This window comes from Cygnus olor, chromosome 2, assembly GCF_009769625.2.
Source record: "Cygnus olor isolate bCygOlo1 chromosome 2, bCygOlo1.pri.v2, whole genome shotgun sequence".
NCBI classification, from domain to species: Eukaryota; Metazoa; Chordata; class Aves; order Anseriformes; family Anatidae; genus Cygnus; species Cygnus olor.
This window is the reverse complement of record NC_049170.1, coordinates 119,574,094-119,817,886: the sequence shown is the minus strand read 5'-3', so window position 1 is coordinate 119,817,886 and position 243,793 is coordinate 119,574,094. Positions and strand designations below refer to the sequence as shown.

Here is a 243,793-nt window from a genome sequence, read left to right as displayed (position 1 = left end):
TTTGTGCAAGCTGGAAAAGGGACATGTACTTATAGTTTCCTGTATCTCAGGAGTGCCCCATAGCTTCTGTGTCAGTCAATACTCTGGGGTGCCATGATGACAGAAAGCAGCTTGGCAGAAAAAAAACTTGGGGGTCCTGGTGGACACCAAGCTGAATGTGAGCCAGTGATGTGTCCTTGCAGCAAAGGTCACTAATGGTATCCTGGGCTGCATTAGGCTAAGTGTTGCTAGCAGGTCAAGGGAGGTGATCCTTCACCTCCACTCAGCACTGGTTGACCGAGATGACCTCCAGAGGTCCCTTCCAACCACTCAGTGATTCTATGACATCAGCTGAAAATCCTCTCATGGATTGTGTTGCACAACTAAGTGATATTGTGATCTAAGAAATTTCACTCATGCCCATTAACTTAAATTTAGGTATCTAGAAGATTAGAGCATGTGTTTGGAGGAAGTTTTATGGAACCTACAAGAAGACTTTAGTGCAGTGCTGTGTAGAGATATATTCTGAGATATTGCATGACATTAATCATGTTTTGTAGAGCTGGCCACTGCAAGCTGCAGACCAGGCACTGTCAGGTACTGAGGGCTTGAAGCTTCTGTTGAGGCTGCTAACAGTTCTGCACTCTCATGACTTAGATTGTAGAGTCTAACTGATTATCCAGGAATAAAAAATAAAATTAAAAAAATATATATGCTTTTTTTTTGGTTTCAGGTTTGAGATTTGGCTTTGATGAATTGTCAAGTTTACAGAAACGTTCTGAAGAATTAAATTAAATATTCTTGGCTACCATTTATGTTTTCAGATCACCAGGCAACATCCCTCTTCCTAGATATTGAAAACTTGTAATATTTCATACTTCTCTGCTCTCCAGATGCATTAAAATTTTATTTTACACTTAGAAAGACAAGGATGTGTTTGCTTCTGTTGTTTACTCTGAAATGTATTAAGCTGCAAACTGTATGCTGTAATGGATGGTCACCCCAAATATACCTTTCAGTTTAATCTGCAACTTCTGAAAGTGTATTGTTTCAGTTTGACACAGACTGAAGTGGATCTTCCCTTTGTACATTAGAACCTGTTTACCCTAAAACCCCTTTGTCTGAATAAATTTCTAAATTTACCTCTTACATGTCATTGTAAAAAAATTTCTGTTAACTTTATTACATTCAGCTGAACATATCTTAGACTGATACTAGGTAGACGTTGAAACAGAAGGATTTTAATGTTTCTATTATAAAAACAAAAACAAAAAGACTTTTTTTCTCCAGAATTGTATCTATACTGCCATATCCTACTATCTGCCCACCATCCCTTATTTCTAATTCTCTCTCATGTCTGTGTACATATGATATGCTAGTCAGAGCTACATACGTGCTAATACTTGTGCAATGGTTCACCAGACAGCTTCTACTTCATGAAAATGGCATACTACTATCTTCTCTCAGCAAAGGCACTCAAATACATCTGTCTCTTCTACAACCATCCAGTTTTAATAACATGGAAAAATACAATGTCTTCCTCTAAATATTCTTCTGGCAAATTAGATGGAAAATGGTCAAAAGGTTCAAAAGTTACCGGGGATGGACTGATAGAAAAACAGCATGGTTTCAAAATTCGTACTGTTTTAGGAAACCAGAAGAGAAACAACTGAGAGACTAAAAAGACCACTAGTAGTTGTTGTTATGAAGAAAACAGCACCTACAGAGTAATAATGAATTGATCTACTGACCTGTTACAGTTGAAGCAATACACTGAATTCCTAGATGCATCTGTGATTTCTACTTTTTCCAGAAACCAGCCACTTCCTGTAGAACGAAGAAGAAAAGACAAATTTGATATAACCAAAACACATATAAAGCATAAGGAATGTTTCTGATTCCATTTCCAAACCCTGTGTGGTTCAGCACTTTCAAATGGACTCAATATCACTAATAAAACTGAAAAGTCGATAATTCAAATTATTACCAACTTCTTTCAGTTTTATGGAGGAGGTCTTTGATGTTTTTGACAGGAAATATAAAGGAAAAAAAATATTACAGCTTAACTTATATTTCCACATTGAATGGAACAGGTATAAGGCAAATGAAACAGAGTGCATTGTAATTTCAAATATATTCTTGAAATCCCATTTTGCCCTTTTCTGTAGTCTGAAATGCACTCATAGTACACCCCAATATGCTTTGATCTTCAGTGTCTACCAAACTAAAAAAAAACAAGATGGACTTTATTAGTAGATGTACTATTTTAATGATCATCTAAGAATAGGAAAATTCTATTACTCCTTTCTAATTAATGTATTTATACTTATATAAACCTTATATATACTTATATATGCTTATATAAACCAATTGATGAACCCGAATGATGTTCATATCCACATTTCTCTGTCAGTAATGATTCAGAATAACATCTCAATTTTGGGCCAACATTAATATCTGTTTTAGCTTTAAGAATATATTCAATACTCTACTATATTCAACAAGTTTGATGTGTGAAAAATACTGTCATTCTTATTCTATAGTATTTTATTTTATACAATATTAAAATATGAAGGTTTTTAAAATATAACTTTATTATATACAAATGCAATGTTTGTGATGATGTCTTTAGTTGTGTTTGCCAATGCAAACACTTAATGACAACATTTAAAAACCAATTAGGATCATATTGCTAGCGGCTGAAAACCTTTTGGTATTCTTTGCATGTCTTAGAGATAAAATACTATATTCTAACAAATGATTTTGGTTTTCAAATATTTGGAGAAACTATCAGGTAGGCTAAATATATATATATACATATAATTTGTAAGTAGGCTAAAAACACAACATAAAATATTTTGCAAACTGTACCAATGTAGATAAAACATAAAGGCATAGCAACATTTTTCCCTTTCCATGGATGTTTTCAAACAATTATCTAGTATAACTAGGCCATAAAGGTGTCTACATTTTTCATCTTCAATCCTCAGGAGTCGTTTATTGAAATTGTGAAGTAATTTTGGAACTCCTTTAATGAAATTTTCTGAACGCTTTAATATATCGTAGATTCTACTTGGAATATATGACCTTTCCTGAAATCTCTGTAATTCAGAGTCATGATTATTAGCAATAAGAATTTACAGTCCTTCAAATTTACACAGCACTGTATAAACAAATATTAAGCTATGTTTGCTCTCCTGAAAAGTTTATAATCTAATGCTTTATCCTTTATTGACATAACTCCAGCAGACCTCACTGAATGCTCTAGGTATGGAGAAATCTAGAGGCAGCTAGGAAAGATTAGCAAACAGATGAAACTTTTCAAAGAGGTGTTACCTTTGAGGAGACTTGTGCAGATTACAACTGACATGACAAAAGACATTTGGAGATAATTTCAGAGAACAAAATAGAGGAAGAAAGTAATGGATTTAACATGGATCTACACACACCAGCTGTGCTAGGAAGGCACTATGCAACGTTGATCAGGACATGGAGAGTAAAGATAATCATGTTGCTGATGGTTTGGGACCCAGAAGTTACAAGTTTAACGTGTATTTCCCCTGCAGGCTTCTGTGCAATTCTCAGACCACCAAAAGTCTGCTGGTGTAGAATTCCCCAGTGTTAAGCTGAACTGTGCGCATGTACACTAGCTAACGCTAATAAAATGAAATTCAGCAGGAGGATTTATATATGTGTATATATATGTAGTTTTCAGTACCATCACATGTATGATATGACTAGGTAGTCAGAAAACCCTTGTTCAACTTTTGCCTAAAAAAGATTTGCCATTGCAGTATTTTGTTTGGTTCATCCTAGGCATGCTACACTCTTGATGCCTTATTAATAAATAAGGTTTTACTAAACCTAAGTGCATTTCTTACTTACCAGAGTGGTTTAGTAAAACTCACCTGATTAGATTATCTCAGAATCACAGAATCACAGAATCATCTAGGTTGGAAGAAACCTCCAAGATCACTGAGTCCAACCTCTGACCTAGCACTAACAAGTCCTCCACTAAACCATATCACTAAGCTCTACATCTAAACGTCTCTTAAAGACCTCCAGGGATGGTGACTCAACCACTTCCCTGGGCAGCCTATTCCAATGCCTAACAACCCTTTCCGTAAAGAAGTTCTTCCTAATATCCAACCTAAACCTCCCCTGGCACAACTTTAGCCCATTCCCCCTTGTCCTGTCACCAGACACGTGGGAGAATAGACCAACCCCCACCTCGCTACAGCTTCCTTTAAGGTACCTGTAGAGTACGATAAGGTCGCCCCTGAGCCTCCTCTTCTCCAGGCTGAACAATCCCAGCTCCCTCAGCCGCTCCTCATAAGACTTGTTCTCCAGACCCCTCACCAGCTTCTTTGCCCTCCTCTGGACTCGCTCGAGCACCTCCATGTCCTTCTTGTAGCGAGGGGCCCAAAACTGAACACAGTACTCGAGGTGCAGCCTCACCAGAGCCGAGTACAGGGGGACAATCACTTCCCTAGACTTGCTGGCCACACTGTTTCTTATGCAAGGCAGGATGCTGTTGGCCTTCTTGGCCACCTGAGCACACTGCTGGCTCATATTCAGCTGACTATCAACCAGTACTCCCAGGTCCTTCTCTGCCAGGCAGCTTTCTAACCACTCATCTCCCAGCCTGTAGCGCTGCTTGGGGTTGTTACGCCCCAGGTGCAGGACCCGGCACTTGGCCTTGTTGAACTTCATACAGTTGACCTCAGCCCATCGGTCCAGCCTATCCAGATCCTCCTGCAGAGCCTTTCTACCTTCGAGCAGATCGACACACGCACCTAACTTGGTGTTGTCTGCAAACTTACTGAGGGTGCACTTGATCCCCTCATCCAGATCATTGATAAAGATATTAAAGAGAACTGTCCCCAGTACTGAGCCCTGGGGGTCTCCACTAGTAACCGGCCTCCAACTGGATTTAACTCTATTAAACAATGAGACCTTTGTGATTCAAGCTGTACATTGCCTGCAAATTCTATTTATATATTTCTATCTTCTATCTTTCTATCTTTCTAGGTTTTAATTACATAGCATCACTAAATGTAAGTTCCAAATGCTGTATGCCCTAATCTCTTATCTTATACTTTGGTAAATTCAGGTATTAGAGATTATGTGTAATACACTGTACCTAGAAACAGTTTCTATCATCATGTCTGGGTTCATACTGTAGCTGCATCCTAACTTAAAATCAGGTCAAGATCTGGTGCAGTCCAGTGCTCTCCTTATAGTTTAGCTTTCACACGAAGAAAAGCCACGTGTGTCATGGTAATCCTATGTTGTTCAACACATCTAATAAAAGTTTTGTCTGAACAATGACTGAAGAATAAAGCCTTCAGAGATGCATACTAACTATATTTCCTCTCTGCTAGCAAAAAAAAAAAAAAAAAAAAAGTCAAGGTAAAGTCAAGGAAAATGTGATAAAGACAGGGGTAGTATAAGCAAGAGCAGTCAAACTGACCTCATTTGTATACAGATTCATATTAGCTAGCTGTAGCAATAGCATGACTTCAAAGACCTCCCAAATGTCAGGCAGATATTCAAGCAGAAGATTTTTACAAGCCTGTTGAATACATGCAGTATACTTACCAAGTCCTTTTCCATCATGACCAACTTCAATGGAATGTAGGCTTCCTAATTTTTTTGTCTTAATCTTGAATGTATCAACCTTTAATATTAAAATACAGCCAGTTATAAAAAGTTACATATATACATTTGGAAATTTATACCTTTGTTAAAGCCAGTTTCAGGACTAATTCAAATGTAATAATATCAGTTTGAAATAGATGGGTGACACCTGGTATGGTTTATTTTCCTTAGCAAAGGTCTTTGGTAGATCCTCTTTATATTCTACAGTAGGACAATCTTATAGTGGGACAATTTATACAGTAGAGTAGACAAATCTTAGGGAAGGAAAATCCATATCTCTTTCCTGACTTTCATATATCAAAGAAGTATTTTTACTAAATGTCATGAATTCTCAGTTGATATAGCCTTCTAAAATGTTTTCAGTTTATTATACATAAATATATGTTCAAGAATGCAGAAGAGAAAGGCTTGTACAGCATTTACTATTATATCTCCCACATATATATTTTCATCAAATCCTTTTTTTTTTTTCATTAGACATTTCTTAAAGATCTCACTGGCTTACATAGATTTAGCTAGATTGTTAATTAGCTAATAATATAATTTCTATGTATTTACTCTTCTTTTTCAAAGAGCAATGATACCTCCTGTGTAGTACTAAGCAGAAGGAAGTATTACTCAAGACATTCTTATCTGCTCCTTGTGCCTGTAGGTAACTAGCTTTATTAAACTTCTCAGTATAGAAGTCAATACATGGTGAAGATCTTTTAGAGGATATCCACAGACACTCTGGCTGAAAAAACTTGAGCCAAACTATACGTAAAAAGACGTTTACTATTGCTGGAAATAATGAAGTAGATCTCATAAGGAAGATATCTTAACTGGAGTTTTAATTATTCAGTCATTACCTTTCAAGAAATCCATAGGAGAAAAAATATGGGAAATATATTTATTTCTTGTTATATAAGGGTCACCATTAGAGGTGGTAAGTAAATGGAGCAATTCCTCTGCCAAAGTAATATATTTATTAAAAACAGAACGTTCTGTTAAGGTACTATGATACCTTACAGAGAATAAGCATTCCTATGAAAATATTTATATCAGAACTACAAATCTCTGAATAAAATCATAGAATCATATTATCATAGAATCATATTATCATGGAATCATAGAATGGCTCACATTGGAAGGGACCTTAAAGATATCTAACTCCAACCCCTCTGTCATAGGCAGGGATGCCACCCACTAGATCAGGTTGGCCAAGGCCCCACCCAGCCCGGCCTTGAACACATCCAAGGATGGGGCACCTACACCTTCTTTTGGCAACCTGTTCCAGTGCCTCACCACCCTCTGAGTGAAGAATTTCCTCCTAATGTCTACTCTTTTTTATAAGACCCCTTTAGGTATTGAAAGGCTGCAATGAGGTCTCTCTGGAGCCTTCTCTTCTCCAGGCTGAACATTCCCAACTCTCTCAGCCTTTCTTCATAGGAAAGGTGCTCCAGCCCTCTGATCATCTTTGTGGCCTTCCTCTGGACTCATTCTAAAAGCCCCATGTCTTTCTTGTGACGGGGGCCCCAGACCTGGATGCAGCACTCCAGGTGGGGCCTGACGAGGGCAGAGTAGAGAGGCACAATCACCTCCCTTGACCTGCTGGTCACTCCTCTGGTGATGCAGCCCAGGATGCAGTTGGACTTCTCCATTTTGTCTGGTTATAGGCTTACACATTCAGTGATGTTTAAAGCATCACTTTCCATTGCCAAGTAAACCAATGGGATGTCAGAGACTGATGTATTCTCAAACATAATATTCAAAGTTTGTGTAACATCAAGGAATATTGCACATATATGCACATGCACAGACAATGGATGCTGTGCATCGCAGATCAATGAAACATGTAACTGAGCAGATGAGTGGATGCAATATGAGGATGTGTTTGGGACTAACAGCAATAGTTACTCATGGTCAGTTACATGTACCAGAGGTAAAATGTCCCTTGGTTACTCTGGTGAAAACGCTAACCACAGAGAAAGGTGTCTATATCTCATCTAATTGCATGGAAAAGAGGACAAATGCCTGAGGTTTCATAAAAGTCTTGCATAGATTTAATATTTACTTTCCCAATCCTGAAACAGGCAGAAATTTGTATCCTCACCTTTCCTCTTTCAAAGGGATCTTGATGCTCCAGTGACTGAGAGAGGTGAAATACCTCAGATTTGTCCTCATCCCCAAATAAAATAATATGCACATTGGCATCAGTTCCTGTTCCCCTTTTGTCACCTGTGTATACTTTAATAGTATACTCTGTCTGATTTTCTGCTTGACTTCCTTCTTTATTTAAGTTGTTATCTGTGCCATTCTTTTGTTTGTCTCCTGTAATAATAAAAGATACTGGGATCTCTCTCTGTATTTCTGGCTTATTTGGATCCACAGAAAATGTCCTGCAAAACAAAAAATATACATTTTTGTGGTAAGTAATCTATACGTTAAATCAAAAAATCCTATGAGTTTATATGGGACAGTGGAAGATGGACTTTTCAAAAAAAAAAAAATCTGTTGACTGACCCATTCTATGACAATCCTTTTAATCCAGTGCCTGCTCAGTGTTCTCTAATATTATACTACAAAATGACTAGCTTCTCGTATGGTACTTACTCATTCACTTCAAACACATAGATAGGATGATTCTTTAAAGCTTCTTTCAAATGCAATTTTTTAATGTCCAGTTTGCAGTCTAAAAACAAGAAAATAAAATATAGTGAAAATGTACTGTGCATCCAAGAATTATGTAAAATATTAAAACATCATTTATTGATTCATTTAGATATAACAACAATTGACTATAAAATCCTGCAATTATTGAAACATTCCTTACTTTGTTTCTATTTAAAACCTTTACTTAGAAGTTTAGAAGTATTTCCCTTGTCTTAGTGAAGCAGAGGAGTACAGGAGAGCAGCAGACATGCAGAACACGTTCAGCACGACCAGGCAGGCTCATTTGGGAAGGAAGAGAAGGAATATGTATCTGGTGCTTCCTCCACAGTGACTGGTTGACAAAAGGGTTGGAACTCCATTACATGTGCACTACAAAGATTTATTGAATGACAGGTATGAAGGAAGTTCAACAACTCAGTGTTATCCTCTTCTGTATAAGAAAGATTGCTCTTTGAATTGCACTTTTGAATTTTCTGCTGGGGGCTTCAGGTACATGCTGTCTATGACACTGGCCCGAATCTCTTGCCACTAGCCAGTCATGAAGACTACTCACTTTCTCTTTTCTTCTATCACTTCTCCCTGCAGCTCTCTTCAACAAAGTGTGTCCCAACATCTTCTCCTATTGTCTAAGTCCCTTTTATTATATATCAGTAGGAGTCTAATAGGATCAGGCTCCTGTGGAGGAATTCAGGACATGGTGTTGCACTCGTGATCTGCCCAGACAGTGCATGGAGACACTCAGAAGCTTGGGGATCTCAAAATCTCAAACCATACATGCAGTGAGGGAAGAGCCACCTGATCCTAAAAACCAGCTCTGATTGTAGAAGCAGCATAAATATAGAAAATCAATACATTGCCTGGGCTGACCAGTCCTGCAGGGTACATTTGATTTCAGACACTAAAGAGCTTTTGTGCTTGGGGATTTTTGGTTCAAAGTCTACATCCAAACAATTCAATAAACCTCTAGACACAATGTGGACACTCTTACTCATCCAAAGTGCTTTATCATCTAAGTAATTCTGTTGGAAGAAATGTATTATACACCTGTCCAATCCTTTCTTCATAACATACACAGCCAATGAGCACCATAGTCCCTCATTTGTGAATCATGTCTTCAAACCTGACTGGAAAAATCTTGCCTGTCATGTTCTCTGTGGTGCCCTTTGGCAATGTGTAATTGCCATATTCAATGACTGTCAGTGAGACAGATGACTGTAGTTAACTTTCATGGCTGAAACTGCAGAAAACAAACGTAGTGAGCCCCCAACAGCAGTACAATGGGGCTGCCCCTCCCCTTCCCTATCCCACTGTAATATCTGCAGCTCCATGTTCTGCCCCCTCTGAAGACCCTAGCATTTGAGCAGATCGTGCTCTGGTGCAGAATGTGTTGACCACCCAACCAGTAGGTACATGTTGACCACCCAAATGTCTTCGATATTTATATGCATTTTTCAAATTTGGTTGAAGCTCAGTGGTGAGTTTAGAAGGTTATTATGAGAAGCCAGCAGACAGACGAACAAGACAGACAGAGTAGAAATGTATATCCCTTGCTTTCCTAGAAACCTGTCTACAAATGGTCAACTGCAATACATAGTAAGTAACAATACACAACTATATAAGAAATTTCATTAAAGGACTTGAAAACATTTACAAACATTCTTAGAATATTCCTTAGTAGCATGATAACCATCCTACAGATGAGACAATGGAATTTGTTGGCAAAGCTACAGTTCATCACATTTAAAAGAGGTACACTCTCACCCCACCCCACCCCACCCCCCCCCACCCCCCAAAAAAAAAAAAAAAAAAAGTTACAGTAAGAAAACAGAACAGCTGGAGAAAACAATAAAAATAACTGAATCACAGAAAAAAATTAAACAATGCCAGTTTCTTAATTCAGTTATAATTATTCTCCTATATTGTATATTAATAGGAGAACAAAATTATTTATCCTAATCTTCTGGTTTTCTTTCTTGTTTGTAATGGAATAGTTTATTTTCTTGATGCAATAATGATACAGCTTTCAGCTCCAAGGATTTAAATGTGACAAAATGTAGGATTTTGCTTTATAAAATTTTATCTTTTTAAAAAAATAACCAAAGGAAATTAATCTGAATTTATCTCTGGTGGTGATTGTATTGCTCTTAACAGATTATCTGTGTGATTCACATCACTGACTTTAGAGAGCAGCAAAAGTACTTTACCTGTTTTACTGCTGATTAAAAGAACAACTTTGTCCAGTTCTCCCAGTTCAACAGCATCCACAATAACTAGAAATGACTAAAATAAAATTGTTCAATATTACAATCTTAAACAATATTATTTCAAGTATAGAGGAAAAAGAATGTATAGGAAGTACAAGAATGTATTAAAGGATAAATTTTAAGTAACTTTAATTTTAAATACAGAGTACCTCATTGCTCTCTTCCTGCTTCTCCAATGACCAGAGAAGGGATCTGTCCCCTGTGTCACCGTAAGTACCATATATACACGCAGTCATATGCATGACATTTCTCACAGCCAAAATATTTCTAGAAAATACTGTTAGATGATATTTAACCTCTGCAAAATCAAGCAGAAAGAGATCACTTTAATACCATGTCTCAGCCTTGCACAGCTATTTGACAACATAGCAATGCACAATCAGATGGAATTAAAAATGACACTTTATACTTGACAATGATAGTAATCATTGTCTTATTACACACTTGACGTGATAATTAAATTCACTTTTTAAAATATTTTTCCTTAATTTTGTCCTGTAACTATAAACATTGGTGGTGTTGACAACCTTCAGTGAGAGAAAAACATGTCAATACTTTATGCTGTTTTTCACAGTTTCAGATTATGGAGAAATTACTGCAGCCAGTTAGTTACCTTTTTCTTTTTATTGCCAAATCACTAATAGATTAAATCCTAATAAGTTTCAGATTCATCAAACGCCTTTGGGGTCTTTACAAAGACAGAATTTAGCTAGGGAGACAAGTCCTTCAGAGCACCTAAATTCCTGCTCTGAACTTTATTATAATGGAGCACATCCTCTGACTATGGGGTCAGCCCAGGAAGACAAGTCTATCTTGACTGAAGTTGTCACCCATGAGTTTGTGCAGTTTGTGATTTATGCAATAGTTATAGTTATTTAATTGAAGACAAGATGACAGCATCTGAACACCTTTAAAAGTGAATGCATTCACAAAGCATCTGTTTATATTCTACCCTGGTAGAAGGGGATGAATCCTGACCTTGCAGAATGCTTCTGCAGAAAATGGCTCAAAGCTTAGATCAGGACAGCATATATTAGCAGATTACCTGCATCCTTTCAAAGTCAAGAAAAGTACAGTTAAGTGGATCACAAGCTGTTATTATCAGCTTTCAGATCTAATGATCATCTAAAATATTGCATTCAATACAAGAACTAGCTCTCTTCCATGAGCCTTGCCTTGTTTCCCCAGCATCAGCAACAAGAGAGAGAGAACAGACTCTTGTTGCATGCATATTGTAGTTGAGCAGGTGCATAGTAAGAAATTCAGTGACAAAGAGGCATATAGCTTTATCTGTAAAGGTAAAAGTTAGGAAAAGCCCAGGAAACAGCTAAGCTTAAATAAAAATATATATATTTGGAAAAATATTAAAAATAAAAAATCAATGCTGCCTAAGAAGAACAAATCATGGCGTGGTAAGATATAGAATAAAAGATGAAATACAAGGACTGTATGGGATATGGTCAATGGTGTTGCAAACAAGATGAAGAGTCAGGAGAAGAAACAATATATTTGGTCAGAGTAGGTTGCAGCGAGTAGGTTGCAACACAGAAGAAAGAATCTGGGTAGTGTTATTTTTGACTATACCTCAGATTTTCTAAGTGACCTGTTTTTATTTTCCATGACTTCTATTTTGATACAGTCTCCCAGTTCTCAAAGTTGAGATGTGAAGCTAGACCAGCTCAAGAGAAGAACAAAAGGATTGCATTCAGAAGGCTTGTTTCAAAGATCACTGTGCTTGAGAGCAGCAAGAATGGGACTGCTCCATGAGGAAGAATAAGACAGGATCTGGGAGTGACCCCAGTGCAAGCAGTGACCAGGGAACTGTCCTGCAGCATCTGCACGTAGTAGGCAGAGCCATCAGCAGTCCCAAACTTGGCAAATTCTGAATTAGATCCGGGATCCATCCTGGTGGTCCAGCTGGGAACAGCTGGGCAAAGGGCCAAAGACAGAACTGAACACAAGGCTACAGCATTTGTCCAAAGTCTATTCAGGAGATGGGGCCAGAGACAGGTCTAAAGACTGGTGCACATCTAATGCAGCTCAGGCATGATCTTAAATGGATGTCCTGTGTTCACGTGCAGAAGGGGCTTGACTAGAGGTCCCAGGTGAGACTTTCCAGGGCAAATAAGATCTGTTGTCTTATCATGGCCCTGACACACTATAGTCAACTAAAGTTAGAGTTAAATGAACTTTGGATCAGATTATACAGGGGTTAGAACTGGTGGAGTACTTTGTAAAAAGAGAAGCAACTGAAGAAAACTGAAGTAGGCCAGGGAAGAGGGCTAAAATCCTCAAACTGTGGTCTTTGTTCGGGTAGTGGGATCAAACCATCATAGGTGTGGGCAAATAAGCTTTTATCTCTGTAGTGAATTGAATAGATTGGAGGGAGGAAAGATGAAGGGAAATCTCTGAAAAGAAGTTACATTCAATAAGGACAATACATATATGAATGTTACAACTCCATTAATTTTATAAAATTCCAATGATTTCATAATCTCTGTGTGAATTATGACTATTTTTACTTTGTGAAAATAATCAGTTATTTGAAAGTAATATAATACATTTTTATTTAACCTTTTCACTAGTTCATTGTTTTGCATTAAATGCTACAGTAGTGCAAAATTCATCCACTTTCTGTACAACCCTGTGAGTGAGAGAGAGAGCACTGTTTTATCCCTGGGGATTCTTGAGGTGCAAGCATCTCAAAGGAAGGTACACTACAGAGAATCTATGCATATACTCAGTTGGAGGCCTCTCCCCATTAATACACCCAAACGCACATATGGACTGGTACACAGCCAGATCTCCAGGGCTTGCACTGTATTTTGATGGCTTCAGTTAGCCGTGCTTCATCACAGTCCCAAGTACAAAATGAAAAAATGGAAAAGACAACTGAGAGATGAAATTCTAAGGCACTCTATGAATGACAGGATACTGAGCTGTATCTGAAATTCAACAGCACACAGCTTCTCACTTAAGGTGATTACGATCAGCTGCTTTCCATTTCAATTAGCACAATACTGGTTTTGCTTTTAGCTGAGAAAAAGAAAAACGAGGAGAAAATAAATTAGATTTAGAAATCTGGCAGAGAAGCAGATCTGTTTTGCACAATAAATTTCAAGTAGGTTTGTGTGTAAAGGATCACTGAACTCCATGTGTGCCACCTGCTGTGGAGCTGCTTAAAGCTCTCTTGGACATAAAATGGCAAAGATTTGGGGAATGTTTCGCACTGTCCTAGTTTTTTTCTTCCTTGTGGTTACAAATCCCTCACTGAACACTTCTAAACCCTATGTGGAAAGAAATAAATGTGACAGAGACGAGCTTTTTTTTTTTTTTTTTTTTTTTTTTTTTTTTACCTGAACATATAGATAATATGTTACTTATTTCTTATTTGTGATTTTTTCCTCTTGATCTCAAAGTGCATTACAAAGAAGGAAAATATTACAAACTCCCCCCTGCCACTAGCCCATCCTCAACCCTCCAAAGAAAAAAAGAAAAAAAGAAGAAAACACAAAGAATCGGTAATTGATGTTTTCAACCAAGAAGTCAGTGATGAAGTCAGAGTAAGAATCACGGTCATTAGGGCTCCAGTCTCACTGCCTATTTATCATCTATGCTGCATCTTTCTCTCACTGTTTCTGTGTGCATGTACATGTACCCTCAATATATCTGCATGTGACAGTGATCTGTCCTTTGCAAGGGGTACAGTCATGTTTTTATATTAATCTGGAGGTCCTTCTTGTTTCAATCTTGTGTATAGGAGACTAAAGCCATTAAGCCCTACTCTGTATCCATTACTGTGCAAGTCTTTGTTTCAAGTGAAAACAACAGCTCTAAGCAATACAAGATCTAAAGCTTAAATATGAAATTTAAATTTTCAGTTACAGTCGAAATATGAAAAGAAAAATACAAAAAACAAAACAAAACAAAACACCACCAAACCTGTTAATTCTACTCAGATTTTTTGCATGCTTACATTTAGAAATTTATAAACACCTCACTGAAACTGGGCCATAAATTCCAGTTCAAAGAGTATCAGAATAGTTCATTTAACTCTGACTTATTCTGAATAACTGACTTATTCGTTACTCATTTGTCTTCTGCACAAAACTCAGGCAGAAATGATTTCAATATTAAGTATCATTACTTTATCTGTTTATTAAACTGAGAATTGTTTGGTAAATGTTGGCATTTAGTGAGTATCACATTATAAAAGCATGGAAGATATAGTAGACTTCAGGTGAAAGGATATCTTTTATGTTGCTTAACAAAGATTATACGTAAGACAATTGTTGAGCTAGTTGTACCAGACATAAATATTTGGAGTATATAAAGGCAATAATGATGTTTATATGTATTTTAGAGGGTGGGCTTGGTGGTGGTTGTTTTTTTCTTGTTTGGTTGGGTTTTGTTTTGTATAGTTTTTATTTATTTATTTATTTTTTCTCCCAAGAATCTTTGTTTGCAACATACAAAAAAAAAAAAAAAAGGAAGGAAAGGAAAGGAAAGGAAAGGAAAGGAAAGGAAAGGAAAGGAAAGGAAAGGAAAGGAAAGGAAAGGAAAGGAAAGGAAAGGAAAGGAAAGGAAAGGAAAGGAAAGGAAAGGAAAGGAAAGGAAAATCAGTTAATAGAAAATGAGCTAAAAAAGTTGTGTTTTTAATGTCAGTAATATGAGCAGCTGAGGACTAAATACAGGAGAACAGAAATATTATGATATTGCAAGAAAGCAATATTTCTTACCACTATTCTATGTAGCTTATAATAAAGTTTCTGTGCAATTAAGTGAGCATTGCATTTCACACTTTATGGTACACAGGCATTAAGCTGAGTGGATAACATTTTCCTTCACACATTTAAAATTCTTATCCAGGCTTTATTTATCATTAAATAAATACAACAAAATTTTCTGGTTTTATAAAGATTGCAATTGTAATATTAGGATGTGTTAACTTCCTGCACCGCTCTACTACCTTTATGTACATTTATACCTACCAGAAAGTGTTTCTTTTAATGGCCACTCTACAGGGAATTCAATCCATCTGTCTCCATTAAGAGAAAGAGGAAGTGTTTTATTTATAGTCAGGCTAAAGGTATCCAGGGTGGATGTGTTCTGCATTTTAAAGTGATGAAGAGACAACTGTGATATGCTGTTTTCCAAACTCTGGAGTCCAAGTCTCACTTTATAAACCATTCCCAAATCAGATGGTAAATGTATCTAGGAAGCAACAAAACTATGAGTTAGCATCCAAAAATAAACATAGATACATGTGTAGCTAATGTAAAGGAAGATAGGAAGTTTTCTTCTCGGGGATCAGCACTGACCTAGCCCCATTTGCATCAGTACTGGTTCTGCAAGTCCCACTGACTTCCTAGGCAGCAGAACCAGGTTGACTTCAGGCACTTATGGAAAGAAATTAGCTTTATACTCCAGGGGCATTCATTATAATTATTCTACCAAATTCAAATTGCAGACTACACTGATATCTAAATGTAAATACTTGATGTCATTTAAATTGATAGGCATTATTAACTATGACAATTTGTTGACATATAAATTTAAAAAAAAAAAAAAGGATATACTTGATCATCATGAACTTGAGAAATCCAAAACTTAAAAATGAAGTATGCAACTAAAAATTTCAATTCTGCTTTTCTTGAATATTTAAAGAATAACATCTACAATATTTTCACCATGTATATGATTATCTCTCTTTAAAAGGAAAATCAAAGAAAATGCAAATATAGACAAATCTGTATATTATTTTACATCATATGTTATTTGGTTCTTAGCCTGATGTTCCACTTTGTTTTCCATGGAAACCGGATTTGACTTGCCGTTGCTTCCATAAAAAACCATAACCAACTTGGATATATTTTCTGACAACTTTTCAAAGTCTTTTTTTGTTTCTTCTTGATGTTTTGTGAAATAAATCCTCCATCTGCCTTCTGAATAAATAAAATAAGGAAAACAAAATGGAAAAAAAAAATAAGATTAGAAGGTGTTCCTGATTTCACACGTTAACCAAGGCACCTGAGGTAATATTCCTAAGATGTGTCTTAGTCTACATGGGGAGCATTTAGGTGCAGATCAGCTCAGTAAATATATTGACATTTCTTACTATTACAAAAGTGAAACTAATGTCAGCACCAGTAAATGTAATGCTATATTGTGATGAAAATATTTTCACATTATTATTTCAAAACCGATGAATAAGTCAGTAGATGCAATTGTGAGAGCTATACCTGAATTCATTTGCTCTTTTCCTAAAGGCCAGGCAGAAGTGCTCTTCCTCTCCTGAATTTCTAATTAAAGAAGATTGAAGACCAAATTAATATTTTTGTAAAACCATGTCTAAATGATAATAAATGTCTGCATTCATGACTAGTCAGGCAAATGACTAAGTATTGTATCATTTAGATTAAGACTTAACTAGGAAGCATACAATGTGATTTTCTACTTAAACACCATCTCCTACATATCAGTATATTTAAAGAACTGACTCTACAGCTAGCACTTTACTATGGAATGGTTGTAACCTGAAGATTCAAGTATTTTTCATTTTAAAATGTTTCTGTTTCATTTATACAATTTATGCTCAGAACTAATGGGATGCTTTTAATGCCCATTTTAGGAGTTGATGTTCCTCCCACTGACAGCAGCTCCCATTGGTTTCAGTGGGACTTGTTAAAGACCAAAACTACTATTGGTATAGATGAATTGGTATATCTATTGGTACAGACAGTATAGACCAAAGTCTTCTTTCAACCGCTTTCAACCAAGCTTAGATGTTCCATTTATTGTATATATATATATATAAAAAAAAATCACAGAAAAAAAATAAAAAATTCTTCTACCAAATCAATGCATTCTTGGAGAAATAATCAAAAGCTTTTTTTTTTTTCTTTTTCCCTTCTATTTTCTTTGTGTGTGTGTGTGTAAAAGCATATTGTATAACCTTATATACAGTAAATATACATTACATATACACAGTGGTGCCCAGTGCCAGGACAAGAGGCAATGGGCATAAACAGATACTCAGGAGGCTCCCTCTGAACGTCGGCAATCATTTCTATGCTATGCAGGTGACGGAGCACTGACACGGGCTGTCCAGAGAGGCTGTGGAGTCTCCTCCTTGGAGATCTTCAACAGCCATCTGAACAGCCTGCTCTAGGTGTCCCCACTTGGCATCAGCCAAACGTATGCCCAGTTTCTGGGAAAAACTACCCTAACATTGTGGCATAAATCATGTTAAACAGTCTTCTTGAATACAATGGTGACATATTCTCCACTGCTTAAACACAGTTTGCCCTACTGTCTACCCCACTTTTCCTATGCCTATCAAATGGCAAGCAGAAGCATTTGAAGCTTTAAAAAGTGTTTGTAAATTTCAAAGTAGAAGTAAAACTTGCCAATGCAGCCATTGCCACCACTGTAAATCTAGATTAACAAAACACAAAGTATTCTCTTGCAAATAGTGGTTATTAAATAGTACTAAAAAACAACAGTGTTCAGACACATTCATTCCCTATATAATGACATGCTCTATTGAAATGTTTTATACCATAACTTGTTTATAGAAGCAAATCACATTCTTCAGTTTGGAATGAATTTCTTAACAAATGATAGTTTCAAGACAATACTGACCTGTGACATTCAGAGTTACTGAGTTACATTTTCCATCACGTCTGTCTTTAAGCCATGTTTGAGCCATAAACAATGTTTCTTTCCCAGCAGCTGCTGACTCTTTCACAGTAATCTTCTCTAGAAGCCAGTCAGAGCCTTTGCCTTTCTCGACCACTATCCTTTGCAGAGTCCCGATATCTACTGCTTCCACTCGAAAAATATCTACCTGGAAAATTCAGAATCAAAAAGACATGAATAGAGAAACAGAATGATCAAACTAAGTTAACACTGTACTTTGAAATATGAAAGTGAGAGGAAAATTAGGATTTTTTTATTTTTCAGTAATTCAAAAAATACCAACAGAACCAGAGATGACAAGTTTAAAGATGCAAAGCTCCTGCATTAAGCAGGACTCCCTCAGCGATTCTGTAATCTACTGCTAAAACACTTCCACCTTCCTACACAGACCAATCCACTGCTCATGCTCACTTCCTGAGAGATTTTCCTTACCAAATTTCACATTTAAAGATGTGGAACACCATTTTAAACATTTCTTACTTTCAATAAGATAGACTAGCCATGTCTCCCTTTTGAGGGATGAAATGCACGGAATAAGAATGGCAGAAATAACATTTTATTCTCTTAGGAAAGAATGACAAACTTGGTCCCAGATTTGAATTAATATAGGATTAGTTATAATAATAATTGAATTTAATGAGAATATTAGAAAAAGGTTATAAGCTTGTGGTGGTTTTACTCAGGTGGGCGGCTGAGCTCCACCACAACCACTCTCTCACTCCCCCTCCTCAAAGAGGAATGGGGAGAAAATACGATGAAAAGGGCTAAAGGGTTGAGATAAGGACGAGGAGATCGCACAGTAATTATTGTGACGGGCAAAACAGACTCAGCATAGGGAGATAGTAAGAGTTATTGCTTATTACTAACAAGCTAGAGAAGCGAGAAACAAAGGAAAGAAACCAAAAGCACCTTCCCCCCCAAACACCCTCTTCCATCTCCTCCCCCCGAGCGGCGCAGGGGAACAGGGGGAATGGGGGTTATGGTCAGTCTATAGCGCTTCTTGGCCGCCACTCCTTCTCGGTCACTCTTGTCTCCTGTGCTGTGGGGTCCTTCCCACGGGATGTAGTCCTTGCTGAACTGATCCGACGTGGGCTTCCCACAGGCAGCAGCTCTTCAAGAACTGCTCCAGATATGGGTCCGTACCATGGGGTCGATCCGTCAGGAGCAAACTTCTCCAACCTGGATCCCCCACGGGCAGCAGCTCCTGCCAGGTCACCTGCTCCTGCCAGGTCTCCTCTCCACGGGCTACAGGTCCGGCCTGGAATCTGCTCTGGCAGGGGTCTCCCACAGGCCACAGTCTCCATCGGTGCAGGTCCACCTGCTCCACCGTGGTGTCCTCCATGGGCTGCAGCGTGGAACCCTGCTCCACCGTGGTACTCCATGGGCTGCAGGGGGACAGCCTGCTTCACCATGGTCCTCACCACAGGCCACAGGGGACTTCTGCTCTGATGCCTGGAGCACCTCTCCCCCTCCTTCTTCACTGACCTTGGCACCTGCAAGGCTGTTCCTCATTCCTCTCACTCTCCCAGCTGCTGTGTGGTGCAGTGTTTTTTTTCCTTAAATATGCTCTCACAGAGGCGCAAAACAACATCACTTATTGGCTCAGCTCTGGTCAGCAGTGGGGCCCTTACCAAACATGGGGCAGCTTCTAGATCCTTCTCACTGAAGCCACCCCTATGGCCCCCTGCTACCAAAACCTTGCCACGTAAACCCACTACAAAGCTTAAATTAGTTCTAATATTCGTTATATGTCAGAAAGTCCACAAATTTTTATTTTTTTTAATGTTGATAGCCCTCATGAAGGATCCCTAAAGAAAATGTTGAGATGTCAGATATTAAATATTGCCACAAATGTGATTTTGGCTGATTGTGTCTCACACCTACTTTCTCAGCTGGAAAGAAGAGATTAATTTCTTGGCATAGAGATCTTCCAAATGCTTTGCTTTACAGAGTTATGAATTATCATCTCATTTCTATTAAGGTTCATAACTGGTAAAAACTAGTGTTATTTGTGATGGAATATGCTACATGATTTAGTTATAAATACATTTTTGAGGAGATTGGATCACAATAATGATAACTGAATCCTATTAAGTCTTTGTCTAATTCACCCTGAAATGCTTGTCCAGACCAACACGGTAACAATCTTTATTCAAAGGATTATACAGAGACTAAACAGAGAAAAACTGACCTCTTGCACCATCAGCAAGAAGTTCCAGGTGAAAAACTGATGAAAGATTTGTATCACCAAGGGCAGCCTGACCAGCTTGCAACATAATCACAGCATCACAGAATGGTTGAGGTTGGAAGTGACCTCTGGAGATCATATGGTCCAACCCCCTGCTCAAGCAAGGACACATAAAGCAGGTTGCACAAGGACCATGTCCAGACAGCTTTTGAAAACCTCCATGAGGGAGATTTCACGTCTCTGAGCAACCTGCGCCAGTATTCAGTCACCCTCACAATAAATGTTTCCTGATGTTTAAATGGAACATCTTGTGTCCCAGTTTGTGCCCATCACTTCTTGTTCTGGCACTGAGCACCACCGAGAAGAACCTGCCTCCATCTTCTTTGCACTCTCCCTCCAGGTATCTATAGACACTAACAAGGTTCCCCTGAGACTCCTCTTATCCAAGCTGAACAGTCACAGCTCTCTCAGCCTCTCCAAACAGGAGAGTCTCTTCATCATCATGGTGGCCCTACATTGTACTCTTTCCAGTATGTCCATGTCTCTCTTGTACTGAGAGGCTCAGAACTGTACCCAGTACTCCAGGTGCAGCCTCACCAACCCTGAGTAGACAGTAAGGATCATCACTCTTGACCTGCTGGTGATGCTTTGCCTAATACTGCCAAGAATGAGACCCTTAGTGAGTTAAAATATTGAGTTTGAAATTGCAGATAATATATAAAGGCACCCATAAAAATATATACATATATATATATGCATATATATATATATATAAACCACAGAAAAATTGCAAACTTTTTTTCTTCAGATACAGTCTTGTTGGGAAATCTTTAACTTTTTTCCTCATTTTTCATTAATATATACATGTAAACACGTATGTTTGGGAACAATGTCTTTAATAGCTTCCTAAAATTAATTGCTAACCTGATGTTGAATTACTCAGTGGCTTCTTCTAGACTGAAAAACAGTGTTATTCAAAAGCTGCTATGGTGCATCATCTAACCATCAGTTTTTACTAAGTCACCTTTGTGTTATCGTGTGAAAGAGGAAAATGAGAACAGCAAGCTGACAATGATTTTAAGGGAAAAGTGTTAAACAGGCACTTGAATTGCTGTACTTCCTTATGATGACTCAAGGTTATCAGCTGCTCAGTGAATTTAGACTGGCAAAAGTGTAAGATGGAAATGAAGGTTTTCAGGCTAATGATGCACTTCAGCAGCAGAGCAAATACATTGGAAGGGATGAAATTTTAGATAGAATGTGAGAATAAGGAAAGAGGCTACTCTACATTTTCCATAGTTAAGTCAAAAAAAAAAAAAAAAAAGCATTTAGTGTCAACACCACAATTACATATTATTACCTACTGAATTTATTTGATGACTGAATACCACTAATCTGAATTCTTAATTTACCTTAATCATGATATGAGTTTGAGTTTTATTCTGTCTTTAACTGTATTGGTAAAGATACAGTGTTATGCTTGAACAAGCATATTCAATAAGTGCAGGCTTGCTACGTTTACAAAATAAACTGTATTAAAAATACACGGAGATGGAACATCACAGAATCACAGGATCACAGAAGGATTGAGGTTGGAAGGGACCTCTGGAGGTCATGAAGTCCAAGCCCCCTACCAAGCAGGGTTACCTAAAGCATGTTGCACAGGATTACATCCAGACAGGTTTTGGTTATCTCCAGAGAAGACTCCATAGCCTCTCTGGGCAACCTGCTCCAGTGCTCTGTCACCCTCACAGTAAAGTGTTTTCTCATACTCTGCTGGAACTTCTTGTGTTTCAGTTTGCGCCCAACATGGGTGAAAAACATGGGTGAAAACCACAGATAAACTCAAGAAAGAAGAATACAGACCTGTCTCTGTTAGTAAAGAAACATTTTAAGTCTCCAAAATGTGAAAATTTATCTTAAAAATACTTCTCTCTTCTTGCAAATGGTGATCTTATATTAATACAAAGTACAAGAATTATTTTATTGGAAACATGAAGAAGTTTCTGTCAGATTAGAATACTTGTTAAAATAGAATTCTTTTTAAGAGAAAAGAGTTCTCTACAAGATGACTAATTTAGTGACACTACCATCACCATCTCCAAAAAATCTGTTGTCAGTGATCCACTTTTGGAAAGGAGAGAGACTTAGGAATAAAGAAACATACAGAGAATATTCTGCAAACTACTAGACTTGTGCTATCTCCAGCAGTAGGGTAGTTGAGTTTGACTTGCACTATGCTTGACTGTTAGTAAACTTCATTACACTAGAAATTTCTTCACACAGTAATGGCTAAAGTATTTGTACAGTGATACCTCTAGTGTGCATCTGAAAGCATTTAATAACTCAGGTGCAGCACATACTTTGGGCTATTCATAACCTAATCCAGCCACAGGTAACACAAATTTTATATTGGCAATGTATGAAAGGTATATTTTGGCTGAATAACCATCTGTGAAAACTCAATGTTCAGTTTGCAATAGACATACTACCTCAGCATTTGCCAATGTTTAATCTAAAAGTGCCTATTTTGAAGCATGTAAAATCTCAGAAATCCATGGTAAAATCTGCAGGAAATTCACCCCTATAATGAATTATAAGATGAAAAACTATTAACTAGATTGGGAATTGTGACAATTGGGGTAAACGCACCTCACAGACAAGATTACTTTTTCTCTTGATGTGTTGTCAAGAGTCAAAAAAAAAAAAAAAAAAAAAGTGAATTGAAAAAAGCAGCAACTATAATTGTTAGTTAGATGAACAATTTGCTAGAGATGATTTATTTGCCAAACTTAATGCACTTTTTGTAAGCTGTCTGCAAAATGACAGGTTATGACATAAATACACCTATTTCATTACAATTTTAACAAATTCAATCATTATTAATAATTTAGCTAATATTTTTGTGGCTTCATTTCAGACCATGGAATACTCATAAATAATAAGAGATATATGAGTTGTTGACAGGTCTTGTATGTCACACAATACTTTTTCTCTTATCTGATTTACAGATGGGGGCCTTTTAAATCACTGAAAGGTTAATTCTTTTGCAAAAAGGGAAAGAAAAGAAAGAACATGGAAGACAGGGAAACCTACAGAATATTAAAAAAATTTAATTTTACCCTTGAGAAAAATGTTAATTTTTTTATAGTTACTCCTAGCAAATTGCATTTGAATGGGAAAAAAATTAAAAAAAATAAAAAAACATGTTAAATGTTGATAATAATATTTTCTTATTCATAAGAGCTTATATGTAATTTTCTCAGAATAGTCTTGAAACTATTTGTGTGTACGTACAGTCCACTAAATTTTCTTAATACGCACTGCCTGGAAAAAGAAAGATATTCTCCAAGAAAAAGCAGCTGAGACTGGCAATGTAAGAGCCTGCATCATATATCTTTGTGGCCCAGAAAAACTCCTCTCACAAAACCAGAATTGACACATTTTGTATTTTTTAGATAAGACAAAAAAAACTTTGATAAAATCCTTAAAGCAATCTTGCGAGCAAGCTTTTCGAACTAATTGGAATTTATTTTCATTAACTCATATTCAGATTTTCTTTAAATGTTTCTTTTTATCCCTGGACCCATGTTCTGAGCATTTAATTTCAATCTGTGACCCAGTTTGGCTTTACTCAGTGACCTTCAATGTCAATGCTGGCAACATATCAGTAGCAGTTGCAATTGCTCTTGTAACAGAAGAAGCAATTGAACAGTCACTATGCAATATTTACCTTTAAAAATGCCAATCATTTTATAGGCTCAGTATTGAGAGCTGATGGTTGGTTAATGACGATATTCCCTGCAGAACTGAAAATGGCAAGTCAAGACACACCATATGCTTAATTTCATCAACCTGTATGCACAAGTGATTTCCCATACTGCTAATGTTACTATCATTTTAATAGGCTTTTATTGGAAAAGGAGATAGTGTCTAGATAAAGGACCTTTTCTATTAAGCTTAGCAAACCTATTGATTTGCTGCCTGATTATTTTGGTCTCACTTGTTAATCTGGAGAAACTCTACAGAAGTCAAACGAGTTTTAGCACTGGGAGGCAAGATAAAAGCCCTTGTAACACTGAGCCAGAATCAGGAAGTGTCTGAACATTCCTGTAGAGGAGACAAATGAGAAAAATAACTTGTGCTGATACATCACTTTTCAGATTCTGGTCACATCTTATCTTCCAGTTGTGCTGAACCGTCCTGTCCCATTGCTTGTACATCATTGCTTTCTCTTAAACAGAGATTATCACCTTTTTAGCTGTGCAACTACAACCACAAAACCAGCTTGTGTTGAGCCAAATTTCATCCAGATAGACCGAGTGGAAAAGCCCAAACTATTAGTAAAATTAATTGCTTAAACTAAAAAATGTTTGAATGTATGTCACTTTGCCAGCAGACTCAAGGGGTGGAAACACTGGGTGGTAAGCAGTAGCAATGGCAAGCACTAGTAGCAGTAATATCTTCACCCAGCTCAGTGGAAGGATGAACAATAACTCTGATTGTGCCCTTAGCATCTTGAAATCTGTGCTCTGTACAAAAGTTTCTTTAAAGTTTCTTTAAAAATAGGGGATTCCACATATCTGAAAAATCCAAACCTGTGACATTTTTGCAAGCATGTTTTTTTCCTTTATGTTAGATTCTCATCCAGAAATTCATTAAAAACTTTATGTTTATATGAAAAAAAATGCCCAAATTACAATGAATGCATAATTTGAGTTTTCTGATACTTTACAATTATCATAGTTCATCCATTTTCAACAGGATTAGCTGACAGTAAATGAAAGAATAGGGGCAATAAATATAAATAATTAAATAAAATTAATACCTGCCCTAGAACTGACCTTATGTTAATTTGCTTAGCATAACTGGAGTAGAATCTTTTTGACACAGATTTTTTATGCATAGAACAGCAATAGGAATAAGAAAGAATAGTGGTACATTATAATAATCAGCAGCTATAACAATTCAACTAGGTTGTAAAAGGCATTGCAATCAGACTTCAAGTATAGTACACTTAATAAAATGCAGAATGACTGCTACAGAAAACGGTATCATCAGCCACATCCAAATCTGTAAACACACATTATATTACGCCAAAGAAATTAAAATAAAATAGAAATACACACAGACATGGAAAAGATCACTTTGAACAAAGTCAAACTCATATGGATCTGATGCAGCCTGATTGTTAGACTGATTTAATAACAGTCCAGGTTTGAGATACGGTTTGACAGGTAAAGAGAACAGAAATAATATAATTTTCCTCAATTTTAAAAAACCATTTGATTGTATAATGTTTTGGTTAAGACACCACAATCCAACATTCTATTGACTCTCATGTGGGCTAAAGCTGGCTGATAATAGGACTATAAAGCGTCTAACTGGTACATCTCCAAGTGTGGCTGTAAATGGGGAATATTTTCAAGCAGATGTATAGTAGTGAGGCAAGTTCATAACCTGTGCTCTTTAATGTTTTCATGAGCTAGTTGGAGGTAAAGAAGATTTTAGAGATGATGTAAAAACAATTGCTAGTTATGACACTTGAAGAAGTAGGGTGTTAAACTGAAGAGTCCTCTGAAAAGATTTGTGGGAGTTAATAAATCACTGGAAAGCCTGCTTTCCAGTGAATCAAATGTTCTAATCTATTTAAGTTGTCAAAGACAAGCATAGGGATTTGCTTATTGTCATAAAAACTGTCAAAGTCAGCAGAAATTTGGTGCACGAGAGTTATCCAGGCTGAGTCAAAACTGTGACAAAATCCAGTGCCTAAGAAGTTAAAGCTTGACAAATTTAGACACAAAATAGTGTGAATCTTTAAAAAAGGATATCTAAGCTTTGAAACAAAAAAAAAAAAAGAAAAAAAAAAAAAGAAAAAAAAAGAAAGAAGGTGACCACCTCCTGGAAGCTCCTACTTCACTTCATTTCTGCAGAATAAACTCAAACCATCATGTTAGAATGATTGTGTACATTATAGGCAATTAAAGTTCTGAGATGTATTTCATCTTTAAAACTGTAATATTTATTTTGCAGCTCTATATAGACAGAGAGCAGCCCCCCAAGTAATTAATTTTAGAGCAAATTAATTTTTTCTACTTTCTAATTTTTGGCAGCAGATCTTTATATTCTTTCTTGTCTTGCAATAATTCATCAAAAAAGCAAAATTGTTATTCACACAGTTTTAATCTAATGCTCTGTTTTACCATATAATATCCTGAGTTGAACAGGACCCATAAGGATCATCGAGTCCAGCTCCTGGCTCCACTCAGGACCAATCAAAACTCAGACCATATGTCTGAGAGCATTGTCTGAACACTTTTTGAACTCCGGCAGCCTTGGTGCCATGACCACTTATCTGGGGAGCCTGTTCCAGTACCCGACCACCCTCCTGGTGAAGAACCTTTTCCTAACACCCTGCCCACCCCTCCGCTCCCCTCATGAGGAACCTGTAGACCATGATGAGGTCTCTCCTCAGTCTCCTCTTCTCTAGGCTGAACAAACCAAGTTACTTCACCCACTCCTCATACGTCTTGCCCTCTAGACCCTTCACCATCTTCATAATCCTCCTTTGGACACTCTCTAAATAGTTTTGTCCTTCTTATCTGGTGGTGCCCAAAACTGCACACACTATTTGAGGTGAGGCCACACCAGTGCAGAGCAGAGTGGGACAATCACTCACTCCCCTTGACCAGCTAGCAATGCCATGCTTGATGCACCCCAGGGTATAGTTGGCCCTTTGGGCTGCCAGAGCACACTATTGACTCATGTTCAACTTGCCATTGATCAAAACCATCAGATCTGTTTCCACAGGGCTGCTTTCCAGCATCTCTTCACACAGTCTGTCTATATATAGTCTATATATGCATAGAATTGTCCTATCCCAGGTGCAGAATCTGTGGACAAACTGTGTGATTGCAATGGTATGTTCTACGTGAACCTCCTACAAGTTTATTACTAACTGACTGTAATTACTGACTGTGAAATACCATCCTGGAGGTACTGCTAAGAACCACACATGGCTCAGATATTTACCACTGTCTCCTAGGCTTATATAATGCTTTAGTTACGCTCTTTCCTTCTGCTTTTCGCCTCACTGTTTCTGACAACCTCCACCAGTCTCTCCTTCAGTATGATGGTATTTCGTATTTTCTTAGTTTCCATCTGTATAATCCTTCTGCTCAATGACCAGACCATTTTACTGTTTGTTTCTGTACTACAGTATCTTGGCCAGCAGCCTGTCACTATGATTAATACATTTGGATCAATGGCATTTTGCAATTGTTTAATCGTTATGTCAGGTACACTTTCCATAAGAGAATGGTTTATCTCCATTTATACAATAATAGTATTCATGATGTGATGTGTACACTGCAGACAAATATTGACTTCTTTATAGTGGCCACAGTACACTGTCCCCCGTTCATGCCCTTTTTAGTGTATTCTGTCACTCAGGGATTTTTTTACAGAAGTAATTTTTAAAATTGCCAATGCTTAATCTGTGAGTACGGAAACTGAACACCAACAGTCACCTCTCACTGACAATTTTTGTATGTGCTGCAGTTACCATGGTACCAACCTGAGCAGTTGATGTCTAAATATAGGGCAGGATAAGGATATATCTTTTCAACAACTAATAGAATGAAGTAAAAATTCACAAAGATTTTACTGTTTCACTAACATAGCGTACTTAATACTGGCCACTTTCATCAAACAGAGATTAAAACACTTAAATATCAGTCATAACATATTCAGTGTAGTTTACGGACTTTGATTGAATTGATATGAAAAAAGCCACATTCTCAAAGAGAATGTAACTCACAGCCATACGACAGAACATACAGCAAGTCTATCAAAGACCACATAAAAGAAGCAGAAAGAATTTCATTAGCTGCAAAATGTTGGGTGCCAGAAGCAATGTGGAGATACGGTAAGGCTGAGATGATTTCACACAGCTGGGTCTAGATTTTTACAAAATGTCTGCACTGAGCATACTTGGTTCAAGAAAGTGTTTGTAGCAGGTAACATTTATCAGAACTGAACTGACTCATGAAGTATGAATAAATAGTATTAGGAATTCATGAAACCTGAACTGCATGAAGAAGTGCAATAAGATTGCTTTGTCTAAATTTGTAGTTTTTAGGAGAACATCAGACAAGGCATCAATGTCATAGCAATTCGAAAGAATACAGCTCTTGCAGCACTTGGCCTCATACTTATTTTTCTAAATGGATCACCAGAAGCTCAGCTGTCTTGGTGACAGTGTTACTCTCTCTGACATGGGGTGAGCGACAGGATGTTTACTGGTGAATGAATAATTTCATGCACAGTACTTTATCTAACAGTTCTCCAATGATTTTGCAGATGTAAAGACTTTAGAAAGACACAAAGAAACTTTTCAGATGTAAGAAGATAATTCAGTCTTTTACTGTCATGTAATTGAGCTCATGTAAATAAAAGACTTGCTAAATGAGAAAAGTATACCTCCAACCCTCTGCAAGGTCCTCTGAATATTTAAACATTTCTTGCATTTCTGCATTGCTAAGCTGTTGTTTGTAGCAGCCCTGACATTCTGTGGGACTAACACCATATTTCGATGTGATTTCTAACAGAAACACTGTTCCAGTTCACTAGCTGTTACTGTGTAGTCAGGGGAAAAATTATTGCAAGGAAAAGCACATTTTAAAATGTCAGAACAACTGTTAAGATTCAGAATGCAAATTCCATGTCTGTTATATGCCAAAATCCCCTAAACCACCAAGTCCAGATTCTCTGACTGCAGGGGTGCTCAGCACAATATGTGATTGGGCTGGTACAGAAAGAGACATTTTACACTTGAGAGTCTTTTTGGAGATTACTTATAATAGGAAGAAAACATTGGGAAATTTCCAAAACCCGCCATGAAGAAAATGCTGCAAAGGCAGGAGTCTTGCTTGCAGAAACAATTTAGTCTTTGTCAATTAACCAAATACGTTCATTTTCATTGAACAAGGAGTAAATTGAGACTTAGAATTCTAAGTTTTCTCTGTTAATTATCTACAAGTAATTTCTTTTTCGGCCCTAAAATATTCCTATGCTAATATCTACTTATAAGCATAATACTATGTTGCATTCACATACTGCTCCTATGAAATGCCAAATATGGAAACAAGAGATGGGTACATGCCAGCTCTGCCTCTTACTCTGTAAAAAAATGAAAATTCTGTGCCATACAGGAGTATAAGCAGACACCATAAAAACATCCTTCAGATTATTTTCGTAGTTAATCTCTTTTTTTACTAGGTAACATTTCTGCATGTGCATCCCTGGTCCCTCTTGATTAAAAACTTCAGTGCACACTCATAGAATTAAGACTTAAGGAGAAATCCAATAAAACTTACATTAAACTCACTACTCCATGATAGCAATAGCAAAAGGACTGTAGCTCTAACATACAATGACTCAAACATAGTTTACCAATAACCCGTAATATGAATTTCAAAATTAGGAAAGACAAACATGTCTTTTTCAAATTAAGAACCCTCATCCACAAGCGTTTAGTCCCTTAAAAATAAAGATTTAAACTCTGTCACTTCTCTTATGAATCATTTCAAATGTGTCTAACCCAGCAAGGTAATGACCCCTTTCAACTCTCATTGAATTCACGAAACTGGGCATAGTTAGGAACTGAGCTACTCGTAACCTTACATATCATGCCTCTGCTTTGGTTATCAATCAAAGCTGATTTGCAAACTTGCTTCCTTAGAGAAACTGTCATTCATTTGGCAGCTGGCACCTGCAGAAGGAAATAGTTTACTGTGTGATACTTCTAATTCAAAAGACTACCACAATCACAGTATTCACTGAGAGCTCAAAAAGGTAGAATGGTGCACAATCTATAAGGAAAATAGACAGCACTCTTTATTGTAAAATATGTTCTGCATTTCTGGTTATGAGACATTAGTGTTTCCTTTCTAAATTTTAGCTATTCCAGTTGAAATTTTCTGTAACTAATGTTTGTTTCAGGATCTTTTTTTTTTTTTTTAGTTGCTTTAACCTTCAAATTTGTTTTAAAATAAAGGTCTGCAGAAGATACAAACATTTAGTTAACCCCACATTTAAAAACTGTAGTGAACTTTTTAGCTGAAAATTTCACTCCCTTTATCCAAAAGGGGCTAGGTTTTGCATCAAAGACATGCTTTCTGCCATAAATCTGCCCACATTTCTACAGAACATTTGCTAGCTAAATTCTCTCTAATTTATGCTTATACTGACAATGCTACAGGCAAATGCATCTCTCTCAGCTATGCTGGTCTTTGGTCTACATCCGTAAGCTGAGAGACTCTCTCCTGCACTGTGAGGAAATGACTTTCTTAGGGGACTTACGAAATCTATGGAGGGCAGTGGCTGCCTGTCTGTAGAGGGAGCAAGAGCCAGAATAAGGAGCAGAGTGGCAGTGAGCAGGCAGAAGCCGTGGAAAGAAGCCTCAGCCTGGAGACTAGCAAGGGAAGAAAACAGGTATTAAAGGAAGTGAAGTCTCTATCACTTTATTGTCAAGCAAATAGGCGGGAAAGCCACTGGCCTGTAACTGAAGACCTTCGATATTTGCAACATTGAACCTAAAAGTACTTGATATAGTCACTTTATTACTTTTCAGTATTGTTAGCGTCAGTTGCATAAACATCAGTATTTTCCTCTTAAAATACATATAGGTATTCACACACAGATACACTTACAATCTCAAAGCATTACAAACTGGACTTTGTAGACTCTGTCGCACATGGACTCCCATTCAGTCCATGTGAATTGGACTGGGCTATAAAAGTGCAAAATATCACACATAAATGATAAGTATACCTTTCCTTTAGTGAAATTATCATCTCCTTTTCTGACTAATTTTCGTCTGCCAGTATCTCCCAAAATGCCTTGCAGCGTGACATACACATCTGCGTCTGTTCCTGAGCCAGGAGATGCTCCCGTGGTGATGTAGAGAACATAGCTTTTCACTATTGAGAAAAAGATGAAAAGTTTAACAAAGCTTAATCAGATTTTTAAAATATGTTATTTAATAAATTACTATCATGTTCTTAGTTTTTGTTCCTGCCCAAAGAGATCAACTGGTCAAATAATATTACAATGCCTAGAAAAACACAGAAGTGTTGTAATAAAAAATTATGAGCCACTATAATAACAAATAATGAGCCAAATAGTTTGTGAGTGGGCCTTGAATAAGGGAAGAAGAGAAAAAGAAAAATAAAACAGAGATCACAAATTATCATAAAAAATGTAAATAATACTCTACTGCATACTTGCATACACTGAAATAAATAACACTCATGAATGTAACAGTACCTAGGCTAAGGACAACATTAAATTACTCAAAAAACACCAGTTCTCCAAGCCTCACTGAGTTCAAATGAAGCTGAACTCCATCAGATGGATGACAGTTTTTGCATTTGCTCTGGATAATGGTCCAGCCCATGGCTGACTGCTCTATACTGTACCAGTTGAGGCCAGTTATTGGCCTCAGCAGACAATTTCAAGAAATATATATTCTCTGATGTATCTCACAGATGTTCAGCTGTGCATTTCTTGGCTGACCATGTTAACTTCCTGGTTGTAGTCCCAGAGAAATGCATAGCACACTGGTGATCTGGCCCCCAAAATAAGAAAGAACATCACCAAAACATTTGATTGAAAAAGATAACAAATATGTAGATGAAGTAAGAAAACACTATGTGTCCTCATGTTTGAAGCTTGTTAGAAAGAGGAGCAGCATTTGTGAAGGTTTAAACATTTGTGCTCTTTCAGAAAAAAAAAAAAAAAAAAAAAGTGAAAGGATTTAAAAGGCAAAGTGCCTTTCCAGGGAATACCCTAGCAGTACCCTTTTCAAATTTATATTCAAGCTGCTTCTGCCCAAGTGTTTTTCTTGGGATTAGCTTTGAAAACACATCAGATTAAAGTGAGGAATACACAGATTACTTGTTCTAATGATCTATTCCCTTATCTTTTGGGAAAACCTTAGTTTTAACTGTGATATTCTCATGGTAGAATATCCTTTTAGGAAAAGAGCTTATGCATTCTTCACTAACTGTGGTTATCAAATCCGTGAACAAACACAGAACAAATGAAAACTATCTGGTCTCGAGGTGATCACGGAACAACTCACAAGAAGGAGTTTCATGATATATAACTACTAGAAGAATGCCTGAAAGTCTAGCAATACAAACAGATGTTTGTGGGGTGATGGACCTCCTTCTTATCTGACATTACGAGAGTTATTTCTTCTGGACCTCCTATACTTCTTTTGAGAGAGAACCAAATAATATTAACAAGAAAAAGCAGAACTCTGAATACCGGTCAAAATATTTTTAGTGCTGCATGCTTGCTCTTTTATGTGTCCCAGACTGATCTCAATCAGGCTTGGAATGCAAAATGCACAACTAACTACAGGAACTGAGATACTTTTTAAAAAATGAATACAAATTTTCTGATAAATCTTCTGGAATGCTCTGAAAATCTGAGCCATCATAACTGTCCAGTGTTTCTGATTTGTGACAAACCTGCTGGAAAAGGAGAACAGTCTGTGAGAACTGGACGCTCAGCCACTCTTACTCCATCATCTGCAAAGTTGCAACGAAATGGAAATTCCAGAACATTTTTACTTTCTCTGTGTTGAAGCTTTACCTTACCAAAGAACAAAAAGAAATACTTTTAGCATGTGTCACTTGCTCTAGACCAAACTATAGCAAGACATACTGCTGAAAAACACTGACACATAGTGCAATACCAAAAGAGAAGATGAAATAAATTTGTCTAAAATGTTGGGGTTTTTTAACAGATTTTTAAAAGACAAGAAATAGAAATTTTCCCAATTAAAAATAATTAAAGTGTTGTCAGCAGTATTGCTGTAGAGACTGTTGCACTACAGGGAAAAAAATGATTTGGAATGGTTCAAAAAGGTTCCTTTATGTAATCTATTCATTCAGCATATGGAAGAAAAAGAAGTGTTGATATGCCTATTTCAACTTGTGAGAAATGTCAATAAACCATAACATTTTTTAGGGCAGAATGTCTTCTCATTCTGAGTAATTGGAGGAAGAAAAATTAGCATTTCTGGGGAAAAAAAAAATGAAAAATTGAAATTGAGCATGTTTATGACATGTATATATCTGCACATATGTATCATATGAATATACAGATTATATTACTGAATATTTTGAATTTCTATTAAACGTATATAAAGTAGTCAGAGGGTGATACTGAGCTATGTAGCTTAGTCTTATTCTAAGGAAAGAGATTTTGATAATGACTCTTCTCGTACTATGACACTACCAACTACAATAGGAGATAAAAGTCCCATTTTCTAAACTGTTTTAAGATAGACCAGAGAAAACAGTTGAAAATAGGTTTCAGGAAGTAACCCCACTTTTAACAGAGCACAGAAAATTTACTCATTCATTTCTTCATGACTTAACTCACTATCACTTAAAAATGACCAAACCTTTAACTCAGAAAGTTCTATGATCTTTGTTTAGCAATTGTTGGTGGGAGATTGTAGCTGTTTTTTTTTTTTTTTGGTCTTCCAAAGACTCCTATTATTTTTCATGATGGCAGACATATTGAATATATATTTTTTTAAAGAAGGACAAAATGTAGAGTTAATACTATTTCCCTTTCATACTAACATCTACATTCCTGAACATTTTCTTGACAATCACGTTCTGTTGACTGTGCTTTATTTCTTCAAGAACTGAATATCAAGAATAAAGATGTTAGCTTCTGCATTCTTCAGAAATAAAGTTCTTTTTTTTTTTTTTTTTGTCCCAGATATTACTTTATAATGATTCCATTTTCCTCAAAAACTTCAAGGGAATTATTTTGCAGTTACAGTTCTAATTTGAATTCTGAAACTATATATGGGATTCATTCATCTGAAGCACCTGCTTGTGATAGAAGGTGGAAATCTCAGCCTCTGTGAAGAAAGTCTTGTAAAATCAAAATAAAATGGCATAGAACTGACCATCCTGCAGTGTAAATTTAATAAGCAGTGTAAACAGACTGATAACCTGGCTTTGATAATACTACCCACAACCCTTATATCAAGCTAGTTATTTCATATAAGAATTCAACCAGTCCTGCTATAGAATCCATGGAATAACAGAGCAAACATCTTCCTAAAACCCTGGTAGTTTATATTTTCTTTCTAGTTCTACCTGATATAAATGTGTACCTTTTCTTTTTCTATATAAATTATGCTAATTATTTTCTAACTCAGCTTTGAGTTGTTGTTATGAGCTAATGAAGTAAAGCAGATTAATAGATACCACTGCAACAGCCAAGTTTCTGTTCTCATTTTTTTCTGTGATACACTGTCTCCAAGAAGCAGTCTTAATTTTATCAATAGATTTGTTAGGTGATGAAGATGAAATTAGCAACCTGCCTACCAGTTAAATGTCAACGGGTTCAGTTGTCTATTTAATATCATGTAACAGAGATTAAAATTATTTTTTTCTCCAATTTTTAATGAGTACAGAGTAAAAGTATTTATGGGCAAAAGTGTGGCTGCAGTTTGAAAGAAGATTATTCTTTCCCTTAACCCCCTTTTTATTTTCCCAGCATAAGAGGATAAAGATATATTTTGTAAAGTGCCACAGCAATTTCATTGTGATGTCAGATTTTAACTTCAGCATCTTGGACATCAGAAGAAAGATTGTCATTTTTGCTATTCACTTCTTTTTTTCACATGCCAACTTAAATGGCAGATATTTTCATCAAAAGGCATTTCTGGTGTCTTGCTTAATTGTTTGCCTCAGATCACTGGGTCCACAACATGTAACAGTCAGCTTGGGGTTATGTAAATTCTGCACTGCATGTCAGTGGCTCCAGCTCCAAAAAGAGACAATGGGGTGTGCTATAGGTAATGGCACATCTGTGCATACACCCTCCAGAAATCCAATTAAATTTACAAGATTTTTGCTATCCAAAGCTATTTTAACAAATGCTTTGAGCATTCTCTGAATTTATCACTCTATCAGTGTTGAATTAGCAGACGCATTTATTTTTGTAAACCAAAAATCATGTAATTTCAAAAGGAACTGGAAACCAGAAGTACTGACCATGGAATGCAGAAATAAGAAAATCTTACAATAAATATATGAACTATTATGCTTTAGTTTTATTTTTTACCTCACGGCAATGCCAAGTCTCTCCTTCTCCAGCTTCTTCAATTTCTAGGCGAACTTTGAATATAGTACTGAATTTCTTATTTAGTTCAATTGAAGTCTCATAGACCTGTTTTTTTTTAAGTGATCCTTTTGCGAATATGACTGAAGTACAGGCACCTTTTCCACCACACACAGTTAGAGACATTTTAGGATTCAAGGAACTAGAAGAAATATCACTAGTTGTGACAAAGACATCCCACGTCCCTGTTGAAGCAAAATAGTAGCAAATAATTAATTAATTTGCTGAATATCCAAAATAATAATGCAATTTGTAATGGGCTGCGTTAGTGAGTGATTAGCAAACCATTCCCACCTTTGCACTGAACTAAAACCTTGGAACATAATAGATTCACTTGTTATTGATTTAGTACACACAGAGAAACAGACTTAGACACCAGCATTTCTGTAATGACAGCTGACCCTTTAAAGAGGGACCAGGCTAGTAGGACTGTGCAGGTAAGACTGCCAGTTCCATACCAGAGATTTATGAAGAGCCTTGACAACTTATTGACCTTTTTCCCCTCTTAATTGTTTTCTCTGATTATTTTAATCTCTTTCTCACCAATTACCGCCTAAAACCAGCATAATTTCCTCTAGATAGTACTGGTCATCAGGTTTGCCTTTGATCCTGGAGGTTATTGTTTGCATTTCAACTTTTTGAGGAGCTACTTAAATTAGGTTGTTAAAATTTGCTACATATATTCTGTAACAAGAAGAGATAAACTGGTTCAGAACTTGAAATATAAAAATCATGTTTTCATATATAAATATAAATATATAAAATAATATAAATAAAATATAAATAAATATAAGTATAAAATTAAATATAAAAATCATGTTTTTCATTAAAAATAATCACGACTTCTACAGAAAGGCTTTGGTCCCCTGGACTTGTGTAGAATGGACCACAACAAACTGAGCTTTGTTTATGCAAAGTGAGCCAAAGTATGAATTTAATAATTTCTAATAGTTATTTTGCAATCTGGAAGTATTTTACTTTGAGTAATGGAAATAGTAATTTTCATTGTCCTGTAAAGTCCTGTTTTCTAACCACAATAGGCAAATCTTTATCTCCTGGTATAAATTAATTTAAATAAAGCTTTGTTAATTTACAGGAGGTAAGGATCTATGCCATGAATTCAGAATGCTGTGAAAGTAAAAAAAAAAAAAAAAAAAAAAAAAAAACCTCTCATAATCCTTGAAATCATCTAAAATAACTTCAAAAATTACTACTTTACAGCTAATCATAAATAGCTCCCACATTCAGGTCTGTGAACATTAAATACAAATAAAATCAATGATATCCATGAAAAAAAAAATGAACTAAAATGAAAATTCACAATATCAACTCTGACATAATCCAGATTTTTTTAGCCTTGGAATACTGAAATATTAAGCCTATTAAACTATTATTATATAGCTGCCTAGGAACAATGAATGGAAGGACTATCTCTATTGGATCCTACAGCACCTTAATCTGCTGTTACATATTAACTATATTGTATAATCTCTTTCATTTTCTTTAGTTTAGTCTACAAGAGAACTATGCTAAAAACCATTCTATTTTTCTCAGAAATCTTTTAATTTTGACAGAATGGCAGTAGGTGTCTGATGAAACCCATTTATTTTTATGACATCTTTGTTCATTAGCTTAAATAACTTTTTTCCTTCTTGATACGTAAGCACCAATTACTTTGACAGATCTCAACTGTGTCCATTTTCAACCTTTAACTTGCTAGTCTGTATAGATCAAGTTTTTTGGTTTTGTTTTATATCCTTTCACAACAAAGTCTTGCCATATCCCCAGTCATCGCACCTTCTTTACATCCATTTAAGTTTGAACAAGTTTCTCTGGACACAGATGTCAGAACCGTACACAGCATTCCAGGTGAAATATCATTGTTTCTTTGCACAGTGTCATTACTTCTCTATTTTTACTGATAATGCCTCCATACAGTGTAGGGTTACAATTACTTCATTCACAACCAAATCACATTGCTTTCTCAAAATTATTCTGTGATCATATAAGAAATCCAGGTGTTTCTCCTACTCATATACTGCTGAAGAACTCTTGTAGTAGAAATCATTAAAAGACATACAGATCCAATACAGTATTTTAGACTCTTATCTACTACCTAGTTCCTAATTTCCCAATAAATTCTATGCAAATTAGGAACCTGTACCAGAATTAAGAGCTTAAACGTATAGTTGGATTCGGGTTTAATTGTGTTTTAGCTTTGCTGTATTCAGCTCTATTGCTTTCCTCCAATTCTCGGGGTTTATCTTCCAGCCTTTTCATCCTCTTGTCAATAACCCTGGCTTTGTAGCTCCAACAGATTTCATTAACACATTCACTCTCCCTTCTATAGCTCTTTAAATTTTTTCTTTTACTACTACTCTCCACTTTCTAATTTCCAATTACCTAATAATTTCCCATAAAGAAAATAAAATTCAGTACTGAAATTTAGAAAGAGTAAATGCCATTACATTTCTCTTTCTGGAAAATATTTCTAAAAAGTATCAACTTTGTTTCACAATTTATCATTTGTGAACTCATTTCTTTCATTTCTTATTTACCTCTGGTATCTTAACTACATTTTCTATATTTTAGATGGAAGTATTACTTTTGCTATTTAAAAGTTGTACTTCTCATCTTCATTAAATTTTTTACAACCTTGCTACTGGATCTGCCACATCACTTCTCTGTTTCTTCAATATTCTGGGCTAAAGACTGCTTTGGTTGCCACTGACTACACGAAACTTGAACTATATTTGCATTTCAGATTTGGTGATTTCCAATAACTTCATTCCCACTAGTAACTTTGATTTTGCTTTCCTTGCCCGCATTGTGGGTCCTTAATGAAAACAGGGAGAAGTATTCAATTTGTTAAGAGACTTTACCTACGTCACCTTTAGTCTCCACCTTACTGCTCCTGCATAGTCACTTATCTTTCCATTTTCTTTTTGTAAGTAAATGGTTGAAGAACCTTTACTATTTGTTTTAATTCCTTTATAAAATCTGACTCAGTCTGACATTTAGTAAGTCCTGTTGTATCCATATACTTTCTGACCTCTGAGGTATAGTGATCTTTGCTGATCAGTCTTATTTCTAAATTCCTTATAGGCTTTCTGCTTACCTGTAATATTCTTCTGAAAGGTATTATATACACAGATGAGAACTGATGTTGAATAGTTTCACAACTGAGTTTTAACAACCATAGACTAGAAAATATTAGTGAGTCTACACAAATTTTTGATGACTATATGTATGTGATGGTGGATTTTTTTACAAAGCTACATTCCAACACTAGATAAGGATGCAAGATTTTTCACACCTTTTATATAGTCAGTGAAGAGAGACACAATAGACCCTGACCAGCCTTAGGCTTCTGCTCCAAATAACCCTCAGGAGAAGCGTGCTGTGCTCTGTAATAGGGTACCTAAGGAATCTACCTTTTTAGAGACCTGGAATACTTGCAGTGTTGCAGTACAGCTATTTCTTATTTTGAAATTATCACTACTCAAGCTGTTCATCTTATGTTTGTATTCCCATGCTACTCTGTCCTTCTGTTGTCTCAGTAACATTATTTTTGTATTTCCAGAGGTGATATAAAATACCTGATACTGGACAAAGTACAGGTAGCAAAATATATGGGTACTTACTACTGTTGTGTCTGCAACTATGCATAATATAAAACTTTAAGCATAAAATGGAATATCCATGAATACAGAATTTAATAAAGATCAATGTACAAAACTGTTGATTCAGAATGCAAATTAACATCTTCAGATTAGTTAAGCTTTACTAGTTTGGTCTACCAGTTCTGAGACAAATTTCATAAATGGACCCAAAGCAACATTTTACACCTCTTTAAAAAAGACGTGAAACAGCTAAGAAATCCAGTCCTATGACAAAGTAAAAAAGACTTATGTTTTCAATGTCTAAGTTGTTTCTGAATTTTGGTCCTTTGACCAAACAGTTTGAATGGGACATTGGGTTCAGATCAACTAACTGTTTGCAGGAACTCATGCCACTGATGTAAGTAAAAAAGAAAACTGCAAATAAAAGCAAATGCTTTTTGCAAATATATGAACATACGGCAAAGTCTCATTTGCTAAAAGAGTTTTTGTATCTCTTCTTGTAATTTCATCACTGTTGCAGGAGCCTTCTGCTCTGCATTGACTGCCATATGGAACAACCTACCTCTTTCTGCTTCAGCTTTTTACAAGCCTCAACTAAAAACATACTTTCTCCATTGCCTCCATCACTTAATCTCTTCTTTTGCTCCAGTCTTTCTTCCCTCAACATTATAATTCTATATGCCATGTCTGGAAATTGTTTGGAGAGACATTTTGAGAGGTACAACTAAAATTTAAGCTATATTGTTTCTGTATTTTGGTTTTAGTCTTAAAAATAACCTGAAAAATAATATGAATTACAATTAAAACAAAAACCAGAAGGAATTTTGATGATTTAGGGCCTTACCATGAATCTTTCCTGTCAGCATTCCATTCCTGACTTTTCCAAGAAGTCTCAACATTCTTTCCATCTGTGCATCGCCAACTCCACTGTCTAACCATTGCTGGCAAAGAAATGCATATTGGCCATCAGTCTTGCCTGATTCACGGATGACAATCCGATCCAGGTACCATCCAGCTCCATAACCCACATTATTGTGCTCAACAAGCACTTGGCTTAACTGCCCAAGGTCTACTGCTCTCATCTCAGAAATACTGACCTGAGAAGGTAAAGGCAAAATAAATACCATGAAACTGAAAAAATATGTTTGGAAAGACGGACTCCTTTTAATACTGAAGTATCTTTTCCTTTCCAACAGAAAAGAAAGATATTCTGCTATTTTGACATTTGTATTTAGAGACCTTATTCAGAAAATATGTGGACCCTTGAATGTATGCATTTTTCCTTGTTCATGATCACTGTATTTCAGTCTCTGTTATGAAAAATATCCCACCAGTTTCACTGGAAAGAAACCTCAGATCATTAATTTACTTGCAGAAGTCTCATGAAAATTCAGCCGCTCCCTCATAACTGAATCAAAGGGAGTGTTTGAAATATCAGGATAGGCCTTGTAAATTGAACTTGGTTTTAAAAAGGCATTTGATTTTTAAACATGTCAAAGTATTTTATATTCTAAGTTATCCCATTTTTCAAATGGGAAATGCAGCATTATTCAACTCTAAACAGAAATACTGACACTGTTGATGACTATGCAAACAAAGGATGATACTGACATTAGAAACTATAAGTAAGGCTGTGCACGCATACAGGCAAGAATTGATGTGTTCTTCGGATGTAAATAGACATCTGTTTAAATATTGCTACAGCTACCAGCAAACAAAAGCTAAATGGCAACTGCACTAGTGCATGTTGGGATGAATAAATTATATGAGTGAGAGAATGAATGTGTTCTGTGCAAGAGAGAATGTGAGTGAGTGGGTAGATACATGGGCATGTGTGTGGGTGACATTAAAAAAACGCAGATGGATACTAGAAACAGACGTTGTAATTTTTATTTGTTGCCAACCAATTTGCCACCAGACAGGAAAAAGCGTGATGACCAGAAAGCAACAAAAGAGATGATTTTTAAAAATTATTATATCATCTGGCCCATTCTCCTAGCAGTGTGGGAATATTCTCTATAACGTGCTCAGAGAAAGAAAACATCAAAGTTATTATTCCTATTACAGCCTTAGGACTTCCAGAATTCTTACCTTGTTATATCCATGACCTCCCCAACAGTTACCATGGGAAGTTACAGACCTTCATGTAATGCATATGCAGCCCAAACTAAGACATAGCAGTGAGGAACATCTTGTAAATAACTTTTTGGGAGCACTCATTGCTTTTTAATTTTATTCTTTGTAATTCCAAGCTAAATATAATTTTCTTGTCAGTCTACATGACCCTTGACTTAGAGGAAATGGACTGTATCGCTAATATTCATGTTTCTTCACAGCTAACTCTCTCTAAAAAAGGGCCCTATCATTAGTCTCATTATTTGTGATAATAATTAACAGTCATTAGACAACAGTGGTCATAATCACCCATTGTTATCAATGAATTCTCATAATAATACATTAAATTGCCTACTCCTTCAGCCTTAGCAAGAATGTACTTTTGGTTGATGCCACTATATTTTTTTTCCCTGCTCAGTATAAAGGCATTAGGAACTGTATTAAATGCACTACTGGAAGTGTAATTAATAAAAGCCAAAAGGATTTTATTTAAATTGGCTTGCTTTAGATAAAGTGTTAGCTAGGCAAAATTACAATCCACATTTATTTAACCCACTAAATTGGTAAAAAAGTGAATACTTGAATGAATAGAAACAAGCTGTCCTTTCTGCCCTAATGTATTTTCTTATATTTTGCTATATTTTTTTGTCTTCCTAGCTTTTCCTTATATTATAGTCCTTTATCAATCAAGAGAAACCAGGCGAGTTCTTCTTTTTTCATATCTCAGGTTTCCTTAACTGTCTTCTTTTCCTGTCCACTTCATATTTTCCAGTGATACTGTCCCTCAAGACAGCTTGCCCTTTACATCTCTTTCTTTCACCTTCTATTCGTGATACTGTCACTAAAACCTTGTTCCAACTTTTTCATTAATGTAATTCTTATAAAAAGAATATAAGACTGGTAATAGTATATCAGACCACAGATCCATCTAGTCCTGTCACCAACAGCTGCCAATAATAGATTCCTGGGGAAGAGTTTAGAAAGAGGGCAAATTTATAGAGATAATTCTTTAATATCAGCATTCTCAAGCGTTAGCAATTTGTGGTTCAGGGATTTCCCAAGACAGAGTGTCTTTTCACTTACCGGTTGTCTTCCATGACAATGTGCAATTGCTCTTTGCACCAACAGGCATTTTACCATCTGCATCATCTTGTGGCAGAAAGTAAAATAGATTAATTATGCACTGTGTAAAAAGCCACCTCCTTTTGCTTTGAATCTGCCACCTGCAGGTTTCATTTAATGCTATTGAGTTCTCGTATTTCATGAGAAAGTTGAATTACTCATTTTATATATGCCATTTTATTTTTCTTATCTCCTTATCCTTTCCTCATAACATCCCTTTTCTAGGCCAAACAGTACTTGTTTGTTTAGTCATTCCTTGTATGAAAGATACTTCATATCACTTGACTTTCTTTTTTATACATCTTAAGCAAGTGAATCAGTAAAAGGCACGGCATTTATTATGCATCCTCACAAGAGAACTTACCTGGAGGCATGACAATATATTCTACATTGGAGGGGGTGGGCACATCATTTTTTCTGGTAATTCCTGAACAAATGGAATCTGTGGGTCAGGCTCAAAGGGTTACATCAGACCGGCAGCCAGTCACTAGTGGGGTTCCCCACAGCTCCATTTTGGGGCTAGTTCTCTTCAACATTTTTATAAATGAGCTGGATACAGGACTAGAATGCATATTAAGTAAGTTCACAGAAGATACTAAATTAAGAGGAACAGTTGATTCCCTTAAGGTGGAGAGGCCTTGCAGAGAGATCTTGGCAAATTAGAGGGCTGGACACTTACCAACTGCATCAAATATAACAAGAGCAAGTGCTGGATTTCTGCACCTGGGATAGGGCAATCCTGGATATATGTAAGGACTAGGAGATGGAGTGGCTGATACCCCAGAGGGCTGTGCCGCCATTCAGAGGGACCTCAACAGGCTGGAGGGTTGGGCTGAGAGGAACCTCATGAAGTTCAACAAGAGCAAGTTCAGGGTCTTGCACCTAGGGACAAATAACCCCAAGCACCAGTACAGGCTGGGGGTTGACCTGCTGGAGAGCAGCTCTGCAGAGAGGGACTTGGGAGCCCTGGTGGACAGCAGGCTGACCATGAGTCAGCAATATGCCCTTGTGGCCAAGAAGGCCAACAGTATCCTGGGATGCATTCAGGAGAGTGTTGCCACCAGGTCGAGGGAGGTGATCCTCCCCCTCTGCTCAGCCCTGGTGAGGCCACACCTGGAGTATTGTGTCCAGTTCTGGGCTCCCCAGTACAAGAGGGACATGGAACTATTGGAGCAAGTTCAGAGGAGGGCTACAAAGATGATCAGAGGACTGGAGCACCCGTCATATGAGGACAGGCTGAGAGAACTGGGCCTGTTTAGCCTGGAAAAGAGAAGGCTGAGGGGAGACCTCATCAATGTGTATAAATATCTGTGGGGAGCCTGTCAAGAGGATGGAGACAGTCTCTTTTCAGTTCTGTCCAGCAAGAGGACAAGAGGCAATGGGCACAAACTGAAGCACAGGAGGTTCCGGCTGAATATGAGAGGGCACTTCTTTACTGTGAGGGTGACAGAGCACTGGAATGGGTTGCCCAGAGAGGTCATGGAGTCTCCTTCTCCGGAGATATTCAAAACTCATGTGGATACCATCCTGCTCAGCAGAGGAGTTGTACTAAATGATCTTCAGAGGTTCCTTCCAGCCTTGGCCATTCTGTGATTCTGTGATTCTGAGATGAGAGGCTGGAGAACAGCCCTGTGAAAAGGGATCTGATGGTTTTGATCAATGGCAAGTTGAACATGAGTCAACAGTGTGCTCTGGCAGCCCAAAGGGCCAACTATACCCTGGGGTGCATCAAGCATGGCATTGCTAGCTGGTCAAGGGGAGTGAGTGATTGTCCCACTCTGCTCTGCACTGGTGTGGCCTCACCTCAAATAGTGTGTGCAGTTTTGGGCACCACCAGATAAGAAGGACAAAACCATTTAGAGAGTGTCCAAAGGAGGATTATGAAGATGGTGAAGGGTCTAGAGGGCAAGACGTATGAGGAGTGGGTGAAGTAACTTGGTTTGTTCAGCCTAGAGAAGAGGAGACTGAGAGGACATCTCATCTCACAAGGGGAGAGGAGGGACAGGTGCTGATCTCTGCTCTCTGGTGACAGTGACAGGACCTGAGGGAACAGCATGGAGCTGCAATAGGGGAGGATCGGGTTGGATGTTAGGAAAAGGTTCTTCACTGAGAGGGTAGTCGAGCACTGAAACAGGTTCTCCAGGGAAGTGGTCACAGCACCGAGCCTGATGGAGATCAAACAGTGTTTGTACAATATTCTCAGACATGGTTTGATTTTTTTTGTGGTCTGGTGTGGAGACAGGAGCTGGACTAAATGATCCTCATGGATCCCTTCCAACTGGGGATATTTCTATGATTCTATGATTCTATGATTTGTTTTGTTCTGTTTTAGTTTGGTTTCACCTCAACTGAACACGAAGCATTACAGAGTTATCACAATATCATGATCACTTTTCCTATACCTTAATAACATGGTTTGGACTAAAGCAGCAGGATTCTGCAAACAATGAAATTTAGAGAAAAAAAAAAAAAAAAAGATTGCGAGAGATTGCAAGAAACTATAAGAAAAAGCAGAAGAGGAAAGGCAAATATAGCGTAATACTTTTGATAGAAAAACTATGGACAAATCACTAAATATCCCCCCTTTCATAATAAAATGTCCAGCATACAGCTAAACAAAAACATCACAAGGGGTGGACAATTGGCTGACAGGTAGGGCTCAAACAGTTGTGGTAAATGGGTTCACATCAGGCTGGCAGCTGGTCATCAAGGCTCCATTTTAGGACCAGTTCTTTTCAATGTTTTTATAAATGATTTGGATGTAGGACTAGAAGGTGTTTTGAGCAAATTTGCTGATGATACTTAACTGGGAGAAGTTGTTGTCTCTGTTGAGGGTGGAAAGGCCTTGCAGAGAGATCTGGACAGATTGGAGAGCTGGGCAATCACCAACCGCATGAAGTTTAACAAGAGCAAGTGCTGGGAGGGGGCAACCTTGGCTGTACGTACAGACTGGGCGATGAGACACTGGACAGCAGCCCCGCAGAGAGGGATCTGGGGTTTGTGGTTGATAGGAAGTTGAATATGAGCCAGCAGTGTGCCCTGGTAGCCAGGAGGGCCAACCATATCCTGGGGTGCATCAAGCACGTCATTTCTAGTCAGTCGAGGGAAGTGATTGTCCCACTCTATTCTGCGCTGGTGCAGCCTCACCTTGAGTACTGTGTGCTGTTCTGGGCACCACAGTACAAAAAGGGCGTTAAACTACTGGAAAGTGTCCAGAGAAGGCTACATGGTGAAGGGCCTAGAGGGGAAGACGTAAGAGGAGTGGCTGAAGTCGCTTGGCCTGTTCAGCCTGGAAAAGAGGAGGCTGAGGGGAGACCTCATCACGGTCTACAGCTTCCTCGCAAGGGGGAGTGGAGGGCCGAGCGCCAATCTATTCTCCTAAGTGAACAGTGATAGGACCTGTGGGAATGGTGTCAAGCTGCAACAGGGGAGGTTTAGGCTAGACGTCAGGAAGAGGTTCTTCACTGAGAGGGCTGTCACACACTGGAACAGGCTCTCCAGGGACGTAGTCACGCCACCAAGCCTGTTGGAGTCTAAGAAGCATTTGGACTATGCTCTTAGTCACATGGCCTGAATTTTTGGGTAGACTGTGTGGAGCCAGGAGTTGGACTTGATCATCTTTGTGGGTCCCTTCCAACTTGGGATATTCTATGATTCTACGAATTTCAGTAGGTAATAGGACACTAATTTTTTTTAGGAATCTAGCAGTATATTATTTCTAAGAAAAGGGTAAATTAAGCGTATTTGCTTAATGACATGACATATGTCATTTTCCTCAGTAGTAAATTAAAGGAGGGGTAAGTTTCATTGAAATATATACCTTTACCTCTTTTCATTCTTCTCTAAATTATTGGTTATCTTCATATTACAATCGGCAATGAGGGTCATTAGGAATGTGAAATGACACATTCAAAAAGTCAGGTAAACTAGTATGTAAGTGTCCTGCATCAAAATGCACAGTCCTCTATATCACACAGTCCATTCACAGCAACAGTTTTCTGAATATAATACCTAGAGCTGAGCTAAGAGATCTATTACAAAGAAGAAAAAATGGAAGCAGAGGAGGTGTCAACAAAATTTTAAAGAGGTTGTAAATATATTACTTAAGTCAAAAAAAAAAAAAAGATATTAAAAAAGCACCTCTGAGGAGGAGGACTTGAGGGTGTTGGTTGATGAGAATCATAGAATCATAGAAGCTCAGCATGAGTCGTCAGTGTGTGCTTGCATCCCAGAAAGCCAATCATTTCCTGGGCTGCATCAAAAGAAGCATGGCCAGCAGGGCAAGAGAGGTGATTGTGCCCCTCTACTCTGCTCTTGTGAGACCCCACCTGTAGTGCTGTGTTCAGCTCTGGGACCCCCAGCACAAGAAGGACGTGGGGCTGTTGGAGCAGGTCCAGAGGGCAGCAAGGATAATCTGCGGGCTGGAGCACCTCTCCTATGAAGACAGGCTGCGAGAGCTGGGGATGTTCAGCCTGGAGAAGAGAAGGCTCTGGGGAGACCTTGTAGCGGCCTTCCAGTACCTAAAGGAGGCCTACAAGAAAGCAGAAGAGGGACTCTTTGTCACGGAGCGTAGTGATAGGAGAAAGAGAATGATTTTAAACTAAAAAACGTTTAGATTAGATATTTAGGAAGAAATATTTTACTCAGAGGGTAGTGAGGCACTGACACAGGTTGCCGAGAGAAGCTGTGGATGCCCCATCCCTGGAGGTGTTCAAGGCCAGGCTGGATGAGCGTTTGAGCAACCTGGCCTTGTTACAGATGTCCCTGCCCATGGCAGGGAGGTTGGAACTAGAAGGAAGGGATTTTAAGGTCCCTTCCAAACCAAACCATTTTATGATTCTATGACATACAGTGTTAACTAGGATGATAAAGATGTGTTCTTCTACTCAAGAAACAATGAACAACCCAGAGACATAACAAATGAGCATAGAACAGAGTTCTATAAAACCAAGAATGGCAAAGATGGGGTGACAGGGAAAAAATCATTCACACTGTCTTCCAGCAAAAGAATGGAAATCAGATGGAACTGGTATATGGAAGGTTTATGCGGGCTATAGTTAAAGTGTGGTCCATGCTACCACAGGACATTGTGGATGCTCATCACATGTTTAAAAGGAAATTATGTGAATTTATGAAACAAATTATCAATGGCTATAAAACAAAAGGATGTTGTGGCTGGTTCAAGACGATATTTAACTGACAATAATTACAGGCTGGGAGAACAGCCTGGTGAGTATATACTATGTTTCTCTTGTTTGTATAGGTCTTAGGTGGAAGCCAGCAACTGGCTGCCAGCAGAAACATGAGCCTGGACTGGAGATTTGTGCTGAATCAATATGGCAAACCTACCATGGTTTTATTCTTGAGAAAATATTTTGACATTGTAATGCAAATAAAGAAAAAAAGTGTCTAAGGGCAAAGCTAGCGAAGCAGTGGAACAGACTGCCTAGGAAAGCTATGGTATCTCAATCACAAGAAATCTTAAGAAAAGGTATGAAACAAGTATAGGGGATCCTGTTTCATTGCACAGAGATCAGTTGAAAGGTCTTTTTAAAATCCTATCTAGGGATATCCAGACTGATTCCAGGGCATGTGTGAACATGTTGTGTAGATATAGTCATTAATATTGTAACTGGCAAAGGTTGACCAGAAATTCTCTCCTAGTATTTATCTTGAGCAGTTACAGTATGTTTACAAGCAGTTTTACCTGTTTATGATTCTACTTATAAATAGGTTAATTAGCATATAATAGTTAACACATTTGAAAACGCTTTTTAACCTGTATCAGAACATATTTTTATGAAGCAGATTTTAAAGAAGCAGTCACAGGAAGAAGTCACATCATATCACTCTGATATTCGTATGTAAGTAAACTTCACAGACAACTGAAAATTAAGCCACATAATTTTATATATCATTGGGTTTAATTTCAGTTTCTAAGAACAGTTACTAATGGTTTGTGGCTTTTCAATTTATTGCAACTTGAACTTTTCTTGAACTACAATTCAACTTCAAGTAAAATGTCCATTCTTAGTAAGCAACACATCTTTTCCACAGGTTACTACAGTGTAAAATCAGTGCTTGTATCTTATAATTGAAAAGAAATATGTTTTTGGAAGAAGGCAATAAATGAAACACATTAAACAGGTAAGGAACGTAACTCAGTACTAACCTGTCCTCTTTCAAAATGTGAGTGGTTTAGCCTTCTTTTGCAGGAATCTCCCTGCTCTCCAAATATTGTGATAAATATGTCTGCATCAGTCCCTGATGCAGGCAATGTTCCCGTATGAACACTGACTGAGTAAAGAACTTCTGTCACGAGAAATCAGTGACACATTACCAAATCAATGACACAAGATGTTACCAAATCAGCAAACTTAGCAGTGCAATTACCAATCATTATAAATCAATATATTCTAGGTGAAAGATTGATTTCAAGACCAAGGAAAGAAGTTTTCATAATTGACATTAATGTTTTGTCTGAGTTTCATATAGCTTGCTAATTACCTCACAACAACACAGTACAGCATTAAAGATGAAATGTCCTTTATGAATCAATGCAACAATCCATGTTTACTGTTACAAATGCGGAAAACACTGCCTTAGTTGTGGAGTCTTACCCAGTGGTCACTGAAATCAGCTAAAAGGATCTCACTGATTATGTCAGGCTTTTTAATGAGCTTTAAATTCTTGTAGGAATTAAAAATTGAGTTAGGATATACCAATGTAATAATGTTGTACCAAAGGATAAACACAGATACAACACAGATGAAATCCACTCTTTTTTTCTTGATCAGCTGCATTCTGTTTTTGCCTGGCAATTTGATAATTATGGCCAGCATCAATTAATTTGTTCAGGAAAAATGGCTCAGCTATTTATTAGGTTATGTATTATTATTATTATTACTATTATTATTGTTATTATTCACCACAAAGAACAGCTTGCCATGACTTTTTGCTGATGAGTTATGTAGTAAATATTGCTTGAGACAGCAGGACACATGATTTTTTCTATATGGGTTTGGTGAACTATGTGAAGAATTAAATATTATAACAGACTACTAAGATCTAGTTAGGTAGCAAATGTAAAAAGTTTTAAATATTTTAACTGAGAGGACTTCTATTCATTGAGTATAGTGAATGATCTTTCTTTGCTAAATATTTTCTATAACGTAGTCAGAACAAAGGAAGATGTTATATTTTAAATACAGTGATTAAATGAAACAGTGACTTATTGCAGCAGAAATGGGGTTTGAATAAAACCTCAGAAATAATGTTTCTTTTTTCCTTCTGTGAATCATGACATTATGAATTTGCATATGCCTTTTTTAAATCTGTGATTTCCTCCCTCACCTAGTATAAGTGTCTTTTTCTGAAGATTCAACAAAAATATCCTAACTGGGCTTTATGTATTTTTCAGACTTTCAAACTGGTACTTAGCCTAGCGAACACAATATATCAGCTGGTTTAAACCAGAAAAAATATGTGAACCATACATGTTATTAAAGACCCAAGTATTTTGACTGAATGTTTAAAAATAATTTTGAGTGAGTTTTTTATTCTAAAATGCTTCATAGTCTTGCTCATTGTGCTCATTCCATTAGGTAGTTCACAACTTTGTGGGAGTTTGTTTGTGTACTCGCTTACGTATTTATTTCTTGTTCAGCAACATACCCCTGAGTGGTGCTTTTTCTGGTCTGACTGCTGCTAGCTCTGTCACAGTCTCAGATCCATCTTCTCCAAACAGACACTGGGCTTCAGTGAAAAAGCCCAAGTCTTGTTTAGTGTCCAGATCTTTTAGCCGAAGCTGCAGGCAGAAGCAGAAACAAATGTCCTTCTCTGAAATATTTTGTTTCTTGTTTCCATCCCTGTAGAAACTGACATTTCTTCCCATTTTTGCACAGACAATTTATAAAAGCTATCACATTCTGCCTAAGGAGAAGTACAGTGGGTGCTGCAAACTCCTGATTCTGCAGCCTGTTGTTAATGGCTGTATTCCTCAGGGAGTATTGACACTGGCATAGGGCCTGTTTGTAAGGAACCAAGTGAATGATACGGATTAAATTGACCCATACGTACTTAAAATTCCAGAATTTCAAATTTTTTTCCCATTTTTTCAAAAAAAAATTGTTTTGCTGTTTTTTATTTGTTTCGATGTGACTTGCTGTGTCACAGCTAGGATTTTCAAAGTTGGCAGAAATTAGGTGTCATTTGAAGAATGAATTCCAATAGGAAGTGTGAGCCCATGTCCAAATTAATTCCTCCTACCTTTAAGTACTCCAATGGAGACTGGTAAATTAGGTTCCAAATCTGTGAACTTAGAACCTCCAAACTAACTGAAGAAGCATGGCTTTGGGATCCTGCTTTCCTAGCTCCTGATGCAGTTAATGCAGAGATCAGGCTCACAAGAGGGCAACCTAGGTCGTGAGTTTTATTCTAGGGCCATTCATAAAATACAGAATAATAAAGTATCAAGCATATGCAGGAATATTTCTGGCTACAATATTCAGGACTGAACGTGATACATAGTTAATAACTGCAAGTCTGCAGACATGACTTCTTAAGACTTTAGAATCTCTTTGTATAGAATTATTATATACAGGACAAGAGGAAAAGTAAAAGGAAAGAGAGGAAAATGTAAGGGGAAAGGGAAAGGGAAAGGGAAAGGGAAAGGGAAAGGGAAAGGGAAAGGGAAAGGGAAAGGGAAAGGGAAAGGGAAAGGGAAAGGGAAAGGGAAAGGGAAAGGGAAAGGGAAAGGGAAAGGGAAAGGGAAAGGGAAAGGGAAAGGGAAAGGGAAAGGAAAAGGGAAAGGGAAAGGGAAAGGAAGAGGAAAAAACTTAATGTCACTTGTAATTGAAACCTTTAGGCAGGGATTCCCAAAATTACTATGGTGACTTACTACCTCTGCTGGCACCTGCAGCAGCGACAGAAGCTTGTGCCTCATCATACAGGATACACAATACCACTGTTTGGAAACCCTGACTTTTGAGTACGCATTTCCTTACATAGACTTCAAGTGTAGGCTGTGAAATGCATACATTATTATATCATTGAATTATATAATTTATTAGGAATTTGAGAGTTTAATTTTTAAAAAAATTGGCAGACTTGTTCCTAAAAATATAATTACTGAACATTTTCCATTTCTGCTTATGCCATGTGCTCAGTGCTTCATAAGATCAAGCAAAAAGCTTCCAGATGAATGTAAACAATTTTCCATGATGATTTCCAGAACCAAACTGTTAGTAGTTTGAATAAACAGTGGGATTTTTTAGACAGCATTAAATTCCACTGAAATTGCAGTGTGTTGTGTATCCATTTTTGCACCTGCAATAACTGAATATCCTTGCTAAATGTCTATCTTCTTTTCACACACAGATATCCTCCCTAACTTCTATCAGTATAAATATCCCTAATTAAATATCAATGAGCATCACGAACTCCTTCAGTAGTAAAATTAGACAAAGGGTTAACTATATAATATAATTATAACTACATAAACATAACAGAAACTGCCCCCAGTTTTTTTTTTTGTTTTTTTGTTTTTTTTTTTTAAAGTGTAAATTTATGCAGTAAAATGTACCTGACAATTTCTTGTTAGTCATAAGATTGCATCTAAGGGTGAATTTCATCTCAAATCATATATTATTTACATTTTACTTTATGAAAGTAAAAGTAATTTTTGTTTCATTTTGGAAAGGTAGAGAGACTGCTTTTAAGCAAGAAATTTTTTTCTCTAGTATATAAGTCTTCAAAAGTTACAGAAAATATATAAATTCTAGCTAAGCTTGGATCATTTTCTAAAAAGTATACAGTAAAACATAGATCAGCAGGAAAATTTCTGGTAGCCCGATGCTACTGTAAAAATCAGAATAGACAAGAGAGTAGCAAAAGGAATGTAGAGATTTTATCTCTATTTTATCTTTTGCAGTGGCATCTGTAGTCTGTGGTTTTGTGAGATTTCTGAAATTTTGTCTATTACTTCTTTCATTTAATGAGAAAATAAGGAAGACAATTCTTCGCTCTTTTCAACTGGGACTTGGCTTGACCACTGATTCATAGTGAACTTACACATACTGACTGACTCCAATAGACTTTCGATTTCTATAAAGCATATCTATTTTTTTTACTGCACTGTAAGTTCTATTAAAACCAAACCAACACTCTATATTTTAGATTAAGATTCCATATATAAATAATTTATAAACAGACTGATAAATGAGTAATAGATGTTAAAAGCATATTACTGGCACAAGCAGTATATCTTACTGTGGCTACTGTTGTGAGTTGTAAGTGCACCAGTAGAAGAGACTACACAGGTCTATAGCAAGCCATTGACTTGCAGATAGTAAAAATGTATAGCTACTAATAAACCATTTATTAAATAACTATTGAAGTATTTAAAAGTATGAACAAAAATCACTTAGCCATTTGCAGAGGGTTGTCTTTGAAAAGAAAGCAGACAGCAAACTATGACTTTTATGAATTTTCTGCCATTTTTTGAGCCACCTGTTCTGGGGAATGAAATCTTACGTTACTTAATTATGTGACGGATGTTGTGAGGGTAGTGTCAGTCTTTAGAATGTTTTATCAAATGGCCTGGAAAGGCATTTCTAAAATGAGAAATTAGTTTTGCTTACCTATTCCTTCCATTCTTATAGCCTGATCTGAGACTACAAAATTAGCTGACAAACACATGTTGGGAGAGAATACGAAAAAGATAAACTCCTCCTCTACCGTCAGTGGAGCTCATAAACTTAGACTTAATGACCCCTTGAATATCACAAGCCCATTCAGCTTCTACCCTGGAATGCAGCTGTCTCTAGCGTTTCCCATCAGAACAGTTTCTAGACTGTTTATTGATCTAGGGAATCACCCCTTGTCTGTTTAAATCTACAGTTGGGTAAAGGAACTGTGTGGCCCAGTTCAGAAAACCATTATTCTACTATCTTGAGAATTATTCAGTGCTATGTACACAATACTTTTTGGACACTTGCCTCCGGGAATAGTTCATTAACGCAACTTCTCTTTGCATTAACCTCCAAGCTTAATCTTTTTTTCCCCAAAGCCCAGGTGTTATCAGGACCAACACCCTTCTATTCAATCTTCCTACACACCTGGGGAAAGGTATACATTTAAAATCTGCTTGAATCATAATATTGACAACATTAAATCATTTCACTATCCGTTTTCTTGAGAGAACTTAAGTACATATTAAATCTCAGTCAGATGTTCAAGGTCCACTGACGAATGTGTTGTACTGAATAAATAAAAAAAGCACCAGTTTAATTGTTTTCCACAATTAGGCTGCTCTGTGTCAGGAGGTTGTCAGTATTTCCATGCAGGGATTAGCATCTTCTAACATCAGCAGAAAATGCTGCCCTCCACGTCATGGTGAACTGTGCAGTATGGATCTCCACATCAGTGAATCGGTATAGCTATCTTTGTGTCAGTAGGCAGAAGTAAGGTAGGTCTACCCTCAGAGAGATGTGGAAGCTGCAGACAATCATCTGTAGACATAAGGTAACTGAGCCACAAGGTGTGTGGCCCTGCTGATGTGGTGCAAAGCTGAAGCTACCAATCTGTCTTCAACAACAGCTATTTATACTAGTAGTAAGCAGAGTATTTTATGTTTATGTGTAGTGCATTTGGAATACCTTGTGAAGTTTAATTCCTCTTCCCAAACATGGACTGGATAACACAAAGGAAACTTTTGTTATATCTCCAATATCTCCAACAGTCAACTGTTAGAAAAATAAAGAGGGAAAATTGAAGTGATGTTTATCGCCTATTTGCAGAAGATGACTAATGACTGAATTTTCATGTTTAAGAAGAAAAATGTTTATGAGAAGGGGTGGCCCAGTTTCAAACACCTGTCCAGAAGCTGCCATTAATTTAATGCATAAATCATAGAATTGGTATTTGACCAGGCCCAAGCTCATGGTAAAGATACATAGCTTCTGAGTAGTGAAAACAGATTAGATAAAGTTTGAGAAATAAAAAGTAAAGGATGTACTAAATAAGTTCTTTAGTTATTGACTTACTGTTAAAGACTACTAGCCTTAATTCAAAGTTAGTAAGGTTTTTCATGCCAATGTTGCAATTGACTCAAGAAGAAAGCTTTGGTAAGTCTTATGTATCAGCCCCCATGTAAGAACTTCTTCAAGTGCTGTTTATTTAAGATACGGGAGTGTAAACATTAACTCCGTCAAACAAAAATTCATTCCACACAACTTCACATATAGAGCTTACAAGTGTTACTTTATTGACAAACTTTGGTAAGATTTGTGTAAAATAAAAAAGAAACTAACCAAAAATGGATTATCATTCAGATTCTGAACTTTCTGTGCAGGAGATTTCCCTCTTCTTCCAAATACAACAACCTGAATATCAGGCACGTCTTCTGGTACCTGTGTACAGTGTACCCACATTTGCCATCGTCCTCTACTTTTAGTATCAATTTGTTTTGTAAGAAGAGATGTCACAGACATTTCTGCATTGAGAACAAACATATATTCAGAGTCCATGTCTAGGTTATAAGATAGCATGAGCCATAACATAAAATTGTTTTGCCTCGTAGGGCTGGATCCAGCACAAGCAAGTCAGGCGGCAAAGTCACAAAAGCCCTATTACTTATTGTAGCCCTGTGAAGGTGTGGAAAACCAGGCTAGCAGCCTCACAAATCCACACGTGACATTTGTGCAGGTGCCAGGCCTATCTTCTTTGCTTTATTCCAAGGACAGGATACGTGCTGCCAGCACTTGCGGCTACTCACCAAGGGTGATGCCAGCCATTGAAAGGGTAAACTACTCATTACCACCTCCTCTGGCAGCAGCAAGATCAAGCTGTGAAGCATTGCCATTCCCATCTTTTCCATCCCAGGCATGATTTCTTCCTCCTCCTTTTTTTTCAGAAGACATGATTTGCCTTGGGCCTGGCCCCAGCCACTCACACATTGGTATACCATTGTTCAGTTTGGCTACACTGTGAGGTAGCATTGTGCTGACTTTATTCTGCTTTACCATGCAATAGTGATTCACACAAATTGAGGACATTTCTGCTGGCATTACCTTTGAGTGGAATTACCACTTCTACAAAATCTTTCTTAGAGCATTTATTGATCCAGTCATTGTGAGCAAAGACGTGAGAAGAAAAAGGGTAGCTGACTTCTTTTATAACAATTTTTTCCAAGAACCACTCATCTGATTGAAAATAAACAGAACATTATTAATTTATACCTTTTAAGCAACAAAATGTTCTGCGTATGCAGTCATAATTTTCTATCTTTAGAAAATCAATAAAATGTTTTCTTTTGTCTGACTTCTTAAGGAAACAAGACTTCTGAAAATATATTGACTGTGTGTGTATGTGTCTGTCTGTTCTCCTACTCTCTGGTATATTTGATATAGCGAAGAATTCTTAAAGTTTTTTTCAGACCTTGTGAAAATAAACAACTGGACAGATTAGATCTATTAGTGCCCCAAAGGATGGGAAGGCACAGAGGTCCCACATATGAAATGATGTTATAAATGTCCTAAAGGAAAACAGTATATCAGGATTTCTACCATACAAATCCATAGAATGGATTGGGTTGGAAGGGACCTTAATTATCACCTGGTTCCAACCTCCCTGCCATGGCACTATATCAGGTTGCCCAGGGCCTCATCCAACCTGGCCTTGAACACTTCCAGGGATGGGGCATCCACAACTTCTCTGGGCAACCTGTTCCAGTCCTCACCACCCTCTGAGTGAAGAATTTCCTCCTAATCTCTAATCTAAATCTCTCCTCTTTTAGTTTAAAACCATTTCCCCTTGTCCTGTCATTGTCTGACTGAGCAAAAAGTTGCTCTCCATCTTTTTTATAAGCCCTCTTTAAGTATTGAAAAGCTGCAATGAGGTCACCCTGGAGCCTTTTCTTCTTCAGGCTGAACTTTTAAAATTTAAAACCATTCACTTTCTCCTATCACTACGCTCCGTGAACAGAGTCCCTCTTCTGCTTTCTTGTAGGCCCCCTTTAGGTACTGGAAGGCTACTGCAAGGTCTCCCCAGGGCATTCTCTTCTCCAGGCTGAACATCCCCAGCTCTCAGGTTTTCTCTCATAGGAGAGGTGTTCCAGCACTTTGTAGCCCTCCTCTGGACCTGCTCTAACAGGTCCACATCTTTCTTGTGCTGCAGGCCCCAGACCTGGACGCAGCACTCCAGATGGGGCCTCACAAGGGCAGAGCAGAGAGGGACAATCACCTCCCTTGCCCTGCTGGTCACTCCTCTGGTGATGCAGCCCAGGATGCAGTTGGCCTTCTGGTCTGTAAATTTTCCACTAAACACAACTTCCTTTCTGGCAAGGATCTATGCTACCTAATAAGCTTCAAACTTAGCTGAAGGATTTCTCTTGATGGAGGCCATTTTGTTGACTCTGGAAACAATGTGTTTGAAGGCTCAGACCTCTGAGTCTTGGTAAAATTGGTTATACTCCAAGTCTTGAAGTCAATGAAAGTTTAATCATTCATTTCAATGTTACCATGTAGGAAATAAATGGGAAATAGTCCCCAGATCAGTTTGTGTATGTGTGTCTTTGAGTTTAACTTACAGAGTTATCTTATATTTTGTTTTGTTTTGTTTTGTTTTGTTTGTTTTTGTTTTGATAAAGATAAAAATAAAAGACTCAGTTTATCATGCACTGGAAAAGATTTATCTGCATTATCGACATTAACCGCATGAGTGGTATATCTGCAGAGCCTCTGTTCTTTTGCTTCTAAAGACTGTTGTGCCAAAACTGTAGCCAAAGTATTGAAGAAAATATCAATTCATGATGCTCCTTGCTGTTGCTATTTAAGAGGTAAGCAATTTCCTTTAACAACAAGAGTTGCTGTTGAGCTGGAAGGAGGACAAGAAAAAAATGCTGCAGGAAATGCAGCCTTTTTATCTGCCACTCAACCTCACTTATTCAAAATCCCATAAGAAAGACTATATTTCTAATGGGATTAGAAGAAAAAACTATGAGGCCAGAACAGCCTTCCTTCCATGTTCCACTTTCTAATCTGATGGACTGATTTTCTTTTCTTTTCTTTACTTAGAAGAAGTAGCGAAGTACTGGGGGGAAAAAAAAAAAAAAAACTCTCAAAAATGAAAATGTCCATCACCCAAAAATGTAAAGGAAGAAAAAATGTCAAAATTGCAAAAGCATGAAGTCATATTGCTTTGTGAAATATAAAGGCTTAGTTGACTAATCAAAAATACATAGTAACTTCTATGGAGAAAAGTTTCACATATAATGTTACCATTTTACAGTGTCACTGTATTTGCTAGGAATGCTTTGCCTATTTTAGTGAAACCAAGTTAGATACTTGACATGTATAGTCCAACAGAAATAATGAACAACAAGAAATTGAGAGTAATTTCATTTTTTCTAGAATTAAAAAAAAAAAAACACTTGTGATTTTTAATCTTAAATTTAAGATATTTCTGAAGTTCCAGGATTCCCTAAATTTGATCATCTACATTAATTTTACTATAAGTTAACTGAAAAAAAAAATTGCTGACCTTTTTTTGGACTCTTAAATCCAACAAGAACTTTGTTCAACTTGCCAAGGTGTACTGCTTTGATTTTGAAAACATCCACCTGCAATGTGAAAATAATTTAAAAATAATTTAGTTAAACTTAATATGTATCTGCTTTTGAATATTTATCATTTCAGCCTTGTGCATTGCTCTGTGTTTTAATGGAAGTAAATTTATCTCATTCATGCTATTCCACCATCTTTGAGTTCATAATTAAACAGTACATGTGATAACTGATATTTTCTGTACCAGTGAATATTGTGAATTATCAATTTCAAAATGTTGCTGTACTTACCAAGAAGTAATTTTTAAGACATTAAATACACATTCCAGCAGTAAAGTGCTCGTGTCTAGTACTTTCATAGACTAAAACAACCATATCAGCTCAATTTCTACTTGTGTTGAAAGTTACTTTGATCCAGAAGCTAACTCAATGAAAGTTACAGGTGTTCAATAATTCTGAAAATGTGAAGCAATTGCACTTTCACTAAAAATAACAGATAATTTAGCAGGAATTAGGTAAATGGGAAACGAATAGTATTTCGGTAAGATTTCAACCACTGTGCTATTGGAATAAAGATTTTTCATTGAAGCCATTTCTATGATAGATTTTTATCATACACTAGAACTGCATGATGAACATACTTCATGGTATCTTCCCTTCTTTCCTACTGCAAATCTTAGTATAATCACCTTCTTGACCTTACATGTTTGTTTTCTTCTTTGCTCAGTCATCTTTCTTGACTATTAATGGGAAAGCTAACATAAGTCAGCTCACACTGGCACCAGGGACACAGCTTAAAGCGTGCATTTCTTGGCTTTTTTGAACTGGGCCTTAGAAACAAGGTTTGTAAACATGATATTCATGAATAGATTTGTCTAATCTCTTGGGAAAACAAGTGCAAAATCTCCACAAGTAAGCCTCTTTTATCTCTTATGACTTCATGAGCTATCCTGGTGTAGACAGAGAAAAAGTCTTTATTGGGTTGAAAATGCAATTTCAAGACAAAAAAATGGGGATCTGCTTTGGGTTGAGAAGGCAAAAAATAAAAACCTTTTGTTGATTCCAGAGTTGCTGCCAAGTACAATGACTTACAAAAATTCATGTTATTGTGAGGACCATGTTGATCACAAGAGTCAAGTAGGGAAAAAAAAAAAAAAAGCAAATGCTAAGAACAGAGAATTAGCCATCTGGGAACAAGTTGGAATAAAGAAAGCTGTTAAAAGATGAATTTCCAAATAGCTGTTAATGAGATCTTTTCTATAGAAGAAGGTGACTAAGGTCACCCAGGATATAGAAAAGCCCTTTAAAGTTCCAAATTCTTCCAAACTTGAACACAGACCAAACAGTAGGGTCTAATAAAGTGTCAGCTAGATATTTGCTTTTGATCTGAAATAGATATTTCTGTTTGACCTGAAATTTGTTTTAGTTACTTTATTCTTAAGTCAGTAACTACTCTAGGAATTGCTCTTCTAGGAAAAGCCCTTTAAGACTCAAAAATGCAAGAATATGTTTACAATGTTTAAAAGCAAGAAGTGTGTGGAAAAGTTGGAAACATGAAAAAATAAAATGCTGCTTGGAACAAGGGCATTACTTTCAGGAAAGTTAATAAGAGAAGGTCATGGTCTAATGTAAGTAGAAATGCAATACTATCAGCTCTGTCAGCCATATTAAAACAAAATACAGATACCTCTCTGGCCTTAAAAGTCTGGAATATTAAACTAGAACTTTTAGAGTATATTTAAAATATATTAAAGTATATTTAGAGTATATTTAATTTATTTAAAAATTACTTTATCAATTTAATTGCTTTACCATTCTGTAATGCTTAAAATGTTACCTATGAAGACAATCACCTCTTAGTTACAAGAGAAAATCATGTATAAATGGAATGCAAAAGTTAGTAAAGTATTTTTGATACTCTGTACATGAAAACTTGTATGTAAACATAAGTTTTAACAAAAAGACACTCACAGATTCAGTTACATTTTTGCTCATTGTTTTACCTGCCCTCTAGCAAAAGTGATCAGGCTGTTTCTTGAGTTAAGCCATCGTTTCCCTGAGTCACTCCTCTCTCCTTGAATACAAAGATAAGCCTCACCAGTGGCATCTGCTTTCTTCAAGTCTCCCGTGTGCAAATGGATTGAATATTCCACAACTTCAGAAAAAAAAATATATATATATATATGTACAAAAACAAAAAGTCAGCATGAGAAAATCCTGCTTGTCTTCCTGCCCAACACCTGTGTTATCTACCAATCCCTGGTAGAAATCATTGCAAATGTATCAGAATCTCATACCATATTTTCTTCTTGAAAACAGAGCTTAGCACTTATAAAGTGATTTAGAAGAAAGCCGGGATCTGATTGTCTTAAGCGTTAAACTCATGTAATTGTCTTCACTGAATTAATGCATCAGGACTATCAAGCTTTCTCACTAGTCAGACCATAACACTATTAGAAACAACCTGAAGTTAAAACAAGTTAATGTGAAATAGAAATAATGAATTAAAAATAACTTCAACATCTGCTTTAACACATAAATAGAAAATCCTCTTCACATTTTATATCAGTCTCTAACGAACCTCCCATGTACATATAATAATGCTCATATACAAATCAGCTGTAAAATTTGAATGTGAAATGTGAAATTTGAGTTTAAGGGAAAGCATTCCTGGTTTTCTCAGCTGTGGTGATAGTAACAATTAGAACAGACATGTATGGCCATGCTGTGGAGCTGCTTCTTCCTTGCCTCTTTCTGACACAATACACAGGGAGGTGATTCAGAAGAGATCAGATAACATCATTTCCAAAGAAACTTCATAGAAAATTCTTATATTCATTTTTTAAATGACTTTAGCCACCAAATTTATAATGGAGTCAAGGAATAAGGAAACACTTAAACAGAAGCAGGTCACAATCTCAGTATTCATGGTTATTTGCATCATCTTAACAAGAAGGAGCTCAGGGAAAAAAATGAGAAGTTTTATATTTGTTTCTTTGTATTTTTAATGTTGAAAGCCTGCTCTTATTCAGACTACAATAATAAATCCGTGCTAATTTGTATACTGCCAGTGCTGTGACTTTAGGTATCTAACTTTGGTGGTTATGTTAGGAATATGAGCTCCTTATGTAGTCAGCAGAGAAAGGCAAGTGCTGTAGAAAACTCCTAAGATGGGTTCCCCTATATTCTAGAGATGGACATTAAAAGTTAGGAGTCTAAACTTAGACAGTCTGGATGTTCTGCTTCCAACTTCAAGCATTGTTACTCTGACCTAAGGAAAAAAGCTGTCACTTTGCAGCCACGCTGGCTTGTAAAACACATTTTTCCAATGCACTTCAGAAGGAGGAGAACATTTTTATCCACTGTGAAAGTCACATTTGGGATGTGGGTAATAAGCAATACACACATACCATGAACGTATTCAAGAATGCATTTATTATCTCATGAACGGTTTTTGTCATAAGGTCTAGGATTGATATGTTGAAGGACTGAGCACCCTTAAAATCCAACATTTTATGTGTACTGAACTATTTTTGACCATTCCAAACTATTCAGCCACAACTCCCACAGTCTTCATCACTGGCACAGTAAAGCAAATCTCAGCAATGTCTAGACTGTGTGACAGTTGCATTCTGCAGAAACTCTTCCAGCCTCACTCTGCTGCTTGCCCGTACCTTGGTCCTGGTTTGCTTTTCCAGGAAATGTGTGTGTACGAAGAGAAATAGTGCTTTACACAGACACAGAACCAAGGAGCAACTGAGAAGCACTTTCAGTCGCACAATTGACAATACAAGCCAGAAAGCATTGAAACACACATTATTCAAAACTGAAATATATATTTCAGTCTAAAATACATCACAAGATACACAAATAACTCAGTACAGATCCTGGAAACTTCTGATATTTTCAGTATAGTTTATCTCTTGAATCAAATTTATTCCAAGACAGAAATGGCTCCATTTAGCCAAACTACATCCTCTAAAAAGATATAATTATGAGAAATTTCTGGTAGGTTTGAGAATGATTGTTAAGAACCCAGAGCTAAGGCTGTCATTTATTTTCATGCGTAGGTGATAGGAAAACAGGGAGGAAAAAAAAGTGTTCTGAGGATATTTATTTTTAAGCTTTTCTTACAGCTCTTTTCACAAGTTGGTGCTATTCATATTGAGTGTTATAATCAAAAGGCCTGAATTCAAATATTGTGACATCTTATATAGCTATTTCTTTATGTGTCTAAAATAAAAAGGTCACATCACTGGAATGAGAGTGGTTTTGCATACTGGGTGGTTTTGCATACTGATTGAAAAATGAATATCTAAAAGGATTCATTAAATAATAGGGGCCATATGAGTCTGCTAATGAAGGTGCGCTCATTGTGATATACTGAAATGTCTTTGTTTCTCTTCATGTTTTGCTATGTGGGGATGGTAACTGAAAAAATCTGTTTTCTGAAAAGTAACTTTATTTCATTGTGTCATTATTAACTTAAGGGATTTTATCCTGGATTTTTTTTTTTTCCACATTTAAACCATGACCTGGGAGAGTGCTTGCAATTGATGACATTGCTTATGTTTGATGATAAGAAATAGAAAAAAAGTTTTCCCAGGCTGGAACTAATATATCTCATCCCTTTCTTCAAGGCAGGTAAATATGCACTGTCAGATGAAAGACAATATAGTTGCAATAAAGTGAACTTAGCTACGCAGACTTGCCCTTGCTGGAGATCTAGATATTTGAAAGCATATGAGCTGTCCAAGAGACTCTTTGGAATTTAGCCAATGGCATTTTTGCTTTTAGAGGAGCTAGGATACAAAGGTAAGCCTCTATATTATTCATCTAGACTGTTGTAGGTATACTATACGTATAACTTGCTCATGTGAGCAGATCCATTGAAGTCAAAAGGCTGCTTGTGTGAATTAGATTAGAAAGAGTTTGGACCACAGATCTGACCACTCATGTAGCGTGGATTAGAAATCACAATGTCTACAAACACTTTTACTGCTTTGGTCCATGATCTTTAATATACTTAATCATGGTCTCAACTTTAATCACACAACTAATTACTTCATAATATCTGTATTCAAGGGAGATACGTACCAAAAATTAGAAACATACCTAATATTTTTGCTGAGTCAGAAGTTCCATATGGAACTGTTAATGCCTAATTCAAAGCTCACTGTAGTCACAGCAAATATTTCGCCTTTAATTTTCAAAGATTTTGGATAAGAGAAAGGACTGTTGCTATATCAGCAAAACAAAACAAAACAGAACAAAATATACAAAGGAACTCCTATGAAGGAAGGCATAATATAAATGAGACTCTAGGGAAAAGGGTAAAAGTTTTCAGGGTGATTTGGGACTATTCTCACTATCAAATAGACAACATCCCTCTACCGACAAAAATCTACTAAAATAAGATGTTCTGTTCAACCTTGCCATTCTTTGTCTCTGCCCAATTCTCTTTATAAAAGAGGACTGTTTGAGATGTAAGTCAATATCATTGAAAATTGGAAATGATCACCTAGTGCTCATTAAAAAGAGAAAAAGAAAATATGAATTAGACAGGATCATCGATCTATGATTGATGATCTATGATAAGGTGTTACCTTGAATTTGCCATTTTTTTGTTTAACTTACTATGAATCAAAACTTATTCAAATACCATTTAGAGCAAAATTCAGTAACATTTGCCTATATAAATCTCAATACCTTTTCAGGGTAAACAGTTTAAATGGCACAACCATATCCTGTCTGAATGTCAGAGGTACAGTTAAACTTTTTACACTATTATGATTTTAGATTTGCATTGAAATCAAGTGGTAGAGGTATTTTTTACAATGGGGGAAAAATACGAAGAAAGGCTCAAGACTGTGGAGCAAATCATCTTGTACCCATTCAATATTTGATATTATGAATCTAATCAAAATACAGGGTTCATCTCTACTTAAGTGTGTGGTAAGAGAGGCCTGAGTTAGCAGGAATCCGAATTAGTCAAATTAAGCAGAATACTATGACTCACTTCACCACCTCAACACCCAAGCCAGACTCATTCTTGCTAGGTTGGTGCTATGTTTGAGCTAACAAACCATGGCTAATAAGTCTAATAAGTCAAAAGAATACATTAGCTGAAGTATCTCTGAACTACTTTCATTTTGGAAGGTAACATGGAATTTATCATTGCCTCTAATGAAAAGGGAATTACTTGATAAACGTGAGCTGCTGGACTGAATGGTATCTAGTACAGTGAAGTATCAATAAGCAAGCTAATACTTCTCCGTGCCTCAATACATCATGGTACACTACTACATAACAATGACCTATTATGATTAACAAAGCAGTGAAAAAGTTATATTTTATCTATATACTGTAAAAATGTAAAGCTGGGTGATTTTTTTATTGAAGATGAATATGTTTGTTAATACAGATGTTTATTGCTACAGATGTTAAGCACTTTAACTCATGATCTTATGTTAACAGACTTGGTGGATGGAGGGGGGATGTTGGAATTTGTATTCTTGTTGTGGAAAAAATACTTAATTTGCATCACAGAACCCTAATATGAGCCAGAAGAGTCCAATTCATAACTGGTGTTAAAAATACATTAGTAAATATAAGGTAACACTCATCTTCAATGGTTACTTTGACAACTACATATTGCAAGTTTTTCTAACTTCAGATAACTTCTATGTTGGGATATATATTGCTATATAACTTCTGATACATGATTTCAACTGCATTTAACAAAAATGGCATTCTAAAAATCATCAAGAAATCATCTAGAAAGCATCAAGAAATACAGAAGCTAAGAGCTAGAAGTTCTAAAATTTTAATCGTAACTGAAAATATCATTTTCAAAAGCACCTCACAATTTAAGTGTGCAATGACTTTGTGTCAGTATGAGTGTTAATATGCACATTAATGTCCTTTGCAGAATTATCACAGATTTTATAAGGAAATAATAATAATAATAATAATAATAATAATCAGTGTATTTTATTTTGAAGTCCACCAAGATGCATGATAAATAATTTAGACCATGATACAGATAGACTAAAAAATATGTTTATAAAATATTAGGATGGATAGGTGAAAGAAAAGAAAATGGAAAATGTATTTGCTTCTGTGATACTAGCTAATATCCAGAAGGCAAATACATCCCTGAGATAATGCCACAGAATCTAATGCAAGCATGCAAGACAATTGTTTGACCTTGGATATTTAATATAATTGTACCTAGGAAGTTACCTATAGGCTGAGCTCGGGCACTCATTTTTAAGAAATAAATATTACAGATGACAGAAAAAGCAATTTCAGAGAATCAGTTTTAAATATTTGTGCATATGTGTTTTTTTTTGTTTTGTTTTGTTTTGTTTGTTTTTAATTATTAAAAATATATTCTATGACAATTGATAACTGTAATTTGCTGGGAATTAAATCATCCTCATGTCTCACCAGATGAGATGATGTGGTGGCTTTACCTTGCTGGGCAGCTGAACCCCAAAACCACTCTCTCACTGCCCCTCCTCAAAGAAAAAAGGAGGAGAAAATACAATGGAAAAGGCTCAAGGGTTGAGATAAGGACAGGGAGATCACTCACCAATTATCATCGCTGGCAAAACAGACTCAGCATAGCGGGATTAATATAATTTATTGCCTATCACTAGCAGACTGGAACTGTGAGAAACTAAAAGCAAACTAAAAACACCTTAAAGAAGTAGCTGTGATTTTCCTGAAGATCACAAATGAACACAGATACCTATTTTTGCCTTGCTAAATTTCATGGAATCACTTAGTTTAGAAGAGAAGTACTTATAATAACATGGCCTTATGAACACAGATATCTATTTTTGCCTTGCTAAATTTCATGGAATCACTTAGTTTAGAAGAGAAGTACTTATAATAACATGGCCTTCATTACAACCAGGCAGCTGACATAACTGATAAAGGATATTCTTTACTTGGATGTTTTTTTGCATTTACGTTGCTCCCTAAAGAGTTCTCTACTTGTTGTTTGATTTGTCTGGGAATAGCAACGATCTTTATCATTCAGAATTGTTCTTTTGTCTTTATTTGAATTTATATTACCAAGACGTTTATTGAAGACATCTCCATAAATGTGTCTCTTTAGAAGAAATAATGAGTGCAAACATATACAACTGATTTGTCTCCAGTAGATAAGCTAGAATACAAGGAAGAAGCTGACATTTAGAAATTTTAGACTGAATAAGTGTTGGGGCCACAGAGAAAAAAAAACAAAACTGATTGGTATTAATAGTTTCAGTTGTGGATCATTCATAAGGTGTATCTTTAAATATCTCATGTCATTACTTCAACTGTGGACATACGTGTGAGTTCAAAAGGACTGCTCACATACTCAAAGTCAGTTAAATCTAGAAGAGAATTCCTCCTAAGGCATTTCCCTTATTCTGGACTCCACTAAATGGTCTGTGTGAAACTTCCTAGTTAGTAAATACTACCCAACTATGTGACAATTTGTGTCAGAAACTATGTATACATCTTTTTCTTAGAAGTTTTCCAAGGAAAATATTTCAGCCTTTCAGTTCACCTCAACTGAGTTGCTCTGCTAATAACATTACTGCTCTCTGACATTATCTCCATTTGGTTCTTAGCATAACGAAGACTTTGAGAGATGAATTCTAGAATTTTTATTTTGGCTTGAACTTTTTGGAGTTAGTAATATCTAGTTATACATTTAGCAATTCCAAATTCTGAAAATAATTACCAATACTTATAATTTTCCCCTTTTTTTTAATAAATAAATTGGGGTAATAGAGATTTTAACAAGCACCAGAGTTATTGTATTTAGCATTTTACATCCTGAATATATTACATGCAACATCCAATGCTATTTTCAACCTGATGGACCAAAAACATAAGATTTTTTTTTTTTTCAGTAAATGAGTACAAGGCTACTAATTGTTTAAAGTTATGCAAACCACATAAAATGAGAGATTTATAAGGTCTTCATTATTTTATTTGTTCAAGTTTCAACTTTAAATGGGATAAAATATTTAGGAAAATCTTCCTAGAGAACAGTGTGCCAAAGTTCATACGGAATATTTTGTTCCTTTTTCTGGGCAGCTTCCATCTTTTCCTATTTTCTATTCTGTTTCAGCAGAACAGTCTTTGTACTATAGCCTCTGGCAATAAACCTCTTAACTGTCGCTAAAAGCTTCAATACATGATCTTTACTATCCGCATCAATCCTCTTTATTCTAATGAGCTGCATAAATGGGAATCCTGTTCTTAAATAGCGAGTGATCAAGCCATCAGTATGCAATTGGCTGTTCTCCATATTCCTGGGGGACTGGGGGAAATCACTTTATCATATCTCTGTCATCATCATATACACAATTCACATGTATTAATAACATCAGAGGAAACTGCAACTCAATATATTTCCACTGGAATAATACTAGCTGTACTATAAATTTCTCATCAACATCAATAATGTGCTAGTGCAATTGAAATTCTTGGCTACCCTTTTGCTGGCTGATTGTAACAAGTTGTTGTTTTTCTTTAATTCTATCTGTTTTGTATGGGGTCTGAAATTCTTTCATTCTTAAAACACTGACTACATTTCTAGGTCACACATTTCTTTTTGGATAGGAAGATTCAGGTAATATCATGCACAAGTTAATATTTTGTACACATCTTCAGCTGACACTGCGTTAATTTGAAGAGATAATAAATAATCAAGAGCTAAAACTGGAACTGTCTCACATGAAAGAAACCATATTCTATGTCTGGTGTCAGCAGTTATAACATCTGTCATAATCCTGATACAAGTGATTCCTCTTTGCTCAGCTTTCTTTTGTGATAAATGCAAGTGCAAAGCATCATATTCCTTAATCAAATTCTTGTGGAAAGCCTCATACAGTATTTCAGGCCCAGGAGATATACTGGTATTCCAGTGACACAGATCCTGACCCCAGTAACAAAAACAGACTTAGCTTACCAGGCAAAGGCTCCTGATCTGCATAGAGAGCTGGCAGTTCCACACATTTGTCTTCATTAGGGTTGAACAAGCAGTCAAAAGCTAAATACATCTCTTCCTTTGTGCCTGTGTGCTTCATATGCAGTAAATCTAAGTTCCATGGCTGTTTTAGCTCACTATGTGGTCCAGTTACCTGAACTTTGTAGAGTGAGCCAATATCTGCCAGTTCATCCTAAGTGAGAAAAAGAGATGAATGGATATCATTCTAATTGTGCCAGATCAAATGTAGTTGACAGCTGTATGCAACAGCTGAGCAAACTTCAATAGGTGAAGAATTGGAGCAGATTTATAACTGTTACCATTTTTCCCCTTTCTAACTATCTGCTTTCTCTTGCTCTTTCATTGCAAATATTGCCCAGACAGTAGCACTGAAATACTGCCCAGCTAGCAGCACTGCATGGGACCTGACCTTTCCTCTGACAGGGTACTTCCAGTTTCATACCATTTCTTTATATTTAGAAGAGGTTCTTTAGCAGAACTAGGTACTCCTCATTTTGGAACATGTTTATAGCCTAATCTAGTGTGCTTACTTCCTCTTTCACTAAAGAAAGGAAGAACATGAAAAAACAGCCAATTATTTCCTTGGTGTAATCATTAAGTCCTATTTACCAGACTAGTAGGAAGAACCAGGAACAGATTCTTTATTCATGACTCCAAGGCTGCTTTCTGATGAACCCCCATGATCAAAAGTAACATATTCTCACTCACTCTTTGGGACAGGGATCTCTTCACCCTTATTTTCCTGCTTTTCCCTTGCTACCTGCTTCTGCTGTTTCAGCAGCCAATCATGAAGAAACATCTTTCAGGATGTGGCTTCATGAACATGTTTCTGTGATACAAAGCTGGCTTGAGAAGCTCCCACTGCCTTGTCTGTCCACTTACTCCCATTCCATCAGTCTGGCCATATAGTTGTTTCTGCAGATGCAGGATCAAGGTTAAAACAAGGCTAACAAACCAACTGAAAACTTCCAGTTTTCTCACAGGGGTCAACCATTTCCTCAGAACCCACAAAGGCCAATGGAAAGATGGAACAAGCAATACAAGAACGGGACAGGTAATAGTCACACTTCCCTTGAATATTTTCCTAGTTTTCAGCACTTTGCGGTTCAGGGATTTCCTAAAGTAGAGTTCTCTGTAGTGTTTACCTTCAGGTCAGTTCCAAATTCTACTGTATTGGAGAGATGTACTCTACATTCATGGAGAGTAAAATCAGAATAGCATAACAGTAACACAGCTTTGGCACTGAGGAAGGAATTATAGTTACAAGAGGGAAGTAAAAGAATTGGGAAAGAAGCAGGCCATATTTCAATGTAAGTCAAATTCATTCATTCAATCAAAAGGTTGTTAATATTTAAGTTGAAGAGTAATAGGAGGAAGTGAAGACAAATGATGGAAGATGAGAAGAACTAAATAAAGGGGAAAACTTGTGGGTGAAAAGGAGCTGATAAAGAGGAAAAATAAAGTGATAAAGACAGGCAAAAATAAAAGAGGCAAACGATGCAAGAAAAAGAAGTTAGACTGCAAAAACATGGTGACAAGGATGAATAAATTGCATGAAAGACAAAAATGAACTTTCTGTTAAGTTTCATCTCATACATGATTCTTCCTTCTCCATCTTCTGCCCTAAAATCTCTATAGTATCCCATGGCACATTGTATGTTTACAAATTGCTTTTGTGAGATCAACAAGAACTGTAAATCAGCACCTGCAGGCTGGTATGTACTGTGATATGCACATAGGAACCACTTTGCTGAATTAAACATTCTCAGTATGAAACCTTGGGAAAAGGTTCATTTCTACTCATTCAAAAAACATTGCCCCAGTGACAGCCTTACTGCCTACAAACAAAAATGATGACCTGCGTCAAAATACATAGAGGACTTAAAAATCAATTTGGTAGTTTAGTTTAAAGAAACAGTTTATCTCAGAATTAAGAGGGTCATCAGGTACATGATCCTTAGGCTTTTCTTTCAATAGATAAAGGTTGAAGTACTTTGATTTGAATTGCTTTTCCTGTAACTTGAAGTGGCAACTTTTTGTGATTCAGGTTGCCATAGAAGATGAAAGAAAGGTGTAATGGATCCACTTCATTGCTCAAGTCAGATCCAGTGATGTCCATTATCCAGAGACCTGATGACTGCATGTTGATTTCAGGCAGCTTAGGACAAGAAATCAATCTTCTACCTTTAAAAATGATCAAAGAGAAAGAGGAAAGACAACAGTATGACAGAATGGCATAAAATAACAGGCCCATAGCCTTTACAGTACACAAAGCAAGCTCTATTTGCAGGTTATGTTGTATCTATGGCAACAGTTCACTAAGAATAACACATCAATACCTTTATTATATAGTGTTTTTTTGTTTGTTTTTGTTTTTGTTTTTGCCAAGAATTTAACAGCTTAATGTTCTTGCTGTGTTTAAACTTTAGTTTCACAGGTATTTTCTCGATGCCATGTTATTCTCCTTGTCATGTTTGGAAGTAATTACTAAGAGAACAGTCAGTCACCTTTTAGAGGTCTAATTAATTGTTCTTAAAAAAAGCAATCAATGTTACTGAAACCAATTTATCATTTAGAAGAACCAGCCATCTGTAGCCTGTAGACACCTACTGCAAAATGAATAATAACAATGAACTTCACTTGCAACTATATAATACTTAGCAATATAATGTGTTATAATAGTGTGAGACTGACAGGTAAACCTATTGTAAGCACATAAAAATATTTGCAGATCCTTAAGAGTTCAATATTACATTCTTCCTCTCTTTTTCTCTATTAATTGCTGCTATCCTTCATTTTCATTCCATTTTAACCATTCTATGGGAAAATAAAATGATTTAATGGAAGGAAACAGCTTAGAAAAATCTTTCTACAATTCAGAAAAAATTATACAACTGAATGCCTACGTATCTATCAAGGGCACCTTATCATTTGAAGCCATATTCTTTGTTCTGGATGAACTTTAACAGTTCATTTACATGAAATTGTTTTCACAGGATTGAAGGAAGGAATCTTTGCCACAGGTCCTGCTGTAGTTGTTCTGTTCCCAGATACATCCAGATTTGGATTTGCACAACTTTTGGTGTAGTAAACTTGAAATGAGTATAAACTGAGCATAGAAAAATGGCACTGTTTCTTTGCACAGTGGAATAATACCATGGGTACTAAGCTCATTTAACTAAAGTAATTTTTCTCTGGATTTCAAATTAGATCCTAAGTGACCTGAAAATTAATGCGTAAAACTTAAGCTATTTATCCCCACAAGGCATTCATCTAAAACTCTTACCTGCTTTAAATCTTTCATTGCAATGTGCTAAATCTAATTCAGAAGGTGAGAGTTTCATACACAACATACTTACAGAACAGAATTTTATTCAGTTTGACATTACTAGATGCAGTCTTTCTATAATAAAAAAATCAAACTGAAAAATCACATTTGCAATAAAAGAAAGACAATATAGAGATCTGAAAGGTCTATAGCCAAATTCAAAAATATGTAGAGAGGCAGACCAGTTTTGCAGAAGAGCTTACCAACTGTAACTATCTCACAAACAGTCTCACATGATCCCAGATGAGTATCAAGCCAGTTCCACCATGGGAAGACCCATTCTTTGTCTGAGTCTTGTGATTCTCTGACTGTTATCATCTTGAGGTACATGCCAGCCCCATATCCTTCTCCATCATGCCCTATAACCACTTTTTGCAAATGACTGAGAGAAACAGCTTCCACCAAAAATGAATCCACCTGCAAAAAAAAGGGAAATAATAAAAAAAGAGTTTGGACCCAAATATGCTTGAGGTAAAGGGAAAGCTTAGCCTGGATTTTGCTGAGGATATATATATATACATATTTTTAGTAACATTTAACATAACATCTCCCCTCTGAATCTAAGAAAGCACACACTGATTACATCTAACATTGAATCCTGTTTATCTTTAATGACATAACTTCTTCTGATCTTTGGACAATTTGTATTTCTTCAATCACTGCATAACACATTAAAATGTATATACCTTCTGACATAATGCCTTCTGACAGGCAAACAGTTATGACAAGATTTTGGTTTTAATCAAATTTCTTTCAGGGCACTTCAAGTTTCTAAAATGTATCAGGCAAATTTATATTTTATAGATCATTCAGATTTTACTTATATTAATAGTCCTAAAGAAAAGTTAGAAATCTAGAAAGAGTGTTCACTACCAGATGGCTTTCTAAATTCCTCTCCAACAGTTATAAAAGCCTATAATTTTTTTCTTGCAAAATAGAAATTAGTGCAGAAACAGAAAATTGGACAAGTAAGCAAAAGAAAGGAGATTAAGATGAATGGGGAAAATGTGAAGAAATTTGAGCAAAATACCAGGGATAGGAGCAGAATGGAAAAGATACAGTAAGGAAAAAGAGAAAAAAAAAAAAAAAAAAAAAAAAGGAAATTACATGCCCCACTAAATTCTTTCTTGTTTTATAAGAAAGCCAGGTCCAGCCTAGGGCCAGATGGTCTTGATGGTAGCTTATAAAGGTCAACAAGGTTAGGTTATGAACAACTGAAGATTAAACAACAATATCTATGATTTCAAGGATGTGAAACTATTGGAGAGTGTCCAGAGAAGGGCTACAAAGATGGTGAAGGTCCTAGAGGGGAAGACATATGAGGAGCAGCTGAGGTCGCTTCGTCTGTTCAGCCTGGAAAAGAGGAGGCTGAGGGGAGACCTCATCACAGTCTATAGCTTCCTCACGACGGGGAGTGGAGGGGTAGGCACCAATCTATTCTCTTTAGTGACCAGTGATAGAACCCGAGGGAATGGAGTCCAGCTGTGACAAGAGAGGTTCAGGCTGGATATCAGGAAGAGGTTCTTCGCTGAGAGGGTGGTCGCTCACTGGAGCAGGCTCCCCAGGGACATAGTCATGTCATGCCACCAAGCCTGTTGGAGTTTAAGAAGCATTTGGACTATGCTCTTAGTCATATGGTCTGAATTTTTGGGTAGACCTGTGTGGAGCCAGGAGTTGGACACGATGATCCTTATGGGTCCCTTCCAACTTGGGATATTCTATGATTCTATGATTCTTTGATTATAATTAACACCATCATCCCAATAAAACATTAACTCAGTAGTAGGAACTTACTAAACCTGCTGAACGGGCAATCAAAAGAAGTTATTGGCAAACTGATCTCTAAAAAATGCAGGTCTCACCAAAGTCCTATGTCTTATCTGTGCTACTTTTAAAATAAAAATACTGGAGAAGTAGCTTTTCGGTTGCTAACGTTAAAAGTACTTCTATATGACAAAAATACTCATTTTCTTTTTAACAATAGTCAGGACTTGACAGCCAGATTGTAAGCCAAAATCCTGAACTTTTTTAATTAGGACATTTTAGGAAATAAATCTGTTCATGGAGGTAAAATAATTATTGAAAAGTGCTATCTTCTGTAAATATATATAGTCCTGAGATGTATGGAAAATCAATTTTAGAAATTCCCCCAGTATGTACCAAATCCAGTGCTGTGGTAATTATTCAATGAAATTATTTCACAGAAATGTAGTACTCTCCTTGATAATGTGTATCTTGATAGTGAGCAAAAAATAAGATTATATGCTTTTTCAAACTTAAATGCTCAGTGAGCTTATGAAAGCTGACTACACATTAGAAGAATTGTATTGTTATTGGTCATCTAGAAGCAACATTTTTATGTGCATTCTCTTCTGTATGTGGAATTCTTGTCTCCCATCTAAAGTTATTGAGTAGACATTAAGTTAGTGCTTATACTAGGTTACAGAAACAGCACTGAATACAAAAGTCTCACAGCAATTTCTGTAACTAATTTTGTATCTAAAATTTTTAATTCTTTGATGACCTAAATTCAGAATAGAAGAAAGAAGAGGTGTGATCACAGAGGTTCTCCCAGCAATCTGTTCTCTATGTGCTCATACAGAGCCCTGATTATTGTGTGGGGATGTACTGGTACAGGAAGGAAACAACAGTGGTATTGGTCTGCTCTGAATATCTGGAAGACAAATACTGTTTCCATATTCTCGCTCTTCTGTAACAAGATGTAGTCTGATCAGGCATTTAGGGATGCAGTAGAGTAACACGTAAGATGGCATTTTTGTGCCATTACCTTGCTCCTTTGAAATTTTCTTCCTGGTGTTAACGATGTATGGAGTTTCCTTACACCGGTGTCGCCTCTTGTCCCATAAAGAGTGATATAAACATTTGCAAAGGTTTCTGCTCCCCAGCAGTCACCAGTATGTACAGAGACAACATATTTATGGACTGCATAAAAATGAAATAAAATAAAATAAAATAAAATAAAATAAAATAAAATAAAATAAAATAAAATAAAATAAAATAAAAGTGATATAAAAGATGTACTTAAAGGAAAACAACAATGTAGGTTATTTAGTAATATTACTGTTTTTTTTTATTTCTGCAACTACCAAAAAATCTGAAATAGTCAGTTTAGTCTTTGTGAATGTGATGTCTTGAAGCTAGGCTCAATACATTCTTTCCATTAGCTTCCTTAGAAATTGAAGTGAAATTGTACTCAGACAACTTAGACTTCTGCAGCTTAGAATTACCAGTATCCAGACAAATTCTGTCCAATTGTATTTTACTGTACAAGATCCTGAAAATAAGAACTCATCTGAATTTGCTCAGGGACTGTTAGAAACTGAATGATCTTTGCAATAGTTAATAACCATCACAGGTCAACAAATAAACTACTATGTAAAGTTTATGTAAAATAGACTAGCAGAGGCTGGATGCATGACATATAAGTATAAAAATTTACCAAATGCAGTTATTAATTTAAGGCACAAAACAGCAACTGTAAAACTTCTTTGCCTCTGTGTTGCTCCTGTACAAACACACTTTCTTCCCTCAACCTACACAGTCAGATTTGGATTTTCTGTTGAGAAGGATCATTAAATTGCAGATGTATTGCTACTTCGACAAAATGAATGGCCAAAATTTTTCAAATGTCATTTTTAACATACTGTCCTGCTGAGTTAACATTTAATTAACTTAATGCTATAATTTCTTTTAAAGTTGTGAACAGGTTTGAGATGGTCAGGGACTAGAACTACTGGAACTTTAGTTTAGAAAAGCAGTCATATCTCCAATTACTTTTATCTCATGTGTAACTACCCAATTTTCTGAACAAATGCAGTGTTTCCACAGGCCTTCACATTCCAAGAGCATTTCTGAATATATAACTCTCAGCATGTCAAAAAAAAAAAAAAAGGCCTTAGGGAAAAACAAATACAAAACGTTTTCTTTTTTCTTTACAATGAGAATTCCTCCTGTTAGTAACTAAAGCTATTATAAGCTGAGTAATTCAACAGTAAATCTACCACAAATCATTTCCATAGCTTTGAACATGTGCTATATCTTTAAAAAACATAATTATATTCTTCATTTTTGCACACAGAATCATGCAGAAGATTTAGCAACTGTGAAACCCAATTTGTCACTTAACTGGAAAATTAAAGTTTCTTAAATGGTCAGCATTTTTGCAGTGCTTGTATGAAAACAGTTACCACGGAGCCACTGAAGATATCAAATGCAGACCAAGTGCTCTATTCTATATGTACTGTTGATTTCTTTTTGAGAGGTTAGTTTGCACAGTTCTTCACTCAGAGAGTGGTGAGGCACTGGCACAGGTTGCCCAGAGAAGCTGGGGATGTCCCATCCCTGGAGGTATTCAAGGCCAGGTTAGATGAGGCCTGTAGCAACCTTGATCTAGTGGGTGGCATCCCTGCCTGTGGCAGGGGGGTTGGAACTAGATGATCTTTGAGGTCCCTTCCAACCCAAGCCATTCTATGATTCTGTGATTCTATGACTGTTCGTATCTCTTCACTGTTCTCACCTGGTAAAGTTTTCTGGTCCTCATTGACTGCAGGGAATTCTTTCACAAGCTCCTTGTCTTCTTTGCTAATAGAGAGCCAGCAGTTACAGTCAAAGTTTAGTTTTTGTTTTGCATGTAGCTCTTCTAAGTGGAAAGACTTCAAATGCCAGCCCTCAAAGCCTGGCACATCATCACAGCTGACCCGAATCTTGTATACATCTCCCACATCTCCAGTCTCAACCTGCAACAAATATCATAAGGAAAAGTGTACTGTCAGGAGCACTTTACTCACAGAGATTTCCCCAGCTGTGTAGAATCCCTTAACTTAACATCAACCAATGGAGATGCTCTATGGCTAGGATGAGTATGATAGGGCAATCCATCCTTCTCTTCACCATGGGTGAGGTTGCCTTCTTTATTTCCTTCTGTTCTCTTACTAGCAATGTGAGCAGGACCCTTTAATATCAGGGTGAGCCAAGATTAAAATTAGTAATATCTACACATAAGACAAAAGGTAATATGTAAAGCTATGACCTTACCGGAATACGTTAACTTACAATTAAAATATCAGCAGTCACGTTATGTATTAAAATTAATGATAATTACTACGAGCAGAAAAAATTTTAACTAAATTCTCATTTGCAAAATGATTAGAATTAGAACATGAAATTACTTTACAACCACTTCTGAGGAAAAGAGGAGGGATATTTCTGCAGAAATGTGAATCATGAATGTTACAGAAATAACTCTGTAGAACAGCATAGCCCTGTTCCCATACTACACATGAGAAATTCAGTATCTCGTTGCTGGCTGTGGGCTTCTGTGAGATGTGGTTAAACCATCCAACCTAGGGCTGTGGGAATTGGGATGATCAAACTGCATCAAGCTGTAATGATCTGCATGGCATTAGCATCTGCACAATAAGTCTTCTGAGCCCCAGGAAGTAGAGTGCTGCAGCCTTTCACTGGTCAACAAGAAGAAAGATCTGGTGGGAAGGGAATTTCAAGTGAAACAGAAAACATAACTATTCTAAAAAATGTAACAATTATTTTTGAGGATCAAAACAGAAAACTTTGCCAGCAGCCTTGTTCTTCCCACCTATTGCATTTTATTTTCCCAGACCAGCTACAACAAAATCTTTGGTGACTGTTGCCAGGAAATAAATCCTTTATGCACCCAGTAGCATCATAGTAAGATTCTGAAGTTAGTCATACAGAACCATGCTCTAGAACAACCAGCAGACTGGCTCTTAAGACACAGCACAGAGCTCCTAACAACTTAATTTATTCTGCTATTAGCTCTGCTCTTGACAGCCGTTCAGTGCTGACCTACCTTGCTTAAAGATAGTTCTTGTGCCTTTGCTTAATGGAGACATACATGCAGGGAAATATTAGTAAACTTATTCTTATTAGGGAAAAACAGTATAGAAAGCATGTCTTTGTCATTTGGGGAGAGAGTTGGGTACCCTGATTAATAAACGTTATGCAGATAAAAAATGGTAAAACCGCAGTGTATGAAAAGGAACTGTTAATTTAAAAAAATAGCAACCTGCCAAAATCATTTTACAGAAGCTTGAACTGTTTATGAAGTAGAACTTATGAAATGTGGCAAGAAATTGCACCTGATGACTTAAAAGATGCCTTCCAGTCTAACTTTCTTGAATAAGTGTCAAAAGAGGTTGCCATGTCATTCCAAAAAAAAAAAAAAAAAAAAAATCAGGATTCAAGGCATTGTTCTGTAAGGACCAGAGAAGAGTTCCCACCCACCATCTATGTAAAACCAGAAGCATGGACCTGTTTCTATGGTAGTTCTGCAGCCCCAAGGCTACAGGGAATCTCTCAGTTCCTGAACTGTAACTTCACAGCATGTAAAATAGACACACAATTGTATCTTGACATCATCGAGGACACCAGATTTGTCCTCTGAGCCTAGCCTGCCCTGCTTGCCTGTATGCTGTCAAGTATATAGAATTAAGGCCATCCCAGACTGTGACGCACATGTGAGGAGGGTTATGCCTCTTGGATTTACCATTTCCTCACATCCTGACTTGGTCTCCACCATTGCTCCATAAAAATGGAAATACATGGGCAGAATTTGTTGTCAAGAGTTTTTCATTCATGCTGTGTATGCTGCAAATGATATCATTAGCTATGGCACAGTAAGTGGTCTAATTCCTCTTAAAAAATGTGCATTAATCTCCTATTAAACTTAAAGGGAACTATCCAGGTTCATCAAGAGAAGAGTGCACAGCTTCTTCACCCATCTGAACTATGGTCCCCTCACACACAATAAAATCATTGTTCCTGCTCTTTCAGAACCAGACTACTGATTTTTAAAATGATTACCTGCAGATTTTCTTTCTTGCAGATAGATCTCACGACTGTATCACACAGCTACTCTAAATGCCATGTACCACTCATTCCATAAAGCTCTGTGGTTTGAACTGCAACATTACAGAATTTGGTTATTTTTATTTAACAGGGCAAGCTGTACCTCACATTTTACTTTGTCTTCTGCTACCCAAATTTGCAATTCTCTGGACTTCTAAATTCTCATAAAGACATGTTCAATAGTCATTGTAGAAAATGGACAGATCAGATATAGAAAAATAATTTAAGAATACAGGACTGACTATGTAAGAGTCACTGTTTTCCCTTCTTTTTCTAGAACCACAATTTCAATGAATTTCATGCCTTTGAGCCATGAAGAACTAGGAATCATACTGTCCATAATCTGTTGAATTAAACACCAAATATTTCCAAGTGAATGTAATAGATATTACATTCTCCCCTTTTTATGTTTGTTTGTTTGGGATTTTTTCCACAGTTATTATTATACTTTCTCTTTAGTTCCATCAGTGTAACAGAACATTGTCATTACATCATGCTCATAATCATTTTCTGAGCAATTTAATATGGTCAGTTTCCCTTTGGAATATGATATCCTATCTTTGATCCCATAATTGGCTTTGCCTTCCATCAATGCCTATTAATTGATGCAAAATGACCTTCAGTGCAGAGACAGACAAATAATCCATCACAAAGTACATATTCAACGAACATCCTCTTTTTAAATTTACAGAATGTTTGCAAGAGGAAACTATTTACCTCATTTTTATTTATGATTAAAATTTCCTGATTAATTTATCCACATTTATTTCTTCTGAATGGTTTTATGTAATATCCAGTACTTGAAATCTGAGCTGAATTGGACGTGATTTGTCACATACTAAATAACACAGTGTTTTTCCATTACATGACTGAAGGAGCATAGTTCTTATAATTAAGAGGATGCCTTGGCAAAGCCACTGGGGTTTTGAAGCTCTCAGAGAAAGTAACTGATGAAAATGATTAGAGAATTTCATAATATTTTAAACCTTTTCCTTTTTGAATCACACAGGACTTGTCCAAAGGCATCAAGCCTAATGTAATTAAAGCTTTGTAAAATTCACTGTTTAGGTGCACGCTTAAATTAAATTCTTCATTACGTCTCTATAATATATATATATCTGTGCATAAATGATTCTAATTGTAAAGGGTGTGGTAAAGCATCCTAAAATTCACCTGAACTGCTGTCAGAAACTCCAGAAATCCTACTACTTGTTGTCTGGAGCATCATCCCACACTTTGGAAAATACCTAGCATATTAGCATTACATAATCTAAAATTTTCTGTCATCCTTATAGTCTTTAACTGAAAATACATTCCATATTTGTTGTGTATGTATGAACAGTTGTACCTGCCAGAGCTTTGTGGTTACAATACTGTCACTCATTTCATACTACCTCTGCTAGTGCTTTGGAGAATAGTTTTAAAGATCCTTATCCCAAGACCAGTCAGTCAATGTAACTTTGCATTTTATAATTATCTGTATAACAGAAAGTGTGCAGTACAGTAGGACTCTCCAAAAGCATGCTCTGACAAGCCTACTCTGTAAGCAACCAAGAAACCTGCTGAGAACTAGGAGAAAGTTATATATATACTTTACAAATTTGCTCATTCCATTAGAGATCAACAATTGATTTTTATCATCACTGAAATATAAAAAAAAAAAAAATCTACTATTGTACTGTCAGTTTACTTACATTTTCCCAGTTATTTTCCAATGTGTTTGCTCATTGGAGCTGGCATGGTTTCTTGCCTTGCTATCTTCAGTGCTAAAACTCCCAGATGGTTCAATAACATAGACAAACTTACTTATTTCTCATTTTATTTATTATAAATGACATATTCTAATTAAATTTATTCTTATTTAAGCAGATCACCCACTCTACTACAGCTATGTGAGACCATTGAAACCCAACAACGTGCTAGCATGCTGCTATTTTTTCTAACAAACTATTTTTTGCTCTTGCTACATGCAATTAAACTACACCTGTTCTTCCACAGGAGTTGGTTTGAAATATTTTGGATCAAATAATCATTCTGAATACGATGTACATCTGTGCATACATTTCTGTGAGAACACCTGGAAAATCAGGAATTTACATGCCTTCCTGTCCTCAGTGTGCAATAAATGTATCTCTGAGATCAAAAATAAGCCTACTGCTTCAAAATAAGCATGAGCTGCTTATAGCACATCACCTGTTGTACTTTTTACTGCACTAAGGACATTTGTCTAAGACCAGGATCTTGGGGAGGTTTAAAAGTTAATTTACTGCTGCTTGATGGGAAGTTGAATTCACAGCTTGTCCTCCTGGTGACATCATGCTCATGCCTCCAGCCTGCTGCTACAGTGGGAGAACACGAGCAAAGCTTCTGAAAGTCTTAGTAAGAACAAAGAAAGAGAGAGTAAAAAGAAACTGGATTTATTAGCTGAACCACCTAGAGAAGATAAGAGGAAATTTATGATGATATCTGAATCTGAGGATCCTCAGGGCCTACTAGTTTGACTTCCTTAGAGTGCTACAAAAACTGGAAAACACTGTAAGAAATGAAGCAAAGAGACAAAATTTCATGCCCAGTAAACAACACTCAAATAGTATTAACATTTTCAAAGAAAGCAACAAAACCAGGGGCACAGATAGCTGTCAGAAAGATACAGACATGAACCCAAAGCCAAACCAAAGTATGAAGAAGCATTTAGAAAACTGTTAGGGTGGAACCTCGGTATGATGCATATGGTATTATGGTACATAGGATAGTAGAGAACCTAGGATAGTAGAGTAGTGGGGACAACCAGGACAGACACGTGACAATACTAGCTTCTCCTAGCATGGTACTCAGTCAGTGAAATCAGGCAATCAACAAAGAGTACATGTCATTTGGGAAATTACCAACACGTTGCATGTAGCTGAGGTCTGCTTTATGCAGTGATAGACTCTGCCTCTATTGACCTCTTCAGTCTATGTTAGTGGATTAGGAAGTGCCTTTTGTTGTTCAGAGTTTCCTCTCTGTTTTCTAATAAGCAGCAGCTTTCTTTTCTTTAACAAGTGTCATTTATGTTTTCATTTACTCCCTGCAAAATTCCTAAATTGCTTTAGCTTGTTATTTAAACTTTAAAAAATCAGCCTGGATCAGGTCATTATGATTAATATTTGACAACATTTTCTAAATGTAGTTTTGTCATTGTTTTCAGAATGTTTATTGCAGCCATTGAAAAGCATTTCTGAGGTTTAAAAAACTGCCTTGAATTGCAAGCTATTTCTCTCTTCTGTCTATCTAGAAGCTGCACTTCAGGCCAATGAACATAGTTTGCAATGTTGTAACCTAGCAAGCCAGGACAGAATTTGACCATTAAAAAGACACCTCAGATGAATACTCTTAAAGCAGCAGGATGTGTATGAGGTGTATAGGTAGTCAGGTCTGTATTAGGGTTGATTTTAATACTGGTCGTGTATATGCTGTTGCCTCAGTGCAAGTGCCTCCATGGAACTTTGATATGCATTCTCCTGTGATTTATGATTATCCAGAAAAATCTGCTGCCTGCTGGCCTCAGGGACAGAACCATTTTTGGGGAGAGTGGAGAATGCTTTAGAAAGACTGAAACGAAGGAATGAAAAAGCCACTCATGTCCCAGAGGAATACTGTCCAATCCTTCATTTTCTGCATTCTCAAATAGTTTTATATTGCTTTTGTAAAAACTGCAGTGCAGGAAAAAAAAATAAAATAAAAAAGACAAGCTGATGAATGCAATAAATTACATGAAACGCACTGTTTGTTTCCCTGATACATACTGAAAATTCAAAGAGAACACGGCAGTTGGCTGTAGTAGAACAGAACCACAAGCAGAAGACGACCCAAGATCTAGTTACATCATTCTGTCATTGGCAATAAATATGTCATTTTAACAACAAAACTAGAATTCCACATATATTTTGGCTGTAGAGTAATGACATGAGAAGCTCTGTGTAGTACTGTATATTTATGACTTACAATGAATTCATCCGTTGCTCTGGGTAGAAAACACACATGTCCTGGTCTTTGTGGAGAAAGCAGGATCTTATCACTTTTGCCCTTTGAGCCATAAATCACAAGGGTCCTTTTACAATCCTGTGGTTCTGGGGAATCTCCATCTGTTTTAACTTGCACTCTCCACTGTTGAGCTAAACAAAATAAAAACAACACATTTTCAGCATCAATGGAAGAGACTAATGAATGCCTTTGTTATTATTACAACAAAGAATTTAAAGATAACTAGGAGCTTACATCCTGTTTTACAAAAATAGACAGATAGACACTCATTCTCTTGAAGATAATTATAATGTAAATAAGATTTTACAAACAAAACACAATAATCCAAATATGTGTGCAAGCAGAAATTAATACAAAGGAAGAAAGAAAGTAAATATTTGGCTATGCTTTTGCATTCCTTATAACAAATTACTTGTTTTAATTGCAGTAATTCATTTATTAAATTTTGGTACTTAAAGTGTTCCTACGTTACATGAAAAAGAAAACATTTTGGAAAACTTGTATATGATCCATTTGCAAAAACTGCTGGCTAATACACAGATAGTTAAGTAATGAAAACTAAACCTCGTTTCTCAGTTAAATAATGAAAACTAAACCTCGTTTCTCAGATTTTTCTAACCTAATTTGTCATGTTCAGTCTGCTCATGTGTCAGATCATTCATTAGGACTGAATCCAAAATCTAGGGAACTGCAAAGTTCACTGAACTCAGCTCATGGATTTCAGACATTCTTTTTGGTAGATGACATGCATTCATAGCAATATTTGAAAGTCCAGAATGCAACTCAGAAACTGCAGAAAACCATTCCAGGTGTGTGAAAATACACTGTGTCTTAGATGGATAATATAGATTAGAAAGTTGTTTAAGTGGTTGATTGTAAATCTTGCCCTGAATTCAAAAGAATTATTTGCGGATACAACACTTGATCCTGCATGGCAAAGGGAACTTAACAGTGGAAGGAAATCAAAAACCTATGTTTAGACCGTGACCTATACTGTGATAATAGGATAATTTGCTAATGAGATTAACATAAAAGAGAACTATTTCATGATTTTGTGTCAGCCCACAATGCAATGTGCTGACAAAATAACCTGTAGAATAGTTTAGTTCTGAAATAAATTAGATGTGATTCTTTTTCTTACAGTACTGTTTTTTTCACACCTTTTGTTTTCCTCCACCTGTTTGGAGGTGGAGATTGAATGAAAACCTTTTCTGGTTTTCCTGACTTATGGTTTTTCCCCTGATTTTTTGCTTCGTCTTCTTTAGCTAAATCTGTTTTCCCTCTTGTTATAGAAGCTTTTTCTCATCACATCTGACTGTTCCCTGACTCTTCTGGGCTCAGCTACAAAACAGCAGGTGAATACACATCTCACAGTCAGTCTGCTGAGTAACACAGGAGCTGAAAGGATCCTTCCATCTGAACTCTTTTTTTCAGGTCATTTCATGAGTCAGATGTAGTATTATGGAAGATGCAGACTTTGCCTAATGAGGAATGTTTGTTGTTTGATATTTGTGCCAGCTTTGAATTTTATTTCCTTGTGCCAGGTTGGCATGTGGTACCCTTCAGGGTGTCACACTTGGTGAAGTCAAGCATCATTTGAGCTTCTGCTGTTCCTGAGCACTCTGAGGGTTTATGAGCAGATTCAAATTTTTACAAAGACTCCTGACATAGCCCTGAACCTCATATCCACTCCAACCATGTCCCATTTTGAAGACTGACCCTGGCAAGAGCAGAAAGGAAATTAAGATAATTTTGCACTACTGTGTTTCCCAGGTGAGCTTTCTTTTTTCTGCTTTCTTTCCTGCTTCAGGAGAGAAAGCAAAGACACATATCTGCCTATCTTCTGCTCCAAGAGGCAGCATGTTTAAAGAAGGTATTTTGGGCAAGGTGATTTATTTTAATTAATGTGCAGGATTGTGTTTTTAATTATCATTTCAGAAGAAAGACTAAGACACCAGCTGGGAGTTTTCCAGGAAATAAATCAGTGGTTAACAGATTTAAAGCCTCTTAGCATCTGTGACTGCTTGTTCTCCTACATTTGCTTTGAATGCTTCTACTGCTTGGTAACAGAGCTAACCCAGACTCACAGTATTTTCTTTCTGTTCAGCAAATTCATTTAATCTGCTCATGCCAGAATAAGAAAAAAATGTTTTGTTTAATATTATATTATCTTAGACAGCTACTTCATAAGGATGGCAGTCACCAGACAGGACACTGATTACTAATACATAGTGGGTTCAGTGACTTCTATATTGTTTTTCTATATTTGGAATTTCAGAAAATTCCAAACTCTTCAGTAACTTCTGAAAATCAGATAGCTCATCTTGAGTAGGTAGGTCACCTTCTGTACTTCATATGTATGGCCACATAAAAAAAATCCTTTTTCCCTGATACTACTGAACTACATTAGCTTCCATTTGGAGTGACTAGTGCTTTAGTGTTATTTTACTTTTAGCTAATGTGCAATGGTATAGCCATTTTCTTTGAGATATCAGTATAATACTGCTAAAATGAATGGTGGAGAAGAAACAGACTTCAGAAACAGAAAGAAATCTCCATATTTTCTCTTTGCTTAAGCAATATAACCAAAGATCTTATTTCACATTACAGAGACATATCCAGAGACATATTAAAAGCATTTGTCGACTTTAAGGAATGAAATGAGATCAATCATAACAATATCTTTCCAGAAATTCTTTTAACCACTAGTTTGGAGCCTGAAAAATGCTTGCAGCAAAATTGTGAAAATCAAACCTTCAGTGACTTCTGTGCATAGCAAATTGGGCAAGGTAAAACATAAAGTCAACATTTTGTTATATAATTCAGAAAACTGAAAAAGAAAGGTGTTTTTTTTTCTTCTTTCAAAATACTAACAACTTATGTGTTGTTAGAGGATTGCCATCACTGTTTTTAGGACATATTATTCCAGTTTTCTTATTCTGGTGAAGCAGGACCATGGTATTTGAAATTTAGTTATCTGTGATTATTCTTACTCCATTAGCAAAAGCTTGCCAGATAGTGAATGATTTGAAAACAAAGGAAGTCAAAGGAGAATTTACTGCATATTTTCTCTTTTCTTATGAATTTTCTAAATGTCTTAATACCAAAAACCTTTCCCAACACAAGATCCAACCTAGAAATATCTATTAACTGAACAGCGTTCATTGAAGTTGAACTGTATTTTATGTGCTACCCACAAAAGCCCATAATGCCACAGAGCACCCTACAAACCACACTACAGGAACCCAGCTCATTTTAACTGACTGCAGAATGGACAACTTTGGAACATGTTTGTGGTTTTGCTTCGAGAGAAAATCTTTTACTAGGTACTCCAATTATATTCAACTTATTTTAAAGCAGAGAAGGAAAGGAAAAACAAAAAAAACAGAATGAGGAAGTAGCAATATAGGAGACTTTTAGAGAGTGATGTAAAGTCCCATTCTCCCTCAGAATGACTTCATCATTTGTGACTTGAGAACTGTTAGCCATATTCTCTACCAATACGATCTCCTTTGTCTTTTTTTCTCTTGCATCAAACATACATGGAGGAATCAACAGAAGATGAAGAAATCTGTTCCTATGCTTGATTTGCCAAAGCTTCTCCATAATCTACAGATGTACACAAGCTGCTGAAAAAAATTGACATGGGCCTTCTGCATCTAGGCAGAATCCATAGCCACCAGCAGCGTTCACAGGGATCTGGAATTTATGTTTCATTAAAGCTGGCATAAGAGGGGCCTGTCTGAAAAAAGAACTGGGAGTACTCAAGTAACTCGCTTAGCGATGACAATTTTCAAACTCTCTGATTTCGCTTGGTGGTTAGTAGCTTGTTAGCCTTCTCCAAAGAGAATGAGATTTCTGACCTTCAGAGTGACTTACTACATGTTTTGTTTTGAAACCTTTGCTTTAGACCTGACCTGAGCACACTTATCTTTATTCTGGAAATCACCAAATGCCAAATTTTACCAATCAACTTTCTATGACTTTTCCTGAAGCCCACTTGCAGAGTGTAGCTCACATAGTATATGACCACATGAATGCATAAAATATTGTCTCCTTAACATCAAAACTGCTGCATTCAGGAAATGTACGTTATATGGAAAGTCTGCACATCCACTGTGAGTGGAACTGCTTATCAATGCTATCTTCTCTAACATGTAAAGTTTTCAGTGCTGCAGATGCTCGGAGAATTTAAAGCAATTACTTTCTATTCCAAGACTCTTCACCTCTGAAATTTTATCAGCACTAGTGGTACTAATACTAGTACTACATCACAATGGATTGACACAGAACTGAATATAAGACAACTTTTTCACTTGCAATACCTCTAATATTACCATTAAGACAACACAATTTAAAAATGAACAACCCTGAGATCAGCCCTGCTCATCATCTCTTTTAAAAAAGGTATAAAAAGCAGTCTCTCATCTATATCATTTCCTCACTGGAATGAACTCTTGGGTAAAGAAAAAGATGACTAAAGAGAAGTTCAAGCAAAGGTGTTGCATAGATAATTGGCAGAGGACTTCCTAAAAAACATTCTTCTTTATATCTTCATAATTCAGAACCTCTCATCTCATCCTAATGATGACACATCCCCTGGGTCCTCCTGAACATCTTGACAGCGTGATGTTTTACAAACTGATAAAGCATAAGATACTCCTTTCACCTCATAATCAATGTATTGTGCCTTAATGTTCTTGACATGCACAAGCTCTCAGCAGCCTTTGCATCTCTGCCTGCTTATAGTAACATAATAAAAAATGAAGCTGTACTGAAAAAACAAACAAATAAACCAAAAAAAAACTTAGATTAGTACTAAAATACAGTCTATTTTCTGAACATAAGGTGAAACAGATATTATGGCTGCATTTCAGAAATGTGTGCTGAGCAGAATGTAGAGTACAATTCCAAGTCACTCATGAAAATCAAATCTCTCTGTGGGAAAGTATTTACCTGAGTTAATCAGTCTCCTCTTGTAAAAGTTATCTTGCCATGGAACAATAAAACTGTTGGCTAAACTGTTTGATTGAATGCAAATGATAATATTTTCACTGAAACTGCAATTATATCGAGAGATCAGCACTCATGCTACAGAAGGCAAGTCACTGTTTTCAGAGCTATATGTAAACATTACTTTATTTACTCTAGTTTCTCCCATACTGTTCTCAGACACAGTTACACAGAATATGCATTTACAGTAAAATATTCGTAAAGAAATTTGTATCAGTCTGTTTCTCTTTTCTGGTTAGGGAGAAACACAGAGATGGTATCTCACATTCTGAACACTTGGGAAGCCCTAGCATATTATGGTGCTAGTCTATGGTGATAGACTGTCTTTGTAGGCATATAAATAGACAACTGGGTGGGTAGTTTTTTATTAAAATCTTTTAACTCCAAAAATCCAAGCAGATTTAGTCAACAAAATGAGTATACTACTTCCAGTTTCACTAACACATTTGGAGCTCAATCTTGCAGTATTCCTGGTTACTTTTGGAATGCCCTGGTGGATTTTGAACTCAAAATGCTTTCACTGCCACTTCACAACACATCTTTCAATATGCTAATGTTTGCCAGGGTATCTGTCCCCATGTATTAAATGACAGTGACATTGAGATAAACAAAGCAACACTTGAATTTTTCTCAGAGGAATTCCTGACTGATTTCAGGACAGAATAGTAGAAATATGAAGAAAACCAGAAATGGTTTATGAACAGAAGGTTTTTCTCAATTACTTGTAAAGAGTTTATCACTTCTGTAGATCATCGTTAGCCAATCTGTATTCATTTTCTCTCACAGTTGATAGCTTACTTATATGATGAGGTCACTTGCTCACATAGCCACTTACTACTGATTTGGAGGTTAAATTCAAACAGCAAAGACAATTGTGTAGAAAACAATTCTTACCTTTAAGGAATGACTTCTTTGAATTGCCATCTTCTAAAATATTAGCAGAAAAAAAAATGATGTGAGCAAGCTTCTTTATCACTTTTTTTTTCTTAAGTTATGGTCATATTCAGAAAGGATCTTCAGTAATAATTAGGCAGTAAATAACACTGTATTGTTATCACAAAAAAAGAAATCTGTAACAAAATACTTACTTTTGGCAGTTAGCTCTCTCTGAGTTTTCCCATCATCTTGATATTCATCTAACCATCTTTCATTGCATAAATAAAATAATAAGATTAATAACAATTATCAGTATTGATAATAATCAACAAGTAATCTGACAATTGCTTTCTTTTTTTTTTTTTTTTTTTTTTTTTAAATCAAATTAGGTCTTTAAAATACCTTCTAGACCCAATTTTCTTGTATGCCTTCATCAGAGTTAGCATTATTCATATTGGGAGTATTTGGCTCACTCTCCCTCCATCAAACAATGGGAATTTTCATGACAGTTTTATGAAGTGCTATAGTACTTCAAATTAAATATACAATATGATGTACTAAGCATTTACAGGATCAGATCAACAACGCCAAGTGCCGGGTCCTGCACCTGGGGCACAACAACCCCAAGCAGCGCTACAGGCTGGGAGATGAGTGGTTAGAAAGCTGCCTGGCCGAGAAGGACCTGGGAGTATTGGTTGATAGTTGGCTGAATATGAGCCAGCAGTGTGCTCAGGTGGCCAAGAAGGCCAACAGCATTCTGGCTTGTATAAGAAGCAGCGTGGCCAGCAGGTCTAGGGAAGTGATTGTCCCCCCGTACTCGGCTCTGGTGAGGCCGCACCTCAAGTACTGTGTTCAGTTTTGGGCCCCTTGCTACAAGAAGGACACCGAGGTGCTCGAGAGAGTCCAGAGAAGGGCGACGAGGCTGGTGAGGGGTCTGGAGAACAAGTCTTATGAGGAGCGGCTGAGGGAGCTGGGATTGTTCAGCCTGGAGAAGAGGAGGCTCAGAGGTGACCTTATCGCTCTCTACAGGTACCTTAAAGGAAGCTGTAGAGAGGTGGGGGTTGGTCTATTCTCCCACGTGCCTGGTGACAGGACGAGGGGGAATGAGCTAAAGTTGTGCCAGGGGAGGTTTAGGTTGGATATTAGGAAGAACTTCTTTACGGAAAGGGTTGTTAGGCATTGGAATAGGCTGCCCAGGGAAGTGGTTGAGTCACCATCCCTGGAGGTCTTTAAGAGACATTTAGATGTAGAGCTTAGTGATATGGTTTAGTGGAGGACTTGTTAGTGTTAGGTCAGAGGTTGGACTCGGTGATCTTGGAGATCTTTTCCAACCTAGACGATTCTGTGTGATTCTGTGAGATACTGTATATTTTGAGGGGTTTATATAATCTGCAGTGGTCAGTTAGATTCATCATACTTAACAGGATAGATAAAACCTACAGATCTGGAAGTTTATAGAAATTCTACAAATATGCAACAATTAACTGATTTTTTTTTTCTTTTACTTTCCTTTTCTGTTATGCAGATGAATTTAAGGACCTTTCCTGTAGATTTCCTTTATTTCTCTACAAACACACATGTACTCCTGCAGTTAATCCCCCTTACTTAAATACACAGAGGTAACACACACAAATCCCTGCTTTTGCCTATTGGTATATTTAACTTTTTGTTGTTGTTATTTTTATGTTGTAGTCATGTGATTCAACCTACTGACAGCTAAAATTTCAGGTTGCAGTTGCCTCCAGTAATAAAATATTTGGAAGAACATGCTGTTTAGTAATTGTTAGAACTGAGAGAGTCAGGCATTTTCCAATTTTGTCCATAGCAGCAACATTCTAGACCTACTAAGACAGAGAAATAGAGATTTACTAAATGAAAGGAAATATATTAGCCCTTCTCTAGGAGGAAAGTTAAGGGCTTTCCAAAGATTTCTGGTATGTATATAATGTTATCAGTGACTGAGAAAGAGGTATTGACCAAAATCAGTATGTCTAGATCCTTACACATAATACTGTTTAGAAGACAAAGAACTGAAAGCTTATTTGTTTTCATGTGGTCTCTGTATAATCAAGATAAAGGAAATATCAACGGACCCTTTCTCCAGTTTTGGGCTTCTTCACATTAGGCTATGACTCCTTTTGCTACTGTTCCAGCAAACTTTGGCTTCAGAAGCAAAATTCTGCAACCCTTGTCCTTTGAGAAACTCTTGGGCATTGCTCACATATCTAGGCCGTGTGCACATACCTTTTCTGCAAAATTTTCCCCAGGTTGCCGAGAGTGTAACAAACTAATTCTGCTTCTCCATGAATGACATACCTGTTGCAAGGAAATACAACCTCCTGAGCTTCCTTTCCTTCTTTATATTTGATCACAATCTTATCCAGGAACCATCCATTGCCTGTGTTGAAATGAAAAAGTTTATAATCTAAAATAATACTTCTGTCAAAATAAAAAATATATATAAAAGCCCAGATGATATTTTTTCATCACAGAAATAGGTCCCATTAGCACAGAGCTCAACTAAATAGATGAGATAAAATAATACAATGAAAGCTTATCATTCTGTGTCTCTTGGAAGAGGTACAATGTTAATTCTTTTCTGCCTTCCTATTTTAATCTTAAGAAGGGGGATTTTTTTTCTTGGAGACAAGTATATGCATATATCTGTGAACTGCCAACACCATCACCATCCCAGCCTACATCTTTTGATTCCTTGTGATCAGGCACAAGGATGTTAGGACAAATCTGCTTATGCAGTTAAATAAGATCTGTGTGAAAGATGGAATTTTTGGTCTTCTGTGAGTGAAGTTGTTATTGCATATAACAGTATTAACAGACCATTAATATCTACTGTTTCCATTTGCATATGTTCTTACTTAGCTTCTGAAAAATATATGCTTTAGCTTTTACAGTATAGGCAAATTTGCATAAACTGCAAAGTCAAAATACTACATCAGTCTACATGAACATTATATTAACAATTCTGACAGAAACAAATTTGTTGAAAACAAACAACAGGTGTTCTTCCGGGCATGTGATGAGCCTCCTCAAAAGTTTTTCAAATTTCCACTTTTAAAGTCTATGTTTCAAGGGCATGCTTTTGTTTATCTGTCCTCTATAAAGAGAGGAAAGAACCTTCTTTATAGAGATTTATTATTTATTTGTTTTTTAATATGAAATATCATAGTCTTTATTGAAGTTTCTTTTTGCTTTCTTGCCCAAGGAAATAGCATGAAGAATTTTCTTTTGGTCTTGCAACAGCAGCAATTTAAATTTATATAGTATTTAAATCACAAAGCACCTAAGCACTTTATAGTTTTACCACTGAGTTTAATCACCTTCTACCTGAAACTTTGTGATAGGTCAGAGAACCCACTTTAAAGTAAAGCTACATAAGTTTTAACATACTTTTGGATTCTATAAAAAATATAGACATTAGTGATATGAATAGGGAAAAAAAATATTCAAGTAATATTCAAGTAATAAATTCATTCATCAGCTTGAGATTAACTGAGGTATGACTGCTACTGGTTTACTGCATTGCTAGGAAGAAATGTTTAAGAACTTGATCTCACCAAAAAAATAGAAATTCTTATAAATTAAAAGACAGGGCATTGTTCCAGTCTTGTTTTTGCTGGCTTGCTTGTTTGTTTTTTAACAGAGCTTTATCTTTGCCACACGCAGGGAGAAAAAAGTAGGACTGGCAAGCAAAGTGTTTATAATTTTCATTGATACAAAGCACACATTAGTGAACATTGAAAAACTGCACAAGAAAATTATTAATCTAGTTATTCTCTCAGTCTTCCCTTTCCTTTCCATGTTTTGTTTCATTGACTTTTGAATCCACAGTGTGTGTGCAGAATCCTCTAGTGTTGACTTGGTTTCTCTTAGCTGACTTGGTCAATCTCCTTGATACGACAGTGGCCATCAGGTTATAGCTGGGGATCTGTATCTGAAGCTGGAGTGGAGCTGTGGGCCTTGGGGTCTGGCACACCCAGATGCCGGCAGCTGAGGAGAATGAGGATCCAGAGCTATTACTGGGCAGACTGAGTGTCTAAGGCCAGCTACTGGAGGCCTGATAGAACCATACCATACATTATATGTATATATTACATTATACTTTATACATATATACATTATGTATATATTTCCCATTGACAGACTGCCATTCTGTTCAGCTGGACAGGGCAAAAGTATGAAGCAGTTGGTCCTGTTTATGTTTGTATGAGTGCTGAGTTTCTGTCTGTTGACCTGTGTGGCCAGTGATGTGCATACATATATACGTTGTATAAATGTATTTCTGGTGTGCCTATTGGGAACATGTACTCAGTCTTGCTACTAGTGGGACCTGAGAGCATGGACCTGTGTCAGCCTCACCTCTGGCAGGCTACCAAATTCGTACTTTCCCTAACAGTGGCAACCACTGTCATAGGGTGCTTTTCTCCCAGGCACCAAATGATAAGACAAAGGGAAATGGCCTCAAGTTGCACCAGGGAAGGTTTAGGTTGGGTATTGGGGGAAATTTCTTTACTGAAAGGGTATTGCAGCATTGGAATAGGCTGCCCACAGAAGTGATTGAGTTACCATCCCTGAACGTCTTCAAGAAACATGCAGATTTAGGAATTAGTAGCATGGTTTAGTGGTGGAGTTTATGTCAAAGGCTGGCCTAGATGATCTTAGAGGTCTTTTCCAACCTCAGTGATTCTATGATGCTATGATATTTATACTGATCACTTAGATCACTCCCAGTGTCCATCCTAGTGACTGGTATGCAAAGCCCTTTTCAAATACCCTGTTTTCACTGTGTCTGCACCACCCACAATTTGCCATGTCTCACAAGGTATTGCCTGAGTAATACTGTTACTTGTCAGCACATTGTAGCAAAACAGCATGAGAGAGGTTTTGGTCAGAAGCAGACAACTGTCCTATTTTCCTCATGCTCTGCCTTCCTAGCTGCATCAGAGTATGGAAGCCCCTAGAAGGCAGCAATATCTGTCCTAACAGGAGGGCTTGCCCAAGCAATGCATGGATCAGAATGCCAATTCCCCTTCAAGACTCAGGTCCATGGCACATTAGGACACTTTGCAAGCTTCCTTCCATCCCCCTATACTTCATACAGAGCTCAGATGCTACCTCCTTGGAGGTAGTCTACTGGCCTGGCCAAGACTCACTAGCAAACAGGCAGAACACTTTGAAACTGATCAAAAAGAAGAAAGGGTACAGCAACGTCTTGAAGGTTTGTATAGAGGAGAAGGATCTTTCAGCAGATAAGACATCATCTTGTGACATATGCCTGGCCAACAGCAAAAACCTGCTGTCTAAGACAAAATTTCCTTTCTTTGCTGTCATGATGGCTGTGGGAGAAGATCTATGCCCTGCAGTCTGTGACCTTTTCGACAGAGTTTACAAAAAGGACAGTGCATTGTGGTATACCCCAAATACTCTGACACTGCGCAAGCCTAAACTAGGCTCCAAAGGCAAATAAACCAGGTAATTATAAGAGCATTTTCCATCCATGCACCTACAAAGAAATCTGCAAAAGATGACTATGACCTTGATCCTAAGCCTTACAAAGGTGTCTCTCTCTCCTACCCCAAAGAAAGTATCTATTCCATGCTCCATCCAGGGTACTTCTCAAATCGAGACTGAAGATCTCCTGCCCTATGGGCAAGTGATTCAACTAAAGGACAGCACCATCTCTAAAGGAACCCTTATTCTCCCTTCTTAGCATGAAAAAAATGGGTCTCTAGATGGCCTCTCTCCTGAATTACCATCTTTTTCTAGCTCTCAGCCCTTCCTTTATCCACCTCTCAGTCACCTCAGGCCAGGCTTATCTCAGGTTAGTTTGGGAAGGAGTTCAAAAGAGACCTGTGAGATCTGTCTGTGGTGTATACAATGAATGATTATTTCAATTACCTAGGCATAAATATTATTACACATAGAATTCAATCCATTCTTCTGTTTAGACAAATAGGACAGATTTTGAAATCCATTAAGATCGTTGAGTCTGGCTGCAGATTTGTAATGCTGATTCTGTGATATGGCTATGCTGTCTATTATGGGAGAGGTGAAGGAAGAGGAGAGTATGGTATGGATGTATGGGGGGACAGAGTGAAAGTGGGCACCACTACACTGCCTTCACAGTTATGTCTTGGCATGTCAGTATATGAAACTCAAGTATGATCATCCATCCGTATTGCTGAAGGCAGCAAACTCTAGAGAACTACAAAGATATGAGAATCAGATTTACACCCCATACCAAGACCAAACAAATAAGGCTACTTCTACATAGTCACAAGTCTGCTCAGAGCCTTAGACAGTACAGTCAGTAAATTGGGCATTGCCTGAGGCCATTTCATAAGAGAGCAGAGTAAAGGTGCTTTTCTAATCTAGCATCAGTGTGGTCTTGAACTGCTTTATAAACCCTTCTCTTCACTTAGACTCTTCATAGCCGCTAACCTGCAAACATATTTGCAGTATTTACATCTTCAATGCTTTTAAACGCCATCTTTCTCTTCAGTTACTTTGTTCCAGAGATACACAACTCAAGGGCCTCAATCAAAAATCCATCTCATTGCAAAATTCTTTTTTTTTTCTGAAAACTCTACAAACTAAATGCAATGCCATGTACTGGATTAGGTCCATATTGACTTGCACAGATTAAATTAACAACCACATCTTCTCCCGTTGCCCAAAGGAGCAAGGACATAATGCTATAGCTATTCAATATTTCCTTGGTAGTAAAGCAGCTGTTGAATATCTTTTATTTCCGTTCCATTTGATCTTCACTCTTTGTTTAATGAAAGTCTATTTTACCTGTGTGAGCAACATTCTCACAAATTTTCTATATGTAAATAAATAGTGCTCTGTTACAAATAAACTTGAAACAGAGTGGATTATCTGGAATTAAAATTGTGTCCTCTTTGCTGACCATTACCACTGTTTTTCACCATCCCATCACAGTGACTACTCTGCAGGAAGACTTTTTATCACTGTAAGACCTTCTGTCCCATTTTGAATGAAGGATCCAATATAAATAGTGTTCATGATGTTTAAAAGGACTTGAAAACAGATTGGTCTCTAGGAAGTTAAATCCTACCTGGAGCAGCTCCATCATGGCTAATCAGAACTTTCTCCAAGTCTCCCAGTGAGACAGCCTTTATGAAAAAAATGTCCATCTGTGGAAACATACAAGGAAAATAATTAAGGTCTTAACTTTAGCTATCATTTTAACTGTAACAGGATAGAATAGTTACTTCTTTTTTTCCTTTTGCAAAATGAACATGGGTGTCTTATATTGGTCCTGGCCAGACAGTGAGGATCTTTTAAAGCTTTCTGAGGTGAATAACACCTTTGAATTACTTCACAGAGATAGCACTTGATTCTTTTGGCATGACACAATGATTAGTTGCAAAGAATTTTTTGGTCATTTCTACATTTCTACAATACATTTTCTAGTGCCAAGACTAGAAAACTCGGGAATAAGGATTTAGAACTTGATTCTAAAATTCACGGTGGTCTGTTCAGGAGAACACAAATGCTATTGATACTATTTTATCTATATGTCTCATATAAATAATCAACACTATGCAAATTCTGCTATCTAGTGCTGTCAGTAAATGACTGATGCAAAATCAGCATGTAAAAATTGTTCATCTGATATAATTATGTATGTAATTTTGCATAAAGAAAATATGTGAGAAAGCAGTGAACTGTTTGAATAAAAATTGTAAATAAGAAGATATTTACATTTTTTGAAGAAATATTTTGCAAGTCATGATTTACTCATATTGATCAGAAGCAGCATTGCTTTTACTTCACCTGTCCGTGTTGAAACTTTACATTATTGTTCTTAGATCTGTGAAGCTTCCTTTTGCCAGCATCTCCTCTTGTCCCAATAAGATTGATATAGACATTAAAATCTGCTTCAGCACCAAGTTTAGCCCCTGTGTATACATGGATCTCATACACCAGCACTAGAAGAAGAAAAAGCTTGAAATTAACCTTATAGTTTGTACATTATTCAAAAGCTTTCCCAACAAAATTTGGCCAGAAAAGTACCTTGACTTTCAAATTTGGAAGTAGCAACAGCTATCAATACATTTGTCAAATCTAGGTTCAAACCTTGCAATTATCTGCACAAAAAATATGAAAATACAAAACTCAAAAAAAAAAAAGTATTTATGCTGAGTATAGCAGTCCATCTGCTCAGCAAAGCAGCCCATCCAGTAAATGTTCCCTAGTGCTCCATTTTCTTCTCTCACTCTGTGTTGAGTATTCATGATTTCACAATGTAATTTACAAAATCATTGTAAGTTATCTGGAGACTATCTAACTGTGCCTAGTCATTGTTTCAAACAATAGTTATATTTCACTGGTCCCAAGGCATTGTCTACCTCCAGATTTGTGCAAAACAGAAATTTCTGGCAGCTAACCTTCATGTGACCTTAAAATGAGAATAGTAATCATGAATCCTCAGATTTTTAGATTTTCACCTCACGTAGAATGTTGGGCAAGAAGACAAATGGGCTCCCTCATCTGTTAAAGGTGGATACCCAACTACTTTTGAAGGTTTCAACATTTATCACTAGAGTATGTTAACACTTTTAAAAGTAGCTCTCAATTGAAATATATTTACAACTTTATAATGTCTTTCCTTCTAGTCTAGACAAAATTGTGCACCTTCAAAGAATTCTGGAATATAATTCAGAGTTACTGTATTAATATATTTCATACCACAGTAATACCATTATAATTATCCAGATATGCAAACTTGTTTTAAAATAAATATTTGTAGTAATTACATACTATTATATTTCATTGCAGGTTTTCTCATTATAACTTTCAAAAAAAAAAAAATTCCTGTTTACATCTTAATGGCAATTTTTCCATACATTCTTTCTGTTCTAACCACGGCTGGCCATTTCTGCTGCAATCTAGTAGATCACAGAGAAGATTATTGTTTCAGTAATCAATAATTTTAATAGCTCTTTGGAATAACACTACTTATAGCATTGAACTAAGATGAAAACAGAAAATGATCACAAAAGGCTTTATACTGGACAGTATCCTACTAATACTTATTAAAACCTTATTAATTTTAAGCTACCAAATAATTAGTAGAATCTGACATTTCTATAAATTTTCGTTCATTCCTTCCTTTTCCCAAGGCAGCTTATAAAACTCAAACATCACATCATCTACAATCATTGAAGAATACTTATTTCTGATTCCCAGCAGAGATGTTAAAAAGGTAGTAAAATAATACTGCAGATAATTAAGGGCAGAAAATACCCACATACGTACTCAAAAGTAGGAAGGGAGAGTTGATGAATAGACTGTATGCTCAACCAAATTAGAATACTTTTAATTCATATAAAATTACCCTGAACTGTCAAGGGCACTGTCTCCAACTCTATACCACTATTACAACTATGACTCAAAATAGAAGTGGCATGTCCTGATCATTTTTATTATTTTCTCTACTGCCAAGCATTCATTGCAGCTCTCACATCCATGCATTAGAATATCACCATTTAGCCTGTGACATGACTGATCTCAGTAATACACACACATCAAAAATTTGGCAGAGCCTTATAAAAACTACTTGCAAGGTTTCTAACAGAATGAATCATGTTCAAAAAATGGCTGGCATGTAACAAAGAGAAATAGATCTGTTAATTAACATAATTAAGCTATATGTCATTTATTATCAGAGAATCATAGAATACCCGGAGTTGGAATGGACGTACAAGAATCACTGAGTCCTATCTCCACACAGGACCACCTCAAAATCAGACCATGTGTCTGAGAGCATTGTCCAAACGCTTCTTGAACTCTGGCAGGCTCATTTCCTTGACCACTGCCCTGGGGAGCCTGTCCCAGTGCCTGACCACCCTCTGGGTGCAGAACCTTTCCCTAACGCCCAGCCTGACCCTCCCCTGTCCCAGCTCCATGCTGTTCCCTCGGGTCCTGTCGCTGCCCCCAGAGAGCAGAGCTCAGCGCCTGCCCCTCTGCTCTCCTCGTGAGGGAGCTGCAGGCCGCCATGAGGCCTCCCCTCAGCCTGCTCTGCTCTGGGCTGAACAAACCAACTGCTTCTCATATGTCTTGCCCTCTAAACCCTACACCATCTTTGTTGTCTTCCTTTGGACACTCTCTAATAGTTTTACGTGTATATGGTGGTGCCAAAACTTCACATAATGCTTGAGGTGAGGCCAAGTACTCATAACTCTTCCTATATCACAACTCTTACTGTGCTCATACTGTGTGTAGATTAGCAGCAGAAGAATAAATGCACTGTTTAAAGGACAGAGGATAATGAGTCAAAACATGCTATGAAAGGAAACATTTAGGAAAGCAAAGACCCATATTGATCATGAAGGGCAAAAATCTTTCAGGGAGAAGGGGAAAGTCGCATTTCCAAAACAAAACATAAAAATTATATTAATCTATTACAATCCATTTGAATAACAGGGCTGGACTACATGTGGAAGGCACTACAAATTAGTAAAAGCTGGGACAGATCAACATGAAGTCTCCTCCATGCTTTTACATTCTTGCTTACATTCTCAGTTTTGAAAAAGCAGAATAGCTGTGGGAGGCAAGGAAAGGGCATAGACTGATTATACTATGACTGTTTATATACAAAGATTGGTATCTGTATTACTTACACCTACAAGTAATTTCTGTGATCAAAACTGCAAAACTTCCGTAACTATAAGCACTACTTTAAAGCTTTTTTTTTTTTTTTTTAAGAAAACCTTTAACAGTAAATGATTAGAAAAAAAGAATACAAATAAGTTCTTTAATTTCTGGAGGGCAACCAAACTAAATAGTTTAAGTACAGGACATATCAGAACAGAGTAAGAGAGAATTATATCACAAAACAAAGATATTAACAGATAAATAAATGACAGTTGCTTTTGTAGCACTGTGATTCTCTCTGGTAACCAGAGAGATGATAATGATCTAATCAAGTACAGCTTTCTATTGCCACATGCCTAAATAATTCAGTCTGAAGTAGAAAACATGTACATGTTGAAATGTAAAGAACTGGAAAATATTTTCCATAGCTCCTTGTGTCTATACATCTCTCACCATCTGGAGAATGTTAGGTCTGGCATTTATTTAGGCTACACAATCTGTATTATTTAGAAAAGAACCTCCTTAAAAGAAGGACCGGTTTATGCTTCAAATGTTCATATAAATTAACAATACTCTGTGAATTAGGCTGCTATATTAGGACAGTAAATGGAATGTTAATTTACCTTATCTTGCCTGTATGTTACAATGCATTTTATAAGAAACATAAGAAATAAATAAAATAAAATAAAATAAAATAAAATAAAATAATAATATTTTTTTAAAAAAAAAGCAAGGAAAATATTCTAATATTCTCCCAAATGTCCTGTATGTGCCACATGCCACTATGGAAAAATGCCTGGACAGTATATAAACATTCACTAAACAGGTTGTGTAGGTTAAACATTTTCTGTAGAAATAGAAACCTAGGTACAGAGTAGCTTGACTTGATGCAGTTTTTTTAAACTGTCAAGTAGTTCCTCTAGATTGCAGAACAGCTACAAAAGATGCTAGTGTTAATGGCTGTTGAGCTAGAAATTGCTTAAATATAAGAACAAGGAAAAGCATGCCACTCTGTAACAGATAAGGCAAAGTACACTAGTAGTTCGATGAGCACAGGAGACAGGTACAACCAAGTCTGGAGAAAACCTACCAGCTGAAAATACTGTTGAGATAGCAAAACTCAGCATATGTGAAATTTGTCTGTTTGTGGATTTCTGTTCATTGTTTGTTGTGTGCGTTGAACAAAATTAAAAGACCCTAAAAGATATATTCAGCCTCTGTATCTCTGGTTTAATTTCCTTTGAAAAACTGATCTATTCCAAGGCCCCCACTGCTGCCCATCTGAAAAGTAGATGCTGCAGTAAGAAAAAGCAATCACAAAACTTTGATAATTAGAACTCTATAGCCTGATCTTCTGCACTGTAGTAGAAATTTCATTTTACTATACACTATTGATTTAGTGAAACTACATCAACTGAAAACTGGCGTGACAAAGCTGAGAAGTAGGCAAAATAATTAGGGATAGAAAAAATGATAGAAAAAAATTGGCAAAAAATGGGATAGAAAAAGTTGAAAAATAAAGTCAACTACTGAACAGAAGATAGGGAATACTATTTCAGTGGTCTAAGGGAACTGTCAGACTCACATCTAGGCAGTTCTGTCTAATGTGGGACACATTGAAGTAATAGAACCAATGTCTTGAAAAATTCAATAACTCCGATAAAAGATATAAGAGGATTAATTAACACAGAGTAGTTGGAAAAAAAATCTTGGATAGCACTCACTAGAAAAGAAAATGACCTTTTAGAAAGAAAGTGATCAAGATCTACAAATTCCTAAAAGAGTAACTTAAGATAAGTTCTATAATCAAGCAGAAAACTCTTGGACGTGGGTGCATGGATGAAGAAGTTGAAACAAGGGAAGTGAAATGTTTTCAGGCAGATGTGATGAGCTTCTAAAAGGCTCCATGAAAGACAGACACTAAAGCAGTATAATTACTATGCTTAAAAATGGCACAGGTACCTAATGCCAAAAAGAATATAGAAGTCACTGACCAGTCAGATGTACAAGGATCAAATCTCATTCACTCAGTAAAACTGCCCTAATACTACCTCTTGAAATGTTACCATAAGAATTCTGGTGTTTTGTCAAGTCTTAAATCCAGCTTCTGGCTTCTACTGATAACATGAGAACATGAACTACCTGGATAAAGGGGAGAAAGAAAGGAAGTTTTGTTTCTCTGTTTATTAAGAAAATGTAACCTAAAGGCATATAAGGGCAAAAGAATGCAAGTTAAAGGACCCCTTTTTCACACTCCTTATTCTGAGAACCTGAATCAGGGTCTACAGTGTAGAAGGTTAGGTATATTCCTGATCACTTGCCAATAGCAAGAGTTAGTTTAGCCCCAATTTGCAAGCAAAGCATATGACTCTCATTTCCTTCTGAGGGAGTAATGTACAGAATTCAGTCACCTATGATATTTTCCTTTGAAAATATAATCAGTGAGGAAGCAGTACAGGCTGCATTGCATTAAACACTAAGTTAATATTTTGTTATGTTTTGAGAGGAGAAGATAATAACTTTAAAAGATTAAAAAATTTATCAGTGAGAATAACAAAAAAAGAAAGTTTTTACTGCAGAAATATTTGTCTTTTTCTGCTGACTTCATAAACATTACACTCTCATTGTTAGCTCCTTCCAAACTAATTCTACTACAAGAAAAGCACAGTCATTATTTTAGAATTCTAGTGAAGAACAGATGAATTACAGATAAATAAAAGTATCACATTACTCATAGTACAATAGATAAGCTTCCTCTGCATTACAGCTGAGCCTAATGACACTGGTGTGCCTACAAGAACACACTAGTTTGAATCAAGAAACTGAATTCCCTGATTGGACCTCCTTATTTCTTTCTTGTTTGTTGCATAGAGTGGTTTTAGAGGAAAAAAAAAAAAAAAAGGGATACATTCCAGGAAAACGATTAGGATGATCTTGACAGAAATTGGCCATCAGACTACAGGAACAGTCTAGAACAAGCCCAGAGTAACTTCTCCTTAAATATGCATGACAGAAATGTTGGATTCTTAGTTCATTGGGTTTTTTAGCACCTATAGGTTCACTGTACCAATCCACTCCCATCAGTCTGACAGTGTAAACAGACAAATGGGCCAAGGAATACAAAATCTAGAGAGATGATAAATGATGTACAATGTTAAAATTATCACACCTTTTCTATTCAGCCCTCACTTAAGAATGGTGATACAAAATATTAGTACTGTGTAACATGGTACTGCTCCAGGTTCTTATTTCGATATGATGTCTGCTTTAATGAAATAGTCATTTTGGCTTGATTCATTACACAGAAAGATGGAATCTCTGTCGTGGGATTTTATCATTGACTACTCACCACCTGATTTGCAGAACCAGTGTTTGGTACTGCTGTGACAGAAGGGTAAAATACAGATTGGGGCAGCATTAAGGCTAAAAGAGAACAAATTCTTAATGGCTGATAGTGGTTGAGATATACTATCTTCCCCAGAACTGAAACATATATTATGTGAGGAGTCATAAATACAAAAACACTATCAGGTGAAGACATTTCAGTTAGAATTACAGTTCGCAGGCTTTACTCCTGATATTTAGAGAAATATTCTAAAAAACATATGGGAAAATTTTGAATGATTTAATATCTGTAATGATTATCCTAGGAGTCTAGCACCAGAAATTCAAGCTAAAACCTTGCATGTGAACACGTTCTTTCCCTGTTCAGCCTCAGTACTTAGGTATATAAGCATAATATTTATGTAGGGAAAGGGCCTGGCATGAAGGTTATCTGCTCATTGTAGCTGTAAGTACCAGGAGATGGCCTTTCAGAAGCTGCTCAGGGCAGTTGAGAAGAAAAATATGGTTTGCTAATAAGCTGTTCTCAAGTTTTGGGGTTGATAAAAGTTTCCAGTGATGTTTTCCTACTGCTGTTTATTTGTGGAGGAGGGAGGATGAGGGGAAAAGATGTTTAGTCTTTGGAGTCTGAGTCTCTGGACTCCCTTCATTTACTCTCCTGGTCACAGCCCTGGCTTGTAGCAAAACAGTTACAGCACATCTCTACAGTGCACTGACACAGTTGGGGAAATGTCTCCAGTCAACTGTCAGCTGTAACGCTGCACTGCCAAAGTCTCAAACAACAGCCCCCAAAACATAGCAGCATTACAGACTTAAATTCTCAAAACACCCAAGTAGAGCAATGAACAAATCTTCCTAGTCAGTCATTTTGCCTTCACTACTGTACAAGATCAGCTACTTCAAAGAGAAACAAAACAAACAAACAAACAAACAAACAAACAAAAAGCAAACCCTGTGATGCATGTAATGTAACATAACAGAATAAAATTTCTGAACTATTGTTCAGATTTCATAGCCCCAGCAATTTCATCCTGAGTAACACAGAGAAGGTAATAATCTCTAGAACATTTCAACTTTGGGAAAAACAAAAAACAAAAACAAAAACAAACAAACAAACAAAAACACTTACTAAACAGTTTTACAATAGGAAAATGAATCCGGACTGTTTACATAAGTAGTCGGTGCCTCTTGAGTGATTAAACAAGGATACAAATTTTGTAGAGATAATGCTTGAGTCATTACTATTTGCTTCAGTCATTTTTTGCATTTTTTCAGTCAGTCAGCACATTCTAACCTCTTTCTGTATTTGTGTACACATTTTCCCCAGTGGAAAAGTCTAAATATTTTGAGCTGGATTTTTTCTGGCCACAGCCTCAAGATTTGTCTTCTGTCTCAAATCAGTACAGGTATTCCTTCAGTTATGTGAACATTCTTATTTGAAGTTTATAGTCAAATAAACAAAAGAGTAAGAAATTTTGAAGCTTCTCATATCTTGCATCAACTTAGATCAGAATTTTCATTTCATTTGGTAAACTAAAAATAATGTCTGGAACTGCTAGAAAAAGTGACATGGACAGTCAGAAAAACTAAAGAAGGTTACCAATATGAGAAATTTGGATGGAAAAGAAAGGATTTCAGAGAGGAAGTTAAAGAAAAGCTGTCAGAATCTGTAAATAGCTTAGGAAATGAAGAAAATAAATTATAAAGAAAAAAAAAAATAAAGACAAGGAATCAAAAATCAACTCCACAGTTTTGAGTCCTCGTTGGGTATATAGTAGAGTTTGGTTGGAGAAAGCCAAAAAAGGGATAAGAGAAAAACTACCCTTTCTTCCACAGAAGAAGCTGGGTAATAAGGTATTAAAGAACAGCAAATTAAAAAGTGTGCCTTCTGAGCCTAATTTGTATTTGTTCATTTTGATTAAAGTTTTCATCACATCATTTTCATAGTTAAGTAAGTGTATTACCACTAGTAGATACTAGATTGAACTGAAAGTACAGGAGACAAATTACTAAATCATATCAGATTATCATTAAGTAATAAGTAGTACATCATTTATTCTGCTGGAGAAAATGACTTGATGTGGTTTGTCCAGTACTTGTAAGCAATTAGCTTTTAAATGGGAAATGCAGATGGATAGTGTTTCATTTGCTTGTTCTTGAGAAGCTAAATAGGAAATCCTTGGGAGGCCTTGCTGAGTTTATATTGATATTCAATTTAAATGTGCCTAAAATCAATAAGTAATTTGTAAAACTTACAATTTCCTGAAATTTCCAAATCCTTTCTAATGCATCTTTACTTAAAATCTTGAGACATATATTTTGATAAAGATAATGCTCCTGCAAAAGCAATGAAAGATTCAGTAATAGTATGATTTAAAAGTCTGAATAAACATGCTTTTTTAAAAATATTCCTAGCCTTTGACAGCACTGACCTGATTTTTCAGTGCATTTCACCTTGCTCCATCACCTACAACCACCTGAATAAAGTGCACCTACCAGAATATTAGTACTTTTCAATCAATGGGTATTTCAGGACACATAATACAGATTTAAGTTCTTCATGTTGAACTAATTGTTTATATAACTTAACTGTCTTCTCCACTATTTTTCTACTGTACCAGAATATGACTTTTATTTAACTGTAAGAAGCAGCTGTGCTTCTTACACTGTGGTATATGCACCATGGGGTCTGGTTCATCCTGATCAGTCCCAGTTTTTGAAATCTTGTATTCAATTCACTAAATACTCTGTAGAATAATTAAAAAAAAAAAAAAAAAAAAAAAAAAGAGCAGAGGTGAGCTGATGTGTTTCTCAGTATCTTCTGGCTTCTTCAACAGAGGAGATCAGTAGTCCTCTTTGGCCTTGAAACCCATAGAAAACATTCACATATCACCAGTCTTTATAGCTTTTCCAGAGAATTACGTTCTCTTAATATTTTTCCCATTTGATATTTTCTTCTGAAATGATTTGATCTCACTAAGTGCATGATGACCCATTTTTATCTTGAACCATTGATTCTGTGCGATAGTCACTACTTTATTTTGAATACAGTTTGCCTGAATGATAGCAGCTATGTCTACAAGACCTATCAATGTTGGACAGTATTGTCTAACAGCTGTATCATTGTCATTCTGTTAATGGCAAGAGAATTCTATTAAAAAAACATTGCGCTAAACGATTATACTGGCTCTCTATTCCTGTATAGAAGCTCAGGACTGTTTAAATAATAACGTGATATGATGGGCTATTTTCTGCTTCACTTGAAGAGAACAGAGTGCATCAAAGCTGCGGATAAACTTTGAGGCCGCAAAAGTGCCACCCTGTAGCTAACAATTTCTATGTTAATGGCTGTGACTTGAGTCTGATTTGGAAAACATGAATGTGATGATTCAGATCACAGATTTCTGGTAAAGAATATCTTATGCAGCAAAAGAAAGTATGACATCAAACTTACTCTAAGGAACTTGATGTCAGATGACATTACATACCTTGATATGCCTTGATTTCATGCCTTACATGTATAGGCTAGTTGTTCTAAAGAGAAGTATTTGCCAGTGATTTAGGGGTAATCTGGGATTCCATGAATTTTACAGGGGTAAGATACCCTGGCCATAGCTATTATTCTGATTGTACGGAGGAAGGGAATGGGATAAAATGATCACTTCCCACTTGTTTGGAATTAGAAAGTGTCTTGTAATGGAAGGGATTGTTTCATGGTTACACTGACTTTGGGGCAGTCTGCCCTGGAAAAAAAAAAAAAATGAAAAGCTGTCATATACTCAAAGGATAAGGCTAGTGAACACATGATCTAAAATACTGAGCACATACATGGCAAAAGTTCCTTTGTGGGGTTTCTTATTGCCAATTCTCTCCATGTATCACCTTCACCCTTGTCTTCTGCAAGCCAGCACTCTATGGGTAGACAAATCTCTTCTTGAGAAAGAGGGACTAGTCTTTCAAGTCTGACTTCCTCCAGGTACCAACTGGGATCATTTCCAGTGTTATCATGGCCAATGCGGATTTTATATAGCTGCCCAAGATCCCTGAGATTAATCTGGAATGACAACAAAAAAATAAAAAAAATAATATAAAATGTTATCTTTTAACAATCGTTCTTACACTGGGCATGCAAGCTAAGCGTGCAGCTAACATGTAACCCAGAGTTCTGTTCTTCAGAAAATGAAGCCTTAATATGAGTCCCAGAGCAATCAAATAAAAGCATATGAAGTAGTTTGCAAGAGTAATTTAATTGACTCAAGTACTGTATTATTTAAAGTGACTAAAGGGCTCAAACAATTCAGTTGCTTTTTAGATCTCTTGACAGCATCCAGTTTGTAGTGTGTTAATGTAAACCTCTATTTCTAGACAAATACTTTAATGAACAGAAGTACCTTCAGTCATTGCTGCACGCAGTAATATATTTTGCAGTCCATAGAGTTACCATCAGCAGAGCTCCATTAACTATTCCTACCACTTATCAGTCTGCTGTGGCCCACTTTTCTCTTTGTCTTCTATTTTTATGTGTACTGGTGTCAGGGTTAACCCTTTATGTAAGTGCTGATGCCACACTGCAGCAAATTTAAACAATAAAACATGACTATGTCACATTGAATACTGCAGCCCTGAAATAAGAGTCACTTTGTTTTGGACTGCAGAACTTTTTTGAGCAATGCTGATGGCAGGAACCTAAGCACAAAAGCAGGGTTAACCACTTTCATTTTCAGTGATGTGTTTAAAAGCTGATGGTACAGGGAAAGTAATCACAGAGAGGGGAAAAAAATAGTTGTTTCTTTTACCATCATACCAATTTGCTACTGTTTAGCAATAAAATAAATAGATAGATGATAGATAGATAGATAGACAGACAGACAGACAGATAAAAATAGACAAGCAGATAACAAACAGGAACGTTGCCCCAGCTGTCAGAATGACTAAAAATGATGAACTAGGATTTGGGTCTCCATTGGGACTGTTATGGAAGGTAATATTCATGTCTGACCCAGAACAAGAGTTTTCCCTTCAATGTTTTTTGCAAAGAAACACTGCACACTAATGTTCTTAATGGGACAGCTCTGTGGAGCTGGGGAACACAGGCAAAATAGACACATACCTCTTTCACTCTTTTGTTGAAATATTTTCCTAGGCAATTACACAGGCTAGTCTAACTCTGACATTTCTTGGTCATGAGGACCATCACTAAATGGTGATGGTCCTCATGACCATCGTGATGGTCCTCATGACCACCATGAAGAGAATCTTGCAGCCTTAGTTGATCACCATTTCCTTGCTTCCCTGAGATAAGCCTGGTGCAATGTGGGCTCAGAAGATGATATCATGACACATGGTAATGGTATAAAGTCTGAATAGAGTCACACTTACGGCCAAGTAGCAGGTTTTCCTATATTAAAACAGTATGTTGAAGTAAGAGGTGCTAACTGAACGTACAACTATTGTAATAAAATCATGCCCATTAAAAATATGCTGCTAATACTCACAGCAAAATTACAACAGCAGATAAAAACTCTCTGGAACTAATCACAACTGTAGCCAAGATGTAGGCTAAGTTACCATAATAACCCTCTCACACAGCCACAAAGCAGAGACCTTTGCAGTGGGCAAGTGACTGCTAAGGTTGCCTTGCAAACAAATATAACAGTATATTAGAACCCTCCCCCTTAACTGCCAACTGAATGGAGTATAACATTGACCAAAAACAAAGGTGGTATTCCCTTGAGATTGAGGCACTGGCTTCTATTTGTGGTGCAGAAGTTTTAAAAGGCAATTTGGTAAAAAACAAACAAACAAACAAACATTGAAATCTTGCAACCTCATGCCCATGATTAAATTAGCCCTTGTTGAAGGAAGAGTGTCAGAAGCATCTTTGCATGCAGTTTTCATTACCAGGTCACTGAGTCAGGATCAGGAAACTTTGTTGAAAAGCCTCTTTTGTCTTCTGATGTATCAAATCAGTCATTTGAATAACTGAGAGTTTATTAATAAAAAAATCCCACACATATATAGTGGATATCACCACACAAGCGGGCTGAAAAGTGGGCTCCTTGATTTATTTAGCATATCATGTTAATATGTGTTTTTTTTTTTGTTTTTTTTTTTTTCCCCAGAAGGAAATCTAAGATGGGTAAGATGGGAGATAAATTTCCAGGTGAATTTGCAGAGTTTCAACATTGTTGGTGATATTTAGCAGACCACTGGTACAACCAGAAAGAAAAGCTCACAAAAAAAATAAGCAGAGATACGTTAACTGAACAAGGAAAAAAAAAAGAAAAAAAAAATGAAATAGAAGGACTTCCTGTTACTGGATAAGGAACCCACCAAAATTGATCAAATGGAGTTTCCAGAAAAATCCATACAGAACAAAAAGCACTGTCCAGATGGTTATGTTTCTCCAGGAGACAGTCCTATTTGCAAACAGTTTGATTAGATTCACTAACATCCTGTTTAGCATCTCTAAATTTCTGTATTTGTGTCTTTTCTATGCTTCCTATCCCTCCTTAACATTCAGCCTCTAAAAGAGGACACAATATAGCAACATTAAAGAAGTTATGACCATGTGCTGATTGTGAATTTGTCCAAAGTGTCAAGCCAAATGTATGTGTGCTTTTGACTACTACTAAATTCTCAAATTATGAGATTTTTAGAATGGTAAATTGTGCAGGAACATAGAGCCATTATAGATAATGGCATACTTCTGGGACTGAAAGGTCTCTTAAATATAATTAAAAATACAGAACACTGACAATCTAAAAACATGTTTAATAATATTTATGTTTCTGACTAATTGTTTAAGGGCATTCTTGGGCCAAAAAATATCATGTTTATTCTTGTGTGGAAATTAAGGCAAGGATGTCAACAGCAGAGATCAAATCAGTTGCATATGATGTTCTGGAAAACATAACACAATTACAAACATAGGTGCAGCTTCTGTTGTAGTTTTGGGGTAGGAACAATTTATCTTTCTGTCAGAACAGATATCACATTGGTCTCTCAGTGGTATTGACTTACTTAACACATTACATTTTGCCAACTGGAATTCTGTCAAATATATGTCAAATTTTGCTCTTGCAGAGAAATGCAGAGGAAAATACTCATATAACATGGTTGAGCTAATGATATTATTATGCCAGCTGTAAGCAATGTATCTTGAGGTTGTTCCTTCATTTCCATTATTGACTAAATCATAGAATCATAGAATGGTTTGGGTTGGAAGGGACCTTAAAGATCATCTAGTTCCAACTCCCTGCCATGGGCGGGGACACCTCCCACCAGAAAGCCCCATCCAACATGGCCTTGAACACTTCCAGGGATGGGGCATCCACAGCTTCTCTGGGCAACCTGTGCCAGTGCCTCACCACCCACATAGTGAAGACTTTTTTCCTAATATCTAATCTAAAACTCCCCTCTTTTAGTTTAAAACCATTCCCTCATGTCCTATCACTGCAATTCCTGACAAAAGTCCCTCTCCTGCTTTCCTGTAGGCCCCCTTTAGGTACTGAAAGGCTGCTATAAGGTTTCCCAGGAACCTTCTCTTCTCCAGGCTAAACAAACCCAACTCTCCCAGCCAGTCTTCATCTTGAACACAAGATGACATTTATAAATTTACTTTCACACCCAGAATATTCTGCAAAAAGTTGTACAGCAACTTTGACTCTGTTGCCCTAGTAAACAACATGCTTACAAAAAAACTTATTCTAGCTGTTCTCTACTATAGTTTCATGGCTGCAAAAGTAACTGAATTTTATATGGAAATAGCCTTTCTAACAGAAATGCAATAAATGTCCATGTAGAGACCCATGCAGAAGGGTCCCAGAACTAAAGCACCAGTTTAGAATTCAGACAACTATATTTTATTCCTGGATCTGCTTTAGGCTTCCTGAGAAACATTAGATTATTCACTAGCCCTCTTTGCTTCCCTTTCTTAAATTTACAACAAGGGCAACACTTAACCTCTCTCACAGGGACACTGCAAAGCGCTATTCACAAATGTTGAGATTCTCAGAAGACACAAGTCCAAAATTCTGTATTTTTTCTAAAATTTTCTGCTCATTTTGGGTTGGTTGCTATTTTCCCATAACTCAGTCAAAAATCACCAGATGTAAATCTCCCAGCTAACTATATAAAGCTAGTATTTTCTCTCATGGATAATGTGATGTCATTTACAGTTACCTAGTCTCTCTTTTATATGGGAATGCAATTTCTGCTGATGCTAGCAGAAGTTGTGCACAGAATAAGGGAAGAATAAGAACAAGTTGCTCAAGTGAATATGTTGTATATCTGCTGAAAAACACAGTCAACATAATAAATGTATTCCACCAATGTAAACAGATGCTGTAGGCACTCAAAACTTCATAAATGACAAGGAAACAGCTACATGATGTATTTTAGGATAAGTCTACAATGGCTTGAGCAAACTTGCTAGAGTCCTTGGAACTATATCTGAGTTAGCACAATAGTCCCTCAGACCGATAATACTGCTTCTCCAGGCACACTAATGCTGGTGGCCACTGAACAAAAGTGTGGCAGCAAAAGTGGCAGCTTGAGTTTAATCTTTTCTGGTTTATATAAAAGAAATAGAATTGACAAAATCATAAGATATTCAATCCTCAAACAAAGAACATGGTCAAAGCATTGTGACAGTTCAAAGGTTAGTTTATTTAATATATTAAAAATTAATTTGCAAACTTTCTTCCTGTAAAATCTTCAACTTGATACAGTAAAGTTTGGGTGTGGATGGAAATTTAAACTTGTAAAGTTTAAAAAGTAACAGTTTGGGACCTTTCTGATTTGGCTTAGGTCAGCCATGCATAGATCATTAAAAGACCCAAAGTCCCGCAGAGCTAACAGCCTGTAAACACAGGTATCTCCTTTAGGCAAAAGAACCCAGATATCACAAACATCAGATATGCTGACCTTCCTAGGGATTGCCTATTAGAAGGTCTTCTCACAAATGCTAACCTGACAACCTTCCCAGGATAGTTTTACGTACTATCAGAGTCACCACTTGTTGACTGACTGCGAAACCCCTTCTGATGTGTCAGCTGAGTTGTGCCAATTTCCATGATGAGCTCTGAAGAGAATGGACATTTTGGCTTCATACAGACCCTTATGCTTATGTGAGAGAGATCGCCAGCACTTAATAACCATAATATCTTTGTGAGTACAATAATCCCAGTAATTCTATTCTCATTGTAGTATTTTTCTTTTTGTAATAGTATTTTTTTGACTGCTAATTGATACAACTGTATTCTTTGCTCATTACTGCTACTTTTTTTTTTTTTTTTGTAAAAACATAGGACTAAACTCTCTTCTCCACAAAGGCAATGAGAACATTTTCTTTAAACTTTGCCGTAGAAAACTTGTCCTTACTTTTTGAAATTGAAGCCTAACAAAGCTCATATTTTACAATTTTCCTTAAGATAAAATCTAGATTTATTAGGAAGAAGTTAATCCTAAAGAGAATTCAAGGACTACATTTTAATTCTGTTTCTAAATGAGCTATGCAAATACTCTTTTCAGTCCCTAGCATACAGATACTTTGAGTGAAGTCAGTATGACCTATTTTCATGTACTTGAGATGTTTAACTAAGTGAAAAGTAAAGCGAGACCTTAACAAGAGACTGTTCAGTGGAAAGATACTTCAGTAAATGGATGGAAAGAATATATGTAATGACTTTATTTCTCTTTATATAGTGGAAGGAGCAAAATAATGTCACTATATTCGTGTTGTACAGACACCATTCTGCAATCTCTTTGAAATAAGCTCAGGCTAGCATGAAAATCATTTGTATAAGTCAACACTTCAAGAGTGGCTCCACCAAAATCTCAATGTCTAACACAACTGCTAGAGGCTATATTTGACAGACAGTTATTAATTTCATGTAAAGCAATCTCATTAACAGAATTTCAGAGACGTCATGTGCAGCAGATTCCCAGAAGGATGAGAAATCATTGACTTCATTAGTTTAATTTTTTCAGCATCTGTATGTAATGGAGAAATCTTTGGATGTAAAAGACATTTTTACTTTGTGAACATGCAGCTGGCACATGTTGCCAAAAATATCATAACGGATGTACCAGCAAAGCACCCGTGGTCCACCCACAGAGCTTGCATTTTCCAGAAGTCTGAACTCAGCCTGTTCATGAATTGTAGTCAATGAACTTGGTACAATTATGCATTACCTCAAGAATCAGAATACGCCACAGATGTTCACATCTTAACAGTCTAATGAAAAAGGTGGATATAGACATGTAAGAAGTAGGTTTACAGGCCACACAAAAATCAGCATTATTTTTTCTCACTTCATACTTGCTTTGGTCACACAAATAAACTGGGTAAATAAGCACTGCTCATTGCACAGTGAGTTACACACTTTTTTTTTTTTTTACAGTCCACTCAACCTCTTTTCATCCTGTAGCTAGTTCCATATCATATTAATTCCCTTGACCTTCCAATAAAGGCTAACAATGTGCTAGTATTCACTAAAATGTATGCCAATTATCCATTTCCAGGTTAATTAGAGAAAGAAAATGTCACATTACCATTACTTGCTCAACTAGCAGTACCAACAGCTTGTTTTTTCCACCCTGAAGTACAACACAGGAAAATGTTTTAAGAATAACATTAAAGATGTGGAAAAACTCTTTTCATTCTCATTGTGGATAGTTATGCCAGCTCCATGTATTTACAGTATCAGGGTGTCAGGCCTTAAAAATAAGCATGAAACTTCTGTATTAGGAGAATGTAGCTACTTCCATAACTGAGATTTTTTTGAGTGGTTGGCAGTTTTCCAAGCTAGACCAGAAGTATTTTACTGGATGTGAAACTTTTGACAATAGATGGGGAATTAAAACACTGCCTACCAGAGGATGCGAACTGAAATACAGCCTAGCATTGGCTATAATAAAGCTCAACAAAGGTCTGGCCATGTAGGAGAACTTACGCTCTACTTAACCTTCTCCACATGCACACACATCATGCTAACAGGATGATGCTGTGATTGGATGAGAGCACCTTATGAATGAAGAATTGATGGATCATAAGAAAGATTATGCTGGTGAGCACATAACAATGCTTTGAACAGTCTGAAGATTCATGGAGACTCATTTAAGAGAAGGTACATACAGAACAGTCACCTCTATCCAAAACCTTGGAGTAAGACGGGATCTCTGATTTACTTTCCTTTTGACCATTGATTCTGTAATAACCTGGCAGACTATGAACTGACCTCTGCAAAATATGTCTGTCATCTCCTGGTGGATTTATAGCAATATTTATCACTCAGGCATGAAGTCATCAGCCCTGAAAAAAATATGACATCCAACAGTTGAATACAGTGCCTTCTCTCAATCATGTAGGCTATTGGGAGCACATCAGGCTTTCTGTGTTGCCTTCCTAGGGAGTAAAGGATATTTTTTTATCCTGATGTAAGGAAGGCCAATAACCTTAGGTGCTGAAGAAGGAAGAGCACAGCTAGCAGGTCAAGGGAAGAGATCCTTTTCCTCCACTCAGCCTTGATGAGACAAATCTGGAGTGCTGCATCCAGTTCTGGGCCCCCCAGTACAAGAGGCATGGACATACTGAAAGAGTCCAGTGAAAGACCATGAAGATGACAAAGGGACTGAAGCACCTCTGCTATAAGAAAAGGCTGAGAGAGCTGTGACTCGTCAGCCTGGAGAAGAGAAGAACTCAGGGGGTATGTTATCAATGTGCATAAATACCTGAAGGGAGGAAGTAAAGAGGCCAGAGTCAAGCTCTTTTCTGTGGTACCCCATGACAAGACAAGAGGCAATTGGCACTAGTAGAAATATTTATATTGAAATATAAATCCACTTAAACATATGGAAAAAAAATAAAAAGGATGAGAGTGGTCAAATATTGGAACAGATTGTCCAGAGAGGTTCAGAGAGGTTGTAGAGATATCTCCGGCTTGGGAGATATTAAAAATCTGAGCAGGCAATGTCCTGAGCAACTTGGTCTAGCTAACCCTGCTTTGAGCAGGGAGGTAGGACTTTCTAACCTCAACTATTCTGCAGTTCTGCAGACCTCAGTGCAATGGAGTCACCTTATTGACATCATTATATCTGAGGTGAGAACCGGATTCAACATCTCTGGTACTAAGAAATCCCTACAGTGCACAGTGTAAATCATTTTCACAGAAGACAGACTGTCAAAGAGCTGGCCATGTTAAGTAGAAACCACCACAAACATTATCATGTTTCAGTGCAAGGTGCATTGATCTCACTATATTTAGCATAAGCCCTGTACTTTTAAAAGTGTATATTATCTTTATAAAGTCATGCCAAGCCCATAAAAAAAACTGATTTTTAAGAGTTAAGAATGAGAGAATAAGCCATAATCATTAGTCATATTTCTCACTTCTGAAAAGTGCTCAGATACTGAGATGATGGGAGGCATATGGATACAAATAAACTAGAAAATGGCTGAGGGGAAGGCAAGACAGTAGTATGGATGTTTGAATTTGAGCCCTTGGCACAGGAAAATAAGGGAGATCTTAACAGGGAGACCCTTAGCAAAGGACACCAAAGTTACAAAATCTCAGATACAACTGCCTGAAGCTGACCAGGGAGACTAAACTGACAGTATAAACTGAGAGAGAGGACTCACATGGGACACCAACAGGATTTTTTCAATATGTTTTCACCTTGGAGTTGCAATGTTATAGGGTGGGGGGGGGGGGGGGGGGAATTATAGATAGATGGCTGAAAGACTGAACCTGAAATTGAGTAACAGGACATAAAATTCTCTCAAGAAACTACCTAAAATGGAATATATATGCTCATACTATAGAACCCATACTGCAAAATTACTGAAGAAGCAATACCATGTTCGCTCCCCCTCATTTCTTGAAGATGACTTGAATTGTGTTTTTCTCCAAGGTTGTCTGTGAGCTCCTTACAATCCTTCTATGTTGCTTTCTTGAAACCAGATAAATTTTGCTTTGTGCACAGTCTGTAGCTGCTGGAGATAGTTTTACATACTTCTCCCTTTTATCTCAGCAAGGAATGAGGTTCATGTTGTTATCATACAGATTTAGTAGAGAGATGGACAGTTTCAAGTGGAGTTAAAGCTAGCAATATGTCTGTTTTATGCTGCCTTAAGCATATCTGACTAAAGCCTGGGTTGCTCTAAGTTTTATTCAATAGTCTCTGGACCTAAGTGGCCATTATGGCAAACAGGGACAGCTGGAAAATAGCAGGACACAAGCTATGCCTAGCTTTTAGGCATCGGCAGTCCCATGGTTAAGAGAGTGGATAGCTACATTAGTGCTCACAGTCACTTTTACAATCTTCCCACTCAGGAAGAATTCTCACTGAGCTCATTACAAGCTCTTTTATTTTAACAATGGGAGGAAAAGCATGAAAATGGATTTGTTACAACCTATTTTATAACATTTGGTTTTCCCTGCACTGCTTCTCATTTTACTTTAGACATCTCAGTTTTGACTGATGAAACAATGAATATGAATCCAAGGTACAGGAATGAAAGACATGCACTGAAACATGACAGATTCTTATAGTCTGTAAGGCTGATTCTAAAGGAAGTAATGTTAATTATTAATTCACAGATTACTTAAAACAACTGATACTTTTATGCAAAGTGAAGGAAACCAAAATGAAAAACAACAAATAATCTTTTAAGTATAAAGCCATCATGCGATGCAATGCAGCATAAGGTGCACTGGATGAACACAATTCTTCACAAACAACGTACATATAACTAGAAGGAAAAAAGCTGGTTTTAACACCTCTAGCAACATCATCACAGGAATACTGTATTTGTTAAACTTAATGGTCAAGTGTCTCTCCAAATATTAGTAGGAGCCTTGCTTTTCATCTACCTAATTATTCTCCGACATTTTGCCGTAATAGACTATATAAATTATGTCTGCGTTTAAAGGGTGCTTCATACAAATGAAGAAACCTTAAATAGTGTAACTGGTTATGAGGCCAGCTTCACGAGCTATAGAAACAAACTCATGGAGCACAATTCACACCTGTGATGGATTCCAATGTCCAATTCTCCTGAAATATCATGCATGTTCCACACTCGCAAACATGGAACAACCATCCTCCTTACAAAGACAGTCACTGACTGTAAAATATCTTCACTATAGTGAAAATTTTTAATATTTCTTAGAAAAAAAAAATCCAATACTCTTAATAACTTAATATGTTGTCAGTGAAGATAAATTTGACAATGTGTTGAGGACAGTAGGACCAACATTGCCCTAAAGAGACTCCAAAACTGACAATGAAGCAAATGTCACAAGGCAAGGCATGGGAGAATCCTTGCTAAGGAGGAGCTAAGTCCTGCCACTCTCAGTAAGGCTAGGATACAGTATTTTGAAAGCAGAAATACTGAACCAGCCAGTGCTTTTACTGACTTCATTATTACTAGACAAGCGGAACTTGTAGGGAATTATTCTGTATAGAAATAATAAAAATTGAGACATTGTAGCTGACTTTTAGGGAAGATAATAGGCTTACAGGCTTCTGCTCACTTCTCTTTGGGATACAGAAAGGAATATTTGGCATAACCAAACATTAAAATAAAACGTGAAAAGCATTTCTTTATCAAACAATGTGTACACTCATAAAAGATAATTCACCACGCTTCAAAGAATGACGATGCAGAATACACAGCTCTGGAGAATGTAATTTACAATATAATTAAAGTTTCAGTGTCTTGAGCAACTCAACATACTGCCAAAATCAGTATTTTCAAAACACTGAGACATACTCAGAGACTGTTATGACACCAGAGGAAAATGCTGGAAACATATCAGAGTTCTGATAGGAGCTGTAACTTACAGTAGATTGATGTCCCTCTGTTGGAGGGGGAATGACTCTCAAAAGAAAAATTATTCCCTAAAAATTATGCCTGAATAGTAACAGAATCAGAAAGCCATAGCCTAGAAGTAGATCCTTTGAACACACTGGAACAATTATAGAGCAGAAGGGAAATCCATCAAATTTAAATTCCTTTTCTTTCCCCTTCCCATATTGTTCTTCCCTGACTTTCCCATCTGATAGGAAAATATCAAAGCCACAAGAGCGAATACAGGACAGTTTGCACACAACTATCTTGTGAGAACCTAGAACCAAAGACTCCAGTTGGAAATAATAACTCTTCCTGTTACACAACTCTAAATTATCTTCAGTGAATTTCATATGCTGCAGTCAGATCGAAGTCTCTAAGGGCACTGTTACATTCTACATCCATTATACTGGAGGTGAAACAGTTTTTAAGCTAATTTAGAAAAACGGTAATCAGAGGTAACCAAATTTAATGATGTTATACTGCCTTCATACTGTAATGCAAGCAACATCAAAATCAAGTTGTAGATGAGCAACAAAATCTCACGAGTATACAGAAGAGTACACTTTGATTTACTCAAGTTTTAATAACTTTACTTTTTCATGACTTTTTACATTACTGAATATTTATGATTTACTTTTAGGAAACCCAGTTACTATGCAGTTAACTGTACTTTCTATGCAACTACTAATATTGTTTTTAATTAAGATTATTCCAGTACAGTTTTGTCTCTTTTTTTTTTTTTTTTTTTTTTTTTTTTGTTGTGGGACATTTGTCTGTCATTTCTTTGCAATTACACCTGTGACCAAAGAAATTTTGAAATGACACAGTATACTGACTGTTTTTGTGGATAACGATTGTCTTTTTTTTTCTATTACATTACACTGAATTATTGCAGTTCCCACTGCTGCAGGTAGAGAGCCCGTAAGCGTGTTTCTCTGGGGAGCAGGAACAGAAAGCCTCTTTTTCCCCTCTTCCCATCAGGGAGAGGTGCAGGGAAGCAGCCTGAGCACACTGCAGGCAGGAGCTCTCCAGGGAGAGCTGCTCTCTGCTTGGCTGCTGGGCTGTAGCTGGGGGTTTGGGGACCACTTTTAAGAGTCCCCTGGCCATCAGGAGAGAGAAAAAGCAGCCTGGGTCTTACAGAGCTCTTTCTCTGGGCCTTCCCAGGCCAGCAGGAGGAGTGAAGTGGGGCCAGGGTGACCTGCCTTCTCTCCATTAAACTGCTGGTGAGGGAGTCAGCTGCCGCCATTTTGTGGGTGTCTTTCCTGTTTCAGCTCTGTCAGCTGAGTGCCTGAAGAAAGGCAGGAATGGCTTTCTTTCCTCCTCTTGCAAGCAGGCACTTCTGCTGAACTGGAGCTGCTGCTGCGCTTCCTACAGAGCAGGTCAGTCCTCATCACTGTGCAGGAGACACCTGAGCCCTCAGGCTCCCTCATTCCCAAATAGTGCCTCTCCCTTGCACTCAGTGGCAATGGGACAGTGCCTATGTGGGGAGTGGCTGTGCTCACTTGTCCTGTGAGTGTCTCCATGCAGGTTTGGCGCTGCAAGTAAAGATGTTCCCTGCAAGAGAAAGCAAAGCCTATGGGCTGTGGCAGCTGAATGCTTCTCCGAGGACACACAGCCTCTGCTGCTGCCAGCCCTTGGAGCAGAGCATCAGCAGGGCAATGGGTGAGGACGGGCTGTCCTTACATGCTTGCTCTCAGGAGCCTCAGAAACCACTGAGTCTGAGCTGTGGCTCTAAATGCTGTCTCCCTGCATGTCCTGCCTCACCATTCAGCGCTGCACTGCGCACCAGGAAAGGTCCAAGAGCACTTGCCAGATGACTTTCACTTGGGGATTTTTATTTTGTTCCCATTTGCAAGCAGGAGAAAGCCCCAGGAGGAGGCAGGGGCTTCCCTGGCCCTTTGCTCAGCAATGCATTTTGACTGCTGCAGAGGCACCAGGGACATCAGGCTCTGGATGCAGAAGGGCACACTTGGGCCAGCCCTGGCAGCTCTCTGTGGCATGCTGCCCCAGCCCATCCAGGTAAGCAAGCCCAGCAAGGGGCCACCATCGCTCTGGCTTCTCCTGAGAGGCAGTGTCCCCGGAAGAGGTACCAAGGAGCACAGGGGACGGGTGATTGGGCTGTCTGCCCCTAGCACACACTTGTACCTGTGAGGCCTGCAGGCCAGGTCCTTGGCCTGCCACCTCTGGCTCCTTCCCAGACCTCAGGTCTGGGGCAGTGGCCTGGCCCTGGTTGCCTCTGTTTGCGAGGCAGCTCCACAGGAGGCAACCCAGAGCCTGGAAGAACAGGAGACATGCTCCTCAGCATGGCTCTTTGTGGTCAAGTTCTCCTGCACGTGGCCCTCCAGTGGAGGAGATGTGGGCCTGCAAAGCCAGCCCGTGCATCTTCTAGCACTCATTGTGAAGGTGGTGACCTGGAGCTGTAAGAGGTCCTTGCTGCCCCTTAGGGGCCCACTTCAGGGGCTGCATTAGGCTTATCTGGGACCCCAAGCTAAAGCCACAGTGTAGGCAAACGCTGCTTACAGTCAGGCTGAGTTCTGCACCTGGTGTCTTTCTGTCCTGTCTGCTTTTCTGTTCCTCTTGCTCTGCCTCTGATTTTTGGCATGCCCATGGAAAACTAGTTTCAGTTTCTTTCACTGTAGCCTCCTCAGGGAGACACACAGAGGTTTTGGGGTGACCAGAAAGCACAGAAGAGCTAGGACCAGTTATTAGAGGAATGGGAGTTTGCTTGGCATGGAGCCCAGCAGCTTCCTGCTCTCTCAGTGCTGATGGGTGGGTACCCACAGGAGCAGGTAGCTGCCTCCCACCCACCTCCTCATGAGCCAGAGTCTCAGGGGTGCTCCTGGTGGTCCTAACGGGAGTGTTCAAAGCTTCAGTTGGAGCTTTGGACACTGCAGGATTTCCTCCAAAACCGGACATGGCCTCTGGAGAAGACAAGCAAGGAAGAGCAGTTGGAATGAAAGAGTACGTTTAGCCAGCAGCTTGCCTACTACAGAGGGGCTGGTAGAGGCCAGGGGCTTGCCTGAAGATCAATGGTCTCCTTTTAAAAGAAGTTGTGTTTTCTGCTCTAGACCAGGCATGGACAAGTAGGCTTCCCTTGAGTAGGCTTGTGTGAAATCAGGAGCTGGGAAACAATTATGTGCCTCCTACCTGAGGTACAGGAGCATGGAAGCCAGTAGCTTGCTTAGAGCACCTTGAGCTATGCAATATAGCTACTGGCTTCCATGTGCCTTAGAAAAGCCTGGGTGACATATGATGGTAACATCTAATTTATTAATGCTATGTTTGTGTTACCTCACAGTGGCTGACAAATTGCCGAGAGCCACTCCTGTCCTCCTCAAGCAGTTGCTCTCCTTGTTCCACCACACCAGCCAACTTGCTCCAACTTCTCAACCAGCAGGATGAGCTACAGTAGCATTGCCATCTACATTGAGACAAATCTGCTGAGCCCATCTGAGGACAACCTACTCCATCTGGAAGCAGTGAAGGAGGCAACTGACAAGATAAGCTGAATTTACCAAGCAGCTGCAGCCTTCAGGGCCCATCAGAGCTTTGCTGTTCATAGGTACCTCACTGCCTCATCTCTTGAGCAAATGCTTGTGGAAGAGATTCCTAGAAGCTACAACTTTCTGTGCAAAAGCAAGGCTCAGGATGGGAAAGGCTGTTGGATAAATTTTCAGCCACGTGTTGAAACCAATGGTTTTATGTGTGCAGGCGAAGTTCCTGATAGAGTTTCTCATTGACAACTGCAGAGAAATATCTGGGGAAGAGATCACTTCATTTTTCATTCCCTTAGCTGAGGATTAGCCAGTACCCATCAACAACCCCACAGGTATGAGGATAGACCAAGGATCTGGGAGACTTGTTTTGACTCTGTCTTTTTTTCTGATGTAAAGCTGAGGCTGAAATGTATAGGGTCTTCTCCTCACCAGGACTGAAAAAAGATATCTGCTTCAGTTTGTACTGTGAGGGTAACGGCAAAAAGAAGGCAGACACTTGCTTCTCCATAAGCAGTGTTTTTTGCTTTTTTTTTTTCTTCTCTCAGCCAGAAATTCCTATGCTGAGAAATAACTCCCTGCACTGTAGACACAGGATCCAGCAGAAGCAAAGTTAAAGTAGCTGTGTGCCTCTCCCTGGCATTAGATATCTTGTGTGTTTGGTTGCCCCACTCCGCCTCCCCCCCATATCACATTATATAATATGTAAAAAAAATGGAAAGATAGTTTCTCAAGTGCATTAGGCATGTGCTTCATCAAACTAAATGCTTACAAGAAGTCATATCTGGAAAGACAGATTTCAAAAGAAAAGCCTCCCACCTCAGAAAGTGGAGTTGCTGCCAAAAGGATATTGACAGAAATATCTCTCAGAAGGGCAGATGAACACTGATTACACTTTCCTGTTTTGATACGAGATAATTTTAACCCAGCATTATTTGGAAATTTTAGCCAAGTCATTAGCAACTTAAATAAAAATAAGAGGAAGGCCACCATTGACTTGCATCTGCAAGAACTTACATATTTATACTTCAAACTGAAAAAGAAAAAAAAAAAAAGGTCAGAGAAACTTTCTGTCACATCTGTTGCTGATTCTCCATCTGTTTATTATGCATAAATTATTTCAACCTAAATTATATATTACAGTGTTAACAATTGCAACAGGTAGAGTCCTAAGGAACTAGAGGAACTTGTAAGAAGTTGGAAACTCCCTGGGAAATGTCAGGCTTCTGAAGCATCTTTCAGGGTTACAATCCCTTCCCTTTTCCTTGGAGAAGTAGGACATTGCTAGTCTAAATGACCTGAGTTAACCAACCAGGTACAACTTGACTCTAGTCTCTATCCTTCCTCCCTTTCCTTATCTGATCCAAGAAAAGGCTTGCATGAGTGTGTCTGCCAGTGAAACCTTGAAGAAGCCCATGGAAGAATTTACAGTGGATGCTTCGAAAAATGGCTATGTAATACTAGCCATAGCTTATTATTTCAACACAACGAACAAGCAAAGAAATTTCTTTCAGTCTGCAAACGAACAATGTCTAGTTAAAACTAGCACATCAAGCAAATGCAAGTATGAAGCAGATTCTGAGAGAGGCACGTCTGCTTGATGCAGTTCTGAATACATTTGCTGATTCAAATCTTACTATCATAAAAGTCCACCACTCCCTCAGAAATGTTAAATGATTCTTTTATACACATATTGCTTTGAATCCTTTTTGTTATCATTATTATCCAGTTTTAAGAAAAGCTATTTTGCATATGTTTTGAATTCTCTGGTGTTTATGTAAAAACCATACTGTACCTTAAATGTATCTTCACTGTTGGGATTAAACAGCTGGTGTTTCCCAGATCCCAAAATAATAGGGCCAGAAGCTTTCTTTTCTCCATAAGCATAAAGGGATACTGTTGCTGTTGTGCCAGCTGTTTCAAAATCCCCAGTGACTACAGTAATCTTCCAGTCTCCTTCTGCAAAGTAAAAATAAAATAAAAATGCTTTTATAACCATTACTGATATGTAGCAAGTTACTTAGATGATATAAATAAGAGCATATTTTAACCCAGGAACTGTAACCAATGTGCACTTAAAAAGTAACGATGCTAGGAGCAGCAATAGAAGGCTGGCTAAATACTACATCATTCAAACTCAGATAAGGTGTGTAACTTTAGTACATTGCAATCCTCATCAATCTTTAATGCTGGAAATATGAACACTGTGCCTGGCAAGATTTCTAGCAATACCCCTGTCACAGAGAAAGCTCATCCTCCAGAATTTGGTTTATGACAAAAAGTATAAACAAGAAATGAAACAAGAAAAAGTATCAAAGCATCCCAACTGCATACAATTTTTCATTTTATATACATCAGCAAGAGCTCTGTTTGTTTGGATGGAGGCATGACATTGAAATTGGTATGAAAGAAATGATTTTGGAGAAAAATCTAAAAATAAAAGAGGACTTTTTAGAAAATCATTTTATATAAAGCTTCCCTGATACTAAAATGTCTTCTGTCTCCAGAAAATGCACACAAGTTATGTAAGTATCTGAAAGTAGCTTAATATAAATCTAATTGAGGAAAAACAACTATACATAATTGGAAAATGCGTTTCTACATCTGAAAAGCTGGGATTGGATGCTCTCCACCTCTCTTTTGATTTCAGCTTTTGCTTGTGTGAAACAACTTCCACTTAGTGACTTTAATTCATTCTGTGCAAGGCAAACAACAAATGAAATACCAGCCCACAGTCATCTTATAAATAAATGCCACAGTGTACACTGCAGTTTTATTAATAGAAGGATGTCTGGTAGTGCCTGAATGAATTAACTCTGTTGTCTGACAGAAGTATACATCTTGGGCCAGCCCCGTTATACATTAGTAATTTGTCCCATGAAGACTGAACTGGAGCAAGGAAGTTTCATGTCCTGTTTTCCAAATTCTTGAGGTCTGGCTGAACCCTCGTTCTGAAAAGTGACAGAAGATTTTTGGATACACATAAGGAAGTGAATCACCCTATTTTCCATTGAAACTTGTCAGTCTCCAGCTTGTAACAACCTCTTCCCTTCTGTGCCTTAGACAATTTAAAACCCTACAGCTTTCTCTATATACCCACTTTCTTGACAAAAGAACTATAGCACCAGACTACAAAAGGTTTAACATCAATTAGAAAGGTGAACAGCTTCTATACACTGAGGGCAGAAGCAAAGATCATAAGGCATGAGGCTCCTTGCCCCTTCAAAGAGCTCATTTACCAAAAAAGTCAGCCTCTACTGTTTTCCAGCAGTATAATATTAATTTCTTTAAAATATGTCACTTCAGACTATGTAGCTGGAAAATAAGGACAACTGCATGCTTATGAAGAATGGTATAGACAAAGGATAAAATATGACCACTACTCCTCCAATACAGTGAAAAATTCAAAATTCATTCAGAAATAATCATTAATTTTAAAAGAGGCAAAATGAATTTATTTTATTTTGGACTTGTTCACTGTCTGATTTATCGTACCTCAAGTGTTTTTGATGGCCTTTTCTGTTCTATTATGCTCTCTCCAAGTCTCTCTTTTATTAAGCAAAACAGTGTCAAAACAACAGTTAGTACTCTTGAGACCATATATTTTAGCTAGCTACAGTGCTGCCTCCAAAGGGTAAGTGTAGTATCAGTAAAACAGTCTGAATGCAATGCAACTCTCAAGGTAAAAAAGGAACCAAACATCCCCCCAAAAATATGATGATAAAAAAATTTAGCTTGCACTCCTCTATATTGACTTTGAGGCTTTTAATTTTTCTGGAAACAGGGCTTTGTGTTTGAAGGAAAATATAAGTATAGGAGAAGGATCCTAAATTTTCTTATCTCCTTGATGCCAGAAATTCTCATGGCATTCCTTCATGGTTCCAAATAAAAACTGGAAATGGTAAATATTGCAAACACGTAATTCTCATTCTCTTTGGCATAAAAAGCTAGGTTTTGTTCTGATGAGGTAGAAGACCAATTGCTTCTTAATTACTGATGAGGATTACCCACTGAGGAGAAAATAATATAAAAAAATGTTTACTGAGATGACTTTCGTTTAGGATACATGGAGGAAACGTTCAACCTGACACCAAGTGTATGCCCAGGGATATCAGAAAATGGTACCTTACCACAGGGGATTTTCTAGATTTTTTTTCTTTCCTTTTTTTTTTTCTTTACAGATTAGAAACAGTACAATACACTAGAAAGTTCTACTGCTCAGAAAATAATTCTGTTTGAGGAAAAAAATAAAAAATAAAGACAGAATGAAATTTTGATATTTATGATTTTATGATTTTGATATTTATTATTATTACTCATGGGAAAAAATGTGAACAAAATCTCAGGTCAGCCACTCATTCAGTAATCACAGCATTCCCGTTAGGAATGGGATACCCAGCTTCAGGTCTCTTTCTCGCTGTTTCTTATTTCAGGAAGTGTCCCAGACATTAAGCTATTTGGTGCATATGCTTTTGGCTACCCAACCCTGACTGAGGACATTTGCAACAAATCCATTTTATGTTTGAATAAAACAGACCTGTTTTGACAGTGGATAAGTTTTGACAATAACAAAGCTGACCAGGTCTTCTGGACAGCACAAAGATATTTCTCTCACCAACTCAGAGTGCTGTGATCAAAATTGCAAGTCCCAGCCCACCTCCATTGAAGATAAGCCAATTAAATATACTCTTAGTCTACTCCCTCTTGTTGTCATTTTTTTGTTAGGTTGATAAAGCAATTTGTGTCTGTTGCAGGTTTTAATATACATCCAGACAAGCGTAGCTTAAATGACACAAAGTAGAGATCTGTAAATTCAAGAAGGACTCTGCAGACTGATTTGAATTATGTACAGAAGGATCTATAGGTGCAGGCCTCATGGAATCAGGGCAAGCAGAACAGGTAAGACACAAAGACTGATGAACAGATTGAAAATACAAACCTTCTGAAAAAGACATAGAAAGGAGCAAGGACAAATATAGTTTTCATTCAAAATAAGGATTTTAAGAAGAGAATGGGATTCTAATATAATTTGTAAAAATAACTACATACAAAATTTATAATTAATGACTTTCCATTGAGATGCCATTTAAAACAAATTATTTGTGTCTCCATGGATATAATAATGTATGAATAAACATTTTCAAACTTTCTCCTGACATCTTATAAATTGTTGTTCAACCTACAGCACTTCTCACAGCTGAGAAAAGGTTATGTGTTATTAAGATACATAATTTAATCTGCACTGGTTGTAAGGATGGAAAAGTCAACATGAACAAATATGAAATCACAGGTGAAATAGAAAATGTAAAGCTAATGTTGAGTACAAACCTATATGTAATCTGGGAGAAAGAATCATGGTGTAAAATGTTAACTAAAAAAGCAGAAATTAAGATAGATAACAAGAAAATAATAGAAAAAAATGTGAATTTTCAAGTAAACAGAGAAAAACTTAACATTATTGGAAAGAAAAAATACGGAATAAGAAAAAGCATAAATAATTTATTATTTAAATTAGAATGTGAAGTTCAGAGTTTAGTAAAACATTAAAATAGTGTGCTGTAATTCATGTTTTAAAATAAATATAAATGGCAATGACTGTGTAAAGCAATTAGTTCTGAAATAGAAATAGTCTTCATTAAAGACAGAAGATGAGTATTTACCATTTGTTTCTTGTTGCATTTTCAGCTGCTGATTTACCTGAATTTCTGCCAAAATATAACAAAAATGCAGTTAATAAAGGATCTATCCTTCAATGTTAAAGAAAAGATTTGAAAGAAGAGATGAAAGACATTTTGGATTCAAGCCTTCAGGCCAATACAAGAAAACTTTCCATCCCATACTTCCTCACTAACACCTATATCCATCATGCAATATAAATACAAACTGTACTCTCTTAAAAATATAACAAAGGAAGCCACAAAATGGTTAACCCTGATATTCGACGTCTAAGTTCAGCCTAAATTTCTTCAGAGGAAGAAATTATAACTTATTGATAACACTTCCACAGAGTTACACTAAAACTTACCTTGAGGATACAGATCAATTTCTGAATGAATTACACCTTGGGACATAAATGGAAGCCACCTAAAAACAAGAGAAAAAAATAAGAAAGCCAGTAGGAATCAGTTTTTTCTCCACCATATGGCAATATAAGTGAATTACACACATTTTATTTTCATACCAAATACAAGGGGACAGCAAAGGTATACAACCTCTAAAAACTTTAGTAGTTGATTTGATAGATGTTAAAGTAGAAATTTAGGATTTGACACAACAAAGAAATTATAGTTGTGCAAATGTAAGAGCTGTGAAAACATAAAAATATACCTCTGTCCCTACGGGACTCATGTGGCACAAACATATTTATTTGTACAGCTAAAAAGAACATGGGGGGGGAGGGAGGGGGGGAGGAACAGTACTATGGTCTGAATGCTAATTACAAGTTTTGTGTATCTATCGTGCTATATTGCACATTCAAAGATTCAAAGTTCAGTGATAAAAACAAAGACGGAAACAAATTCCGCACTTCCTTTTTCTCCCTACCAGTTGAGGACAAATAGATGAGTCTGAAGAAATATAAATGAAGGCATATGTTGGCTAGGTTTCTAGTCTTGATACACTAGGCTAATGACTATTTTGAATCCTTTTATTTAGAACATATATTACCAACTTTTTTAGTTTCCTCCTGCTTGGTAAAAGCAACGAAACACACCCACACACACATCCACACCCACACCCACACCCCCCCCCCCCACACACACACCCCACACCCCACCCCCCGCTCTTCTACAGAATAAAAATGCATTCATTAAGCTTCTGGGCTGCTGGTTTTTCTTTGTTAGGTCCACTCCCATGGACTCTCCAGGAATGATCTAATTCCTTCAGTCTCCTATGAAGCCTGTCTGCAATCCATCATAAACTACACAGGATATATGGAAAAGCCCAGAGGAAAAGGAGCTGTCCCTGGCTTGCGTAAGGGCAGCAGCACCATTCTCTCCACAGTCATAGTTTCAGGCCCAGGAGAGCCTGAGCAGGCTAACAAGAAGATACAAAGCCGCAAGTGTATTGTTCTCCATGTCCTTAACAATGACACAACACCATTCAGCAGTGGCACACATGCTTGCCCATCCCACCTGCAGAGGCCTGCCTTCCTTTCCCCTCCATATCCAGTCATCAGGTTCTGTGCAGTTCTGTTGCTTATCAGGTGGTGTACATGCATTAAAGGTGCAAAAGTCTTTGCAAGTCTCAAGTGTGCAGTCTCTGAAGCCTCATCCCCAGACAGTGCCAGAGTTCTGTTCCTGGGTGCCCCCCCCGCCCCTTCCCACCAACCCTACCTGACAAGTTCACACCAAGGAGTAGCATGAACCTGGCAAAGGACTGAAGAGACATCTGCCACAGCAGGTACAGGTTCAGCAAATAAACAAAAAATGGTTGTGACACCCTCAGGAAAAAGGTCAATGCAATCCCTGGCAAATATTCCAGCAATTTTATTTCCAGGAAAAAATAAATAGAGTCTTTGGAACAAAGACAAGTAGAATTATAACCATTTTCTAAACACTTTCCTGACAAATAAAATCCAAAAGAAATTCAAAGAGAATACCATTGTTTACTGTTTTTCAGTTGCTTTTTTGTTACATTCTTATTAATTCTCTCCTTTCTAAATTTCTGTAAAGAAAACTTCTCTGATTAAGATTACCATACAAGCCACAAACTTATTTCACTGCATTACTGTATCACAACTAAGTCTTTAGGTGCCAAGAAATGCTAGATCAAGGACAATATATAGGAACATGTAACTAAAAACAAATATTAAAAAAAAAATAAAAAAAATAAAAGTAAAAAGACAAATATTTGACAGAATTCTGCAAGTCTTTTAGGTTTCTTATTTTTGCTTGAAAACATTAACAGACCAATTTATGTTAGAACTAGTCCCTAAGAAGTAAATTTGGTCTTAGTAGACAACAACAACTTACCTGTATCATATCTGATAAAACCTGATCACAGGTATAAACTGCAATCTCAAATGTTAAAAAGTAACTAAGGTAACTAAGAAATAGTGTATAACTAAAATCCAGTGAGGGCTGTTGGATGTTCAGAAACTAGTTATCAGATATTTTGGTTTTTTTTAAGTCAGATAAGATGGTGATATTTCTTTGGCTAAGTGAGCAAAAATACAGCATTTTGTTAATACTGTGCATCATAAAATACCAGTGTAAAATAAAACTGTGAGGCTGAAGATTATTATATTAGATTTCTGAAGAACAAAAATGCTTTCCTCCTAGAACAGTGCAGATTGTTTCAGCTTTACATTTGGGCCCGGATGGAGGCTAGCCCTGAGCCACAACACTGACCTACTTTAACCCTTTTTCAGTGGCAGTGTTTCCTTTTAGAAAAGCCATGAATGAAAAAGCTTCTCTCTCTCCTGACTGAAGTATATGTTTTAGAGAGTTTTAAAAAAGTAAGAGGGTATCTTTATTCCTTTTTTGAGGATATGACACCTAGAGTTGCAAGAAGCTGTTCAAGTTACATAACAAATTCATAAAAATCCAGACAAGATAACTAGGCATCCTGCATTTATTAAATAACATTTATTAAATCCTATTTAAATATTATTTGTTCTAGTGCCTTCTCACATGTCACATTGTTTCTCTATGCTCCCTCCATTTCCCTCAAATGATGCACATACCCATGAGATAGACTACAAAACTGAAAACTTAGACCCTTTTTGTGTGCTTTATCTTTTCTTCCTGAATAGGTAAGGCATGCTTATAGCACTGATCCTTGTATAATAAGGCTACACTGTATAATCTAGTCACCATGACACATGAACATATAACCATGACATCTAAGAATTTAATCTTTGATATCAACCATAGCCTATGAACTCAAGCAACTTATTCTGGAGGAACACATTTTGTGGTTTTTATACAACTGCACAATAATCCAAATCTGTTTTTTCTGGAAAATACTCATTTAGTACATTTGTTGGTATCATACTGTTATTGAAACCATAGATATCCTCAGAAATCTAACTTATATTTAAGATAATTCTTGTAAAAGCTACCTTTCGCAATTGAAAACATATTCCAAGTTGTTCTCAGCTTCTCTGACAATGACTTTATCACAGTACCAATACTGGGACTTAGAATTAGCCTCACAGCGCAACAGCACCTTCTGCAGTTTTCCAAGAGATACAGCTTCCACTTCAAAAGCATTGACCTAGGACACAGAGGAGATGGCATAACTTGCAAAACATTAATAAAGTCTGGAAGCAACAGTATTTTAAAAGCCTGATGTAACCCTTAACAGTGGCTCAAGATTCCTATTGATTTTACTGGTAGCTGGACTGTATCAAAGGGGTTGTATCCAAAAAGTTAAATGTCTTTTGATTATGCATCAGACTAAGAGAGAAAACACAACTAAAATCAGAATGCAATAATAATCCCAAATACTTTTTTTTCACCCATCATACAAAATGCTGCCTACTGCCCTTCGCTATTATTCCAGTACCTCACTGTTTACCATAATTCTTCTCTAGGTAAGAACCAGTTCAGGCAATTATTTCCTTTGTTAATGTTTATCTAAAATACAGACGTTCTCATCCTTTGCTCTTTGTGGTCTCACCTCCTCTATTTACATTCTATTTTGCCTGAAGAAACTGAAGTTTTACATGTCACTTTGTCATTGTTAATCGTTTAGACATGTGCTTACTGTTGGCAAAGACTGTTTTAATAGGAGCATGAAGTTGATCAGGTGAAAGGTTCAGGTTGGTAACTTTTTGTCATGGTAAAAAGCACATAGCTTTTTCTCCCTCCTTGTAACTGTCCAGATCACACTCTTCAGTAAAAGGAAAATGAAGGAAAGAACTACATTGGAAAATTCATGTCTGTAAAATTCTCAGTCCTTAGCAAATGGCAGAATTAAGATTGCCTGTGCAACTTTTCTTCTTCCTTGTGTATACATGATATATGATCGCAAACTATCCTTTCTGAAGGATGCCATGCAACAATCCAACAGCACACACCATCTCTTCTGGCCTGAAAGACTGTTATGACAGATGGGGCCCAAAGTCATGGATTAAATAAATTCAGACATGTTAGAGGGATTGCCTGTAGACTAAGGGAATTATATGTGTATATACATCAAAAGTCAAGAAAGGTGGTGATTAATTGGGATGTACTGGAAAGTGTGGGACCTGAGCATGGTGTAGGTGGTATGGAATAAAGGGTAGATATTGTCCTGATTTCAACTGAGATAGAGTTAGCTTTCTTCCTAGTAGCTGATATGATGCTGTGTTTTGTATTTTTGATGAAAACTGTTGATAACAGACCGATGTTTTAGTTGTTGCAGAGCAGTGCCTACACAGAGCCAAGGGCTTTTCAGCTTCCCGTGCTGCCCTGCCAGTGAGGAGGCTTGGGGTGCACCAGAAGCGGACAATAGCCAGGACAGCTGGCCCAGGCTGGCCAGAGGGATGTCCCATAATGAATGTCCCAGCAATGAAAACTGGGGGAGTTGGCCAGCAGGGTGGCAGCTGCTTGGGGTCTGTCTGGGCATCAATCAGAAGGTAGTGAGCAACTGCACTGCACATCACTTGTATTGTATATTCTTTTGTCATAATAATTATTTTCCCTTCCTTTTCTGCTGTGTTAAAATGTCTTTATCTCAACCCATGAGGTTTTTTGGGTTTTGTGCCCTGATTCTCTCCCACTTTGTTGTGGGGAGTAAATAAATGGCTGTGTGGTGCTGAGCTCCTTGACAGTTTAAACCACAACAATCATGTTGTTCAAGTCAGCATTCAACCACATTTGTCACAAAATGATATATCCCAGGCCCTGCTCTACCTCCTCCTACAATCCACTGTCTTGTTCACCCATTTCTATAACAAACTGTACTTTGAACCAGCCCCTTATTCCACTGATAAAAAATATGTTGAATTTTCCATCAGATCAGCTAGAATAATCCCCTAGACAACTCCTTTTAAATTCTGAATTTCAGTTTGAATAAAACTTCATACCTAATGCACTAGTAATGATGTAAAATACATATTCTAAAACAGTACATATACCTCTGGAGTTTTCCAATGGGTTATTACTAGTATTTTATATACTGCCTTTTGTTTTGTTTTTGTTCATCTAAGAGCCTCGTGCCATTTGTTAGATATGCAAGTGTTAATCCTCAATAGCTCACAAATGCAGTAACAGGCTTGTTTCTTAGAAGGTCATAAGAAGGCCACTGGCAGAGCTAAGATTAAGCCCAGTAGTTCCTGACATTCAACCATACGCTACTGCAGAAAATCAGGATGATATATATATTTTACTTATGGAGGAGATCAGATGTAATTGAATGATGAAATAACTTCAAAACTGCCTTGCATTAATCTCAATACTATACTAATATGTGTTAAAAGAAGTACATAGCCAGCAGTTTGCTAAGATCCGAAATCATGGAATGATTTCTGTGCACTCATTTGTAGCCAGCCATAACTCATTATACCTTGACAGAAAATATTTTATATTCACAGAAAGCTCTTCTCATTAGCTTCCAGGGAGTTCTTAATATAATTTTTCTTCCCCTTTACCTGCCTGTGGTTTTACTCATTCATTTATTCCTGGGTTCATAACATCTGATTTTCCTTAGTTGCTAAACCTCTGTTGAACATGTGAGGTGCTAAGTCCCTGATCTTTTTTATTAGGAACTTTTTAAGATCAATTAAAATTACTTAATTATATTTACACAGCTAAGCAAATTCTTCTTCAGACTTACCTTTCCTCTCCGAAATTTCACTGGTATACCAGATTTATGCAGAAGTCTTAGACCAGAATCTCCTCTTTTTCCATAGATACACAGATAAACAGCAGAATCTGTATCAGCTTGCTCCAAGTCACCAGTGTAGACATAAACATGGTATAAAACAACTTCCGAACATAACCAAAAGAAAAATATGTTAAGTATGATTGCAAAATATGATTTGCAATTAATTTGCTGGAGTATATTCTCCCAAACTCAGTCTAACTATCTGTTTTTAAGATTGCTAAGACCACATTTATGGATATACAGCAGATGGAATATAATTCAGATGACATTAATACTGAAAACCAAGTAACCAATATATATATAACTGTGCAATACATACTTGGATAGATAGGTTTTCCAGCTTCCAGTACTGGAAGTTCAAAGACAAAATCTCTGTCAACACTATTCTTTGAAAACCATGTGTTTGCTGGAAAATTCAGAGTTTTCTTACTCATCAGATGTTGCAGTGTCACCTAAGGAAGAAGCAGTTTAACTATGACTCAGTTCACTCTCTTCAGTGTTTTGCTTCTCAACAACAAAACAGTTTCTTTAACTCTTCTATCTCAGACAAAAATAACGTGATCAGTAAATATGACACACAAAATTGCAGTATGAAAACATTTTCATTTTAACTGCTACTTTACTTATAACTAGAGAGGATCTTTATTCACATCTTTGTTATCTCGGCTGAAATTGCCAGCCTCTATTCTTTAAAAATGCCCTAAACTTTAAAATTATCTTATTCTTGGAACAAACAAATCTATAATTGAAATATTGAAATTCTTTTTTTTTTTTCCTTTACAAATGTCATCAGTTCTGATTTCTGTCAATGGACCACCTCTATGTAACACTGTTTGGAGTAGTGAAGCCTGAAAACATTCCAGTAAGTGAGGATAGGTGAGATTGAGCTTTTGGAAGTTGTGGAAAGATTGATACATTTTTAAATTAAAATGGAAACAGGATGAAACTCATCATCTATATCTTCCTGAATTTTGCCAAGGAGAGGATACTTTGGCAAGGAGAGGATATGTTGAAATATTAAATCAATTCATGTTGTATTTGGCTCTTTTTATAGCAGAACAAAAGAAAGTCTGAGTACCAGCATCCTCTATCTATTCTTCTGAAGAATTTAAATTCTCAAGTTATTAGCCATGGTACATCATGACAGCTGTCCTACTTGTTTCCTATAACTGAAGCAATCTTTCTTTTTCTTTTATGGCAGCAGTTTTTGTTGGTCTTGAATTATAATAGTGCGTACTGCAGTTTTTCCACAGGCCCTCACAAGCAAAAGAAAATAAGTAGCAGAAAATTGTCACTCTGCAGTTCTGTTCTGAATGTGGATATAGCATGCATAACATTTGTGAACAAAATTATGAAAATATGTATTTACATTCAGATTCTAATACTTCGGAAATTGGGACAATATATGCCTTTATCTCACTTTTCCAATAAAATATTATTTTAACTAAAATGAACACTTCTTTTAGCACCAAAACATGTATTTATTCTAACATGAAATACTTTTGCAGCAGTGATCCTTAATCTGTAATGTTTATTGGCAGAGCTCCCCCTGCTGATTCATAACAATAGCAAATATTAACTGCTTTGTCAGAAAACACAGCTTTCAACATAATTTGTTTCTTCCTGTGAAAAAAAATACTTGAAATCACAGGGTTACCCTTTGAAATTTGGACCAAGATGTTAAAGAAATATTCTGTAACCACCAGAATGGAAAGCAGGATTCCTGCAGCCATTTGAGCAACAGAAATATTTATATTTGCATTCAGTTTTGGTGCAGTTAGAGTTAAGGGTTTTCAGTAAATGTCAAAATCTGTTATTACTCTGTAATTTTGGTTGTCTAAATTGGACTGAGATTATGTCTTACGGATTCAAAATAAGAAATGGGGGACAAATACTTATCTGTAATCATGAAAGAAATCATGCATGGATGTCAGTGTTAGGAAGAATTTAGAATGAGTTTAATCTGGCAAATATGCCTGAATATCATGAGAAAAATAGAGTTAAAACAGAAGCAGAAAAGAAGAAATAATTCTAAATTAAAAATATTTTTTTCCCTGAAAATTGTTATAATTATGAGCTATCTTTGGGCCAGTTAGAACCAGCCAACTCTTCAGCAAGCTTTCTTCACTCTTTGCATGCAGTTGTCATGGAATAATTGCTTCTCCATCATTTTCAATTTTTCATAGCTTGAATTTATAGTTAGAATCTCCCTAGCAAACACTGAGGAATACAGGCGAGCTTTTACAAAGCAAAACTTCATAGAAGCCATCAATACACTAAAATTTACATCTACAAGCTCCATAACTTAAGAATCATTTCAAAAAAAGTCCAGAAATTCAGTTCAGGCGACTTACTGCATCAATAGTTTTGTCATCCTAGCAGCCAATGACAAAGCAATAAGCATGTATCACAACCATCATTTTTTGATTCATGAAGCTAAAGCTTCATGAAAAGATAGGGTTTTAGTTCATATAAAAAATAATAAAGCAAAAAAGAATTTATCATAAAAATCTTACACTCTGTAAGTTCCACTCTGACTGCTCATTTGGTAATTCATCGAGTTCAATTCTTATCTTGTAGATATTCCCAACACTTTTTATTTTAACCTGAAATAAAACCAGAACAATATAACATATGACTACACAAAAATTGTATATAACATAATTTAAGTTTGTGCAGTAGAGGCTGCATGCTGATTAAGGAAGGCCATACCTTGCACAATAGCACTGTATCTAATTAATGATTAAGAGATATTTCAGTCTCCTACAGACATGGAAAAAGAGGCATCCCAATGGCAAGCATATGCCTAGGTATTCTATGCTTAGAACTGTTACAGCTGTGAATCTTGGGGAAAAAAAATAAAAAATGTATTTTCTATCATCACATGTGAAATGACTCAAAAATTCAGTTCTCATTATGCACAAAAAACATTTGCCCTGTATTTCCACATTTTTCCATGCCTTCAATTTGGCCCATATTTCCAGAAGAAAAAGAAAAAAAAAATAGTTACCTCACATGTGAAAAAGGATACATAAAAATGCATGGTTTATCTTTGCATGGTTCCAGATTTCTCTGAACCACTGTAGTATCTAAGTGTATAAAAACAGCACACATTTGACCATCAGATTTCAGATTATATAGTCCAGAAAAGAGACAGCTTGCAATTTGTCTAAGCAGATTTCTGTCTGAGCTCTAGTTTGACCAGATTTTAGCCTAATGAAATCAAGATATTTGCAGGGAAAATGATTTGGCAGATAATTAAACTCATCAAAGTTTGAAGATTTAAAAAAAGTTGGTAAGAGCCATTCATGAGAGAATAAATGTGAAAGTAAATCCATTAAATTACAGGCCACAAATTTTTCATAATGCAGCACAGCAAAATGATCATAAACCCTGGTATGTGAAAGTAAGGGATAAAAAGCTTTTGGAGCCCTTGAAGAATAAGTTCTCAAAAGCTAGCAGAACATCTGCAAAACTTGGAAAGTCACTAATACTATTTTTGCTTTCTGACTCTCTGTGATTTGCACATATGCAATTTCTTTGCACTTTCAAAGTGCATTCTAGTGCTCTTACTTATGAGAGCTACTCCATGAAGTCTTGTTCTACCGCACTTTTCTGGGGTTTATTTGAAATCTAACCATTACTTAAATTGAACACAAGTTTTTAGATCATTTGTAATGAACTTCTAGGAAAGAAAAAGTAAAAGCATTATCATATTATCTTCAAATAATAAATCTATTAATAAAAGCTTGGCAACAGCCTATTCCATTCCATTGTTTATATGCAAAGAAGCTATTTACATTGTTCCAATGGTTTAGGAAATTTGCTTTGTTCTGTGGAGTCAGATTCTCATATCCTTGCTCATGTTCCTTAATATTTCTCAATATGTGTAGACTTATTAACTGGGTAACTGGGAGACTTTTGCATTAGAGAAGTAATCAAGTGAGGGCATTTGTACAGCTTGACTGAAAAACCCTACTATTGTTGTAATTTCCCACATTTTACAAAACAAACTAGCCCCCTTCTCAAGTAATGGGAGATACCGTCTCCTTCACAGAGCTGTTGTTCACTGAATATACATTACTGTCATGTTTTCTGCTTATTCTAATGAATCCTTCTTTAGACTATGTGGTTAACAGTTATATATTCGTTTCAAATATCAATACAAAACATAAATGCATTGGGCTTTGTCCAATTGCAAAGAGTGACTTCTGCCTAAAACAAGCAGAGATTTCCCAGGAAAAAAACTTATATCCTTCTTGACTTTTTGCACATGCACAGTCTTAAAAAGAATCAAACAGACAGTGACTACTCATATGGGTAAGGTGAGAGAGGGAAGGCCACATACGAAGGGTTTTCACTTATTAAAATAGTTCTACTTGAATTTTTCATAGTTGTGCATACTGCTGATAAAGTAAAAGGTTAAAGAAAACTGACTCCAAATTGCCCAACTACCACAGGCTCCTGGTAGCTGTTTCATTCCAAGAACTGCTGGCCAGAGCTATGATTGAGCTGATTACTTAAATAATAAAATTTAGTATCTTTTGTTCTAGAAAATATCAGTAAAAATATATCCAGCTCAAGGATGCAAACAGTAAAAATATAATCCTCTAAAAGTATTGCATTCCTATCTGCATTTCAAGACTTATCATGCTAAACAAGTACAGGATAAAGTTTAAAGGAAAAATAAGGGGGGGGGGGGGGGGGGGGGGGAAGAAGGAACATTTACTCTTTTTTTTAATGATTTTTTTTACCTTTTTTTCTTCTTTTTTTTTTTTTTTCTGCAGACTAAAGATTGAAAAGCACTTTGGTGCCATTTGCTGTTTAATGCCTGAACACAATAGTGTCAGTGTGATGCAAAAAATTACAGTAGGAGCCCCAGGTACTGTTAAAAAGATGCTGTCTCACAAGATCATTATCCGGAGCACACAGCTATAATGTGCAATGTCTATTTCAGAGAAGAGAAAGTGGTCCATCTCTTAAAAATGTATAGATTAACATTGTAAACATGCTATTACCCAATGCTTCTCATGAATTATTCACTAATTAAGAGAACAGGAATCCCCATGGATCATAACATATAGCTCGAATGCTTAAAAAATGAACATTACAGTCAGTTAGCTTCCTGTCTATGCCCTATTCATAGAGATTATTATTGACAGTAAAATTTTTGATTTGCGCCAAGATTGCATTAGAAGAGTGCAGAAAAAAAATTACACAAAATATGAAAAGTATAATGTCTGCATCAGTTATCTGAAGACAGTGATGTGTCACATGCTTCTCAGACAGAAAGATTTACACAAAACAGAAATTTTAGCCCCTTTGTTAATTTCTTCTTAGCATATCTAGAAGTAATCTTCCTATTAAAATAGAGGTGGGATTATTCCTAAATAATAGCAAAAGTTTTTTTTTTAATGACATGATAACAGGTAGTTTATTGGTCTCAGTAATTTCATTGGTAAATCTTCCAGCTATTTATAATACGGTGGCTGAAAAATGGCTCAGTTATCTTCCTTAATTGAACTAACTCCACGATATCCATTTTATAGTATGCTTTGAAAACTGTACACAAGAACATTTTATTACTAAAGGTAACTAAATGATACATAAGCCTTACATCACATGTGATTTGTTTATGTGTGGATAGTTTCTGAAGCTAGTTTCAAATCAATGGCCTTAGAGAAATCAATTTACTCCTGCCATTGTCCTATTCTGACTACTGTATCTGGTAGAGGGAGTTAAAAGAAATAATATTTCTTTCAGTGCTAACTATGTGCACCAAGCTGATTCAATGCAGAATTCACAGAGATTAGATAGAGATTTATTTTATGCAGTAAACATAACAGAAAAACACTTCTTTTCACATGACAGAATAGTCTTTGGAAAGGTACACAGTAAAATAATGTTCTTAGCCTTCATTAGCTACCTGAAATTCATCCTCCTGCCTGGGAAGAAACAGCTGCTTTCTGTTGTCCTTGCCAAGAGTTATTGGTCCAAATGCTCCTCTGTCTCCATATATCCAGAGAGTGACATTTACTTGAGTTCCTGTATTTCCTGTCATCATTGACACTTTCCATTCATCAGCTGAAGGAGGGGGACACTCACCACCTTGGGGATTTCTCATTTCCTCTGTGAAATACAGAACATTAGTGGGAGATGAAAATCGACATGAAACTGCCAGTCACTGTTGTAACTTCAGCACATAAGGAGACCATAACAGAGAGGGGATTGTATTTTTTCATTGCAAGTGAGATAGTCTGAAAAGGTTGATTTATGTTTCTTGTCTACACCAAAATGTACTGATTGGGTAAGGTACAACATTCAACTGGAAAAGAACAAGTCTCCCTCATCCTATTCTTTATATGTATTCTGGTTTAAAGTAAAGATGTTGTGATGTAGAATTATGGCCATTAGATTGACATTTCTGTTTCCTTACATTTAGAAATGAGTAGAATTACGTGCAAATGTTCTTCCAATGTCTTGTGTTGGGAGATTATAAACAGAAACATGTCCAAAAGTAGAGACAATTTTAATTTCAAATGAAAAAAAAATGGTTTAGGAAATTAACTTTCTTCAAGTTAAGTATTAAATACTGTAAAGTACTCAAAAAAAAAAGCACAGTGTATCCTTGCCAACCATACTTAAGTATACAATGCCGGTGTTTGGGCTGAGGGAGGTTCTGCATAAATGAGACAATAGCAGTGCAGTACCACTTTATGAGCACAATTCACAGCTTTAGTGACTGAACAAATATAATTTCAGGAAACATATATTTAACTTGAGAATAGCACCTAGTGATCTTTTGCATACCCTTGAGATTAAAAAAAGAGTATATGTGCAGAAATGTCAAATGACACCACTGAAGTATGAAAAAGTAGACTCTCATTGGGGTGAAGGAAATTAATTTTGAGTATTTTAGTCAAAGTGGAGTTTGCAAACATCAGATATCTGGAACAGTAATTTTCAATAATGGCACCACTATAAAGTCACCTCTACACACTCCTCTCCAGGAAGTCTTCTCCAAAACAGGGAGCTCTTGCCCTCCAATACTTATAATCTGTTCTGACACAAGAGGTAGATTTAAGCCCTGAGTTTGAAAAGATGAACCAACATTCGCATATATACTGTGTCCTGCAAGGATTCCTAAACAGTTCTTCATTTGGCCTTTTCATATGGCTGCAAAGAGAATATGCTAACTATAATGGATGATAGTAATATACAGTAATACATACAGTTAATATGTTAACTATAATCTGCACTGCAGATTAATTTTCTTTTGTATCCCACAACTCATTCCTCATCTGTTAAGTGGCTTTCTATGAACCAAGCTTTTTGAGGCCAGAGGCTCTAAATGTATAAATTCACTTAGGATATTGTGGAATTCATAAAAGCCACTGATACTGATTTGTTGAAGAATTCCCAGTGCATCACTATGCATGTCCCTGCTTCACTACATATTTTGCTACCAGAGCCCTTTGGTTTTTTTATTTGCTTGATTAAAATGCTGTACTGGCTCTGGCTGGGATTTTCTTTTTTTTTTTTCTTTTTTTTTTTTTTTTCTTTTTTTTTTCCTGAGATAAACACAGTTTAATAAGTGAAGGAAAAAAAATCTAACACAAAAAACAAGTGACGCAAAAGCAATCACTCACCACCAGTGCACCTATACTCAGTCAGTCCCCAAGGAACAGCTATTTTGGAAAAAAATCCTCCCCAGTTTTTATAGCTGAGCATGACATTGTTTGTTATGAACTACCCCTTTGGTCTGTTCAGGTCAGCTGTCCTGGATGTGTCCTCTCCCAAACTCTTAGCCGCTCCTAGACTGCTCATTGGTGGGGCAGAGTAAGAAACAGTGGAGGCTTCAGTGCTGTGCAAGCATTGCTAGGAAATATATAAAGCATTGGTGTGTTACCAACACTGACAACATCAGTCTGAAATACAGAAAATAGAGCCCATCCCAGCCAAACTCACTACAAATACAAAACAAAAAAAAAAAAGCTATGCCTATGGCAAAGACTTGTAAAATTCACTGGACTATACTTTGTTGTTAGCAATAAAACAAAAGTTTGAAGACAAAATGAAAAGCCAATTTGAATCCTTGGGACTTGCTTCTTACAAAACATGTATGAGCAACAGATTCTTCATGGCGTATGGCTTTCAGTAACTGAAGTAGAAACTAAAACAAACTAGTTGCTTTGGTACAATAAATTTTTTTGAGAATTTGACTGTTTAACACTCTTCAAGTAACACTACTTTCTGTAACTTGAGTTTTCTAGTTCCTACACTGTAACTCTGAAAACATCACATCCTACTCTTCAGGTGTAAGTTGTGACCCACAGGTATTCCCCAGCAAACAGATGAAAAGTCTCACGAAATGCACAGGCAGTCAAGAAGCATAAGGAGTCCCAGGCTGCTCTGTATACTAAGTACGTATATATATATATAATAGCCCAAGTACGTATATATATATAATAGCCCAAGTTCCATACTTGGGTTATTGTTACACAAAGCACCTACTGCAAGCACAAACTACTACTTCCTGAAAACAATTATAATACACGAACAATTCACAAACTTGGAATGTTTTTTGCCTTGTAATTTACTGGCACTCTTACAAATGGAAATCAGTCACATTGATTTGCTACAGGCTAAAAATATTCCAATCTGAAAAGAGGATTTGATGATTACTCTGGATTAGTTATGGGATTTTATACACTTCATGGCACTGTGATATAATTCCATTGCGACAAAAATTCATTCTGACAGCCCTTCATGAGAATGCTGGAGAAGTCACAATCCTTCCCACAGTTTCATAAAAATTACTTTGCTGTTTTATTTACTTATCCCAAATCTCGAACAAAATGAGAGTGATTTGGTCCCAAAATACCATATGATTGAGAGATGCTTTTGAAATAAAGCATCAGAAAAATGAGTTTATAGAACAGAGGCTTATGTATTGATGTATTTTATTGCACTCTTGTGTATCATCATTTCCAATGTAAAACTAATGGAAACGATGATCAGACTTTATTTGTGTCTTATTTAGCTTTGTAAATAAAATGTGTTAAAATTATTAGTAACTAACAGTATTCCAGACTTATGGGAAAGGAGCATGCAGGGTATAGAAATCATTCCTCAGAGACACAATTTGTTAGTGCTGAACCACAAAGTTGTTCTCAGTGTCACAGACTGTGTTTACCTTGTAGAAGCTAATGGCATCTCCCTCCTTACTTTGACCAGCATATGCACTCTCATGTTTCACTATTGAAATTTAAGCATGACTTCAGAAACAAAAGGAACAAGCAAAGGGGAAATCCCCAATACCCAGTCATTTGGGAAATCCTGTAAGGTCCTTGCTTGCTCACTGGTTGATACAGAACATGACACAAGCCTATATTGTCAGTAGGGCTCTTGATTTTGGCTTGATTTTGTGTATGATAGCAGATTTAAAAATCTTTGAGTTCAGTTTTTCATGTCTTCTACTTCATCTCCTCCATTCCTAGCCTTTCTGTGACCTTCTAATCATGTGTATATATATATATATATACACTTTCCGTTCTCACTTGGGCAGTACATTAGATCAGTCTGCAGTCTATAATGTGGTCCCACTTCATTTTAGCTGACATGTTTCTGACTGTCACTCTAATCCTCTGTTCTATGATCTATTAAGTGAATGATGGTATGTCCCAGCATCTCTGTAGGGTAGAAGTGTCTTGAAGAACAGAGAACTGACATTGCAACAATAGAAGTCCATACTGCTGTAGTACAGTTTTCTGTTTAATTAATCCTAAACCAATTATTATTTGTGAAAACAACAACCAAGAAATAGCTATTAGCTAGCAAATGCTGTCATAAAGAAGGTGGCCTGGTCAGCCTAACAGCTAATCTGTCCTGAGCTTGAATAGTATGTCTACTGCTGGATTGCATACTAACTACAAACATCACCGTTTTCTGAATGTCAATTCTATAAAAAAGCAAATGAGTATTTAATGAATATCAATTAAAAATTTGAAGGCGCACCCCAAACATCGAAGTCAGTTAACCTTTAAAGTACTCTAAGTGAAAATATCTTACAAAATATGAGCGTTTTCTTTGAAAGGCAGAGTGACTGATATTTCTACTAATTTTGAATAAGCAGAGTCCACATGTATGAGTGTCAGAAATACTTCTAAAAAAGTGCTATAGACTTTACCTAACCAATTTTACAGTAGATATTGCTTCTTTGTACCTGACCCTAAAAACATCCTACTTCTTTGATAACAGGTTTGATGGTTTGTGAATTTGTTGCCATGAGTTTTAAATTCAGCATATCACTCTACGTGATGACAACCCACAACACTTTGGGAACGCTTTGTGACACAATAATACAGCATGAGGTCTGGTAGACTGGAAGCTGAAGATAGTTGTTTTGAGCTAAAAATAGAAACAACATTGTCAGAAATAATCCATACTTGTGTTTGAATTTGAGCAGAATGTTTTGTTTCAACTGAATTTATTTAAAATACTTCCCAGTATTATACCCTATGAACAATTATTCCATACTTGGTGTCTGATTCACATTGACAAACTCATCAGATACAGTTTGAAATAGCAGTCTGAACATTATTTAAGTATTCTTAACTTCCTCAGCATAGATATAAAGTTAGCATGAAGCACACCAAAACCTTACTCTTTCCCCCAGTGAATTATAAAGCAGAAAACGTAAGTGAGAGAAATATTCTATTGCTTTCAGTGAGATTTGGATTGTGCTCTTTACGATATCAGCCTCTTAATTTCCACAGAAATAGTCCTTATGATAGATGATCATGAATTTGAAAAACAGCAATGTGGAAATCCTCAACAATTACATGCTGATTGTTACCTAATCAATGAACCACATTCCAATGCCCTTTTGAAAAACAGTAACTGGTAATGTGTTCGTGTTGCATGTATGCATAAGTCAACAGTCTAGAAAAGCTGAGATAAGTAACTGAAAACATACACGGAAGGACAACATACTAAAATGTTGTATCAAAACTAGTTTGTTAACTATTACTTACTTGAGTGTGGAAAAGTTGAGGGGGTTTGACATACTTGCTTCTGGGCTTTTGCTGGTTGGCGTTCAGATTCTCTGAAGCCTTTCTTTTCCTGATTGGGTGCTGCAGATGTTCCCATAGGCTTTTCCCGGCCAACTGAAACAATCAAATGTAAATTCTGTCACTAGCTACAAATCGTTTGCTTTTTCTGCTCAGATACTTCCCACATTTTCAGTGACAAACAGTAATAATAGATCTCTCAATTGTTCAACACAATAGACACCAAAGTCTTTTCTCTGTGTAGCGCAGAGCCACTAGTAATAGGCTTTTGTTGTTAGCAGCATGCTGCAAAAAGTAGAAAAATTATGATGTAGCAATCCATTTACTGCTTTGAAAATCTAAGTAGCAATTTAACATAGATACACGAATGAAATGACCTACTCAAATGTAGTTTTCCACAAGATCAGCTTCTCCATTCCCCCAATATTTCCTTTCTTAAGAGTAGGAATGCTGAAAGAAAAACTGCTAGAGGCCATTTCTGATAATATGAAATAGCAAACAGACAAATCTTGGTTGCTCTAATAGGAAATATTAGCTCCTGCTTCCTTCCTTTTACTGAGTAACAAGGATTTGGAAGAACTCATGCCTGTAACAAAGTAACAGTTAGCTTTATTTTAATAGCATCAGTAAGCCCGGCTTTGTTGAGAATTTCCATTGAAAACCTGCGCTTCCAAAAAAGGTAACAAAGAAAACCCCTTTCCTTTTGTCTACAAATATTCTGACTGAATATATAATAAATATATTGACTGAAATATTCTTGTCACCTTGCAGCAAGTAGGGACTGAATGGTAAGGATGCCATTACAGTGACTTTGATAATGCTTCTTTATATCTTAGTGACAATATACATAAAACAGAATTAGTAATAAGACAGGTTGTATGTTACTTTCTCTTTGCTGATCAAAGCATTCAAGATGAACCTGTTCTGCTTGTGTCTGGCAAAAATCTGAAAGAATTCTGAATTTTGAACTGATGGCCAGTTTAACAGTTTCATTAGATGTTTAATTTCTTGATCTCTGTGGCTTTGCCCACCAGATAAATATATAAAATGAATAAAAAAAATAAAGATAGTATTTCCACCGTTTTCTACAGTTATAATCCCAGCCTGCTGGCTATGAATTGTTCACCAAATTAAACACATTTTTCTCCTGAAGGAGATGGGACAGAAAGTGATCCAGAGTGTGACAGGGCTCTTTTCTGAGCCCTAGCTAGTCAAGTAGAAGAGGTCAGTCTAGTAAACAAGCCTTTTGCCTGCAAATAGCTCTCAAATCTGACTATGGGATAAAAGAATCACATAATCAATATTCTAGTCAGGGACAGTACATGTATTAGCACCATTAAAGAAGAAACGATACTGAATACTGCCAAGTGTACCCTACTTGTTTAGGGCATAAGGGCATTTTGTAAGTCTACATAATGCATTTTGTAAGTCTTCTGTTTTCCCTATAAAAACAGGAAAGAGTGATATAACTGACAGCAAGATAGTATCTCCCAGGCTTCCATAAACTTTGGCCAGAATGGGGAATAGACCCAGGAAGTCAACTGCATTTCTATCTTGTCACCTGTTTTGATTCTCATGCTCAAAAGATTATTTGTTCAGTAAAAAAAAAAAAAAAAAAAAAAAAAAAAAAAAAAAAAAAAAAAAAAAGATTTCTTCTCCATCACTTACTGCTATAAAAGGAAAGAAATGAAGCAAAATTAACTAGCTACATGGGAGACAATGTGTAATACAATAGACTTTTCATCTTTAAAATTACTAAAACACAACAAGGAAAATAGTCTAAATAAGCTTTTATGCTTTTGTTTTGAATTTTGTCAGTCAGAAACAGTAACCACTAAGGAAAAACAGAATATCAAGAAACCACATACATTTGATGACCTGTGGGTAGAAAAAAATGTTGTTCTCTCCAATGTTAATGACTGGCTTAGTCTGACCATCTGGCAGGAGACCAACATACATCCCTTTATTTCGCACTGATTCTAGACTTACAGATCCAGCTTCCAAATTCTTCTCAATTTTAAAATGACAGTATTCATCACCCGTGCCCTAAGAAATTGAAAAAAAGAAACATAAATTCAATAATTACATTGATATATATAGGCAAACTGGATGTTTCTTAAGACTTAAATATTACTATCTTCTAATGACAATTCAGATTAAGTTTAGGTACTTCACAATGTGCTGCACTATTACACACACACACATATCCTGTATCTTGGCTCTGTTTAGTCCTTTGTGACCAAAAAGACCAAGCACATAATTCAAGTAAGTGAAAGATCACATATGAAAGTACTCTGAATCATGTTAGGATTTAGGCAAAGTCTAGGATATATTCAAAGGAATTTCCCACTTAATCAGCTTTTAGAGGGTTAGAGAATGTGAAAATATCCATTTCAGACAAAAGAGGATATGTGTATGAATTTATACATAGTGCAGATTTGCTAACCCTACATGATAAAACAACATTTATCAAATATATTTTTCTTTTCACAAACTACTACTACCACTCACTCTTAACATCTTTTCTGCATTTTATAGCATTTACATTAATTTTAAAGCCTTAATCAATCAAAACCTCAGATTTCTCCAAGGATCAGGCTCTTAACAATGATAAGTGGGTATGTTTGTGGATTTAAAAGTACCGTGCACACAAACACAGCTATCACTGTAACAGGGGCTAAGGCACTATGATTCAACTAATTTTCAGAATATGAAAACCTTACTGGACAATAAACAGGAACCGACTATAAAAATTCCAGTTTAATGTGTCTCAGAGAGAACATTCTCTCTCATATATTACAATTTGAACTTAAAAATAAAACTTCAAACTGCTAGAGAGAAACCTGTAGGCTGTACATGAAAAACTCCTCTTCATCCATTGGTGAGAACACTGCTAAAAATGTACAATATTCAGAAAGCCTATATCCAAAATGTGGATCAAATATTCTGATCTCTAATTGGAATATATTTGATTCAATGGCAAAACTCTCATGGATCTCAGACCTGAGTAAGTACACAGCTCTATTTCACACTCACTTGGGTTAAACATCCAAATAAAAATTATGAGTAATTTTAAGAATTTTCACTCATTTTAACACATTGCAAAAAGTTAGCTCTGCATGAAGTTGTTTAAATCTTACTCATTAGTAGTTGTTTTTTTAAATCATCAATTTATTTAGATTAAATAAAACCCCTCAACATGTTTGTATTCTGTCACATTCAAAACAGTTATATCAGTTCTTATTAGCAAACTGACACAGAATTAATAAACACCAAGTCTAATGAGCAAATAATAATGTTCCTCTCTCTGTTTTTGTTTTCTCCTCTCTCAAGTCTAAATATGCATTAGTTAAAGTCCAATTAGGTGGACAATATTATTGGTCCAAGAATTAGAATATTTTAGCCATCCTCCCAACCTAGTTCTATTCCTCCATATACAGGCTACTTATAAGTGGTGAGGTATTTCAAGAAAAATCTGGATGGCTGGTTGACAAAATAATAATAATAAAAAAAAAAATCAGGTTCTTAATTTCAGTCAAAATAGAATCGTTCAGTTAAAGTTAGGATGCCAATATCACTCCAACATCTTCTAAAACAAACTCCCACCAGTATAACTAGTTTAAAATAATGAAATTAATACAACAGAATCTTGACAGAATCATCAGCTATCAAGCAACAAATAACTACATACACATTCTCAATATTTTAAAATATAATCATATTTTCACAATTAAGTGCAAAAGGGACCTGATAGCTTTTATTGCTATATTTTTTTGTCTTTCCTTGGAAAATGAAGGAAAAGATCTGAAAAATCTTAAATCCAAACAATGCTTCCACCACATTTTTATCCAAGCAATTAAAAAATATTTTCTCTTTTCATTAACAATCTAATCATATTATCTGCAGAGGGAAATGCAAAGAACTGCTTACTGTTCCATTACACTGGCCATCTTTGATCTTCAGGTACATTTTTGGGTTTCTCACACTCTCAAACATGCAGACTCCAGAGCCGATTTTATGTACTTTCCAGTAGGATTCCTGCTGCTGCTGACCTGTTCCACTGCAGCTCCCGTCAGGTCTGAGGGACAGAGCCTGGCAGAGACTTGTGTTGAGCAGAATGATGGCACCATGATGAAACACACCCTTCAGATGAGAGACAAGAAGCCCTTTGTCAATAGCACAGCTTTTCTCCACGTTTATCTTTGATATTGATAGAGGTTATTTTAAGCACTTTTTCATGTATTCCCACGTATAAAACATAAGAGAATGTCCAAAGTAATTCAAGCATACATCCAGCCTTTGTATACTTGCTGCATTCTGTGCAGACACCAACCTGAACAGTAGAAACCTTTCCCTGCTCTGCAGGTTCCCTGCTTTTTGTCTTTCAGAAGCACAGCATAATGTTCAGAGCACAAGTAGTGTGGCAAGCTAAGGAACTGTTCTCTTTTCGATTTGAGTAATTTCCCATGCAAGCCCTCCTGTATGTACCTACCTTTCTACTTTTAGAAGGTTTTCTAAAGATTTTGGAGTGACATCTTTTCTTTCTCTGTTGCAGCCCACCCTGTTTGCATATACCAGCTACAGTATCGTCAGCGCTTGCCCCAGGAGAGCAGTAAAGGAAAACTTCAAGTGACGCCTAGTAAACTGTAGTTTAGCTCCACCTGGTGGGCGAGGATCACTCTTTCAGCCTGCAATCCTCAAATCTGATTAGACGTGATCTACTTTTGTAACAGTAAATTTTAGAGAAGTCTTCTTAATTTCTCTCCCCCATCTTACCTTGACATGCAAAACAAATTCTCTGGACAGTCCAGCATATCCTGTTGTGTCATCAGCTACTTTGCCTTGAAGATTGAACGTAACTGTGTGACCTGGGTTCCTGGCTGACTCAAGAATGGCAGAACCATTTGGTTGAAGGTGAACACGGAGCTCACAGCAAGTCTTGTCTTTGCTCTAACATAAACAAAGTAGTAATAATAAGTTATATGAACTATTAAACATGGTAAAATCCAAAACAGAGGGGATCATGATATAGTTTCTGCTTATTTCAAGTTTCTACAATACTATTAGTCTAGTCTTAAAATGTCTTCCTGTTTTCCAGATTCACAGTCCTAATACCGAAGTGCTAAAATTGTGGACTCTGTTGCATTTCAAATCACGGAAATAGTTCACCTTAAAATGACACAAATCTGAAACTAACATGAAAGATACCTGGATATCTCAACTGGGGACAGAGTTAGAATAACAGCCAACAGACTTGGCAAAGATGGATGGAATATAACACTGACAGGAAATTAACTAGTTTAACTATCTGCTACCCTCATTTGCAGGATGGTTCCAAATAATGTTTGTCCTCATCAGTCTATATTGATCTCACAGAAAACAGTTCAAGAAATAAGATTTATATGAAAGAGCAAAGCAACAAAAATATCCATGCTTATCTTCTGAGACTTGCAGACTGTGATCCCACTGGATGAAAGATAAAATATACAGAATATGTATTTAAATATTTTATTAACTCCATCATCATTCTTATTTTTAAATAAAACTAGGATTTTAATAAATGTAAAAATTCTAATAATCTGCCCAATAATTTCAAAGACTTCTGGCTTAGAATCATAGAATCATTCAGGTTGGAAAAGACCTCTAAGATCATCTTGTCCAACCTTTAACCTAGTACTGAAAAGTCCACCACTAAACCGTGCTACTAAGTCCTACATCTACACATTTCTTGAAGACCTTCAGGGATGGTGACTCAACCACTTCCCTGGGCAGCCTATTCCAATGCTGCACTACTCTTTCAGTAAAGAAATTTCTTCTAATATTCAACCTACCCCTCTTTGCCCCTGGTGCAACGTGGTGAGGACATTTCCCCTCATCTTATCACTTGGTCCCCTTACCATATCACTTGCTTACATAATCCCTCAAATTTTCAAAATCAGAACAAATGAATTGAAAGTAGCCCTGCTGATAAGGACTTTAGGATACTGGTGGATGAAAAACTTGGCATGAGTCAGCAACATGCACGTGCAGCCCAGAAAGCCAACCATTTCCTGGGGTGAATCAAAAAAAGTGTGGCCATCAGGGCGGGGGACATGATTGTCCCCCTCTGCTCTGCCCTTGTGAGACCCTACCTGCACTACTGCATTCAGCTCTGGGGCCCCCAGCACAAGGACATGGACCTGTTGGAGAGAGTCCAGAGGAGGGCAAAAGGGATGATCAGAAGGCTGGAGCAACTCTCCTATGATGACAGGTTGAGAGAACTGGGGCTGTTCAGCCTAGAGAAGAGAAGGCTCCAGGGAGACCTTGTTGTGGCCTTCCAATTTTTAAAGGAGTCCTGCAAAAAAGATGGGAAGACACTCTTCCCATCAGGGAGTGTAGTGATAGGACAAGTGGTAACAGCTTTAAAACAAACAAACAAACAAAAACAAACAAAAAAAAAGGTTAGATTTAGACCAAACTTTAGGAAGAAATTCTTCACTATGAGGGTGGTGAAGCACTGGCACAGGTGGCCCAGAGAAGCTGTGGATGCCCCATCCCTGGAACTGTTCAAGGTCAGGCTGGATGGGGCTTTGGGCAACCTGATCTAGTGGGAGGTGTCCCTGCCCATGGCAGGGGGAGCATGGAACTAGGTGATCTTTAAAGATTCTTTCCAACTCAAATCATTCTATGAACTGGTATTTTTAAGACTTCAAATAATCAAACTTTCTAGAGAAAATTTTCACTATCTTCTGAAGCTTCATACTCAGAAAAACTTGTCTATCAGACTCAATCTACTTTCAAATGTAAAGGAAAAAAAAATGATGGATTTCAAAAGTGGTCATGAGCCAGCATACCATCAAAGTGTAATTAAAAGCATATTGTAAGGTCAACTGTAAATTTTATATTGACATTTTGCTTTACATTTACCTATCATTATTCGAAGGACATCAAAAGAGGCTTAAAATAACATTTCTCCCATTCTTTGAGAAGAGGAACGTCTTGCACAACTAAAAACAAGAAAATGGAAATCTAGATTTTCAGTAGGCTGCTCAAACTCATAAAACATGTCAGTATCAAAGCAGAAAAGAGAAAGCTTGAATTTGTGTCTAATTAATGCTCTCTTTGTAGTAAGACACACTGCAAATGTGACAGACTGCAAGGGTCCCCCTGTATCAGAATTACAGTAATGAATAGGAACACTAAAAAGTCCTGCAAGGAGGTCTGGCAGTTTGTCTAGCAGCTTGTCTGGCAGCCTGATGCCATTCCCACTGAGAAATCTAACTCTACTGAGAGTTAGTTCTCTATTCCCTCTAATCCTAATGCAAATCATGTAAGAAAGGAATGGGACCAACTTTGACTATGCGATTATTCCCTAAATAAATAAAGGGAAGAACTAGAAAAAGAGAAACAGTTTCTTCCCTCATCATTAGAAGAGTTTAATCAGAAAGAACGAAATTCTACAGCTCAGTGTGCCTGCTTGCATACTGCAAGTGCTGAGAAAGAAAGGCAATAGTAAGAATATGAAGACGGAACAAACAAACCTGGAATATCTCAATTTGCTTATGACATACAGGTTATTTAGAAAAAGACAAAAAAGGAAAAATGTACATTTAAAATCAGCATTAGAACTGATACTTACACAAAAAGAGGAGATACTAGGGTATTCTACATACTTTGGCAGCATGGGACAAGCAGATATCAATTGGACCTTGGAATGGTCAGATATTCCTGTACCAAGTCATTTATGCTATGAAAAAAATCCATCCAAGAATAAAAAGAAAACTGAGAAAACAAAGCCCTACATCTAAATTTGCCTATCCATTTGTAATTTCCTGGGTTCAGTTCTGCACTTCTTAGCTCCTTATCTGGCTGGAAGCATGATTATGTGTTAGATTAAAAACAACATTATTTTTAATCAATGAAATATTATTACAAAGCAGAAGTCAGTAACAGCATTTCCTACCTTTCCAGTTGCATAGCCATTAACAAGAGCAAGAGCAAGATGTGGTATCTGATGACTGCTGAATATGCATATATTTCCCCTTTTGACAATTACATCAAAAAGACCTAAGAGTTAAATGAAAAAAAATGATAGGAGTATGAAAGTATATTAATTCATACTTCTATTTAATTACAATCAGTGCTTTATCATTTTAAATTATATTATCTCAACAGTTTGACCTCTCCAATCTGTGAATTCCCCTCCTCATTCCTTTTGGAGAGGCTATCTCGAGACAATTATCTAATTCTCTGCCTTGAGGAAAAATCGCTAAGAGCTAATGATAGGGAACAAATTTCTCTTGATCAGCATATATGTTTACAAAAAAAAAATCTGTAAAAAAGAATTGAAGACTACAGTATAATGAACTGGACTATAGCAGCAAATTACATGGTAAATAGCAGATCATGCAAGAAACATAAAGCTCTCATATAGGAAAGCAGAATTCATTTTCTATATATTCATACTAGAATTTTTAATGCAAATCTTGCAGCACAGTTCATGGCTTCTAAAATTTTAAATCTGGCCAATATTCTAAGCAATTGCCTCTTATAGCTACAAAATACTGATGAAAGTTAAAGTAGTGCCATTTTTACTGTTCCCAGCAGCAACAGACTATTGTTTTAAACCGATCTACCAGTACATTGTGTTGCCCTGTTTGCAAGCTGCATCTGTCTCTGGTGGACTCCTGGAGTGTCCACAACATCATATTTTCAGGGTGTCTTCAGGATTATGAGAACTATATAGCCAGAGATCATTGTGCCCATTGGGAAGATGTCAGAAGTTATAAAACACAAATGTATATTCCATCCCTCGGAGCAAGACAGGGATGACACGTAGCTAACACAATGGGTCTCTCTGCTTTCAGATAGAGATAAAGCTTCTTGAGAAATTAAAAAACCTTGAATTAAATCATCACCTAATACAATTTGCCATCAGCATAGTGAAGGGCTTTAAATTATATTGCTTTAGATCTGCTGAAAACAAATAAACAGTTCTACCAGTAACTGAAACATGAAGTTTTCTATTAGGAAAGATAAGTACATAGCTTATGCTGGAGGACTCCAAAGCATGCACAAAGAAGCAGTTGAAAATTTAATGAAAATTTAGACAACAGCTCCCAAGACAGCACTTATGGACTTCTGTTGTACATGACTATCCTAGCCACTCTGTAGATTACTGTTCATTTAAGTAACATATAAATCTGAAAGAAATTGTGAGAGAAAAGTGTTGTTCTAGTGGCAGAAGACTTGCATGGTAGGTGCTTTCATTCATTTTGTACTAGTGTTCTTTTTGTACTCTGAACTATAAAAATAGGAATAGTTATTCCCAGGTGACTACGTCTGTTCCTCTTATATTATGGCAACTTTATAATATTGTTCAGAAAAATCAAGCTCTTTTTATTACTAGTTTAATTTCTAAGTATTACTAAGTCCTTTGGGAGGCTGCAGATCATACCATTATTTTTTCTGACTTCCAGTAGTCATTGCAGATAGGAGATTTGAGTTATTCAGTGTCTGAATCACCAAATACGTTGAACTAAAGGATCCAAAATGGTAACTAATAAAAATAGCTTTACTAAAACAGAGTAACTAACACCCACTTGCAATGTTTATAATATTACTGATCTCCTATGTTATACATCTGAGTTTTCTGGTGCAGCTTTTCCGAGGTGCATTTATAGGCTATGCTAAGGAGTATTTCCCTACTGTCCATGTAGCCTTTGGTGTGTCCTGCAAAATTCTGTTCTACCACTTCCAAAAGCATGCATGTAAGGTCACTAGGAATATGTGAGAAAGGCTGAGCAACTCCACTTTCATGAAAATTTAAAAAATAAATAAATAAAAGTGTGCCTAATATGATACTAGCTATAATAAGTGTTAGTAACATGGTAAGATCGAAGCTGATAAAGAAGAGGAATGCCATTAAAATCAATGACAAGGATGAAACAAAACGATACACATATACATACACTCCCTATGAATAAAATATACCTAGAAAGTTGAACTTATTAGCTTGGATGGATCTAAGATTATGGCTTATGTCTGTGTTTGCCATGGAATTTTCATGGGATCACTCAAGCTACAGATGACAAGAAGTTTCTATTTTGTAAGGGACAATGACAAGATACCATATGAGATTTTTTCATGCTTTATATGTAAACCAAACATATAATTCATGAGTTTTATAGTCGTTAACACAAGTAAAAACTCTAAGGAAAAACATTTTTTATTATAATTATTTATTCCTATTCATTACAGGAATCACTGCATGACATCACAGTGAACTATGAAGTTCTTCTTTCTTGCATCATTTATGCATACATGAAATATACTTTACCATATTTGTTCTTCTTGTCACCAAGAGCATCTACTTTGCTATCTGGACTGAGGCATATGAAACCACCGGTGAGCCTATTGTAAAACTGAAGTGTATTGCCTTTCTGGAATTTCCACTTTTCGGCAGTCCACTGGTTTTGTAAACAAGTAGAAAAGAGTTATGAGAAGATGATAAACAGGAATTTGACATGCTTGAGAATAACTGACATGATATAATTCAAAGCATAATTTGAATTGTTTAAATAAAACTAAGTAAGTTTTAAGGTAAGTCCTTACAGTTTCTTCTCTCTTGAGTTCCAGCTCTTGTCCTGTATAGATAAAAAGCATGTGATTAATTTATAAAGCACCCTTATTCCATTCAGCACAGTCGTGGTGAATCTGAGTTCTCTTCCCTACCAATTTTCACCTACTTCCTGGAAACGTGCTGGCATCTGTCACGGTCAGTTCTCTAGCAATGTTGCCATCATCCTGCCCACTGTCCAGCCATCTGAAAACCAGACACCATTTCAGTAATATAACCACGACTGGCAATTCCCACAGTACTGTATACATGGCATCTGCATACTGACACTTCCTCTTGTTTTTATTAAAGTCTCAAGGTTAACATACTGCAATATAAAAATCCAGCTTTAGTGAAAAGACCTTGACTTTGGCAGAAGTAGGTTTTTTTGTTTGTTTGGCTGGTTTGGGAGTTGTTCACGGGGGGGTTCTTTCTTTCTTTCTTTATGAAACATATAAGTAAACACTTTCCTCAACTGAGATAAAAGAACCTAAGCGAATTATTACAAATAATAGAAGTTGTATTGATCCCAGATCAATAATGAAAGGTGCAGTGGCATAATGTTTGCTCTTCCAGTCTGCAAGAAGGTTACAACAGGATGCAAATTGTGGCATGTCCCACAGATCCCTTTATAAGGATGCAAATCCAACAGAAGCACGGCTTTCACCACATCTAAACTATGCTTTTATAATGCTATTGTACTTGCTTCACATCTTCTTATATAAGTCAAGTCTAACTTCATTTGAGTCTGAAAGATTCACACATAGCAGGAGCAAGATCAAGAATGGCATCAGGCTTTAAGATTAACTAGCACATACCCCATATTTTTCTGCCTGAAATGGATTTGAACTCTCCCTAAATTATGTATGAAACTAGCATTATAGATCTCTTCATAGCAGTTCATCTCATCTAGAATACAGAATCAAAATTAGGTCAGGCAAAGATGAGGTGCTGTATCTGATAGGCAGAAAGCCCCTACTCAAACATAAATCAGCTTCAGTGTGCACATCGCTCACTCTGACCTGTCTCAGACAATTATTTATTCACTCAGAGAATTGAGAGGAGGAAATAGAATTGAGGTGCCACTGGCAAACTGCAGCTAGATTCATACGTGACTGGACTTTTTCATTCCTAGTCTTTGCACTGATCCTTATCAGTTATAATTTTTCCATAAGGTGTTGAGAATTAATCAGGAGTAGATAAAATTGGAAATGAGCTATAGAACAGAAGACTCAGAGCAGTAGCATCTGCAGGGGAAAAATCAGGGAAGGTAGGATTGCTTCAAGGTATGATGCAACCCTGTGACAGTCTGTAAAGCAAATAAAAAGAGATGCGGGCAGATAGCTGTACCTATGATAGCCATTTCACACGATCTTCAAGTCTGATCCTGAACCTTAAGTTAGTCTCCATGCTGGTTTCAGTAAAGTAGGATCAGTCTGCCAGAGAGACAGCAACCTACTCTTCTGAAAAGCCTTTTATCTCAAGACATGGAAGAATGAGTCTGTTGACATCAGGTCCAAAGTGTTGGATATGGAGGAATGTGCCAAAAAAGTACCTTTTATATCATTCACTAGGTGCCAAAATGGAAAGTTGCATGGCAGAAATTTTTATTGTTTTTTCTCTACCTCAAACACACCAGAGGTTTGGGGCAGATGCAACTTAGAGAGCTGTAAAAAGAATTAGATCACTTCAGCTCACTTTTGGATAAATATGTTTGCTTTGACAGGAAGAAACTTTGACAGTTTTCAGAAGAAAGACTATGGGTAATCAGAAATTTATTAAAAACCAAACACCACTGACCTGTGACAAAGAAAAGTATAATCCAGATCTGTTATAGGGTCCTTGATTACAACTTTGTCCAGATACCATCCATTTCCTTTGATTAAAAAAAAAAAAAAAAAAAGTTAATGAGAGATAAATGTAATGAGGTCTTATTTCCTGTGGCTTTCTCTCTTCTACTGGAACTGCAAAGTCTGCAGCTTCACTGGCAGGTTGCTAGAGTCATGGCTGCCCTGCTGGAGAGGAAACTATATGCTCTAGGTACTGTAGAGCTTGCCGATAGGATGGCAAGACGCTAGCTCCCTACTTGACTGTTGTGGCTCTGACTGCGCAATTCTTCTCATTTAGTCATAGTATAAAACTTTTTGGTTTTGCCAATCAAAATATCAACAAGATCAGATTAGATGGCATCTTATCATGATAATACCACTTTATCTGCTTTTTAAATTTTTAATTCTAGAGTTAGTATTAAAATATGTAAGAATATTCATGGTAGGATACATACAACATTATTAATATTACTAGCAAAAAACAAACATTCCTTGAGAGTTCAAGGGTCAAATGGTGTAGTATTTTCCTAGTGGTGAAACACTGCAAGAGATAGTGTTAATACTTTGGGATATTTCAAACATCCAGGAAATTGATAGTTTCACCATTTGACAGTTTAAAGATGTCACTTCCCATTCTATGGGGCCATATTGGCTAATGCAAAGACAAGAGAAAAAAAATGATGTTATTGATCTCTGTTTATTGCTGTGAATCAAGCATAGCACTGCAGGTGTTCACTACAGACAACTGCTTTATCGCATACTAAAACATCAGATTGCATTGGATTCTCTCTTGAAAACATCTAGGAGTGGAAAGGTTTAAGAATGGCATCTATGTTAACATTATGATTTTAATGTGTAGTGAAATCTGGGTGACCAGGAAAAATAAAACCAACTAGCTAAATAAACAAACAAAAACACACCCTATCTCACCCACCCCAAAAAAAGCTTCTCAATAACATCTCTGGTCTACACACTATAGGAAGCTATACACTGAGATAAGAGGGTCCACTGAAGGTAAAAGGCAAATGTAAGCTTGTTGTATGTAACCTTACGTTTTCTACAGTCTGTAGAAAAAAACTGCAGGTTTTTAGACAGGTTCGCAAACATAAGTGATGGTCAAGGCAACTGGACTAGAAAACTTTTCTCCCACTTCTTCAGTGCAGGTACAGAAAAAGAAACTGTCTCACCACATTTGTTCTGAGTTTGGCACAGTGCAGCCTCAGTCTACTTGACTTGCTAAGAGCACAGTTCAAGCGAGCCCATAACGAAAACAGTGGTGGAGTAGATCTTCAAAGTAAGGAGCTAAGAATTAAGGGCAGACTTTCACTAAAAAATTCACAGGAGGTAGCACTGGGGATACAGGAGAAAAGCAAGATCTTCACACAATGTTTTTTCTCAAAGCTGTTTTCCTTTCCAGTCCTATGTAATCTCATGAAAAAGAGCTTCTGAGAACTTCTAGGGATGACTATTCTCTTCCAGTCTCCTTATTCAAAGGGAAACCTTTATTCATTTATTGCACTCTTCATCCATTGACAGCCACGAAAAGAGACAAAGCAAGTAAACAAAACCTCCAGCAACTCCCCATCTAGAAGTAGGGCAGGAAAGAGTACTGGAGAGAGAAATATCTTTATTGCTTTATCCTCAAAGCTATCTGAGCACTGCCTCTGATTAAAGGCATCCAGCTATGGCCACTTACAGAGGAAGACTACAGAATATAAGTGATATTCTTTCCCTTACCAATAGAGAAAAAGTTGAGATGTTCTAGCTATGTAGGTAAATAGAAGAGTGGAGCACAATTGAGCATAGAAGAGAAAACTGGGCAGAGAACTATTCTACAACTTATTTTACACTGCCTAAACAGCTCTGCTATTTGGCTCAAAATACGTTATTATGTTTTACAATATTTAGGCTCAAGACTTTACAAGATAAATCTTTTGATTGCAAGTAGATTGATTTATTATCAGTAAGTCTAATGACAAGATACTGTAACCAAAATCTCCAACTGCATCTTCAGAGTGTAACTAATAACGCCCTTCTTCATTTTTTAAGTAAGTATTTGTTAAAAATGACAGGGGAGTTACAGATGGGATTCTTAACATAATGCCTGAAAGCATACTGAAAGTGAAAACAACATATTTTAAATAAGGTAACTGTGTCATTTAAACAGTTTCATTAGAAATATTTGTCTCACTTCTGAAAATTTTTCATACATTTAATTTTAAAAATACATATTGTATTTCAGGGAAAACATGAATAACTTCACAAGTAGTATTCAGTATCTACATAAAGAGATTTCTGACCTGATCCAAGACCATTGTGTCCTATAACAATCTTGTACAAATGTCCAAGGTGAACAGCTTCCACAGAAAAGATATCAGTCTGTAATCAAGCAACAAAACTTCAGTAAAATCTGAAATTCAAAACATTTTTCAGCCATCGACTCCCAAAGACCTACTTAAAACTATAAAACTCTTCTGTCAAAGACACCCTTTGAAATATCAGCTAATGATAATGTCAGAACAAATCAAAGACAGGTGTCCTGAATCAAAAGAAATAAGCCTGATCACTTTGCTAATGGGAATAGTTCCATCAAAATGCATGGGATCAGAAAACAAAAAGCTGCTCAAAGCTCAATTGGCTAAACAAATACAAGTTGCAGAGGATTTCAACTTCAGATATGCAGATATAAAATGTAAATTTTCATTTTCTCTCCACTTATTAAATCAAATTAAAGGAATTAAAAATGAAGTATTAAAGCACACAGTTTACCTATTTTATAAATGAAAATTCTATAATCATCTTCCATAAGCACTGATATACCTTTAGAGAGTAATTTGGCTTAATTGTGGAATTTTGAAGAGATGTTGGAATGTGGTAGCCACCTCTCATAACTGGATTTGCATAACCACCCACCTGAGAGAGAAAAGCCAGACAAACTTAACAGAAAATGCTCTTTCACTCACTTGTCCTTTCAAAAATTTCTTGGGTTTCTGTGATCTGAGCAACTGTCTTGATCCTGTGTCACCTTTTTCTCCATAGATAGAAATATAGACATCAGCTTCTGTTCCAGCATTCCACAGTTCTCCTGTTGTCACATGTACTTCATAGACAGTCACTGACAATAAAAGATGACAATCCTTCATATGATAAACACTATTATAGTTAGAATAACATTTAGCTGCAAATGTGCCTGTAGAGTCCAAATACATTCATGTCAAGAGCAGTTGACATATGTATAAATATATAATATATATAATATATATTTTAAGTATAAAATCTTAAAACTCCTATTCAATATTAAGTAAGATAATGTGGAATGGGAATGCAAAGAGAATTGAACTTTAAATGCACAGCAGTATGCCTTTGTCCTGCAGCAGCATCTGAAAACATCATTAAGCTGAAAAGTAAATAACAGAAGTCCAAGATTAGGCTCAATGTAGGTAGCGAGACCAAAACTATAGCAAGCAATGGAGTCCATCAACATTTTGAATGCACTAGTTAACCAAACAAGCAAAAATCCATCACAGTAATTTTATTTTTCTAGGACCTCAGAATTCAGAAATCTGCATTGTTTTAATATTCTACCGCTTCATGAAATACATTAGTATCAACTTCCTCTGTCACATACAAAAATACAAAATAACACTTGAGTCAAAATCCCATGAAACTGAAGTAAAGACTATGGTATATTAAACATATGTATCAATAGAAAAATGTGGTTTCTAGAATGCAGATGCTAGAACCCTAGAAAAATCAGAATTAAGATAAAAGTATACAATTATAATCCTCAGCAGAAACTTGGCAAAGGTACGGATTGTTTTAATGTGCACACACATAGCTCTATGATATAGTGTTAGCTTGCTTCTATCATCAGGACTAGCTCATTCAGAAATGCTCACTGGCTGCCTCTGCACTCCACTGGAGTATTGTACTACAGATAAGCCTAGACTAGAGACTCAGAAAAACTAAATAAATAAACAAATAAATAAATAAATAAAGCAATTTTCACAATTTTTGACACCTCTAAATTTTCACAATTTGTTGACACCTTTACCTCTCATAAGACTAGGGGTCATCACACGATTTATAACTCTTATAGTTTTTATCCTAAAACATAGTGACTCATCTTTCCTTCAGATATTCCACAGAATACTGTGCAGAAAAAAATTAAGAGAATGAATTGTATTCTTTACACCTATTTTTCTCTATAAGTGTAAAACATTACATTTGTAAACACAGCATTCTGAAATTAGAAAATATCAGGATTATTTGCAAAATTTAGTTCTTTCCCCTATGCCTGTGAATTAGCAGAGCCAGAAAAAGGGGAGAGAACACACAACTTTTTACAGATCACCTATCAGCATTTGGACAAAAAACAGCCACATTTAAGTCACAGGGACTTTAGATGGTCTTTAACAGCAGTCATGTACTGTTATATTTTGTTTTGTTTTCCAAAGTAAACCTGCCTTAATACTCAAAATAGTTTTCATTTAACAACTGTCTGTTAATACTGTCTTTTATCCACATCATTCACCACATCACCACCTGATCTATTTCCTTCCCCACTTCTTTCTTCTTTACAGCACCCACATGAACAGGTTCCCCATTTTATGTAGAGGCAGGCAAGAGAATTCAATTCTCCAGACCAACAGTCCTCTTTAGTGCTACAACTCCCTCCTTCACTGACTGTCCACTTTCCAGTTTCTGTAACAAGAAAAGCAGAGGTCCCCAGTAACCAAACACTGTGTAACTGTAACTCTGATTTATCCCCAGCAAATAGTTCATTATCATATCATCCAAAATTGTGTCACAAGACATGAGAAGAACGGAACAAGAGTAAAATGGCTGAGGATAAAAAGTCAAACAAATGGTGCTCAGTCCCTCAGAATTAGAGCCATGGAGTCACTATGTTATAGTTCTGAACAGCTTAATTCAGACATATTTTTTTTCTTTGAATGCAAAAGTCTGTTAAATCAGAAAGTGTTTCAGCCTCTTTTTATTCAGAAATTGGTTTTAAAGTGCCTCTCATCATCCCTCTTTCAGACTGAATCCAGACCTCTCCACTTGTTCTGTTATCAAACTATCTTCTCTGAAGTTAAAAGCTATGTTCTCTTTCTCTGTCTCATGCAGAAATATAATAATGGCAAAAAGACACAGAGTCTTTCAATTACTAACTTAGAGATGAAACTCCCTTCTCCAAAGCCTTCAGCATGACCCCTCTTATACTGAGGTTAGCAGAAATACACAGTTCTTTTCTTCTTTTCCTATGTGAGAGAAATTGTTAACTACAAAATGCAGATTGAGAGGATGTTTTAAGTGTGCTGTTGTGCTTTATAAAGCATCAAGATTACTTGATAATAAAAGTCTTTCATTATATCTTTATTTCAGAAACAAAAGAACAGCCTTCTCGGAAAGAAAAGCCTGAAAGTTGGAAGGTGGGAAAGGTCAAGGTCCCAGAATATTATGTGAGCGAACACTGGGAAAGAACAGATACTTCATGTAGGGGAGCTGAGTATATTCAATTTAACAACCTGTTAATGCTTATTAATTAACATTTATTTTAAAGTGTGTGTTGTTTTTTTTAATTTTATTTTGTTTTTACTGAAGTGCTTGTATGTCCCCCTACACTAATAATACCAAAGTCTCCCAAAGAGATCTAACCTATGAGGATGCAGGCTGAATGCATATGAGGCTTTTCGTGCCCTCAAGGGTATGAAGATAAAAATCACTCAGGATCACAAATCATTGTGGTTAGGGCTGGCCAAGCCCTCTTTACAGTATTTAATGAGCCATTTACAGCTGCTAACTAGATCATTGGAGGAAATATTTCCTGCTATTCTTTTTCTCTTAAAGACATATTAATGAGGCACAAGACTTTTTTATGCTTTTCTTTCCAGGTTCTTAACCTCAGTGCTAAACCATCATAGGCGTAAATACAGCTCCAAGCCACCAAGCTCTTTCCTACTAGACTTACTGTCCTATGGTAAGTTTTCCCACATTCATGTGCCATTTTCTCAACTTCCAACCCTCAATTTCATTTATATCCTCTTCCTGTACCCTGAAGCCCAACAGTGATGGCTGTTACCGTTTCAATTTTTGATGGTCAACCAAAGGTGCCATAATAACCACTAAGCACTGATATAGTATTAAACATCCTGAAAAGAGGTGTTTATAGTTTTTTGAGAACTCTGAAGGGACGTTTCGCTCATGAATTAGTCTTGTTCTCTACAGTTGATCTGTTCTTTTGGTAAGAGAGGAGAGGAGGGCCTGGAACATGTCCCAGGAGGATCTTTCTCAAACGAAAGCTTCAGCACAAGTAATACTGATGGTGTTATGATTTTTCCCCCTCTACCTTCACACCCTGAAGGATGGGAATCTTCCCCAGCACTCCTGTTCCATCACCCACATCTCTCATAGGGTACACTGACCTTGCTCTGCCTTTGTACTTTTTCTTAGGCTAGGAAAGAGCAAGGACAAATGGAAGAAAAGAAAGAGCAAGTGCAGACTTCTTTTACTTCCTTCCCATCACTGAAGGAGAGAGACCATGTAGAAACAACAACCAAAATGGATTAGTGTGGTAGAGCAGAGACTTAAAGCAGTGAAACGGCAGCAACATCTAATAATTTTGGTATTGTTTGTCATCAATGACCTTTAGAATCACAATATAATTATAGTAGTATTGGTATTATATCAGTGATAGAGCTTTTAACACTTAGAACCTTTTGAAATATTGTGAGGTTTTGTTCCAAACCCAGAAATTAGAAGTATTCTGCAAACCTGTCTCAGCCACCTACAAGAAACTAAAGTAGCAGCAATAGACATAGCAGAGCTATGTAGAGTACTTCAGTAATTGAAAGTAGTTTTTGATTTGACTCATGTGATGTCTTCACGGTAGTTGTGTGTTGCTTTTGTTTTCTGGCTCTTTTATAAATAAAAATATAAGCCAATATCTGTGAGGTGTCTTTAATATTGTCTCTATTTTAAAGCAAACACAGATGCTGAAAATCTTATAAAATCAGGAGAATATCATTGAAGGACCTGTGAAACTCAAAGCACGAAAAACCCTGCCGTCTCCTCACCAGTGATTCTTAACCTTTTACCTGACTGTGTCCAATAACCACAGGAAAACAGCACAGAAAGTGTGTTGTGGCTGCCAAAAAGTGATAGAGAGCCTGATGAAAAACAATGAACTCTATCAACATCTGGTTGTGACTTGACTTAGCCAATGTGACATTATGCTTACCTGGAAGAACAGGCTGACCCTGACAGAAAACAGGAAGCTCCATGGATGTTTCCCCATTAGCTTGGTCCCAGGCCAGCCATCGATGTGCAGGGAAAGAAAACTGCTCCCCCGAGAAAAGGTTCAGCAACTGCACCTAATGCAGCACCAAGAATTGCAATTTAAGTTACTAATCTGTGTCTGAACAGAACAGAACTTGACATCTGTAGGATGCTGTTGAAACTTGTGCAGGTAGAGCTCCATGGCATGATCACAAAACCATGGGCTTGAGCCACATCTGCTCCCTGGATACAACTGTCCCCAACCTGACTTTTCAGTCTATCAGATTCAGGAGCTCAGGGCAGAGTAACTAAAGCATAGACGAGAAACACGGTTTATCAGCTCAGGTACAGTTCTGCAAAATACAGCCATGCAGCTGGTATATCCACATAGGCTGTCACCAGGTACCCTGGCTTACCAAATAGGTAACTTCTCACTGGGAAGCTCGGTAATGCTGGCAAATCTATTCCTTAATTAGGAGATTTATCCTTTAATCTTAATTGAATAAATTCAGAATTATTGGAAACATTTTCATCACTTTTACTGCTTTAATACTGAACTTTAAAGAATGAAATTCATCTTGTCTGAAAAACCTGGCACACCTCAACCTGCCAACATCTGCTGAGAGATCTTGTACGGGAACTGGGAGTTAGAGAAGCAGTACCTTTGTGGACATTTGCAGTCCTGAAACCATCTCAGTACAGAGACAGTCACAAAAAACATGGAATATTGAGGGAGGAGTAGCACGCCTAACTGTTATAAAAGCTTTGCAGTTATAGAGCATTGTCTCTTAAATCAGTCATTTTAAATGGGTGTGTCATACAATTATATATATATCTCTATATAATACCCAGACCATCCTCTGTCTTCTTATTGAGTCTCAGCCCCAAATGAAAACAACTAGTTAAAGCATCAAACAACCAAAGAGTTCAAACATTCATCAGCAAATATTTAACATGAGTGGGCACTTTTCAATAGATAGATCAAAATTTACCCTAAAGCATGCTTATAATGGTGAGTTCAGCAAAAGCTTCTAAAGCCCTTTATAAACTGCTTTTTGCTAACTAAAGGACAAGAAACTCTGGCACAAAGAGGGAAGTATTTCAGGCATGCATAGTCTATCATTGGCACACATAGTACCTCACTAGCACTAAGGATAAAAGCCAGATATTTTCGTTCCCAGTCCAAAAACCTATCCACTAGGTGTTACAACCAAAGCTAGAAACAGAACTAGCTGATTTGCTTCACTTTATATTTGCTTTACCTCCATTGAGATTTTTTATTAAGTGAGGAGAGAAGAGAATCTGTTATTGTCTTTTTTTTTTTTTCCTCAAAGACACAGAATTAGAAACATTTGCAATCTAGCTCTGATGCTGTGCATAAGATCACAGTCAGTCACAGATTTGAGGACAATTTGGCTAGACCGAGTTTAATGACTTGGGTTTCAACAAACTCTAGACACCCTTTGTAGCATACAAAGGCTGCAGAAGACTCAGACTACAGCAGCCCACTTAAGCAGCTTTCCTAACTGCCTAGCAATGAATTTTTAAAGAAATGTACAGTTCTCACTTCACTGTAAACAAGCAGTGAAGATAGATGTCATCCTAAGTCTCCTCTCATTCTTCACAAAAAAGACTCCATCATGAATAATCTCATAAACAAAGCTACAAGTATTTGATGAGGCGAACATACATATCCTGAGGATTTTTTCTGACTCATATTGTCATAGTGACTACTTTTGGAAAGACAAAATTCCTTCTCATTGCTTTTACCTCTTCACAGTGCCAGGCAGGGGAATTTCCTGAATTTGTATGTCCTATGCGTATTTTGTAAAGATTTCCTATGTTTCCAGTATGAACCTGTAGAAGGAACACAACCGATGAGGCACAGAACATTTCTTACAAGAAAGACATGTAACAGAAGTTCATTTAGTTTAAATGAATAAAATATTCTGATATTTAAACAGGTGATTCCAAAATATTTTGCTCCGGACTATCATTAGAAGCTTGGCTCTTTCTTTTAAAGACAACCCCTATGGCAAACCATGTGGCCTGCCAACCCTATCTAAATGACTCAAGATTCCCTTGTAGCTATTTTTTTCCTCACTCAATATTGGCCTCAGTGAGAGATGAATACAGACTGTAGGTATCACTAAAAAAAAAAAAAAAAAAAGCCTCTTGACCTGTCTCATGTCTCAGTTTAGTATCTATGCTACTTACCTGCTATAAAATGACTTCTGTCTCTCAAGCACCTCCCACATACCTCTGAGTTTCTCCCTGCACCTCCAGGAGGGTATGCCTTATGATTTTGGAAGCAACTGTGGTCAGCTTTGATGTTTATTTTTACAAATCATTTCAATTAAATCAACTTAAAAATCTGTATTTGAAAGATCAGCTTTTGTGCAGGCTGGATGAGCATGTACAGTACAGATAACAGGGTGCTGAGGGAATCACTTTGTGTGAAGGTTATTTAAACAAGTAGTTATGAACTTAAGTATAGAAATAGAAAGCTTATCTTCAAGGCACTGGAAACATATGGTGAGCATTACACCTCCTTGCAGTATCATTATTTTCTTATGATGTAGCCTGGAATCACTGTCCTTCTGTCACTTTCTACAGAATTCATTTTCATGTTTTCATTTACAGAGTAGAGATGGGTGTGAACTGAATTCCCTATATTGTGAACTTTCCTGAATGCAGTGTTATAAACAATAAAGAGGCAGAGCAGAGAAGACAGACCTGAATTAACTTAGATCTAGCACAAAATGCAAGCAGAGAGGCTTGACTGTTTCTATAAATTTTAGAAAGACCTGGGAGTATTGGTTGATAGTCAGCTGAATATGAGCCAGCAGTGTGCTCAGGTGGCCAAGAAGGCCAACAATATCCTGCCTTGCATAAGAAGCAGCGTGGCCAGCAGGTCTAGGGAAGTGATTGTCTCCCCGTACTTGGCTCTGGTGAGGCCGCACCTCGAGTACTGTGTTCAGTTTTGGGCCCCTCGCTACAAGAAGCACACCGAGGTGCTCGAGCGAGTCCAGAGGAGGACAACGAAGCTGGTGAGGGGTCTGGAGAACAAGTTTTACGAGGAGCAGCTGAGGGAGCTGGGATTGTTCAGCCTGGAGAAGAGGAGGCTCGGGGGCGACCTTATCGCTCTCTACAGGTACCTTAAAGGAAGCTGTAGCGAGGTGGGGGTTGGTCTATTCTCCCACGTGCCTGGTGACAGGACGAGGGGAAATGGGGTAAAGTTATGCCAGGGGAGGTTTAGGTTGGATATTAGGAAGAACTTCTTTACGGAAAGGGTTGTTAGGCATTAGAATAGGCTGCCCAGGGAAGTGGTTGAGTCACCATCCCTGGAGGTCTTTAAAAGACGTTTAGATGTAGAGCTTAGTGATATGGTTTAGTGGAGGACTTGTTAGCGTTAGGTCAGAGGTTGGACTAGGTGATCTTGGAGGTCTCTTCCAACCTAGACGATTCTGTGATTCTGTGATTCTGTGAGTATGCACTCCTTAATTGCATTTGGTGCTATGGATTCTCACCTTCAAGGGGAATCCTGGTTTCCAAACCAGAGACTGTCTTCATATTCTGCAGTTAAGAGTCATTGGAGGTAAAATTAATGATGATAAAGCGAGCATGAAAAACAGCTAAAAATCTCTCTCATAAAAAGATTATTTTTACCCTGGTTACCTATTTTATCTACTTATTTCAATCTTATATCTGTTCTTTGATATCACAGATAGAGAACGGCATACTAGCAGAGGTGCTGGATTCTCCTGAGAAACTCCCATGAGGCTGATGAGACCTAAGTACAGTATTTCCTACGTCCCAGATAGCTGTGAGACTATTGTTGAAAAGGTGAGCTCCTCATCAATGCTGCCATACTTCTTCTCAGACGGGTACTTGCTACTGTGGTTGTTAATAATGGAAACACCTATTTGCTATATGGCCCTACAGCAGACACCTGCTAGAGAGATCCACTGACTATCCCACCTATACACTCAAGCTATGCAGTTCTTGATAAGTTCAGGCTTACTGAAATCATCACAGAACAGGACCAATAGAGGATAAACTTATTTGTGCAACTGCAAGGAGAAGCAGCTTCAGACAGATTCTATTAGAGGTGTCAAAAACTGCTATTAATTGAAATAAGGCAGCAGGGATTTAACAAAGTTAAAAATTTATTCCATCCCCTAATTCTCCACTTGTTGCTTCATTTTTAATATTGTTGCTCCATTTCAAATTTAAAAACTATACAAGTACCTGTTGTCCTCTTCCTGGTATTTTCTTGGGCACTGTATAAAGTTCTCCTTAAACAGATAAGAAATACATTGCAGCAAACTGGCTTTTGGATGGCTGAGGGGGAAAAGATACTATATTTATTTGTCCATTTATGTCCTGCTTCTTGTTTTAAGATATGTGTGCTATGCAAAAACTGCCTGTCTTTCCATCATATAGATTTTGAAATTTCATGTAATCTGGCGGGACACAAGAAGGCAACACAATGAATATATATTACTTACTGTGAAGATGTCTTCATTGCCTCTCTGAAATAATTTTCCCTCCTCTCCATCAAGAAAAATAGGCCCTGAACTGCTGTGATCCCCATACAATGTAATATAAACCTTTGAACTTGTTTCTGCAGATGGCATATCACTGGTGAGGACTGACACCTTCCATTTCCTAGCTATCAAAAGATAAAAAGACTTTCTGAATTACTTAAATTCAAGATTCCTAAGCAAAATATATTTCAGCAATCAGAATTCTAAATAATATCATGTCAACGAATACAAAAATACATATTTCACAAAAATACAGCAAATATCGACTTTGGTAAGTTACACATGTGAAAACCAAGAAACGTCAGGTTACATTCACATCCTTTAGAGTATGCATATGCCATATGACAAACTTAAATTGCATGACTGCAAATCAATTTTCAAACACAGTATTTGAAATATTGTACTAAAATATATGAAATGGGGCTTTCTGTTTTTTTAGGGTGTGTCTGCCTGTGTAATGACATCTCTGCAGGCTCTCAACAAGCTACCTCTGGAATCACAAACTCATCACTCTGAATGTTAGGGTCTCTTAAAGCTAATTAGCTTTGCTGAAAGGTACAGTACCGAATGTACCTTTAAGAATGGATCTGTATGTCTGCAAAGCTATGCTGGGCTTCACAGATGTAACAGCTCAGTCAAAATCCACGAAGGGATTGCCATGTACATGCATTGCATTGTTGTCATTATACCCTAAGTTATTAATAGTCTTTTTACGGTTAAAATTCATTTTTATCAAGACCAAGTATATGTATTTAGGCTTTGGCTCAGTGGAGGCTGAATATCAATGGCAGGGAATTAAGGGAAATGGTATCATTGAGGGATGGCTGATAACTATGGCCTGTTTCATTGTAACAGGGATATTACAAAGGAATGCTAAGAAAACACCTTCACACCCTATATAGCTGGTGCCCATCTCAAATGATAAACATTTAAGCACCTCCCAAGCTTGCTAAAACTGTTTTGCACCACTGATTAATGTAGCAGTTTCTCAGAAGAGAATTTCTTTTAAAATACAGCAGCAGTATTTAAGGGCTTTACTGACTACAGAAGCCCCCTAACGTCTAATGTCTCTACACATTTTACTGATGTTTCTGACTTTTACTTCCATAACAGAATCCTTGATCCTGTCTGTTCTGGCTAAAACATTGGAAAATAAGATAGTAAGGGCATGATATGATTAATTTTGTTTTTCTAAACTGCGATGCCTAAAATAGATCTGTGTGTCTTAAACTCCAGGCAATACAAAATCCTACAGTTCTGTTGAAAGATTCAGTGAAACCACTTTTGTTTTGAGTATCACCCAGTATTTTCAGTGCTAGCAATGCACATTTTCTTAAAGGATTTAAAGGTCATTGATCATGATACATGAATAGAATCAAGGTGCAGCAGAATATCATTTGACGACCAATGAAACCACTAATTTGAGGAATTTGCATTTAGTTTTCTGTGGCATTCTGGAAAAAATAAGGATTAGTATTTTTAGAAGTACAGGATTAGTATTTTTACTTGCTCATGTTTAGCCATGTCTAAAAGAAAAGGTGGTTAAGAAATAGATAGATCAGACTAACCTAGGCTTGGTGCATGTCAATATATTTCTCTCTGGGAAGTAAATGAGTTGAGAATCTATGTCCTCCATACCACTTAGCAGATATATTTGAATTATTAATACTGTTTTTGATAAAAGGCAGAAAACAAGGCCCAGTAATGGTACATTATCAAATCCTAACGTATTACTGAGGCCTGGTGGTAGAATCTACAAGTCCTGCTTCTAGTTAAGCTCTTGCTATAAACATTTTGCTTCTGTGTGGCCATTGTGCTCTGTGCATAAAGCACACATTTCTTGGGAATTGCAGTGGTGTAGAATTAGTAACCATTAAAACTGATATTGTCCTCCAGATTTTGAATGGAGAGCCAGGGAGCCTTAACATGGTGCTTGGTTCATCTCTGAGGACAAAACTCAAGCCCTCGAAATGTAACTGGGTGAATCTCTTCTAACATAGTATCAGAGTTAGTTTTCTTACTCCAGAAGTTTACAACTGCTACAAATCTTTTCACATACCTGAGCTGTTGCTGACATAGATACATGCACTATTATCAGTTGCACAAACTGAGAGCACTTTTCTGAAAAATACTGTGAATATGCAGCTATTATCCTTACACTTCCTAAATAATTATATTGTCATTATTAAATAATAAACTGCCAAACAGCTATTCCTATCATTAGCTTTAACACATTAAATTGAAAAAATAGGAAGTACTAACTGCTAGACCTGAGGAAAAGAAGCAATTGACAGTATCACACTTTCCAGCAACAGAGCTGTGTGACGCTTCTTAAAAGTTGCTGCAATCTGCTTTGTTCACAGCTGAATTTAGCTCACTGTTTCTATTACAAAGGCAGTTCTTCACCCAACTTTCTGTGAAACATGGCTGATGATGGGTGACCATAAAACCCTCCATGTTAATCTAAGCTATAAATGACAAACTTGGATAAGTGTACGACATCTAAGTCATTCTATGCAGGTGTACCTAATGTAAGAAGAATTGCATAGGTTTGCATAAACCTGCTGAAGATACAGCCTGAACAATGGATAAGGAAAATGACCTGTGAAATCCCATATCAGTAAACAAGATAATGGAGAAAAACAAGTATCCACTGGTCCACTACATAATGTCTGGAAGAAAAAGTTGGCAAGTCAGTCTTACTAAACATGAAGAAAAGATGGTTCATGGATTGGAGTCCAAACAGAAACAAAGATGACATAGAAAAAAAAATATTACCATGTCCAAAACAAAAGAAACAACAACAACAAAAACAGCAAACAAGCGAACAAACAGAAGAATACATTGATTGCTAAAGCAAATTTACATTTTTTTTGAATATCTTTATGAAAAAGGTACATTCATCAGCTGTTATTAATATTAAAACAAACACTACTGCTAAAATTGCTGCCTGAATGAATAAATACCTCTAAAATGCTGAAGAAGATGGTCAACTAAAGGGAAATGGAGTTCTCTGAAATTCTAAAATAGAAGTCACAGAATCACAGAATCACAGAATCATCTAGGTTGGAAGAGGCCTCCAAGATCACCTAGTCCAACCTCTGACCTAACGCTAACAAGTCCTCCACTAAACCATATCACTAAGCTCTACATCTAAACGTCTTTTAAAGACCTCCAGGGATGGTGACTCAACCACTTCCCTGGGCAGCCTATTCTAATGCCTAACAACCCTTTCCGTAAAGAAGTTCTTCCTAATATCCAACCTAAACCTCCCCCGGCATAACTTTACCCCATTTCCCCTCGTCCTGTCACCAGGCACGTGGGAGAATAGACCAACCCCCACCTCGCTACAGCTTCCTTTAAGGTACCTGTAGAGAGCGATAAGGTCGCCCCCGAGCCTCCTCTTCTCCAGGCTGAACAATCCCAGCTCCCTCAGCCGCTCCTCATAAGACTTGTTCTCCAGACCCCTCACCAGCTTCGTTGTCCTCCTCTGGACTCGCTTGAGCACCTCGGTGTACTTCTTGTAGCGAGGGGCCCAAAACTGAACACAGTACTCGAGGTGCGGCCTCACCAGAGCCAAGTACGGGGGGACAATCACTTCCCTAGACCTGCTGGCCACGCTGCTTCTTATGCAAGGCAGGATGCTGTTGGCCTTCTTGGCCACCTGAGCACACTGCTGGCTCATATTCAGCCGACTATCAACCAATACTTCCAGGTCCTTCTCTGCCAGGCAGCTTTCCAACCACTCATCTCCCAGCCTGTAGTGCTGCTTGGGGTTGTTGTGCCCCAGGTGCAGGACCCAGCACTTGGCCTTGTTGAACTTCCTACAGTTGGCCTCAGCTCATCTGTTCAGCCTATCCAGATCCTCCTGCAGAGCCTTCCTACCCTCAAGCAGGTCGACACACGCACCTAACTTGGCGTCGTCTGCAAACTTACTGAGGTGCACTCGATCGCCTCATCCAGATCATCGATAAAGATATTAAAGAGAACTGTCCCCAGTACTGAGCCCTGGGGGACTCCACTAGTAACCGGCCTCCAACTGGATTTAACTCCATTCACCACGACTCCTTGGACCCGGCTACCCAGCCAGTTTCTAACCCAACGAAGCGTACGCCAGTCCAAGCCAAGAGCAGCCAGTTTCAAAGGTAAACAAGGTAATAAAATCAACTGGTTACTCATGAGGAAGGGTATGATATCGTGGAATGTACTCATGCTCCTGTTGACAGAGAGACTATGGATGTGCCATAATGGCTGACATAGGTGGTAAAAAGCATTCAGACCAAGAAATAAGGAGTAAATATATTGCAACTTGTACATTCTCCACAGGCAGTTTCAATGCACATAAAGTAGAATATCTATCTGATAAATGTAGAAAAAACAATGAATAGAGGATGTTGAACAGTAAAATGAACAAAAGCTGTAATAATGATGAGGTCAGTAATCTAGATATGCAGTTATTGCTAGCATAAAACAGAGATCTGCATATTCAGAGGTAACTGTAAAATTATGAAAAAGCAATCACACTTGGAGCATGGATCCCAAAAGATAAGTTAGGCATGCAGCCTTCAGGAAAGCTACAAGTGTACACATGGATAATGCAAAATGAAACAGAATCTGTTTGGATTACATTTACTTTGGAACAGGATAGTTGAAAGATAGACAATGTAAGTCAGAACCAAGAAGTGTACCATAATGAGACCATCTAACTTGTGAAGGAAGGAGAATAAATCCTACTAGACTGTAGAAAGAAGTTATTTCTAAATGTCAGAATCTGTACATTTCTTCCTGAAGTGATTGCTAGAGGAAAATACAATTTTTAATTAGATTTGATGAGCAGTGAATACCCTTTAGAAAGAGATTTACAAAATACCCCTGAATAAGCAATCATAAACTGATTCATTTTAAATTAAGGTAGGACAAAAAAAATATTTTAAATGAAGCCTTTGATCTAAAACCAGCAAATTTCCAAAAGTAAAGGAACAGGTTAATGAAGTCAAAAAGTGAGAGGTAAAAAAGGAAAATAAAACAAAATTGTAAAAATATTGTTTGACTGTATACATTGAAAGAGAATAAGTAAAGAAAAGGCTATGTGCACGATGTGTTGAATTTGAAAACCCAAAACGCTTTGAGTGCCACCATCCAGCCAGCTCCTTATCCTCCGAGGGATACATCCATCAAATCCATCTCTCTCCAATTTAGAGATGATGATGTTGTGTGGGACATAATAATTCATCTTTTTAGACAAGGAAATTACAATAGATGTACACTACCTCAGCATTTTATGAGAAATTAGTAGTTTAAATGGAGAATTAGATTAGTGCTAGACTGCAAAGAAACAAAATAACTACCTAAATGGGAAATTATAAGTTTGTGTTGACATAAGAGCTATTAATTTATAGGAATAGTAGTAAATTGTTCGTGAATTTGTGTTGGGATTGATCTGAATTTCCTAATTTTGTCAATATACTCTGTAACATAGGTTCTGTAACATAGTTAATAAGAGTTATCAAAGCATAAAAGGATCAGAAAATCCAGAGTACTGTAAAAAGAGCAATTCAAAACAGCATAAAATGCAAGGAAATGTATTTTTAAAATACTACCAAAACATAATGCTACAAACAGTGAATTTATCATTTAAAAGAGAGAGAGAGAGAGAGCAATTCACTAATATGATGCAACAATGTGACTGTAAGATGCACCAAGAGAAAGATTTCTAATTAGAGAAATTTTACTCTCAGTGTCCAAGAGTTCAGAAAGAGAATCTTTCACATGCTGCAATAAATTCTGGCAACCATATTCAAAAACAAATTAATTGAAGCTAGAATAGGTCCTGAAAAAGACAACCATTATGATTAAAGGAAATGAAGACAATGCCTTATGTGGAAAAAATAGTGCGAGAATATCTGATTTTGTCAAAAGATACCAGGAGGAGGAAAAGACATATATAATTTAATGATGCTGATGGTTTTGGTACACATGAATGTAAACTAACTATGACTAGATTTTGGATAGAAATTGGAAAACAGTTAAGATGGATATCAGCAAAAGGACCCAAGCTCTAGAACACCCCTTCAATGGAAATGACAATGACTATAGCTGATAAGTTTTAACATGAGACTTAGTCCTTAAATGTTGTATCTTATTTATATGATTTTATATTAAATTATTACATGATTCTGTGTGGGGATTTTTTGTTTGTTTGTTTTTCTAGCAGAGAGACAAACTAGATACACTGGAATTCTCTTCATGAAACTATAGTCTACATGTTATGTTGGCTATTTCTTTTTTTTAACAGTAGCAAAACAAAAAATTAATTCCTTCCAGAAGAATAGCATAATTTATATAAAGCCTTTAAACGTCTATTGAATTTTCTTCTGTTCTGTTCTTTACATATTATTTGATATGCTTGTCACTTCCAAGTATATTTTACCCTGGCTCATTCAGAAAGACTCTGTATGCCTTTTGCAGCTAATTTACAGAATTAAGATATATATAAGAAGTTTATATTACTCTTCATGGTGTTTTTCCCTCTGTCAATCAACATGTTCCTCTAGTCAACAGTTTTTGAGGGTCTCTCTTCAGTCTTTTCCAATCTTACCTAATAAAAGCAATTTTATTTTCTCTGTGTAACTCAGCCACTTAATATTCTGTATCCTCCCTGAACCATTAATGAATATATAAACTCTGTGACAGCATTGAACATCTTACTGTCAACCTTTTGTCCTGCTCTGAGCTGACTATTTTATTCTTTCTCTTCCTGCTAACATTCTGAAATCAGGAGTCCTTCAGTGAATACAACAATCATTTCAGTGCTTGCTCTGGTCTCTGTTAATTGTAACCTAAGGCCATACCACACCTCTCACCTTTCGAGTGCTCAGTTTGATCAGTAACACTACAATAAACATCTGATTAAAGGCTCTTGAATGTCTGAATAAATTAAGGTGTTGTGAATGCAGCACAGGATGCTATGAATCCAACAGAAAGACTGCAAGTGATGGAGTAATGTATATAACTGCCAGTTTAACCTTTTGGCATTATTTATGGCATAGAAACTTTGTATGCAGAATGCTATATGGCATTTAATTGGATTCTAATTATTTTAATAGGTAAAAAGGATGAAAAAATATCCTTGAGACTCTTCATTTGGAGCAGTTCTAAAACATGCCAAAAAAGATGCCCAAAAATGTGAAGATGGGAGTAAGAAAATCATAAATAAGACCAGTGTAGTCAGATAAACACACAGCTATTTGGCATGCATTTTATTAGTAAATATCACAACATCGCTTTAGGGTTTTAATGTTGGTTTATTAGAATATAACACTGCTTCAAACAACAGAAACTTATCAGTTATTTACAAGGAAACATGGCTAACACTAGACTCCTAAAAGGAATTGGAGAGCTTCTAGGTTTCCTACCCGTACTGCAAATCCCTTTTGCTCCAGGTCCTGCTTCTACTTCTCTCATATGTGCCTTGTTCGCCAGAGGGAGACAATCAAGGCCCATGGGCCAAAAGGGATTTGTGTCAGGCTTTAATTAAGTCCCCGGTCTGGATAACTAAATGACCATGGTCCAGCATGTGGTACCATGTACATGCCAATTAGTCTAGATGCAGCCTCCAAGAGTACAGAATGGACAAATTCTCATTCTCTAACGGAAAAAATAGCACTTTACTTCTTCAGGCGTAGCTCTGACTTGGTTGATACTGAAGTAAGTTATTGTGCAGAATTAGGGGTTAAATCTAAACAAACAAACAAAATTAAATACTCTTCCTAATCACAATATACGTTATTTTTCAATTTTATATTTAAAATAATTTTCTGAAAATTGTAAACCCTATATAACTGCATACTAAGTATACAGGATATTAAAAAATGATGTAAACAGGCATCCAAAATAATTCTAAAATAGATTGAAAGACTCTGAAACGTATTAAATATGCCTAGGATTCTCATATTACATCATATTTACAGAAGAAGAAAAAAAAAAGAGTACAAAGGTTAAAAAAAGAACACAACACTTGTAGTGTATGTAGAACAGTTTTAAGTGTAAGTGGTGCAGCCTCTGAAGGTAATATGGCAAAGTCAGTCAAGAAGTCTGGATGCACAATCTCCCTTCTCAGCTCCTGTGTAAGCCTAAATAATAAATAAGCTCCTTTTCCAGTATCCTCTGGATAAAAGCAGCAAATTTCATTTGTGGTCTGGATGTTCCTATATGGAGACCAGAAGTCATCTTTACCCACATAACTATTCTGAAGTTGGCTTTAAAAACTGAAATAGTTGTTTGATAATATTAATCTATGTAAAATTAACATGACTACCATTTTCTATTTCTCATTGTATTACAGCAATTGAATAGTATTCCCTACTTTTCATTTCAAATTAAAGATATCATTTGATTTTGTCCCAGACACAGCATTTATATGGAACGGTAGTTCTCAAACTCTTTCTTGAAAGTCATGTAATATAAGTATCTTATCTTAGAATTTAGGCAGATATTTAAAATTTGATTTTTGTTGTTGTTGTTGTTTAATTAGTAGTAGTTTTTTCTCTACAGAAGACATGGTTTGTATATTACTAAATATGTCTGAACAGATAACATTTAGGAGAAAAGTATTTTTTTAGCTAAGAAACCACCATTAGAACAGTTTGTTTGTTTGTTTGTTTTTTCCTATGTTGTTTCCGACAAAAAATTAAGCAATTACCTATATTTCCATAAAGATACACAATTATGTTTTACATTCATCTGGGTTGTATTCACATTGGGAGTTTTATTGGATGTGACATTCAGCAGTTTATTTTGGTAATATTTTTACTGAAGTTGTCACTAATCTGATGTTATCGAACTTCCAAGATCTCTATTACATGTCTTTCTTATCTTTGCTGTATCCATTCTCCATGGCACAAAAGCAAGCTTCTCCTCCTCCTTCTCCTCCTCCCTCCTCCTCCTCCACCTTCTTCCTCCTTCCTCCTCCTTCCTCTTCCTCCTCCTCTTCCTCTTCCTCCTCGTCCATCTTCCTCCTTCCTCCTCCTCCTCCTCCTCCTTCCTCCTCCTTCCTCCTCCTTCCTCCTCCTTCTCCTTCTTCTCCTTCTCCTTCTTCTTCTTCTCCTTCTCCTTCTCTTTCTTCTCGTTCTCCTCTTCTTCCTCCTCCTTCTTCTTCTTCTGTAGAAAAGGCATTTGCATCTTTCATATTTTCAGAGGCAGTACCTTCAACGTTATTTATAAAAGTGTCACATTTTAGAAATATTTCAGAATGACAGGTTTCTGCTGGATCTGTCAACAAGGGAGACAATTTTTCTCCAACAATGTGAATTGGGCTTATTCTTAATATTTGGCATATTTTTGGCTTTGTGTTGGGTGGCTTACTCTTTGTGTCCACCATATAATCACTGGGTATGTGCTTGGATACCTTGTCTTGACAATTGCTGACTTCCATAGGTTTTAAATTCATATTCTTTATACCATGTAACCTCCTTAAATTGCTCTTGTCTTTCAGAGTTGAAGATGTAAGTATCCCAATGTTACTAATAAAATCTATAGTGTTATTAGCATAATACCTGGTAAAAATATTATTGGCAATCTTATTGATGAAGTTCCTCTTCAGGGTCACATAATTATTTTCATCTTTTACTAAATCTTTGCCTAACCATTGTAAATGTTCACTCTTACTGGCCAACAAACATAGACTCATCTGGTTCTCAATATCGGATGCCTTTTGGTAAGCATATCCTCTCTGATCCTCATTAATTGGTGTAACCATCACCATCAGTATTGGACAATGTTGGCCACATATAGCATGGAGCTTATCCAGAGAATCTTCCTGAAGAGCATTTCTGTTAGTATTACTAACATCAGTTGGCTGAGATTGTATGGGTTCATCATTTAAAGGCTGTTCCAATGGATGCACCTTGTTATCAGGCAATCTAAATTCTACAGACATAAAGGCTGGAGAATTGGTATCAGCTTCTCTGGAAAGACGTGTGGAAGTAGAACCTGCCATGACTGAAGGTTTGATCTTTTCTTTGTTCCCTACAGGAAGGGAGGTGATTTTGCCATTGAGGCCAGGTTTGCTTTCCCTACTTAAGTCATCCTGTAAAGGGTCTGAATCACTACTGTGAGGTATGTTAAAGTAGTTGCAGAAATTTTTAGAGGGCTTAGCCATATCTTCAAGCTCTGAAGAAGATATTTCATTGAGGACTGGATACTGATTCAGATTGCCAAAGTATGAGTATGGAGCATCATCACTGTTAGTATCAAGCACTGTGTCTGTTGATGTTGTATCCAAATTGCCATACATTCCAGTCCGCTCAGGTGGTGATCTTCTTATCAAATGGTTTTCTTTGAGAAGCCATTTGCCTTTATCAATCAATATTCCTTCATCTTCATTAGCATGTACACTAGGTTGACAATGTTGCTTTGGAGGTTCCCCTGAGTAGTCATTAATACAATTTGCCTCTTCTCCATTAGGAGTAGGTTGTGGTGTTGGTGAAGAAATATGTTCTTTTCTCCATGTAGTTTCATCTTTGTTAATGATTTCTGGAAATTCTTGTGATGACAATGAAGAATGTGAAAATTTCTCTGCAAAACAAGGCCTAGGTTCTTGAAAAAATTGAATGTTTTTTTTCACCACTGCAGAGCTGAATTCTTCAGTATCTTTCTGTAATGCTTTGGACATGTAAGGAAATCCTTTCTGAAAGTCACGCTTAAATGAAGCTTCTGTCTTACCATAAAGTCGTTCAATAGTTCTTTTTACATAGCTGGTATTATAATGTTTTTCAAGTACTGCTTCTTCTCCACTTTCATTGGTCAAATCACTGGATGCTCTGCAGTTATAATCACTCTCCTCACTATCTGGTCTGTAATCTGACCAGTCTGAAGTAGCAGGACTTTTTAAGCATTTTTTTAATTGTGAAGTGTCTGAACATGTTCTGTTCTCCAATTCTTCTACTTGCAATTTCTGTTCTCCTTCACTCATATCACATTCTGTAATTTGCTTAGATTCATAACAAAAAGATAATGGAGAGACTGTAGATAACCTCTCAGAGGTTTCCTCACAAGTTTCTGTGTCTTCCTTCCCTTCCTGTACAGAACAATCCTCATAATTATATTCTGCAGAGGTGTCGGCAACTAGTTTAAGTTGATTGTTTGTTTTTTCGTCATTACCTGTTGACTTTGGATCAACTTTTTCATCTTCCCTTTGATCAGTACTAACATCTACAATATATTTTTCACCTTCTATCTCGGAAGTATCCTGATCTAAAATGCAATTTTTATCATTAGATGTTACACTGTGAACTGTTGAATTAGGCTCTGCTGAAGTATCTGACTCTTCATTAATGTTTTTGTCATGAGGTTTTTCATTTAGATTATAAGCCACTTCTTCATTTGTTTCAGATGGCTCTATAGCTGATGAAAAGTTACATTTAATAGAATTAGTATCAGCATATTGACCATCTAGTTGTGTTTTGGAAGCACTCAAATCTGAAATCTCTGTTGCTCTACAAAGCTCTTTCTGTATATCTGAATAGCTTTCAAATTCACCCAATAATGTTAGAGCTTCTTTGGAATTTAAACTGTTCTTTGCAATACAAGGTTCAACTGATTTTTCTTCTTCATGCAAATGTATACCATTATGATTTTCAAGTATGGGTATATTCTCATGGCCGTGTGTGGAATCCTGCTTTTTGAATTCCTTCACAGCATGTAATAAGTTATTTTCTGTTGTTTCTTGAAAATGTGAGAAAGCAGCCTTCAGTTCATCAACTTTTTGCATAATTGTTGCTTGTTTCAGAAACTGTAACTGCGTAATTACTTCAGAACAGCTACAGGTAGCTTTTTGCATATCATCTTTCGTTGTACCGATCAAACTCTCTCTCAGATTCAGTACTAGTAGCCAAGCTAGGAGGAGATTGGAGGAAGAACCAAAAACCGGAGGAGAAACATCTGAAAGACTGTATGTTTTTCCTATACATCCCGTGTGTTCTTTCTGGAGACCAAGCAAAGTTGACTGTAACTCACGAAGCAGCATGCTAGACATGCAATTATTCTGAATATCAGTTCCCACTTTCTCACTGACAATTGAACAATCAACTTGAACAGCAACTTCAGATTTTTTTCTATGGCATAGATTTGTGTTTTGAATATCATACTCTGACACCTTTTTATCATTGCCATGTGTTTCATGAAACAAGTGTAGTTGACTGTCATGATGAAATTCTGACTGTAGTAAATACTTGGACTCTTCTACCATTGCTGTATTACCACAAATCAAAGAGTCAGTTTGGTTTTGACGTGAATGTTTGGATGATTCTTCTAAAGTTCCCAATTCAAAAAGAGGCTTTAATGTTTTTTTGGTTTGATTATGTTCAAACAGATGCTTTTTTCCAGTCACGCGCATTTTATTCGTAATAAATTTAGCTTCTTTATCTATAAAAGCATCAGTGTTTTCTTTAGAAACATGACAGACATCGCTATTCTCCACATTCCCCTCTTTTTTCTTTATAGGGGGTAAGATGGCATTTGGTGACAGGTTTTTCAGCCAAGTTTGGACGTAGTTTTCAAGTGAATGCTCAACAATCTCCTCTTGAAAATTCTCTTGTTTCAGAGCCTCTACTGTAATGGAGCTCTCTGACATATTTAATTTATTTGCACCTTTACTTAGATTTTTCCTCATCTTCTTTTGCTTTTTCTCTTTCTTTAATGACAAATTTTCCAAAATGTTATCCTCCCTTCCTTTTTCTACTTTATGAACCTTTGGCATTTCTGACAATGTCTTTGAAATCATTGCCAAGTTAGGTGTCTGTTCAATAGAATTAGTTGTGAGATGCTTGCCTTCTTTCACAGTACTCTGTGCATCCTGACTGTTTTCAGTTTCATTTTTTGAATCAACTGTCATTAGATCATCTTCACTCTTTGCAGACAAAAGGGAACTATTTTTTTTGCCTGACTTTGATTTTACCTCAGCCAACCGTTTCTTAGTTCTTGTTTTTTCATTAGGTGATAATCTATTTTGTTCCGCTGAATTCTGGGGATAGAACTCATCTTCAGGACATATGCTTTTGTCTGAATTGTCAGACCCATCATTGCTTTTTACAAGTAATTCCGTTTCTTTTTTCTGAAGCATTTCAGAACAATTATCCTGGGTTGTGGAAACTTGTGTAGTTTTGCTTGTGACAAGCATTTCTTCACTTTTAATTATCCCTGAAATTTCTTTATCTTTTTGATTTTCATATATACCTTTCTCTAGAAAGTTAGACAATAATTTTCTTTTCTTCTTTTTAGTAAGGGAAGATGCAGATTGGCTTTCATCAATCAGATGTGATGCTGTCACAGATTCGGCCCTGACACTGATTTGATTCTCACTTTCAGTAACAGGAGAGAATGCAGTTGTTGGATTTATTTTCTCTGTAGGTGCTTTACTACATGAAGCTATCATTTTCTCCATCTCGTTGTGTCCAGGACAGACTGAATGCACTGAATCTTGAGAAAAAGCTAATAAATTGGAAGCTATGCATTTTCTTTCTTCATTTTTTGACTGAGATAATTCTGAATATCTAATGTAAGAACTCAGTGATCTTTTTATTTGTTTAATATCGCATAATTCATGGATATGATCTGCTGAAACTGGCCTAGCTGTCTGGTAATTTTTTGATGATGGTATGAAACCACTGATGTTAGCTTTGCAGGTTGATACTAAGCTATTATATGCACCTTGCTCCACAACTGATTTCTCCAATATGTTCTGTACCAATTCATTGTCATCAGGCACATCTAATGTCTTCCTATTTGTGGTTCCTACTAAATCATGACTTTTGTGGCTTACTTTAAAAAGCATTTCTTCTTTTATATTCTCTGAAGAAAGCTTTAATATGTCATTGTCACTCATCTCACTAAACTTTGGATTACTGACGCTTGATTTTTTTCTGCTTGAATGTGCTACCATGCAATACTCAGATTTGTTTTCTCCATTCTGTATTTCCTCACTATAGGAAAACTGTCCTATTGTCTTTTCCTGAACCTCTTTCTCAGATACCAAGGTGACACTTTCAACTACTGCTTTCTTTTGTCTAACACGTCTTGGCCCAGGGGTGGGAGGCCTATAAAAGCGAGGTCTGATATTATCCTTAGGTACATTGCTTATATCTAGATCTGCAGATTTGCTCTTCTGATAGATATTATAACCATCCATTTTTAAATCAGATTCTGATTCTTTGCCTGAGACTTCTTCATTGAATTGTTTTAATGAGTCTCCATCTTCTTTATTGTAGCTGTCCAAAAATGGAGTGTCCATTGGTTTTGTACGTTCTGATATATTTACATTAGATAAGCAGTCTTCTGCACCCATTGCAGCATTGCAAATGGTGATATTTTTGTCACTTGAAAGGCCAGCGCGACTTACAGTTGTTGTCCATTTAATAGTTTCTTCCTCTTTAATTTTGAATCGAACTTTCATTTCCACTGTCATACTGCCATCTTGATTAAGGTGAACAGATTTCTCAATGTCATCTTCAAACTGTGCCACAGATAATTCTTCCCCATTAACTGACTGATTTTCTCCTACACCATTATGATTGGCCAGAACATAGGAAGACTCTGAGTTGTTATCATTTGAGTTGTTATCGTTGCTGGACTCTTTACCAGAAGAAACTGAGAATATCTGAGATCTAGAACTAGAGATCACTTCAACTCTCGCTACCAATAATTACATTGAAAGAATCCAAATTCATTCAATAGTTGGAAAGTAGAGCAGACAGATATCATGGATAAGGATCCAGATGATAACACAGCAGACAGGCAGTGAAAGAAAAAAAAAAAAAAAAAAAAGAGAGGAAACAAAAAAAAGAAGAAAGGAGATAAATTAGTACAAAAGAACCTAATAAAGTTGTTTTTTTCCTAGAGTATTAGAAATTAAAAGGAAATTAAAAGAAATAGAAAAAACATATCTAATTTTGCTATTAATTTTAAGAAATTGTTCAAGAGAGAAATACAACCAAATTTTAATAGAACATCAAAGATTTAACTACTTATTGCCAGAGCAATAGTCCTATTTGAAGCTCCAAAGCCTAAAAAAAGGACTAAATTCTCTAAATTCTCTCTTTTTATACTCATTTGGGAGTTGAGGTTACCTTGAACTTTTTTTAAGAGGTTCACAGACCTGCATCTGTCGGGGCTTCAGGCTACTAAATTTACATCTTCTCCGTGCCCTAACAATCACTAACTTATCACCTCCTATTAGTCCTTACAGTTAGTGCTAAAATGTGTCAGTCAAGGTGTAAATATATATCTCTGGGATTAATTCAACAATCTGCAGCATATGTCATTACTGTGAGTAGTGTCATTGACACACGTGACTAAAGGCTGTAGGATTCAGTCCCCTATAGATAAGTAAACATTGAAGCACTTGAACTGCTTATAAAATCTGAATTTAAATCATGACATTCTGAGATATATTTTATGCTACAGTACTCTAGATGTAGATGGTACAAAACCCAGTAAAGCCAAGGAGAATACTTTTAGACTTCAGTTAGTCTTGACTATGGCCCAACATGAGTTTACATACACAGTAAATATTCTTAAAACATGTTTTGATTAAACTGTAATAATTTGGCTCTTTAAATAATACCTTATCTCTCTCTTATGGTTGTCACTGAAGAGGTGAGAGATAAAAGAACATAAAATAAAAATAAAATTTTGCTGTCTTCCAAGCAGATATGGCTGTGAGTGAAATGGTGCATGTACACCCACACAAAGACATCTACAACTGTTACTGATACCTAAATATACAGAAGTCTTAATTTAATTGAAAGGTTTTGCTTGCAGGAAGCTATTTTAACATAATTAATATTAACTTATCTCACATTACTTGAATTTAAGCACGTTTTGCTCAAGAGAGTTACAAAAGTTTTTATAAAAAGACTTTCATGATTGACACATTGCTATTATAGATAGGTGTCTATAATTTCAGGGGGAATGCCCTGTGAATTTCCCATGCTTATGCTTTCCCATGAAATAAAAGTTTAGACTAACTCCTTTAATGGAGACCAGACCAACAGCTCTGAAGCTGTGGAATGTCAAAGAACATAAAGTCTGAGAAAAACTAAAATGAGTAGTTTAGTAGAGACATAATAAACTATGAGTGATGTGGAAAAAACACCTTTAAGTAAATAGAAGTGCCTCATGTAGAAATGTGCTCCATGACGTAGTGAGGATTACCACGGAAAGTCTCAGGACAGAAACAATTCTTGATCATCCCCTGGCCAACTCACACTCACTGACTCTTGTCAGTGACACAACTCCTTGAGTAGTGAAAGGGAAAGTATGTATTTGTGTATCCTTTCCCAAACTTAACCAAAAAGCATATATTACAGTTATAAGGATATAAGAATTTCCTATAGGATGCAGCTTCACAAAAACATGTTGAGTTTGTAAGTGGATGAGTGCTGTAATGGTTTTCATGTTTATGTGGAGCATGGAACATGGGAAAAAAGTGAAAGTCATGATAATGACAAGTCAAATCCCCATTTGCTAGGTCCTAAAAATGGCACAAGAGTTTTCCTCAATAAATTCAGCCAGTTAAGAACTCTAAAGTAACCTGTAGGATTTCTTTTACCTCCACTGTTATTAAATGTGATGCCGAAAAATTAATAACAATGACAATCAAGTGCATTACAATAAAATATACATATAGATTTGTATCCATGTTCTAAATAAGTCAGTTTGAGAGAAAATATGCATGCTAGCTGAGTACTTAGAAGAAACGTGTTTTAAAATGAAAATTAACACTTTCATCTTTCTTATACCTACAGATAAATTTTCAGCTGTCCTTTTAGAATATCCTTGATCCCAATAAGATTGTCATGGTTTATGTCTTATACTGAGAGAGATAAACCAAATAATAGAATAAAAATTAATTCAAAGAACTTACTATTTTCACTTTCTGACTTGGCATTTGCTTTTGGGTACACACGATTTGCAATTCCAAGCAATTTAGCTGGTTGTGAATGCCCAAGGGAATCATAATTGCTTGGTTTAAAAGGCTCTCTCCCTGCTGCGACTACAGCTCCAGAGCACAGTATCAGGGCCTGAAGATTAGGAACCTGGAAAAAAAAAAAGTAAGAGATTTATCCCTTTTATGCTTTAATATCTTCACTTTTTAGTCTCTACATCATTTTGCAGCTGACTATTAAATATGTATCACAGAACAGAATTAATTTTTCAATTCCTATAAGGCAATTCTTATCTCTGTGAGGGTATGTCTTGTTATATAAATAAAAATATATTAGAAAAAGACTTCAAGAAACAACACTTGGATACAGATCAAAATTATCTTATAATGTAATTGCTTGCATATGTTGTTTTATTTCATCACTGAAGAGTGATCATTCATAGCCATGGAATAAGACTATGAATTTGGAGGTAGGTATATATATGAACATCTATTTGGAGGAAGAAAGGGAAAATTCAGAATACATCACAAATATTTCACATGTACTGCCACAGAGGAACTGGACAGAATCACAAAATATGTATTGGAAAAGATGTCTGGAGGTCATCTAGTATAAAAAACAGGTCTAACCTTGGATCAAGTTGTTCAGGGCCTTGCCTAACAGATTTGAATTTACGTTCAGAATATATTGCAAGCTAAGGCTTGAAAACTGCATTTCACTGACATAGGAGATGGGGAGAGTTTCCCAACCTAATACAGATCTTGACCAAACGGAGGGAAAACACAAGATTTCCCTTGAACAAGCACTCTGCATGGAATTCCCTTTCCAGATACCTGTTGTTAGGTATGATCACAAGTCCTTCTCTCCGGTTAAACAACATGCAGGGAAAACTCTAAATGAGATAAAATTACACAGAACAGCATGTAAAATGAAATTCAGGATTATTATTGCTGCAACATCTGGGTTTAGAGGTACAAAACTTGGTCTGCAGTTTAGAAACTGTAAGATACAATAAGGTCTCCTAGTTCCAAGGCATTAATGGCAAAACACTGTCCATCTGTGTAATAATAAAGTAGCTATGGCTATTAGATACTACCTATAATATTTTTAAAACATTAAAAATCACAGAAAACAGCTTTAAGACTAAGGGAAATTTCTGTTTAAATAGGGAAAAAATACATAACTGAAAGCATGCCTGAAAGAGACCTAAGTAAGAAAAAGAAAAATGACTTTTCATGAAGACTTGAAATAAAATATCCCCACTAGTTTCTCTGTGACTGCTAGATTTACGTATATTTATTTCCTCCAAGCTAGTAGCCTTCCTAAGGGGTAACAACCATAGAAAGACAACAGCTGAAATTCAGCACATTAGATACTACACCAGGCCAGTGTCCCTAGTTTATAATTGATAAAGTCACTTTATTTTATTATTTTTTTTTTAAGTTAAAAATAACCTAGAAGCAAACATAGAAAAATCATCAGTGCTCTTATTCTCACCTTTCTGCCATCAGTGGTATATAGTTTCAGGACTGGATATTGCATTAATTCACTCATATAGTCCAGAAAGGCCTCAAAGGTTTGTGTATTTTTCTTTCCCAGAATTATGGTGCGTCTGAGTCTTACATCTCCATTTTTGAAAACAAGCATCTTTTTAGGAGTTGTTATTTTTCTTTCTCTGTGTCCAAATCCAACTTCATTCTCCCTTGCTAACTGCACAGCACGACGGCGAGCACTGACGGGCCTACTGATCTGCCAGGGCAATGGCTTTTTGCTAGCCCGTTCTAGGTTGATAGGCTTCATTTTCCTCTGATGGGAGCAAATATAAGATTTTCCATCTTCAAGGTCTTCAAGATTGGTGATGCAGTGTCTCCCTTTTGGTGTACTGATATTCCTTACTCCAAAAGGTAATGGGACCCTTTTGGATAAGCTATCCAGCAAGGCATCAAATGTTTTGTAAGACCGGTTATTAATGACCATTTTGATTCCATTAAACTGAGGATCTCCACTTTTATAGAAACAGATCCGTTTGGCCACTACAGGTTCGGTAACGTTGAAATGGCGGGTAGATAAACTCTGTTCACTCTCAGAGGAGTTTGGCTGATTCACTGAGTAACTAGTTGAAGGAGTTTCACTCATTTTGACAGCAATCTGGGGGGAAAAAAAGAGGACATGGATACAAAAGTTTTCATATGACTAGCAATAAAACAGTCTTAATTTTGAAAGGTGCAGAAAGAGAATTATAAGAAATGAACAGCAGCAAGTTGTGCCAAAAATCATTGGATTTAAATGGATCCAAGCTGTTATCTCTAAATTCCACAAAGACTCCAGTACTGTCAGATTAGGTTAGCATAGCTCTGCTTGCAAGTATTCCCAACACTCTCCAATGTAATTTCAAATCTCTTATCATTTTGGTACAAGAGACCTTTCCCTGGAAGAAGGTACCTAGTCCAGAATAATAATTAGATTTTTCTTTCCTTGAGGATGAAGCTAATGACAGCATTTCATATTTAATATATTAGCAAAATCTTTATGAGGAAGAAGCAATTCATGCCTAGGCATAAGCCATATTCAGTCCAAAATAACAAAACTGAAAGACAATATAATTTACTTTACTTTACTAATCTATTAATAAAATCTATTTTACTTTACTAATCTATTAGTTTTACACCAGGACAAATACACTGGATTCAGATAAAAGGCTCCTGATTTACTATGTTGTAAATTATACCAGAATAAGGCCCCAGAAATGTTAATGCTATGGTACATCTTAAATTAACAGATCATTTGCTATTTTATTGTAAGTTTTATCTTTCATGATAAATAAATCAACCACTTCAATATTTTCATTTATACTGAGTGAAAACCTAGTGATCAAATATGATTTTTTATTAAGAGAAAAGTCTTTAAATCCTTTATAAAGACACTACATTTCAGGTATTCTTCAGTAGAAGTAGCAGTTTTCTATGGTTGAAACATTTACATACTGTTCTTTTAAATAACAGATTGTTTCTTACAACTATATCGAATGTCTTCCTGCTTGAAAATGGAGTACTCTCACAACAGCCTTTTCATTTGAATCCAATCTACATACAGATACTTTAATGACAATCGTTTAATTGAATAAATTTGCTGTATCTTAATGATTGTTTTGCTTTGGCTAGAGCACAGAGTAGAAACTTCTAGTCAACTAATCAGCCTGGAAGATGAAATTCTAGCACAGTTTTACTAAAAAGCTGAATAGTAGTCTCAGGGAATATGTTTGTCATCAAAATAATATAAATTAAATTCTTCGACAATGTCACCTTGATGCAGTTGCCATACCCACTAATGGAACAACCTCTTCTGACTACTATGCTTTTTTCTTAATGAAGCTATGGAAAACAATATTTTGATGTATTCTACTACTTTAATACTTCAGTTCTGAAACTGATAAGAAAATGTTACCATTTTTCAAGACAGTCAAGATTCAAATAAAGTCAAATTTGTCAAGATTCTCTATAATTGTGTTCTTACAGCTTTTCCAAAAAAGCACTGTTTTCAGCTTGGGTGTTTTGCCTTCACTGAGAGTTAATAACTTCTTAAATGTTCCTGTCACTATAAAATTAACAATTAATATATATATATATATAGTTATAGTTATTTATTCATTTTGAACAATGATCAGGGCACAGGAAGAAAGTCACCTTTTAATATACTATCTTTGGTGCAAATTTTACTCGTTTTAAGTGATAAAATTAAAAAAAAAAAACAAAGAGATCTGCATGAGAACAATGTATACAAAGATAGATTTAGGCAATCAAATTTCCATTTAAAATAATAACAACAACAACCATAAGGAATACGCAGGAAGAAATGTACAAGTTGGACGCAGCAAGTTATACAAGCTAGTTCATGATGGCTACAGAAGTGGCTTGCTTTCTATCATGGGGTGGAGCTCCACTTCTACTGAAATCACTGAGAGATACAGTTGTTCATTTTTGACACCTCTGTTCATTAGCTGCTTCAATTTTCATTACAGTTCTAAATGGAGAGGTTTTAGAGTTAAGACTAGGGACACAATCTGGACCAGACATTTTTAAGTCTCATGCCTTATTCTCTACATAGTAATGTTCCTAGAGGAAATCTATTCAGGGCATTTATGTTGCTAGCTGGAACAAGAGCTTTTCTACTCTTCAGAGAAAATGATCCACACAAAAGAAGGCAGTTATAACAGAAGAAGAAAAGTTCCTAGGTGATCTACATGGCAAATTACCCCCTTTCAACCAGACTAAGGCTGGTTGATAAGGCTACTGATAATAATTGCTTTTGAATTAGACTCTTAGAAGTTGTGCTGGACATTTGTACTCATGTAAAACATTCAGTTATGTAAGCATCAATATTTGGAAGAGAAACACAATATAGTTTACACAGATATAATTATTAGACTGCATATTGACACCAGCAGCAACAGAATCCAAAACAAACAAAGACAAAATACAGAAAGCAAAATGTCAATTTTCATTATAAACATGAAATAATTTGAATTTACAAAAGTATCTAAGCAAAAGAAGTCTTCTTTAGCAAAGCAGAAAATGAATGATATATAGTTTTGGCAGGGAACTGATGGATGCATAGCACACCATGCACGAATACTTTCTAGTATTAATTTTAATAGTGGAAATTGCTTATCCATCTTTCAGATACCTTATAATTTCACTTTATCATCATTCATACAAATATGAAATATGTCAACAAATTAATAATCAACATGTTGTAGAAGTTGCGATTTCATTCTACAGGTTGTCACATTCTAACAATTTTCTTCTAAAATTAAGCTATAATCAGATGATCTTACATCATCCAGAATGTCTAAGATAGCACGACAATTACAACATTAAAAATTTGACTCTGCAAGAAACTGGAACAGAATTCAGAAATGCATCTCATTGCCTGCATTCTCATAAACCAAATCAATTGTTCAAAGTTTTTGCACAAAGCTGTTCAATTTTATAATGACACTAAGTGGAATAGTTTATTCTGAACTATAAGAATAAATCTAATGTCTCTTAGCTGTTAAGTATTGCATATAATTTCATTATACTCACCCACTGTCACATCCTATGTAAATAAAAAAAATAGCTTGTTTTCAGAGATTCATAAATTGCCTATGCCATATGAAGTGAACATCCTCAGTCTTATTCCAAGTGCACTCAGCTAGAAAAAAAACATCATAATCCATTTGCTTAATCTTGGCTAATGTTAATCACCAGACTAGGTTCACCTTAGGTAGCCATTGTTCAGAGCAGACTGTCTAACATTTCATTCAGCAAGTCCTCTTATATTACTTGTAAACCTTATTTTCCTTTTAAATATTTAATTTATATAATTTTTATTTAAGTCTCTCAAAAGACTCACAGAACCACAGAAAATAAAAATGGGGGTGGGGAACATAGGTCATCTAATCTATCTTTTAATATGTTTGTTGATATCCTTCAAATCAAATTTTGTAGTGATAAAAATATAAAATGAGGTGGTGCTTCTACCAATCACTTTCTGAGACTATTAACTATCTCCTGTCATTAATTGTTGTTTTTGTTCAACATCCTGGTCAAGATGATCCTCTTTGTGCTAAAGATTCTCCCGTATCTCCTCTATTCAGATATCATACTGCAATAATTCCACAGTTTTTTTCACAGCACACAATAAAACATTGCATGGTCTGATGTAGTTTGTCATCTGTGGTGCATTCCTCAGTTCAACGTATTGGCAAAAGGCTGATGTAATGAAGATAAATGTGTGTGAATATAGTTCATGAAGATACAAGGGAATTATGTATGACTGTAATTTTATTATACCAGTGAATGTTGGGTTGGGTTTTCGTTGTTGTCGTTGATTTTTTTTTCCAGTGGAAGTACTATGTCCCCGGATGGTAACTGTTTTGTCTAATTACTGCCAGATGTATAATCTGATTTAGAGCTTCTTTACTTAATGAAGATTATAGCAAGCTCTCAAAACTAGCTGTGTAGAACAGTAACAAAAACACTGCTCAGTACACACTCCCATTGCATACCACAATGACTTTTCAACTGTTTTGCTTAGTAGAGAGTCCTATTCCTATAGAAGTTTTTAAATGCTGATTTTGTTCCACTTTTGTAAGATGTGTAGGTACAAATATTAAAAGATGATCTTGTATAGATATTTTGCTATAAACATTGTTTTCTTAAATATTATATTAATCTAATTATTTAGGTCCTTAATGTTCCTCAGCTAATGTCTTGCTTATATTCCCACCAATATTCTGTTTATACTCATATACATCTTCCCCAATAGCTTACACCAGCTGTCAGATTACCAAACATATTTATCAGCAGAGGAACAACTGGACATTCATGAATTCTAAGTGTTTGAATGTTCTGATGTCATAACTTTTTAACCAAATTTTTCACTTTTTTTTTTTTTTTTTTTTTAAGGGCATGATTTAAGATATCACTGCTAGTCTCATTAGCTTTCCAGTGCATGTAAAGCCACTTTTAATAACAAACTAATACATCAGTTGTTTCTGTGCACCATTGGAATTTGGGACCTACTGCATAATACTTCTGCAGCCTGGTGAAGAGGCTAAACAAGTATCACCATTCTTGTATGAGTGCCCCTTAATTCTGTAAGATTTCAAAAGGCTCACAAAGCTTCTGTCCAGACATATGTAACTTAAAAGCTCCACTGCATTTCTTCTTGTACTATGAACAAAAAGAACACATACTCTGAAAAGACAGAAGAAATAATCAACTTCAGAGTAAAAATAACATTAATAGGAATTGCTTTCAATTCCTATTAGATTTAGAGCTAACAGCACAAAAGATTATCACAGTCCTGTAATGGTCAATATCCACACAAAAGCACTTTTCATCCGTTCAGTTCACTAACATTCATGAAACTACTAAAATGACATAATAAGAATTTGACATTAATATTTGGAGAAAAGATGTTCTTCCTATATTTTGTAAAGAAAAATTGGGGAATATAAAATTAGTCCTGAAAATGTATGAATGCAAAAGCAGGCCACATGAGAAAACATTTCAGTGATTGAAATTGCAATTGCAAGTAGGATTGCAATTTTCTGGGCTGCTGTCATTTTCACTTTTGAATTATATGCCTGCTTATCTCCAGAACATCTTCAGTTCCCAGTTCTGATGCTAAACATGACTTTTAACCTGTACTCAATATCTTTCTTGGTCCTATTTTTTTTTCCTATGAGTTAAGAGTAAGAGTTATTGATTGGTCAATACTTTGTTTTAATGTGAAGGGCTGCAATTTTGCTTTTACTTTTTAAGAATCATTAGACTTCTAGACATTAGACATATATACTGGCTTATTTATTTATTTATTTATTCTTTATCATTGAGGCATTATAATTGTTTAGCCATCCACAAAAAAAAACATGAATTAGTTATATTTTATCTATTTCATTATGAAATTTTTCAAGATTTCAATATTTTTGTTGCATATTTGCATGCAATTTGGTTTTAAATAATTCATCTGTGGACTAATATAGAATTTATATAAAAATACAAGGTAGGATTTCAGCTATCTAAAAAGTAGATTTTTAGTCCAGGTCAGCTGTACAGGTTTGTCAGTAGAGAAAGACACTTTGCTTGTGTCTGATTTGTACCAACTTTTCTAGGTCAGGAAATATCAACTTCTTCTTCTATCTTCCTCCAGTAACTACAAAGGGGCTTAATCCACCCATGTCTTTAGTTGGCAAAAGTTAGAAAGAATGATTCTCAACTTTAGACAAGTGGACCTCAAATAGAGAAACATAAAGACAAATAGATTCAGAAGTGATCTTAAGAGACTATCCCATTCCCCCAACAACATGAGGTTCAACAAGTCCAAGTGCAAGGTGCTGCACACAGACATGAGTACGGACTGGAAGAAGAACTCATCGAAAGCAGCCGTGCAGAGAAGGACTTGGGGGTTCTGGTGGACCAAAGGCTCAACATGAGCCAGCAGTGTGTGCTTGCAGCCCGGAAGGCCAACTGCATCCTGGGCTGCATCAGAAGAAGTGTGACCAGCAGGTCAAAGGAGGTGATTGTCCCCCTCTACTCTGCCCTTGTGAGGTCCCACCTGGAGCGCTGCATCCAGGTTTGGGGCTCCCAGCACGAGAAAGATGTGGACCTGTTAGAGCGAGTCCAGAGGAGGGCTACGAGATGATCAGAGGGCTGGAGCACCTCTCCTATGAAGAAAGGATGATAGAACTGTGGGTGTTCAGCCTGGAGAAGAGAAGGCTCCAGGGAGACCTTGGTGTGACTTTTCAGTAATTAAAGGGGTCTTATAAAAAAGATGTAGAAGGACTCTTTACTAGGGTAGGTAATGATAGGACAAGGGGAAATGATCTTAAACTAAAAGAGGATAGGTTTAGAGTAGCCATTAGGAGGAAATTCTTCACTGTAAGGGTAGTGAGGCACTGGCACAAGTTGCCAAGAGAAGTTGTGGATGCCCCATCCTAGGACGTGTTCAAGGCCAGGCTGGATGGGGCCTTGGCCAACCTGATCTAGTGGGTGGCATCCCTGGCTATGGCAGGGGGGGTGGAGTTAGATGATCTTTAAGGTCCCTTCCAACCCAAGCCATTCTATGATTAATTGATTCTACTTTGTCCTTTCCAAACTGATTCCTCTTTGTAGGTACTTTTTAAATTCTATATTCTATTAGTCATCTCTTTCTAAATGAAAACATTTTTTTCCATCCTTTACAGTAGCCCATCTTTTCCAGGCCTCTGATAAGTCTGTTCGGACTCCCTTTTGAGCCTTATGTTAAAAGGCATTTTAGCTCTGATTTCAGTTGCAGTTTACAGCAACCCAAGTGTATTTCTAAGTGTCAGCTACCTTTTTGCACAAAATGGTTGCGATACCAAACACATTCACTAATCACTGAGAACACAAGTACAGATAAAGACAAGAGACAGTTGTGCATATGAAACTAGTATTGAGTACATGAATCTAACTACTAGTGAATAATTTGCTTTTACTTTAAGAATCCATTTACAAACCTGATAATTAAACTAAGAGGGTGTGGTGGTTCCACTCACGTGGGCAGCCAAGCTCCACCACAACTGCTCTCTCACTCCCCCTCCTCAAAGGGAAAGGGGAAGAAACTACGATGGCAGGGCTTAAGGTTTGAGATAAGGACAGGGAAATCGCTCAACAATTATCGTGAAGGGCAAATTAGACTCAGCATAGGGAGATTAGAGAAATGCATTACCTATTACTAACAAGCTAGGGAAGTGAAAAACAAAGAAAACAAACTAAAAACGCTTTCCCCCCATCCATCCTCTTCTACCTCCTCCCTGAGCAGCACAGGAGAATGGGGAATGGGGGCTGCGGTCAGTCCCTGACGCTTCATCTCCGCTGCTCCTTCACAGTCACTCTCTACCCCTGCTCCACGTGGGGTCCCTCCCACGGGATGCCGTCCTTCCCGAACTGAGCCTGAGGGGGCTGCCCACAGGCAGCAACTCTTCAACAACTGCTCCCACATGGCTCCGTACCACGGGCTCCATCCATCCTCCAGGAGCAAACTGCTCCAGCACGGGTCCCCCAAGGGCGGCAGCTCCCCCCCAGACCCCCTGCTCCTGCGTGGGCTCCTCTCCACGGGCTGCAGCTCCGGCCCGGGCCCTGCTCCTGCAGGGGCTCTCCATGGCCCGCAGCCTCCTCCAGGCCACATCCACCTGCTCCACCGGGGGCTCCTCCACGGGCTGCAGCGTGGAGATCTGCTCCATGTGGGACCCATGGGCTGCACGGGGACAGCCTGCTCCACCAGGGGCCTCTCCACAGGCCGCAGGGGAACTGCTGCTGCCTGCCTGGAGCACCTCCTGCCCTCCTGCTGCACTGACCTTGAGTTCTGCAGGGCTGGTTCTCACCCCTCTCTCTGCCAGCTGCTGTTCCACAGCAGGTTTTCTTTTTTTTTTTTTCCCCTTTCTTAAATCTGCTCTCACAGAGGCACAAGCAACATCGCTTATTGGCTCGGCTCTGGCCAGTGGTGGGGCCCTTATCTAACATGGGGCAGCTTCTGGATTTTTCTCACAGAAGCCACTCCTATGGCCCCCCAGCTAAGCTTTGCTATGTAAACCCACTACAGATGGATTTAAAATAAATTTTGCTGTTGAAATTCAGCTTTTGTGAGCTCTATAGTATGTTCCCCATACCAGAAAATGGTGTACAGAAGGCTGACTACTGCGTTTATATATGCAGTGCAAGCTAACTCAGTTGACTGCATTGAATGGGTGTGGACAGTATACGCAGTTCTTCATGAAAGCCTGCAAGATGAGATATACCTGGTTAAGCAGAGGTAACAAACAACTGAAGGGCTGGCAATACTTCAGTGCGCTGTAGCCAGGTCATTTGGATTGCATTTGGATTTCAGACGAGTCTCCACAGTCAGAAAAGGAAAGTAATATTGCCATCTTCAAACATTTTAAATGTATGTGTATACCTCCCAAGCTTGGCTGTATGTTTCCTTAAGTTACTGCACAGAAATGAGAAGTTCTTCAGGTATTTATGAGAGAAATTCACTGTTTCTATGAGGTAAATTTTGCAATCAAACTCGGTGATCATACCAAAACTAGAGGAACAGAAAAAATAATGATGGAAACAAATGAAAATGAAACATAGAAAATTTGAATACTAATGGCACCATGTTGCATTAAAGCCTCATTTATTAATCAAAAGGCATTTGACAGTACATTCAGACATGAAAAATAAATAATATGAAATAAAATATGTTGATAGTCTGTATTTCTCATGGGAAGACACCACACTTACAGATGTTTCCTGATTCATAGCTGAAATTATGGCCATATCATTGTAAGGCGGTCATTAACTTCAGCTCACGTCTTTCATCAAAAAGAAGAGGAAAAGCAAAAGTTCATATTTGGATTTTTTTTCTTGGTTCTTTGTGAACACAGTGACAGATACACACAAAGGATCTACTCTAATGACCACAGGGATCAGTGGCAATTTTCATTTTTATTTCGAAGTGTGTCTTCTAGAAAGACAGCAGTATGGGTATCACAATTGAAGGTCCAGTGCCTTCAGTTTGCCCACAAAGCTGTTCTATACAGCAAAAGCTGTTCTGTGTAGCAAAAAGTCAAGCACCTATTGCAAACACTTGGTCTACAATCCCTGGGATGAACCAAAGGTCAAGAGAAAGATTTCAAAGTCAAGAGAAATTTTGAAATTCCAAAATTCTTTTGATCAGCCCAGGAAAGTACAACATCCAAACAACTTTTAAAAATGATTCTATCTTTACTCTTTCTGATATTGATTTATTACTTCTTGTTGTCTATGGACTTTGCGTTAGTAACCAAACTGATTAAATACTCAGGTACCTAAATATAACCCAACACTTTCAACTTCATTCTGTGAGTCATCAGTGTTTCTCAGGACCCGAATCACATCTAGGAAACTGATGTGCAAGAAAGAAAAAAACGTTAGCAATTACATTATCATGTTTGCTGATATATTCTTTTTCCTTAGCAGATAACCAGCATCCCAGGTTGAGAAACATAAGCAGCCTTCTTTGCAGCATTATCCTGAGTCAGAGCAGGGTCAGAACAGTGTGCGGTGTGGCCCTCCCTGACTGGCAGTCCTATGGCCCTTGAATGACATCCTTTGTTTAAGTCTGAGCCATATGGAACAACACTTAGCATTGGAGTATTTTTATCATTCCAGTATGAGTCACTCCTTTAAAAAGGGCAGTTGCTACACTAGTTAAACTATTAGTATTGACCTTGTGCCCCAAGAAAAAGCCGATAATATGCTTTATATTTCCAAGTCCCTTCAACCTCTTATACCTCTACTTTTTTTTTTTTTTTTTTTTTTTTTTTTAATCAGACTGCTCGGTAAGGTATGGAATTAGGAAACTGCTATCAAGCTAAAAAGGAAATTATCACATTGAAGGCAGGGGCCTGGGTTAAGTTCCCTCCAGTCTGTCCAGCCTGTTTACATCCTTTCCAGTAAAGCCTTCCAAAAAATGTGCCATTATTAATATGTTACTACTGATAAGATTTTGAGCTATTGCATTACAACAGCATTTTAGTGCTTGATATACATGAACTTCTTATCAAGTTAATCCCCACAGACTTGTATTCATTAAATTCTCCAACAGAGATTTGATAACCAACAGCTGGGGATGCAGAATGAGGGGAAAAAAAAAAAAGTGTGCCTATGGGAAGGAAAACAAAGCAAAACAAAATACAACCAGTGCCTCACTTTTGAGAGCTCTGACTGGTTAGACGGACTGCAATTTGAGGTTTGAAAATGCCTGTTTGAGCTGTTCTGGTTTTTGACCACCAAGCCTCACTAAACTTAACCCAAAACTGAATGGCTGTTTGTGTTCAGAAAATAGCTTCCTATGGGAAATTTCTGCCTTGACAGAAGTTCATATTCTCCCATCATCTTCAAGTGGGTTAGAATTTAATTCTGAAGTGTATGGCTTGTCTCAAAGTTAAATGCATAAACATTCTCTGCTTATTTTTTCTTATTTTCTTACATCAGATGTATTTAGCCATCTACATTTGCCTTTGTTCTGTAAAATATGCTAACTGAAAGTGAAGAGTCAGACATATTTTCATATTTTCTGAGCTTAAGCATCTGAAAAAGAAATAGCCACCCTGGCCCACATTTTGTTTTGTTTTGTTTTTTACATCTACATAATTCATTACACTGATATGTGAATTCTTACAGAGTGTGTCAAATTCTATAAACTGGAAAAATATTAACTAGAATGTTTCTCCCTGCCCCTGGATTTCTTATCCTACAACATTTTTAAATGTCTTTTTTCCATTGAATACTTGTCTTCACAACCCTCACAATTCTTTCATCAAATTAATAAATGCAATCACCTGTGCTGATCTTAACACGAAAGGAATTGTAGAAAACAGTAATAACACAACTAACTGCTGGTCTGATTCATGCTGCTGGTGTATTAAAGATTGACTTTCCCCCCTACTGGTTAGAAAACTCCTATGTGGACCTGAAAGTTTTACTGAAAACTTAACTTGTTTAAATAACGTAGGGTTGCCACGTATTTTTTTTATACTCATTTAATTTCATTGTATTTCTTATCAATCCGTTATTTATTATAATTTTCTGCATCTTTCAAGGAGCAGGGTCAAAGCAAAGGATTAAACTTGAGTTCCCTTGCCAGTCTTTTATCAGTTTACCTTGAATATTAAATCCATATTACTCAGTTTGTCTATTTGAAATTGGATGCGAAGACCCTTTCCAGCCCTCATATTTCATAGAGACGTTGCAAAGCATAAACTAAAGAAACCTCAAGAAGCTCCAGCAGGCAAGTGACTGTGAGAGACAGATCTTTTGGTTCCTCTGGAGGATGCCATAAAATCCTTTACTGGTGTCTGGTATTATTTCCTTGATGGAGTTCAGAGGTTGTTAGGAAGTCTAAGTTCATAAATTGAAAACAAGGAAGGAAAAAGACAAGGCTTAGACACTTTATGTAGGTTTACCTCCTTCCTAACAAACTCTGTAAAGATTTTAATTAAAATTTACATCTTCAAACACCTGCTCTGATCTGCTGCCTGCTTCTTAGGTGCCCAGTCTCCTGAGCCTCCTAAATTTCTAACAGTACAGTTTTGCTGCTGAGCACGTGTACAACCATTACAGCTTTGGCAACACTAAGCCACTTAATGTCTTAGCCTTGGTGCAATGCACAGCTTGTCACTGTTTTGTTCATCTTGCCTGAAGAAACCTGACCATCCCTTCTGACAGCCCAGGCAGTAAGCTGTTGCTCTCCTCCAATCCTCTGGCTAGTACTTAGAGCTCTTAAAACTCTGGAGGGCTGGTTCACTGCCTGTTTTAGAACAGGGATTTAAGTCCATGCATCTCAGTTTTCAAGACAGTGAGACAGCACTGTGGTCCTCCTCCTGTCTAGGTTTTATCTAAAAAAAGACGACCTGCATGCAGCATCTAATCCACAAGCAACTTCATAGCTACAAATGCCCTGTAGCGAGATGCAACTCTGAGCCTGGGTTTAGATATTCATTTCTTTGTCAGCCATGGAAACAATATCAAACGTGACCCCCAGTCCAAAGACCCTGCATCTCCCCATGATTCAGGAGCCAAGATATCTAACTCAAAGCTGGGGATTCCCAGAGGAAACAAGTTGACTGTCTCCAGTGTTGTATCACTGTGCCTGAATCCCCTAGTTGTGTAAACCACAGGTACAAGGAAAAAGCTCTGAGAAAATACAGGTACAGAATGTTGTGAGAGAAAATACAGAATTATATGTGACTGTCATACTTGCAGCAGTGGACGTAAAATATGGAGCTGAAACATATCACTGAATATATGTTCCTAAAATCAAGCCAGGACTCCCACTCTGTTTTAAGTCTGGAGAACAGTCACTGCTTCCATTACTGTGACCCTCCAGGATACTCAGCATTTGCCCTTCTGCACTGATTCTCACTCTTATACAAATGTTGTAAGTAGATATTTATGTATATGCATGTATATATCTAAGTACATATAGATATACAGACGTACATTCAGGCAAACAAACTCTTACACAGATAACTTCAGTTACTTGTATATCCTTTAAATCAAATTGACATTTTTCCAATGCCTTTATTGTATATTCCCCAACCTGTATATTTCCTTTCACTTTATTTTGATTTGGAAATACAATCCTCCAATCTCACTCGCATACAGAGACACTATTTAACGAAAGGACTGGATTTATATGTATATTTAATTTTGAATGAATTAGAGGTGTAAAAAAGAACATTTTCTTTATGAAGGCATACAGTTTGTATTTGTGCACATTATTTCTTGAACAGTGAGAGTTATTAATCTTATCTAGAACTAAAAGGTGACATTAGAGGGATAAAGATTTTGGGACATATGCTCAAGAAAGAAATAGAAGAGAAATGTCCACCTCTTTCAAAAATAATTGAACTTTATGAGGTATTATCACCATCAAGTTTCTATTTGTCAGTCTTTTCCACTACCTAAATGAACCTTATTGTCAACAAAAATTTTTGTACACACATTAATATTGTTTAATTCATTTTAATTAAAGTTTCAATAGTAAGATGAAGTATTTATTTTTTAATAAAAATAAGTAGGAGTTGATCTTATTCATCTTAAAACAATTTATCATTAATAAAAGCAATAAAAATGTTTGTAAATAGAAAATCCGTGAAGTAAATACATGACCACTGACTATCAATAGAGTTTCTGTTTCTGCTGCTGCATTGAGACAGAAAGTTGATGCATTTTCAAGCTTCCTCTCCTCTTACTACTATTATTCTTACTTGAGGCAAACAGAAAACTCCTTTTCTGCCCCATCAAATATTTTTGCATTTTTTCCTTTATAAATTTTGTCAGGGAGTCAAAATCTCAGAAAAATCATAAGCTGAAAATTAAAAAAAAAAAATCTGTAATTATGTTTGAACCAACTGAAAGGTTGTTGTTTTTCATAATATTGAAGTGTTTAGGTTTGTTTTCACTTATTTTAGATTTTGAACATCTGTACTCTATCTACTTTTTCACAGTCCGTTTATCTCACTTCAGCTCTACAGCCAACCACAGAATCACAGCATCACAGAATGACAGAGGCTGGAGGATACCTCTGGAGGCCATCTGGGCCAAGCCCCTGCTCAAGCAGGGCCACCCAGAGCAGGCTGCCCAGGACCATGTCCAGGTGGCTTTGGGATATCTCCAAGGAAGAGACTTCATGGCTTCTCTGGGCAACCTGTCCCAGTGCTATGTCACCTGCACAGAGAGGTTCTTCCTGGTGTTCAGGAGGAAGCTCCTGTGTTCCAGTCTGTGCCCATTGCCTCTTGTCCTGGCACTGGACACCACTGAAAATAGACTGGTTCTGGCTTTACACCTTCTCTTCAGGTACTCATAGGCATCACTGAGATCCCCTCTCTGTCTCCCCTTCTCCAGGCTGAGCCATCCCAGCTCTCTCAGCCTCTCCTCACAGGAGAGGTGCTCCTGCCCTTCATCATCTTGCTAGCCATCTATCGGACTATTTCCAGTATGTCTAGGTCTCTCTTATACTGGAATAATCACCTACATTAATTTTTCATAATTTCTAATACAACACAGACAAATGCAGGAATTTTACCTAAATGTATTCCTACTCCTTCTGCTTTACTTGTCAGATTCTCATGCTGTGTCAGCAATGCCTGCACCAAGCGTCTAGCTCATGCTTGCTGTAAAGTGCCTGGGGAACATGGCTGCATCTGAAGAGGAGGTGTAGACAGATGCCTCATTCGCCTTCAGGATACAGCTGCATTATGCTGTGCTATTCTATGTTCTTATCTTCATTATACTGAATATTGAACGATGTTTATTTCCAGATGATTTTCTAACAAAAAATATAATTTGTATGAGTTACTATTTGTCACTGTCCTTTAACTCATTCTTGACAATTAAGAAAAATTGCACAGAGTTTCAGATCATGATAAAGAAAAGCAGTATTCTCATACAGATCCAACATTGTTTAAGTGGATGCTAAATCAGAGAGATATATTCAGATGAACACCCTGGAACCTCGTGACACAGATGACATAGAGGCTTGTATTACACTGACAGACGAGGTATGCCCTAAAATCAATATTGGCCATGTTTCCATAATATGCTAAAGGCATATTTATGTAGTTACACTTCTGACTTGTACTAATTTCTTTAAACCCCTTCTAAGCATCATGTTTTTGCAGCTGTGTGTCTACTGACTCTAGTTCCACTCTGCTTGGTATTTATACAGCTCTCACCATTTCATTTTCTAACAGCTGGCAATCACTGGTGGAGTTTTCCCTCACAACATCTGTGTGAGATAATACTTCCTTACTTTTCCTCTGTAGAGGATTGACTAAACAGCATATCCTGGTTAAGCATCTGTTAACCCTGGAACTGAACCCAATTTTATCATTTTGGTGCTCCACTTATAAAAGAAACCAGTGCAATTCAGTACAGACTTGGGCTTCCATTTCAAGAATCAGAGTATCTGAGATATCCTTGACTACTGTCTTTGGATTTATTAAGAATGAAAATAAGGCAGAGCAGCAGTGGACTCCCTCTTTTTGCAGATACAGCCATCTGTGCCTTTGGAGATGTGGAAGACAGCACAAAGCCTTGTAGAATGAAAAACTAATGAGTAAATAACAGTCCCTCTTCCAGAGCTAGCTGGAATTGTAGTCCTAGCAATTCTGAGTTTGAATCTCTTAAGAAAAAAGCAACTTACAAAAGTTACTTGAATACTGCTGAAATAAACCAGTATTTGGAAAATCACCTCCGATCAGGGCACCAGCCAAGGTCAACCTAAGCAATCACTCAGGAATGGTGACAGAACAATAGACCTGCTGCACAGAGCAAATGGGTAGGCACTAGGGCTCTGCTTCTCTGTCTCAACAGATAAGCAATTCTCGGGACTTCAAATAAATCACTGGGAACAGCTAGCGGAAAGACTGATGTTGGATAGATCTCTTCTTGTGTTTTTCTTAGCAGACTGCCACAGGGAAATATTCAGATGCTGAAGGATGTCTGTTTACTTAGAAGAACCTGATCTAAAAAGAAGTGACATATTATAATCTGGTCACGCAAACTCTCTAAGCAATTAGACTGTCTTATTGGTTTAATGCTATTTTAGGTTTATTTTTGCTTTTGGGAATCAGACTTCCTTCTTGAAAAACACAGTATGTGTTATGTTACATCATACATTTATTTATCATGATATCACAGCTTACTGTAATCATTGTAAAGTTTTTGTAAGGTAACCTCAAAGTGAACTGAGATACTCTTTTGCCTTTTTGAACTTCAGAGAAAAAGAAAATATAATAGGCTTTCATCAGAATGTTTTCTAGATACTAACACTTAACATATATCTCCTTTTCAGAAAGAAAAGTAATGAGGAGGAAAAGTAATTTTTATGTGGTCCCATTTCAGGGACCACAAAACAAATTTTCATTCCATTTATATGAATTTCTTTCTTTTTATTGCCATTGATATTTTTTAAATTACAAGTGTCACATGCTTTTCTCAAAGAAAAATATTATATTAACAGGTCATTTCTAACATAACTGGATTTATTTATACTGCAATAAATAATGACGAACTTATTTGCAACTTTAAAAAAAAATCCTTATCAGGATGTAAATTAAAATAGCTTCACAGGCAAGAAGATAAGATGAGAGACTACTAATTAATAGCAACATGTTAGTATTATACAAAAGAAGCTGGTTCAAAATCGGTGGTTTTTCATGTACGAGAACCATTTCTACCAGCTTGGCAACCTGACAGGTTAGACAAGAGCCAAACCCAGTGCCCCTCTACACATGCACACACACATAGATGTACTCGTCCTGGCATAAAAAAGTACAAAAGGAAGTATATGAGTAACCCAGATCCTGGAATCTGAAAGTGGAAAGTGATTCCTTAGACTGATGCACCTTGAGAGAGGTTAGTATATTCACTGAGAAATATTCATATATGCAGCATAGCATAGCAATATCTAAATTTAGATCATATTGCAATTTCATGAAACCATACATCAAGGAAATGAAGATGCCCTTAAATATACTCACAGTTTGACAATTAATTAAATACATGCATAAGTCCTTTTTAGTCAGAAGAACAAGTACAAATATGTTTAACATAAATGTCCATACACATATAGAACTGCATGCTGCACACAGTAGTCAGAAATACCTGTAGCTATGGTCTATTTGTATGCTAGCCAGACTCCAAGTTTTTTTCCTCTTCCTTAGTGTATACTTCCTGAAAATTTAGGATCTGCAAAATCAGCTTGTTTTTAGATCAATATTTATAAGCTTTAAAGATCTAGTCAGAAATTTTGGATATATCTTTGGAAGAAAAAAAAAAAAAAAGATTTTTTTTCTCCCATCTTTTCCAAATAGAGTCTCTGTTTAATTTTAAATCATTCCTAGTCTCTTTAAATGGGTAATCCCATTTATTTTATTTCTTCTCCTTTATCAGTGCCCTTTGGCTCTTAATTCCTAACATTCTGCCTGAAATTTCATCACTGTTCTTGACCCCTTCCTAGTGCAGTTGTGAATTTTCTTAATTTTACATACATCAGAGCTTTGTTAAATGATTCATTTAAATTTACCTTCTATCTTTAATAATTCAGTTTCATTCTGAATTCCATGGGCTCCCAATCACATTACATACACTACGCAAATATATAAGATATACCACGATATAAATGTTTTAGTGATCCCTTTAAATGAGAAGAGCAATGTAAATCCTAAAGTTGGAGAATGGGATCGTGTAAGGGATAATGATGACTCATAACTGGTCTTCTGAAAACAAATTAAAGCATATATAATAATTAATATTAAAAGCTATCCTTTTAAAGGCAACAAATTGTTTATATGTATTCATTCAGAGAAGCTAAATAAATAAACGTTATTAGAGAATTGAAGGGCTTTTATATGCTGTCAAGTTCAAACATTGTTACTTCGTTTGCAAGTCTTAGGCCACGCTATCTTTTATGGCATATGACAAAGGTATGGTCCCTCCCATAAGCACCGTCTTCAGTGCTGCAGACAGATAAGCTCACGTGTTGGTATTGGTGTCAAGGTTTTGGGAGTGGGGGTCTACCGGGGTGGCCTCTGTGAGCAGAGCCCAGGGGCTGCCCTGTGCCAGACATGGCTGCTTTCAGCCATCTGCAGGGCACAGCTAAACCCATCAGCCATGGGTGTGGTATTGGAGAATGGAAAAGATGCTAGGCAGGCAGAAGAGGAGGGGAAAATAGAGTGAGAAATAGCAGTGTGACCACCAAGGTCAGGTGGAGGAGGAGCTCCAGGTGTCAGAGTAGAGGTTGCACTTCAGCCCCTGGAGGACACCCTGTCAGAGCAGACTTCTGAACTGCAGCCCCTGGAGACCCCATGCTGGAGCAGAATTTTTTTCTGTACTACTGCAGCCTGTGGACAGTCATACTGGAGTGGGAAGAAAACATGAGATGGAAAGAGAGGCAGAGAGGAACCATAATAGACTAACTGTAGCCCCCATCCCTGCCTGCGCTGCTCAGGGTGGGTAGAGTCTGGAGAGAAGTCTGAAGAGCCTGTGAGATGAGGGAGGGATGCTGTTTTTTTAGTGTTTGTCTTTGTTTCTCACTACTGAAATCTATTTTGGCTGGCAATAAATTAAATTAGTTTTCCCCAAGTCAAGTCTGTTTTGCCTAAAACAGTAATTGGTATGCAAGTTAGCTGTTTTTACCTCAACCCACAAGTTTTTCTCATCCTATTTTCTCTGCCTGTCCTGCCAAGGAGGGGAGTGAGTGAACGGCTGGGTGGGCGTTTGGCCGTTAGCCATTGCTCACCCACTGACACTCACCAGGAGAAGCACAGATCCTTGGATTCAGAAACTGCAGCTCCCCACTTGTGCAATTAATTTAGGCAAAATCAAGGTGTTTCATGGTAATTACTGCCTCATAAATATTCCTTGTTTCAACACTATGCCTGGTAGCAGCAGATGTAGATAAGAGAAAAATAAGGTTGAAAATAAATTTTGCTTTAGTCACGGTGCATTTCATAATTGAAATTAAAAAAAAAAGCTGCCAAATATATGACTATTTTCTAAATGAAATTTCAGTTCTCTGGTTGGAAGACATTTTTCTTTTAGAAACTTAACATATGTTTAAATAGTTTAAAAAAAAAAAAGGCCACAAACAAAAGAAACCCATAGCAAATTATTTAAATGAAATATTTCTGATCATAGCCTTTTTCCTCTTGATCCTTCCTTTGTGATTTTGACTCTGGCTTTACTGAAAATGAGGAAAAAAAAAATGAAATCTCAAAAATGTTAGCTGGGTGGGAAAAGGCCACATTTAGAATTTAACAGGTCAGGACAATGATCACATCTTAAAGAGTAACTGATGTTTTCTCTAACATTTGAAACTATAATACAGAAATTGAGTAATTGGGAGACTGCCACATGCCAGCTGACAGAGATTGTCATTGGTATCCTAATGCCTGGGGACTTGCAGCAAATTGCTCCAGCAGAAGATTTTTCTATGATATTATAACCATGCCATTCAATTAACGTCTACAAACAATTCAATAGTACTGATGCATAAATAACTCAAACACGATTTTAAAAATGCATACTTATAGTTACAGACATGCTCAGAAGAAAGACAATAAATGTCACTCAGTATTAAAAGCATTTTTATGAAAAGCTTACTGCACATTGTTGAAAGACAGATTAATATCTTTATGCTGGCAAACAGTAATGTCTCTTTTATGCAAATAAAGTACACGTCAAAGCATTGCTTCAATCCTTTTCTCTTCACAGCAATGTCAGTAATTAGACAACAATTCAATTTAAAAAGGAATCCGTTGATATTTAAAGAAAATTAGTTTTAAGGTTACATGAAGCCAATGCATAATATGTACCCACCTAAGAATCAAATTTAGCTGCTACATTTGCTTTAAAGCAATCATAGCCATGCCCTCTGTTAGTCAAATTTTACTAATGTAACTAATTACATGGTATGTTCAACACTTACATTTTGATCATAAAGGATTTAAAAAATTTTAAAATGGTAATTCTAAACCATTAAAGAGTTAGTTCATTCTCTTAATAGAGGTGCTACTGTTGTATTCTACTCAGATTATATTATCTCCCACACTGAAATAAATGAGAACATGAGCAATAAAAACAACTTCAACCAGAATCCTAGTGTGAGGTCACTGGACAAATACAGTGCAAAAAAATCTTTGGACTGAAGTTTATAATAAAGTAGTAGCATCGTATTTCCTGAGTTTTTATCTCATTATTAGTATCCTAAAGTAGAAACTCCTGTAACACAACTATTCACAAAAGAAAGGGTTAGATCAAAGCAAGCTGTCTCGTTGAAACAGAAAAGACCACATAGCCCTGAGAGTTCTGCATCATGAGGGAGTGATCCAACCACATCCATTCTAGGGAGGGAAGGCTGAAGAAAATTCACTTTATCAAAAAGAAATGTTGATGCAAAATCCATATAAGGAAAAGGAAGCCTGTTTGGTTTCTCCTCCAACCTTCTGCTGTTTCCATATACAAAAAGAGAGATTTTAGTAACCTAAATTATACCGATGGTGAATCTGGCCTAGTACTTCTTAGAGCTCTCTGTTAATATCTAAGAAGGAGACTGTCTTGTTAAAGCATAAAGTTTGTAGTATATCTGGGATAAATTTATAGCAAAATGTTTTGGGTTATGTGATATTCAGCCATATTTTCTATCTCAGCTCCAACCTCTGGCAAAAACACGCCTCAAAACACACAAATCTGATAAGTTTTATTTCACAGTAATTTGGGATTCTACATTTGCTCTTTTTTTAATATTAGACTGACAGAACAGCTATAAATTGGTACTTTTGAAATGTCATATAAAATAATTCTTATCACTTAACTTGATCTAGTAAGATATTTATAACCGATGACAAAGTTGCTCCTGTGCTAGTACTGACTAATACTGTCCCCACCCATAAGCCTTTTGCAGCACCTCATTTCAGTTTGCCTTTGGTGGCAGAGTCTTATCTATTAAACGAACACATCAATTTCCGGACAAAACCTGGAAAAAGATTAGCTCCCTCCCTGCTAAGATAAATCACTTCCCAGTGTTTTCACTTGCTGACTAACATTTTTCATGCGGCTTTTACTCTGACTAGATCAGTAAAAGAATGTGAGTTTTAAGATAATTAGTACTTGCGTGCTACAAACTTAAAACTGCAACTCAATTTTAGAGGTAATTGGTAGCAACTATTTTTTTGTTACACATATTTCATATATTTCCCATACAAGCAATTATTTACTTGTTTTACATTAATAAGCAAATTGGTTTTTGAATCAGGCAAAAAGGAAGAAAATACATCTTTTACATGTGCTCAAATTAAACTGACAGTTAAAGGTTAGATGATGGCTTGTTCATATGAACAAGTGAACATCATAGTACAAACACAAATCTCACAAGCTTCTGGAAATACTCCAGTTCCTTAGCATCCAAGGTCCCAGTGCAGACCTCCTTCTCTACTTCAGTGATTCCCATGTAAATTCTTGCATTTTAGAGGTAGTTATAGTCCTTAATTAAATTATACTTATAAAATAAATAATATCGTCCTTTTTTGCAATAAAGAAAGTGAGTGCCAGTTAGTGCTTTAATATCTAGACTAAATTTTCTGTCCAGAAAATATTCATTTATTTGTTACAGGTGCACAGGACTGCGTCCAAGCAGCTTTTCTATATCTCCAGGGATGGGACTACACAGTCACTGGGCAACCTTTGGCAGCATTTGATCAGCCCCATGCTAAAAAAAAAAAAAAAAAAAAATGCTTTCTCCTGTGTTCCAGTGGAATTTCCTGCATTCCAAGTTGTGCCCATTGCCTCTTGTCATTTCACTGATAGTACTCAGGAGGGTTTGGCTCCATCTTCTTCACTCTCCCCCCCCACCCCCCATCAGCTATTTATACACATTGACAACATCCCTCCTGAGTTTTCTCAGGGCTAAACAATCCCAGCTCTCTCTTCCTCTCTTTGTATGTCAGATGCTCCAATCCCTTAATCATCTTAGTGACCCCTTGCTAGAGTCACTCCAGGACGTCCATACCTTTCTTGTGTTGGGAATTATTCTTTTTCTTGTACATTTTTCCTTGTACCTTTAGATTTAGAAAGATATATTTCACATACAAAATATCTACTACAGCAGAGTAAACTTTTCTCCTAAGATTTTTACCCCCTTAGGCTACAGAAGATAAAAGCTCTTGGCAAGACAACTGGTACAATTTTATTGCAAAAAGTACCTGGGAAGAAAAAAAATTTGAAACAATCACAACAGCACTGCAGAGGACTCTGCTTTAAGGCATTCTCTTGTTCACTGGCATCCAGGTAACAGTTTAGAAGGGGAGTAACACATTCATTTGTCCTTTTCTGCTGCAGATGTATTACAGAAACAGTCAAAGAGTGAGAACTGCTTTAGGAATGAGATGAGGAGAGATTATTCCTCTCCATTGCCGCTGTAGTTACCTGTTGACAACCCATTTGCACAGGCTGACACAGGACAGAGGTTTCGAATGCAAGGATTTTTAACACAGACATAAGAGAAAGAAACTTGTTTAATTGCTAGCCAGTTTTCAGAAGTCCTACTAATCTTTTTAATATTCATAATCCATAATCACAGAACAAACAAAGTAATGGACAGCAGAATTTGTTTTGCTTTACTTCCTAGGGGTTTTAAAATATGAAATTATCAACCAGGAGCATTAGATATTTAACACAGGCTCTCAAAATCTTTAACCCTGTAGAAAAAAGACAAGGATATGATGGTCATCAGATATGAGATTGTAAAAGCACTCTTAGAATTTAAGGACTACAGTGCTCGGTTTGAGAACAGCAGCAAGCCCATGACCACAAAAACTGTCTGAATCTGAATAAATTAGCCAATTATTTTTTCCCTACCTTTGTTGATATTTTGATGCCATTATTAAACAGTGTGCAAGCAACTCTCACAACAATTTGGCACTCATTTTTCACTAAAATAACTAGAGTCCCATCCTTTACAAGCTGATTCCTGAGCAGCTCATGCAAAAAGGCTAGTGAACATTCAAATCCTGCCTCTGTTGGTTTTGGAAAGACAAAGTGGAAAGCAAAGAATACGCATCATCCAAAATCTGATGAATGTTTTATCTAAACACGGGTAAGTCATCCGGCTTAGTGAGCACCGTCCCTTATAGTGAAATGGTTACAGTCTTTCTTTTTTTTTAAAAAAAAAATTTTGCTGTAGTAGAGAGGCCAACAGTTTAAATGTCACAATCTAAACCACAAAATACATTTTGGTTTGTCTAAAATTTTCCTATTAATAGATAAAAATTACTTCAAGTAAAACCTTAGAACTGAAGCTGGAAATATACTTTGCGTTTCTCATTCATGAAGAGAAGGCTGTATTAAAATAAATCTAATGTTCTGGGATTTTCCCAGAAAACCTAGGTTTTTATCAATAAAGTCCTATTCAGCCTTCTGGACCAACATGGTAGTAACTGTATAGACTTAAATGATCAAAACAAGTAGAACTATGCCCAGCGTTGATACCTCTTACCATCTGGATAGTTCAACTGATGTTATATTACCCAGTAGAATAAAACACTTCTATATTTGGTAGTTTGTAACCTGGCCTGATACAGGATTTTTGTAGTCAAAATTAAAGGGAGGCAAATGCCTCCTTTTAAAGTGATCCTTTTAAAAAGTGATTAATAAGATCAAAGCCTAAAGTTTAGGCAGGCAGATCATATATTGAACAGATCAAATGTTGAACACCTTCAGCTACTTCAACTTAGCGTGAGTTGTCTAATCTAGTCTCTCTGAGCTGAGGCCTTACAACATTCTTTGTCCTGGCCCTAACTTTTCTAGCTGATACTCTGTTTAGTTTTCCTGTAAAGCATGCCTTTCTCTCTCTTTTTCCATAGCAGTACGTTCACGATTTCTAATTGTAGAAAAAATTGCAAAAGTAAAACTTTTATGAAATTAAGTTTTGAGAAGTGAATGAAGTCCTACATCATTTCTTTCATAAAGATTTTCACCAAAAAAAAAAAAGACAAAATGCAAATAATTAAACATCTTCAAAATTTAAAAGCAAAACTAAGGCAAAACTGCGCAAATGGTAAACAACCAGAGGTAATATCATTCAGAAACACAAAGCTAAGGAAAAATATCTAGATTTCTGATCTGACTAACTATATAAAATGAACCAATTGTGGATGTTTCTTAAACCAATCAACTGAATTTTTTTAAGTGATGAACAAAACACCAGTCTATTCTCTCGTTACTAAAGTAGTACATCCAGTGGTATTATAGAAGTTCAATATCTTAATCAATGCAAAAGTTATAAAATGCTTTTGTCTAAACATTTACAATGCACTAGGGTATCCCCTGCATAGGGGATTCTGAGAGACTGACAAAACAATTCGTTGGGAAGCAATTACAACTTACGTTGATCAGAATGAGAAAATACATTCAATTTCTAAAGCTTTATCAGATTGTATTTTTAGCTGTATTCTTGCTTCCACCTTTTTTTTTTCATCCAAATTTTGATATTTTTAACTTTAAAAAAAGTTTAGGTACCTGATTTGAACAGCTAAGTATATTGTTTGACTAAACCTCTCAGCACCCTCCTGCAGAGACCTGAGTTCAAAATGTATTTTAGAATTTAGCGCAAATGTAATGTTGAACATATTACCAAAGCTTTTCTACTAGAATAAAACATGAGTTTTTTTCTGCATTTGGCAAAACGTACTCTATGAATCTGCAGACCTAGATCGCTAACAATAGGATATTCACTGAAGAGACTAACAAAAGTCAAACAGTAGATACTCATTTAGAATGAAGCCAACGCATCCTTCCTGTCAAAGGAACAAAAAGACAAACTCAAAGCTGAACTATTTTTAAGATGAGTGGGCCTGCATATTCAAACAGCTAGGAAAAGTGCAATATTTTACTGCTTGGCAAATGTAAATCACTAGAAAAAAATCTGAATCACAGACTTGCTGTTTTCATCTGCAGGTAGTAGGTAGAAAAATTTTAGGAGGAAAATATTTTCTTATGTTGTTGTGTGTGTTTTGTTGTTTTTTTTTTCCCAGTTAGATTGCTTCCTATTAATTTTTATGCTCCTGATATTATTACTGAAGCAAAGCAGATATTCATGACTTCTTTGTGGCATTTAAAAAGACAAGTCCTACAATCTGCTAAAGAAATGTATCACAACGAGCAATGATGCCATGAAGCACAGCAGAGTATGCTTTGGTGAAAGGGCAGAGGAGGTTGGTATAGAACAGAAATTATGCAGAAGATGTTGCTTTCATCAAATGTTACTGTGAAAGGCTGCTGCTGCTGTGTTGTGTTTCAAAGAGCTCACCCGGGCGACTTGTGGTAGACAGCTCTACCTTAACATATAGTCTTCACAAATACTTCAGCAGCAGAGACTCTGGGTATGTGGATAGAATATAACATTCCTCTTGGATCATCTGTCAGCAACAAAACTGGAGGGTGGAGGAAAGAGAGACTACTTTGAGTCAGCATGATAAAATACCATGAAGGAGTTGGATCTTCCCAACTACAGTGCCCATTTTATTCATTACTATCCTCCCATACCAGGTTGATAAAAGCAGGGTTTTCATTGTTGTGAAGAAAAATATATGACCTTCAGAACTCTCAGGCTAGAGCAAACCAAAATTTAGTTCAGCCAGAATCACTGACCATGGTCAGCAGCAGTCTTAGGGAGGAAGGATGCAAACACAGTTTCTACAGATCCTTTCTCTGGCCCACGACACTTGGCCAATTCCACAGGTGGGTGGTATCCTGAGTCTGAGGTGGCTTTCAGAGCATAAAATCAACAGCTGCTGATGAATATATTCTTCATTAGCTTTTTCTATTCCTTTCTTAGTCTGTTTATACTTTTAAACATCCATGACAGCTTATGGCAAAGATTTCCACAATTTCAGATTTTGTGTAAAAAAACAGCTTTTTCCTTTCCCCTTTCAAATCTACTGCCTCAAAATTATATTGGCCTAGTTATGAGAAACAGCAATTAATTTTTAGCTTCATTCTTGATTATGTGGACTTTTCTACATTTCTTTTGTTTCTCTCTTTCCCTCTACTAAACCAGATCAACGCATCTGAAGGTAGATTGAAATGTTGTACAGACCAGCTACTACTCTCTATACAGTGAGAAATGGACACGTTTATTGTACCAGAAAAGAGTTCCTGAAATATGCCATTTAATCACTTTCATGAAAGCTGGAGAAGTATGGCCAGAGCAACTCAGTAGAACATGACAGACACAGAGAAGGGAATTATGAGTATAAAATTGTTTAAAAAATATATACTTGAAATTAAGTTTCTACAGTAAAGCTGAAGTGCACACCTTCAGTTTCTTGGGAAATAATTAATATTTTACCAAATGCTTTTAAGCCATTGGAAGGTAGCCCTTCCATGTCCCCTCAAGTTTTGCGTATTTTGGTTTGAGTTCTTTCTTTAAACTGTCCATACAAAATGGGCACGTTAGAAAGAAAGAGAATGAAATTCTATAACTATTTACTCTTTTGAACTTTTCCATGATGAAAACAAGAAAACAGAGCCCAATCTAACAGTTTTTTTGTTTGTTTGTTTGTTTGTTTTTTCTTGTCATGTGTCTATTGGCACAGCACACTTAGTTCCTTACACAACAAATACTTTTTCTGTACTATTTCATCATTCAGGAAAAATCTCCTGGATGGCAATTTTTTTGTCACTGAATATTGTACAACTATGACTACTCAAGTCATTCCCAGGTGATCTTTATCATATTTCAGAAAGCGAAATGAAATCACAAGCTATACAGCACCAATTGTGTTCTTATGTTTAGTTTGCAGTTTCTTAGGATACTATTTATTTTGCATGTTCTGCTGATAAAAGTGATACCAAGGCAGTAGAGTACACACAAACAAACAGAAAGCATGTATTGCCATGGCCCAGAGTAAATGCATAGAACATTCACTTCAACAAGGATAAGCTCATTTAAACATTCAGAAAAAGCATTATAATGAGACAAATAACTCACTTTTTGATGTGCAAATACAATTGTTTACATCATAGGAAATAAGGTAACAGAAGTTGAGAATGTGTGTTTTGCTACTGTTAGGATAATTAAGTTAACTTCAGCACTATAAATATGGATGTAGCTATGTCATTCCCCGTAGTACTTAGTACTAACCAGCATCCCTGGGCACAATCAGTGAAAGTAGAATGTGTATTCCTCTTAAGCATATTGGTAGGAGTTAAATCCACCTAGCCATTGACTCTGCAGTCCCAAGTTACGTATCAAGGAATGAGAATTCAGCATGTCCAGAATTGTCTGTAGTTTTCTCATTTTTTCCTTAAAGGTAAATGCAAACTTGCTGTTTTTATGCTCTCAGCTTTCAGACCCAAGTCAGATAAATCTATGTCTGCAAAGCAGTTTGAGCAAAATTCAAAATAATGTAGTGTTGAGTTTACTTCTGCAAAAAGGCAGCTGCATACCATCCTACATCTCAGTAAAATAACTTCACTACTGCTTATTCTGGAGCAATTCTCAGCTTTTCCTGATGGATTTTGTCCTACTTGGCACAAATAATTTCAAATTTGTTAGAAGAGCAGTTTGAGCCTGACTCTCAAACAAATCTCAAGCTGGGTTTCTGAGGCTCAAAAGCAATATTAAAAGTTGAAATCGTTTGTGTATCACTTTCCATTTTAATTTACTGGCTCCAAAAAGAGTTCAGTAATCATGTCGTCCAAACATGCTCTTTCATCTTTGTTCTCTGATATTGGAAATAACAAAACAGAAGTGTCTCCTTGTAAGAGTCATCTGAACACAACTCAATGTAAGGAAAGGTGTAGTTTACCCAGGCTGGCACTTTGTAGGACAGTATACGAGAACTTAATTCAACATTTAACCACATTAAAATTAACAAAATTGATTTATTTAAACAAAAACAACTCCTTCAATCAGATATGTCTTTCATCTTGAGAAACTACTGTGTCTATTAACCATAAGTAGATACTTTATGAATTTAAGGTAAACTGACTTCAGGCACTGTAATCCCTATGGTTCTGTATCTTTCTACTGAAGTTGTTTCTATACCATGTCACTTAAACTGAAAAGTAGGATCCAGAGGATATGGCAGATAAAAAGGTTTGATCCCTTCGTTGCATTTTGCCACTCTACATTAAGACTGTAGATGCTGAGACAGAGATCATGTTCAATAAATTGTTCATACAGGGCTTACCACAGTAAGACCCTGATTTAATTGGTAATATATAGGCTTTGCTGTATACAAATACTTACAGCTGCAGTTGTATGTTGCTGTTTACACTGTTTTTAATGTTGCTGCTTTCCTGTGTAGGCAAAGATGGTTTATGTCATGTGTGAAATCGGTGAAAAGTTGGAAAGTAAGAATAGTACAATATAAATCCTAATAGAAAAGAATATAACTACTGTTGCCCAATACAGAACACCTTCAGCAAACCACTGGATATAGGTTGTTAAGGCCAACTAATACAGCAGGCTAACCAGAGTGTCTGAATTGAGAAATTTGTAAAGCAAATATGTGGCACCTCAAGAGCTTCATTGTTTTTCCTCCACTAATCACACAGAGTTACAGCTTGTGTATTTTGTCCCACTTGTAGCTACAGGTACAATCTCCCAGAATTATTGTTTAGGACCCACAGAGACAGAGCATTTTGTAGTAAATCTTCCAGCCAAGATCTCTTTCTGCTGGGAACTGTTTTTCTATAATGCTAATATTTTTATCAATATTTTGAAGAAGTATCTCTCCCCTCCAAAACCCACTAATGTCTTTCTCATGGATTTTGCCAGAATACTGTTCATATATTTTGCCACACTGGAAAAATCCATAGATCTGAACTTACAGTACTACAAATATATAAAAGTGCTGACAGAGATATCTACCACTGCTTGGTAATGCTGGTAATATGCATCCCACACTCAGCCAGTAGGCAATAGCAGTACATGGCAACAATCACTGTGCTTGGGCTCACGGCCAGCATCGTGAGTATATGAAAGTATATTTTCATTAACTAAGTAAAACATAAGACAAATTTTACAAGATAGGTCACATAAACCAGTAAGTGGTTTTGGTTTGTCTGTATCCTAATATAGTTTATAGGATTTTTCAAAAGTTTAAAAATAAAATCTCTGTAAATTAAATCCTTTTAATTTCACGTGAGCTGTACAAGCAATTTAATTGGTAAAAATAGTTTGCACAAGGGCCAAGTATTTTATCTGGATTTAAAAAACACAAGTAAAGAGTAGGTATGACTGCAATTGACAGTTACAAAGGAAGATATTAAGCTGTTCTGTCTTATTTACATATTTTCCTCAATTTTATACTCTAGTAGAATGTGCTACTCCCAATTTGCCCTATAACTTTTGAAAGAGACATCTCTTACTATGATCAGTTTTGAAGGTGTATTCATAATCACAAACACCACTTTTTTTCAAATGTAGAGTCTTAATGTTAAGCTTCTAAATAAAAATAACATTTTACTTAAAGGAACTCTCACTGAAATCAAAGAAAATTTCAAGGGACATAGGATTAACTCCACACATAGGAGGAAATGTGACTAAGTTCTAGAAAAATTGTGAAATATCGGTACACATCTTCCCCAAGGCTGACAGAGAAGATTTCAAGTGAATAAGTAACATATACATAAACATACATACATACATACATAAACAAATGTAATGTTTGTTAAATGTTACATATTATAAACAAAGATTTTAGGCTCAAACCCCTCAAGAAAAAAAAAAAAGATACAATATGTTGTAGTGTAATCAGAAGATAATTTCATCCCGATATATTATTAGTCTATAGAAAAAATCATCAGGAAAAAAGTGAAAGAGTTATTACCTGACCCAAGGTCTTTGGAGTGCTGTAATGATATGTGAAAGAATACTTAAGTAATGGACACTGCTTCTTTCAGCTCCCATGTATTCCAGCTCTGGTGTGCTCCAGATGCTATTGCCCTGGCTGAAAGCAAATGTTGATGTTAGTTTAGTACCATTTTCTATAGTACCTATAGCAACAGCAAACACTGTATAGAACACTTAAGCAACAGGCTGGCCACTCCCTTAACATAGTTTCAGTCATTAATCTTAGAGTGGTATGTAAGATGTAAGCTACTGATAGCCACTGCTATTCTGTAGCATCTATCTTCTGTACTGTAAACTTCCCCTGATACATTTTCTTTTGTACTAGGGTTCAATATTGTAGAGAAACACTTGATGTAAGCTTTTAAAAATAGTGTATTTAAGATCTTATTCTACATCTCCAATGCTCACATGTATGGTAAGTTTGGCACCTCTTAGAATCTAAAATTACTTGTTACCAAGATAGATCAATTACACTAGCAAAGACAGCATGCAAAACATTTTGCAAACATTAGTTAATGAACCTTTACAGCATTTTCACAAGAAATTGCTGTGTTAGCTGTATTAAATTTAACAAAAAAGGCAGAGATTAATGCACCAGAGAGGAAAAGTATTTGAGGATACAGTGACTGAGAGAAACATTGTATTCCCTGACCACAGTTGCACCAATTTGTTTGCTTAAATTGGATATCAGGTAAAGGGTTTTGCTGTTTCAAGAAAATGGGACTTGCTTAAGGTTCAGAAGCTGTGGAGATCCAAGACCAGATTTAGGAGAGTTTAGGAGCAGTTCCAAATCAAGCATCCAGGCCAAATAATCTATCCAAATTATCAAATTATATAATAAAAAACCTGTGTTATATTACTCATTTTGAAGTACATGACAGATGCAATAATGTATTACTGGGAACCTTACTGAGAAGCACTGCAGTTTAGTATATTGTTTCATTTAAATTACTACAGTTACATGAAAACGGAATGATGCTCTGGTGAATCAGGGCATAATACAATGCCTAAAATACAACACATAATATATTCATATTTCAGTATGTAGATGAACAAACTACTAGTCTGAAATAGAAACTGGTTTTGAAAAGCAAAGTGCCAAGGAATTATATCCTGGCCAATTCATAAGGTATTTTTTCTTCTCTTCAATATTCTTTGCAGGTCTTCTTCCCCGCACCAGAAGACAAAATTCAGAGAAGCAGAAAGTAAATTAATGCTAAATGAAATTAAAGCTAAATGAAAAATTTAAAAATAAGTTCCAAAATTAAGTGTTCTACCACTAAAATAGGATGATAGCTAGCAGGCTCTGCCTATAATATTTTATTTTCAAATACAGCAGGGATTCCTCCTTCCAGCAGTGTATATCTGATCCTCTCCACATCTACTCCAACATCCTACATCTGCATCGGATCCAGGGGTCTGTACCACACTATTTCAAATAGAAGAATAAAGTAGCCTCTACCCAACCTAAGTAAGTGACTGCAGAATCTAGGTAACACTATAATTCTGCACCTGCCCCAGCTTTTCTTCTGTTTAAACAGAGAGGACCTTCTGTTGAGCTGGGCTTAGAGAAGGCAAGAGGTAATGGGAGACGGTGCGTATATAACCTGTGTCTAGGCAACACCACCAGTTGTCTTAATTTTCTCAGGAGTTTCCTAGCCTGTGGTATCTTCCATAAAATCTGGTACTGTGTGAGCCCTATCTTCCATTAAGTATATCCCCAGTTAATGTGGTCACTCAGACAGTTCCGAAGAGACTAACCTTGAAAACTTGTAACAAATAAAAAGAAACCCAGAAAACCTTCTTGTTAATATCACGATTTTAGGATGATAATTTCATAGAATCATAGAATCACAGAATATCCCAAGTTGGAAGGAACCCACAAGGATTACTGAGTCCAACTCCTGGCTCCCTTCTGAGTGCATTGTCCAAGCACTTCTTGAACTCCGGCAGGCTCAACGCCACGACCACTGCCCTGAGAGCCTATTCCAGTGCCTGACCACCCTCTGGGTGAAGAACCTTTTCCTAACGCCCAGCCTGATCCTCCCGTGTCGCAGCTCCATGCTGTTCCCTCAGGTCCTATCACTAATCTACGGCATTAAAGAATCTTGAAGATGGCAACACGACAATCTTCTTGCAAGTGAAAGAGAATAATGTTTGATCTAATATATATCTGGGATAGGTAAATGATCCAATGGAATTTTCTATTCTGACTTTCCCTCTACAGTTTGTCATTGGGTAGGCATAACTTTGTATAAATGGTTCATGTAAAAACTATATGAAAATCTTTATTAAGTGTTCAGAAAAACAATCAGAGTACCAATAATAGGTATTCTGAAAAACAGTGAGCTGAGATTCTAGGATATGGAAAATGGACACAAAGTGACAAAACCCTGGAGCTCTGTTCCTGTAGTTCAGAACCGCAGCAGAACCCTTCACGAGATGGCTTCTCTTCCCTTACTTACCAGATTAACTGTTGTGCATGATGAGGCATGCTGCTGTAATTGTGAAATGCATGACGGACAGCCTTAAAGCACACAGAACTGTTTTTCAGCAGTGCCACCCGGAGGTGAAAAACAGCTTTTCATCTCCCACATCGTCAAGGCAAGGCTAATGTCAGGATTTAAGTTCTACCTTTTACACCAGAGAAAGCAATGCAGAAGTCCCTTAATGGTCTTAAAGGCCTGTGATAGATTTGGCCCTTCAGGGCGCTCAGCTAGTGGGTGTGAGGAGAGATGTATGTATAACCTTTGCTGAGTCAAGTCCTTTCCCACTGAGAACAGTTCCTCTATATTTTATTTGTCTATACAGGAATTGTCTTTTGGCATTACTATGTTACTATTATTAGTAACATGTTACAAATTACTATTTGGCCATCAGTAGATTTATCCAAATAGCTTGTACTTAATGAATGTGCAGAAGAGAGGGTAGAGTGTGTGCAAACTGTGAGTACTATGGGGGCACAACAAATTGGGCTCAAAATCTGTAAAAAGGAATTACACCCAGTGTGAATGTGTATATGGACAAGCACTTGACAAAAGCACTTTTTGCCAGACTGCTATTGAAATTCTATTATTTTAGTGAATATTTCTATTTCAGTTAGCCAAGGTTCTTTAACAAGAAAATATTCCTTCATATATTTTTGCAAACTTCTGAATTTATGTCTTACAAAAGGTATTATTAAAGCATTAATGTCTGATGCCTTAAATTAGAATAATCTGATATTAGAAACACATTCATAGTCTTTGTATTCATTAATTTCAATCAAAGAAGAGATTTTCAAGCACAGTTACACCAGTTTCACAGTTAAAAACTGAAGGATGTACATGAACGGAGATTCTCAACAACCCTGCTAGGCTTCAGCCCTCAAACACTTCCCATTTAGCAACTGATACAGCAAGTCATCCTGTTGATACACTGCACTCTGGTACATACCATATGCAGCAGCACCTGCTTGCTGACATGAATTATAAAATGACACAAGATAAAAAAGTCAGTGACACTTTTAACACCTTTCAAATTATCTCTTGCAATTAGCGTGCAAGTCTCATAAAGCATCTGTTTTCTTCCAGAAGAAACCTGTGCTTTTTCAGTATGTTACCAAAACGCAGTGAATTGCTCTGTGTTCTTCCATATTCCAAAATTTCCAGATAGTTTTGAAGATGATATCTAAATCTAATTCTTCCCATGTGTTTTTTAACAAGGTCCACCGTGAGAACTGCTACAGAATGAAACCATAAAAAATAGGAATAAAGTATTGCAAGGCCATTCAATGTCATGGCCTTGAGGGCAGTAACAGGGCTCACTGTCCCTCACCACCCTCCTCCAGGTTCTCCTAGGTCTGCAGTTCTAATAGAAGTCAACACTGAGGTACAAAAGCATAGCTACGTGGTCACATGTCAGATGACATATCTCAAATCTGTCATGGAGGACGTTTCAAAAATGAATAAGATGAAGGCAGACCAACAAGGGAAGGAAGGTTATTTGATTACAATGGTATTTCATCTTCACAGATATTCTCTTAAATTGTACAGTTGTTTTTTGTTTACTTAAAAAGTTTTCTGGTTCACTCTGCAGTGTAGGCAGCTATATAAGACAGTGTTTCTACAATCCTGTAAAAGTATGCCACCAAAAATAGATGTGTTAATTATGCTCTGAAGGTTCTGCTATATCACAATGAAGTGTAAAGAAGAGAAAAATTAAGATGGGCCCATACGGCCCAGACTTCCAGAGCTGTGGGAGAAATCTGCTTCTAAAAGAGGATTACACCTAAACCAAAAATATTTAAATTTATGATTTCAAGTCCCATAAAACCAGACATGTTATATATGGCTTTAGAATGTCTCTCTTTTGTCACTACAATGTTAAGTGTGGATTTACAAAGATTTCAGAATTAATATTAGCATCACCCATATAGTATGCTCTTTCTATCCTCTAAGTAATAAATCTACCCTTTCTAAGTAGTGAGATCAGTAACATGCGATATGAAACTTGTAGTTGCAAGGACGTATGTGTCCAGTGACAAAGCTAACAGTAGCAACACATTGAAATAATTAACCCCATGTTTTCTGTTCTACAAAAACAAACTGTTCCTCTTCTCTCTTTTTGCTGATAAATAAAATGCAAGGAGCAGAGTACAATGGTGTAATTGAAGGAAGGCATGACATGGTATTCAGACAAATCTGCTTCAAACACTCTGCTACTCCCTACCCTGTCTCATTGGGTTTTTATCCTCCCACCTCAATTTTTCAAATAGGTCTAACACCAAAAAACGCTATGCTCCATAAGGCTATTTGACTTAGCCCCACAGTGGAACTCAGTACTTTAAAACATACAAACTTCTTATGACTCTGTTGATGCCTCTCTTCAATCCAGGTGATGGCTGGAGCACAGAGCAGGAATAGAAAAAACATCTGTCTTCTCTGTCAGAGGAACACCCTACTGTATTAGCACTGTTTTAAGGGGGGATGTCCCTTTTGTCAGTATAAGTGCTTCCCCTTCATAAATCACTCTTTGCTTCAGAGAAAACATGCAGTTGGACAAAAATGTCAAACTGAATACTTCCTATTTTCTCTTTAGATGAAGTCTATATCATAGATATTAATCACACATCGTTAGAGCTTTACACCAAGAAAAGAAAAAAAAAAAAAAAAAAAAACGTTCTGACTTTAAAATCCCTCTGAGTGATTCTCATAAGTCTGGCCTGAGACCCAGTGTGTTCATCTAAGAAAAGGCAGAACTGGGGTCCTTGTTCACTGCCACGGAATAGAAACATTTTCTCTGAAAAATCATCTGCCATAGCTGCAGTTTAGTCCACAAAACTTTCAAAGCAAGTACTACCCAGCTTTGTTCTTGGCCTGCACAGCACCTTCCACCTCATGGAACAGTTTATCTGTGATGAAGTTAGATGAAATCAGTAACAGCTTCTCCATTATTTTGTTATTAAAAGTGTATATATCACCTTAGTACAGTTATCTGTAATGGTTGCTCACTTCTCTCTGTATACAAACATGCTATAAATCATCTGAATCACACCTGAGTAGCTGACATCAGATACAGCAAGAAGAAAGTGGAAGCTTCTTCTACTAATGCCAGCCCTGGCAGACCCTTTAAATTCTAGCTTGTTGCAATAAATCTAGCAGCAGCAATACTCAATCCTACCAGAGCCATTGAGCCTTTTTGTGCACACAACCTCACAGCTGTGAGATCCTGCGAGCAGTGGGCCTGCCCAAGCACAACAGCTTGCTCAGCCATAGCTGAGTTAGTGTGTTATCATCACATTGCAAACAGCAACTAAGAGCAAGCTTTTAAAGTCAAACTGGGACTATATTTAAAAATGAGCAATAATTCATCTAAATGAATAAAATTATCTACTTACCACTGACCCAACATTTACATTATGAACTGTAACAATTGCTAGGAGCATTTCTTAAGATATTCTACTTGATTACACATAAATTTTAATAATTTTCGCTACCCTTGGACAGCAGAAAATAAAGGACCAAAATCTTTTTGTTGTTTTTTTGTTTGCTTGTTTGTTTTGATTTTGGTTTGGGGTCTTTTTGAGCAAAGAATAGCACTCACAGAACAGAACAGACACAACGGTTTTAGGCACACAGCCACTGAAAATTTAGATTGGACTTCTGGATAACTTGCATAAGTTGAAAAAACATCTAGCTTGTAGCCAGGACATTCAGTTGGGAAACTCATTAATCTTACTTCTGAATTTCCTCAAGAGTAATGTCTGCAGACATTCATCTGATAAAAACATTAAGGCTTGGCAAACAAGTATATTTTCTTGAGTCACCACAGAATTTCACACCTTACCTTTTGCCAGACTTAGTCCTACAATTTTAGCCAAGCTCATCAGTCTAATGGAAATATATCATTTTTATCTCCTGCTTTCTAAAAAACAGCCTTCCAAAACACTTACCATGTCATTGTTACCCCAAATCCCATTCTGTAGTAATTGTTTGTCCACTTGAAATCAGCGCTACCATTCTCATCTCCCAAATAACCATACCCTAACTAACATATGAAAATCTTGCTGGCAGTATTATCTCTAGGCCAAGTCACCAAGTCAATGAAGTAAAGAAAGGCATTGAGCTCTGAAACTAGATGAAGTTCACAAGTTTTAGCATATTCTTATATTTTAGTACTCCAAAATATACATACATTAGTAAGTCCATTAACTTAATTATTTCTTCATTCTCATTGCAGTACTCCGCCCAACACCACGGACTTCCATGAGATGTCCAAGCCCAGTGCTTGACCACTCCAATGGCACATGAAAGACAGCAATATATATTTGCTTTTCAACAGGCAGAAACATGAACTGAGCAGGTATTTAAGACTGTGGGATTTAAAAATCAACTGTGTTTGTCAATAGCAGACAGAAGGACAAAAAAAACCCATGAGTCTTACAGTGGCAGCGTGAGGGCTAAAAAGAAGACTGTGTAATTGTCCCAGGATTACATTCAGTGACTTATTCAGGCTCTTCAAAGACAAAAGACAATAACAATGAAATGTATTTCTTTCATTCAGTAGAGAAACTTACTGAATTTCATTTTTTCACTGGTTAGAAATGGTGAAGACTAGCCTATTTGTGTAACTGCTAAGGCTTAATTTGGCAAAACAGCTATCTGCCTAGCACACAGTTTTAACCCTTTACAATCTTTTACTGTAACATACCAATCACACAAAAATGTTTAACAGGTGCATAGACAAAGAATCACTTCAGATCTTATTTCACCTCACATAAAAGCGAACATATTCGTTTACTTTTATGTGTGCAATATATATTGCACATGATTTAAAGTAATTCTTAGCTCCTTCATGCAAACAAATTTCTTCACACAGATCAATTATTTATAAAAGGGAACTTGCAACTTCTCTTTCTACCTGTATCATATAGCTCTAGATGCATTCTACATGATCTATATATCTGCATATCACAACAGGCTGTGTAATGCAGGTCACAGGCTTAGAAGCGGTATCTTGTCAGCTCCATTGCACATAAGTCACAGTAAGTCCTACAGCCTTCTCTGCTTGCTTGGGACTAAGATCTCTCTATTGTTTTTGCAGATATTTTCCCTGATGAAAAATGCAAATATTAATATTACTTTCCCAATGAACTTTAATTCTCTCTAAATCTCCCAAATGCAGTGCTTTGTGTGTGCCTTGAACTCAAGGGGAAATACTTTATAGAGCTATGATGATAATGTGAATATAGAACAAAACCCAGCAGGCCTAGCGCAGCTATTTCTAGTGCTGGGATTTACCTTAGTGGCATCTCTCAGACGCAGTTACTAAGGTTTTAAATTTTCTAGTGCAGAGATAGTTTTCTCTTTTACTCTACCATTATATTTCCGTGACTAAAAGAGTCATTGCAAACGACATATCAATTCAAATCTGTATTTAATAACATCTGTTTGCCATGACGGCCTAAAAACCTGGATTCTTTTTAAAACGTTTATGTACAGACTGCTGAGCTATACATACTGCAGCAAGTCTTCCACCTGCTGGACAAAAGGCAGCACTGAGCTTCCGTAACAGGAAACAGATGCAACAAATATCTGTGATCTACACAATGACCAAAAAAAAAATAATAATTAAAAAAAAAAATCAAGGTTCCCTTGTTGTTGTCTAAGTGCTAAGCGCATTAACTAAATAAGTAAAGGTGAAAATGCAGCCATCTGACTAAAAAGTTACAAAGAGGTCAGGCATTTGTTGCAGAGGACATTTTCTACTTTCCCAATATTCTTCTGTTAATAAACTTTTCCTACAACATCTCTTCATTTATACTCTTAGAAAGGACTTGCATTGCTTGAAAATAAAACACTGTGATCCTTGTTGGTTTTTTTTTGTTTGTTTGCTTTGTTTTTGTTTTTGTTGTTTTGTTTTGTTTTGTTTTTGTTTGTTTTTTGCTGTTCTGAATTGATAACTAACCTAATAAGGCAAGTAGAGATATTTCCCAGTTTCTCTTCCTTATTTAGCTCAGGTGGATGGCTAAGTCAGAATATCACGCATTCTATGATCCTAAACCAGCTGAGCAATTGCCAAATCCCCATGCCCTCAGGCAGATTCAGACTGGATGTGAGGCTAAGAGTCGAGGGCTTTTCACTCAGATCTGCCCAGAGGGAGAGCTGTTCCTCTGCCTTCCCAGGCAGATGAACGATTCTTCTGTAATGGAGGGGAGATACTGCATGTGACTGAATATGCATCTCAACAAGATGAAAAAAACTTTCAGCAGTGTACAGCTGTGTCGGGCTATAGGGTGCTATCTACTGATTCAAAGAAACAGGAACGCGATCTTCACTACAGTTCACCTAGTTCTTTCTAAGCTCAAGTAGTTTTCTTATTACTTAGCTTCCTTTGAGACTCCCAGCAGCGTTCTTGACTGAGGTTATTGCCTAAGTCTTGAGCAAATCAAGGGTGCAAATGAAGAGGCTACAGGTCTCCTTCAGTGTTATCCACTCTCCTCTAAATCCTACACATCATCAAGAGGGAGGAAGGTTGTGAAATTGGTCCTGGAGTTCAGAAAAGATGGGTTACAAAATTTTGTGGGAGTGTTCAGAAATCTTAAGTGCGACTAGCAGGCATTACCAATAATGAGAGCTGAGATATACGATATAGACAACATATATGGGCTTTGTTGTTTCTAGACCTCAAAAACATAAGTTTTTGGCATTATACTCATCACATTGCCCTTAGCGGTAACATAAATAGAGCTCAGTGTTATGACATTTATTCTCGGAAATTAAAGATCAAACAGAAGGTACAGATGAAGCTTGTTGGAGACCTCATATTTTATGTTGCCAAAGGAAACACAAAACAGTCCTCTGCATATATACATATACTTAACTATACATATACACACAGATGCATTTAGAGGCGCATCTATGTATCAGCTACTTTAAAGTGTCAGAGAGCTAAATACAATTTTGTGAAACTAGTTGGAAGAAAATATGTAAACAAAAAGCACAATTATTAGGAAATAAGACAGTTGCTCAAGAAGCCACAATCTGAGAAAAAAAAAAAAAAAAAAAGTAAACAAAATAAGATAGAGCTAATGACAGTCGTAAAATCAGGAATAAAAGAACTGTAGAACACTGATAAGAAAAAGCTGAGAATGATTTTTCAGTAAACTAAGAATAATAGAAATGTAATGGTATTGCTATAAATCCTTGGTTATAATATGGGCACAGCAGAAATATTCAATGAATAGTTCATTAAACTGTTTTATGTATGGATAATCAGATGCAGTCAAACCATAAGACTGATGAAATTCTATTTTATTTCTTTTATGAAAAGCTTACTAAAGTTAGATATTTTTTGATCAATGGGTTGGACCCATGAGCTTGAAGAACAAGTGGCAGAGGAACTCTGCAGAATGCCTAACAATTTTCAGGAGGTCAGAGAATCCTGTGGAAGAATCAGGACACTGAAAGAAATCCAGTTTTCATAACTATTAAAAAGTATAAATGAGATAACTTCAATACTACAGGGTCTGCCAACCTCATAAAAGTGCTGGATAAAATAGAACAATGTCTATAGGAGGACTCAGTCAATAAAAATGTTCAGAACAGAAATGATATGCTAACATATGTGTGTTTACATTAGATCATGGCAACTAACTTGATAAATTTTTTGATGGCATTGCAAGTCTGGCTGATAATAGCAAACAGTGTCAATGTAATATAAAAAGAGCACATTCATATCCACAACTGAATGTACTTTCCAGCTCATGCCATCCATACTTTGTGCCAGCTAGCCAAAGATCAGGTTGGCTATGCAATTCCAGTCCAAAAGCCATGGCACGTGCTTATAAGCAGGATGCTGCTCAGCATGGGACTAACATGGCCATCTAGACATAAGCTGACAAGAAATCATGTGTTTTTAATGGGATTCCATAGGATCAATTCTTATCTCCTCCAGCTTAACACTTCTGGAAGAAAACAAAGTCATTACAGAAGATGTGAAGTCTAGGGAAAAGGCAAATAACAGAAAGGGTAGAGTTCACTGATACAGAGCTATCTAGATCACATGGTAACATGGACACAAGCAGTTGCAATGTATTTGAAGATAAGCAAATGTAAAGTCATGCATGGGAACAAAGACAATGACTTCTCTCTGGTAATCAGAACCACTGGAAAGGATGATCAACTGAACATAGATTTTAGAGAAGTCTGTGCCCAGAGAGGCTTATGTGATTCAGTGATTTTTAAAAGGAGAAATATGAAACAACAGCAGAAAATACAAGCACAGAACTTCCATTATCGCTCTGTTTGGTGGTGCTGCATCTTCTCTTAGAAGGCATAATCAGATTTCAAGTTAATATGTTAAGAACACTGACAAACTACAATGACATCAAAGACAAGTACAGGAATGAAAGTACAGGAATGATTCAGACATTTGATGATGCAGGACTCCAGAGATTCAATCTTTTTATCTTAACAAAGAAAAGCTGAAGCAATGATTTGATCACACTCTTTAAGTACCCAGAGAGAGAGCACTGGCACTACAACATTTTTTCAGTCTATCAGCGAAGATATAGCAAGATCCAATGGCTGGAAGTCGAAGCCAAAATTTCAGAACAGATGGGAAAAATGTTAATAATGAGAGTGCTTACCAATTAGTTAAACTCTTTTTTTTTTCCTGATATTTAACAGTAAGCATCTAAGAGCGTCAGTTTATTCTGAATATTGAAGTAAGATAAACAGAAAGTTGATGCACTCAGAAGAAAAAAAAAAAGCTTATCCTTATATCGTGTATTATTCACTTACATTTAATATATAATTTTCAAAACAGGACAGTCTTAAATTTCCCTCAGATTAAATTAACAGTATCAGATTTTATTATATCTAATTATAAATTACAGAAAGTTGGCCTATTTTATTAAAATACAAAAACAGTAATAATATTTTTAAAAATGAATGAATTCAAGATGCAAATGCCTAGACAAGGTCTCTGTTAAGGTAGAATTCAATTTTTGAACAAAAATTACTAACAACATTAGAGAGTTGATTGTTTTTGCTTAGGCTTCCAAAACAAACTATCCTCAACCATAGACAGGATCTGGCAAATAATACTTCCAATGCATACATTTAAACAAAGGAAAGGGACAAAGTCCTTAGAGCAAAATTCTTGGGAAAGCTCAGATTAAGGTTTTGTTGTACAATTCATAGAAAAAAAAACATGCTGGGAAGATAATGAGTCGTGTAAGTAAATAAACATCCTGATTTACACAGTTCAGGTAGCTAAAGCTCAACATTTCATCTGCAGAATGAAAATTAAAGCTCTAAAATATTTTAATATCTCTTAGTGTATCATCACCATGTGTGGTTTGAATGCACTAAAACACTGTCTACTGACATTGATCTGTATCACTTTGTAAATTCTAAATTAAAATCAAAACAAAAAGGTTAAAATTAAAATATCATTCCTGTTCTTAAAGATCAATTGTTTGGCCTTTTTTTAAACTTCCTGTTTTGCTATATAGGAACTCTTCTTTATCACACTTGATTCAAGGAACATGCTATTATTGTTTGCCTTTGCTTTACTCCCCATCAGCAAAAAAACTACTGCACCTGAACAAGACACTAAACCCCTTTTCCATGCATGTTTTCTCACAGAATAAATTGACATCAGTAGATTGTTTGCTTTTAACCCTGACACCCCCCTGACCTATTTTTGAAACAAATTTTATTTTAGGATGTCCTGACTCTGATACTAAATTGGAAACCCTGGTGTGAATTTTATAGAACACAATTTCCTTTTATAGAGGATGTTCGCAGCTAATCTGTCATCTACAGGGCAGACAGAGGCCAAAAGGCTAGGAAACCAAGACAGGTGGCCAAGCAGAAGCCTGAAACCTAAACTCTTTCTGGTATTTTACACTAAATTGTGGGGAATTGGAGTATTTTCCCACTGTACCTTGTTTTATTAACACTACAGAAACAATCCTGTAACAGAAGCTGATCAGAACAGCCTTCTGGCAGAACAGAGACAGGCAGCAAATTTGCCCTGTTTCCTACAGCTCTTTTTCTACAGCTCTTTTCCTACAGCTCTTCTCCCAAGAAGTTACACGAGGAAATGAAGAATCCAGGCTTGTCAGGCTTCTCCTCCTTCCCCTGTAACCCTACAAGTACCTACTTGTACTTACATGTTTTTTAACATGTCTTTAACGCAATTTTACCAATCCTCCCCTCATTCTATTAAGTTATGAATAATAAATAATCAGATTATTCTCCTATTAAGCATCACTCTTTTTAATCACTAGCAACATGTTAGCTATTAGCTCCATGCATTGCCACCTGGCCCAATGGACGTGCAGCACATAGCAGTGCTGTCACCAAGGCAGCCCTAAACACAAGGTCTGGGACTCCTCCCCTGCACAGCATATCAGCCATCTCCAGGAGATAGCCGGTACTTAGTACCCTGCTTCTTGTAGTCTGATAAGACATCGTGATTCTGAAAACAAAGCGTAGTTTGTCCTTGTGCAGGCAAGATAGTGTGAAGATAGGCAACCTAAGTCTGCGGGAGCTACCTGGAGTCTAGAACAGTAGCAGAAATGGGTTACACCAGTCCACATCCAGCTCCTGTGCCTGTATTGTGTCTAAATCCCTGAGCTAGCTCATTTATACATTAATTAGGAATGGGATTTCTACTGTGCAACACAATGTGTGATGTAGCTCTGACCCAAATTATGCAGAGGAAACCTTCTCTTGTTCACAACTTGAACTGAAGTTAGAGCTCTAACAGCTCTAACACTTGCAAATGAGCCATGTCCAAGGCCTACTGCACTGCTCTTGGCACCAGTTCAATAAGGTGCATGAGATTTCCTCCCAGACCAGCACAATGGTACGGAACACCCAAATATGCTGCAACAACACACATTCTCCTTTTTCACATCAGCCTTCCATTATACTGAACCTCTTTATTTGGGTGCCAAATTTGGCTGAAGGCATCAGTTTGCAAGTGTTCACAGAAAAATTCCTCTTGAAGGTAGTGTTTTACAGACTTCAGCAGCAGGCTTTAACTTGCTTGACTGTGCTGAACTCAAACCTAAAGGAAGAAATACTGCTAAAGATACAACCCAGAGGAGTTAATTTATTGAAAATTTTCCCAATTTTGAACACAGTTATACTGGCTTCTACCGTTATCTTTTTAAAGAAAGACACCAATCTGCCTATTTGGGGAAGGGACTTGCAAAGCACAGAAAGCAAATATATTTGTCTGTGTTTATGTCTATGTCTGCAGATGGGATGGAAGTATATGTGTCAATAAAAATAATTTCTGCAACAAAAAATAACTTAATCTGCATTACAGTGCTTCCATATAACACCTACAATATATAAACTATTTTACTAAAATAATAAACACTGCAAAGCACAGAAAAATGAGATAATATGTACATTTTAAGAAAATTCCTGGCTTTCCATTCCTGGCAATACCTCTGTATTCTCAGACATATAAGATAAACATAGCTAGACTGGCTTCAGTTTTCTCATGGTTTATACATCACAGTCTCCAAATCTGCCAAAATCTGCATATATGAAGATAAGATATCAAGAATGAAACAACAACAACAAAAAATGTTCTCACTACTGCATTTTTCTACTCTATCCCACCTGTAAGCAGTTTCTCACAGAAGTATCTTTTATCCTTAGAAGGGATACATTTAACTTTTCATTTTAGACTTCTGATAATAACTCTAAATGAGATATTTTGTTTATGTGAAAAATGCTGCAGCATTGTGAAAATGCATTATTTTCATCAATAGCTTTTCCATACTAAGATAACTTCTGCTTTAGCTTGGGATGTTTCTGAATACAAGAAGGGGACATCTGGCAGAGATGGAAGATAAACTTTATGAACTTGATACTTTATGAACCATGATATTTGAGCCATGAATGCTGAACTAACAGGATTTTTTTGCTGTCTCTCCTCCCAGTGTCCCTACATTCATGTTTTGCACAAACATCTTCATCTCTTCTTTAAAGTAAAAGTTTGACTAATCACAAGGTTCTACAGTGATACTAGATTTACTATTCAATGCATTAGTGTAGTCCTATTTTTATGTTATACATTATCTTGAAATATGTTAAATATAATTTGTCAGCAATTATACCCTTAAGTTGGATTGGCATATCCTTTGTTAATTAGAATAATCCCCCTAAAACAATCTGTGAGCCCCTAGCCTATCAACAGCACCACAAGTTTCTTAATTTACGCCTGCTGAGATAGGATCAGCACACTTGGGTTTGGTTAAATGAAATTTCTGTTTGGCTTACAGGCTGAAGCTGCCTACACATGGGTGTACACATCAGGACAAACAGACACCATAGGTGGCCACTATCTGAACAAAAAATCATTACTGAAAGTTGGCCGTACATATAAAAAAATAAATGAAGGTACACAAGACAAGCATCTGCATTTACTGTATTTCAAATAATACAAAACTAATTTTGTTAGATTCAGAGTTGCTCTACCATAAGCATTATAGAGCTCTTTAAAGATAATCTGTTTTAATGATATATGTGTCTGTGAGAACAGTTACACATAGACCACGAAAGTTTTCAAAACTGATTAGAAGTTATTAACCTAATTGTATGAATCTAACACCTTTCTTTCAAGAGACCAAACATTAATTTTTTAGAAAAAATAATCAAACACATTTTCACAGTATTTTAAAATTAATTGGAACTTTATTTTCTGATTTGCTTTAACTAGAAGGTTAGTTCTCAATGAATCTTTCCAGTAGAAAGTATCAAGAAGCCTGTTATTTGTGGATTATGTTTTACTTTGTTTTATTTTTCAAAAAAGCAATTTTCTGAAAATACCTGAATGCTGTTTAAAAAAAATAATAATAAATAAATCAGAAAATAGTTTTGTTTTGTTTCTAAATGAGAGGGCTCAGGTATTACTAAGTCATGTTTCCAATTAAAGTAGTCAGTGTTCCGTAAAATTTTATGTATCATAGCTTTTTCTGCCAATGTATCTATGATGAAAAGAAATAAACTAATTGAATCTTAAATGTTTGAGTTCCTCTTAAGGAAATGTACTCCTGATTTGCACTGTCTCCAGACTTACATATTTCCTTGTGACTGTCAGATACTTGATTATATTACTGTTTTTTCTAGTATGAATCAACTACCCTGTTTGATTTAGAGATTTGCTCCCTACTGCAATGTATTTAAGTAAAGTTGGCAACTAGGAACATAACATGATAACCTGATGATGTGAATGATTAAAATCAACAAATACAGAGCTTTTAGTTGTGAAAACAACCATTAAACCTTCAGGCAAGCCAATAATGTTTTCTTGTATTTTCTCACCAATTAAGTAAGATCCTCTTTCCTCGCCTGAGGTGTGCGCAGGTTATCAGGTGTGTGTGTGCTTTTAGGATTAGCTGTGTTCTTGACAATACCATCACCTTCAGGAACTGGGAAGCATTTGCACTGTCCAAGTCCAACTTTTCTATGTTCCATTTCTCATGTCACAAAATACCAGCCATTTGATTTCCACTGATTGCTGACTACACATTCACCTGCAGCAATAATTATGGTTCACAGTACAGTTTACCAGGTAAGGTCAGTGTCTCTGGCTCTGACATAATAAATTGAATGCATTATGTCAGTTTCTCAATTTATTCACTATGCATAACTACTGAAAAATTCAGATACATGGGGCGCCATGTCATACCTAGCTCCATTATTTTCCTGCGCAGTCTCTTGCTAACATTTCCCGTGCTGCTGGGATCCAACACATGAAACAAGAGTAACAGAAATGGAGCAGCTCTACTTGCTGTGCCCTGTTAGAACATTTCAAGAGCTTCATACTGTTTTGTTGATGAAGGAAAATATCAACGTGCATGTTATTATGATCTCTGAAATACTATTTGCTCACACAATATTTAATATTTTGAAGGCAATTGTTTACATGCTAGCACAATTCTATTTGCATTGAAAAACACTACTAAAGTACTTTCTAATCCTATCTTATTTATATTGTGGGGAAATAAATTGAGATAAATCATTTTGCCTTGTGGTCACGCAGAACAGTTGATCATCTTTTCTGTGATGTTCTACATTTTGAAACTTGTACCATGACTCAGTTTCCTCTTTCTAAAGAAACAAGTTTAATTCCTTCAATCTCTACTCATAAATTATGTTTTCAAACCTCTGTCCCCCACTCTAACTTTATTTCTCTCTTTATTCAAGTGTGGTGTGCAAACATAGAGGCAGTACTCACCTGAGGTCTCCTATCTATTTTGTATGGCAAAATTGTTAAATCTTGGGTGTCACATATGTTCTTCTTCATGCATGTCAATATGACCTTTGCCTTTTTCACAGCATTTTTTTAGATCCATGTCATTAAGTATGGGAAAAGAAAAGAAAGAGACTAAGGTACTGTACTTTATTTTACACTGAAGGGAACTAGGCTTGTAAATACAGTCAGTTATTATATCTCTACTGAGGTGTAACTCCCCAATAAGAGCAGCTGCTCAAACTGTTCTAAATCATTTATAACCCATAGCATTCTGTTAGATAACGGCCTTGGTTCACACACCAGTGTTGCTTTGAGATTCTTCCCATCCTCATTTTTAACAGAAATAATTTAACGGTCATTTTTCTTTCTTTATATTTGTTCCTTTATTAAACTGTGTTTGTGCTTTTCTTGAAATTCATCTTGTTGCTTTCAGGCTATTCCTCCAAATTACAAGGACCAGTTTAAGTTCTCATTTTATCCTTTATAAGGTTTTTTGCAGCAGATAAAAGAAAAAAAAAATCTAGTCTGTATTCATCCAACTCAGTACTAAAAGTACAAAATAAAAAAATTGGAACATAAAAGTATTTCATATAAAATCAGCTTTCATATTTATAGGTGAAGGCACTGATAGCTATCCTTAACTGTAATTTAAAATCTGGACCATATGTCCTTAATATAAGAGAAAGTAGCATAAAGCAACAACATCAAAAGTTATGCTATCATCAAGCTATATTTACTGTTTCTCCCTAAAACACTCAACTATTTACTCTGCTAGCATAGTAAAACAGTTTGGTTTGACAAAATTAATTCCTGAAAAACTCTTTTCTCTTAATTTCATTATCCTCTCACTACTTGCAATGTAATGTTAATTATTATTTTTAATATAGTTTTGGTTATCAAAGTTAGGCCAAATTATTTGCAACTCTCCAGGTCAGGCTTTCCTTAAGAAAAATACTATGTTTGTCCTTTTCCATTTGAGGGAATCTGCCCCAAGATTGTGAACTTGTAAAATTAGTAAAATTGGAAAATGTCATGATTACTTTCACCAAGTTACCTCTGATGTCTAGATTTTCCACCAGTGTCAACATTGTGATTTTTAGAAAATCTGCGATTACATGACTAACACTTCTGAAAAATCTTTCTATACCCATCAGTATAAAACTATTCAACGGCCTAATCAGACAAATGCCAATTATTTGAATTATTTTCCCCCTCAGTTCTTGACCACTGTTGTTTTTGTTGGTGGTGGTTTTTGGTGATTTTTTTTTTTTTGTATTGGTTGTCCTTCCTCAGCATTTTTTATTTAAGAATCTATAAATACAGCAGTGTTTCAGAGGATAGTCTTCTCAATCTTGCTGGAAGAGGAGGGAAAACTTGTTTGACAAATGAGCTTTCCAAGCTGTGACAATCATAGTTAAGTTGACACTGTTTGCCTTCCTGTTATCAAGGATAATGAAGGTAAACTTTGGAAAACAGTTAGTTTCTCTTGCTTTAGAGTGAATCATGAGAACTCCTGAAGGTTACAAATATTGGAAAATATCTGTAATTCCTGGATATTGCTGTAGTTCTAATTTAGGAAATATGAAGAGTCAAGTTAATGTGGTTTGTTTATATGAGACATCGCAACAAAGTTATTGTTCATCACTTGGCACAAAGGGAAGCTTGGAGTATTTCCAAACTATCTACAAACTGCAGAAATTTCACATAACACTTGAGACAGCTGAAGAGGTTGCAGGAGATGTGGTGTTTTATCTAACTCAGACACTGTGATTCACTCCCAGGTTTTAAGTCAAGAACACTTCAGGTCTATGACAAATTCACCTCCAAAAGGAGCTATTTATGTGGTATGAGCAAGTGTGTATTCCAGCCAAGACACTGTTACTGCTCCACAAGGCTGCAGTGGTCTTCAGCAAATCCTATGCCACGTCTGCTTGTCCTGCGCTATTGTCTTGAATACCCTGAGACATCTCAAATGATGTTAGGTTTAGGCAACCACAGTATTATATGGAAGGTATTTAGGTCATGAAATCCATTTATGAAGAATACATAGAAAACCTTGAGAATATATTTCACAGGCTGTAGATGAGAGCATAGCTCACAAGAATGATAGTGAGCTTTTCCAAAACTCAGAGATATTCCATGGTCTTATTCCTGATGTAAATTCAAAGACAAAGTTAAAGGTAAACTTTCTGGCATGCAGTAACAAAATGTTTAAAGTTCTGTTCCTTTCCTGAGATGTTCGATTATTACCATATTTTGTCCCTCAGTGGAGGTAAAGATTCTCTAAACCATGAATAAAAAATGATTATAAGGTTCTTGATTAGGCTTAAAGTCTGAAAGTACATCTGAAAAGACTAGTACATACCACAGTACATGCTTGCCTGTAAAGTCAGTCTGTTAATCTTCTCTCCAGGAAACAGGAACACAGTTTTGTGTGTGATAGGAGATCACTCTGAAAAGCCTGTTGGCTTTCCTTTCAGATTTCTAACCCCAGTAAAACACAAAAACATTCGAATTCAAAAAGCTTCTCTAATAACTTTATGAAAATGTGTCTATTGTGGTTACAGATCATCAGCATCATGTTTCAAACTCTAACCCCAAAACGGCAGCACCCCTGTTACAGAGATGAACACTAATATTATAGTTGAAATTCAAAATATAAAGCAGATCGTTTGTCGCTAGCAACAACAATTGGCAACATTTTCTGAAGGTATTGGATAGTTAAATGAGCGATGCAGGAAGCAGAGCAGTAGAGGCAACAGTCTTTCCCAAGGAAGAGGAAGCAGCTTAGTTGCCAGGCTGCTCATAAGCAGAGGTTGGGAACAGCATAGGTTACACAACAGAAGGCAAGCAGGGCATTTCTAATATTTCATTTCAGGGAAAATTTCTCATTTTATATGCACTGCCAGTCACACTTGCTAGCAGCAGATCATAACTTAAGGAGACTAAAAGCAGACAATGTTTCCTATGTCAAATTTTTGCAGTGGCATTATAGTGGTGTATAAAGTAAAAAGCTATAGTATTATGCAAATCCAAACTAAAGCATAATAAAAAAATTGATTCTGGAATAGAAAGGGCAGCTGGATGTCTAACTGCCCTGCTAACATACTGCCCTGCTGAACTTTAGGATAGGTGTAGTTATTTCTGCAATACTCAGGCTATGCACACGCAGCAAATTGTATGAAGGCCATTTGGGAACTGTGAAGTGAAAACTCACATCCAAGGATGTGCGTGGTAGCCAGGGATTGTTATACAAATAGAGGAAATAGCACATTTATGTCAAGGTTGTCAGGCAACAGGACTAGCCTGAACATGCCATACTGTGTTACTGCAGCAGGCAGCTTTGCTACAGCAGCAAGCCCATATTGACCCAACTATTAGCAGGACATGCATTTGGATAGCAATAGGTAGTCATTCCAAATTAGCCTAGGCACATCAAGCACATTTCCTACGAGGAGAAGCTGGGAGAGCTAGGACTGTTCAGCCTGGAGAAGAGGAGGCTCAGGGGAGATCTCACCAATGTGTATAGGTACCTGAAGTGAGGGCAAAGAGGACGGAGCCGGGCTCTGTTCAGGGGTGCCCAGTGCCAGGGCAAGAGAAATGGGCACAAACTGGCACACAGGAGGCTCCCTCTGAACATCAGGATACACTTCTTTACTGTGCAGGTGACAGCACCGGCACAGGTTGCCCAGAGAGGTTGTGAAGTCTCCTCCCTGGAGATCTTCAGAAGCTGCCTGCACATAGGCCTGGGCAACGTTCTCTGGGTGGCCCTGCCTGAGCAGGTTGGACCAGATGGTCTCAGAGGTCCCTTCCAGCCTCAGCCATTCTGTGATGCTGTGATTCTGTGAATCCACACAGCTTAACCTGACTGGCAGCAGCACTGATGTCATTAGGAATGCAAGAACATTCATGTCCAATTCACCCCTACAGAATTTTAGGTGTCTGTCAAAAGAAATAACATTAATTGTGTCACATTAGATAATTCAAATTCTGCTAAAACTGGGGAATTGTTTATAAACACAAGCAATTGGTCTGCTGTCTGCTTCTGGGTATAGATTACATACACTGCAACATTTTCATAAATTATAGAAATGCAGATTACCTGAACAAGTTAGTTTTCAGATACTATTTATCCTTTCTGATCTATCGAGTGGCTGTGCCCTCTGGTAAGACTTCCCTTGGACATAGGCAGCAGAGCTGTTTACATAAACATAACTACAATCTCTGTGATGCATATTCAGTTATTCAGGCTCTATTGTGCACCTGATTCTGTTGTTATGAAAAAAATATAACAGATGAGTTGGGAATTCTGCTCTGTAATTTTAAAAGGACCAAACTTTGAAGTCAAATTAGTAGTAATAATTTGAAATAGTAATTTCTATGAAAAAAAAAAAAAAAAAAAAAAAAAACAGTTATAAAGTGCTGCAGTTTTGCTCTACTGGTATCATAACCAGAATGAAGTGCTGCACAGCCCCAAACCCTCAGTGGTACTTAGCTGCTTCCCTGACTTTAGTCAATGCTGAAATGCCAGGCACTTGCGTGTCTTCCACTAGCCGCAGACAAAGCCCTCAGCACTGATGAAAACCCAAAGTAGAGAAATTGCTCCAGCTACAGTTCTGTGAACTCTATTCTCCTAGAAAAACTGGATTAAAAAACAAAAATAGATATTTTAACTTGAATTGGTGTTATTGGTTTTGTCACCATGAAAAATGTTTGTGGAACTACAACCTCAGGTTTGTTACTCTAGTTAAAAGCCCCGACATGGGATTTTCAAAGAGTGTTTTCTCCTCTGCCTTTGAAGTGATTTAGTAGTGATGCTCTGAGCTTGATGTACTTGAAGCAAATTTTTGTTCAGATCCTTTACTTCCCATCTTGCCAAGGCTCTCAAATTTCTAAAGAAAGTGTTTCAATGAGAGACAGCTTGTTTGCAAAATCGTTTACCCTGGAAATCAGCTTAAATTTATAAGGATGAAATGTGAAAGGCTTTGAAAGACAAAGCTTTTTTCTCTGCATCTTCCTACCAGAACAGACTATAAGTGACTACATAAGATTCCTTACATAAGGACACCAAACCACTCAGTGAAACTAACCCATTGGATCAAGGCAGCTGTCCCTCACACTAATGACACAGGGTATAGGTGATGTAGGGTATAGCTGATGTTACACTTGCTAGCAAGTTAGCAAGGAGTGTTTTATGTGCTGTAAGTGCAAATCAAGCTCTTTGCATCTGGATGAAACACACCTGTCTCTGAGAGTCCTTGTGGGGCACTAAGAAAAGGAGTAGATTACTAAGGAGTAGCTCTTTTTCAGGCACTTCAATTTACATCACCAAAATAACAGTCGCCTTCTGTTTTTTCATATCTCTTGTGGGGATTTCCAGACTATACATGAGTACATATAAAACAGCACCTTTTTCCCCCAGAGCACTGCTCTGATCTACTCTGGAATAGCTGAACATCTTCTCTTTTTTGCTTCAGCTTTTCACATGAGTTTCTCATTCTGCTTTCCAAGAATATTTGTAGTGAAAAAAACATAGGAAATTCTGAGTGTAGAAGTGATAGCACTTGTATCTTGATGAATTCTAGCTTATTTTCTATGCATTAAATAGCTCGCTACAGGTTTAACCAGATGAGTTTCTTCATTGTATTCCATTCACTAAGGAATGGAATGAGCTTAGGAATTTTTAAGGAATTTGATGAGCTTAAAGGTCTTTTCCAGCCTAAATGATTCTGTGATGCAGAACAGCTGCTGTATTCCAAATCAATGGTGAATCAAGTCTGTTCTTTTTAAAGCAAGTCCAGGACTTTGGGAATCAATCTTATATCAATATCAGTGTTTTTTGTAGCATTACACTTTCAGACATCACACTCTATTTAAAAGTATGAAAAAAAAAAAAAAAAAGGATACGTTGCATTATCTGATGCCAAATCTGCTTTCTTTTGCTCACAGAAACACTGATTCCAGAATTGATTTTACACAAGCAAAATGACCATACATGGACATCTTGAAAGTCCATGCATGTAATAAAGGCAATGTATGTAGACTCACCACAGTAACTGACAGAAGTGAAACTCTTCATTAAAACATTTAAAGCATGAAACAAAATCAAGATTATGTAGCCTAACTGTACCTGAGACTCGTCCCATAAATATAATTCTGTGTATTTGAAAGCAGAGTTTGTATTGTATCAATCAGTCCACGTCCATGAATTCACAAATATGAGTTTAGCTTTCCAGTTAATGTGGACACAACCTTTAGCCGCAAAAACGTATTCTAATATTCTTTATCTTTGTTCAACAGGAGACAAAATTTTGTTTTGAACAGGATGTGTGCAGAATAAATTCTGTTCCTAAACTGCAATAACAAGAAGCCTTAAAGTAAATCAGACACTGTAGAGCAACTCCACAATACCTTGGAAGAAACCCAAGATTGCTGGTACCTAAATATATTCTGTATGGGTAAATGGAGCTGCCACCCTCAATGTGAACAATGACCGTATTCCCCTGATAACTCGGTGGAATACTCCGTGAAACAAGTTTTCTCTCTGATAAGGAAAAGGATGGAAATTGATTTTCTCTGAATTGTTGCTTATTTAAAATGCAGAAGATGCTGAAATCCTACCTTAAACAACTACATGGTAAAATTTGATTTTAATGAGGATCTTTGTTTCTAAAACTTTACTTCAGTATTTCTCAACGTCAGGGACATGAAATTATTTTGTATCACAGTGCAGGTATGATATATAAATGTATGATTTAATATTGAAAAGAGATACGCCGAACAATAGAGCGTCAACACCTCAAGCATTTTTACTTTGCTTCTTATTGTCACTATTAGTAAAATACATTCCTGCAACAACTGTTCTGAGCTAGTCAGAAAACAGATGAAAACAGAAAATTAAAATTGATTTCACTGTGAAATTCGTGGAGACTACAAGTTTCAGAACAATCTGTTTTAAATTTATGAACATCTCAAAGGGCATTTCTACACATGCGTTAAAATGTTCTGTGTTTTTCCTGGTGCTCTTCATTTTGAGATTCATTTTACTAAGGGACTCATGAGATCATGATTGATCTCTCAGTTTCATCTGTGTTATATGGTGTACAACATTACCTTTCACTGTTTCAGGATTTTGTTGCTGACTTTTTTTTTCAAAAGTTTGAAACTTCTGTCATTGATATTCAAAGATCTGTGGCACTTTCAAATGGAAGTGACATACACAGTAAGGTATTTTAATGCTTCAACTATGTCTAAGGCAGATACCTTAGAATTATATTTAATCTCAAAAAAAAAAAAAAAAAAGTAAAAGAACTAATGAGGGTATGTTACAACATACTACCTGGTTTTCAGTCAGAAGTTCTTCCACAGACATTAAGACATCCAATGAAAAATCCCGTCTCTACACAGTCGTGTACCCTTTTAAATACATTTTTAAATCACTGGGGTAACCCCCGTGTTTATTTAGAATTTACGTGACAAGAAGTAGAAATTTGCCATCATTTAGGACCAAGCTGCCATGGTTAAATAGTTTTTGTTCCACTAACTCACCTAGGCTTCTCTTCTTCATACAGCAGCATGTAACCCTGACTTTAAAATTTCTGTATCAATTTAGATTAATATAGTCCTCCTTCCACATACAGGCATAAAAGTATTGGTTGCTAAAATACTTAATAGCTTGTCCTTGTCTGAATATCCATATTAATTTCAGAATGGATAAGATTTTCAATAGGTAAATCAATAGTTTTAAGAATGTCTGCAAAGGGAAGAGTATCAGTTTCACTGCATTAATATGGAACTTAATCAAAGCAATGTGGCCTCTGTAAAACAGCTCTAGGAAATAAAATAAAATAAAACAAAATAAAACACTACTGATGGCGAACATGATAGATACTGATGCCCACAACTAGAGCCATCTCGGCCTTTTCATTTCAAGAACATCAAGTTGGTTTTCTATAGTTTTAGCAGCATATTTGAACAACCAGAAATTTTCCATTCCAAACAGCTGGCTCTAGAGGAGGGCAGAAGTTTCCAGTAAAACTGGTCATATACTTCTGAAAATGAAATATGTTCTTTCAAATATATTATTAAATGAATCCTAGAAACATCTTGTAGTACAATTTTAATTTTTAGCATGGGATAGGCATTACCTCAGTGTCAGAGGTGTGACTAGCATTCTCCTTTGTGAAACTCCAAAATAGAAACTATAAAAAAAAAAAGTGTGATGAGGAGTATTGGACCATGAAACATGAAGCAGGAAGGAAGGGAAGAAGCTCATAAAGATGGGGCCACCTCACAGGCACAGTGGGGGGAGAGAGAAAAGAAGAGAAAAGATGAAGGGACTTAATGAAGTAGGAAAGAGGGCATGGCTGGGGCAGGAACAGAATCAGGAGGATTACGCTGAGGTGTAGGGATGTGGATAAAGAGAGTGGGGAACTATCAGCAGAAAAGAATGAGAGTTTAAAAAAAAATAAAGCAATTGTGAAAAGGAACGGCATAGAATTCAGGGTAGAATTCAGACAAAGGGAAGAAACTTGGTTGTTTGAGGATAATACAGGAAAAGGTTATTTGAGGAAAGAGTTATGCAGACCAGGTAGGAAAGTATAGGATGTTACAGAAAAGGAAGGATGCTAATGTGAGCCATAAAAGGAATATAAGTTTGGCAGAGTATGGTAGAAAGAAGCTACAGCAAAAGGAAAAATACAGAAAAGACAGAGAAAAAATAACTAGTGTCCTTCCAGACATGGGAATCAAACCAATTATTCCACAAGCCTGGAATCGTTTTGTTGTCCTGAACTTTTATCTCAAAAAAAAAACACTGTCGATGTTTGTTTCTCAATCCTCACCTTGTGTCAGGTCAAAATACAGGCTCAAAATACAGGATGGGATACATGCTGTAAGGCATTCCTCAGCTGCTGCTTCATTTCATGCAGATGACGAACAAAGTTCTAGGAAAAAAATGGTATTAGAAGGCAGACAGCAAATGAAAAAGGGACGAGCAACAATAGAGGTCAAAGGAGGCAGGAAAATGGTCACCTCAATGTCAGGGCAATTTAATGATACTTTGGAGACCTGCACTTTGTATTTGCTACAGTTATAAAGTTCTATGCAGTAATAGATTTCCTTTGAGACTCAGTACCTTGCACCAAACCATCTCATTACACCAAGCAGTCAGTTTGGGACCATTTCCAGAAGTGTTGAGCTCTCGTAACTGCAACTGAAGGCAAGAGGAACTTGACTTGGGAAAGAAAAAGTGCTGTAAGTGCTAGAACTGCAGAGCTTTTTGGTTTCAATCTTTGTATGTCCATTCTATGTAAGATATGGATTACCTGCGCTGGGGTTCCATAGAAAATATGAACATCCGTATCCAATAAATGCTTGTGTCATAACATTACTCTCTAGAAGTTATTTAGCAGTAACCTTAATTCTAGACATTGTTTAACTTTATTTTTGGACTACCTAAATTAAGCTTTTCTTCTCTCATTTTCTTTCACAGGAGGATTCTTTTTAAATTTTATCACGTAATTCAGTTAGGTACTGTTAATAATACTATAATACTATGGTATTATAGAGAAAAAAAAAGTCTTGGGACATCTGCAACAAATCAATATAAGAAAACAAAAGCAATGCCTACAAAAGTCATATGATTTCAGTATATCTAAACGTCTACTCTGAATGTAAGCATCTAAGGCATGTCTTTGCTAGTCTTTTGCTCTTTTAGAAAAAATACATTTATGCAATGGCATGAACAAGAGCACCTCCTAAGTTTAGCCGTCTGTAATGAAGGAGTATGAGAACCACAATGGTCATCACTAGGGCTGGTCATCTAGGAGCTACAAGTGTTTTCACTGCTGTTAAACTTGTAACATGTTTAATGTTTCTTTCCAGACAAATTAAAATAAGAATGTAAAACACTGATGGGTCTTACTTCCCAACTTGTACCTAAACTCCCTAATATCAGAAACCTGACGCCACCCTTCACATTGTAAAAATGTAATTTTTGCATTGTAAAAAATCGGAAAAAAATGATGGCACAATAATCTGAGACAACCACAATTCCAAGTGAACTTTTCAGTAACCCCCACACATGCAGTTAAAAGAGTTTACATGCGTCAGTGAAAACCCAATTTCATTGAAGTCAGTGGACATTTTCCTCTGAATTAAATAAAATTACACTTTCTGAAAGAATATATAAAACACTATCTGCTCAAGCATGCTTCTACTGGATTATTTGTCTGAAAATAATTCAGCTGGTGCTGCGTATGTAACAGGTGTTCAGCAAATAGCCATTGTCATAGACCACAATTACCATAACTTTGACAAAACTGAACATGGATTACACAATTGAAATTTTTGCTGACTTTCTTCATCCACAATTCAGTAGTCTAAGAATCTAGTGCAAGATAAAGTACTTTTATCTAAAAATATTTATATTATGAATATTATTGATATCTCTTCCAGTGTCATTTGATAATTAAAATATCTGAAACTCTTTACAACAGTTATTGTGCATTGACCCCGGCCAGCACCTTCCAGCTGGAAGAGTCATGTATGCGTTATACATAAACAGACAGTGTTACAATGACAAGGAGATGTAGCTACATGTTGTTGCACGGGCGGAAATGTCACAGGGCAGTACAAGTGAATCAGTAAAAAAAGCTCTTGTTTTAATGGGTAATTTATACCGGCAGTTGACTGAGAGCAATTGAGATGAGCATTTGGGCAACGTTTTTTTTCTCCTTACTGGTGGAAGCCTGAACCCCAAGAGGCATAATGGCCGAATGGGTAGGTGGCAGAAAGTAAAAGAACTTGTAAATACAGTACAAATACCATTTGTGAGTCGTTGCAAATAATTTGGTTTAAATAGAAAACACTATGTAAGGCAA

At 36.7% G+C, this 243,793-nt stretch overlaps 2 protein-coding genes across 2 annotated transcripts in view; both read right to left on the bottom strand.

Annotated features, from left to right (window-relative positions):
* Nucleotides 1-1,779: 1,779 nt before the first annotated feature.
* RP1 (RP1 axonemal microtubule associated) lies at nucleotides 1,780-186,815 on the bottom strand. Its single transcript, XM_040547772.1, is given in 62 exon segments — nucleotides 1,780-1,806; nucleotides 5,581-5,619; nucleotides 5,621-5,659; nucleotides 7,733-8,018; nucleotides 8,233-8,311; nucleotides 10,497-10,572; nucleotides 10,706-10,854; nucleotides 15,548-15,770; nucleotides 16,323-16,501; nucleotides 16,799-16,858; nucleotides 18,201-18,405; nucleotides 31,279-31,427; nucleotides 32,985-33,108; nucleotides 35,611-35,852; nucleotides 40,135-40,387; nucleotides 48,700-48,839; nucleotides 50,202-50,334; nucleotides 54,185-54,271; nucleotides 54,839-54,985; nucleotides 54,987-55,020; nucleotides 55,338-55,588; nucleotides 55,590-55,729; nucleotides 58,068-58,146; nucleotides 60,093-60,244; nucleotides 68,069-68,279; nucleotides 70,101-70,291; nucleotides 71,639-71,852; nucleotides 74,224-74,378; nucleotides 75,973-76,192; nucleotides 82,326-82,495; nucleotides 88,272-88,304; nucleotides 88,466-88,521; nucleotides 90,570-90,651; nucleotides 95,353-95,431; nucleotides 96,075-96,229; nucleotides 106,068-106,293; nucleotides 122,389-122,552; nucleotides 126,254-126,298; nucleotides 126,619-126,681; nucleotides 127,750-127,802; nucleotides 129,658-129,812; nucleotides 132,357-132,508; nucleotides 132,727-132,859; nucleotides 134,924-135,013; nucleotides 138,334-138,536; nucleotides 143,444-143,575; nucleotides 145,348-145,525; nucleotides 147,410-147,622; nucleotides 148,256-148,429; nucleotides 150,202-150,230; nucleotides 153,798-153,927; nucleotides 154,073-154,104; nucleotides 154,207-154,283; nucleotides 155,877-155,952; nucleotides 158,206-158,284; nucleotides 158,869-159,020; nucleotides 159,825-159,848; nucleotides 163,149-163,281; nucleotides 164,957-165,043; nucleotides 167,698-167,861; nucleotides 184,658-184,829; nucleotides 186,177-186,815. Coding segments are annotated over 62 exon segments (8,634 nt in total).
* A 52,011-nt stretch (nucleotides 186,816-238,826) lies between these two features.
* Nucleotides 238,827-243,793, bottom strand: part of SOX17 (SRY-box transcription factor 17) — a 7,302-nt gene continuing 2,335 nt past the window's right edge. Inside the window, exon 2 of the mRNA XM_040550440.1 lies at nucleotides 238,827-243,793. This exon is cut by the window's right edge and continues 1,719 nt beyond it. The gene's annotated coding sequence lies outside the window, so the exon portion shown is untranslated.